The 284,818-nt window shown below is 43.9% G+C and overlaps 7 protein-coding genes and 2 long non-coding RNA genes across 42 annotated transcripts; 6 read left to right on the top strand and 3 right to left on the bottom strand.

Annotated features, from left to right (window-relative positions):
* Positions 1-6,225: 6,225 nt before the first annotated feature.
* FAM214A (family with sequence similarity 214 member A) lies at positions 6,226-47,635 on the top strand. Of its 10 annotated transcripts, XM_015872842.1 has the most exons (15): positions 15,875-15,940; positions 17,255-17,675; positions 23,498-23,648; positions 24,361-24,493; positions 30,804-30,988; positions 31,797-31,999; positions 32,435-32,560; positions 32,836-34,687; positions 35,197-35,313; positions 36,821-36,900; positions 37,746-37,854; positions 38,681-38,839; positions 40,940-41,008; positions 42,906-43,105; positions 46,408-47,635. In XM_015872842.1, exons 4-15 carry the CDS (start codon positions 24,403-24,405, stop codon positions 46,559-46,561), a joined length of 3,345 nt encoding a protein of 1,114 aa, XP_015728328.1. In that variant the 5' UTR covers positions 15,875-15,940; positions 17,255-17,675; positions 23,498-23,648; positions 24,361-24,402; the 3' UTR covers positions 46,562-47,635. The 10 variants fall into 10 exon arrangements, with proteins under 10 accessions (XP_015728329.1, XP_015728333.1, XP_015728332.1 ...); XM_015872843.2 differs by lacking the exons at positions 15,875-15,940; positions 17,255-17,675 and adding an exon at positions 6,226-6,627; XM_015872841.2 differs by lacking the exons at positions 15,875-15,940; positions 17,255-17,675 and adding an exon at positions 22,452-22,804.
* LOC116653927 lies at positions 37,299-48,640 on the bottom strand. Its single transcript, XR_004308584.1, has 3 exons — positions 48,524-48,640; positions 43,899-43,989; positions 37,299-38,868 (listed from the first exon to the last, which is right to left on the bottom strand). It is a non-coding gene; the product is annotated as an uncharacterized LOC116653927 (long non-coding RNA).
* Positions 48,641-48,652: 12 nt separating this feature from the next.
* On the top strand, positions 48,653-59,405 carry ARPP19 (cAMP regulated phosphoprotein 19). 3 transcript variants are annotated; one of them, XM_015872852.1, is made up of 3 exons: positions 48,653-48,867; positions 52,981-53,103; positions 55,890-59,405. In XM_015872852.1, exons 1-3 carry the CDS (start codon positions 48,823-48,825, stop codon positions 56,058-56,060), a joined length of 339 nt encoding a protein of 112 aa, XP_015728338.1. In that variant the 5' UTR covers positions 48,653-48,822; the 3' UTR covers positions 56,061-59,405. The 3 variants fall into 3 exon arrangements, with proteins under 3 accessions (XP_015728338.1, XP_015728340.1, XP_015728339.1); XM_015872854.1 differs by lacking the exon at positions 48,653-48,867 and adding an exon at positions 51,092-51,114; XM_015872853.1 differs by lacking the exon at positions 48,653-48,867 and adding an exon at positions 51,132-51,152.
* On the bottom strand, positions 57,847-61,533 carry LOC116653928. Its single transcript, XR_004308585.1, has 2 exons — positions 60,783-61,533; positions 57,847-60,638 (listed from the first exon to the last, which is right to left on the bottom strand). It is a non-coding gene; the product is annotated as an uncharacterized LOC116653928 (long non-coding RNA).
* A 74-nt stretch (positions 61,534-61,607) lies between these two features.
* MYO5A (myosin VA) lies at positions 61,608-150,071 on the top strand. Of its 14 annotated transcripts, none has more exons than XM_015872826.2 (43): positions 61,608-61,759; positions 74,467-74,577; positions 76,032-76,203; positions 82,275-82,419; positions 94,582-94,738; positions 98,045-98,188; positions 99,340-99,421; positions 100,744-100,851; positions 101,315-101,421; positions 103,911-104,176; positions 104,756-104,837; positions 107,632-107,772; positions 108,321-108,446; positions 110,933-111,016; positions 112,130-112,132; positions 114,613-114,774; positions 115,827-115,924; positions 116,541-116,627; positions 116,727-116,835; positions 117,980-118,191; positions 119,114-119,270; positions 122,769-123,008; positions 123,488-123,736; positions 124,858-124,951; positions 125,722-125,870; positions 126,634-126,747; positions 128,849-128,995; positions 129,673-129,726; positions 130,293-130,520; positions 131,620-131,628; positions 133,610-133,710; positions 134,186-134,266; positions 136,093-136,291; positions 138,396-138,470; positions 139,913-140,006; positions 140,926-141,072; positions 141,447-141,601; positions 141,750-141,839; positions 142,521-142,671; positions 143,490-143,772; positions 144,248-144,422; positions 145,796-145,876; positions 146,733-150,071. In XM_015872826.2, exons 1-43 carry the CDS (start codon positions 61,733-61,735, stop codon positions 146,883-146,885), a joined length of 5,649 nt encoding a protein of 1,882 aa, XP_015728312.1. In that variant the 5' UTR covers positions 61,608-61,732; the 3' UTR covers positions 146,886-150,071. The 14 variants fall into 14 exon arrangements, with proteins under 14 accessions (XP_015728312.1, XP_015728313.1, XP_015728315.1 ...); XM_015872827.2 differs by having other exon boundaries at positions 128,852-128,995; XM_015872829.2 differs by lacking the exon at positions 131,620-131,628.
* Positions 150,072-150,179: 108 nt separating this feature from the next.
* MYO5C (myosin VC) lies at positions 150,180-180,054 on the top strand. Of its 5 annotated transcripts, XM_015872838.2 has the most exons (41): positions 150,180-150,616; positions 152,337-152,447; positions 152,938-153,103; positions 153,433-153,577; positions 154,056-154,212; positions 154,731-154,874; positions 155,702-155,783; positions 156,318-156,425; positions 156,951-157,057; positions 157,593-157,858; positions 158,365-158,446; positions 158,688-158,828; positions 159,086-159,211; positions 159,413-159,496; positions 160,211-160,345; positions 160,675-160,772; positions 162,266-162,352; positions 162,442-162,553; positions 162,979-163,190; positions 163,815-163,980; positions 164,367-164,513; positions 165,131-165,295; positions 165,515-165,608; positions 166,021-166,084; positions 167,095-167,275; positions 167,862-167,955; positions 168,824-168,887; positions 168,976-169,056; positions 169,408-169,588; positions 170,389-170,482; positions 171,213-171,264; positions 171,469-171,634; positions 171,902-171,989; positions 172,658-172,756; positions 173,614-173,768; positions 174,396-174,485; positions 175,547-175,697; positions 176,119-176,401; positions 177,525-177,699; positions 178,174-178,254; positions 178,484-180,054. In XM_015872838.2, the coding sequence occupies exons 1-41, from the start codon at positions 150,590-150,592 to the stop codon at positions 178,634-178,636; spliced, it is 5,214 nt and encodes a 1,737-aa protein (XP_015728324.1). In that variant the 5' UTR covers positions 150,180-150,589; the 3' UTR covers positions 178,637-180,054. The 5 variants fall into 5 exon arrangements, 3 of the variants coding, with proteins under 3 accessions (XP_015728324.1, XP_032302839.1, XP_032302840.1); XR_004308583.1 differs by having other exon boundaries at positions 177,525-178,254; positions 178,484-178,526; XM_032446948.1 differs by lacking the exon at positions 178,484-180,054 and having other exon boundaries at positions 177,525-178,291.
* A 6,367-nt stretch (positions 180,055-186,421) lies between these two features.
* Positions 186,422-207,267, top strand: GNB5 (G protein subunit beta 5). Its single transcript, XM_015872849.2, has 11 exons — positions 186,422-186,652; positions 189,763-189,899; positions 191,553-191,594; positions 192,228-192,304; positions 193,808-193,940; positions 197,491-197,634; positions 200,619-200,710; positions 200,837-200,885; positions 203,663-203,759; positions 204,572-204,738; positions 205,389-207,267. Exons 1-11 carry the CDS (start codon positions 186,541-186,543, stop codon positions 205,398-205,400), a joined length of 1,062 nt encoding a protein of 353 aa, XP_015728335.1. The 5' UTR covers positions 186,422-186,540; the 3' UTR covers positions 205,401-207,267.
* Positions 207,268-208,834: 1,567 nt separating this feature from the next.
* BCL2L10 (BCL2 like 10) lies at positions 208,835-211,996 on the top strand. Its single transcript, XM_015872851.2, has 2 exons — positions 208,835-209,331; positions 210,824-211,996. The coding sequence occupies exons 1-2, from the start codon at positions 208,930-208,932 to the stop codon at positions 210,953-210,955; spliced, it is 534 nt and encodes a 177-aa protein (XP_015728337.1). The 5' UTR covers positions 208,835-208,929; the 3' UTR covers positions 210,956-211,996.
* A 19,612-nt stretch (positions 211,997-231,608) lies between these two features.
* On the bottom strand, positions 231,609-258,253 carry MAPK6 (mitogen-activated protein kinase 6). Of its 6 annotated transcripts, none has more exons than XM_015872812.1 (6): positions 258,117-258,253; positions 238,143-239,352; positions 237,225-237,369; positions 235,404-235,568; positions 234,488-234,689; positions 231,609-233,885 (listed from the first exon to the last, which is right to left on the bottom strand). In XM_015872812.1, the coding sequence occupies exons 2-6, from the start codon at positions 238,695-238,697 to the stop codon at positions 232,787-232,789; spliced, it is 2,166 nt and encodes a 721-aa protein (XP_015728298.1). In that variant the 5' UTR covers positions 238,698-239,352; positions 258,117-258,253; the 3' UTR covers positions 231,609-232,786. The 6 variants fall into 6 exon arrangements, with proteins under 6 accessions (XP_015728298.1, XP_015728294.1, XP_015728293.1 ...); XM_015872808.2 differs by lacking the exon at positions 258,117-258,253 and adding an exon at positions 257,413-257,584; XM_015872807.2 differs by lacking the exon at positions 258,117-258,253 and adding an exon at positions 244,008-244,135.
* Positions 258,254-284,818: the final 26,565 nt, after the last annotated feature.

A 284,818-nucleotide genomic window follows, 5' to 3' on the forward strand; every position in this document is an offset into this window, starting at 1 on the left:
GGGAAGGGAAGGGAAGGAAAGAATAGAGGGAAGGGAAGGGAAAGGCAGGGGAAGGCAAGGCAAGGCAAGGCAAGGAAGGGAAGGGAAGGAAGGGAAGGGAAGGGGGCCCCCAGTGCCTAGTCAGCCTGTAAGGTCAGGACAGCCTGCAACCAAAGCAGCCTGTACCTCTAGTTAAATCAAGCATGAGTTTATGGTAACTGAGGTTCCAGGGGCAGCAAGCCATGGCCTAGACAGGAAATTTTTAAGTCTGATTTTGCTAGGCAATGTGCATGTACAGAACTGACTGACACCAGCAGTAAATTTGCTGTCTGAATGGCAATTCCAAAAGGCCAGTGCTTACATTCAGACATAATTTGTATGCTGTGCCTTGGACACGCAGATGAAGGCAGGTGCGCCCATGAGTCCAGCTGGCTCCTGTTTGCACTACCAGCTGCTGCCATACCGGTGCAGTGGAGCCACGTTGAACTGGTGCAGTGGAGCCGTGGCCAGGTAAGGCTTCCAGCGTCGGTTGTGCAAGGGGAGGCTGCTACCCCACTGGGAGGTGCTGCGGTACAAACAGGCACTTCGAGGGGAATGCACTGATGGCATATGGGCACACACAGGAGGTGTGTGGGGCTGGGGTGGTGCATGCACTACTGGGGTGAGTCCTCACTGCAGCAAGGCTGTTCTGGGACACCACCACCATGAGTTAAGAGTGGTCCCAAGGGTGCTGCCACTTGAAAGCTTTGGATGTGTCCTCTCCCATCTTTGCCCTCAGTCCCCTTCACAAGTGATACGCCTACTTATTTAAAGGGGAAGAGAAAAGATTGCAAGTCCTGATACGATGTTTTTGGTTGCCAAGTGAAATGCTGAAAGCATTAAGGGTGTAGAGTGAGGGACGTGGTGAAACAGCTGAGGAATGGCTTTACATGAAGCACGTATTTGTTGTTGTAGCCATACTGCTGACAGCTGATGGTTTGCCATTGGCTCTGGATGTGGAAAAAGTGGTCCTCAATGACAGCAAACAAATAGGGACAAAGCCCTTCCCCTTCCTTACAATCAGATCAAGGCCATGGACTCTTAGTATGATTGCTGTGACTAAGGTCCTGTTTTTTGCAACATGATCCACGTGTACAAATCCCACATGGAGCAGAAGCCAAAACTGCAGCGTTTATTTGACATTTCAGTTGAGGAGAATAAATGTGTTCTGTTCTCATCCTTTTTTTTTTTCTTTTTTTTTTTTCCAGCAAAAACAATTAACTTTGGAACAAGGGCTTTGATTGCTATCTCTCTGACGTCACCTTTACATTGATGTGATTCTATAGGCTGTGGTGGGGTTGATTCACGCTGGTGTGAGCAGGGAACAATCAGGCTCTGTGCTTTTGGGGCAGTGAAGGTGCCTGTGTTCAGTGAAAAGAAAGAAAGTCAGTTACACATCTTAAAGGGTAAATAAGTTAACCGAGAAATTCAGATGGAGCCAAAAGCATTATAAGCAAAGATACTGCAACAGTGTTCCAACTGTACTGCTGGGTTAAAAATACACGTAGCCTAATTAAGTAAAGATTGACTTAGCTATAAATATGTACAGTGATCTTGTTCATTTTCAAGTTTTAATTGACATCCAAAGGTGAGCAATGGAATGTCTTAGTGGAACTTTGGGGATTTCAGTGTGCTGTACCTTACTGCCTTTGTTTGAGATCATGAATGTCAGTTTCCTTTCCCCTTCAAACAATGCTATGCGCCATGAGAATAAATCGACTCTAAGGACCACAATTACAGGTTAACTGGTGTGAAAGCAGCAATGAATGCTCACCCAAATATAGCCACAGTGAAATCCTAGCTCTGTCTGTGTGAAGGGGAGCTGACCTTTGTACATAGGCCAAGGATTTCACCATTCATGACATTTACCAGACACAGATGTATTTTTTTATGCGTAAAGGTAGAATCAAAGCCTTTCAATGTCCTGCTCTTTGTGCTTATTTTGTGCTGTTGTTACTATTATACCCTCAGTTTCCAGAACACGTCAGACTCTCAGAAAGGTAACTAGTTTTGATTGCTGCTGAAGTTTACCAACATTACACTTGAGACGGTGTGGGCTTAATCCTATCAGAGGAGCTTTGATGTACTCAGCACACAGCTGGGAACAGGCCCAGGCAGCCCTACCAGCCAGCAAGGTGAGCCACTGCATCATCGCCATGGGCAAAATGGCTACAGGACAGCAGCCAACAGGTGGCATTTAAGGGAATGTTTTCATCCAAAAAAGAAAGAAATGGGGAGCCAGTGAAACCTAAATCTGGGTAATTTTCTTATGTCTATACTGCAAAACCAGTCCTGATGAGCCCATGTGCAACCTGTTCTGTTCGGTGCCATTTCTATTCGGTCTTTACTAATAACGTGTGCTGTGTCTCACTGAGTGGCCAGGCATATGTCAGAAGGGCTCTGGCTAATAAGTAGGCAACAAAAACTTTTAGAACCAGGCCATGGCAGTTTTGCAATGGCTGCGGCGTTTCCCTAATAAACCCCATCTCACTGCCTCCTTGAGTAAATGACATGCAGCTTCTCCTGCAAGCCACGCGTGTGGTTATGTTAAATGCTGCCCTGCATTTACCGGTGTGCTACTTTCCTGTCCTACTCTCTTGCAAGCCTAATAGGAGCTGTGGCATTCATTTAACCTGGGCGGAACTGTTGGTTGCACTTGTTGTTCCAGAAGGTAATCGCTTTGCTGCGTAAAGGACTTATCCTTTTCATTTGCAGTGCACACAGTAAAGCACCTGCAATTTGAATACAGTCAGCGGTACGGCTGTAGTAATATTGTGCTGTGGATGTGCTCACTGCCGGTGTTCTCCCAGCTGTATTTGCATGGTGAGATGTACAACACAATGATATTTTGCAGGGTGCTGGTCCTGGCTCACTTGTGCCTGCTGGGCTTCCCCATGAGCAGCCAGCAGTGGTGGGGCATGTGAAGGTGAAGGACATGAGATGGGAGCTGCACAGCTGGGAGGAGGGGGCTGGGAGGTGCCAACCCTTCTGGCAGGGCAGGAAGCCATGAGCTGGGAGCGGTGCTGCCTGCTGCTGCAAATGAGCAGGAGAACAAAAAGGGCTGAGAAGGCATCAGAGGGTGAACCCAATGAACTACCAGATGGAGCTACACCAGTGATTAATTCTGTGCAATTACTTGTGCAGAGCTGCACTGGAAATTATTGCAAGATGGATCAAAGCATTAGCAATAGAAAAACAGCATTGCAAAAGTCCAAGCTCCTCCTTCCAGCTGTTATTCACCTTCCACTGAAATTGGTAGAAGTTATAATGAATTAGGGTGCTTGGATTCCTGCCAGCTCACTGAAGTGGGGAACTGAGGAGTAGCCTGTGGATATACCTGCTCTAAAGTAAACTGACTGCACTGAATGGTGTGAGATGACCCAGACTGGAAACAGTCCTTGTGCTTCTCCTTTCCTCAGAACTTCTGCTGCTGACAGCATCGTGCCGTTTCTCTTGGCAAGCAAACGTCTCTAGCTTCTGTTCAGGGAATGTTGGGACTTGCTGCTGCTACACAAACTCCAGTTTTCCTATGGAAATATATACATTTTCAGATTAATGTTTCCGTCGAGTTCAGTCCTGGGTAAACATGGAGTAATGTCAGAATTCATCAGCGAACCTGCACAATCCCCTTGAAAAAATATTGAAGAAAAATTGTTCCCAGCCTAGAATGAACATTGCAGCCAAAGAAAAGATCTATGTAAAAAATAATGTCTCTCTCTTACAGAAATTAATGCTCTAGTCACAGACCTACAGTTTACTTTTCAGTGTCCTGTGGCATGATTTGTCAAGTGCTGGTTAAATGAAGCCAGCTGCTGCAGTCCTTACCAACTAAAGGAACATGCTGCATGTGAACAAGGTGTAGCAGCAAAGTGTTGAGTCCAGGGAATGATTTCTGGCAAGGAGAATAAGCTTTCTGTTTGAGAGGGGTGCAATTATCTCCCTGTTGTTCCTACAGTTCCATCCTAACTTAGCTCTGGCTTCATCTCCAGAGGGACAGTACTGCTTGGAAAATAAAGGCATTTGAGGGTGTGTGGGAGAGAAAAGTAATTAGGTGCCATTTTAATCATTTCAGCAAGTTTGTTGCACTGCAGAACGTATCTGCAGATACTGTTCAGATCCTCTAACTTCATCTTTTGGCTGTAATACTCTCCCAAGCGTGGTGGTTTTTTACCACAGAGGCAACCACGTCAGAAGCAGTTGCGCTGCATCATTTAACAGGCAGTAATTACCTGCAGGAATCGCAGGAATCTCGATCTGCTGCATCAGACCTCACTTCTGTGACCATTAATGCTGAAAGGACTCTCAGAGGTGTCATGGAAAATGCACTTTGCTTCAGGCTGCAGTGACAGTGCCAATAGCGTGAGGTGCTGAAGCTCTGAAAGAAAGAGCAGCCAGATGTTTGTCCTGTAGAACCTTCTCTGGAAAACTTTCTGTAAAAAAAAAACAACAACACATGGCTTATTCCTGTAGCTATGGGAACAAGGCTTATGTGACAGCACCGTGTCACGCTGCCCCAGGTAGGGACATTTAAAATCCCAAGCTCTTGTAACTGTTCCTACAGAGAATGAGGCTGCCACGGAAACTCACACTTCTAAGCACCAGAGGCTGCCTGAGAGCCTCAGTGACTGCACAGACACTGCAGCACGTGCTCTCACCTGTGCAGACACTGGAGATAATCAGATGTGAGATACAACCTGATAACAAACCAGGTTTTGCTTGTGCTTGTGCTCCCAGAGGCAAGTGTTGGCTGGGGCTCGGCAGTTCAAGATCCCTTAGTGTTTCTAAGGTAATCCTGCTTTTGTGTGATGTGTAACACGGCCGTGCAGTTTTCTAGACACTTTATGTTTGGTTTCTCAGCTCAGAAGCCCATTTTTGTTCTGTCATTGTTCTCAAAGAACTTTCAAGTATGCGTAAGCAGATTCTCACAGCTGAATCCCCCTAATGCCATATTTTCAGTGCGTATTCACACAGCATGCATCGTTTGGTTGCTGACTAAGAGGAAAGGGATGAGTCCAGGCCATTTTTAGCCACTGTAGCCAAACACAGTCCACTTCTTTCTTTGAGCTGTTCATCCTCATTTTGTTTTTAGTATTATTCACAAACTATTGTGTGATTCAATCTTTCCAGCCAGTCTCATTTTTCTGTCTGTGGTGTCTTTTGTTGTTTTCCTGTTTGTTTTAGTTCTGTTAAATGTCTGTGTGGTCAAAAAGGGAAAGAGCCTTTCTTTGTCTGGACGCAAAGCATGGATCTCAAACAGATCCCTTCCTCGGTGGGTCCAGAAATTATCTGAGTCAACAGCAGAAGCTGACCCTGAAATCTCCTACACAGGCATACATTAGGAGCATGCATATCACAGCCGCCCTACTCTTGTCATATCCCTTAGGATTACATTCTCCTTGTGATAAGAGGTTTTCAGGCTGGCACCTGCATTTCCAGTTGGCCTGAATGCTGAATAAATGGGAAACTGTGCTTCATATTTGGCCCATTAGTTAAGAAAACACAGCGGGGAAAGTGCATGGAGGAAGTGCTTTCTTAGGAGTGGGGCCTGTTTGTGTGGTGATTTGTTACAATAAAATAAAATAATAATATTTTTTAAAAAAGGCCAAGAGAGATTAAGACTTTAAAAATGATTAAAAATTAAAACCTTTGTGACGCATAACAGCGTTAAGAGCTACGGTTGTGTTAAAGCAGTAGGAAGATGGATTTGATTTTGATTGCAAAGCCAATATTAGTACAGGCTACAAACCCATTGGCAGTGCTGTACAGCTGGAGGATGTGGGCTTTCCTTCAGGTGGCCATCAGCAGCGGCAGGATCTGACAGGTGGCTGAATCACGCCCCGGGTAGCGATGCTCACACGTACTTTATTCACAGCACTTATTGCTCAGCCCAATTCCTGCTTTTCTAATTCTGGATTGCCACATTTGCAATGATGCTGCATCCGGTTCGATTGGCTGCACGGTGCACGTGATGCTGGCTGCGGGGATGATCGCCGCGTGGGGCGGGTCGGGGTTCGCCGCGCGGCCGGGCGAGGTGCTGCCCCCCGCTGTGTCGGGCGGGCTGTGATGGTTGTGACCCGCGGGGCGGGGGGACGGCAGCGCCCGGCGGGGCGGAGGAGGAGGAGGAGGAGGGCGGCGGGCGGAGGCGGGGCGGGGGCCGCGGCCATGGGGCTCGGCCCGCGGGCGGCAGCGGGGCAGGGCGTGCGGGGATCGTGCAGGCTCCTGCCGCCGTTCGCTCGCTGAGGGTCCGGGGGCGGCCGGGATCCGCGAGGTGGCGGTGCCCGGTTCTGCGCCGTGACTCACAGCGCGCGGCCGAGGGGGGAAGCGGCTGCGTTTGCGGGCGCCCTCCCCGCGGTTATAAATAGTCCTCCCGGCGCCGTGTCAGGGGAGGACACCCGGCGGGAGGCGGGCCCGGCTCGGCCCAGCCCAGAGCGGCGCTGCGAGCTCCGGGCCCGGCTGCCGGCGGGGCCCCACGCACCCCCCGGTGCGCCCGGACCGTCCGCTGCTCTCGCACAAAGCGGCGCTGCCGCTGCTCCGCTCTCCAGGAACGGCACCGACGTGCGGGCTCGTCTCGGAGCTCCGAGGAAGCGGGGAAGATGAAGTCAGAACGAGGTAAGTGGTTTGTCGTGATGTAACGTTGTGTGTTTGTCTGTGGAAATAGGAGCGACTCGCTGCTTTGTTTCGGTGTCGCCGCTCGGCGTGTTCGTCTCCTCCCGCCCCGTTCGGGGGATGGGACGCAGCCCGACGCTCCGTTCGGCTCCGCCGGACCCGGGCTGAGGGGCTGCCTGGCCCGGCAGTGCCCCGTGGAGGGGCTGCAGAAGCCATAGAGAGCTCCTGTCTCGGGGTGGTGCAGTGCGGTCCGCTCGTCGGACACAGCCGCAGCGCTGATCGGCAGCCGGACAAGGTAAAGCGAGTGGCTGGCAGCGCCTGCACGGGCATGCAGCGGGCGAAGGGTCCCCCCCAAACGCCCTGAGAACGACCGGCACTGGGATCGGGGTGGTTGGTCTGGGTCTGGCAGCTGCCCGAGCTCCGTTTCCGAAGCAGATGCAGCATCACGAGCGCACTGAAGTGCTGTTTGTTCCGCGGTCGCTCGCTCGCTGACCTTGCCTCGCTCGCTGACATCTGGTCGGACAGAAAAATAGCCTGCCGTCTGCCTGCGTGTTTATGGCAATTCGGCTCCTTGCGGTGCTGCAACAGCTGCTGGTGCCCCTAGAGTTAGAAATAGGGCATGGCTGCTATTTTGGACTGCACCAGCGCTGCTATTGATTCCTGTTAAGTAAAGCGAGATCACTAAAAACAATGAATATTTGTGAGTGCTCGCCGCGTCATCGTGAGCGTTAATTAACATAAAGCCTCGTGTAATTTTGATGATTCTATTGTTCGCCTGGTGGGTTTTGTTTTAGAATTACTTCTGTGTTCTGAGAAACAATACAGCTCAGATATCTGTCTCTTAAATGCTAATGCTTACGTGACGCACCTGACTTAATCAGGTTTGTTAATGACACGTTTGCTAATAGAGACACTGTACGAGTGACCACTGTCAGGTGGATTTGATGTATGTATAAGCTGTAATAATTATATGCTGTGACAAGAGCACGTGTATGGTACAGAACTGATCTTCAATGCATTGCGTACATTACTGTGATTTAAATAGTGAGGGCGTTGAAAGAGGCTTTTCTCTCTGCTTTTGTTTCCTAATTGCCTTCACGTGACTGGCTGCAGCAAAGCAGGCTCTGCTCAGGATCTCGTTGGGTTTTAAATCAAACGCTGAAGTCTGCAAACTCTCTTTTGTCAAGATGGGAAAAACTTCAAAATCAGATAAAATCCCAGCTAGAAAATGCTCTGCTCCAGCAATCCAGAACCTCTGGGTGACCTTTGTTCTGTCCTTTGACTTCTTTATTTTTAAGGCGGAAAATGTTAAAGCGATGAAAACAATTTTAGTTGCTGTATGGTGCCTTTTTAAACCAATCTGGTGTAGAGGGAAGCAAAATTATAAAGGCAGCAAGTCGCTGTGGTTTGTTTTTCCTTCCCCTTGGAAGCTTCCTGCAAGCACTGGGTCCTCCAGCTCTCCCAGTAACTGCCTGCAGCTGGGCTGTGCTGCTGCCATAGGGCCATGCCCTGCACAAAGGGCTGTGGCAGTGCCACATGCAGCTCATGGAGCCACAGAATCATGCAAGTGTTCACACGTGCTGCGTTCTGCATAGCAGCTGCACTGCAGGATACAGGCAGTCAAGTGTGCAGTCACCTGCTTCCACTCGTGGTGAATTAATAGCAGAGGGCAGAAGGAGGCAGAGCGATCCTCCTGCGGTGTGTGCCTTCCTGTGAGCCTTGGAGGCCCTGCAAGGACTGCAGCCCCATGTGCCCAGGGACAAGGAAAGAAGCTGACCCGAAAAGATTTGATGGTGCTTGGGTTGTTTTTTTGTTTGTTTGCATGGTTAGTTGTATCAGAATCCACTTGGAGCCGAGATGTGTGGTTCCTGTGATTAGAATTATGCTTAAAACTATAGTTAGTGAGATTGCAATTTGCAGACCTGTTGTGAGGAGGTACTGTGTGGCCTTTGCTATTGTGCTGCCCATAAGAGCCTCATTATCACCAGTGGAGATGGGTGGTACAGGGAGGGAAGGGGGAACTTGACACTGTGGCCACATCTTTAGCAGTGGGAAAATGTTATAGAATATTTCCATTCACAGAGATGGGAGGCATGAGCAGGAATGAAAGAAAAAGGGTCATTTTTGTGAAGTAAAGGAATCTGGTCCAAAGGTAAACTTATCTTTCATAAGGAAACCATGAAAGCTACTGTGATAAACATGTGGTATTTGAGAGCAATGTATAGAAAAAGGGGCTGTGAGGAGCTGTAAGGCAGCTCAGGGAGCAGTGCTGTGGTGTTGGCTCTGAGAGCACAAGGAGTGCGGGCTGCTTCTCTGACCATGGAGGCTCAGGGCATGGCAGGACATGCTGCAGGGCAGCTGGGGCAGTGGCTGCTCTGAGTGCAGTCATGGAAACACCTCCATTCCAATACTGCTGGCTGCTCGGCCTTACCTTTTCTACAGTCATTCTTAAAGTGAAGTATTATGCATCGTAAAATACAGTGGTGACTTTGCTTTAGCTGAGGCTCCACTGCCAATGTGAAGGGTTCATTTTTTTGCCGTGTTTTTAGAGTGATGTTGGAATTTTTTGTCTTTCTGCAGTAACAACGTATCAGCTTACCGGGCTTTGATCCATGATATCATCACGGTTTGGGTTGTGCAGCACAGCTGCCGAGTCAGCTGCTTTGCGTTGCATGTTTGGATCTCTGTTTCCTTTCTTAAGAACAAAGCTGTGCTCTTACTTCTATTGAACTTCGGTCTAATGACTTCAGATCGCTTCGCCTGTTTATTGAGCTTGGAGGACAGAACCAGAATTCACAGCAGAGTGCTCGCAGACTCTTCCAGTTCAGCTTTGTTCATAAACTGTATAAACACAGCGTTTCACCATTGGAGTTAATGAAAACATTGCCTAATGTCAGGGTGATAGCACACTGCCAAACTCGGATGGCTTGTTTTGTACTCCGAGTACACTTGGTGCACAACTGGAAAAAATCTTGTGGTTTAGATGAATCTACAGCGCAGCAGTATTTGACTGTGGGAATGTCACACAACATCAACAAGTCGTTGCTGTGGATGGAGTAACTCTGAGCTGCTGCTCCCCCACCACCCCCAGCCCTGCAGGAACGATCAGTTACAGGAGGTCAGGCTTGTTTGTCTTTCAGTTCTTCAGTGGCAGGTTTTAATCACCTTATTCAAGTCTTTTCTTACTTATTATTTTCCTTTGTTTCTTCCTCTGCAACATTTTCTTTGTGTAGAAGCTGTTCTATTTTTCACTTACAAACTGAACAAAATGCTGTTGGCTCATACTTTCTGAAGCATCGCTTCCCTCCTTGAGACTGTTTTGATTGAGGGAGATGGCATTCTCCATTCAAGAAAGGAGCAGTCAGTCTGCACTGTTGCCTTTTCTCCTTCCTTTTTTGCAAGTCAAACTCAGCTTTGTGCCTCTGGCTCTGTTTATAGTGATCTGGGCAGACTGTCTTTGCCTTGTGAGGTGAATTGTTATGGGAAGAGCTCGCTCTTTGATTAAACAGTGGTCTGCTGGCTACCTCTTGTTGGAAATGTATCTGATGGAGCTCTGCATTTATCTGTAAGGAATGCTGGAAGAGAACATCAACTGAGAAGTTGATTTGAATGTGCTTCTCAGACTCGAAGGGAGGAGGAAGGCGGGGGCACGTTGTGAGGGCAGTGAGCTGACCTGCGTGGTCAGGGTGGTGGAGCTGGTGGTTAGGTCAGGAGGTCAGGTCAGGTCATCAGCCTTAAAGAAGCAGACTTATTTCTACAGGCTGTGTTAACTATGGAATAGGATTTTAGAGCTCTGTATTGCGCTGTGATAGAGACGCTTTAATTTCACAATATCTTCTCTGGTAAATGTCACCAAGCACTTAAATTTTCTCGTGATGAAGCGATGCAGCCAGTAAACAAAGCAATGAACTGGAAATGAGGTACTTCCTGCTCAGAGGAGCTGTCATCCCCAAAGCGTTCCAGCCACGCTCCTGGCTCAGCTGCCGCAGGTGAGTGCAGGTGTGGTGGCACTGAGCTGGCTCACAGCTTCCTGGCCCCTGAGGAAGCTGTGCGGGGCTGTGCTGTGCTCCGGCACGTCCAGAACAACAGCAGAGGCAGGAAGGGGTGGGTATGTGCCTGCTTGTCCCATGGAGGTGACTCTCAAATGAAACAGCTTATTCTTGAAAAGAAAACTAAACTGTTCAGGATAAAACAAATAAACCCTGCTGACAGGTGGTCAGGACGTTACACTCGGGTTCTGCTTGTGAGGCTCAAAGTCCTCTGGCTCTGATCTTCTCGGGGAACAGATTTGTCCTGGTAGTGCACAATATGCAGGCACAGCTGGCGAGGGTTAGAAAACAGGAATATCAGCCTTTTCTTCCTTTTAGTTGAGGGGATAGTCTAGATTCTTTCAATATGACTCTCCTTGTGCCCATGATGTGGAATACGTGCTCTGCTAGTTTTAGAGGAATTCTTGGCTTTCAAGTGCTTAGTTTTTTGTTTTTTTTCTTCAAAAATTAATCTAGGGATACTCATTTGTAGAATTGGAGAACCTTACATTTTGGTGTGAAATACCTGCTTATGTTAAGGTTTACTTTCCTGTTCTGCAAGATACCCCTAGGTGCCAATGGTGAAGCAAGTCCTTGCTGCAGAACTAGCTCGTGCTTTGGAAAGAGTGTGTTCAGTCAGTGTTCAGTCTTGGTAGTTCTTCACTGTGCATCTGTTTCTCAGGGAAAATACACCATGTTTATAGAAGTTGGTCTGTTTTTTTTCTGCTTGGCTGGTTTAGTCCATACTGGCCTCCTTCAGAGAGGCTCCTGTTGATAAACCAGACATTGAGAGACACTAAAGTGTGGGGTTTGTATCAGGTCCATAGTCTTGGGCTGTGCAGCTGACCCTTCTGGTTGTATTCTGTACTGGAAGTAGAGGCTCTGGCCTCCCAGGTGAGCTGCTGGGGCTGAAGCATACCAGGTGGGATGTCAGTTGTTAAGGGTGGTGTTGAAACCATTATGGGACCTGATATCTATGAGCTTCTAAACGTTTTTAAAAGAAAGCTGACATTAATAAATACAAATTCTCATGACAGTTGTGAGTTTGTTGCCAAATGAAATACTGCTTATTAAAATTAGAAATCTTCTGTGAAAATGTAACCGAAGGAACAAGGCAGCTATATGACATTTACTGAAGTAACTTACTGTACTTCACTGTTTACAAAAAGTTCCTTTGTTGTTTTGACAAATGTCTGCCAATAGCAACTGTTACATGGTGGTAAAACAGGCCTGGCCTTCCACTCAGCAACAAGTTTCTGATACTGGTTTAACAGTTACTAGGAGCTCTTTTAGTCAATTAGGTATTAAATCTGTGCTGCAGATTAATTAGAAGACTTTCTCTGTCCTGATACAATACTACAAAGTGTTTGCTTTAAACGTTAAGGGTGTCTCGTGTGCTGTCTTTCAAGGTGATGGTAAATTAAGTCTTTCCAGGTCATTTGTATTTAATACTTAGGCAGAATTAATCCATTATTAAGCTTAACATATCTTAGATATGGATGTACAACTGCATGGTTGCCTTTGAGCCACTGCATACGGAAACTTCATGTGTGAATAGGCAATAAAGCTTGGCCATAAGCCTGGGTGAGAGCAGATGCAGTTGGACTTTGGAAGACTTCATGCTCATTATGCAGTCCTTTTTCTGCTTGTCCCTTGCAGGGTGGGATGGATATAACTACAGGTGCACAGCCGGGTTTTCTTCTGAGGTGTGATAAAAAGGTCCTTTTGAAATAAAGAGAACTTACCTGAAGTAAGGCCACTCTGCTTGCACATGTGACACATCTTCTGTTTCACGTTCTGCACCCTGTGAAGTTGGGGATTTTTTCCCATTACGATTGGTGGAACCAGCAATGGGTAGTAGGCCCGTTTTAGACTGTGAACTTCTGAAGTAGCTGACTGCTTGTGTTAGTGTAACCTGTTACAGGTGCCACATGCACAGGGATTTCTTTTGCTTGCTGATAAGTCTTCAGGATTTCTAGGGCACATTTCATAGTTCCCGATGCTGCAACAAATGAAACTCCTTTCTCAGGCTGCTGTGCAAATGTCATCTTGTCAGTAGCTATAGTGCTGAAGGAAGGGCCGAGAGGTGAAGGGCTGGAGGTGGTATTAGTTTGTACCTGTGGTGTGTCAGTGCTGCTGTGAGAGGTGGTGGGGCAGTGTGCCAGTGTGGTGGCTGCTGGGGTTGGGAAGGAGAGGTGCAGGAAGAGCTGCTGTGGCCAGCATGCTCCTGTTGCAGAGCAGTGAGAGCCCTTCTTTCTCTCCAAGCAGGTATTGTGCTTCTTGGCTCCCTTCCATGGCACTGGCCCAACAACCTTACTGAAACCCTGGTTCAAGCTCCTACTTCCAAGCAGGCCAACAAGTTTGGTAGAAAGCTTTAGCTGCAGATTGGTAGGAGCACAGGTGGTTAAGGGTAACATCTAGGTAAATGTTTGTGGTGAGTAATTGCTGACATAACTTCACGTTAACATGGACCTGTTGGGTTGATTCTCTCCTAGGACTTGTGTGAAGTCACAGGTATCAGTGTGTTTTGCCTGCATGTTAATAATGAGCATTTACAAGACAGCTTCAGGTAGCCATCCTTTTTACTTGCCTGTTCTTATTGCAGCTTTTAGTTAGGCTTTTAATTCTTATCAGGTAGCTTGAATTGGGGACAAGAGGGAGGAGAACAGATGGATCAGGAAGAGAAGGACTTCAGTAAATATTCTGATGATATGGAGTAAAGGAGGGGGAGTTTCCTACTGATAGGAGCTGAATAGGGACAAAAGATCAATATGAACTGAAAATGCAAAGAGATTAGCAACAGCACATACCGCTCAAAAGTCAAGCCTTTTTTTCCCTTGTGTATTTTTTTTTGAAAGATTCTTTAAGCAAATTTCCTATGCAGACTTTCCCACTTCAAGATGCCTTTTAATGAAGCGTGGCTTTGTTTTGCCTTATTTTGAGGGGGAAATTCAGCCTATCCCTTTTGAATCATGTGTTGTTCAAATAGATGAAGGCATTCTGCTTGCTGTGAAGAGGCTGTGAGAACCAGAAAGTATCTGGAGAAGTGGAGTCCTCACCGCCAGCTGTTAGGGAGGAAATGCCTTCAGCACTCTAATGAAGGAAGGTGTGGAAGACCCTTCTTAGTAACTCACAGGAGGTGAATGAATATAACCAAGTTGCCAGCTGAGGAAGCTGAAACAGGACAAATACATTAATAACTCTAGCCAAGTTTTAAACTGGAGGTCAGGTTTGCAAGAGTGTGGGATGCTTAAGTCCATTTACACATGTAAGGCTGAGGAAAGTGAAGGGGAAAAGTTGAAGGCATTCAGAGGACAACTGCAGGAATACACACCTGCTTTATATTGAGTGATGAAGTTCATTAAAATTGGCTGTTTTCCTACTGCCTTTGATCGTTTCCAAAGGATAGTTTTACTGATTGTAAAGAGTTTCTGTGAGAAAAGATGGTGGATCAATTAGGAAAGGTTAAGTGGTGATGCTTGATAGGCACAGTATGCTCTTTCATCCTGTCCTCATTCAGGGGATGTATTATGGCTTTCAGGTCTGTGAATGTTGTAGGATGATTTTTGTAAGCTGGCTCTGCTCATCCTCAGCTAAGCTGCTCCTATGAAATTTTGAGCAGCTTTACAATGTGTTGATATTTTTCCCTTCTAAAATCAGAGTGAAGCAGTTAGTATCTGCTGTCAGCTTCTCTAGGTGGTCTGTAGGCTGGATGTAGTCTTTCTCACCTATTAAAACATCAGGTGAAAAGTTAGATTATAAATTAAGACTAGATGGTGTATGTTACTGAACTCTCACTGTGCGTTGCGAGCATCACGAGCTGAGCTTTGTTCTAAGGAATGGAGTGTCTGGGGCAGAAGGAGGGGGAATGGGGCTATCTGCTTGAGTGCTTGATGCATCCCCCCAACAGCAGCCTTATGCCAGTGCATCTCAGTGCCTCCTTTGAGCAGAGCAGCTGTGGATTTAGTGTCAGGAGGTGCAGTGGCTGAGGAGCTCATCCAGGGGCTGCGTTTGGCTGTGGAAAGGGGACCAACATCCATCCAAAAAGAAAGCAGACTGAAACACTCTGTGCTTTGGGAATTCTGTGGCTGAATGGAAACTGGGGAGGTTGAGTTGTGCAGCACAGGGGCAGTGCTGCGGTGCCTTGGGGCTGGCTGCCTCCACTTGGGCACTGCGGTGAGAAGATTGTGACATTCTGCAGATGAATAATTTAATCCAAGAGGATTGTTTTAAACAAAAGACGGGCTGGTATGAGCGTGCTTTTGTTTTAGCTTTGTCTCTGCAACAGGGCCTGTGTAAACACAAAGTGCCCTGAAGTCCCTTATGCTCAGAGCCACAGGGACTATTCATTTTTGTCTTTCTGGTTGGGATGGGGAGGGCTGGAGCTCCAGCTGAGCTCTGATCCAGCTGTTAATGGGAATCCTCTGAGGGCTGGGTGCTATGTCATGAGGGCCAGCACAATTCTGCCTATGCTAAGTGCCTCGAATTGATACATTGCTGATGTGATGTGATGCGTAGCTGAGCTTCCCAGCCATGTGACATGCAGGGGTTACCTGTTCCTGACGCTTGCATTGAGGTGAGCTTCTTGCTGAGGTCTTTTCCATTTTAGTGAGCATTGCCCTGATTGTGGCAGTGGGAGGGTTAACACACAGGCCCTTTATCTGGCTTATTGCCGATCATCTTGCACTGTAATAGAATGGCAAGGGTATTACTGGTGTGCTAAGCGCAGGCCCTTTCTGATGGTGTAATGTGCAGCTTAGGATAAAGTCCTGCATGTATCTCTGTTTATTACGGTGTGTTTGTGTTTGGCTGTGCAGTCGCTGTCCTGTTACCGCATGCATCTTGTTGGCCTATCCTGCAAGGTGTGGAAAAGCGTAAGAGAAAACAGTATTTGTCTGGCACGCTTCAAGGTGTTCTTTTGGGGAACGGGGATGGTAACTTCTCCATGGGGCTGGCTCAGGGCAGTGTGTCCACATAAAGGGCTGAGAGCTGGCACCAATGGCTCGGCCCGTCCCTGGACCCGCAGCGGAGCAGCCCCGGGTGCGACCTCCGCAGCCGTGCGCGCTCCCGGCGCCGCGTCCGCGCTTTGTGCCTTCATCCTTCCTCCCCCCACCCGCGGCCCGACAGGCGGAGGAGCCGCCCGCTGCCAGGGGGCCGGCACGGCCGGGGCCAATCCGCTCCCGTCGCTGTTGCTATGCGCGCCCCTACTCTGCCCGCCGGCCGCGCGCCCCGCTGCGCGCCCCCGCGGTGGCTGGCGGCCGGTATGGACAGAGCGCCGCGCGGCCCAGGTGTGTACGGAGCGCCGGGGCTCGGCTCTGCGGGCGGGATGCGGGGCTGGTGCGGGGCGGGCGGGCGCCGTGCCCCGGGTTGGCTCCGTGTGCGCCCGCTCCGGCTGCGGAACCGCCTGCGGAAAGTTCACCCCGGCAGCTTTGTGCGGAGCCGGCCGAGGGCTTCGGTCGGACGGAAGGGACGGCCGGGAAGCGGGCGGCTCGGCGGGTCGCCGTCGGTGCTGCGGGAGCGGCGTTTGGAGCGGCTGGTACCGGGCCTGCCCGCGGCTGCGCTCCGCTTACCAGCTGTAACTGCCGCTTCCTTGTTGGGGCACCGAGCCGCCCCCTGCCCGGAGCCCCGCGGCCCGGCTGGGTTCCTGCCCTGCTCTGCCCTGCCACCGAGGTCACGTCCTTTTCTCTCTCCTCCAGCTGGAGGAAACTTGCGGTGTTTTCTTTTCTGCTGGAAACAATGCGTGAGAGCCTTATCGGTCCTTGGTTGTCTGGGGGCGAATGCAGCTGATGCAGATATGTCAGCGGTGGGGGCAACTAAGAACGTATATTTTCAGCTTGCTGTTTACTGGCTTCTTAACTCTATGCTATGGGGAAAGGTAATGAAATAACATATTGAATCCAATGCAAAATCGAGAACGAGCCATTGCTTTTTATTGCAAATGCCTCTGGGGATGCTGGTGCCGCTGGGCTCAGTGGGTGCCTGCATTCCCACCCAGGAGCGAGGGCTGTCCAGCAGCCCCTGAGCTCAGGTGTTCCTCTCCTGGCACAGGGCAGGAGGTTCAGGTGGTGTGTGTGGGAATGTGGTTTTGGATGACCCAGACGTTGCCCTAAGAATTAGTGAGGAGTTTTGGTGAGGACGAGGGGAAATTTCACTGTTGTTGCATAATTTTGCGTTTAAAATGTGCTGATTTAATGTATGCTGGTTTGTACCTCTGTAGGAAATTATCATGTTTTAGGAGAGGGGGAGGGAAACCTGCAGCGTTCTGATAAGCCCTTCCATTTTGGTGCTTTGTGGCCTTTAATTCTTTAGGTTACCAGAAGGCCATTAAAGCTCACTCCATAGCATGACTTATTTGTGTTAGTAGCTGAGCTGTGCTGTGTAACCAGTTCTAAACCTACCAAAACCTTCTCTTTGTGCACTCAGGATTCAGTTGCAGACTCTGGTGTCCATTTTAAACAGAGCCGTCTCCTGCACAGCTGTAATGTTCCTGGTTATCCCCCTAAATAAAGCTTAAAAACAATTTTACAGGCTTGGCTGCTCTCCCAGACATTTTTCAGATGAGAAGTGTATATTGTCTCTTTGTAACTTTTTTACTTTTGCAGGTTACTGTTTAACCACTTAAGGGCAGGCCTTGTAGGTGAAGGTTAATAGCCTTGGAAAAGCTACCTGAGGAGCTTCGTGCTGCTTCATCGTCCGTTTCATCTCTGTCCTTTGCGAGCTCCTTGCCTTTCTGATGAAGAAGCAGTGCCTGCCTTTGGCCTGCTGGCCTTGCTTGTTTCCCTCCGCCCCGTGCTCTGAGTAACCTGGACTGCAAGTGCTGAAAGACACCCCTGAGGCTGAAGGCAGCCCCGCTAGCTAGGGGGAGGATTTGGGGTGGTCAGACGTGTTCTGACAGAGCTCCTCCAGATACATTACCTGCCGCCGAGATGGCAGCGAGCAGCCTGTAACATCAAAGAGAGCTGTGAGATGGAGTGAAAAGGCAGAAAGAGAAGATGAATGCAGAAAGGAACGGCAGTTCTGCAGGTCAGATTTTACATGTTGTGGAAACAGTTTCCTGTGGGTTTCTTGTTTTGTCTTTTTCTGTATTTCAGACAAAAGAATTGGATTCACAATCTAAATTCCTCACCTGAGCACACTTTCTAACAAGCCCTCTTTTTGTTTTATTTTTCCTCTTGTGTGTGGTTTTTTGGTTGCTGTTTTTGTTAAGTCCCCCTGCAGTGAGTTCTGTTCCAGCAGCAGAGCTGTTCAAGCTTTAGGCCAGTAGGTGCAACTTTGCTCTGACTCGATGGTGCTAATAAAGTTCTGAGGGTACCAGCTCCTGCTCAACCCGTGTTCTACGTATCCCATGGTTTGTGTGTTGTCCATTCAAATAAAATTCTTGAATTCTTGAGCGTTTCTATCTCTTTTCCTCATGAACATTCCTTTAAAGCCTTGTTATTAGCAGTGCATTTGCACGGTTTGGTTTGGTTTCTCACTTTCTTGTTTTACAGGTATCATCATCATAGTATCATAGTCTTGTGCGGGTTGGAAGGGACCTTAGAGATCATCAAATTCTGGGGAGGGGAAAAAAACAAAGCAGCTCAGCAGCATCAGTGAGTGCCCCGCGTGTAGACTGAACTGTGCCTAACAATTCTTCCTCAGTGTGCCTGTATTTATCTTGGGCTTAGATGTGCCATCCGTGTTTGGATAGCTTCCTGGACTAGAACCAAATCTGTGGAGCTGACGGGGTTGGATAGTCAGAGCTGCCCTGGGTGTAATTCATGGAGTGCTCCCATGTGAAGCTGAATACCTCTGATGGATATGTTTCTTGAGCATGGGAAAAGAAAAAAACCTTTTTATACACTCTGGACTGTTTGACTGCATGTTCCTCTTTGAAACCAGATGTAAGGAAAGGTCTGTTTTCTTGTTTTGATGCAGTATCACATGATTTTCTAAGTCTTTGCATTATACTGGACCTGTCCTATGCATGTGTAGTGTTATCTACCAAATCTCCCATCTCAGTAGAGTCAGAGGAGGCATCTTAACCATTGCTCTCTGCTGCAGTTCTTGCTGCGGTGAAATTGCCCATGCATGTAGCAGGCTGGTGGTGTGCATGTCATCCAAGTGAAAGACCAGATGGAAAATACTGTGTTGTTATGCAGATGTGTGATTCGGTCTTGTGATGCTCTGCAATGCTCTTTCCGTATTCCCACATAAATACCCCCCTCCTTTTTTTTCCCCCATCACTTTATAATTTCAGGGGTCTGACCTTTACTGGCTGTACCTGTAAGCAGTCAGTGCTTTGCTTTAGGTAATGGATTTGAATGTAGATACTGAGATCAGAGTAAAATATTTCATGTACCAAATGGTGAGCTTGCAAGTATGACAACCAAGGTTTTGTTTTCATAGTGCATAGAAACAGTAGATGAATATATTTCAGATCCTCTTTGGGGATACAAGGCAATATTTCCTTGCTTGTAATGCACTGCTGAGTCTACACTGTTCATAGTCTGCAGTAAATCTTAAAACGTGGTTTCATCTTGGAAGATGGAATATAGATGATCAAGTGATGGTGTGGAACTCAAGAATATAAGTGTGATGTGCTTTAATGGGAGGCATACAGCATATCCTGCGGTTCAGCCATCTACCATCTTTCCCAGTTGATGTCTTTGGAGAGGAAAGCTGCTGCTTCCAGAGGGTGCTGTCTGCATAAGACGTTGGTGAGGAAGGAGAATATTGACCAGCAGGCAAAGTCTGATAATGGTGCTCATTCTTCCTGGAGGAAAACTGAGCTCTCAGTTGAATTTTCACATTCATTAGGAGTTTACAAAAGGGCTGAAGGTGGGGCGATGGATTCTGCAAACTTAAATAGCAGGCAGCGGCGATAACAAGTGAGACTGTTGTTAAACTGTTATTAACAGATGGCTGAACTTCTGATGCAAATGATCAGGCAGAGCAAGAGAAGTTCTCTTCATCCTGACCCAGTGACTCCTTGCTGTTCTCATGGCAGCTAACACTTTTTTTCCCAGTTCCAGCAAAGTTTTTGGACCTGAAGGTGACTCGTTGGTTTTATGGCTTTAAAATAAATGTAAAATGCAGAGCTAGAGGAGAAAACATAAACCAGGAGAATGTGGATATGAATTCCTGGAGATATGGAGTATTTGCATTCCTGTAAGATATTTCTGAAAGGCATTGGTGCATTTTAAAAGGCCTGTCAGTTAAAGCATCCATTTAAACATGAAAGCTGATAATCTGAACAGATTCACCTGAATCCTTTTCTTTTAACCTAATGTGAAAATCACCTGTTGCTACTGGGAGAGTGATGCAAGGGGAAAAGCGTGGAGGAAGAGGAGGTTTTTGGTGTGGTACAGAGCAGCAAGGTAGGCCTGTAGCTTGTGGGATGGATGTGGCTTTTTGTCTGTGGCTGTAGTAGAGCTGGAAGCTCTGCTGGCCACTGCATGAGTTAGAACCTTCTCTGCTCCTTTTGTGGGTTAAAATTGTGAAGGATTAGGAGAGCATTCTGGAGAAACATTGCTACAGCTTTCCTCTGCCCATGCTCTTCTTGTGTCTGACTGCTGGGAGCAGTGTGCTGGAAGGATCCCAAGTGTTAACTTTCCTATGTGTTCTAGCAGAACTGCTGTGCAATTGCTGTATCTGCTGTGGTTGGACTTGAAATAGAAAGCTGCTGATCTCTCATTAGGTCAGGACCCCTGAAAAGGCATTAGTTGAGTCTAAACTTCACGGCACTGAGACCACTGTAGGAAAGTGCTTCTGAAGCAGGTTTTAGCCTGTTCCCCTGGGAAGGCCATGGCCAGGGTCTGGGAATACTCCTGAATGTGAGTCACTTCTCATAAAGGATAAACAAGCCGTTGTAAGCCTGCTTTATCAGTGCTCTTGAGAACAATTTCTTCAGCTGCTGTTCTTTCCGAGATACATTTCTGGCTGTGGGTCTTACTTTGTGCCAGTGGCTTCTTTATAGAGTGAAGAAAGTCCTTTATGTACAAGCATACTGAGACTGGGTATACTCAAGTATTGCCAGAGTTTTTCCTGTTGCTGGTTGCTTACCTTGATGGGTCAAATAATTCTTCAGCCACAGTGTTGCTTCTAGAGAGAAAGGAAGCAAATTCCTGGAATTCTGACCTGGTGATTAGCATTTGTGATAGAAATTAAGAGTCCCATTCAGGTACCAGAGCTGTGTTTTGCTATGCATTGTGCAAATGTGGAACAAAAAGTCCTCACCTTGTTCTTTCTGCAAGTATCCAACAAGGAAATCAATGGCTTCCAAGAGGGGTTTGTAAGGAAACAAAGGGCAATGCTGATGAGATAGATAAACTGATCTCAGCATTGCTTTGCAGTGTGTACCTCCCATCTGTGGGTTAATGTGGGAGGGAGGGAAGCTCAGGTAATTGATGGACTCGAAGCTTATGTCAGGCTAATTCAGGCACCGAAGGTTTACTGCTACAGCAAGTGGGAGATAACAGGAATGTTGGCAAGCCATGGAAAATCTTTTTTTGTTTTTTTCTTTTTAGTAATTTGCTCGTTACATAGAAAGATTTCAGCAGAAAAACACAACGAGGTGTATTGAGAATCAAAAAAGACAACAGGAAAATACTATTTCCTGTGAGGCACCAGCCAGGCGTACCTTCCTCTTCAGGCTGGCTGCTGGGGAGGTGTAATCTTCTCACTGTCTTTTGCATGCTTGTTTCCAGTGGTGTGTCCTGTGGGAAGGGTGGGCCCTGCTGGCGCTGCCTGGAGCAGGAGCTGTGCTGGCACTGAGGCTTCTCCCACAGGTTGTACCCAGTCAGAGCCTCAGCTTCCAGCTTTGTCCCCTTGCACTGCACTGAGCTCCTGCCTGAGGAACTCCAGGGCTCATACCCTGCTGTTAAATCATGCACTGGAGATGCAGACCAGGTGCAGCAAGATCCAGGGAGATCTCTTTTTGCACATCAGGGTGATGGGTGGGTGTGAAATCCACCTGTGCAAAGCACTTCATTGTTTCCCTTTTCTAAAAAGCATCCTCTCCAAACAACAAAACTGTGTGTTGTGGTTGCTTGAAAATAATGCAACATTTTCTTTATGGATTTGTATCAGAAAATCTCCGTGTGATCTCCTGGTGATAGAAAAGTGACCATTGCATGCTTGGGGTCAGTGCTGCTTATGGGACTTTTTCAGTCTGATGCTCAGCTGGAGCATCTTGCAAACATTTGTGTCTGATGGAGGGATGGGTGGGCAGAGCCTTCACATTGTTGGTGTGGAGCTGACAGTGACTCTGCAGCATTTCTTGAACTGCAGGCAACTTGGGGCAGTTTCCCCTAAAACAAAAAGTACTTTTGGCATCTTCTGTTTGAAGTTTAATTGAGCGTTTAATATATTAAGTTAGTGTACTTTCTGCTGGTTTCAGACTCGGTGCTTTCTCCCTGGTTGTGTACTGTTGATGGAATGTAATCTGTAAGTCACTGGGGAGGATCGAAGCTTGTTTTTATTTCTTCATCTCTTTGTTTCTGTGAATTGTTTTGCACAAAATACAGGAGAGCTGGTGGAGGACCTTGGGCCTCAACTGGATAAAAACATTTATTCTCCATACGCTGCTTGCTTTGCTATTTTTAGCACACTGTTTTCCTTTCCTTGTGATTCATTGCTCTGTGCCTTGGCTTGCAGGTCACCTGGCTTTGGGTGTGCAGACCAGGGCTGGATCTCTGCTGGCACAACAGTGCTGTGACCTGAGGAGCTGAGTAGTCCCGTGGTGGGGTGGCTCTGAAAGGGGTGGGGAAAGGCTGAGCCCTGTCCCTGAGATTCTCTGGAAAGTATGTTCTAAGAATAGGCATTATGGGGCGTTACAGACCCACGTGCAACAGGGAGCAGGGCTGGGCTATGGGTGATGTGAGGTCAGAGCCCACGGGGCCGGCTGGCCCATGGCTCGCCTCTGCCCTCGTGGAGGGACGGCTGTTTTGGACGGATGTGTTATGAGTGCAGTGCTGCTATTCTCGCTCTAGCAGTGTTAATTTTAGCTTTCAGATGAATGTCTGGGGTTGTCAGAAGGCTGCGGGGTCCGGGTGGTGCTTCTGGGAGCCAGCCCTCAGGCTGCTGTGTGCTGCCTGTACAGAGGGCAGAGGGTCAGCAGGCATCTGTGTTCATTAGGCATACGGGTATGTTGGTGAGATAGCAGCACTCAGGTGGGTCCTCTTCCTAAAAGGATACTTTCCAAGGAGTGTGTGTGTGTGTGTGTGTAAAGCCTGGCTGTGCTGGGAGCATCTCTTGTGCACATACAGTGCTGGTGGTACCACCAGAGCTGTAGCAGCGACCCGTTTGGGTAAGGATCAGAGCTCGTGCCCCTGAAGAGCTGACATACTAATGGTGCACATGGGAGGCCCTGCTTGTAATAGCATTTTAATAGAGCTGACTGCTTTAACCAGAAAATTGGACTAGGTCACCAGTGTTTTTTTTTTCCCCTAAAATAACTCATTTCTCTCCTCCTCCCTGTCCCACATCCTACCCTGGCTCACTGGTTTGCTTTTTGAGACATGCCTCAGTAAAGCCAAGGAGTTGTTGTATCTGTTAAAAGCAGGTACTGGTAGGTAACTTTGAGAGATGTTCAACATGCAGGAGGTCTCTCTCGGTACTCTTGGGAAACTGTTCCCTTATCTTTGCTTTATGGGCTGAGTGTTGGGTGCTGGTTTCCCACTGTTCAGAGGGATTCCCCTGGCTCTTGCAGCTGTGGCATCCCTGTTGATTCCACCCAAAATGAGTCAGCGTTGGGTGTTTGGATTTCACATTGCATTTTCCAAATTTGCTCTGGTTTGTTTTCAAGAGGCCTGGCTGTGATCTGAAGCACATCTCACATGTCATAACGGTTCTTTTCCTTGCAGTAACCTTAAGGAAGAAAAACACCAGCTTGTTTCTGTGGTGCTTTTGTCTGTGGTGCAATAGCAGGTGTTAATGAAACAAAGTGGGACCTGTGCTCGCACACCATACAGCTGGCATTCACTGTGAGGACTTTTCTGCGTGCTCCCACTCCAGGTCTGTTCAGCTCCTTAATGACTCTTCAGAATCACTCGCTCTGTCTTTGAGAACTGAGGGCTCTTTACATTCTTCCTCAGAAAAGAAATGCTATTTTATCAGTGTTAGCAGTGAAATCAGCACAAGAACACTTGAAATTACATTGTCAAAGTTTCTAAGTACCATAATTATTGAAGGTGTTGAGATAAAGCCTGAAATACCTCAAAGACATTAACATTTAGTGTTCGTGGGAAACCCTGATTTAAAACAAAAAAGGCTTTTTTTTTTTGGCATGTCTATATTGTTGTGCATGCTGTTCCCAATGACACTGGCATATATTGTAAAGATGTAAAGGGACAGAGCAATAAACTGCAGAGGGAACCCAGACAGCACGGGGTACAAACACGTGGTTTAAGTAGAGGGCTGCTCTGGCAGCTCTTATAAGCACTGAAATACCTACTGTAGAGCTTTAAGCAACACTCCGGTGTTGTTCTTTTCTTTTTTTAAGACACGTCTGAGACTGATTTATTACCACAAATTGTTGCTTTACATCTTCAGACCAATCTCTGCGTAAAATATTGCAGAACTCTGCAAATAGTTGAATCATTGTCAAGCTCGATTGTTAAACAAATTAAAGAGGGAACTTCTGTCTGCGGTGCTGAACTGTATTGTGTTTAAGGTCTCACATAAAATTTCTGGCATCCATTTTTATTTATATATTATAAAAATTCAGTCACAGCCAGAACTTAATGCAGAGCTGCTGCTGACCTGTTTAATGGAGGGATACGGTGGCGTCCAACTGGAGTCAGACCTCCCGGTACTGAATTGCAGCGACTGCCATATGGGTGTTATGCCTGCACAAAGAGGTGAGTGCAGCCAAAAATACGTGTGCTTTTTCATTGTGAATTGTTAGGCTTCCATTGAAAAGAAAGCAGCAGTTGTGGGGCAGCAGCAGTGTGGTATTCACAGCTAGCTACAGATGGAGCAAGTTGATGGAAGCCTTCGGTCTGTATGTGCTGCTGCAGCCAAGTCAGCTCTCAAATTAGCAAGTTAGAGTAGTGAAGCTCCTCACTGCCTTCCTCATCTCTGCACAGCCCCCCACTGAGAGGCCTGCTGAGGGATGAGGCCTTGTCCTTCCAGGATGGCTCCATTGGAACCAGTTAGTGAAGGAGGCTGAAAAGATGTTTGAATGTAGGTTTAGAAATCTCATACAGGAAAATCCATACTCAAATATAAGAATGATCACTTGTTTTCTGGAATAAGCCTAAAGACTAAGCTTTTGCATCTTCCATAAGCTTAAGAAGGCTCTGTTTGCTGTCCCGGGGTGATGTGCTGCTTTGTTCCCAGTTCTTCTGGTTCCCAGCCCACCTGAGGGCTGCAGGTACATGCTACTGGTGGAGCTGGATGTTTGCCTTGGACTCAGCTGTGCACCCCTCCGCCCCCTCCCCTCCTGTGGGACCTTGTGGGAACCAAGTGGGACCTTGAAACAGAACAATTTTAACAATTTTTTTTTTTTTTTTGCTATAATCAAGCAAAACTTGTTTGTTCTAATACACTAATGTAGTCTGGTGTACACATTTGTTTCATTTGTGCCAGTTTTTTGTGTGTATCACATTTAACCAAGGAAATCCAAATGTAAAGGAAAACACAAATTGATGTGTGTTTAATTAAGTGCATTACTGAGGCAAAAGTCTTTCAGTACCTGTCTGGTTATAGCATGTTAGCACAAGCAGCATCTTTTGTAACTCCATAGAGTGCTGCTCTGGGATCAGCAGAAAGCGTGTGTTGCTCCAGCCTGCTTATATTTAAAACTCTGAACGTCTTTTAAACATCAGCATTAGGGCTCTCACAACTTCACAGTAACATTCCAGCACTCGTTTACCTATGTTAGGATACAGTGGAACAGCTGTATTGTGGAATAGACAACTTTTCTTGCAGCTCAGTGAATGGGGGGTTGTAACTGAGTTTGAAACTAGCTGCCTGTTTTCAGGTATGGTCTTCCTTTAAATAAATACAGACCATTAAATCATAACGATTGCTCCGCTTCTCCATTTGTCATTTCCTTGTAGAGTGAGAAACAATTTGGCTTAACATCATTTGTTCTTAAGCGTTCCCCTTCTTTTCCCAGTTAAGTGAAAATAAAGTCAGTTTCCCTGAGCAGCGTTCTAACGTTGGAGCTGGAGTTTGGTTTGGTGGAATGCCAACGAGTCAAAAGTAGCAGGTTAACCTGATGTTGCTAGGTAAAAATAGAAGGCTACAGTTGGGAAGAGCAGTGACTCAGAGAGCAGTGTGGTGATGGCAGAATAGGATGTCAGCCAAGGCGCAGGAAGTGGGATGGGAACACCCAGAGCAGTTCAGCAGCCTGTGTTCTGTGCTCTCCAAGGGAGTGGTTTCTGAGACTGCTGCCGAGAGTTTCAGCTTGAAATGAATTGAATTGCTTTTCTTCTGTACTTGTTGAACAATTTGACCCTGAATAGATTTTAGTGAAGGCAGTTACCTGAATTGTACTTCTTGTCCAGTCTGATTCTAAGCTCGATGCTCTGGGAAGTGTAAAGAGGAAGCAGAAATGCCATGAGGTACTGCACTGCTGCACCAGGAGTCAGTGCTGGGGGGGTCTATAGAGCATTCCTGAGATCAGGTGAGTCACCAGCTCATTGTGTTTTCTTGAATTCAAGTCAACTTAGCTAATGGCTTGTTTCACTTAAGGCATAGACTGGCTCATGGTTTTGACTCTTGATAGCTTAAATTATACTCAAACCCTTCATATTGCAAGGCCTCTGAGCTCTGTGACTTCAGATGTAATTATGGGCTTGAAGCATGTAGACACAACATCCAGAAAATGATGGATTTTGGAGGTTCAAGGGCAGCATTCTTTGAAGTAGAGCACAACATGGGATTAGTTAACTGAAGCATCCGTAGGTGTTTCTAATTCCAGAAGAGAAGCTATTAGTCAAATGTTTACATTGTGTTTCATTTCCTTTACAGTAGTCTGTTGAATCCCTGCCTTACTCTTAAAACACAGGGCTACCTTTAACCCACTTCTTGGAGCAGAGATATAATAAAACCCATTTGTTGGCTATTAGGAGCCCATGCTGAAACTTTTATGTGCCTTGCAGAGCCTCTGCTAGGAGGAGATGGGAACTCCTTGTTCTGACCCTCACAGAGCAGCTACTGCTTCCTTAGTGTACCTGATGTCCATGGCCTGGAGCCTTAGACTGAAGAGTCTCCTTACAGGCTGCCTGTAATAATCACTAAAGAATAAGAAATCCACACACTTGAGCAATATTTTTAGTCTTTCCAGAAATTGATACTGGAGTGGCACCAAATGCACTGGATAACAAATGTAGTGCACAGTGGTGTCAGCAGGGCTGGCGTGGGGTTGGGGAGATGCAGGGAGAGGCGTGGGGCTGGGCAAGCAGAGAGGCCAGCATCCAGCTGTGCACCTCAGCTGCACTGATGGGGCAATTCCTGCTTGGTTCTGCAGTTTGCTTGCTTCCTAGTAAGCAAAATATGAGTCTGATTATACTGGTGGCCTTCAGAATCTGTTCCGGATGCCTAAAGATTTTTCAGGGATGCTGTGGGCCATCCTAGAGCATATTTAAAGGTAATTACTTGCTGTGTTCCATGGACTGTTAAGGGTAGCCTTCTTAATCACATTGTGGGGGGGGTCCCTGCAACTGTCAGATGAGCCAGAGCTGCACCCCTGGAATACAGTCAGGGCAGGGTTCTCAGTTGGCACAGTGGAGCACCTGGGTGCATGATACCAGTGTCTTTGCTTCATGTGTCAGCCTAGGAGAGAGATTAACTGCTCTTCTAACGCACGTTTCATGAAGGCATTTTCTGTAATTACTGCAGAAAATACAGCAATAGGAAAGGGAAGGGAGTTGGTCTGTGTGGCTGTGACCTAACTGGGGAAGGAGTCGATGGGCAGAGTGTGCTCAGCTGTGTTGGGAGAGTCTGTCCCAGCTCGGTGACATTATGGCTCTCTTGTACCGCAAGCAAGAGTTCAAGAGATGTCAGTGCATGTGCCTGTTGTAGCTTTTCCTTTGTTTTTGAGTCCTTGTCCTTTACTACAGTACTCCAGTGATTTGTGCAGTGGACAGGGGAGGGCAAGGATTTGAAGGCCCTTCCTGATATTTCTTGTTAAATGTGCTTTCCTGTTTGTCTGGAAGATGTGGGAAAGTAGTTCTTGTTTGGTGTATGGAAGAGACAAAGGAAGACAAAACGCTGTGCCTCCAGGTCTAAGTTTTCCAGCACTGTATGCTTAGTTCTATGTATAGCATAATAGCTTCATTCAAAATTGATGTATATATATTTTCTTTCCTACAGCAGTCTGTTGCTGTCTCCTGTGACTAGCTGGTCAGTACGCTTCAGTTTCAATTAGCAGTGAAAGGCAATAGTGCCTTATTACTTCAGTTCCCGTGTACTTGTGTCAACCAATTGGAGCTTTATCCGTTTTAAGGGCAAGAGAATACATGCACTGCTGCATCACTTGTTTTATATCACACACTTGCATGTTCCATTGCCAGAGATGAAGCAGAATAAAAACATATTCATAGTAAAGTTATAGGCTTGAGGTGATTCTGTGCAGTGTCGTGTCTTGAACAGAGATGAATTATAGACGAAAGCAAAGTGCTGCATAACCAGGAATTCTTTTTCACTAAACACTGAGTTTGCTGTTTCTATAAATGCCTTTCCACCCTTGTCCTCAATTACATCAACTTGCATCATCCGTGTCTGTTGTGTAGGAACAATTACCATGCTTCTCAGCATTCACAGGGCTTTTTTCCTTTACTGAAGCCATTAGAAGTTGCCAAATAATACAGAAATCACGTGGAGCTGAAAAAAAAGTCAACGTGCCACATGGCATTTGTAGGAAAACACATTTCTCAATAGCCATCACTATTTGTGCCTTAAAAGAATTAAAAAATGAAGATCAGATGCCTTGTTTGTTACATTGCTGATGTCATTTGTAACAGTTGGCCCCTGTCTTTATAAGCCGTTAAGAGAGCAGTAGCTTATGCTAGCTCAGAGCTTGGTGTTGGTCTTCCTTTGAGGATGTGCCGTTTGCAGTTTCCTAGTGTAGATTTTGAGGTATTGCGTCCTGCTCTGCTCATGTCTGTTCTGTAAGCAGCTGGTTGACCAAGGTAGGATCTGTCTGTGGAAGCACATCTGGATCTTGATGGAGTGCTTTCATTTTTTTTCTTTAAAACCAGGCTGCTTTTCCATACTTAACTGCGCAGTTTTCTCTGCTATTCTCACAAGAAGCAATGTTTCCTCCCCCCCTTTTTTTGTTAGGAACAAGGCTGTTCTGCTTTAGCTTGTTCTGGCTTTGACTGAGCACTTCTGGGTGTTGGCAGCTCCTACAGCCAAGCAGGAGAGCTGCTCCTGCAGTGATCCAGCCTGCCATGACTTAACACCACTGCGACCTTAGGACGTATGGACTAAGCACGTTGCTTATATCAGCACCAAGATACAATCTCAGTGCTTCCATCTCAGATTTTCCATATCCCATTCCTTATTCTTTAAGTGTGACTTACCTGTTGTTTGGGTGTATGTATGCCTGAAAAAATAAGTCATAGGTGCCTAATTTTGTCATTGAGTCACATCACTGTTAGTTGGTTGTCCTTTCTGTTACTTACTGTTCCTTTAATCTTTTGTGCCTCCCCCCAGTACTTTCTGCCATCCATCAGAAGAATGGCCACTGTAACTCATTACTGTAACTGTAACTCATGCCAGCTGATGCAAGGCTTGGTGTGTGTAGGGGCTCTTGGGGAAACTCATCTCACCTCAGGCTTTTGACAGAAGGCAAGTGTTGGTCTGTGCCCGGTGCAGGCAGCACCCAGCCCTGTGCTGCCACTCAGCTGGGGTTCCTGCTGCCTCTGCCTGTCCTGCTTTCTCTTCTGTTTGTCCATGGACAGAAGCACATCCCTTCAGAAAGAGTAAAGGGGTCTGTAAATATGCAGACTCATAGAATCATAGAATGGCCTGGGTTGAAAACCACTGTCATGATCATCTAGTTTCAACCCCCCGGCCACGGGCAGGCTCACCAACCACTAAACAGACTGCCCAGTGCTGCAACCAGCCTGGGACTTGTCTGTAGTGAGTGTGGTTCCCTGGCTGTGGAGCTGGCTTCTCCCGTGTGTAGATCCCTCAGGCACTGGGGCATAAAGGCAAAAAAGCAACCCAAAAACAAACAAACAAAAAAACTAAACCAGAAAAGCCTCCTGAACCATCTCTTTTCTATAGGTGAAAAATCACTCGTGCGTGGTGTTCAAAACATGCACTGAAGTTAACAGTCCCTTCTGGGGCACAGCACAGGATGCTCACACTAGAGCAGTGAACATGTCACCTGCTTTGATGCCCCAGAAGCATAAAACAAAGAGCTGCTGCCGTGCTGCAGAACTGAGGCCTCTGCATTGCACTCTGTGGACACTGCATGTGCCAGCGTGGCTCATGAGGAGCAGTGCAGCTGCTGCTTTGTTTAGGGAGACTTGTTGAGGTTTGGTTCTTTGCACAAGTTCAGACTGAGCGTGGTATGAAACAATGAATATTTGTATGTGCCTCGTGAACCTTTGTCTCTGTGTGCAAGCTGTTAATGGTAACTATAAATGGACCTCCCTTAAATAATCCCGGCTCTCAGCAGTAGGAACTTGCTATAAAAATCTTAAAGAACATTGTGTCCCACTTTCTCTAATATAATTAACTCTTACTATTTTTTCCCTATTAAATGTTTTTAATGTATTATGTGATGCAGTGTGTCTTCTTTATATCTGTTATGTGCTGTGAAGGATGTCGAGTCGTGCTGCCATCAGGCTCCTTCTATTAGGACCCAGGAGAGGTTTTTCCTGTGGAGAGCCCGTGACTCAGCTGTGGGTTGCAACACAAGCTGTAGCTCTTTGTGATGGTGCAGCCTGGTGACACAGCCATTACTCTGGAGCTTTCTTTAGAGCGTTTCTAATTTTGTATGCTTGCAGCAGCAAAGTTACAGGTAGAAGAAAGAGGAGTTTTGGTGGTGTGATGACTCTTGGCATTGTGGGGAGGGCAAGTGGTACCAACATCCACTTCCCATAGCTCATGTTTAAAGTGTACATTGGAATAAGCCACAGGAACGGCTACAGTTTAATGCTTGTAATACAGCAGGTGACATTGATCTTTGTCTTTTTGAAATGGCAGATACTTTAGATGAGTACTTTGAGTATGAAGCTGAGGAGTTCCTGGTCTCCTTGGCCTTGCTGATCACCGAGGGTCGGACGCCTGAACACTCGATAAAGGGCAGAACAGAGGGCTTTCATTGTCCTCCAGCACAGTCAAGTCAGCCACCAACAACTAAGCATGAATGCAGTGACAAGCTGGCTCAGGTATGATTGTCCCATTTCATTTGGAGCATTGCTACCATGATGAAAATCAGCTGAGAACCCCTGGTAGGTTCTGTAGGTAAGCACAATTGCTGTCTGTCAGGTCCGCATTAAAGCAAGTAGTTTGGTGTCATACTAATAATAGATCAGATCTGTCCTTAAAATGAGATCGTCAAGCCTTTTATCCTTGAACATGAAGTTCTGCATAGCTACCTGAATACAGCACCTATTTGAGTCTTTATTATGCAGATTGTGAGTGCTATACTTAGCATTCATGGTCTTTTTTTTTTTTTTTTTTGATAGAGAGAGACAAAATGTAGGCTGACTTGCAGAACTTTTTGCTTTTTCAGGTGATAATAAAAAGTTAGTGGTCTAAAAATGCAGGATCGCCATCAAACGCACCTCATCTCTTTTGGGTTGATGCTGGAGCGTCTCTCAAACAAAAGATACAGAGTGCTGTGTGAATTTGCAGTTTACTTATGCAAAAGTTAGTCTGATCCAAGAGACAACATTTCATAAGGTACTGCTGAGGACGGCCTATGGAGAGAAGTTAAAGATGCAGGGTATGGTAGTTAGGGGAATTTCTACGATCTCTTTATTTTTGACTGAAGTTGCTTTAACTACTGCCATGAATGATTTGTTTATTCACCGTCTGATAGCTCTAGGATCCTATTGCTGATTTGGTGCAGTGTAGTCTACAGAACTTGGCCCTTACCCTTCCTGAGGTCTTTGGAATGTGATTTTAAAGTGGGTTTAAACGTGGCTATTATTTTTATTGCTTACGTATGTTGACATTTATTCTCTCCCTTAGTGTCGTCAAGCCAGGAGAACCAGATCTGAGGTTATGCTACTGTGGAAAAACAATATTCCAATCATGGTTGAAGTGATGTTACTTCCAGACTGTTGCTATAGTGATGAAGGGCCTAACACGGAGGGGAATGATTTAAATGATCCTGCAATCAAACAAGATGCATTGTTGTTAGAAAGGTGGATTTTGGAACCAGTTCCTCGACAGTAAGTTGGGTATTGGGATCAGTTGATGGTTGCTTGACTTGTTAAGTTCTGTGAATGTTTACTGTAGGTGGGAGCCAATTAGTCTCAGTTATCTTCAAATTGTGGAGGAATTTTGTTGTTTTGCTTGAATCATCTATTTTACTTGCAGAATGAAAACTTGTAAATAAATTTGTCTTCCTGTATTTAATACAGAAAACTCTAACAATGCACATGTAATATATTGTATTTATGCATATATTATATTTTTGACTGTATTTTCCTACAAGATATTTGCAAAATTTGACCTTTTACCCAAGAAGTGATAATGTGGTATAGACAGAGAAGGCAAATGGGGAAGGGAGCAACAGGTCCTGTGAAAGCTTAGTTGTGTCCTAGTTTTATTAGCTCTCTGTGTGTATTCTTACCAACATCTGTGTTTCTTCTAATGCATTTTAGAAGCGGAGATCGATTCATTGAAGAGAAGACTCTTTTATTGGCTGTTCGCTCTTTTGTTTTCTTCTCCCAGCTGAGCGCGTGGCTGAGTGTTTCACACGGTGCTGTTCCCCGTAACATTCTGTACAGGTGTGTTAGAAGTGAAAAATACTCTTACTTGGCTGTTTGCAGGTTGCTGCTGCTCACCTTAAACCCATTCTTCGTACCCACACCCTCTTTGCTTTCAGAGGGTGCCACGTTGTTGGCCCAGCTCTGTACTGTTTGTATCAGGTTCCTTCACCTTGCAGAGTGTGGCAGCTGCAGTGTGACAAAGCTTCAGTGTTTTGTTTTTGCACTTTGTCTCATAGAGTATCAAAGGCTCTCTATTTAGGTATTTCTATAAATGCACTTCTGTATTGTTTCAGGGTGAGTGCTGCAGATGTGGACCTGCAATGGACATTCTCCCAGACGCCAACAGAGCACGTCTTTCCTGTTCCTAATGTTTCTCACAATGTGGCCTTGAAAGTCAGTGTTCAGTCCTTACCCAGACAATCGAATTACCCAGTTTTGACCTGTAGTATTCACACCAACCTTAGCTATTATGAAAAGCAAATGAAAGAGCGTAAGTTATATCAGCACAGTGAATCCAGCACAGCAGAGTTTTGCAGTACCTTCAGTCCACAGTGCATCCGTGGGAAACAAGCGTGGACCATGATACCTGAAGGCCTACTTAATGTAAAAAAGACACCTGAATTTACTTCATCTCTCAGAAATTTAAAGCTTTATCCATCTACTGGTCTTGGATCTGATTTTGCAGCATCACAGTCTAAAGTTCAGTGCTATAATGCTGCAGCCGACAGTAAGACACAAGCTCATGAAACAGCTGTTAGAACTTTTAAATCACTTTCGTTGGTTGATTCCCGTGTTTCGAATGGTCATTGCTCTCATCAGTCCACAGGAGAAACCAATCCTTTGATAGGCTCCTTACTTCAGGAGCGACAAGAAGTCATTGCAAGAATTGCTCAACACTTGATTCACTGTGATCCAGCTACTTCCTCAGTTGTTGCTGGACGCCCCTTCAACATGCATGAAACCAGCACAGCTACACCAAAAGCATTTCGGAGTACTTATGAAGATGAAAGCTTGCTGAGGAAAGGCAGGGAAACCTCACCTGTTCCTGCTGTCAATTCAGATAATGCAAAGGAAGAAGATGTTGGTGAAGGCAAAACTAGAGCAATACCAGAAATCCCACGGCTCGATCCCCGTGCTCCAGTGAACCACTGTGGCCGTCCATCTGCAGGAGAAGGCAACCCTCTCATTGACTCTCTGCTCCAGGAGCGGCGGGATGTTATAGCAAGGATTGCCCAGCACTTAATTCGTTGTGATCCAGCTACTTCTCATGTCAATGGTCGTCCATTCAATGTACACGAGCCTAGCCCAGTTTCTTCAAAAGTTTTCCGAAGTACGTATGAGGATGAAAATTTGCTGAAGAGAGTCAAGCAACCATCTTCTGTTTCTTTTGCTAAATCCTGTTTTTCTTTGCCAGAAGACAGCAGTAAATCAAAGTTGAAAACGCCTGATACTCCTAGCAGTCCTCGGCTTGATGGTGAATCAAAGGCTTCTCTGAAACTTCAAGCGAGAAGAAGATTGGTGTTAGCAAAACCTAGTGATGCTGTCCAAAATGCTTTTCATCAGATTTCAAATAAGACTTCTCATTCATTTACAAACATGCACACATCGTCATCGTGTGTTAAAGAAAATAAATCTGAACTGCCGGATAAATTGGAAATGATGCAGTCTGATTGTATGCAGAAAGACCAGACAGCCAATAGAATTAAACAGTGTTCAAATTTTAGCAGCACTGATGAACAGATTTGCACAAATAAACTGAAAGAAAGAACAGTTGTCAGTGAGACCAACAACAACACAGGCACTTTGAACAATTTGCAGATAGATAAATGCAGAATACTTGAAGGTACAAAAAAAGCAACTGTGATGCAGGCATCTGACTCTTTGCACAAGAATGAACTCAAATGTTCAGACAGAGACTCAAAAAAACAAAGTATTTATGAGCAGAATACCCAGCTTATTAGTATTGAGAATTATTTAAATAAAGACCACGACAACTTCAAAAATAAAAATAGACAAGATAAAATAAAAGCTGCACATGATGAGAATGAGGAGCCAGTAGGCCTTGATTTCCAAAGCACTTCTCAGAAGAAGCCTACAGATGATGGCTCTATTAGGTGTGAGCGGCTGAAGAACCCAGACGTGCAGGTAAGCAGAGATGAAAAGAGCAGTTTCTTTAGCTGCTGGCAGTTGGGTAACTTGTAACTGCACTCTGTGTTTGCTGAGGGTGATGGGAGGAAGTGGTTTTGTCTGACTTAGTGAAGCAGTCTGGGACTGTTGTCTGCTTCCAGGTCTGAAGTGAAGTTTGGTCTAGAGGTGCTTCTCTCCTCCCTCCTAAATTAAAAATTTAACGTGAGGAAGAACATTGCCTCATCCTGCTCGCTGTAAGAGCATTAGAAATGACACATTCTGTAGTCAGTTGGGGGTGTCATGTATACTCGTACTGTTGTCTCAATATGGTATGTGACCATTTACATTCAGTAGTTTGTAGCAGTTGTAGACGGAATCAAAGAGAACTTACATCTGTTTCATAATATGTCAGTGTGGTGCAGATGCACCAGCTGCACGAGCTCTTTCTACTCAAGCAAACAAATGATATCTTGATAGGCTGTTGAAATGGCCCAATAATGTCTTGAGTCAATCTGTTTCTCTGACAGAAAGCACCATCTCTAAAACACACAAATATATGGCGGAAACACAATTTTCGGTCCTTGGATGGAACTTCAACCAAGGCTTTTCATCCCCGAACTGGATTGCCTCTGCTTTCAAGTCCTGTAAGCTACTGATGGAATTATGGCTTAATTGTGACACAGTGTTTATGTGAGAAAGGGGATATTTTGTACATTCAGTTCCTGTGTATTGTAGAAAATTTGGCAAGCTATCTAGAAGTTTTTGTCCTTTTGGTATCAGGGTGAATGCTTTTATGGGTGGAATCTTCAGAGTTAACTCTAAAATTGAGTTTGAATGCATTAGAGGCACCGCTTGAGGGATTCCCAAGAGTAACAAAAGGTAAAATCAACTCTGTTATGGCAAAGTAAAGAAAGCATTTTGAAGTTGACTTATTTAGTCACCAAGGAGTTTTTGTGTGAGTTATTAAAACCTAGTGGCCTTTTATCCTAAAGTTTTTGTTTCTGTGAACAGTTTGTGCAGTGTATTCTTCAACATCCAGATACAGTTGAGTAAGTGACACAAGGTTGCTGTGATAAGGCAGAAACACATCTTTATATGAGGGCTGTTCTGAAAGTAATGCCCGATGTTTAATTATGTTGGCTAGTGTGACACGGAAATGTGGATGAAGCAAAGGTGTGGATTTGAATTCTTCCATGTGAAAAAAAAAAATAAAATGGCACCCATTAACATTTATTGATGATTGCTGAACGTTTATGGAGACCAAATAGTGAGTGTGGGCACAGGACGGGGGCTGGTAGTGCATATCAGCAGTGGCAACAGTAATTTGAAAGATAAGTCACTTTGCCCCATACCAGTCTGAAATTCATGGAGCACATTGTTGGTCTTGGCTGGACTGTCCTACCACAACCACCATGTAGGCCAGATTGGGTGCCTTCTGATTTCCATCTGTTTGGGACAGTGGAAAGATGGCCTGTGTGGGTGATGTTTTCCTAGCAATAGCACTGTTATAGCAGCAGCAAAACAGATTTTTTCAGTGTGGCACGCAGGCTCTTATTCATTGTTGGCAAAAACTCACAGCTAATGCTGGTGACTGCGCTGAAAATAAATAAATAAATAACATTTGGCAGTTGAGAATTTCCTCTATCAAGTGTTGCACAGGAGGCATTACTTTCAGAGCAATCCACGTAGTTCCCAGCTGGTTGGTTGGGGCTTTTAAAGAAGAAGACGTTCCCAATTAGAACTACTGACAGGCTGACCTTTTGTAATCAGCATATGGTGCATTTTGTCCTTTGGTGCTTAGGGATGATGTGGTATTTTCAGGGAACTCAGATGGAAATTGATACAACTTGTTTGCTTCTAACACTGTGCATTACTCCAAAGCCTCCTGAGTAAGCTGGGCAGTGATTTGGGGGTATATTTAGTTCCAGTTGCTTTGTTCACATGTTCTTCTGGAGGCTCTTGTTGGTGTTGATCAGATTTTTTTTCCTTCAGTGTTTTTAAGCAATCTTTAATAATTGTAGATTATTTTCACTAAGTTTAGAATAACTTCCTTCTTTGTTTTCATGTTTTTGTAACATCATGCAAATTCTTGGCAATCCTGTGCTTTCTGGAGGTACAGCTTCTAAATTAGCATTTTCTTCCCTTTTGGAGGTTCCTCAGAGGAAAACACAATCTGGGTGCTTTGATCTGGATTCGTCACTGCTGCAGCTGAAATGTTTGTCAGCAAGAAGGTATGTTTCATTGACCAGAAGCTTTGAGGTTATTGTTCTTTTTTTCAGAAACAGAACATATATAACAACAAAGATGGTTAACAAATACAGATGGATGGGCGCCTTCCCAAAGAATTCTTATTCTGAAATATATATACTATAAATTTAATTTCAGACAGTATTGCAATTACAGTGCAGGCAGCACTTTTCAGCCCTTGGTCTGGTTATCAGTTGATGGGTTTTATCTCAGGTCCCCAAACCAGCACAGCACTGACAGAGCCACTATTGAGACCAGCTCTGTCCCATTGATGATTGGGAGCACCTCGGAGCAGGATACACCTGAGTACTCAAACAGAAAGTTGATTAATCATTGATTCTTCTTTTTCCCTGGAGGTTTTTTTCTCCATTATATGAAAAGCTTTTTTTTTCTTTTCCAAATGAGACGTGTTGTTCTTCAAGCTGAATGGGTTAAATATTTTGCTTTTCCATCTGCTCAGGGAGCGTAACCTTTGAAAGGGACTTGTCACGACTTTTTACACGATAATGTGCATAACATAAACAGCTTTCAGTATGGTGGTGTGATGGAAACTTCAGGATAAATGGCTATGTGCAGGAGAAAATTCTGCTACTTTATTCAGAGCCAGTGAACAACGTGAATTAGTATTGTCTGTATCTCTCAGTGAAGGTATTCTTCAGTTACCTAGAAAATGTTTTGCAAGAGTATTATCTGACAGTGTTCAGCTGGTATTTCTTTAGCACAGTATTTTGAAATGCAGTAAGTAAATGATTCTTTTTAGACCTGGTTATACCCAGAAGACAAAAGGAAATGTGTTCATCCTTTATATTTATTCTCTTTTATTTAATAGCCCACAACGATGTATAAACAGAGAGAGTGATCCAGAGAGCCATGGGAAACCATTTCTAAGTTCTAGTGCTCCACCAGTAACAAGTCTTAGCCTTCTGGGAAACTTTGAGGTATTGCTCATTGTCTGGAAGTCTTGTGGTATTTTTATTATTCTTCTGTACTGCTTTTTAGAGTGCATTAGTGCGGATAATTCCAGCCTGATTACAGTGTAAAGATTCATAATTAAGTTGAATGAAATTTGTTTTAATTTCCATCTCTAAAGGCATGAATTTCACTCCCAAGAAGTCTTCTCTCTCTCACATACAAAATCAGAGATTTTAACTTCTACTTTAACCTATAGTTGAATTAGGAGGTGTTCTGCTGGCTTAAATGAGATTCAAACTGGTATTGGTCGTTTTTGTCATATATAAACCTAGGAAAAAAATATATCTTATTTCTGCTCTTAAAGCTTACTCAGTGTTTCACAAAAGCCACGTGAAATCAGTATAGTAAACAACATATTGGAAGTGTAGCCTCCAGTTTTTGGTTTCATGCAGCACATTAAATGTCAGTGACTAATTGTAGCATTTATGGGTTGCATTATACCTTGTGAAACATGGAGTTGAGTATGTTGAGAAAAGCTGCAGGTTATGGTCTGTTCTTTCAGACAGCGTATGCCAATGGTGGTCATGAATAGATCCCACTGCTCTCTGAGGGCTTTTGTGCAGGTTTGAGATGGATTAAGATAAGATTTGCATGATGCTTTCTTTTAGACTACTGCCATCTTGCTCAGTGTTTCTCTTTTTATTGTAATTCCTGCCTCGGTTGTGATTTCTGGTCTGTCACCCCATGAAACACTGAGCACCCAGGTTCTTATAGAAACTGTTTTACTGCTGTTTATTTTCTGCTCTGTTTTGAGGCAGTCTCAATTGAAGCTCTATGTGTTCTGTTTTCCAGGAGTCTGTCTTGAACTTTCGCTTGGACCCACTAGGCATCGTCGAGGGCTTCACAGCAGAAGTGGGAGCAAGTGGAATCTTCTGTCCCACTCACATGACTCTGCCAGTTGAAGTCTCATTCTACAGCGTTTCAGATGATAATGCGCCTTCTCCTTACATGGTAAGTTTGTGGTCCAAATTATCTCTTCTCTGTTTAAAACCAGCAAGATGCAACCAAGTTAGTAAGCTTGTAGTCAGGTGAACTTGCCTAACTCATGCTTTAATACAGTAATCTGATGACATACAACCCTAATGCTTGCTGAGGTGTTTTGTAATTAGCATAGTAATGTATGTAAACTACCCAGAGCTATTCAGAGTTTCTCAGCTGATCAGGTACTTCTGTGGTAGCAGACACTGTACCCTCAGGGAGGATATTTTTGCCCTCATCCTTTGGCATTTCAAAGCCCTGCAGTTTTTACATAGGGGCAGAGCTGGCTTTGGATGATAGGGGAATTAAATTCTGATAGGTGGAGATGGAAACCAAGAGCTCAGTGAGTGGAGAGATTGGGCACTGGGGCTTTGGAGGGGTCACTTCCAGCTGCTTATGATCAAGGTGTCTTCTTCCTGTCCTTTCTCTTTTCCTAACTAATGCATTTCCTCCCATTGCTGTGTCCAACATCCAGCTGCTCTAGTCATGGGATATCACAGGATTGATTGATCTCCACTATCTCTTTTTATCCAACTTTCTTAAAATAGGCAGTGAGGCAATAGCTGGACTAATAGGATACATCTTGTTGTCAGCACAAGCTGCTGTCCGGGGAACAGCCAGTAAGTAGCTTGGATGGTAGGCCAAGGTACAGTTGTGGATGGAGAGTTTAGACTCCTTGCTGAAGTTGTTCAGCCCTTTATTTTTAGGTAACTGCTGTCTGAGCCAGTGTTAAGCATGTCATTCTCATAAGCTGCTTGGTTTGTTGGTGTTTACACTAGCACTGCGGTACTAATTCAGATCTGCACTTCTACAAGGGCAGCAGGGATTTGAATGCTGAAAAATTGCTACCTTGTAAAAAAAGCAAAAGTCTGCTGGATGCTTTGAATGGTCGAATCAGACAGCTAGATTCATTTTGAATGGCTGTTAAGCAGCTTGGGTGTTACCTGGGTGACAGATCTCATTTGAGAGATATTACTGTATGTGAGTTTAAAATATGACAAATAGTTTATTTAAACACATAAGTAGGGTTTAATGCCCGATTATCTCAATATTTAGACCTCATATTTGTAGCGGGTACCATATTCTTGATATTCTGCTTCTAAATTGATTTGGAAAATGAAGTGGCTTTGCAAGTTAAGTTTGCATAATAAAGTTTAAGCTTGTATGTATCTGTCTTAACTACAGAAAAGTAGTATCAGTTTTCTTGCTTATGAAAGATTGTTTCACCTGATTTTCCAGGGGATTAAAGGATTCTGATGTCCTTCAAATGGTTGAAGTAGCATTACTTACTTTACAGGCAGGGTTTCATTGTTTAAGGCTTTCCCACCTGTTGTAAACATGCAATTATGGCTGAGTCTGACAGAATTAAGGCAACATTTGTATCGTGCCTCCATCATCAGAAACATTGTTTCTGTTTGTACAGCTTGTTTCTTTGCTCCGCTTTTCCTGTTGGTATTTTTTTTTGGTTGGATATTTTTGGTTTTGATGTGTCTGTATCAGTGCACTACACCAGTTGTGCACAGATGCATAATGGAGCTCATGCTGTACTGCAGAGCCTTAAGGGTGAGCTCCGCAGTCAATGGGTGCTGGTGGGATGCTCACAAGCTCCATAGATCCCTGTTGGTACTGGTGCAGATGATATAATTGTTAGAGTTTTGCATTAGAATGGGAGATTAAGTGCATCTGCTCTCTTTGAAAAGCAAGAATTAATTAAATGGGGATGGAAATATTATTGGTTCAATTGCAGGCCATGCAGAAATGGATGGGCAATTCTTTCATTTTTAATGTAAGGCTTTCTTTCTAGAATGGCTTTTTATTTCTCTGTAGCTCCCTGACTGCTAGTCCGAACATGTGCAACCTTGAAAGTTATTTCAAGAGGAGAACAGACTCCTTATTGCACAGCTTTTAATGATCTACCAAAGCTGTTGATTTTCAACTTCATCTTAAATATTGCCTTATATTCTTTTTTATTTATTTATTTATTTATAGCAACGTGTAAGTACAACTAAATGAGCACAGCACTATGATTTGTATTGCAGCCTACTAACTGTATTTCTTTATTTTTTTTCCCAGGGTGTAATTACTTTAGAGTCCCTTGGTAAAAGGGGTTATCGGGTACCGCCTTCAGGAACGATACAAGTGGTACGTATGCAGTACAGAACAGAATCACAGATTCATTTGAGTTGGAAGGAACCCTTTAAGGTCATCTAGTCCAACTCCCCTGCAGTGAACAAGAGCACCTACAGCTGATCAGGTGCTCAGAGCTTGGTCCAGACAGACCTTGAGAGTATCCAGGGACAAGGCACCCATCTTCTCTCTGGGCAACCTGTGCCAGTGCTTCACCACCTTTTCTGTTAAAAAACAAAAACTTCTTCCTTAAATCCAGTATAAATCTCCCCTCCTTTAGTTTGAAACCATTTCACCTTGTCCTGTAACAGCAGACCCCGCTAAAGAGTCTATCCCCTTCTTTCTTATAGCCCCCCTTTAGATATTGAAAGGCCGCTATCAGGTCACCTCGGAGCCTTCTCTTCTCCAGGCTGAACAGCCTCAGCTCTCCGAGCTTGTCCTCACAGGGGAGGTGTTCCATCCCTTGGATCATTTTTGTGGCCCTCCTTTGGATGCGCTCTAACAGGTCCATCCACATCTCTCCTGTACTGAGGACTCCACATCTGGATGCAGTACTCCAGGTGAGGTCTCACCAGCGCAGAGCAGAGGGGCAGGATCACCTCCCTTGACCTGCTGGACACGATTCTTTTGATGCAGCCCAGGTTACAGTTGGCTTTCTGGACTGCAGGGATACATTGCTGGCTCATGTCTGGCTTGTCATCTGCCAGTAGCCCCAGGTCCTTTTTGACAGGGCTCCATCCTGACAATCCCCCAGCTTGTATGAATAGCAGGGGTTGCTAAGACCCAGGTGCAAGACCTTGCACTTGGAGTTTTTAATCCTCCTGAGGTTCTCCTGGTCCCTCTGCTCAAGCCTAACCAAGTCTCTCTGAATGGCATCCCATCCCTTGAGTGCATTGGCTCCACAATACAGATTGATGTCATCCTCAAACTGGCTGAGGGTGTGCTCAATCCTGGTGTCAGTGTCATTGCTGAAGTTATTAAAGAGTACTGATCCCTGAGGGACACCACTTGTCACTGATCTCCATCTGGACATTGAGCCATTGACCACCACTCTCTGGGCACCATCTCGTAATCAGTTTCTCATCAATCAAGCAGTTGACTCATCAACTTCTTATCTCATTGATTTGGAGAGAAGATCGTTATGGGAGACCATGTCAAAGGCCTTACTGAAGTCCAGATAGACGACATCAGTGACCCTTCCCTTGTCCACTGACACTGTTAGACTGTTGTAGAAAGCAACGAGGTTGGTCAGGCAAGACCTGCCTTTGGTGAAACAATGTGGTTGTCCCATATCACCTCCCTCTCTTCCATGTACCTTAGCATAGCTTCCAGGAGGATCTGCTCTGTGATCTTCCCTGGCACAGAGGTGAGGCTGACAGGTTGGTAGTTCCTTGGGTCATCTTTTCTACCCTTCCTAAAAATCGGTGCAACATTGTAGATATGAGTGCACTAAAAAAGCACTGATATCAAGAAATTAGGTATTAGGGAACTAGGTATTTACTAGAGAGAAGCATGAAGCTAGCAGTGGAAAAGTGATTTTTCTCTAGAAACTTGTAAAACTGTGGTTATTTGAAGTATAAATCTGTCTGTAATTTATGGGACAAAGGAGATCTGAACATTTGAACCCATCCATTACTGTGAAAAGGCTTCAGATCAGTTACTGAAGATTCAGATAGTTGGTAACACTTCATTATTTCTTCAGCGAGGTAATTTTCAAGTCCAAATTCTGAAATCCTTTGAAAAGAGACACCCAGTTTAAATACTCAGTCTTACCTACATTTTGCAACACTTAACGTAGTAAAATCAGAAAGTAAATCACAGCCATTGCTTAGAAGCAACCTCTGCCTCTTGTAAGGACCCAAGCTGGGGGGCCACATTGCTAATTCCAGGTGTGATTCCTCTGTCTTTTCAGACCTTATTTAACCCTAACAAAACTGTGGTGAAGATGTTTGTGGTGATCTATGACTTAAGAGAGATGCCAGCTAATCATCAGACATTCCTACGGCAAAGAACTTTCTCTGTTCCTGTCAGACGAGAAGTCAAGCGGACTGTCAATAAAGAAAACAGCCAACAGACCGAAGAAAGGCTGCTACGCTACCTCATCCATCTGAGGTGAGCTGCTGGGAGCTCACAAGGAAAGGTTTAAAGGAGGAATCTGAGTACCTGCCAAAACGCTCTCACTGCCTTTGCCAGCAGCCTGTCTGCATGCAGGCTTATTTAAAACAAAAGGAGGCTGTTAATTTGGTATTTCAAACAGGCAATAGAGGGCAGAAAGTGAGTAAGTAGTTTGGATTCTGCTCAGGAGGAATAAAAGTAAAATATGAAGTTCTTTCCTGACATTTGTGTAGTCTTGTAAGAGTAGCTGTTTTCCCCCCGGCAGAGGTTGAGTTCTGGCTGCATCACAGGGATCTTCTCGGAGCTTATGAGGAGTAGAGCATGTGCTGTAACATGGCAGAAGCCAGACCAAGGGTCAGTGTGCAGGAGGTGGTTATGTGCACACAGACCTGACAGCAGAACAAGTTCTGACATGAAAAGCATTTGGAATTGCTGCTAAATGTGCAGCGTTCAGTGGCAGAAATCTTTAACAACTTGTTTTGTGAATGAGCAGCCACTGAGGCACCTTCCCCTTCATGAAATATTCGCTGCATTTCCTTACAGGATGTGCAGAGCACTGCCTGAAGTCAGGTGTGGTGTGGCTGCTATTCGGGTGTTCTGAAGGCTGCAATTGGAAACAAAGGAAAAGCGATGGCTGTGCTTTGTCCTTTGCAGACTTTTGCCTGCGTTGTTGCACTGAACTACATGCACACAGACCCAGTGATTCCATTGCAGCTCTTTAAAACGTAGCAGCTGATGATGTTTTAAAGCTCTGCAGGCTGAACAGTTGATCTCTTAGTTGTAGAATTACCTGTGAAAGTTTCACTACTTAGTGGCATTAGCTTCTGCTGGCAGGCTTGAAAGCACAGTTGACTCTGACAGTGATTCCAGACCAATGTTTCCTGTTAAATGGAAGTCAACAGGCAGAAAAGATGTGTGTTGGCTTACTGGAGTGTGGAAAATAATATCACAATTACCATCATCCTGAGTTTTCATCTGGAGTGAGATTTGTCCTTTCAGGCCACACTAACTTACTGTATCCAGCTTAACTCCCTGTTGGTAGGTTTGTTTTAGACAGACCCAAAGCAAACCTGCTTTCTTTGTATTCTCTTACAGCCAGTACATCTGCAGTCTTCTACTGAGACAGACGTGTAGCAATTCTGCTTTTAGTTTTGAAGTACCTGTATGATTCAGCCCAGCTTTCAGCATTCCAATGGGGGTTTTTAATGTATAATGTGAAACACATAATTGCTAATGTAACCATTTCTGGCCGGAAAAAACAAACTGCACGAGTATATTATTGTTCATGTGTTACTTCTAAATCCTCAATAGGATTAAAAAATGATTAAAAGCAGCCACGTTTCCTCAAACCCATCCTGCTGAGAACTTGTGTGTAAAACAAAAAGAACCTAAATAACAAAGATTGCTTGAAGGCAGCCTGAGTAATAAGTCAGCCTTTCAGGTTTTGTTGCAGTACTTTCTGAAAACTTTCTTCTTAAGCTTATGTGCTGAAGCTTTGCTTAGAGAAACCCAACCAACCAACCAAGTGAAGTCCCAAATGTTAAGCTGTGCTGTGGTAGCGTCTGCTTGTGAGGCCTCAATTACAGCTGTCAGCACTTGCATTATGAACACCTTCTTTGCAAGTGGTAATTCAGCAAAGCTGCTTGTGTAGGTCTGGAACTTTAAATGGATGGCCAGGATCTCTACAGCACCCTGTACGGTGTCAGATATAGTGCTTATGTGACTTTTACATACACGGTTTTGTACATTTTAGATTGTTCGGTGTGCCATTAGACTGCATTTGTGCAGCTGCAGTCCTGACACAATAGGTAACGCGTTCAGAAAGCAAAGGATTCTTATACAGCTTTTAAGGGTTGATACCATTTGAGAAGTTGTTTGAAGATGCTTTGGAAACAAAAACAAACAAACCCTCTGTTGTGTGCCAAACAAAGACTTCTGTGTTGTAATCAAGTCTGTGTGAGTGCAGGAGGGCCCAGCTGTGCCTGTGCCCATGTACCATGATGGCGACAGTCAGCTGGTTTCTGGGTTGTACTCTGGCACCCCCCGGAAAATGCAATTAAACAGAACCTGCTCACAGCTCCCTGCTTTTCAGGTTTTTAAGGCTTGGTCAACTGTTGTAGCTACCGACATGCTGTCTCTCTTAATTGTATGGAGCATAATGGCTGTTGCTTAGTGGCTGACAGGGCTCATTTCTTTCATTAGCCAGCTGTTAGTGGGGGCTGGTGGGGCTGCTCTTCAAACCAGTGCTTCAACATGGCTGAGGAGTTTCTTGTTCTGATATTTTCCTGATGTGACCAGAGGTGCTGCTGGTGGAAGCTGGTGGTATCTGCAGCTCCTGACTTACCGGTGGCTTTTTGATCTTTTTGGCCTCTCAGTGTCTTTCCTGATCAGGAAATTTGTTATTTTCCATTGTTTGTTTACAGCTTTACTTACGAATTTTATGGGCTGTGCTGTCTTGTCTTTTCCTCTCGCATTTTTATGGCTGTCCTGCTGTATCCTGTTCCTGTGGCTTACCCTGTTCTTTGTGAATTCTGATGGCATGTTGATACCCGAAGGTTTTAGTGCTTGTTTGTCGTTTCTCCAGTCATATTCATCACTTCGCTTCTTTTCCTCTGCCAGACTTCCTAGCTTATCTGTTATTTGTGTTTTTAAGCCTTCCTATATTTGTACGTTGGTGCTGTTCCCAGGACACCATCTGTCAGAAATGTCTGCTGTGGTTTTGTTTATTCCCTTACACAAAAGCACTGGAACTGCCACAGCTCCAGGGCTGGGTCCTGTGCTGGCCACTCCACTGCAACCCACGGGGGTGTGTGTGATTATCTCCTGTGAACTGCCATGTGCACGTGTGAAAACCTGAGGCTGCACATCCCAGTTACTGTGATAGGTAGTTCTCAAAATATAAAGGCAGTGGAAGCATAAAGCAGGAGAATCTCCCACACTTCATTACCATCTCCCACTCATCCTCCTCCGATCTTCGTGAAATGTCAGGCTCAGAACAGCCCAGTTACAGGGGAGCCAAACTTACAGATCAAGGGGAATCTGACAGGATTCTGACTACTTGACAATAATGAGCTTGAGGTGATTGAAAGACAGACCTTGATAATTTCCTGATGGATCTGTGTGTAATATGACAATAATTCAGGCGTACTTCACAGTAGTGCTTTGATAACCAGCTCATTTTGTGTTCAAGTGGGCTTTTTTCAGCCTTAACTTCTTAAGTTCTGCATATAATTCAATAGTATTTGAAGTTGCTCTTTTGCTGACTGTTTTCCATAATGCATATGTTCGTATCTTTTCAGGTTCCAGAGTTCTAAATCTGGAAAGATCTACCTCCACCGAGACGTCAGGCTCCTGTTCTCTCGGAAGTCCATGGAAGTCGATAGCGGCGCTGCATATGAACTCAAATCTTACACTGAATCTCCAACCAATCCTCAGTTCTCCCCGCGATGTTAGCAGACAATGGCAAACTGCAGTATTGGTTTTACTGTTGATTACTTAGTGCAAGAGCAAATTGGTAAAGCTGTATAAAATTAAATCTGTAAAGGAATGAGAATAGCGCTCGAGAGAGAAGGTTCTTGTGTGATCCCGGACCAGTTTTGTAACAGGTTTCTGGAACGAGCTCTGTGTATTCCATGTAGACTGGAAACGTGCTTCTAATCTTTTTGTACTGTTTAAAACCACTTCATTGGATGTGTTGCAATAGCAATTTCCTAAGTTAGTTTAGTGTTTACACTTTTTATTTTATTTTTCAGTTATTTAATATTTAATGTTTCATTTAATACTCAAGTGATGTTTGTCTTTAGTGTTCTAATGTAGCATAAATCCTATGTAAAATCATACTATGTATTTTTGGCATTAATATTGAATCTGAAATATATACAGATGTCTTTAATCTGTGTGATGTTTTAAGTGGTATTCATTTAAGTTATTGAAATGGGGACAATGGCTGAATTTCCATAACATTTCATACTATGCAAGCATTCAGCTTTCTTTTCTCTCTGTAACAGTGCCCTTCTTTCTTTTCCCTCTCATACAGATTTAATAACACTTGCAACCATAGTGTGGAACATTCATTTACTTCCCCTTGCATTCAGATCTTTGATTCAATTCATTTTTAGCTCCCTCCATTTCTTCCTTTCTAAAAGAGCCACTTTGGTTTCGCTGTCTGTTGGTGTCTCATATAATTCCCACCTTCCACACTTGATTTCTCAGATTGTGCTGAAGGATGTACTGTGCGAACAAACTAATTAGCATTTATATCTGAAATATATGCAAAAGCTATGGAACATGTACTTTGTTTTATTTTTAGATGAGGAGGATCTTCATGTAATCCTGAATATTTTTAATAGGTCAATTCCATGTAGGCCACTAGGTGGCTATCTGAAGTTTTACTAGAGATGCTATGTTGGGCATAGAAATGCTTTCCAATACATGTATTCCTAAAGCAAATCACAGTCAGATGAACAGTTTATGCTGAGTGTTAAACTGTGTAACTGAGAGAAATAAAGCTAGAAGCATTTGATTATATTTGAAGTATATATTTAATAATGAAAACGAAGCTTTATGATGCTTGCCGAAGATCTCACAGTTTCTCTGCTGTTTTACCCTGGATGATGTTTTTCCTTCCATCTCAATGCTTTTTCATGGCGTCAGTCATGTGAAAGGTGACCTTTGTGTTTGGGAGTGGAACGTCCTTATCTGATGAAGGCTGGAGAAGCAGTGAATGTGTGTTGTGCATTCAGTGCTGCTCTGAGATGAAGTGACGAGTCAGAGCACTGAGAAACCTGCAGGAAGGGAGAGCAGACCTTCCAGGTGATACAACTCTTGTGTTTCCAATGACTGCTGCTACAGAAGGGCAAAACCCAGATATTACTGAGCCTGTTTCCAGCTGGAGCACTATTTTTGCCCTGTTATGGTGGGTGTTCAAAGATCAGCATTTGTTTTAATGTAACCTGGGAGACGTTGTACAAGGGCATTGTTTGCAGTTATTGAACAAGGGAATTAATTGCAGTTATTGTACAAAGGAATTGCTTGCAGTTGTTGTACAAAGGAATTAATTGCAGTTATTGTACAAGGGCATTGTTTGCAGTTGTTGTACAAGGGAACACTTGCAGTTTCCAGTCATTTGAGTGTCCTGCAGAGCTGAAGATCTTTTGGCAGCCCAAGAGTCAAATACAACTGCAATTGCACTGCACGTGTAACCAGGACCTAATGTAGTATCATGGGAACGCACCCTAGTTTCTCTGTATCTGATGTTCAGCCCAAGCAGACAGCGTGTATCCTACAAGTACTTACCCTGTGTATCCTACAAGTACTTACCCCGTGTCTCCTACAAGTACTTACCCCGTGTATCCTACAGGTACTTACCCCGTGTATCCTACAAGTACTTACCCCGTGTATCCTACAAGTACTCACCCTGTGTCAAGGTTCTCGCACTCCCTCCCGCCCGGGCGCAACTCCCGACATCCCCGCAGCACTTCCGGTATCTCGGCCCGGCTCCCGGCGGACCGGAAGTGCTGCGTGACGTACCGTGGGCCGTGCCCATCGCCGGAAGTGCCCGCCGAGAGTTGCATTGCGCGCGGCGGGCGCTGAGCGGAGGAAGTGTGTTCCCGCCGGCGCGCCGTCCTGCCGGCCGCCATCTTGTGCGGAGCCGGAGTTGCGCTGCGCTGCGCGGAGGAGCGGCGCCCCGCCCGCCGTGCTGCTGCCGCGGCGCCATGTCTGCTGAGAGCCCCGAGCCCGCCTCGGCCGAGGAGCAGAAGGTGGGTGGTGGTGGTGGAGGATCTCCTGGGGGGGGTTGAGGGGAACGGGCCGGCGCGGGGCGCCTCCCTGCCTCCATCCGTGCTTCGCCGAGGCGGAAGGAGGCGGCGGCCCGCGGCACCGTGAGCGGCTCTGAGCAGCACGGGGGGAGGCGGCCCGAGCCCGGGGCCGGGCGGGCGGTCCGCGCTGCCCTCGCTCGGCGTCCGCCGTGGAGCAACGTCACCGCGCCGGGCCCCGTGCTGTGCTGTGCCGTGCCGTACCGTGCTGTGCCGTGCCGTGCCGTGCTCCCGGCGGTACACGGCGCTCCCGTCTGCGCTGGGCGGCCTCGGCCCGCAGGGAGCCCCGGTGCTGCGCCGCGAGGCTCCGTAATAACCCCTCGCTCGGCTCGGGGCGGCCGAGCAACACAGACAAAGGCTGGGCGGCCCGCGCTGCTCTGCGCGTCCAGAGAGCGGCGGCCGCGCTGTCAGCGCTCAGACCGTGGATGCTGGGTGCTGTGGGTGCTGTGTGCGGTGGGTGCTGTGTGCAGTGGATGCTCTGTGCTGGGCTCCGTTCTCGCAGTGCCGGCTCCCGGAGCCGTCCGTGCCGTCTGGGCGCCGCTGAGCGCCGGCTGCTGTCCCCGCTGCTGGCGGAGAAGATAGGAAACGCGGGTGTGCTGCCGTGAGGGCCTACGGAGGGGAAACGGCCCTTCGAGCCGGCGGGATGAAGTTTTTGTTTAGTAATTCACCGCCTGTAATCAGGGAGGGAAGGTTCGGGAGTCAGGATGGAACGGGGCCGCGTGGAGCGGAGGTTGGGCCCCGTTTCCCTGCGGCGCGGAGCTCGCGGTGCTGCCGGCACAGGCTGTGAGCGATCCCGCTCCGTGCCCGGCCTGTGCGGCGCTGCTGGAACGGCGCTGGAACGGGAGCGTGCTGACATGCGGCAGCGCGTTCGTTGTGCCGCCTTCTAGTGTGTTCTGGGGCTGTCGGCAGGACGGCGCTGATGCTGCCGACAAAGTTTGGGGCCGATGTCCTGCAATGTGCTGCTCTGAAACGCTGCTGGCTGCAGGACGGGTGGGATCCCGTGCTGAGCTTCTCGTTTAGCTGTAGTCGGAGCAGCCACTCGGGGCAAATGAAAGTCAATAAATCCTCATTTTCTCTGAGTCCCCGTCATGTGATGTCAGAGCTCCACACTAATACTGTGGCATTGTAACGTTCACCTTCAACAGTGTTTGTCTGGACAAGCAAAATGTCGGGTTGGTGCAGTTAATGCTCAGCTCCACAGTACTTGTCCGACCGACCCGTTCTGCAGTGCCCATTAAAGAAGAATCCCCTAAGGAACACAGGGGCAGTAAGTTGAGACTTCCCTTCCAAGCTGTGCTGCTGCAGGAAGCTCACATGGACGCTCAGTGAAGGCTGATGTCGACTGCAAACATTCCATGAGAGCAGCGCTTCCTGTTCTCTGTGTGAAAACTTGGGATCGTGGCAGGAGGAAGTTGGGCAACAAAGAAACCTTCAGGCAGTGGTGAACGTGTGCTTGTTCAGTGGTGCCGTTTGTGCCTTACCAGCCGGGGTTTGTCAGGAAGCTGGTAGCAGTGGTACCTCTTGTTTGGAGACTGGCTGTTCCCATAACTGCGCAGTTCCAGTGCCGTCATGTTTTTCTCATTTTCTCCTTTATATTCTTGTCTGATGTCTTTCTCTAAAGGGGATGAGCTTTATTCAGAACATGATTGCCCAGGCTTGTTTTTAGCAGTGCAGTTCAGCTGTCCAGCAGATAGCAAACCTCTTGTTTTTCATGAAGATTAAAAGCAGGAGCCATTTTTAGATGTGTTAGGTAACTACTGGCTGTGCTGGTAGCTCGTTTTAATGAAGTGAACAGACCTCATTAGCTGTGCAAAAATTCCCATAGAGAACTAAAATTACAACTTGTGTGGTTGTCACTAGGAAGAAGTGCGTGGTACATCTTGATTTTTCTCCATCAGTTGTCAGTCATTTGGTTGCTGCTTCTATAATAACTCAAGGGAAAACACTGCTAATATGCCATTGGTCTTGTGGGTTTGAGTTAACGCCTTTGTGTTGCAATGATGCATCTCCAAGAGAGCTCAATGCCACGTAGTCTGTGGAAGATAGAAAGGCAGGACAAGCAGGCGATGATCTTCCATTAAAAGCTACCCCAGGTCTCCTCAGTCTATGGATAAAGGTCTTCTGAGCTGCAATTAAACACATCCAGTGCCTTTCTGAATTCATCTGTGTTCTTGGTGTCCCCTGCATCCTTTGGTGAGGAGTTCTGGAGCTTGACTGCACCTTGTTTCTAGGTATTTTTGAACCTGTTCTCAGCTGCTTGTGTCTGACGTCCCAGTCTTTGTCTTTCATCCTTCTTCATGTTATATAGTTTTAGGGGGTCATAGCTGTTCTTGGACATGAAGAGGTGACTGCAGTCTGTATCCTTTTAGCTGCATTGATGCACAACTCAGTATTTGGTGTTTGGTTGCCTGCTGTGTGATGATTTGTCAACCCTGCAAGTCTGCATAAATATCTCCTTTGATGTTCTGTGAATGCGTATTTGTGTGAGCTCTTTATTGTCAGCCCTCTGTTCTTAAAAATATCTCCTTTGGTTGGTATTGGCAAAACATGTCCCCTCTAATGCCGTGTGTGTTGGCTCAACAGCAATACCCGGTGATTCAGCATCAGCTGGTGGAATGTTCAGCTGTAAGGACAGCATTTGAGAAGGTCCAGAGTCAGGGTTGGCATGCTGGGAAAAAACCCACCGTGAACAAGAATAGTGGCTGAAGAACGTTTGTCGTATACTCATGGAAGCTGTGCACTTCCCTAGTGTGGCTTTGTATGGTGGGAGACAGTGCACAGAGCTCTGCGTTGTGTCAGGGAAGGTACTTGTTTATTATTCTTCATCTTGCATTGTAGTGCCTGGCTGTTTTTGTCCAACTAAAAAGGATCGGTTCCAATCCTTGCTGAAGTTTCTCTCCAGCTGCTGTAATGATTTCTGTCCTTGCTTGATATATTACTATTAGTTCAGATTCCTGCCGTGTTTTGCGATGCCGTTTCTGAGAGAGTCTTGGAGTAATGGAGCAACCAGATAGGACGTTGTATTTTAATTCTGTTATAAAGGTTGCTTGCAAGGTTTCTTACTGGGAGGATGCTGGCTGTTAGAGGGCTGGGAGCTGTTGTTAGTCAGGGTTGTTGTGGGTCAGCTCCCGCTGCTCCCCCATCCTTGTATTGCTGCTCAGTGATCCTGAGGGGTACACTGACCCAAATGAAGAACAGGCTGACAAGGAGGGAAAATAATTGGTACGTGGTTATTTTTCCTATGACTTTGTTCCTGTAACTCGTGGGATACGTGCGGTTGTGCTGACTGATGCAGCGCAGAAGATGAAGGTGTGGATGGAGGGGGCTCTGGAGGGGCTTTCTGACAGCTCAGAGTGAATGTGAAGCCTTAGTCGTGGATGAATATGAACCCTCCTGGTTTCAGTGGCAGTTCTTTCCTGGCTGAAAGTCTTTCTGTGACTTCAGATGATAATTGCTGTTCAAGAATTACAGCAGTCAGCACAATCAATAGACATTTTTCCTGATCTTGCCATGGTTTGCATGCAACAAACAATCGTGGCTGGATACTGGAAGGCAGTGAAACTATTATTTTGAATGGCAAATATTTTTGAGATGACAGAGTACAAAGAAGCGTGCTGCTCACATCCAATTACTGCATGAACCAGAGCAAAGCACTGTGAAGTGGAGGTCAGTGATGAAAGGTTGATGTACCAACTACAATTTGTCCATACAATCATCTTCACGTCATCACTTTGAACATCTGTATGTTACAGTGTTCTCATTAATATGCATATTCTCTGCAGAAATGTCTTCATTTAACCATATCTCTAATGGCAGATGGTGTTGGCCTCCCGTAGAAGGCCAGCCTAGAGAAAGACAGTAGTGTTTATTATAATTGGGAGCACATGTGTTTTTGAGCAACTTTAATGCTATTTCACAATGGGTATCAATGTATTACAGTTGCAGCAGAGTCATAAAAGCCAGACTGTTGTGGGAGTGATCTGTTGAACCTGCAAAAGCACTCTGTGTAAATAATTTATTGTAATATTTCTTTTTAAAACCTTGCTAATTTTGTTTCAGGAAATGGAGGATAAGGTGATCAGCCCAGAAAAAGCTGAAGAAGCAAAATTGAAAGCAAGATACCCTCATCTGGGCCAGAAGCCAGGAGGCTCAGACTTCTTGAGGAAGAGGCTTCAAAAAGGAGTGAGTTCTTTATTGTCCTCAGGGTGCAGACAAGAAATTCCAAAGTTGTGCTGTCTGTGTTTCATTGCCTGAGTAGAAGCACTGCGAGTTTATCTGTTGAAGGCTCAAGGTTTTCACAGAACAAATGCCAAACTGCCAGGGTGGCTGCATACAACACCAATGGCTCAGCTGCCATTTTAAGAAGAGCTTAGCTTAGAAGCTGGCTCACTGTGGCACTGATGGGCTTCAAAGAAAACAATGCAGTCATCGCTGCGAGTCAGAATCTCAGTCTGGTTTAGTGCTGATCTCGTGTTATTGATATTTGATCATGTGACAGCTCGGTGTTCGCAGCCACCGGCTCACATCTATGGCTTGAGAACGATGGTGTAATTCTGAACAAATACACAGGTAAAAAGTCAAGATTAAAGAAGGGGGAGTGAATTTGGGTTTAAATTTTGCTGCACATTTGACCAGTAGTGTCTCTTATGTTCTTAGTTATTCAACTGTGGTTTTTCTCGATTAATTATTCATGAAGTGATGATGTCATCCTGTTCAGACATGTTAAAAGTCTGTTCTTGGAATAATCCTGGTCTGTCATTTCTGAAGGTGCTTTCATTGCTGTTGTGCTGTTATTTACTCTCGTCTAGGCCTTTTGAGTGCACGCAGTGATTCCAAGTATAAATCCTTCACAGACCAGCTGCTGGAGTTCAGTGCTGATGTAATTCTGTGCTATCTGGTAACATCTCCAGGGAGTGGTTACTGTTGGCAGGTTTCTGGGATGAGCTTTCTCTCACAAAGTATTGCATGTGCAGCGTGGGTAATGGCTGCGGGGGGTGGGCAGGTGGGAGATGAGGTGATGGCTTCTGTGGTCAAAGACAACCCAAACGAGGCCGAGTGGGTTTATTGTCTGTGTAGACACTCCAGAGGCAAGGTAAGTGTGTGCCGTACTGATTGCTCAGGGAGACAGAGCAGCATCCAATCCAGAAGGATTGGGCACAAAGGAATTATGATGACTGCTGGTGCTCAGTGCAAATGTGATTACAAAAAAAAAAAAGCCAACACAAGATAATCTCTGCGAGATCTTAATCTTGGTTGTAGCGCTACTTCATGCAAAGCTTGTTACAGCCTATGGTTTTAAATAGGAGTGTAGAGAGGCCAGTGGGCATTTGAATGGCCTCAGCATTAGGGATTCTGCTGGTATGATGGAAGATGGTATGAAGGTGTGGGTTCTGATTCTCAATCTGCCACCTTCAGTTCTCCATTTGTGACATGCTGTTAACATCTCTCTTCTATGTTTTATTTTTTGTTATTTTTGTTTAGCACGCTCTGTGTCTTAAATGAGGAAGCACCTTTACTTGGTGAACAGTTAACAGAACTGCTCAGTCTTCAGATGTGTTATTACCTAATTCCTGTTTAAGAGGCTTTTTGTTTGTTTCTTCAGTCTTGAAGAGCAAAATGAAAGTTTGTTTCCAAGTCAGGCTACAATACAACTAAAGCCTGGTCTGCAGATGTACCACGGTGTTCTAGCACAGTAAAAACAAACAACAGCAACAACATTGATTATATTGTCGAAAGGGCTGAGTAGTGGGAAGATAGGCTGGTAAAATATGGGGTTTGGGTGTGCATGGGAGAAAGATTCAATGACTTTGAGGTTCTAGCAGACTCTAAAAGGGAATATTTAAAGTCACCTTCAGGGGGTCTTGCTTTGAAAACAAACAAACCCTGCCTCTGTATCTTAGGTAAAGACTTTTTAAGTTGGGTGTTGAAATGATTTCTGTTCAGCAACTGCTGCTGAACATCTTGCAGCTGGTGAGTGCTAATTCCAAGTGAAGAGTATAGTTACAGTGTTGCCTGGAAGTGCAGGCTGTGATGGCTTTTGTTCAGCTGACTTTGAGGAGTGAGTCCATATGAAGCTAAATGGGGAGTGCTCTGTCTGAGGTGATTATCCATTGTAAGGAACAGTTGCCAGAGTAAATCTCTGTCCCAAATCTGTTTTTTGGCCTCAATTGGCAATCTGTGCAAGTCACGGGTTATGAGCACGTTAATAGGAGACCTCATAGTTAGATGTAAACAAAATACACCATTTCCTGAAACACTGAGCAGACTTGATGGATGCCTTGGATGAAATGCCATGTCTCATCTTAGTGCAGTGCTGATAACAAAGAATATTAAGAGTGATGCTATTAACAATTAGCTCAAGTGCTGAGACACACTGTTTTACAAATTCAAACGCTTGTGTTCTGAAGAAACCTGGAGCTCAGGATAAGAATTCACACAATGCTTTTTAGCAGGATTGCATGGTAGATCTGGCTTAACTAAATAATTGGTTTGGGAACTTCGGGGATTATAGTTTCACTGTTTTAATGTATGCAGAAATAAAGGTTTTCTTGTTAGCATGCAGTTTCGTGGTGCTTTGATCTTCTGGTGTGATAAAGCAGAGACTGTTCTCTAACCTTCCCTTGTATATTGTTTGGTTATTCTGTCTAGCAGAACTTGTTCACTGCAGTGTAATTTACAAACCCCCAGGTTTCATTTGCGGTAGAGCAAAGCCCTTTGAAAAACAGGATTAGAATAGTGTTCACATGTGTGTATGGTTAAGGCCCTGCATTAAACTTGCACCATAACTGATCTTTAGAGTTGTGTTCTTACTAGTCCTGATTTTTTTTTAATTGACATAGAGCTACCTTGCTAAAAGAGATCGTTAAAGCTTAATAGTTACAAAACTAATCCTTATATAGCCACCGAATTCAGTTTATGCATCTGATAACATTTCAGGCTTTTAATGGTGTATGTATTTTGTCTTCCAGCAAAAGTACTTTGATTCTGGTGATTACAACATGGCTAAAGCAAAGATGAAGAATAAGCAACTGCCTACTGCAGCTCCTGACAAGACAGAAGTCACTGGTGACCATATTCCTACTCCACAGGATCTCCCACAGCGGAAACCATCTCTCGTTGCTAGCAAGCTGGCTGGCTGACGAGAGCAGCTGAACTGCATGATAATTCTCATTCCTGTTATTTCTCCTTAATAGTTATTTCTCACCCTCACATCCCCTTTTTCTTTCTTACACTAAGTCGTGAGACTGACAGCTTTGCAGGTAGCGGTAGCATGTGCTGCTATTGTAAGGGAGTACTGTTTAGAGTAAAACGTGTAGTGTTTGGACTAGTTAAGAACAATGCACTGATTAAAAAAAGGACAGGTTTGGTTAGAGCAATGTATTCTACTTGAAAATGTACATATTGCCCATTTCCTAGTGTAGGACTGGTTCCAGCAAGTGACATCGCAAGTTTTACAACTTTTAATGTTTCTGCTTTTGTTATTTCACCTTAATTACAGCATATTTGTATTTAATATAACCTCCAGTTGTGTTGGGTTTTTCTTCTGTGTTTGGGTTTGTTGTCTAAAATAGAGGTTTAGACCACAAGTTGCTAGATGGTAAAGCATGTATAAAAACAAACACAGGGCTCTGATTGAATTTTGTTTCTGCTCTTGAACTTGAACGGCCTTAAACCTGTTTCAGCTTTAACAATAGAGTTTTTACTTGGGCAATATTTGCCCATTCCGGTGTAACTCTTGTGAATCTAGTGCTTATTGACAACTGCCTGTTGAAGCTGGTGTTCTTTTCAGCTCCGTAGCTTAGGACACACTTTTGTTGAAGATGTGAATGAAGTGTGCATGTGCATAGACTGTTGAATTCACTCTTGTGCCATTTTTGTAAATACAATAGTTTTGCACAACCTTTTGCAAATGTCTATTAATTTTACATTTTAAAAAGCAGATAACGTGCCAATCAAAGCACAAGTGATTCTGTACCTTTCCAAGTCTTGGCCTGAAACTGAGAGCCTGGACTCTTGCTACTGAAAGTAAAAATGACAGACCTGAAATTTGTGAAACACTTCTACTTACACCTGACTCAGCCTTATGCTTTTGCAACTGTACACTTTGTTTTGCAACAATGTCCAGCATTCAAATATAAATCTGAAAATCGTTTGTGTATTTAAAGGCAGGTGCCCTTTCTGTTCAGCAGCTCTTTAAGCTTCTAAAGGTGAAATGCTCAGTAGGGTGACGTGGAAGGTAGTTAGAGATTTTCCCTTGTGGCAAATTCCAAATCTAGGCTTGCTGAGATTTGATATGCAATTGTCTTTGGGCTATTTTAGACTTCTGGAAGTGAAAAGCTATAACTGTTTTTGTTGGTTTTTTTCCTTGACCTCCTGAAGCAGTAGCTGTAGTAAACTAATTCTTTTTCTTTCTGTTATGCGGCAGCCCCTTATTGGCTTTGGGAAATAAAAAGAACTGGAATGTATTTATATAATAGCCTACTGAGAAATTGTCAATTTTTCCTTTTGAGAAGATAGAAACAAACATTGTTTCTATGATACACGTGGTGAGTACTAGATTGCCAGAGTACACAGTTGATGTTAGATAGCCTGATGCAGATTATGATTTGTTCAGTGAAATTGGGTATATTAAAGCGTAGTGATCCGTAATGTAATTGGCTCTAATAAAGGCAATCATAGCTGGGTGTTCTTTGGGAGCGTAAGAAACCCTTTGAAAATATCGGTGTACTGAATCCTATTTTCTTAAAAGAAACATTTCTATTGAACAGTCTAATAAAAGCAAAGTACCCATGCAGGTATTGTAAGGGAAACCACTCTTGAAGATGCATGTTTTCAGAAGGATGCACTTTGTGTTGATATATTCAGAAAGGTCTTGCAGGATAAATGACATATAGTCAAAAAGAAGACTCCCTGTTTTCTGCAATGCTTTCCTAATGTTAAATACAAGAAAATGATCAAGATGAGGTGAATAATCTTAATTTGGTCCTGCTTTGATTAGAATCTGAGTGAAGCACTGCAGTATCTGTATAATGTACACTCTTCAGTTTAAAGGAGTCATTCTAGAGAATTTTTGAAATTGCTAACTTGATTCTAATCAAGTCTTTGTGGCCCTTTGCTTGTAATTAGAGAAAGCCCTTTAATTCCATATCTTTTACTGGCACTGTAAAGAACTTGTGATTTTTCACGGAACAGGTTGAAGGGATGGGCTGACTGGGTTTAAGCAAGAAGTTAGGCTGGAAAAATAAGAAGCAAACTGGATATATTGAAACAGAGTGCTTTCTGTAGATGTTTGTCCTAATGTGAAAATCCCTCTTTATTGTTTTATGTGCGAATGAAAATCAAAACTGAACCATAGGACTGGGCCTGAAACACACGTGAACAACTGAAGGAGACTTGCTTTGTACTGCCTGGTTCCATTACTCTGTAGCTCACTCCAGGTGAGCTTTCTTGATGCTTGGGAAGGTTGAAAAAAACAGCCATGTCAATTGAAACATTCCTCTCACGTAGCTACAGATCAGCTTGTCCTGCTGGTTGGATAACTCAAGCTCTTCCGCTGCTCACTCAGTGACTTGCAGTTCTTAAGGTTACTACAAATTCAGCTAGAAAAAGATTATTTGAAGTACTGTAAAACTAACGAGTTCGGTGACTGGTTACGAGCCTTTCTATCTGACCGAGCTCAAGCAGCAGGCACAGCTGTTTTGACTCTAAACACCATTTAAAACTCTGGAAATCCAATAATCATGTAACAGTAAAGCAAATGTGACTACAGATCGATGCTTACTTTCAGCTTACTTCAGCAAGATAACACAGCTATCCAAACGTATGTACATAATGTATTATATGAGTTTTACCATTTGATAATGACCTTTTACAAAGAAGACCTGCCCACACTGTAGACTGGCAGTCCCTTTCATATTTTGCCTTTAAAGTTAGACAGTGTTTCGTTATTAGACTAGTTCTCATCTAGGCTTATCATAGCAGGTAGCACCAACATTTTATTCAAGATGGTTGAAAGTGAATTAATTCCGACCTCGCAGATACATCCCCAAATTTGTAGCACCAAAGGCTTCCCTCTCATTGTTCTTGACGTAGTAGGACAGTGTTTGTATAAAAGCCACAGGAGTACATTTTGTTGGACATAATTACACCCAGTCGAGATGTTAAGGTGATAAAAATGTCAACTGTTCTTTACAAACTTACACATTGTATAGTATACAGAATAAATTGATCTACTTAGTTTTTATTGCAATGTGGAGATTTGTCTCGTCTTTACTGTGGTTTCCTAAATGATCCTGCATACATCCCTGTTCTCTATGGAAAGTTTCTAAACCCTAAATCTTGCTACTCTGTACCATGAAAAATATGACTGGGTTTTGGTTTCCTAGTATGTTAGACTACAGAATTACTTTAATGTAATCACATTTATATATATTTCAGTGCTTATTTTTCTAATAAGGCAATTAAAGCTTATTGTTTGAAAACTCCGTAACAGGTGATTGTTTTGGTCCCTTATACTGATGGAAGGGGATTTCTGGGAGCTAAGGTTTGCATCGCTGTAGGCTGTTAACCTGAACCGGCAGTTTCCAAGAAATCAAGATGCTGGGCAAAATCTGACTGCTTTTATTATGACGTGCTGTGAATTAGGTACTGGGCCTTGTGCAATTTCAAGATCCACATGGTATATCTACGCAGTTAGCATGGTAAGCAAGCCATATTAATACTGTCTGTACCCTGCATCTCTGACTAACAGAGGTGCCCAATGGGAGTAGCAACATCCAGATGCTCTGCCAAGGCAATGCAAAGGAATACCGTCATTAGTATCCTAATATTAATGGGGAGAGACATCAGTTGTCAGGCAAAAACAAACCAGATAAATACAGCATTATGGCCAAATCTAATTAAATTAGTTGCACAAAACTGCCCTCGGAGGAGCTTAGCGTTCAGTCACTGTGCTCCCAGGAAGTGACCACATTCATCAGGCAGCTGAACCTGCAGTAATGTGTTTGTTTGATGGCTGGGGGCATCCTGGGGGTTGGAAAGAGCAGACTGGGGGATCGTGTATAGTGTGTGAGCAGGATGGATGTATTTCAACTAAAAGTGGAGTTGGACTGACTGTGTTGTTGGATCATTCCTCTAGTAGTGAGACACCCCTCACAGATTCAGCTCTAGGTGTGTCTGAACACAGCAGGCACTGAAGCTTATTACCAACTGGTGTGAAAAATAATGACAAAGCTTCTACCCGTTTCAGACATACTTGCTTTAAAATTTGGGCTCGTACTTTTTGTTTCTGATGTTGTCAAAACAACAGATTTCAGTTGGGTTTGGTTTATTTTATTGGAGAATAATGTTGCTTCCAATAAAGGAGGTACACTTGGGTAGTGTATCAACATCCCTAGACAGTGTTACAGAATAGCTGTCCTTGAGTTCCTGGTACAACAAGAGTTGTTTCCTCAATAGATTTGAGGAAGAAACACCTGTGGGATTTTTCCTTAAGAAACAGGATTAGCATTTTTAGATGTGCAGCACTTTTTAGGAATTGAGCTCTGGCTGAAATTAAAGCCAGATGAGAGCTGTGGGCTCTTCTGAACATCAGCTCAGTTCTCAGGTGATGGTTTGAAGCCTCTGAGAGAATTTCTGCGAGCTGTTGAAGACACCTACGTGATGTTCCAGAGGAATCTCCCTTATAGGACAAGGCAAGTGAAACTGGGGCCAGATTTCTGCATGGGAATTTCAAAGAATCATACAATCCATACAATACAAGTGGCCAATGGAGAACCTGCTCCTTATGTAAGGCACGATGTGACAACAGCCAAGAAGGAAGGCCTAACAGGTACGAGATGAGGACATCATTAAAACCTTACCATTAGATGCACGATGCAGGAGATGCTTCTTGGTGTAACAATGAAGCTATCGATGTATCTACACTACAACCAGGTTTCTTGTCAACTTTCAGTGCCTCCCAATGTATCAACCTTGGTTTAATTGTGAAGGTCGTACAGCTGCACCTAATACAAAGAACACAGGTGGGGCTCAGTGTTTTCATCTTATTTATCTTTTGTGCTCTCACTGTGACCTCCCTTCCAAGTAACACTGAAGTACAGCAGCGGTTGGGGGGGGTTGTTGGGTCAGAGCTCTGTCCTCATTCCCGCGGTCTCTCCTTGCTGTGTGTTTGAGGTCCCATCTCCCCTATGGCCCGTTGTCTCTATCTGTAGCGGGTCTGTCTGTGCTCTGACGGACAGGGCAGGTTGCTGGGCAGTCAGAATCCGGTGGAACGCAGAGCTGACACGGCCGGGCTGTGCAGGGCAATGCCGGTCACAGGTCACAGCGCTGGGATGGAGCACAGCTCCGGGTCCTGCTGTGTCTGGGTGAGCTCCCAAAGGCGAAGGCCGTCCCACGGAGCGGAGCTGTGAGGTGGGCTGTGGGAAACCCGCTAAGGGCTGATGAGCGGAGGTGCTGCTGCCATTCCCTTCCGACGGGAGAGCTGAATACGTTTCTTTCTCTCAGCCCCGTCAGTTCGGAGCTGCACACCCCGCTCTGGGCCCGGTATCCTGCGCACACAGCGGGCGGTAGCACGGCGCTGGGACGGGCCGCTCCCCTCATTGCGGGCGGGGCAGCTCCGCGCGGTGCCGGGCGCGGCTCCCGGCTCAGTCCGCCGCCCGCCGGTGGGAGGCAGCGCCGCCCGCCCGCCGCGCTCCCACAATGCACAGAGCGGGGCCCCGCCGCCCGCCAGGTAGCAGCAACATGGCGCTCCGCAGCGCCGCCTGAGCATCCTCCCGCCGCCACCCGCCGCAGCGCGGCCGCGCCCCGCGCCATGGCCGCCTCCGAGCTGTACACCAAGGTAGGGAGGCGGCGGGACGCGGGACGGGGGCGGCGGGGAGCGGCGAGGGGCTGCGCCGGGCCTCGCTTCAAGATGGACCCGGCGGCGCGGCCGAACCCGGGCTGAGCGCTGCTGAGGGCGGGGGTGTTATTCCGTGGGGCCGGGGGGGCCGCCCGTCGGGGTGCGGCGCTGCGGGGTCGGGGCTGGAGCCGGCGGGGACACGCGGGGCTTCGGGGCGTGCTCGGCCGTGCGAGCGGTGCAGCCTCGACCGCGGGATGACAGTGCGCCTTCACACGGCGCCTTCACACGGCGCCTTCACGCGGCGTCCCGCGGCCGCTCGCTCTGTGTCTGCGGCGGCCCCGTGTCCCAGTGGATCCTCCCCACGCGTCGGCACCGCGGCCCCAGAGCGGGCTGAGCTGGGCTGTTGTCCGTCCGTCCGGCACTTTGTTTGCGTTGCTCAGCCGCACCTGGTGCTGAAGGGCTGCGAAAAGCGGCCGGCGGAGCAGGAGGAGCGCGGGGTCACCGGCTGGGCGCCATCAGAACCCTCTGGTGGGAAGCTGCTCGAGTCCACGTGCGGCCTCTGAAGGCCGTCGAGGTCCGGAGCCGCCTGTGCTGCACTGCCAGACCATCCCCGGTTAGGGAGGTGCAACGCCCTGCGTCACGCTCAGTGTCTATGGGCGTCTCCATTCCGTGCCTTGTGGACGTTGATCTCTACTGACTTTCTGCAAGAAGGGGAGAAAATTCAGGTCAGAAGAGCAGTGGAGCTGCAGGGTGGTTCCTGAGCACTCAGTGGTGCTCAGCTCTATAAGGAGTTACTTTGGGAAGCTGCTCTTGATTTCCCTCTCTGTGGAGGTTCTTATGGCAGCGAGTTAAAATCTCTCATGAGGAGTTAATCAGAATTATTTGTCTTTAATATCAAACACTGACCTTGGATCTGCTGCCCTGGACAGCTGAGTGGCTCCGGGGCTGCACTGTGCAGGGCACAGGCTGTGGGGCGGCTGCAGGAGCTGGTCCCTCCTTTCTGCTTTCCCCAGGCAGTGCCATGGTGCTGCTCTGTCAGGTTTGGTATCTCTGTGAGCATTGGCAGCACAGCTTGTCCCTGGTTGAGTGGCACAGATGGTGGGTGTAGGGTCAAAGTGCACAGAGGTGAGAAGAACAACAGAAGTAGAACTGGTCCATCCTTTGGTAGCAGCCGTGCTTTATGACCGAGGACAGCGGGATTGCTCCTGTGCTTCCCTCTCGCACTAAGCTCTGCCTGTCCTCTTTAGAGCCATATGCAGGCACAGAAAAAGTGACTTTCACATCTTTTCTATGCTGACAGGCGCAGCTGGGATTGTCATTCAGGACAGCTCCTTAAAGCAGCACAACTTCCAGTGCAGCACCACACCCAGCAGCACGTGGCGTTGGTGGCTGGTGTGCATCGGGTGGGTGCTGGAGGAGGAGAGCATTTGCAGCACATCAGTGCTGCCCATGTGCCATGTGTGTGTCTTGGAGCAGCGTGCTGCCAACCCCTGACCTTGCCCACTATCCACCATGCAGTGTGTCTGTGCTGGGTGTCGCTGGTAGAGGCTGGGAAAATACATCAGTATTGGGGACTGCTGTGCAAAGGGGCTGTTGGCATCTCCTGAAGTGTCTGTCCAGACTCAGTGACAGCCAGCCTTGCTGCTCCACTTTACTGGTAGTTAATCTGGATGTGTGAATCCAGGTTGGAGGGTTGGCAGAACTAATTTGCCATCTCAAGGTATTTCTGTGTCAGTTTTGTATGGCCGGGTTCAGCATATTTATTTATATACCGACTATTTCATTCATTCACTTTGATCCCTGCTGCAACCCTCCCCTTCCAGTATCTTTCAGGTGAGCTCACCCAGTGTTGAAATGTCCCTTTTGAGCCTTCCAGGAAGCAGCAGCCAGTCTCCCTGCAGACCGTAGGCGTGGATGAGCTGAGTTCAGCAGCTGGCCTTCGCTTCTGGTGGAGAAATGGTTCTGTCTGAGGGTCTGTAGCTTTGAGCTGACATAGGGAAGTGTCAGAGGGAACTGCATGGAACAAAAAGCCACTCGTGCGGTTCACAGCATGGCGAGAATGTCTTTCTTGCTTAGTGTGCTGTCTGCAAGCAGAATTAAAGAGAACATTTCTGCTATTGAAGTTGCTCATTGAGCAGGTTGAATTTGTTGAAGTCACAGAAGCATCCCATATCACAAGGTCTGGTTTTGGTGGTCTGTTCTTAATAGGATTAAAGAGATAAAAGCAAGAAGTATCAGTAAAGCCAACTATGTGCAGTGTAGCTGCTGAGGGCAGAGTGGCACGGGGCTGGTGGCTGCAGGGTGCACAGAAACCGGAACCCAGCGTGTGTGTACATGGGACTCTCTGCAACTCAGATTTTGTGACCTGAGTTTATGTTCCTGGAGCCGTGACACCTGTGTGTGTCTGGGTGCATGTGTCCAGACACTCCTTGTTGTGCTGTTTGATTTGTATGCTGAGTGTGGAGGTTCTCTCTGGCCCAGTTGTATGCTCACTCGAGTGCAGCAGTATTTACAGCCATGGCAGTCAGGCTTGACTCTGCAGCATTTGTACGAAGGGACTGGGGCCAAGGAGCGGCAGGAGGACAGGCTGCTGGTCAGTCATGGTGCTGATGAACTCAAGCAGTGATATCTTCTGCTCTTCTCCTCTGCAGCAGGGAAGAACTGTGTATTTTCCCTGAGAAATGGGTGGTTCTTGCTGCACACAGTACAGTCTGTGTCACAGCCAACCCGCGTTTCTTGGGAATTTCCTTCGCGTCTGCAACTTTCACTGCTTCCTCTTCTGTCAGTCTTTTGCTTAAGCTGTTCCCGTAGACTGTAGTGTTGCTCACGGTACACCACAGATGTATATCTTTATCTTGGAGGGCGATGCTCCTAAGAATTGAGTGGTTTAAATCTGTACCCAAACTTTCAAGTAAGTGGGAACGTGTCCAAAGGCACCCAAACTGAGCCGAACTGAAAGGCTCTTTGTGTAGAACTTCTTCCTCCCACTGGCTTCACATCTGAGCTCCAGGATGGAGTCTGATGGGGTTTCTAAGGGCTCGTTTACCAACGCTAGCAGGAAGGCTTCCAAGGACGTTATGGGCAGAGCCCAGTGCCAGGGCCGAGCTTTGTGTTTGCCTTTGCTTGGGACTACATCATTTCCTCCGTGTTCTCAGAATGCCTTGGCTTCACTTAGCCCTGGCTTTGCTTAACTCTGATCCTCCACAAAGCTTTATCTTTAGTGGTGTGAGTAATCCTATTGCTTAATTGTGCGCTTTGAAATAAGCCTGAACATCTGCAGGACTTTGACCTTCTATTTCCTCTTATTGCTGAGAAATAATTTTGTCATCATTTGCCTGCCCAGAATGCAGGAAAACAAAGGGAAGCATATCATAGGGATGCTTGCCTGTCAAGTTCTCGGTGTTAAGCTCTGTGTACACAGTACTGCACTAAGTTATGACCTGCCTACTTAAAGCGCAGTTTTAACATTTAATAGCAAGAGCGGTATTTTCATGAGGAGCTTCCACATTCCAGGTTCCTCACCATCTTGGGGAGCTAATAGGGCTGCCCATCTCCTCAGCATTGCCCTCTTGCTGCAGGCAGTGGCCCAACACACAGTGCTGGGTGAGCTGGGCCATCTGAGCTCCCCAGTGCTGCACAGCTGTTTTCTTTATTGACTTGGATTTGATTTCTCTGTCCCATTAGTGGAGACAATAGCAAGTGCTGTCAGAGACATTCTTTGAGTAACTGTGGCATGGAGCTACTCCAGGCTGGGGTAAAGCTTCTTAAAGTGTTAGGTGGAAAAGGAGATAAAAAGGAGATGAGCAGATATCAATGAGAGGTCACCGCAGCGATGGTCGGTCTGAGGGAACAATATGAGGACTGAGCTGGAGGACAAGCAGTCAAGATCATTCAGGTATGGTTGCCCATAAAGCTCTCAGGTTAATTCACTTCAAATAAAATCTGCCACCAGTAATTAACAGGATAATTGGCTTGTTGAGTTCACTTAGCTCAGAGGAGACAACAGAGATGGCTGAGAGCAGACTCTTCCAGGCTGCTTATGCTTCGGCGTGATGAGAGCCTTGTTTTTAAGATTAAATACAAAGGCTAAAGCAGCGCTGCTTTAGAGCTCTCATTGTTTTATTATAGTAAGTAGTTAACACAGAAGGAACATATGACTTGTGACTTGCCATGTAAAGTTTCGTAAGACTGCTGTGTGGTCAGATGCAAACTGCACACTTCTAGCCTAGTTCCAAATATAGAAGAAGAGATACTTATTTGAGGCATTTGCATCCCCTTATGGACTTTTGTAAATGGCTTTGAAAAATCATGAAGTCTTGCTGCAGGTGTTGCCTTTGAATTCCTCTGTTTGATTATCACAAGCTGAGAGAAGTTTGCAGTTGCTCACTGATTGATGGGAGGACACTCTTTGTAGAGCTGGAGAGAGGAACTAAAATATTGTGGGTCAGCGTAACAATGAGGGAATTCATTGCCCCAGCATGGCGTGTCACACGTTACCCCGCAGACTGCATGGGTTATTCATACATATCTTTAAAGCAGATGACCTCAGCTGTTTTGCTGAGGGAACCAGTGAGATTCTCAAGTTGCCTTATGAGCTACTGTGCAGCAGGACAAGAGAGACAGGAATATTTTCCATGGAGGTTAAGCCTATTTTGCCCAGAAAAGAAACACCAACTGCCTTGGAAAGTGCTGAAAATCTGTGTCACGAGAGATACAAGATGGAAATAGATGGTCTAGAATATATGTACGTTAAAGTAAGTAGAATATGGTTGTTTTGTTGGATTTAACATAGGTGAAGACTGTCAATCTAGTCATATAAGAACTTATTAATAAGAGTTTAAAGTAAATAGAGTTTTGGTTTATGGTGTGGAGATATATAGGGAAGACTAATTTCAAACATCTCAGACAATGATTTCTTTGTTTAGGATGTTGTCTACTTTAGAAGAATACGTGGAGAACTTGCAGAAGTTGTTCAGAACTGATGTCAGAGTGCATCTCTTTGTGCTAGCAGTCACATAGTGGAAATACAAGGGCAGCGTAAATGATGTACGAACAGTCAGCTATCAGTGTTGCAGAGAAAAGTAGTGGAATATGCCTTTTTCTGAGGCTAAGTATGGTGCAGAAATCTGAGTTGTGGTATAGGAGGGCTTTGATTCCTCTCTCCAGCACAGCCTTGTCTTATGGAGTTCCCCGGGCTGGCCGAGGCAGGCAGTGGTGCTGGTGGTGCCAGGGTGTGCGGCTGCCCAGGAGCTTCCTTTGGGCTCTCCTGTGCAGGCAGAAATGCCCCAGTTCCCCTCTGAGCACATCCCAGCCCCGCTGTGCCTTCTGGCCCCAGTTCTGCTTTCAGCTTCCCCAGCCCTGGTGGAGGACAGCTGGCAGATGTCACCCTGCCCGCTCCGTGCTGAAGCTTGTCAGGTTGCTCACACCATTTCTAGTTCCTCACGTGAGGACTTACTGTTAATTACCTATGGAAAGATGGTGAGACTAAATGTGGCTCTGTTAATGGGCTCACTGACCTCAGGTTGTGTTATGGTGTTGCATTGAGGCGTTGGTGGTGTAGACTGGGCTGTAATGGCTGAATTCTGCTCTGGGTGAGCTGAGTAAAACTGGTTTTCCCTGAGTAAATGGGGCCAAGGCAGCGAAAGCTCTGCTTTATTATAATTGCATCTCAAGCTGCTGCTTCTGTACAGTTTAACAAAAAATGTGAGCTATCTGAACGCAGTGGTTTGCAGTCATTCATTTTAGGTTTTAGAACGGCCGGCAGGTATTTTACTTTTCATGTGACTTTTCTCAAGTGAAACCAGAAGGGCTGTTTGGATTTGATCTCAACTTTATGAAAAAACGCTCGGAAAAGAACAGCTTTGCCTACTGTCAGTGTTTGTACCAAACGGTTTTCCTCCCATTTCTTGCTGTGTGGCTCACAGGTCAGTCGGCAGCTGTCTGCACTCTGGGTGCCGTACAGACCCAAATGTTCACCTGTCTGTGCCGCTGTGTGCCAGGTGATCAGCAATGGCCATGCTGCTCTTCTCTCAATAACTCCTTGTCTCAAACTCTGGTGCTGCAGCACAGCACAGCTCAGCGCATCTGCCTGATTAATGCAAGCATTATTTGTCCTTCCTGTCTAGGCGAGTACTAGATACACCAAATAATCTCATCCCAGCAATGCAGATGGCTCTCTGCTGAAGCACTGATACAGACAAAAGACAACGCTTCCTCTCTTAGCATCAGTGAACCTAAAACAGGCATCCAGCTGCAGCCAGCACTGGCAGCTCCAGCTTCCTGAGGCACAGCTTGGGTTGTGTGTTGTGCTGCACGAATTGGTGTGGTTCTCCTGCCTGTTGTAGATGAGCCTTCCAGGAGCTTTGGGGGAAATCACTGATAAATGCTGCTGTAAGACAGTAAATCCATGTATGAACTTGAGGAAATGAAACCGGTGTTATATCAAAATCAACATGTTAAAATCTGTAAGGGACATGATGGCCTTCCGTGGCCTGGAGACAGGTGTGACATCATGCATCCTTTTCCTAATATTCCTTCTTCGATGCAACTTGTTTCATTAGCCTAATATTCAAAAGGTGGCTGTAGTTTTTCATTTGCCCTTCATTTTTTTGTGGCCGCTATTCTGTAACTCTCATAATATGTTTTTCAGGTTGAATGTTCTAGGAGGTAGTTTAGTGCAGACTTGTAATTAACTTCTTTTTGAAATCCCCAGCATGTAATTCCTTGTTGGCCTTCATTTTGATGGCACGGTTGGGATACAATGCTCTGTGTACCTCTCTATGTGGCTATGGACCAAAACTCGAGTTTTAGCAGTGTCAGAGCTGCACTGTTTGCTGTTGCTTGGTTGGAGATGTGTCCCACTTCTGATCCATGTTTTTGATGAGGTTATTGTGCTTATTCCAAAAGTTTTATGTATGTTTGTTTGTGCCTCAAACAATGACCAAAATGTTCATCCTTCATTGGCAGCAGTGTGGCCGTACTGGGCTTCCAGTGTCTGCACACACTGCAAAACAGGTTTTATCTTTGTGTAACTGATAACCTTAATTAAATACTATCAGGAACATCATGTGGTCAGACTCAAAATGTACCGAGCAGGACTGTGTGTGACTTCCCTGAGCTGTGTAGTGGTGTTCAGCTGTCTGTGCTATTGGCATCACAACTGAATAATGCACAGACCAAGACTGCAGCAGCAGCAGCAGCTGGCTTAAGATGGCAGCTGCGGGAAGATGGGCAGCCAGGTGTAAGCTGGGGAATAAACCAAAGGCCGGTAAATGCTGCTACTGCATGCAGCACTTTAGAGGGCTGTTTGAATGGGCAACAGTTTGATAGCTAATATGCTGTGTGATATAGTAATGACTAATTATAAACCAAGTCTGTCCCTATAACGTGAAAGAGAAGGTCAAGTACAATTAGTGTGAAATGTAGAAAGCAAAGCTTTTAAAGATAAAGAGATTCGCTATTTTTCAGTAGATTTGGCGGTGCAAAATAAAGATGGTTCTTTATAGGATACTCACAGTTAAAGCCCATTTTGGTTGTACCTTGGACCAAATACATGCTTGACAAAGTAGGAGTTGTTACCAGTGACCAAGTCCTAAATGCAAAGCATACATTCAATAAATATTAAAAGAAAGACCTTTGGAAGCAGTTTCCCTGTAGGGAAGGGCACAGTGTCTTATGTGCTTAACCCTGCGTGCTGCAGGCATGGATCTGCCCCTCTGGTTCAGACCTTCCCTCGCCCCCACCCTCCTCTTCCCTGGCACAGCTCCATGCTGTTCCCTCAGGCCCTGTCACTGCCCCGGAGGAGCTGCAGCCACTTTAGGCCTCCCCTCAGCTCCTGTGCTCTGGGCTGAGCAAACCCAGGGACTCAGCCGCTGCTTGCACCGTGCCCTCAGACCCATCTCCATCTTTGTAGCCCTCCTTTGGTGGCTGGAGCTGTGGCCGAATGGCAGTGACTCCCTACTATGGTACGGCTGCTGGCTTGGGGCAGTTGTTTAGCAGAGAAGGAGATGCAGGCGTAACACATTCACCTGTGCATACAGTTACATAGTCATGCGTCAGCTTTTATTGCCACCTGGAGCAACCTTCAGAAGAGCCCTCTGTGTTGGTTAGCTCTGCAGTGACACAGCCAAGCTGCTGCCCTTGGTTTATACACCCCAACTGTGATGTTTGTTCTTAAATTCATCTCTGCAGTGACTGTGGTGGTTAAACACATGGAGTCCTCTGGCATTTATCAGCTTGTGGCTGTGCTGCTCTGTTGGTTGGAGTTCACTCTTTGTTTGCACTTGTTCTTGAGGAGTTGAACCGCTGTTCTGCTGCAGTATCATGTTTTAAATACAGGTCTATCTCTGCGTTTGACCTTTTCCATCACAGGGGTAACTCAGAGGCCTGGTTTGATGGCTGAAACATTTGGTGGCGTTACTTGATGTTGTTTGTGACTTATTCTCTACTTGTTTATCTCAAGATGAGTTTGTAAGTCACTCCCTGGGTGTGTATTAATAGTCACAGTGAAGATGCCTGCGGGCCCCAGACCTCCCATCTGCTGTTCTGGTCCCAGGGGTGCTGTGTTGTCCCAGGGCTCTATGGGATGTTGTTTTTCCATCCCTTTCCTAGTTCTGCTTATGTAACCATTAAAGATGATGTCAACCTATGGAGTTCAGTGAAAGCTATATGTAAGAGCATCTTGGGATGTCAGTGTAATTTGTTCTATAGGAGGAAGTCTGAGGTTATTTAAGCTCAAAGTCACATCTTAGAGTTCAGCATTTTGAGATTGGCCTTAAAATGCATTGCACCACTGTTAGAAGAAGGAGCTTCTGGTTCGAATGATTCCTCCAGACACTGGAGTTTACCAGTTTAGCAGTCCTTGCTTATATGGAAGGGCTGGCTATGCAGAGCATTACAAACAAGCTGTATGACAAGGCACCAGTGAGACCTGACCTTCTGTTTCATTCAATTTACTGGGCTTGTAAGGATATAGAAGTAAAGTCCAATAAAAATGAAGACCTCTTTTCCTTATTTACTATCATAACTGTGTGAGAGCAATGAGGTCAGAGAGGGAAGTGATGATTTTGTAGCCATAAGGCAACAAAGAGGTGTCAGAATGCTGGACTGCTTGTTCTTCCTGCAAGCCTGCAATGAGAGCTGCAGAAGTTTCAGGCAGAAGTATTTAGCTGAATTCTCTTCCTTTGACCCTTAAAAAATATGCAAAATGTTTTAGATGCAAAAGAAAATTGATTGCATATTAGTCAAGATATTTGCAGAGTTCAGCAGTTCTAAGAAACTCAGACATTAATAACAACTAAAAAGTTTGGGGTACCATGGGGAGGGAAATTTTTCTTCCTGAGTTTGAGATTTATGTGGTAGGTTTGTATTCTTCCTATTAGAAAAACAGCTTATGTGAGATTATTTGTCAAGTAAAGCATTAATACAAATGGTCACAGATGTTCTCCCCACTATGTATCATATTAATGTCTTTTTAAACTAATACATAATAAATATTAGGTCTTAAGCTGTACAAGAGGTATAGAAATGGCTGTTGCTGAGCAGCAAGACAGAAAATAACCCTCCATGCCAGAAGAATGCTAAGAACATGTTAAGAAAATCAATAATTTTTGTTGTGATTTTCCTGGAAAGTTCATGATGCCTCTCCTTCAGGTCGCCAAGTCTTGTCTTTCATACTGTAACCAGCAGCAGTGCTTAGTTACTAGAGATGCAGTGCTTCCTCAGGACTGAGTCTGTATGGGAGTACTGCAAAAAATCATTCTGGTTTCAGCACTGGGAGAACTGGGACCTGCTGCTGCCTCCGTTGTTACCAATCAGGATCTCTGCATGGGATCTAGGCTGGTCAAGTTAAGACTTGTGTTTAAGCCTGTTACTCACCTGGACATGTATCTGCTTGTGTTATTAGTACACAAGAGAAAGTTTTTCTAAGCACTTTTAAGTTCAGAATTGCCACCCGTGGTGTTGGCGTTGTGAGATCATTGTAAGGGAGAATACGGGCTGAAAGCTAATTATTCCAGTAGTGTCGATTGATGTTTTCAGAGCAATCCTACTCAAGGAAATTGCGCAGATCAGGAAATCCTATTCTAATACGTAAGCATTTTGCACAGGTAAGCTCAGCTGTTTCATGCAGCCTTTCACAGCTTTTGGACTGTTTTGTAGCTGTGCCTTGCTAATAGGTGCTTTTCCTTTTCCAGCCATAATGATGCAGACTGTTCTCTCCAGGTGTCCATGAGTCCAGGAGTTAGCAACAGGCTCATGCTGCATGAATTTGGTCCAGTTTGGGCTGTTGCTATCCCATCAGCTTCCTCAGCTTGTGCTGCCAGTATCTCTTTGATCCAGACATTAAAAACTGCTTTATTCATACCCATAAGGTCATTTGTAAAGCAGAGAGGTAATTGTAAAGCAGAGAGGTCTGTTGTAAGTTTTTCATGATAAGCACCTGGAAGGCTGTGGGTTTTAAGACTCTGTAAAAGAGAAACCTGGTCATCTTTGCTAAAGTGAAAGCCATAGGAGCTCAAGTAGAAGGTTAGGTCTTAGGCGCTAAGGACAGCTTTGTTGGGTTGAAATTTCCTGTTTGGTTTTGTAGGGTATAGATCACCTTGTGAAGTCTTTCAGTGCATCTCAGAAGAGCTGCTGTGCTGGACTAATAGCTGCATCTCCTGCAGTAATTGTGGTTATGCAATGGAAGTGGGAAAACCAACTGCTGAAGCCAAAGCTGGGCTGCTTGCATTTCTAATTCTGTTCTGTCAGCAATGTCAGTTTGTGCTTCAAGAGGTTAATATCTCAGAAGAAAAGCTTTCTGAGTCATATGGTCTCATTTGATAGATAATTGTTATAGTCTGCTGATGTCTTCATGTGATCTAAGATGAAATCATGAGGTATTACCGAACGCTGCAATTTTCTATTATACTTTCTTATTTTATGAAATTCTGGTAATACAGTGAAATTTCTGACCCGCCAGTGAGAAATGAATACGTTGCCCTGTCCTTTCATCAGGGTCATCCTATCCATAGCCCTGCGCACTGCCTCACAGCACTTGTCCTTCCAGCATAGAGCACAGTGCTTTTGTCCATCCACGTGGCTGTGCAGGTGATGATGTTTGACGTCACTGCTGAGGCTGGAAGAGTCTAGGCAAGAAATGTAATTTTGACATAACCCTCTTTACATGTATTCCGTTATTTCTCTTTCCTTCTGAATTCATGGCTATCTCATCAATGTGCCTTCTATTCACTCTGATCAATTTAGAGTCAGCTACAGCTGGATTTTCCTAAAACATCATTCACTGCTTTTCCTCGAGTCAGTCTCTTGTCTCCCTATCAACATTTTCATCCTGGTTCACTGAGCACAATTTCAGTGAAGTGAATCTGATTCTTGCTGTCACTTTTACTGCAATTTCAGTGTTATTTTTGGGTAGAATTTCCTACCTGTTTTTAGCAGGTTAATTTGTAATTCATTGTCTCTAGAAGTTTATCATGTTGGTCTTATTTTAATGTAGGCATAAGCTTGCTTTTGTATAGTAGTCAATAAGGATGAATATTAGGCATACCAGAGCAAGGTGCTGCCCAGATGACCTCGGTCCTGTTTCCACCAGTGACAGTTCTTTGCTTTCTGCTCAGGCTCAGAGCGCACGGAAGACTTTATGACAGTGGAATTTTACCATCAACTGATTATGCAAAAAGATAGAATGAAAATCTGATTTGGCAAACCATTCTGCTAAGTTAGTGAGGTGAGGATGCTGGGAAATGATTCACTGCTTCTGATTAGGACTATCTCTCTCTTTACTCCTACTTGCTCTTTTTACCAGGTGTTTCTTTGGCAGGGGTTTAAGGCGAGGCAGTGATGGTACAGATTAGTGCTCTTAGGATGACTTTAGTATCTGTGAGGCTATGTCATGCGGAAGATTCAGCTGTCTCTAGTAACCCAGTTTCTATGGTGATCTGTTTTCTGCTTTCTCCTTCCTTTCTGCAGACAGTAGAAAATGTACAGTTTCAGTTGAATAAATTAGAGGTGCCTATTTCATTCTGGCATAGATCACATAATTAGAAACTGCTGCGCAACATTTGCTGCCCTAAGTTAACTTTGTGTCTTACAAGACTACTGCCTTTCTAACACTGCTGGCCCTTCTGTCCTGACCGTATTTATAGCTTACCCCTTCTGTATTTCATTTGTGGTTTCCCATCAGAAACATTGTAGACAAGAAACTACAGCTTTAGCTGAGGGAAGAAAAGTAATAAAAATCGGACCAAGTGCAGTCCATACGCATTTCGTCTTCAGCTGTGATTGATAGGGTGATGTCTTTGTGTTAAACTGACAGATTTCCTCAGGCTCTGGGGAGTAGTCATTGCTATTTGTGTGGTTTCTATGGGCTCGGTAGAGGCTACATGGTAGGCTTAGGATGTACCTAAAGGTGAGGGGGAAGTCTGTCCCAACTCAGAAACACTGTGACAAATACCAGCACTGAAGTGACAGCACTGACTGCGCCACTAAAAGGAGTGATTTGAAAGAAGAAATGCATTGGGTTCAGCCACTGACACCCAGCATTTTCGTGTACTTCAAATGCGATGTCAAAGCCTGGTAACTGAAAGGGCATCTATAAACAGGTGTATTAAAAAAGGAAAAAACTTTTTTTTTTTGTGTCATATATGTTGATGGTTTAATGATAATCCTTCAAGAAGTCCCCAATCTTTTGCTGTTGTTTCATGTTGCAGTATGCCAGGGTTTGGATCCCTGACCCAGAGGAGGTCTGGAAGTCAGCAGAACTTCTGAAAGATTACAAACCTGGAGATAAAGTTCTTCAGCTTCGACTTGAAGACGGCAAGGTAGGTCTGCATGTTAAATCCTGACTGATTGTTCTTGAGAGACTGATGTATCTAACACACAAAGGTATGTTGTAAAACTATAGCCCTATTTTTATATGTGCTATTGTTCTTGACCTCAGAGTTTGAGTATTACTTTTTGTGTGATTAATTATGTTTATTTACAGAATTCCGTTTTGCCTGATTTTTTAAACTAAGATAACAAAAATGCTGGTTATGTCCAGCTGCCTGTATTATTCAGTTATATATAGGTCTCTTTTTCTGCTTATACTGTTAAAGTTATAACCCTGGTTGATATTCCAGGGGGCCACAAGAATAGCATTGCGGAAAGAAATGGCAACTTTCAAGTTGAGCATAGCCATGAGAAAGTATCAATAGGATGGGGCAAGGATTAAAAGCATTGCCAGAATGGTGTGGTATGCTGTGTAGAGAAAGGATGGCATCTCTCAGAAAAGATCACATCCTTGCAGTGAGCACCTGTTTATATTTTGTTATGCCATTTAAATGCTTATTTAATGTCACTGTATAATGGAAGTGGTCCTTCAGGATTTCTCATGGAGAATAAAGATCTCCTGCAGTAGTTCAAGGATTTATTTTTAAAGTATTTTCTTTGTACCAGTGGGCAGCTTGCATGCTGTTTTCAGATGGAGGTCTACATAGCAATTAAGTAAAACGAGCAGATTATATGTGTAGAATAGGTCCTAAGTTAAAACACTTTAATTGAATGAATTTCATTCTTTGACTCACTCACATCCCTGATATGGCAAACTGAGCACAGCCTGTTCAATCAGACAAGGTCAGTTTTGCTCCTCCCTCCCCATTCCAGACTGTGCAGTGATGCTGCACACTTGCGCATTGAATGTAGTAAAATGCAGATGTTTGCCAGTTAAGACACATTGTGCTGGGACAAGAGAATTTCAGGTAAATAATTGTTTCCCCCAGAGACAGATGCAATTAAAACATCTACATTGGAGCTTAATTTGCATAAATCTGTGTGAATTATAAGTAGCATTTTTTTTTCAGTTTTTGTGCTCACAGCATTCTTGTGCTTGCCAACTTTCTTGTGTGATGTTATTGTATATAAAGCTGGCTGCAGACTGATGGGAAATTATTTCCTCTGTCCTGCTCAAGAGGAAAATAATATGAAAAACTAATTAGATTTGTGATAAAACACATTTCAGTTTATTTAATAAAAAGATTTGGCAGCAAAAGCAAGGCATTTGTTTAAGTAATAGTTTAAAAGAATGAAATACATTTATTATTGCCCATTGCATGCAGAAAACCCCTTTGGGAATTTTTTAATGATACTTTTGGAGAACCCAAATCACCAGACAATGTAAATGTTGTCTTGGTTTTTATACCTTGTGAATCTTTTGCTGGGAAGAATGGTGGGGAGGGGTTGAATGAGGGGATCTGAACAGCAGTTTTTTCAACACTTGCTTCTATTTGATTTTCAGGACCTAGAATATTGCCTTGATCCGAAGACGAAGGAACTTCCCCCTTTGCGGAACCCTGATATCCTCGTTGGTGAAAATGACCTCACTGCACTCAGTTATCTCCACGAACCTGCTGTTCTACACAACCTCAAAGTTCGATTTATAGACTCTAAACTCATTTATACCTATTGTGGCAAGTACTGTTTTTCTATCCTGTAATCTTCACAGAGACTGCAGTAGACAGGAAAAGTTTATTACTGATTTTTATACTTTTAACTTAATGGTAGGGTAGGTCGGGCTGTTCTTGTGAAAGTCCCTGTGTCTGTGGTCAGTAAGTGCATCAAGTAGGCTTGAAATTATTAAGGCTTAAAGAAAATTGACATGACTTTATGTTCCTCTAGCTTCCCAGTGGGCTCTGTTTATAAAATTTGTATTCAACAATTTTAGCCATGGGATTCCTTACTGATTGTTGTTCCCTTAGGCACACGTAGGTAGGCATTGGCTTGGAGGAGAGCTTCACACGCTGCGGATGTAGGAGGTTAGCCTTGCTGTTTGATGGATTTATTGCTTCCTGCCTTTGATTGCCTGCATCTGTATTGAGCTGCCATATCTTTGTGCTGAAGATACCCCTTTATTTTCCTTTTTGTTTTTTTCCAGTCAGTGGAACTAGGAGAGTGCATTTGTAATGGTGTGTGAGCCTATGCTTGTCCATTCACAATCATCAACACTGTGAATTTAAAAAATACTTTTTAGCTCACAGTAGATGTTACCTAAAGCTGTAATTGCACATAACATTTTCATACAGCCAAACTGTGGGGAAGTTACTTTAACACACTTCATTGTAGGTACAAAATTGTAGCTGTCTGTTTTAAGGACACACTGAGAGGTGGTTTAGGCTTAATGCTTTTGGGCTCGTGTGCATGTGTTTCCTTTAAACTTTAGTTTTAATACAAAATACATTTTTAACTTTTTAATGTAAGCTTTCATTATAAGCAGTCTTAACTTTTCAAGTATTTCCTTAGTTTGCCTATGTTTTGGACATTGTGCTGGTGCATAAGGAACAGTTCAAGTCATTAGCTCTTGTTTGTTGGCTGGGTGGGTTTTTTTTGTTTTGTTGTTTTTTTTAACATTTAGGTCTGAGTAAAAGAAAACATGATGTGATTATGTGATTCCTGGAAATCAAGTACTACAAATTTCTTTCTTGTGATTGTCTGATTAAAACAAAGACACATTCTTCCAGTACATGCAGTCAGATAACTATTTGTGTGTTTACCAGAGCTCAGTTTATGCCAGCAGAAAACATGCCCCATGATTTCTTTTCAATACACAATTTAACTTTGTTTCTAATCAGATGTTTGTAGGACAGTTCCAGTTGTTACTGCACGCCAGAGGTTATTGAGCCCCCTCCATGTTGCCATATATTAGACTTGCTATTTGTGATTTCATTGTGCTTTGCACTATTTGCATACTGTAGAGTAGGCTTTCACGAGGCTGGTGGTGTCATGTTGCAGGATGGCTCTTGACATTGAGCAGCAAATCGTGGCTGCTGGTATCTGAAGTAGAAATTGCTATTTTGCATTGCAATGCCTTGTCCTGTCCTGGTTTGCAGGTGGAGCTTTTCATGTGTCAGCCTTCCCTGATCTGGGCATTCTTACAGCTCCATCATGGTGAGGGATGTGAGGAATGAAAGCAAGCAGCATGTTAGGCACTTCTTGATGGCCAGAGCACAAGCATTAGTATATTGTACCCCATTTTGTTCATACCAGCAATGAGAGCGTATCTGTTTCCAGTCCTGCTCTGAGCAGCGTCCAGACCATGGGGGCCTGAGTCTGACTTTGCCTCCCTCTGCTTGCAGGCAGCCTTTTTTCCCATAGATGTGGGAGATGATGCATAGCTACATCTCATGCTGTCACACAGTTAGAGTGTGACCTCAGGCACCGGATGGTTTAGGCTAGAAAGGACCTCTGGAAGTCTTCCAGGAAGCTCCCTTCTTACAAACAGATCTGACGAGACTGGGTTGCTTAGAGCTTTGACCAAGGAAACCACAACCATTCTGGGCAGAAATTCTCAGCTCCACTGTCTTGGACATAGTCCATATTTCTGTCCCTAGTGCCCCCATGGCAAAGCTCCTGATGGGAGAGTGTTCAGTGAAAGGGCTTTTGTGTAACCGGAGTCTTACGACCCGACCCTGGAAATAGTTTCCAGTTTATGAGTGTAGTGTCTGCAAGTACATCCATTCCTGTCCTGTGAGACAGTCTGCCGGGTTTGTGTTTTGTTTGCTTGTAAACATGGGTTATGTTTAGTGTTCTGTAAGAGGCTTTCTAAAGGAGTGTGTCTTCTGGTTTTGTTTTGCTGTTTGAGAAGACAGATTGTTTTATGTTTGTCCTAATGCTGCGTTAGTTGCAGGTTTGGCTGATGTTACACAGTTTCTCCAAGGACTAGAAGGCTTTTAGCAGCTTGTGGAATTCATTGATTCAGGATTGCTGAGCTTGATCAGCCCTTTTGCTTCTCAGTACTAAGTGATGCTTCTGTGAAATGCACTGTGTGTGAATTAGAAATACGTTGACTGTGCACTGTGGCAGTTTCAGCTGGTCACAGTGCAGGTGAGTGAGTTCTTACACCAGATGGGGGACTGAAGAGTACAATGTGCTGTGCAATTGTTGTCATGAAGAGTTCATGACGAAGCCAAAAGGTTATAAGGAAGAAAATATATTGACAACCTGCTATGACTGTGATCAAAACTCAGTAAATATTCCTCATTAGTTCTGATGTATAAATACTGCCTGTTACGAAGGACAGCAAACTTTAACAAGTTAATGAAGTGTTTGCATTAGTATCTAGTTTATCCACAGATGGATGAATACATTCAAAATGAAGGAATCAGCCCCATTTACTTTGGATGCATTTAATAAGAATGGCAGAAAGTAACAAAAAGTAATATAATACAATTTCATGTAACTGCAGGAATGAAAGCATGCACAATGTGGGAATGGCCATGATATTTCTTATAAAAACAGTAATGCCATTCAGTGGAGGTAAAAATAAGTTATATATGAATAATTCAGAATTATTATCCTGGGAGGTAGATTGCTTTAAAGGTTCCCATAGAAAGCACATAATTCCTGTCTTGCTTGCTTTGGTTATTTCCAGATGGCAGTAACTTGTTGATTTTGCAAGCCACTACTGCAATTAAGTGCTTTAATGTGTTGGAGACTTGTCATGGGGCTGCAGTTTTGAATTCAAGGGTTTGTTTTTGCCAGTGCAGCCATAAGCAGGAGGGAATTTTCTGAAGTTTTGCATGGCTTTTTTAATGTCTCTTTGAATACACATGTAAGCTTGGGAGGATTTAGGAGCCCATCCATCACAGTCTCAGTGCCAAAGGCTATTGGCACCTGGCCTGTTGGCATGGGGCGGGCTGGGTTGTCTAACACATCTCTTTCTCCGTGATGAGTCATGGAGTGATAGGCTCATAGAAGCATTCGAGTTGGAAGGGAGCATTAAAGGTCACCTGGCCAACCTGCCCTACAATGAACAGTCCCACAAGGACTCCTCAGTTGCCACTGTGCCATGCACGCTTTGGTAATAGCAGCACTGCACAGAAGTGCTGACAAACATCGGCAGTGTGTTGTGAGTATTGGAACAAGTGCTGGTGAATTAGCAGACCTGGCTAATTAGCTGAGCGAGGCTCAAGCATCCGCTCCCGTGGGAGCACTGCTGCAGAGCCTCATCCGGCCCTCAGCACCTGAGCTAAACCTGCAGTTCCTGCTGCTGCAGAGCCAGCCTAGTGGCTTGGACAGAGCGCAGGTAAAATGCAGTTGCTCCTCATTGCTGTGCCTGGCAGCAGCTCATTATTGGTGAAATCGGGATAGCGTGTTATTGGTGAAATCGACCCATAGCATGGGTTATGTTCAATTCTGAAGCAGGCCTGTGAATCCCGAGGCCATGCGGCTCCACACATGCCACCGAGGTATGCTGAGAAGAAAGGATTGTATTCCGGTGTGCAGGCAGATCCCTATGGACCATCAGGGTCCAGAGGTGCTTCCCAGTTGTTTATACTGCAGAATTTCCCAGCATTCCTGCTGGCAGCATCACCAGGGTCGGAACACCAGTGTTTGCCCTTACAGACATCGTTTGTAGCCTCTCTGATCTCTCAGACTGAGCTCACATGAATTTGATTTGCAGCCTGTCCTCCTCCTGATCCTCCACACACGCTGCCATCTTTGCGCTGTGGTTATGTTAAGGATGTTAGATCTGTCTGGGGCAGTCCAGGCTGCAGATGCTGTTTTGGAGGCTGCTGGGCTGGCTGCCTGCTGCTCTCCTGCCCCACCCTGATTCCACGAAGCCCAGGGATGTGGCTGGTTGTGCCAGGAGCAGCACTGAGCACCTTGGGCTGCTCTCAGGCCCTGCTCCAACCCACAGCTCTGACTGCTGCTGCTGACTTACACCCCCAGCTGCTGATTCCTAGTGTAGCTGATGGGCAGTGCTGTGTGTGTCAGCACCAAGCTCCTGTATTCCTGCACCCCTTTTATTTTTTGGCTCGTCATCACGGCATTTCACTTGGCACACATTTTTACAGCGACTTTTAACTTGAGTTACTGAGTCATCTGGGTGAAGTCACTTGGTGGAAAAACACTGGTAGGGGTTGGATAGGCATGCCCAGACCTGTAACTGGCATTATATTTGAGGAAATAAATCAAGGTTTCTCCGGTCTCTTTTTGAAAAGTGTTCTGTCATTTTGCTGTGGTTGGTGCTTGATTTATAAATACATGACAGGATTTAAAAATGGGACGATACTCCCAGTAGCAGAGGCAGATTACAGATGCTTTCACTTCCCTTCTCCCAGCTCTGTGTGGAAAGTTCCTGAGATAGAAATCACAGCACTGATCTGCATGGAGCAGAGTGCTGGGAGCCCTGAGGAGGTGTGCGCCTGTGCGAATTTCTGGGTAAATTTAGAAATGCACCGAATGCTGTGGAAATACTTCCAGCACAGATACTGAGAGGCCGTTGTCCAAGGAGTGCCTATAGCATGCTTGCTGCAGACTTGATGCAGCCACGAGCAGCTTGAAATACGAATGTAAGAAGAGGTTGTATTTTTAAAGTGAGCTGCAGTTAAAATTAGGTTTTTTTTGGTTTTTTTCCTGCTTATATCACTTGTTAAGGTGAGGAAGAATTACATTGTCAAGAGAGCAGATTTTATCTGGAATGGCCAGGTCTCACATGTTAGTGATCGGTGATTTCACCTCTACATGGAGCAAATAAGAGGGGTTCCCTGCCTGTAGTAAATACTGCAGAAGAGAGGAGTATCAGTAGTCCTTGTTTAGATCCTCCCTGTGGGCACAGAAATCCTCTTTTCTTGTGGAAAAGAAAATTGGACCAAGGCCACTTCAGTCCTCACTTTGTGGGCAGGAAAGATGTATGGATTAAAACTGAGCTTTTCTGTAAAAGAGGGGATTGGAGGTGGTCTGTCTGGGGAGAGCAAAAGGGTAGTGTAAATTTTGAAATGCTGTAGTGATGCTTGGCATAAAATAAACCTGGAAAACCAGAAGATGGAAGGAGTAAGTAGTTCCACATCTACGCATAAAATGTGAGGGTCTTGTGGTGTCTTCTGGAGGTGTAATTAATTTCCTGACTTGACTTTGTGCCTCTGTCTGTCAGCCCCACGTGATGTATTCTTTTGAGCCCTGTCTGGAGTGTCCTACAGGCAGGAGGTTGTTCCTGCCCCCCGGTAAAGCCATCCAGGTCATGCTATGACTCTACTTTGTTGTTCTTAACAAAACTGTAATTGTGTCCTGGGTTCAGCATTGCTTCTGAAGGGTTAACACACTGTACATAACAAAATGTTCATGAGGCCATTGAGCAGCTATAATTCACAAATCCAGGTGCTTTTAGAGTTTAAAAAAAAGGGGGAATGTAGTGCAGATTGATCAGTGTACCTCACTGTATGCCATATTAGGAGCAGATGCACTCTGGATCTGGTGATGTGGCTTCATGCATACTGGATTTAGAACAGGCTGGTGGAGAAATTAAGTAAGAAGCTGTCCCTGATGTATGCCCTGAAATAGGAAGTAAACTCAATCCAATTTTTGTGCATAAAGCCGAGGTCACATTAAATATCTACAGAAAACAGCAATATAAAGCATGTGGGTTATTCTTCTCTAGTTAATTTTTTTGGAAAGGTTAGGACAACAGTTGGTGTTAAGCCCATTTTTGATTTATTTTATTTTGAGACCACTATTACTGACTCCTTTTGTTTTGTTTGTGTAGGTATCGTCTTAGTGGCCATAAATCCTTATGAACAACTGCCTATCTATGGCGAAGATATCATCAATGCGTACAGTGGCCAAAATATGGGGGATATGGATCCACATATCTTTGCAGTGGCAGAAGAGGCATACAAGCAGATGGCCAGGTTTGTAGACCACGTGAGTTTTGAATTCAGGGATTTCATAAAAGGAATTTAGACTTCTGACTAACAGACTTCTCGTTAATTTATGACTCATGAAGTAGTTTCAGGATCTGTTTTTTATCCAGTGTTTCAGTGCGTTTCACAGGAGGGTAAGTTGTCCAAGTTAGTGAACATTTAAGTGTTACAAATGCCCAGGAGATCCTGGCTGCTGACAGATAACAGGAATAACTGTGGATCTCTTTAGAATTTAGGTCTAAAATTAGCCTGGCGCTTTATAAGATTATGCAGTTTTAATTTGATTAGCAAACTGCGGAGATACTTTTTAATCATTGGTGGATTTTTAAAGAGAAAAAGATTCTTAACTGTTTTATATTTGTATATGGAGCTGACAACAGAAGGAAAAATTACTGGGCTCCCGAATGCTGTGTGCTGTTACAGACTGCTAGTTGTATCAGCACAGTCCCAACAATGTAATCTGCTTTTGACTGCCATTGACTAGAGTTAAGAGGGAGGAAAGGACTGAGTGCACAGAGGGTGCCCTAAAACAGTGTCTCTAAGGACATTATAGGAGCTGTGTAGGAAGTTGTCATTTCCTCAGCTATTGCATGAAAACAAACTTGTCACCCAAGGAAAGTTGTTGGAAACTGTTCTTCCCCTTCACCCCAGTAACCTGTCAGTTTGAGAAGCTTTCTGAACTATTTAGTTTCTGGAACGAGCCCTTTAGGGGATACCACATGGTCTTAGGTTAGCAAAATGGTCACTGGTATCCTCACTGTTTAGCTACAATCTATCCATACAGTTTTCCTCGTTGATAATACAGCCTGTGATCAAACTAACCTGGTAAAATAGCAACAGATCTTTGAATTAACTGTAGTGGACCTCCAGCTCTACTGCAGAAGGGGGAGCAAAGCAGAGAAGAGCTGAAAATGATAAAATATTCAGCTTTGCAGTCAGCTACCTTTTCATTAAAGAATTCATATAAGGGCTAGAATGAATAAAATCCTCCATACGTTACGAAGTTGGTTGTGTGAGTACAGTGATCCACTTTATAATCATGTAATAGATAATTTTAAAAGAAAGAGATACATACAGTGCAACATTTCCTGATGTGGGGTAATTGCAAAATAGGCAGTGTTTCAGAAATACCGCACACTTGCATTGTTGTATAGCAGAGATACTCCCCTTATTTTCCTACTACTAAGGAAAAAAAGACGCATAATCTTGTATGGAAATACAAAGGCAAAACTGCATGTCACGGCAGTCATGGTTGTACATTGTGGCTTTTTTAACTTAGGTCTGCACTGTTCTACTAATGCTGGTCAAGTCTGTCTATGAAACAAGAATACAGTAGGCAGACTTTACATCTGAGGCACAGTACACACTTGCATTTATACTGCAGTGGGGGGATGTAATCCAAATATCCATCATTTTTGTATCTTGTTGATCACTGGGAGGCTGGAAGGCGATCTTTCCTCACGGGCTGTTATTCAGCACTGGAGGAGATGCATCACTTACCTGTTCAGAAATTTCAAGATCCTGCATTGTGCTCACTTGTTAGCTGAAGCCTGTGTAGTGAAGATTTCTATCTACCACCAACTGCACTATCTGCTATTTCCTTCTCTGACAGCAGATGAAGAATCAGAGGGCTGAGATTTGGCAATAGTTTTTCCTGTGGTTATTTCTTTTTGTGTTAATTGCCTGCTCTGCTCCCTCCAGCAATTCTGTGCTGCTGAATAATAACAAATAAGATGTGGAAGATCCTCTTGAAACGAATGAGAAGTTATATAAGCATGGAAATGATCTTAAATAATCTTTTAGCATTAACAAATTAATTCCTTCGCATGCTGACAGCATGCTATAGACACTTTGTTATTATGTATAAATAAGTGCCATTACTTTCATAGGTGCATAATGAAACCTGATCATGCAAAGAGAAGTCATACAATTCTTCTACATTAGAATAACTGTTTCACTTTTTATTTAGTTTCCTAATGTTTATTTCCCTTTATCTCTATTTCTCAAGACTTAAGTGACAGTTCTATTATTGTTTCTTTCCTATCTATTTTTGTTTGTAAGGATTTCTTCTGTTTGGACTTGCTGAGTGTTTACTAGTTGAATAACATTTTCTAATGCTGTTTTCAGTTCCTTTGTTGGTCCCTACCCTTTAAAATCAATGATAATTTCTGCATCCAGATGAGTGACCTTTTACTCCTGAATTATGAATTAAAAGAAAAAAGAATTTGAAGGTCTACAGTTCCTCTGTTGGTCATTTTAAAGCAAAAATCAGATTGTGTACGACCTTCAGTAACAATTTAGTAATTACATTAAATATTCATACGGTAGCTATGTGTATGGCAATTATCTGCATTCATGCATATATTGCTGAGATTTATTTTACCATTGCTTCTAATCAGTCTTAATCTGCTGTTTAAATGATCCTATCCATAAAGCTTCAAGACATGAATGTTTACTCCTTAATTCTTGTTATTTGTAATGTAATGATTTAGGGTTTGTTCTTGGCGGCTTCGTTACTTTCTTTCTGGTGTCTAAGAAACTGTTTAGGACTACTCTTATTTTGGATTTTTATTTCTTTTCCTTTTTCCAGCAGAGCCAAGTTTCTGAGCAGTTAGTCTGAAGTGTAGCAGGGTGGCCCCAGCTATTTGGGGCTGTTCTTAGGGCACACTGTGAGTAGTGATCACTCATCTTAAGGTTTGACCAAGTATGTCTTTTTATTGATAACTTTATGTGAGACTGTGGAGTTGGTTTTGTCTGCATGTCTTGTATTTCAGTTTCTATTCATTATTCATTCATTGTAGACTGTAGGTAGCCAGTGTGTGGATGTATGTTATGTGATTTCCATGGATAGCTTGCTTTGTTTGAACAAACTAAGAGTGGTTTTGGACAACTTTAAAGGAAAGTTAGCAAGTTAAAAGGAAGTAAAGTATTATTGAAGAGCTTATTCTTTTTTTTTTTTCCTCTGAAGTATAAACCATAATATTTGCATGTATGTTCTTGTGTGCTGAACTCTTTGAGCTGCAATGCATACCACTTTTATAAGTCAGCATTTCCAATTTTGTAACAGAAGATATTCATTCTTGGCTCACAGTTGGTAACTATGAAAACTGAGACATAGCAATAGTTGATGTTTCCTAATCAATTTTGATTTTTTTGAAAGCATTACAACTTCAGTAGGAATCAACTATCAGCACATGTAGCTTTCCTCTCATTTTCTTTCCTGTGTTTGGTAGAAGCCTCTAGTTTTAAACCTGTGGCTCGTGAGAAGAAGAAATGTTTATGGTTATACTCTTGAAACTACTAAGAATTGCATTACTATGTGAGATTTACGATTATTCAGTTCCTTACGCTATAAGGGAAAGATATTCTAAACCACTCTTACATGGGATCCCTTCTCCTGTGTAGTAAGGGCATATTACATAATTAAAATAATGTATATTTTCATCAGTGCTTAGTTGATGTATTTTGTTTTGTTATTACTGTGGTTGATGACAGATACAGTGAAGCTGTCTGCTCAGAGTGCAAGTTGAGAATAATGCTTACAAACAGACATTATGTACTGGTGAGATTTGTGTGGAACTCAATGAGTGCCAGAATGGAAAGTGATGCTGTCAGTCTGTAGCATTTTGCTTTTTCTATTTGGACAAAGCATAATCATTTATTCAATGTTACTGTGGATCTTCTTCATTAAATTACCTTTAATAAGCAGGCTGCCTTTCTGTTTTGTAGATTTGTGGCATGTATCTGATGGCTCTCAGCTAAATGAAGATTTTTTTTTTATCACTTTTTGTTAAGAAGGAAGCTTGGTGAGTTGTTTGAGTAGGTGTTTTGAAAGCACCTTGACTGACAGCCTCCCGTTGTCGCAGGCATCTCAAGATGATGTCCTGTTATAAAAATGCACGTTTCTTCAGCTGCTGCTTTGCTTCCTAATATCTCATTAATGGATTCTCTGTTCACCCCTTCCAGAAGCAGTAAGGGAGATGATGAACATCACATCACGGATCTGCATGTGGTTACAGAGTGAGAGTGTTCCCTGATAGGCACTGTGCAGGCATACAGCAGCCTGCCTGCTTTGACGCATGGCTGTGACACATGACTTTCCCACATGAAATACTTACCTAGTTCTTTTGGGGCTCTGCTGGTAAAATTAGAATAAAAAAGGAAATTGTCCTTTTCTGGTGCAAACTGTTGATTTTGGGATGAAGAATTAACCCTTACACTTCAGATCTGTCATTTTGTAGTACAAGGCAACAGATGCAGTACTCAAGCTGATGTAATGTGATGGACCTACCTGTTTGAACAGTGATTATTTTTAGTCAACAGAAGGGTTAATCATGTCCGTAGCTGGAAGCTAGGGTTCATGTGAGGTGTCCTGCTGGTAGCTAGGCAATGAGCTTTAGTAAACTATTACAGGAGTGACCTCTGACTAATCCCTAGATAAATCACTTCCATAGTGCTGGCTCATCTTTGTGCTCCTCTAGTGTGCAATCTGTCATGATTTTACAGCATGTGCTGACCTCAGTTTTCTTCATTTGTATGTGTCGAGAGACGCTACCATCAATTAATTATCTTTTCACCTTTTGGTGTTTGTACAGTCAAGAGCTGTGTTTCCTGTCTGTCTCTGATGCCAGTATATAATTTTCTGCTTGTACAGTAGAAAAGGCTCAGTTGTGCCATGCCTCTGTCACTAAAAGCAGGTTCCCAACACTGATCTTCCAGCTCCCATTCCTATGCTCAGATCCTTTTGTCGTGTAGCATGTTGAATAGGATGTCAAGAAGAAAGATGGTTATGCTTATTAAACAGTTGAACTAGGGATATGTTGAGAAATGTGGCTAAAGAGCATGGTTTTGCTGGACCAGTGCTCTCATGCCCATTAAAATTAAGTCTTTTACTAAGAATGAATTTATTGATTAGTCACTGCAAGTTGTTGTGACTCAAGGTGCAGCTGAAGACATCCCTGAATTCTTCAACATGGCTCCTGCAAGGACTGGGATGTTTCTATTCAGAGCACGTTGGATCCAGGTAGTCAAGATAAACAGATAACTGATAAATCTCTAATAACTATCCCTAGCACTGATAGTGCACTTTGCCTGTTCTAGGTGTTACACGGAAGTTGGCTTGTTAGCCCACACAACAGACTTCACCAGTGGGAATGTGGGAACAGTGTGGCTCCTCAGGAAGCAAGAGCCATGTCCAAATACAGAAGACCGCTGAGAGGAGGAAACCATTTCACAATGAGGGAAAAAGGGATTCCTGAGTTCTGCTGGCATTTGTCAGTGCTGGCTGGGTGCAGGGGAATCTTGACCCCAAGGAAGGAGGAGGCCTTGCAGGGAGCTGGGCTCAGCAGGCTGAGCACAGGGAGAGTGGGTTTTCTCTGGGCTCTTAGAAGCACTGGGAAGTGGGAATGCAAAACCAGGGTGCTTTTTCCATAAAGCAGGCCAGAGAGCCTAATCCAGAAGTCAGGGGGATAATAGAACTTATGTAGGGCTGCAAAAGTTGTTGTGATGAAAATAGCTTGTTCAGAAGGTCAGTGAAGGGCAAAATGCCCAGTCAGGATCCAGCTTGGCACCCCCAAAGCTGCGGCTGTTCTCTGTTCATCGGAGAACATTGGAAAACTGCCGGATGAGTTCTTGGTTGTTTATTGCACAGTTAAATTACTTCTGGTGGAAAAGCAAATCCAGGGCTTGTAGAGGAGCCTGCTTCTCCAATGGCTCCTGGCAATGCACCCTGGGCTGTTTGGAGCCTTCATGGTGAGCAGGAGCTGCTCAGCATATACAGCTTTTGCTGCCATGCAACACCCTTGTTCACAGGTGAAGCTAAGTGTATTGCACAGACCTGTGGTAAATCTTCCAAAGCACGTGGGTTTTACAGCTGCAATAACTTGTTATGAGCTTTGTTTGCATTTCTCTATTGAATGGCCATTGTGACCAAGGTTACCACGTTTCTGTCTACAACTTCCTGGAGAGAAATGTTTGGGTGTATACTTTGTCCTTCACCTGCACACACTCTTTTGTTAGGCCCAACAGCACAGTGGGAGCAATATCATTCTCTCTCTTCAAAGCCACGCTTTATGCTGAAGAAAACGGGGCATCCTAGGAAACATGGATAATGTTTTGGTTTCAGATTTGCCATTGCTGATGTTTGAGGAAACATTATAATTTGGATTATTGAAGTGGCATGGTCTTCAGATGAGACAGCTTGTGTTATGAGACGATGTGTCTTACACCACAGATCTATTGTTCTGTTTCTCTGGTCATACCCCAACGCTTTATTCTTTTCCAGCAGTTTATTTCATCTCCTATGCATTATGTTTTGAGTGTTGGAAAATGCCCGGTCATTTAAGAACTGTGCTTCCATCAGCCCACTGGGGCTGGGAAGTTCTTTGAAGTTAGTTGGGAACATCAATGAAGCAGTTACCTTATTTAGCACTTCCAAGATGGTTCTGTCCTTGGTGCATTATATTAAGTTGTTTTACTTCATCTTATCAATGAGAAAGTAATTTGGTAAAATTTTCTGGGCTCTTTTTTGTTTTTATATAGCTGCCTTGTGGGAGGAAATCGATCTTTAATAAATATATTTGTTTAGTCATGCTCTCATACAATTGCTGGAGACAATAATGTCAGCTGTATATAACTACATGTATTCTAGTGCTGTTTGAAAATCTGCTTAACAAGGTAAAAAGTCTCAAACTAATTTTATGTTGGTGCCTATTTAATCATGTGGCTCTTGGAGTAGCTGTAGCTAATAGAAGTACTGTGAGATTTCAGTCGTGCCAGCCTTTCTGAGTGAATCCTATCCTACCTTTCATCAGTGTCATTACTATTGAAGTTATTCTCCTGAATTGTTTTTCCTGGTGCTGTAATTCAGCTGTAGGATGATGTATCACTCAGAAAGCAAATTTGAGTTCCTTTCTCGTCTTTGATGGACACAACTCACGTTGATGTTAGTGGTAATTACACGTGCATGCTTAGAACAGAATCTACTCCAAATGTTCCAAGTCACAGGTCCCTTTCCAGGGACTTCACATCAGGTTAATTGCTAACTTTCTTTGATCAGAGTTCACTGTTTTGAAAAATCTAAAGCGATTTCAAGCTTACTAATCTACTCCATTACTGCAGAATTGCAGCAGAAGAGCAACACTGAGATCAAGTGAACCAGATTGTCACTGTTGGATTAAATAAAACCTATTCATTATGTTTCTGGTGTTGTGCTGAAGCAGTAGGAGATCTGGGTGTTTACAGATTGCAGGATCAGGCCTTGAGCAGCAATTTGTGCAGTGTTCATTTAAATAAAAAATGAAGCTGTCATATGACATGGGGATGGTGCCCTTGGCCATTACCTCAGCTTGTTTCTCTTAAGGAAAAAACAAGAAACTGATATCTATTCCACACAGACACATGCTCAGATAAAAAAAAAAATAAAAGCAGTAGATTTAATTATGCTGTTAACTCCATCCGCCTTCAGGCCATCTCCTCTCAAACCATGCTGAAAAAAAGCTTCTGTAAAAACAGCACCTTGGCAGTGTCCTCGATTCTAGCAGACGTAGATGGTTTGGAGTGAAAGGCACAGCAAGTCCTAATTCTCCTCTCATCAAATCATTCTGTTATTTGGTCTATTTAAACTAAGGAGGTCTCAGTCTGATCTCTCTTGCCAGTTTCATCTATGTTAGATGGCACTGAGACAGCTCAGCTTTGAAGCAGTGCACCACAGACAAGTGTTTGAAGTCCTTATCAGAATCTCTTAAAATCAGCTGTTGATGATGTACATTTGCCAGTTGGAGATGTTGATGGCTTGGTAAGGATGGATTGATATGAATATTGAGGCTGATGTCACTGATTCTGTATTGCTGTTGTTGCTTTTCCCAGGCCGATGTTTATATGCTGTGTGTCCTTATATGCATCTATTTGACATTATTTGCCTGAGAGTCCCGAGTCTGAAAGACAAGATCAAGTGATACATATTATGCATCAGTCATAGGAAGGAATAAAACATAAAAACAATACTGTGCTTTGATGATTAAACTGAATAGCTCAGAGCTTCTTTAATCCCGTCAGAAATATGTATTGATGATTTTTTAGCTGTTTTGGTGTTCCTGTTTCCAAGAGGGACTTTCTTTTGTATTAGATAGAAGAAAAAGGTAAACAAAGAGACTGGTAGAGGTTTTGCAGTCTATATATCTTGGTTACTCTGATGTTTGAATAATGTGCTATGAAGAAATGGCTATAATGCAGTAAGTTTGTTTTTGTGGGAAACATCTTTTGAATGTACAGGGATCTTAAGGAATTAAAATTGTTTGAAAATTGGCAACTTTGCCTTTAATAACTTTAATGTAGGGTTTTTTTGTTTGTTTGTTTTTTGTTTGTTTTTGTTTGTTTGTTTGTTTTTGCCTCTGTTTTCCCATTTGTCATCTGAAATTGTTAGAAATTGCCTTGGGTAATGATGGTTAGCAATGATTAGTAGTTTAGCAGCACTTTGTACACAGTAGGGGAGCCCAGTGACAGTGTTACTCTTGTTTCCACTGAGGCTGACAGCTGTAACTTGGCGCAGAATTTTTCTTTCTGAGCCCTTTTATAAGCTTCTCCCTTAGATTTCTATGATATACACAATTTCAGGTTAATGATAGTCAGTGCTATTAGATGTATTAACTTAAGGTGTATGCACATCTTCAACAAAGATTTTTTCATGTCTTGAATGCAAGATTATTCTTTTCAAACCACTGTTTGGTTTCTTTTGCACTGTTATTTCACTAGTATTCTGCAGAACCCTCCTTTGCAAGTAAGGTATTTCAGGTCACTTTGCAGCACTCTTTATTCCAGTGCAGAATCCCTTTGAGCTGAAGCTATCTTCAGTTTTGAATTTTGCAGTGTTTTTTCAAAGCACAAACAAACCAACATTCTGGAATGTAGGTTGTGATCTCAAGCTTGCAGGAGTTAGGTAAGTCTGTATCTATTCTGTTTGGGCACTTGGACAGCAAGATTCCACATAAACATACTGCCTGTCAGCAGGGCTTTGTAGGAGAGCAAAACCGTCTTTAAAATCCGCCAGCCAATGCACTGATCTTTTTCTGTCTTTTCCCAGAGTTATGATGATGAAAAATTTGTGGTGAGTGACGTTTATTGCTCATTCTGTGACCATTACTTGTCACAGAGTGGAGCTGTGTATAGAGCAGTGTCTGAATATTGCCTTTCAAACTTAGACATCACTTTTCTGATAGATAACACTCCTTTCACTATTAGTTTTTTATTCTGCTGTGTGTCACTCTTCTGTTTGACAGGAAATAGCTATTATTATTATGTGATTCTTTAAGTATAGTCCTGAGTGAAGGACTTGGAAGATTTCTGAATCAAGTGTCCTGTTACTGGAAGCAATCTCAGCACTCTCCTTTTGTTTGTGAAATGTCCAGGCCTGTCATCTTAAACCCTGAGTTTTTTGTGTTTTTTTTTTTCCTTGTCATTCTCTTATGCTCTGCTGAGAAACAGCAAAAGAGGATTGTGATCCTGACCGATGCCTGAACATAATGCTTCGTGTTTCCACAAATGGTAAATTAGTCACTATCAATCTGTTCCAGTCTGCTGTGATTAAACACCTGCCAATAGTTGAGTATAGCATCATATCACTGTAGCAGAGTTGTGCATTGTAGGATGTGATCATCATCTACCTTTGGGTGAAAGAGGACTCCTACAGCTTCTCATCTCCCAGCTTACTTTTCCTCATTTCTCTTTGTAAAAGCATAATGGAAAAAGTTCCATCCATTCAGAAGTAATCTTCATTTTAGAATTATCTAATTATGTGCTTCATGCCTAGAAGAAGCATCAGGGAGATGAAGAAGTATTGCGCAGATAATAGGTTGTGTCAGACAGCAAGTGTTGTCACACATAACTATATTGCCATTGCCCTGCTTGTGTGTCTTATTGGCTGCCCATGGTAGGGCACTTCTGCCATGTGCCAGGCATTTCTTGGGTCTGTGGCAGTACATCTCACCCCTCTGCCTGCATTGTGGATGCTGCGTGGCACTGTCCTTGCACCTTCTCCAGATGTCAGGAGCGATGGTGGGCATTTTGCCAAAAAGCAGAAAGAATGATGTGCTGGAGGATGGGAGCTCCAGTGTGTTAAATGTGAACAATGGACTAATGCACTTGTGAGGACAAGAGCGGTCTGAGCATGCATGGAGCGGGGAGAGAGAGGCCTTTGTTTCTCAATACTTCCATAGCTTCTGCAAACACAGTATTCATTGCAGACTAGATGGCTGGCTCTGTGTGCCAGGGAGCTGCTGCTTCATCTTCTCTAGGCCAATTTATAAAAATGGTGTGTGTACGTACTTCCATAAGAGCATAATAATGGTTCCTCTGTTATGAGAACATGCATGAGTGCCACAGAGAAGAACAAGCCTTCATGTCCTGAGATGTGGGGAGGGGAAACTCCAGGCTAATATGCAACAGTGTTCTTAAAGAGAAATTACTTCAACCTCTTTTTTCTTTCTATTCTTTGCAAACATGGGAGGCCCTCCTGTAATCCTCTGAAGTGACACTTCCTTTCCTGCTGTTCCTGAGCACCCACACAGCAGACCAAAACTGGGTGTGATTTGCACGCTCACACATATGTGCTGGATGATCTGACCTCTGAGTTAGTTTTAATTAATTCTGTTTGATATCTTCTAATTTTCCCACCTTCTTTAAAAAGTGCAATGCCTGTTGTGCAAAGAAAGAAGCAGTGCACATTGTTTTGTTCTGTTATTTCAGTATTTGGATGGATTGAAGTAACAAGGGCCTCAGGGCAAAGTTGAGGCAGATTTTAATACTCGCTAGGTTGGGCAGCAGATGTCTCCATTGGAATTAACTGTTGGATGAAGAGAGATGGAGCAGTGACTGACAATTTGGTACTGGTAGTTTTGGAAAGGCTGCAAGATGAGGCATAGGTGTGGATTTGTGCTTGAAAATGAAGCCCCTTTTTCTGTATATGAGTGGTAATGCATCAGTTTGTCTTGATAAACAGAAAGATGGAACAGTTACCATGACTTGCTTGGATGAAATGTTATTGTGATGTTACCAGTTTCCTGCTAGTTCCCTTAGCGTGAGGGTCCTATTTCAGAATTGCTCCAGAAGATTTTTGTGTAAAATCACCAGATGATTTTGGAAAGTGTTTCTAGAATAATGGCAATAATCTGTGTGTATCCAATGCTGCCACTTTCACAATGTATGCCCTCAGATCCTGCAGCTGGAGCAGTGGATGGAACTAATGTGGGATTCCTCAACTATTGGAACAGATCCGTAAGGGATGTGACAATTAGAAGAAGACGTATTTATTTTGATGTTCCTCCCTTGTCAGCAGAGCGTGTTTTTTGTTGACAGTTTTGTTAGAAGTCTGCAGAACTGAGGTTTCATTACTTTGTTTTGTGAAAGCATTCTGTACTTCGGGAACTAGGCTAAAAATATCTGCAAGCATCAGAGGATCCATTTCATAGCTTCATGAGTCTTCATATATTTAACGATATTTAATATATGAGGCAGAGCTGATCCACAAGTTAAAAGCTTCTTATGTCATTGCTGGTCTCCTGCGTTAGTCAGACCCTGAAATTGTACCGATGTGCAGAGCCATGGGTGTGTGCTTCTACCTTAGCTGGGCTCAGGCAGTGAGGAAGAGACAGGGCTTCTCTTGTTCCTTTCCCTAATAGCAATCTGATGATAGCTGTCCCACCACCACAGGCCTCACTTGGGTGCATGCAGCAGTCTTGGTGGCCTTTCTGAAGGAGCTGTCTCAGCAGACAGGTGTTCTGACTTCCCCATCTCTGGCAGTGCTGCATGCTTGACCTGGGCTATCTGCATCCTGGAATCAAGCTCAATAGTTATGCTTTCCCACAACTTCTCCCACCAAAAATGACAGCTTGATGTATGGTAATGTGTGAACTGTGCTATAGTCATTCGCACCTATCATATGTGTGAAAGGGAAGTTTAAAACATAAGTTTAGGTTGCTTTGATCTCCTGAACACTTTCATAATAAAATTAAAGCAGCACTTAACCATTTCCTTTTACCAAAATGTGAAAAACCTGCTTTAACCAATGACTTCCTTTGGTTAAATGAATCACACCTTGGCTTACCCGCAGGTGCCAGATAGAGAATAGCTGGTAATCAGCATGTTTTTGTGTTTCAGAGATGAGCGAAATCAGTCCATCATTGTAAGTGGAGAATCTGGGGCAGGAAAGACGGTTTCTGCCAAGTATGCCATGAGGTACTTCGCCACGGTCAGTGGATCTGCCAGTGAAGCCAATGTTGAGGAGAAAGTCTTGGCTTCAAACCCCATAATGGAGGTAAGAGAGCTACTGTGCTAACTCCTACCCTTCTGCTGCAGTAATTATTCTGTGACTAACATAAGCATTCAATAAAGAGATTGATTGTTACTTTTATGGGGATCAAAAAAAGCTGGACTGAATGTTTTAAAATTTCATTTTTAAGCCATTTACCAGGAAGTGCTGTAGTCATTATTTTGTGTATATTTATGAAAGGTTGAGAGAAGACATGAGGTAATGTTACATTACTGTTAATGTATTTCTCATAACAAAGTAAATTTTAGATTAATATTGCTATAAATCTCTTCAACTTTGTAACCACCGGTAGTTTCCAGGCTGCCAGCCCAATGCAAGTGCAGGAGGCTGTTTTTGTGTGTAACATTCCAAAATGGGTGAAAATTTCTGGTCTTACCTGTAGAACACGTTAGAGAAATGTTGATTATATGCTGAGGGAAAGAGAGTCATTGAATAAAACAAATAGTCAATTTTAGCAGAATTTCATCAGGGAATACAGATGAGAAAGCAAAGTTACATGAGATGCACACAGTTTTGGAGGGGAAAAATAGCAAAAGACATAACTTGGAAATAATGAACTCAGACTATGATGTTTCATTTGTACAGTAATCTTCATGTTACTGTAGTCAAGTTCCAGAGCCATTGGCTTAGGAATGCACTTGGCTATCAACAGGCTGTGGGATAACATATACAATTCCCTACTGTTCAGAGTCCCTGTTCTACAAGGAAGCTCAGAAGATGCTATAATTCTGATGTCATGGCCAAGCTGGAAACTTCTTAGGCTCATCTGACCATTTTCTAAACATTTTTTGCATCTTTGCCAACATGTGTAGTAGATACAGGTTGTAGCTGTAGGTTAAGGAACTCTACATCAGAAGTAGTTCACCAGAGAGAAGTCTTGGTGGAATTTCTGAAGCTTTGTTCATGAACATGCGCAAGCTAAGGGTGCATGTTAACCTACCTAAGAAAATGCTTTGTGTGATGGATGTCTTGGTGGATGTTTAGCATCTCATTGAAGTAGTATGAACGGACAGACGTGAGCAAATGGAGTGCACACAGTGAGACGTGAAATGCAAGGTGCTGCCATTGTGTTTTTTCCTCAGGTATTTTAAAAAATGAACTCTTTTATTTCATCTTTCCTCCTGGCATGAGGAATTCATGATATTCAGACTATAGCTGCCCCATCGCAATTGTGTGTGTTCAGTCACAAGGTAATTGTGCCTGGTTTGTGGTGCTGTGTGCTGTTTTGAAACTGTTTGTGGGGTATATTGAGCTGTGTCACGATCAGCACTGGGCTCTGATGTCAAGTAACCAACGTGCTCAGTGATGGGAAGAAACCAGGACTGCTGAGCCTTGCCTTGAGCTGCTCCTACCCAGCAGAGGTAGCTTGGGCCCTTGGAAGCAATGGCAATTTTGCATGAATGAACTAACCCCAAAGTACTTCTTTCACTGCTGCAGCCGTCACAGTAAGCATTGTGTCATCCTTGGCTTTGTTGAGGTGTGGTGGTGCTGTTATTTTATTTTCTAGGATAATGATTTCATGAATCTGCATAGATCTGATGTTTGAATTACTTTAAAAGTTGTTATAATTGGGTGAAAGTTATCCTTCAACTTCTAACACTTGAACTTTAAATAGGCTTTAGAGTTTGTGTTACGAAATATGAAGTTGTACACAGAGTCAAGGATAGCAAAATTAATGTTCTGAACTCTTCAACTGATAAATCAGCAGAAACACAAATTAAACTATGTAGGTTGGGAAAAATTCAGCTTAGAAACGCTGAACTTCAAATTTGTGAAGTTGAGCAGAAGGTAATTTTATTTTTTAATTTCTATGTCAAAGCTACCATTAATGTCAGAATTTCACATCATCTTGGCCTACTAAACACTCTGCAATATCAGGTGACCATTATACACTCGCATTACTAGAAACTATGTGAGTAATTAGTTTTCTAGTTAATAGCTATAAACATTCTGACAATGACAAATGCAGAAATAGTCAAGTCTAGAAACAAATCTTTATCTAAGTACCCTCTGTTCATTATTTGGTACCCTGTCTGGCTATGCAAATTGTACAGCTTACTGTGTACTCTGGTCAGCAGTCTTTGTAATACCAAAGGCTTTCTTGACTGTTTGTATGTATACAGCTTAGGACTTTGGAACAGGCCCTATCAAAGTAATAACTGGTTTCTAAAAATATTGTAATGTTACAGTGCTACCTACAGCAAAAAAATATATCACAGAGGCAATAAGCTTAAAGTACAGGAATGAAGTTTGAGTGCATTCATTTTGAATGAGTTTAGTATTTCTTAGGAACTGCAGAGATGCAGTTTGTTCTTTATAGCAACGATTCATCTGATAACCACTTTGACATCTGCTTGGACAGGCACACTGCTGCTGCCCTAATGGGGTTTCTCAGAGTCTAATCCCAGCTTCCAGTGCTATACGCTGCTAGTGCTCACAGATTCACTGCTGTTCTGCTTATACATTTGGATTATGTTTAGAAGAGAAGCTGCTTTCCTTTGGAATTCAGCATGTTGTGGTTTGCATGCCCCAAAGTTGTGGTATTTCCAGTCTGGTACTAGCAGTGGTGTGAATCCTAACAGCAATGAGGTGCTGCAAGTCGGAGGTTCTCTGAAACTGCTTTGCTGCCATGGCAGCGTTGAAGACTCTGAATCTATAACCAAGCTGCTATGGCAGGAATTTAATTTCAGAGAAATGATGTGGGTCTGTACATGTTAACTTCTAGATTCTGTTTAAGCACACAGTAAATATTTTATAGCAGTACATTTGCAGAAGTAGTTTTGCAGTGTGGTTGGTTATAAAATAATAGAAGTGTTAGCCTGACAGGGTACAGTGGCTGTTTGCTGGGTGATGGCTTTGTGATACATAGATGTACAGAGGTTGCAGGTACTCTGCATCTGTCTCTTATACACATAGATGTGTATATGTACAGTGTGAAGCAATGGGAATGGTTTTATTTAACCCTTAGAAGAAACCAACGTATATGTAAGCATTCTGTTAGAATCTTTAGTTCCTTTTAAAAGATTTCAGGGAGCAATTAATGATACTTAGCTGGAAAGTTAGACTCTGGAAGTGAAATCATTTCAAGATCTGATCCAGATCTCATGTCAATGAAATGACAATATTTGGATGTAACTTGCTGACCAGGCAGAGATTGTTCTTTGTTAATTTTGTGATTGTTTGAAAACTGGACAGACAAATGTTTTATGCATTTGTGAGCCATGTAGATGATATGCTAGATATGAGCATTTCTGAAAGCTGTTTTGCATTTACGAAATTCCCTCTTTGCAGTCTATCGGGAATGCCAAAACAACGAGGAATGACAACAGCAGTCGCTTTGGGAAATACATTGAAATTGGTTTTGACAAGAGGTATCGAATCATTGGTGCTAACATGAGAACTTATCTCTTGGAGAAATCAAGAGTGGTATTTCAGGTAATACTGATGCAAAGTTATTGTTTATATATATGATTGTATATATTTATATAATTATGCTAAAAAAGCCATTGCTTGCTGATATCAGGTGTCTCTTGTAAGAGATGGTGGTAATGTATTTTCACTGTATGCATTAGCACATGCAGAGAGGGAAGAGAGAAGGAAAACCAAGTAGCTCTTCAAAATATGAATTATCCATAGTAGTAACATGCATATTTAAAAAGATGTGCATTTTAGGAATACTTTGAGTGCACTACTATGCACTAGTAGGTATTGGTTTGTGCTAACCATAGTGTTATAAAATTGGACTTAAAAACCTAACAGAAACGCCCATTCTCAAGAAGAGCTCTCTGTTGTGGTTTGTAAAGCTGCCATCTTATCTCATTTTAAATCTCATGTTAAAACTCACTGCTATCACACTGATTAGAAATCAGACCTTGAAGAATATGTTATTTCATCTCTCTTGAAGTCTCATTGTATCCTCTCTATATTTGCTTACCAGCCTAGCTAGAGCTTAGTAAAAATTGACTTATTCTTCACTGACTGCCTAAAGGTATAAAGCAAATAATCACAATTTGTATTGTGTAAGGGTGTTACGTGAAGTGCTGCCATTTCAAAAATAAGATAAATTTGTTGCACGTAATTTAGCAAGAGTCTTTTTCTGGTTTTTGATTTGAATTGACGAAGTTTAGTGCCCTTAAGTTCAGAATTATGGTGTTAGTCATGAGTCATAACCTTCTGAGCTGTGTTTGTCTTCCATTTTAAAATTCCAGCTTTGCGTTGGCAAGAAAGATACTCTCTTCACCAGCTTACTATAAATGCTGAAGCAAATGGTATTAGTTATTTTTGGAAAATGAAAAGCCTTTAAGTATGATCATTTCGCTCACCCATAGAATCCTAATCTATATTTAACAGTAATCTACAATTCTGAAAAGTGAAATCATGCATTCTTTTAAACATGAAAATGTCTGCATGCTTCTTGCTTTTGAAAATGGATTAAATTAATAACGAAGGAAATGACAGATGATGAGTTATCTTCCTTTTTCCTTCTGACTTCCATGCTCCTTATGTAGTGCTGGAGAATGTATTAAACCTAAGGTTTTTTGTCTGTTTGTTTTTAGTGAAAAATAATCAATCTCCTTCTTTTAAAGGCAGAAGAGGAGAGAAATTACCACATCTTTTACCAACTTTGTGCCTCTGCAGCATTACCTGAATTTAAAACTCTACGATTAGGTATGAAATTCACATTCCTTGTACTGTGCAAATGGATGTGTAAAGCAGCATCTCTGAGATTTTCTGAGCACTGCATATATTGAAAATAATTAAAATGACACATCTCAGGCTTTGTTGGTTGGTTTTGTTGGTTTTTTTTTTTTTTGGTTAGGTAAAATAAAAGTAACAGATTTGTTTCTTCAGCATACTCTGATATGCTGTGGTTGTAGTCTTGCAGACTTACTATGTCCAGATTCCAGAGTATTTTTCCACTTGCAAGGGTGAAATTCTCTTCTCTTGGTCCTGTAAAACCTTTCTATTATGTCTCCAGCAGCTGGAGAATTTTTTCATTTTGGTATAAGCACCTGAAAAGCTTACAGAGTATTTTGTATCTGCACACTGTGACTTGCACTGCTACCAGCAGTTATTCTGCCATTTCTGTTCATCCAGTGCTCACAAATCTGATAAGTGACATTTTTGAAATAAAAAAGCTTTTCGGAGTTAGCTGTGTAGTGGGAAGACTGCACAGTATGTCAGTGGTGATTTCTGAAATATCCTTCTGCTTTTTAAGTGTTGCTCTGATCTTCTACACCATCCTAGCATATTTAGGATTCACACCTACTGACTCAGGGAAAGGGGAATTGATGTAATTATAGCTAAAGAAGCCATGGAGCAGACTTCTTTTTCTGTTTTCTTGAACTGTTAGTAGATCAGAAGTAGAAGACTTACTGCAGCTGAAAGCGTGGCCACAAAAACAAATGTATTGTAACATCCAAGTAGTGCTCTCGCAATAAAGCCTATTGCTCTTCCCAAATGATACGAAGCTATCTGTTCTCCAGTTCTCAGCCAGAATGGATCACAGATACTCATAGGCTTAACTAGACTGTAAAGGAGAAACGAGAAGACAACAGGGACAAAGGAGACTTCTTTAAAATGTCCTCATGCAATAGTAGCATAATAATAACTGCCAAATAATCTTATAGTGCTGCTCCTGTCAATTCTGCACCTACCTTTAAGCTGGTTGGCTCAGGTTTGAAGAATAATTGTTTGCAAAATGATTATTTCACAGGTGTGGAAATGTGAACCCACATTAGGTAAAAGAGTGTACTTGAGGGCCTGTCATAGGAAACATAGTTTAAGAATACTTACTTGCACTGTTAAATCTCGGAAAAAAAAATTGTTCTTCAGGTGAAGTGGATGCTAAGAGCCAGGAGTCAAAAAATATACTGAGATATTTCAAATCACAGATTCTGTCAAGAGCAACTTAACCTTTACACAGCTTTATGGATGTGCAATGAGTTTCTGCACTGGTGTGTGTAAAAGAGTTGGTTTTTGTCTTACAGGGAATGCAAATTCCTTTCATTATACGAGGCAAGGTGGAAGCCCTGTGATTGATGGTGTTGATGACGCTAAGGAAATGGTAAACACCAGGCATGCCTGCACTTTGCTAGGTAATTAGTAAAATATAATTGTATCTCAAATGTGATATGCCAGCAAATGTTTTCCACATTGCCTGCGTGTATTTTATTGGTATTTGATTGTGCTTAAAAATATTCAGGGATTGAGATAGTTTTATTGCCTTTACGGGATATTTAAGTTGCGGTGTAATCACATACCTAGTGTAGAAGAACATATGTGAATGCTGGGTTCCCATTATGCAGTGCTGGAGGTCTCTGAGAAAGCATTTTGAAACAGCAACTAAAATAGTTCATTTTTCAGTATCTTCTTTGCATCTGGTAATAAAGTGGTTTTGATAGAATCAGAGCCAAGGAGCATGTTCAAATACCAATTGCTCTGAAAACATCCCACACGTACTAGTGGCAGTTTTTCTTCTCTTAATAACATTTTTCAGACATGACTCATGATTCTTTACTTCTATCTCCAGTCTAAACATTTTATTCATCATTTTTTCAGGGATTAGTGATTCCTACCAGATGGGAATTTTTTACATCCTTGCTGGCATCCTTCACTTGGGCAACGTGGAGTTTGCACCTCGGGATTCTGACAGCTGCGCCGTTCCTGTAAGTAGTGGGTGAGCTCAGGAGTGTGCCTTCTTTTCTGCCAGTCCCATCTTTTGCTTGTTTGCAAGAATCTTTCCTGGAAAAGAAGTAATAACATGAAAATGTGAACTGCATTGTTTCTAATTTGTTTATATTCTTTTGGGGGATGGATCCAATTCTTAGTTTACAACCTTTAGACAGTATTCTTTGTATTATAACCATGGTTGCCTTGATTTCTTCTAGACAGACTGGCTTGATAGATAGGCCTTCTAGATCTTTATATTCCTACATGAGTACATTCCCTGCCAAGAGTAAATGGTTTGCAGGATGGGCTGCTTTGTGTTAAATGCCAAACTAGCCAAATAAGTGCAAAGCAAATGTATTGCAAAGTTCTCTGGGATATCTAGGTGGGAGCCAAGGATATACAGATGTGATTAATATGATGCATTTAAGATTATTGTGGTTTTTTCAGTCTTTTATTAACTTTGTGGAGGTCCATAGTGAGAAATATGAAGTCTGATATGAACAAAACTTCTTTATTCAGTAAGGACCAAAGCTTCTTACTGAAGTTATTATTCTGGAGATGGGAAGCAAAAAAGATCTGCTTGTTCTATTCTTGTCACTCTTCTTTTCCGTGGATTCACAAGTGAGCAGTTTCTCTTTCTGCCTTTCCTTGAATGCCTACTGCTGTACTACACAGCCTTCATCATTCTCTGTTCAAACAGTAGCAGCAGTTGCAGGCTTTATTCTCCCTTTGCTGGCAGTCGGTTTCTCAAGCATCTGCAGTAGCAGTTTCTGGAGCTGAAACAACAGGTCCTCCATAGGACCACAGCTAATTAGTGTGCCTACTCTGACACCATCTGAGGAATCTAATAGATAGTTGCTGTGAAACCACAACAATAGTCTAGCTCTTTGATGTGTCTTAAAAAGGTTTTGACTACAAAGGAAGCATCATTTAATGATCACAGGTGGGAAGCAGATGAGGCCCAGGACATGATGAGGTAGCCTGGGTTGTAATGGATATCTCTGATGCTGTAATCCCATTGAAAGAATAGTACAAAGCTGAAAGATCCTGTGCAATCCTATCCTGATGTGGTGAGTGTGTAGCAGGCAGAGACAAATGTCTGCTCCCTGGCTTTGGCTACTTGAGCTGTGTTGTTCTCTGACAATAGCCATGTTGTGTAGAGCTCTGCTGCCATGCACGTGGGTCTGTCTGGATGCAATGATGCAAGGTTGTGCTTTGGGAAGCTCAGTGGATGTCTACTCACCATGCTGTGTGAATTAATCACTTTGTTTAAAGTCAGTTTGAGTAACCCTAATTTGGAACTCTTTTGTGCAGTTCTGTTATTTTTGTTGTTATTACTTTATTATTGTTTTCTGAGCCATTTAAAGTGGTATGGCTATGCTGAAAGAAGATGTGTTCAGTTAACTGGATTTTAGAAGTGTAACAGCACTGCCTTGGGGACTGTATGCCCTAAGGACTGCAGTAAGCCCCAAAGAAGGCAGAAGGACATAAAAAAAAAAAAAAGAAGATAAAGCTGATGTACTTGAAGTTATTGGGCATGTAGTAATGGTTCCCTATAATCTGTCCTTGTCAAGATGCTGCTTGTCAGCATGCTCTTGAGCCATACAGTGCAAAGTGAATATGAGGAAGTAGTGCTAGGGGAATTCCTTTAGAGGAAAGACCTGTCTGTCCTTGATTTCTAACTTCTGGTTTGCTTGTTAGTAACGAAGTACAGTGACTTAACTCACTGAGTAGTAAACCCACTGCTCTGATTTTTTTTTATGCAGAAATGTTAAATACCCATTTCAGTGTGTAAGCCTTGCTAGTTGGTTTGATACTAAAAACCAAAGGTCAGGTTTTTTTGTTTTTTTTTTAGTCTCTTTTTACATTTTTAAGTTCAATTTGAGAGTTAGGTAACATCCTATCTGTTCTCTGATCTCTTAACATTCGTCTCCAGACTTCAGCAGGGAAATACTGTTTTAAATTCTGAGACCAGAATGCTGTATCACTTTGACACTTCTTCCTATTCATTCTTAGCTTGGGCTGTGATCCCCCACTATCTGTCACTCCCTGCCACAGGTGTATATGATTAGAGGAGAGCACTATGCAGAAGCTGTAGTCTGTTCTGTCCTCAGGACATAGCTGATGTCCTGTCCTCTGCATTTTACTCAAAACTAAGGCAGTTAGAGGTATTCAAAATGCAAAGTCCATCCCTGGGAAGCTAGATGACTCATTTTTGTGGGGGTTCCAGGTTGCCTGTGTGGGACTTCTTTACAAACACAGGTACAGTGAAATGCCTTTGGGGAAACTATTTCAGTAATTTACTTCAGTGATGTGAATGTGATATGTGGGTAGGGAACTTGTGCTCTGGAGAAAGATAAGCTAAGGAAGCTGCACTTGCTGCTTGTGGTTAGATCACTGCAGGCAGACAGTTCTTCTGATTATGCGATTGCATGTATGCTACCAGTAATAATATTTCAAGACCTAATGATTTTGTTTTTATTAGCCCAAGCACGACCCCCTCACCATCTTCTGTGACCTCATGGGTGTGGAGTATGAAGAGATGGCTCACTGGCTTTGCCATAGGAAGCTCGTAACTGCCACTGAAACCTACATCAAGCCAATTTCTAGACTCCATGCCATCAATGCCAGAGATGCACTTGCCAAACATATCTATGCTAATCTCTTTAACTGGATTGTAGATCATGTGAACAAAGCCCTTCATTCTACTGTAAAGCAACATTCTTTTATTGGAGTGTTGGACATTTATGGGTGAGTCTTTTTGTTAGAGGTACATCACTTCTTACATGAATATCTACCACATTATTTTGGTCTTTGTCATGCTACACTGTGTGAATTAAACAAACAAACAAACAAAAAACAACCAAAAAGACAAAACACAAAAAACCCTGAACTATACTTTTACCTGCTGCATTTTTCAGGTGAAGGAAGTAGATGTTTAGTCTTGATAGGCAGTCCAAGATCTTTGTCTTGACGTTTACTGTGAGATTTCAGATTTTTTTTATATTAGTTGTTCCATTATGTATTTTATTTGAGAAGGTCATATGCCAGTTGTCACCTCATGGTCAGAGTTGACAAAGGTAACTAACATGATCTCTGGGACCACTGATCCCTTCCTTGCGTTCCTCATCCCTGCCAAAAAAGAGAGCACCCCTGAACTGCCCTTGCTCTGTGACTTGCTCTTTCCCTGTCTGCTTTGTTACATGGTTGTGGTTTTTATGCCTGGAATAATGCAATGAATTCAATTGAGAGGAGGGAGTTTAAAGTTATGGAATCATTTAATCTGTTTTTTTCATTGAACAAATACTGTTGAATGTCTATATGTTTTAGATTTGAGACATTTGAAATCAACAGCTTTGAACAGTTCTGTATCAACTATGCCAATGAGAAACTGCAGCAGCAGTTCAATATGGTAAGTAGGAAATTACTGGCATTTCCTCTTCCCTTTCCCCTCACCAAAGTCCATTCTGCTAATTGGGTCCCCAGTGGTTAGGATGAATTCCTTCAGTCTATTAACCAGCTGTCCTGGCTGTGGGCTTTGGGGGTTGGGAAAAGATTGACTATCTCCTGAAAATAGATTTTATGACTAACTGCTGCTCTGGGACTATTTGAAATTCCGATCACAGTAACAATTGTGAGACAGAAGCAGTGCCTGGCAATTAAGACCCTGAGAATGCCTGTCAATGAGAACACTGTATGGATGAAGTTTGAGTTAGTTGTGTCTTCATAACCTGCAACAAGAGTCTCTGCACTGACAGAAGAGAGCAGAACTTCACTGCTGGAAGTCTGCCTTGCTCACTTTCAATGCTATTGCAAATGACTTTATTTTTTGAGGGTTTACAGCCATGTCCTTAAGATGATCACTGACTTGTGGCAAGAAGCGCCTCTTCTCCCTCCTTCAGAGAGATCATGATTCTCTCTTGTCAGCCCCAGTGACATTTTTAATTATATATCTTACCTGCATAATGATGAGGCAAGTTATTTATGCCAGGCCTGTTGCTAGGCTGTGCTGCTGTGCTGGAATAGCTTTGAGCTATATTTACAAGAGCACTTCAGTGATGGTGCGTATGTGCAGAACTGGATCACCCTCAGCAATTGTTTATCCCAGCAGCAGGGACACAGACTGGGAGTAAGCAGCATGTTAGAACTGAGACTGGCTTCCCAGCTCCAAAATGGCGTTTCTGTATTTATAGTGCTACAGATGGTTTCAGCTCCATAAGCTACATGTCATAACAAGGTATTTCAGAGTTTTCTCAGCTCTGCAGAAAAATTTCATTCTGTGAAAATAATAAAGGTTCGTTTATTATTGGGATGGGATCACTGCTCCCATGTTCTCTTTCCTATGTGTTTCACAAAGGATGCGGTAAAGAGGTGTTTGTATTGATTCCTTTCTAAGCTGCCAAGCTCTGGCCCTGTGGACACAGACCTATAGGACTGCAGCCTCTGCTACATGCAGTGCAGCAGGCAGATGTACTGGTTGCTAAAAACCCCGTGGGATGGTGCTGGCAGTCAGCAACCCTTCATGCACTGCCTGAGAAGCTGAAGCAGCACGTGGGCAGGCCCTGCATCCCATCTTCTCCTTCATCCAACAGCTTGTCTCTTGCTGGAGGCAGGAGGATGCAGAACGATGGAAGCAGCAGCTTCTGTGCTGCTTTTTGAGAAAGCAGGGCTTCAGGAATTGGGATAATTAAAGCTGTTGTTGCTTTGACAAATGTCACAACTTAGATAAACATGAAACTGTGATGTCTTATCTACAGCATGGCTTTATTTTATGATGGTATCCCTAGTATCCATTAACAGCTTCGTACTTTTGTGTTGGCCAGGTTTTTGATAAATCTTCTATCTGCTTCCTTAATCTTTTGGGAGTGTAGAGAAGGTGGATGTGCTGTGGGTTTGTGCAGTGCGTAGGTTGTAAGGGCCCCTAGGACAACACATTGGCCAACCCTTGCTGAGTGCAACTCACCCACAGAACTGCTAATTTTTTTACAGTAAAGAAAAAGGTTTACATGTAGATGGCTTAGATATGATACACCAATAAAACATTATCATTTACTTTCCTGTCAGGAATTAACTTGCATGTAATGCAGCTGTTAAGTGGATGAGTGTGGAAGGGCTCCCACGGGCACTGTTAAGGAGCGCTGTTTTGGAAAGGATCATGTTAAGCTAATGAAATAAAAAGGATAAACTGCTTTGTCAGGGCAGCTTGTGCTGTCTTACTGATGTGTGCTGGGAAAGTGTGGAGTGTTTACGGCCTTCTGAGCTGAATTAGGGGGGCAATTAAGGCTATATCCAGAACCATAGGTGTTGCTGGCTGCCCCCTATATAGTGCCTATAGTGCTGCTCTTCGGTGTTGGGATATGTTTTGAATTTATTTTTTTGCCTGTTACATCAGATAATATGCATTAAAATGTAAATAGGTGATAAGGTATAGTTTAAAATACATGGAACCAGCAGTGTTTTTAATTCTTAAAACACATGCTTGTGCTGTTAAGACCACAGTTTCCTTGTTTAATATTTTATCGTGTATTTTTTCCTGAAGTTTATTTCCTATGCACGTTGTTTTAAGCTGTGCAGGGTTTTGTTTTGTTTTGTTTTCAATAGTATATTTTTAAAACGATACAATGCCATTTTTATTGATCTTGGTACATCGCATTTGTTGTGCAGATACTCTTAGTCATTCTCGCAGGTTTTTGCTGAAGTGTATATTTAGTGTAATACGTCACCTCTGAAAGAACTTATCAGTCATTTGAGAGAAAAATGGAACTCTGCTGTTTTACAAGAAAACACTGAAGGTTTATTGTGTAATTTTGCTTGAAATAGAGCAGTGTTCGTAAATTTGAAATCATAAGTGCGTGTCACATCCCAATTTGAAAGTTGCTCTTCCTGTACTTGAAGCTTTTTCAGGATTTTGTGTTATTTTTAGAAAAAGGAGCTTATAGTCACTGGGGAACAATGTGGGAAAAAGATAAGAAAAGCAGACCTTATATGCATAGAGTATGGATGAATGCGTTAATTCAGTCTGTTGTTTTGAGGCCAGGAAAAAGGGTGAATTTGTCTTTCATAAACCTTGTTAAAAGGTTTATTCCATTTAACTTGTGCACCACTTGACAGCCTGGATTAATGTGCCAAGGTGAATTCAAGTGGGAGTTTGATGTATTTATTCTGCATTTTGTTTCACGGAAAACTGTTTTCTTTTTGCCCCATAGCATGTGTTTAAGCTGGAACAAGAAGAATACATGAAAGAACAAATACCATGGACCTTGATTGATTTCTATGACAATCAGCCTTGCATCAACCTCATAGAAGCCAAAATGGGAGTTCTGGATCTGTTAGATGAGGAATGCAAGGTGTGTTTTTGAGGGCTTTCATAGGGAAAGAGGTCATCATCTATCCTGCTACCTGGGGCCTCACAGGGAAAAATAATCTGCATGTAGCCATTATTTTGGTGCTCTGATGCTGAAATACTTTAAAGAATGTAGAAACAGAATTGGCAGAGAAGGAGAAAAAATGATTTTTAGTCATGCTTTTTTTTTTTTCCTTTTTTAACATTAATGGTTCTATGATAATTCAGTGGGAACTCAGCCTGGCTTTTTGTCCCTATTGGTGGTAGATAAATTCTGACCCACTGCTCAGTCAGATACCATTCCTCTGGGATCCTCACTGACATGTACGTGTGACATCGAAAGTGCTGTGAGCATCTTACATGTCACATAGCAGCAATAAGGGCTGTGCCGAGTCCACAGTGAAAAGCAAGGACATGGCTACTTGCTAAGGGCAGTGCTGGAAATCCGAGGAGCCAGAGTTTGAAAGCAAATTGAAAAATATCCCCTTGGTTTCCTTTGCTACTGAAAAAGTTCTCAGTACATTTTAAATGGCTTTGTGTTCTCTTACGTAGATGCCAAAAGGCTCGGATGACACTTGGGCCCAAAAACTGTACAATACTCATTTGAATAAATGCACCCTCTTTGAAAAACCACGTTTATCCAATAAGGCTTTTATCATCAAACACTTTGCTGACAAGGTAAGGAGTTTTCTGCTGGTTACCTTTTTCCAAAGCTGTAGGGAACAAGGGGGTGGGGAGGGAGACTGAGACAAGTGCTGTCTCAGGGAGTGGGGCTGTGGTGGTCCCTGCCTGGGGGAAACTGGTGTCTAGGAACTGCTCAGATGTGTATGGGACAGCTGCTGGGTTGTCCTGCTGCCTGGTGAAACCTGTCTGCAGCTTGGATGCAAAACTGATGCTGTGCATTGACAGATGTTTCTGTATCTCATGCCAGTGCGTGAAGTTATCAGCTCTGAGTGCTTGTTACAGCACCGTTCAATCTGCTGGAGGTTTCAGCTGATGCTTTCGCCCTCAGTTCAGTCAGGGTAAGCCGCTTCAGCTGGCATGGTTTCAGCAGCAGTTTTTGGCTAATGCCATTCATTTTGATGAGGTGGGGTAAGGAGTGCCCAGGAAACATTCCTACTGGCCACAAGGCAGAAAGAACAAGCTGAGAGGCTGACCGGTGGACAGCAGCCTAATTTTCTGCTTGGCTTCTTGTAAAATGTGTGCCCGCCTGTACACCAGCTCCAAAGAAAGTTGAGCTGGCAGCTGTACAGAGCCAGGAAGACAAACAAGAGCTCCTGACTCCTATCACATGCTGTAATCACTAATCATCCTTTGTTCAAAATGTGCATTTGCAAGTCACAACATAAATTCCAATTACATGAGGCAAAATAGAAAATCATGTATCTCTCCACAGCTTTAGCTAAAGAGCAACAACAAACCAGTGGTAGTTTTGCTGCAAACAGGCAACCAGCTGACAACACACCCTGCTGTTATTGCTGGAGCAGAATGTGCTCTTCCCACCTTTTGCCTCTTCTGGTCAGTGAGCAGCTATTTCTGGCAGACTCAGTGGAGTACATGTGCTGTCCAGCTCGGACAGCTGAGTTGAAAGAAAAAAGCTCAACTCTGGTTTAAGATACTTGTCCTGTTAAATAAAGAAGCTGGTTCAGAATTTTGTCAGCTGTGTCAAAAAGCTGGCCACAAGCTTGGGCAAGCTCTGGAATTCTTATCATAGGTCTGGATGTGCTGACTCGAGGGACTGGAGTTGTTTATTTGCTTCCTCTTGATTTCTCAAAAGTTCTTCAAATTGCACACAGAGGAAAGATCCTATTCTTGTTGGTTCAAGTGTTACCTTAATGAAAGCCCTGAGAGCTCTGTATAGATTTGTGAGTTCTGTTTCATTTGCTACATGAGAGAGCAAGAAGGATTTAATTGCTATTATGCTGCTCAGTAGTCTATAGTTCGATGTTTGAAAATCAGATGTTCCTATACCTGCTCTGAGAATCACAGTCTGAGGAAAGCTAAAAGGAGCTCCATGCAGGTACTGGCTGAGCTCTAAGCCCCAGCACTCTGTCTGTGCCAAGCAGTGTGTGCTTTCCTATGTGCTTATGTGAGGGCATACAGACATCTTGAAAATGTAAGGCTGTAGCTGGCATGTGAGGGAGCTGCGTGCCTTGTCGTCATCTTTTCTGGGGGAAAGCAGAGATCCTGCTGCCCTCTCGTGGCATCATATCTGCCGTACCTGAAATAACATGCAGAGTGGGCTTCAAGTTGCGGGCAGACCTTGGAAAATCCCCTTGTCTTCCCCATAAGAATATATTAGATGTTGTTTTTCAGCCTGAGGGATAGCGTCATTGTGTAAGAATTACTAAGTGGCAGTACTGGAAGATGTCTGCTGGTGGACGTCAGTCTGTCTGCTCTGAAAGAACAAAATTGGTTTAAGGGCTTGCTCTTGTTTTGTAGCCTGCACTTCTGCTGCTATGAGGTCAGAGGAGGCCTGAAAGCAGAGTTGCCATCCTTATGCTAATTGTCTATGAATTCTAAGGTGTGAACTTGTTGACAGGAGCTTTTAGCTTTTGTTCAGCCTGGAATGAAGACTGTGGAATATTGGGCTTTTTAGGTGCAGCTCCAGCCGTTCTTTGATCAAGTATCCGTGGCCCCTTGATAGAGGATCGCTGTGTGTTGTCAAAACAGGCAGACTTAACTGATTCTCAAGCAAATAGTCTTTCTGAGTACAAATGAAGCGTTTTCCTAACAGCTTGCAGGCAGATTTACTTATTGCCTGTCAGCTAATGAGATTAGTTGTTTTGTTCTCAGTTGCACCCAGGCTTCTCACCATGTTGCAGCCCTGATGACTTCAATATAGGAGATGCTTAATACAAACATTGATTCTTCACCTTTGCAGTAACAATTCAGTTATGCTGTCTTACTACAGGCTCCTCTCTGCAGAGATATATCAGGTCTACTGCAATAACAGCACTCATCACTACATGTTTCGATGTTTTACACTTACTGCAAAGCACTGGCTTTGAGCAAAATCTGTATCTTAAGAAAGATGCAGCCAGATATTTTCAGCACCCAGAAGAGTTATATTTTAATGTGAATGTTATAGCTGGTGGATTCTGTGCTACTTATTACTTACTTTTAATACTTCTTTTTAATTATTTTTTAATGATCCTTTTCAGGTGGAATATCAATGTGAAGGCTTTCTGGAGAAGAATAAGGACACTGTTTATGAAGAACAAATTAAGGTCCTAAAATCAAGTAAGGTTAGTATGAGGATTATTTTTATTTTTTCTGTTGTTATAATGCCTTGAGTTAAGCATCATGTGAATTTTTTCATAAAACCAGGAAATTTTTCTGCCTTGACTGAAGATGAACATAGTTCAGATCACATTTGCTTGTTTATCCATATGAACTGAGAAAGTCCTGTAGCCTAGCTTTTTTTCCAGCTGAGGAAATACAGCAGAGGCTGTATTTAACCTCAGATTCCAGTAGATCAAAATGTAACCTTTTTGTTCCCCTCTAATATACTGTAGTACTGTAAGAAGGCTTAGCAGTTAAGGCTTTTTAAATCTGAAATCAGAAACTGCTTGTTTATGGCCTGACAATTGAGCAGAATAGTGCTGCAGGAGAGACAAGTTCTATTCCAGAAGCAAAATGAAAGGAGGGGAATCTACAAACACTGAGGAAATGAACCAGAACTTACTGAGTCTCACCTTCTCAGTGTCTGTGATAGATAACATCTGAATAGAAATACACTGCGTGAAGAAATATTATAGAACAGGCCTTCAGTGGCATCATTGGCTTTTTTAATGTAAAAAATGCTGGTTGTGCTCTTCTGAAAGTTAAGAGCAATTAACTTAACATTGTGGTCTGATGACCCTTGGGAATTTGCTATCTCTAATGACCCAGGAAGCTTGGTATCAAGGACTGACTGCTTAAAATTATACTGTTCTATCAAGAATTCCAACATTTTCTGCTTCTGTTTATATTCTGAGCTGATTTATGAAGTTAAATGATTAAAATGTGTAGTATAATGAAAAAACTACTGCAAACTTTCCGCTGAGAATTGAGAATGAGAAATGAAATGTCTCAAGGTAGTTGCTTTGCTGCGGGGAGCACTGCAGCAGCTCGGGGGCTGCCTTTCACTATGCTGAGTCAATCCAGTTCTCAGTGCTAAAAAACAAAACCGCTTTCTCCCAGTGTTAAATTTTGCCAAGGCAAGTATTTCCCAAAGAAGAAAAGTTTGAATTTGAGAATGTCTCATTTTTATTTTGCAGCAGGCCCTATTTATTAGTAACTTTAATAGGATTATATCGCTGATTTTAATTCTTTCTTTGTTGTTGCTCTTCTCTGGGTTTGCTGTACACATCCAACAGAAGGTAATTCTAAATTGAATGCATCATCTGTCATCCTGCCCATGCATGCTTGTCACTGCTCGGGGTTTGAACATACAGCTCAAATGCTTCTTTGCTCTCTGAAGTGCATGACTAACTCTTCTCTTGGCAGGCAGTGTAATGCTGAGTTTTATTTTTTGGACTTCTCTTTAAATCCACCCACAGCACTTAACTTGAATTAGTTCAGTTTCCATGCATGTATCATGAAAGTACGTGCATGTCCTCAGCTTCTGTGCATGCTACTGGCATGTTGTTAAAGTCTTCTGCTGTGGTTCTGTATTGCAAGAAATTGTCAGTAAGATTGTATCAGCAGAATGTCAAATAGTTAGAAAAAAATTACAGGGAAAAGATGCTTGCTTGTTCTCTGCCCTGTGAGTTATCTGCCCTTTGATCAGTGTTTTCCCTGTCTTTGAACATTCCTAATGTTCTGCAAAACAAAGAAAACTGATAAGATAGGAAAAAAAACAACACAAACCAAAACATATGTGCCCCTACAGTGTGGATCTTGTCAGCAGTGCTCTCCTGTTGACCTCTGCTGCTGGATGTTGCACCTTTCTTCTGTATGTAGTAAATAAAAGAGAATTTGAGACTTTGAAATGTACTTACCATTTTTACAGCCAGGCTTTCTCAGGAGTGGGAACAGGGAGGAAATGTGTAGCTTAGAGCTCATTCATCCACCACTCAGACACTGGGGACCCCTTCCTCACATTTGCTGCTGTTGCATTAAAGCATCAGTACTTTCAGACAAAGCATATTGCATTCAAATAAGTTTCTATGTGGAATTAAAGGACTCAGCTATGTAATTTAGATGGCTACAAACATAGCTTTATAATGTCTGACTACAGGTAACTGAATGAGCTTTCCAGCCATCCTAAACTCTTTGTCCAGTCAGTGGAAGGAGACAGCCTAAATCACCCTCAGGAAGTGTCATTCATCCACAGCTAAATCTAAGGTGGTAATCTAAGGGAATCTAAGGTAACAAACAGTGCTCCTGACCTGTGAGACTTAGGTGAGATAAAGCTGAATTGCAATACTCCTCTTTAGATTTAGTGATTTAGGATACCTTCATAGCATTCACAGTCATTATATTAAGCTAGAGTTCTGTGCTAGATGCTAGTGAGGACTGTTTGATGCCTTCTGCTAGCCCATCTGGCACAACCACAGAGCACAAATACCATTTTGTTGCACAGCATGTTTTGTTGAGTATTGTGCATGATCACCAAAAGGCAAAAGCAACTTTTAAATTTTTTGGCTTGTGCTCAGCCAAAAAAAAATGAACTACATTCACTTTGTAGTTGAATGTTCCTATCTCTTGTGAGAAAATGCACAGATGCTGGATGAAAGATTGTTCACTAACAAGTAGAGAATTTTGGATTTTCTTATTTTTGTAATGCTTCTCAAGCTATACCATATTTGGTGTTATTTTTAGGTACAAGTTGCCCTAAAGCAGCTATTATCTGCTTTTTTTTTTATTTTTTCATTATTTGACCTCATTGCAGCCTTTCAGTACCTGAAGGGAACTTACTCCCAGGAGGGGAGTAAACTCTTCGAAAGGGCTGATAATAGCAGGACTAGGGGAAATGGTTTTAAGTTGAAGGAGGGAAGATTTAGGTTGGATGTTAGGGGAAAGTTCTTTACTAGAAGAGTGGTTAGGTCCTGGAACAGGCTGCCCAGTGAGGTTGTGGATGCCCCGTCCTTGGAGGTGTTCAAGGCCAGGTTGGACGGGGCCCTGGGCAACCTGATCTAGTAAAGGTGTATGTTTGGTGGCCCTGCCAGGCAGGGGGTTGGAACTATATGATCCTTGAGGTCCCTTCCAACCCGGGTAATTCTGTGATTCTGTGATCTGTGGGTGCATTTTGTAGTTGTTAGGGAACCAGAAGATCTGAATGACAGCTGGAAAGATTTTTTAGGTTTTTCTTCCCCTCCCGCTGATCTGATAGCAGCTCTTCAGTCACATGAATTTGGCTGACAGCTTTTTAGCTGATGATTCCTCATTTGTTATTTCAATTTAGAGTGATAAAAGAAGAATAATATTTGTTACTTGCTGGGTTATTCAGTGTCCTAGATGTTGCTCAACCACACAGAGGAATTTTACACACCAGTGGAATATGATAGGACCTTGCTGCTTCCCTCTTTCATCAAAGCAGATGTAGATAATTGCAATTGGTACTTACTAAACTGCTGTCAGTATCTAACAGTTTCATATGGAAGCTATTGCTCGCTCTGTGAAAAGAAAACTCAAATCAGAATTTTATCTTCAGAAGGAGACTCACTGATCAAAGCCACACATTTTTGGTACTAAACCATGACCTGTACTGCTAGCTTGAATGCTATTTTACATTTATCCCTGTTTTCCTATGTGGCACTTAAGGAAACAGAGCCTGGTTTGTAACCATCTTAAGCACAAACATGTGCCATCACTTGCTGCATTCTTACCCTCTGTAATTTTTCTGCCATTATACCAGTTTAAGCTGCTACCAGAATTATTCCAGGATGAGGAGAAGGTCATCAGTCCCACATCAGCCACCTCTTCAGGCCGTGTGCTGTTGTCTCGAACTCCTGTAAAACCAGCCAAGGCCAAGCCAGGTCAAACTAGCAAGGAGCATAAGAAAACTGTGGGGCATCAGGTGAGTTTAAGGATGCAGCTGTACTAAATAACCTTGCTCTTTATTTTACCCTGTCTGGGTAGGTCTTTGGGTATGCTGGTGATTCCTGGGGTCCCCAGTTGTGCGTTACATATAGTTTAGGCAAATATACCATAATTAGTAATATACTTTGGGCCAGAATTTCAGGGAGCTCAATTCTTATTATGGTGCCTGGTCAGTAACGTTTCCTCAAGATAGTTTTAACATGTTTGATGCTGAGAAGCTTTGAAAATCTTGTATTGTGTCTTTTTGGTCATTTTTCACATTCTCTGGCTCAATTTCAAAGTATGAGTTCAATCCTCAGAAGTCTGTCAGGGGGCTAAATGTAAAATATCTGTCTGTATGTGCCAGAATTGTATTAAAAGTATGTACATCAGTATGGCTGAATTCATTGCTAATTTCCAATCAACAGATTTAACAGACGTTTACTTAGGATGGTTTTGTCCTTAGCTAGTGCTTTATGCATGATGGATTGCCCCTTGGAATATTCATTGAAGCCAGGGAGAACTTTTTTTGATAGTTTGGTACTTGTTTTGATGTATTTGCCAGCCTGTACTGCTGTGTTATTGAGCAGTTCCATTTTCCTTTGCCTGGGACTTCTAGAATATCTCCCAAAGTTCTAATCAGTAGGTGTGACACTGGAATCACTGGGACCAAAGAAAATGATGAATGTTCTTTTCTGTTGATTTTAAATTTGATTTAAAATGGATATAAAATTAAATGGCTATTAAGTGATGCCATGAAGTTCACTCATGAAGAGATGGGTTGGACAAGTCTTAGGGTAGAAGAGATAGGCATAAGCTGAAAATAACTCAGTTTCTCACATGTTTTTGTAATTTATCACATGCCTGTAGGGAGTTTTACTTTCATAAAACTTAGCATTTAGAGCTCTGGCTGTAATGTCACAAGTTGGTGTTTTGTTTTCTACCAGAAGCACTATCACAAATAAGTATTGCTCAGTCTGCTCTCTGAGATTCTTTCAAACATGGCAGTTGAGATTATTCCTTGATGCTTTTCCCTTCTTTTTCAATAAGTTTCGAAACTCTCTTCATCTGCTGATGGAAACCCTGAACGCTACAACTCCACACTATGTGCGCTGTATTAAGCCTAATGACTTCAAGTTTCCATTCACGTAAGTTGTTTCATGTATGGTTCATATAGGCCTGTGAATGAGAGGGAATTCCCCAAGGACCTTACTGTCAAGGTTCTGCTAAGCATTAGCTCAATCAAGAGTGAGGTGATGTGCCTCATTTCTGTTGTTATGTGCTTATTGTGCATGCTGGTGTGCACTTGCAGCAAGGTATGTTTTGGATTGAGTAGAAGGAGCTTTTCTTCTTGGGTGATGATATGCGAGAAATACCTGCAATTTCATTTTAGCTTACATTTGCTGGAATTTGCTTTTGCTGATTCCATTGTTTTTTTATTTCCAGTTATTCCTAATCTTTTTTTCATATATGAATTTGCTCAGAGTGTTTCTCAAATACTTTATTAGCAGCTGGGCACACAAAGACCTCCATGACCACGTGTGTCAGGAAGGCTGGTGAGAAGTGGGACAAGGCTTCTGTAGATAAGCATCTTGAAGCAGCTCAGGCAATTCTGAATTCCATGGCCAGGCTGTTCTCTGTTACTGCTGAGTTGTGGAAGCACTACCTGTACTTGCTATCCAGTTGTCACATCCCACAGATACAAAGGTAGCAGATAACACCGGGCTGACCCCACACCTACGGGTTCTTCTTATTCCTACACAGATTTGATGAAAAGCGAGCAGTGCAGCAGCTGAGAGCTTGCGGTGTCCTGGAGACCATCCGAATCAGTGCAGCTGGTTTCCCCTCCAGGTGTGTTTGCTGCTTTTGAGATTGCTTTCAGCTACAGTTATTCTTCATAAGAGAATTGTTTGTTGTTTGGACTGACGCCATATCTATTTTATGGAACAGGTGGACGTACCAGGAGTTCTTCAGTCGTTACCGTGTTCTGATGAAGCAGAAAGATGTCCTTAGTGACCGAAAGCAGACATGTAAAAATGTCCTGGAGAAGCTGATTCTGGTACTAGATGTAGTCCTTAGAGCATTTGGAATCTGAAGGAATAAAGATAGGTCTCCTTGCTTAGTGCTGTCAGCCTTTGTCATACCTCAGCTGCCCCTTGCTTTACCTCCTACCTCCTTTTGCAGCCCTGCATTTCCAAACTATGCCATTAGCACCAGAATTGCACCTGAACTGTTGTGGTTTCTTGGTTGTTGTTTTTTTAAGAGCCAATGAGCAGTGATGGAAATCAGGCTACAAAGAGACAGTTCTAAGTATTGCCCAGGTAGAGGGTGATTAATTGAGATTTACTGAGAAGAGAAAGAAATAAAGTTTTCTGAAGATACAAAAGCAAGAAATTTACCTTGTTGAAATGCAATGCCAGTGTTAAGATGTTCATGGAAATAAGAAAAATAAGTACTCTGCAGACAAGTTGGTGCTTGGCTTTCCAATTTCTGTGTCATTGACTGGACTTAACTAAAATCTTTTGCCATTCATTTCAACTTGACCATCAATAAATCAACAGAATAATTTTTTGCTGTCATACCTTTGTATGGTTTCTGTTGTCTCAGGATTTCCCTCTAAGGAGCACTGCAGCCATACAGAGACAATATTATTCTTTTCCTGCTTTGGTTTTAAAGCTTCAGATCTGTTTCAGGAGCATAGTTGTGTTTTGTTTTGGCTCAGTCCTGGTGGCAGTAAATGATGAGTACACGTTTGAAGCCTGAGCTGTTTCCTTTGTACTGTGTAATATCATTGAAAGTGGGCAGTTGGGAGGGGGTCATCCACTGCTTAATCAAGAAATTACAAATATGCATTGCCTGTATCACTTTCATCCTCTGGGCCCCTTCTTCATTTCTTACAGCTTTCCATGTCATTCACAAATTTATGGCAATCTTCTTTAAGCAAATACCTTGTTTTATTTCTTTAGGCCCTGCTTGTGACCTTATTATATTAATTTGTTAATAGAATCATATAGAGAAAATACTCTCCTTCACTAGCTAATTCAAGTCTATATTTACTTTAAATATTACAGAGGTAAATTTGTGTCTTTACTAACAGTACTTTTCATTTAGCCATCATGCCTTTTTTTCTTTTTCTTTTTTTTTTTTTTTAATCTGCTAACATTTAATGCTATAACTGATCATCTTTTTACCTCTGAAAATAGGACAAGGATAAGTACCAGTTTGGTAAGACAAAAATATTTTTCCGGGCTGGTCAAGTAGCCTATCTTGAAAAAATAAGGGCAGATAAGTTGAGAGCTGCCTGTATCCGCATCCAAAAGACGATCCGAGGCTGGCTGATGAGAAAGAAGTACATGCGTATGAGGAAGGCTGCCATCACCATTCAGAGATATGTCAGAGGGCACCAAGCACGATGGTAAGCAATACTCTGGGGAAAATCCACGCTAGCCTCAATTCAGATACCTTTAAGTAGGACATTTAAATGTGATATATTTGCTCTCTCCTTTCTATGCTGGCTGAGAGGAAATGATTTTACAGGGAAATAAGGGAAATTGAATATAATGAGTGTGTCTCTCCTGCCTGTTTTTGACCTTCATAAGAGGACAGTAGCACCGTGGCCAGATGATGCTTAGAACAGTATGTTGTTAGTGGGAGAAGAATAAAACTAATACTAGGAGGTATTTCTGCGTGTGAAGTAAAGCAGGACTTCTGGTTAAATTGTCATTGCCCAATTTCCATATCCACTCCTGTCTGGGTCTGTGCAGCTAGAGAAGTGATTTGTCACCCAGAGTGCAGCTGTAAAGGGAGTTAAGTCAGCCAGAGTCATTTGTTTGGATTTACTCCTGAGGGATGGCCCTGCATGAGCCAAAGAGTAGGAGTGAGGGTGGCATCATTAAAGACAAAATGGTTTTGAAGTTCATAAGTATCTACCTTTGAGGAGAGGCTTATGTCATGATGCTTTGCAGTTGTCTTCCTGAGAGGACCAGGAATGAGCAAACATTTTATACAGGGTGAGTTTAGGAGAGGAAGTCTGGAAGCAGAAATAGGTTTAAAGCTGGAGAAAAGGTGATGAGAAATGAAGTTGGTTTGCCAGCTCTATAGCACAGTTTTCTAGTGAAAACAACTCCTGAAAACCTTGCAAGGTTTCTATTTGTCGTTCAGTTGTACTGCCATTCGGTAAAGTAGCAAGTCAGTATGTGGTATTGCTGACAACACTAGGAAGAAACTGAAGGAAAGAGTGTAGTTCTAAAGAAAGTGAGTAATGTTACAGGGTGTAAAAACTAGTATTCAAATACCGAAAAGCAATTACAGGTACTATTGTAATCTTTCTTCCATAGCTATGCCAAGTTCCTACGGAGAACACGGGCTGCCATCATTATTCAGAAGTTCCAGCGTATGTATGTGGTCCGCAAAAGATACCAATGCATGCGAGATGCTACTATTGCTCTTCAGGCTCTCTTAAGAGGTTACCTGGTCAGGAACAAGTATCAGATGGTAAGAAATAATGTTTTACTCCTTTACTCTAATTTCATTTCCACATACCTTCAGAATGAAGCTGCTCTCTGCTGTCCCCTTGGGAATCTGCGTGCTGTTATATGTAATGCACGAACAAATGAATGGAGAGGCAGCACCTCTCTTAGAAAGTTCTGATACTGATCAATGAACTACTCATTTCAGAGGTATTCACATTGTCATCTGATTTGAATGCCTAGACTTTCCATGCAGTCAGTGAAGCATCTAACAAGGATTTACAGACTTAAGGAGATGCTTTTGTTTGTTATACAGAATGTGGAGGCACTTCAAATAAATACTGAAAATAGATTTGTGTGGATATGCCTTCATGAGTCCAAATCAGCATTGCTCATATCAGTATGCATATATGATATGGTAGTATTCCTATTCCATTCCTAATTTCAGTGAATCTGTAGAATCATGTAAGTGTTAAGAGAATATGGGAAGGACATGAATGTTGGCCTGGAGATACCTGAAAAAAAAAAAAAAGAGATTAAATCTTTGGCAGATTCTTGGGGTTTTTTGCATTGATGTTGGCTTCATTTTGGAGATAAATTGCTGTAATCCTGCCCTAGCGTTACTGATCACATTTTCTTGACTATCTTTGATAAAAAATAAACATTGTTTTAAGGAAATTATAGACCTCCTTTCCAGTGGTTATAGCACTGGAAACAGGATTATGATTCAGATGATTAGGTTACAAAATGCCAGCTTGGGTGGCACTTCTCTGTGAGAAGAGTTTCAAGTAGTATCCTTACCAGGAAGTTTGAAAACAAACAATCCCTGTTTGGAATTTCTGAGCTCTCTTTGCTTTGATTGACTCAGCAGTTTTATGAGGGTCTTTGGTTTTTTTTCTTTAATTAGAATTCTTGGCATCTTCAGTATTAGAAGCCATATTTTATGTGTTTATATATATAGATTTATACAGGTTTATACAATAGATTATATGTGTTCATAACCATAGTCTGACAGATATGACTTCTGACAGTTATGACAGTCAGATGCAGGTCACAGCACAATGTGGATAGAGGCTTTCCTTAGGAAAATGGTTCATCTGCAGGAGATGGTTCTGTAGACCTGAAGTTAGTCATGTGAGTGGTATATACCACATCTGTCCTGTAGCGTGATTGTTAAACAGATCCATTTTATTCCCTGGTAATAGAAATGGGTCGGTGAGCAGGGTGATGGTGGGTACACAGTTGGACTGGATGATCTTGGTGGTCTTTTCCAACTTTAATGAATCTATGAATCTGTTGTGTGTTTTTGGAGGGACCAACATACGAGGTGGTTGTACTTGCCTGTCAGGGAATTTCCCCTTTGAGAAGTAAATTGTTCACCACAGTAAAACACAAAGTTCTCAAGATGGACGGAAGGTGCATTAACTGCATCTGAGACATGGCATGGAGGTATCACCCACATAGAGGTGTTATTTTATAAAAGCTGAGATACAGGGATGTCCAGACTCAGAAGCACAAGCTCTGCTTGCTGTGCATGCAGAGGCAAACACATCTGCTCTGAAGTTCATGATGATTGCAGGTGAGTGAAACTGAAAGGTCGTCCTGTGACTGCACCCTCGGCTGAGCTGTGACTGTACATAATATATGGTGCCCGTGTTGGTAGTTAGGATTGTGAAAGGTATCTGTTGTTGTTTTTATAACAGAGGACATGGGTTGGCAGTCACATGACTTACAGAAGGAATTTGAAATTGTTGAATCATCTATTTCACACGTCCTGGAGAAAGCTTCTGCCTGAGCCTTGTTTGCTTGAGAAAGCCTTGTTTGCTTCTGCAACGTGCTTGTTTGCTTAAGAAGGAATTTAATTCCTCCAGAACTTTGATATTAGGTTATCAGGCAATATTTTCCAGGAGAAAATACCTGATACATTAAGTGACTTTTCTGATACTCTCACTGGATTGCATGGGTGTGAGAATTCACTGGCAGATGAGGACCATCCCTGCACAATGGAGGTACTCTATGGGACTTACTGCTTCCACGCTCCAGGTGATAACGCTGTTGCAAGCTAGTTGTATCTTAGTTGTTAGGGCACCTGTGGGTAACATGGAAGACTATTTCAGGGTGCAGGTATGGATGAGGGAGGAGTGCTGACTTTGTTGCTTGCAATCAGAAGGACTTTGGCTTTTGACCTTGCTGTAGTTTCTCGGGATCTGTTTCCTTACCAAGTTGTACATTTTAATTGAGCACTGGTGCTTCAAGTCCTCGTTTTTTTTCTTTAAAAATGAATGCTAAGGCAGAAAGCTTCTATTTCTTAGAATATTGCCACTTTGCCAGTGAACCTTTCAAAGTCATTGATCTGAAAAGGTAATGTTTTCAACACATTTCAGTACATTTGATAAGAAGTATAAAATGCAATAAAATTTGATTACAGTACTGGTTTGCTTTATCAGCTTTATGGTAAATCTGTGTAAGAATGTGAAATTGTGTTTGATCTTTAAGCTACCAAATCCAGTAAGTAACACAAGATCTTAAATAGTTTTGCTTTTTAGAGTAAAGTTTGTAATTTGCAGAAGCTTTATTAAGCGAACTCTGAAGTTCTCAGAGTTCTGGGAGCCTTGTGGGTTTACATGTGCTCTCCCAGCTTAGCTGTGGTCTATGGGAATTCAGGTGCTCCAGACCTGGGGGATCACTGTTTGAATCCATGGGTGCAGGATCCAGAAACACATGGTGGAATCTTCCTAGTGGAAATCTCTGTCTGATTGCTTGATTATTTTTCATTAAAGTGACTTTTTAAAAATAGTTACATCTAATTATTTTTACATTGCAAATCTATAACTGAAACTTCTGCCATCAAATGAATTGGAATTATCACAGTCTAAAATTTCTGATTAAAATAAATAGAGAGAAAAACATTTCTCCGGCTGACAAGTATAAGGAGTGGCAAGCAAAAAGAAAGAAAAGGAAAGAACACGTACTAGAGCTTGTAATTCAGTCATCTTAGGGTATGGCTGTTCTTACTAACAGCTGCTATAATGTGCTCTGGGTCATAATGTGTAATAGCTGCACTATGTGTCAAGTGCAGTGATTTTGTGCTGCATATTGATGAATTCTGTGCTGCATATATCAATGCTTTTAAGAAGTTTAAAAGTAAAAGAAACAATAAAAAAACCCATTCTAGTCATCTGGATTGTATTTGTAATCTTGCCAAAAGGTACCATGTATTTTTATAATTAGCTTCATCTGACATCAGCAGAAAGGAATGCTTGGTTCTTTAACATGTCTCTTGTTCTTTCTTTCCATGTCCTTAATTCTGTTTCCTTTTCTTTTTCTTTTCTCTTGTCTTCCTTATTCATGTCTTCTTTTCTATTTTCATTCCAGATTCATTTCTTTTACACTTCCCCAGTAGTTTCTCTTTTCAGACTAAGGCGTCTCTATTTACATCATCTTTATACCTTTCATTATGGAGTCAGTTTAACTTAGCAGGTGTAACTCTAATAACACTTGTGGTGTTTTTTCTTAACTGTAGATGCTTCGAGAGCACAAGTCTATTATTATTCAGAAGCATGTAAGAGGCTGGCTGGCTCGAGTGCACTACCATAGGACCTTGAAGGCAATTATTTACTTGCAATGCTGTTACCGGCGCATGATGGCCAAGAGAGAACTGAAGAAACTGAAGATAGAAGCTCGGTCTGTGGAACGCTACAAGAAGCTTCACATTGGCTTGGAGAACAAGATCATGCAGCTGCAGCGGAAAATTGATGAACAGGTAAAGCTCTGGGAAAACACTTGGCAGTCTTGTATTTTCTTCTGTAGCACTGTGGGCATTCATTGCAAATCTCTTCTCTGCTGAAGAATGCTGATAGAAGAGAAAGGCAGACAGCATTTGAACTGAAATTATAAAACATCTGTTTGTATCTCTCAGAAGCACTGAGAGAAAGCATCTGCTCCTTGAATTTCAGTCTTTCATTGGAAGCACCCCAGTTGCTCAGTTGAAGGGGAACTTGAGATGATTGAGTTTGGTGTTAGTGGGTTCTTTGTTTGATTTTAGTTCAGTACATTATTATGTAAACTTAAAGACTGGACTGTTCTGTCACCCCTTTAAGCAATTCTCCTGCAGAAACAGAATGAAAAGGAGAGAATTGCTCTCTTGTTCCCCTGTCTTGGTATATTCTGTAAGCAATCAGAAAGCTTCCTTAAACCAGAACTTCTCCAACTGCCTCGATGTCTCCTTTGTGTTTTGCAAAGAATAAAGAGTACAAATCTCTGCTGGAGAAGATGAATAACCTGGAGAACACATACAGTACAGAGACAGAGAAGCTTCGAAGTGATGTGGAGAGGCTTCGGATGAGTGAGGAGGAGGCTAAGAATGCAACCAACCGTGTTCTCAGCCTTCAGGAGGAGATTGCCAAGCTCCGGAAGGAGCTGCAGCAGACTCAGACTGAGAAGAAGACAATTGAAGAATGGGCAGACAAATACAAACATGAAACTGAGCAGGTAAGGATGTAGTCCCAGGTACATGAGCAGATGTACAGATGCCTGGTGTCCACTCACGTTTTGGCCAGACTTAACTGCTTTGGTTGTATGTCTGATACTTGAACAGTATTTTTAATTAGTGTTACAGCTGTACAACAGTAAATAGGCCTGATATCTAAATAATTGCACCTGTGCTTGAAGAATATGGTAAATTTATATACTGTGTATAAATACATATACTCAGTCTAGTCAGATTTTTATATTTAAAGAATTTGCCAATCTGAGTACCTAAGCTTACTCAATTAGTGCAAGATAGCACATCGTACCAAGAAATCATTTTACCTACCTAGAGAGTACACTTGTATAGATGTCTGAAATCAGTTCCATACACCATATTCAAAGAGTACCTCCTTACATCTTGTCTAATGTAAATAATTAGGCTGCTGAGCTCACGTATATATGGGCACTCTAGTTCAACAGGTTTTTACTAACCCCATATCTTTGCTTTAAGTACAAATGTCGCAAACAAGTTGTTCAGTATCACAGTTACTTGTTGATATGGTGCAAGTTTGGAGTATTGGAATGGCCATTCTGTCATTACGTGGTGCTGCCATGATGCATTTCAAGACTAGTTGAATGAAAAGAAAAAAATATTATTTGATTAAACAGTGTGAATCTGATATCTCTGTAAGCAGAGACAAACGAGTAACTGGCAGACCTGAGCATAGTTGACGGGGCACAGCTTTTGGGTGGATGTTAAATTACTGTGTTAGCAAATGCAAGGGAATATACAAGAGAACAACCAAATTTGTTCCTGTTTTAGGGAAGATTTTTTTTTTTTTTTTAAAGAAATAAATTCCATTTTTGGGACTGCACTGGAAAGTGTTATGGCATAATGGAGTGGTCGAAGGCAGTTTCAGCATCTGATCAGATGTAGAATGAATGGCTGAATTTGAAGTGGGGTGTATATAAGAAAGTAATTTGAGAAATAAAATGTCACAACTTGGCTCACAGATTTTATTCTCTGAGGGACCATTAAAAGCCTAAATATTTGAGCTCTTACAACAAGGATGTAATTGCTGTTGGAGCTGTTGATGGAAGATTAAGTGCATTCTCAGCCAGATATTTTATTATCTCTCCAGCTGGTATCGGAACTGAAAGAGCAAAACACGTTACTGAAAACAGAGAAGGATGAGCTGAACCGCCGCATCCATGACCAAGCAAAGGAGATAACAGGTTGGTGTTGTTCACTTTGCTCAGATTTTGCACTTCACGTTAGCTTGTAATGCAACACTACTGACTAAATTGATCTAATCTGCTGTACTTTGTATTCCTTATTAGATTAATAGTTTAATGTTGTAAGAGCTCTCATATGTCAGAAATATTTACTGTTTGAATTTCTGATGGTGAGTTTGAGATCTTTTTGGTGAGGATTCTCACTGCAAAGTGTTACTTTATAAAAGAAGGCTCTGATGTTTGAAAGCAAATGTTGTAGTCCCTTTGTAGGCAGAGACTTGTGCCTGATGCTTTTCTTGTTAGAAGATGTAAGTTTGAGCCAAAATTTCTGAGCCCTACCAGCTGCTGTGGCAACTGCTACTACCACTGTGCAGACAGCAGCCAGAAACCCGTAGCTCTAGATGTCAGGATTATGATGGAGGCAGCTGTGATGAGGAGTGTTTGATTTGTAGAACATCTCACATCTTGCTTTTGAAATAATGCAACATTGGCCTGGTGCCTCTTCCTTGTCCCTCCTGGCATTGCTAATGAAAGCCAGAAGCAGAAAAACTGACTGAATCAACTATTCTGTGCTTACCGCAGTAAGTCTTTGGTCTTTCATATATCTAGCTTTACTGGTGCCTGCAGAAGCACAAATACCACAAACCAGTTTCACATAGCAGAATGCATTCAATATGTGTTCCTGGTGCAGCCCTATACCTACAGGATGGATGAGCTGTATGATAGGTTGGACTGGAGTTCTCAGTTTGGGTTCCTGTTCTCTGTGACAGAGACGATGGAGAAGAAGCTAGTGGAGGAAACGAAGCAGTTGGAGCTAGACCTGAATGATGAAAGGTTACGGTATCAGAACCTGCTGAATGAGTTCAGCCGCTTGGAGGAGCGGTATGATGATCTCAAGGATGAAATGAACTTAATGGTGGTAAGTGGCTAACTGTGCAAAATCAAAAGCTGTTCACAAGTGTGTTTAAGCAGAATCTATGGGTGTAATTTAGTAACTGATTGCTCTCAACTGTCCAATTTTTACCTACAGATGAAAACAGAGTTTGCTGTTTTAGTTCCTGATTAAATTAGATTTGCTCAGGCAAAATAAATGCACTTAAAATAGTTGATTTTTTTTTTCTTTATTTTCATTTTGTGGTAAAAGATTAAATTTCTGCTTGTTCTTTCCTAGGGGTAATGCATATGCTCTCAGCCCTTACTTTTCCCTGAAGTTATTCACACGCTTTTACCACATTCAGCTAGTATTAAATGTTTGGCAGCTCTAGGAATATTATATATGGCAGGAGGAAAAAATGTTCCTCACTCCAATGTCTGGAAATCTAAAGAACTACTGCTTGTGTTTCTCAATGCTGTCTGAACCTTTTCTGTAAAATGAGCTTTTTCATTTTACATGTACAAGTTTACATTTTACATTTACAAGTAGCAATGCTGCATTGCTACTTGATTTGGCTTCCTGCAGCAATGCTTGTTAGCATAGCATCTTACCTGTCTACATAGATTTGTTTGTGAACTACTTCTCATAGACTTAGGTGGCACAAGAGACCAGAATTAAAAACATTTACTTGTAAGTTGTGATAGCTGTGGAGGAATACCAAATATATTACAAGCTCACTTATAGGTATGAAGAGACAGTCACAGGAAAAAACACACAGTGCTAATGATTTGCTTGATTTGAACTCCAGAGCATCCCCAAGCCTGGACATAAAAGAACGGATTCAACTCACAGTAGCAATGAATCTGAATATACTTTTAGCTCTGAGATCACAGAAGCAGAAGACTTACCACTGAGGATGGAGGTAATGTTAAAAAAAACCCAACGCAACAGAATTTTTCATTGATGAATGGTTGAATTCATTCCTATCCCTTTTTTGTGTGTGTATGTTCTTGTGAACACTGTATATTGAGAAATCTAATGTTAAGCGTGTCTTGTTTTCGTTTCCTTTTTGAGAATAGCTCATTCTGTAGTTAGCTGTAATCCTATTTAAAAAGGCTTTGTGAAAGAATACTTTGAATTCTTCTGCATCACAGAACATGCAGACTAAACACCTGGTGCACCAGTTGTTTTGCATCTGTAAAAACGTTTGCCTGCCAGTGTTTATAAGCACAAGCAGCTTTTCACCACAAAGTAGGAACACGAAAAACCAATGAGAGTTCCTGAGAAGTCTGTATGCCATATATTTCGAGGATTAAAAGAGACAAGGTGGCAGGCTGCACTCTTGGGATGTTCAAGTAATGCATTCCCTGTTTGGGGTGACAGCCTCACATTGATTCGTTTTTCCTCCATTTCATACAGACGAATAAAACTTAGTATTTAATCATATGATCCTCTCTAATGAATGATAGCCATGAATAATTGTGTTGCATCTCCAAGCCATTCACTGTATATTCCAAGACAACTGCATGTTTTGTCCCCTCTCAGTCTCACAGGAGCGGGACTACTAACACAGCAGCAAGCTGTCAGGTTTTTGCTCTAACTGTGCTTGGAAGCTGGCAGATGCAAAGTTATTCTGTGCATACCAGAGATTTTTATAACTGTGAGCCATCACAGAGCTCCCTCTCTCTAGGTTAGAGATCTCTGTGATTTGTTTTATGGGCTGTTTTTAAAAGCATCCACAGAAAATAATTTTCCACAAGGGTGCAAACAACACAGCGCATTCATGCTGACGTATCTTTCACAATTTGCCTTCTCATTTACACTTTTCACCTTGCAAAATTATTTCAGGAAGATGCTTCCATCTTTATAGTCAGTCAAGAAAGGGACAGTGCAACTGCGTGTGATTGGATCTTACATACAAGCCAAACAGCATCTTTTCTTTCGGCTAACAGACTTATGTAGTTGTTATTCTAGAGCCAGTTTTGGCGTTTTTTTTTTTTTAAATCATAAATGGAAAAAGAAAAAGTAACAGTAGCGTGAATAAGTGCAGCACTGGGAAGATTAAATCTATATTCTCTTTAAAATATGCTGTTAATTTTAAGGGGGCAGTGATACAAAGCCATACCACAAAAACAGACACCAAGTCATTATGAAACAATAAAGCCAGCAACCTGAAAGTCCATTTTCTTTTTCCTGAGCTGCCAGTGTAGTTTATGAGCCTTCCTCTCAACAGTGAGAGGAGATGAAGTAGAAATGGCTGTGCTTGCTTATCTGCTAAGTCATTATTATTAATTTCTAGTTCTTTTTCTAGGCTTCAAAATTTTATGGTGCACTTCATAGTAAATGCTTTAATCTTCTTGCTATATGAAGTACAAAATGGCTGATGAACAGTTTTTTATGGACCTTCAGATGGCAAATGCTGGTCCTTGCCCAGAAGATGGTGAGAAAGCTCGTGGATTAGTCCCAGAACAGGCTGTTTAATTAGCGTAATAAAAGGGAAAAAGCATAAAATATATATTGTAGCGCCTTTTTTATATCATCCCACTAAATTACCTTGGTTAATCATGGATCTAAATCTATACTCGTCAGAGAGAGTTCTCTGTATCGGATGAACTCATGGGAGAAATAATTTAAAATGGGGGGAAAAAACAGGAAAAGCATTGGTTTACAGTTGCTTTCCAAATGATTCTAACCACGGATGTTTTTTTTCTCCTTCCCCCTCCAAACAAGTAAGATTGAAAGGTATGCTTAATTATAGACCGCTCTCTGCTAGATCATCCCTGGTGCTTCCTTTTGCTAGGCTGTAGGTTTAGATATGTTTTATGCGAGTAGATCCTTTTTTAAAATAGCGTTCTGACAGCTGATGAAATGTTTTAGATGCCAGTAGCAAACTCTCAGAATCAAGTAACGTTTCTGTGTGTTATTTCTTTTCCCCAGTCTGTTTTCCCTTTTTTACTCACAGTAGCTCTTCCTTTTGCTGTGGAAGTGGAATACGTCTTGACTTCCTTCTGTTCTTCCTAAAGCAGGAACCAAGCGAGAAAAAGGCACCACTGGACATGTCTCTGTTCCTCAAGCTGCAGAAACGGGTTACAGAGCTGGAGCAAGAAAAGCAATCCCTGCAGGATGAACTGGACAGAAAGGAAGAACAAGCTCTTCGTGCCAAAGCTAAGGTGGACTCCTTCTAGCTGATCAAATGCTGACTCCAGAATATCCCTGGTGAAATACCAGCTGTGCAAATGCTGACAGGCTTTTACTAAGTCCTTATCTTCCCCTACTGCTAGCTTTATTTACCACACGCTTTATACCTGGTACTTAGTACTAGGTAACCAAATGCGTTGGGACTTTGGTGGTTTGTTTATTGATGAATAAAAATATCACAACCAACTTAAATGTTGGGGAGAATAAGTAATTGGTAATTTCATGTGGAATAGGCAGTGCTTAATCAGTGCCAGAGTGTTGAGATAAGACAAGCTTGCTTAGCAGAATTTTAATTATAATTCTCAGATATGTCCTCCTTAGGTATTCATAAATATATTGAACTAGTTTTGGCATTTGTTTTCAACAGTGAATATCTTAGATGTTCTGGCATTCATTGTGCTCTGTTTTGTTATCTGTGACAGGTGCACAATTTTATTTACATTAATCAATTCTATTTCTTAAACACACAATTAAATGAGACCATACCAATATTCAACTTGAAGTGCTCAGCAGTACCAGAATGAGTGTTTTCCAGTTCTATAGGAAAAAGTTTTCAGCTCCATTTCCTTTTCCTTCCCCAACTGTAATGAGGAATAGAAAGAATTGCTTGTTCCTTTGTTTTTTCACATTAATCTGTGTTCTTTCACAGGAGGAGGAAAGGCCTCCAATAAGAGGTGCAGAGCTGGAGTATGAATCACTCAAGGTAAATCTAAGAAGGAGTTCTTTGTTATTTTCTAGTGAGAATATTACCACCAATTATATGTGCTGGTGTAGTACGTTGCATCAGCTCTGCTGTTTCAGAATATTAGCTAGAAAAACTAGAATTAAATTTCCCCAAGAAGTGTTTTGCTGTAAGACTGCCTTTTTTTTTGAGGTGTTGAGTGTATGACTGGGGCTTAGTGCAGCTTGCAGGTTAATTTGAGCAAAGATAGAGTGATAAATATAGCTCTGTATTCTAGACGTGTTCTTTGAATTGATACGTGCCTTAGGCCACTAACAATTAAAGTATTTCTTAATAACCCTGAATGATGCAGGATCTTCTGAGCCTTTTGGTTGCTGTTTCTTGGGACTGTTGTTTCTTTTTTCCCTTCAAATCTACACGTACTACAATACACATGTGTGGGTTCAGTCTAATGGTAGCCCTGTCTGTGAAATCCTGTTGGGCATACAGCTGGGGGCAGGGGAGGGATTGCTGGATTTGGTGCAGTTGCTCAGTGTTTCTGCCATACTGCTGGCTGATGGAATTGTCTCCACTTTTTTTTTTTGCAGCGTCAGGAGCTTGAGTCTGAGAATAAAAAACTAAAGAATGAATTGAATGAGCTGCAGAAAGCCCTCACAGAAACACGATCTCCAGAGGTAACTGCTCCTGGTGCTCCAGCATACAGAGTCCTTCTGGATCAGCTGACTTCAGTAAGCGAAGAACTGGAAGTACGCAAGGAAGAAGTGCTTATCCTGAGGTCTCAGTTGGTTAGCCAGAAAGAGGCCATTCAACCCAAGGTAAATACCAGCCAAGAGGTTCACTGGGGTAGTAAAGTTACATTATGTAACTGGCATGCCTTATTTAATTTATCAGCCTGCTTGAAAAGGCAGAAAAAACTATCTCCATTTTAAAGCCTTTCTAAGTGTTAGCTGTTCATCCATTACTAGTGCACAAATTGCAGCAATCCAAATTGGGAGACTGTTAATAAACCAACCTTGGGCTTATCTACCAGCATCTCATGAAGATATACAGATCATACCAGGCTGTCAAATACAGACTGTCTGGCCAGAAGCTCCCCAGACTCTTTTAATGATGTGGAAATGTTTCTCATTTGGAGCAGTATTGTATTTCTACTGAGTTATGTAGTTTGACTGGGAAATTTACCATGTTGTCAGGAATTCTTTTTAATTAGTAGTTCAGCAGGAGTGCAAGGACCAATTTCTGCTAAATCGAGGTGGGCTCATAAATGACAGCACACAAAAAAACAGTAAAATTTTATAAAGATAACCTGTGAAGATATATGAAATCCACATTATTTCCTGATAGGTGATGTGTTTTATGAAGAATAGATCAGGGAGTGTATTTGCTAAGAAATAACAATAAAATAAAGCTATAATTCTGATGAGATACTTAGCAAAGTAATGGCTTTGAAAATAAGTTACTTAACCTGAAAAGGTGTCACATAAACTAGTAACTAATCTGTTCCATTGAACTGAACTCTCTGGTGTTTATAACTGCAGAAGGGAATTAACAGATACATCTTCTCTTTCCTTCATTTACTGCAGAAATGGGTTTGTATTTGTCCAAAATCAGTTGAAAGTCTGTGATGCACGAAGGTGTATGTACTTTGTTTCAAATGATTAATTATAAAGCAAACAAAACTCATTTTCCTATGATATTTTTAGCATTATAAATGAATTTTTGAATAGAAATCCTTGGGTAACTTATTCTCAGTGATGCTGGGACCAAATTGTTGTTTTTGCATTAGTGATGAGGGGAGGTGACTGGTGGGACAGCTAACAGCCAATTTACTTATTGGATTGGACAGCTGCAGCTCAGACAGAATTTTCTAATGTTTTGTTTCTCTTCTTTCTTGCCTACCAATTTGATTGCCAGGAGGACAAGGTACATGTTATTTTCTACAGTTGTTAAACAGAACTATTTAATGCTATCAAACAAACAAACAAACACTGACTAATACTTGAGCTATTGTTTCCCTGCCTCTCATATGTAGCCTACATAAATCGTAGAATCATAGAGTGGCCCAGGTTGTAAAGGACCGCAATGCTCATCTAGTTTCAACCCCCTGCTATGTGCAGGGTCGCCAACCACCAGACCAGGCTGTCCAGGGCGACATCCAGTCTGGCCTTAAATGCCTCCAGGGATGGGGCATCCACAGCCTCCTTGGGCAACCTGTTCCAGTGCATCACCACCCTCTGATTGAAAAACTTCCTCCTAATATCTGACCTAAACCTCCCGTCTCAGTTTAAAACCATTCCCCCTTGTCCTATCACTATTTACCATCATAAACAGCCATTCCCACTCCTGTTCATGCACTCCTTTCAAGGATTTGAAAGGCCATAATGAGGTTGCTCCAGAGCCTTCTCTTCTCCAAGCTAAACAAGCCCAGTTCCCTCAATCTTTCCTCACAGGAGAGCTGCTCCAGCCCTCTCATCATCTTAGTGGCCCTCTTCTGGACCTGCTTCAAGAGTTCTGTGTCTTTCTTGTGCTGAGGATACCAGACCTGGATGCAGTTCTGTAGATGGGGCCTCACAAGAGCTGAGTAGAGGGGGACAATCACCTCCGTCTCCCTGCTGGCCACCTTTTTCATGGTTGGCTCAATCAGTGTATCTTGCTGAATGTGTTTGAAGAGCAGGACTGTGATTTACAAATCAGGTCTCTACAGCAAAATCTATACATTTCACAAAAGAATTCCTTGATAGGAAGAGTTACTTCATAGTGTTTTTTACCTTTGACATACAATGAACACAGTCAGGTCTCGAGTGGTGATCTGCAGATACTACACAGGAATTGCTGAATGTTTGATCAGAAAGTTTATTTGAGCATAGAGTATTTAGGAAAATGGGGAACCAAACTGACTTTTAATGACGGCTGCTAAGTGTTACAACTTTAGCAGTTAGAGTATTCTTGAGGATATGAGTAACTAGCATTTTTTCCTTCAGTGCAGAAGCAATAAATGCATGTTGCTAAGGCAGTAGTGGCAAATGAGTACAGTATTTTTACTGTGCAACAAAAGAATTGTATAGAACTGACAAAGACCTCACTGTAATCTTGGGAATCATTTTTTGAGCAGCTTATATGTTTTATTGGTTTTCATATTAGATAACACAAATTGTATCATGTGTAAGAGTTCTCCAAAACTTACGTCTAAAAGTTGTTCCTTTGAAAAATTTTACACAGGAAAATAGCACTTAATTGTTTCGAAAGTCAAAAGGAAAAGTCAGAATTACAGCTCTTAAATTCATTAGATCACTGTGGTAATTATCCATGTCAGTGACTAAGGTTAGACTGGCCTAGCTGACTGCAAACACTGGTTATTTATTTCAGGATTTACTGAAGAAAAGGCAAAAGTGCCATAGTAACATTCAAAACTGAAACAAAAATGGTATTTTGATGATATCTATCTTAAACAATTTCCAGTCCTTGCCTGCTTTGTCAGAGCATTGAAAATACATGAAGTGAAGACTTTATTTATGAGATTCAGAAATAAAATCTACAATAGAATTAGGCTATATTTGTAAACTTGTTGCAAAATTATGCTGCCTGAAATTCAGTATGCAGTAATATTAAACCAAATGCAAATCCATGACTTCATTTCCTTTTAGACGATTAAAATAAAAATGGAACAAGGTTAACAGATGTACCCACTCAGTAAATAGATATTTCAGCATGTTGTATGCAGTCATTTAAAAAGATATACCGAGTAGCTGTAGTAGTTACAGACCAAACTGTTGCCCCTGAAGTACCCAAACTCCCTTTCACAAGTTGCTTGAGTAGGGTCCCATGTGAGTAATGTGACAAAAAGATGTATTCAAAGAAAATTACATTGTTAAATTTACCCTGGAAATTCTCATTCTTTTTCCAGAATACCATGACAGATTCTACAATCCTCTTGGAGGATGTGCAGAAGATGAAAGACAAAGGGGAAATAGCACAGGCATACATTGGACTGAAGGAAACAAACAGGTACATGTTCTCTATATTTAATTTACAGCCATTTGTAGTGGGGGTTATAATTTGATTTGATTAGTGAAACTGCTATGTACAACATTTGAAAGGATTAAGAAACCATGAGGACATGTCAAATCATGATTCTTGGACTTGCACCTTCTTAGCATTTAATTGACTACATTGCTCAGTCTGGGTTCTGTTCCACATGCTGTTTGTTAAACATTCATCCAGTAGTACTCATGGTTGTCTGTCCTAAGATGTATATTGTAACAGCATGAAATGCTGTAACCATTTTGGCTAATATAACAAGCTAAATTTCATCACTGGGAAGAAATACATATAAACAGGAGAGGTATTTCTCCCAGTTGTTTTAGACGATTGTTTCTTTCTCCTTTATTGTAACTATAATTTACTATGTAATGTCCTTAACATGTCATCTCATCACCATCATGTATCTCTCTTGTATTTTTCTAAACACTTTTCTTGGAAGGCAATCTCCCCAGGACTATCATATGCTGAATGAGGACGGAGAGCTTTGGCTGGTTTATGAAGGGTTAAAACAGGCCAACAGGTTACCAGACTTCTCAGAATGGTTTTCTCTTTATTTGCATCTTCTCTTCTAGCTAACTGTGCCCCTTGCTTTGGCTACAGTATTTCTTTTTGCTTACAAAAAAATCTTTTTTGGATTTTCCTCAAAGATAGTTGCCAATGTTTTTGGCTTTCCACATTATGTTATTTGAGAAGCTAAGATGACAACAAAGAGTAGGTAATTCTGACAAATACTTGCACAAAAGTAGACTCTAAAATGCCAGAAGATCTGCAAGGGGAGGGTTTTTTTAACTATGTGTTATTTGTCTGCCTTTATATTGGTTATCAAAATGAATGTACTGTTGGAATAATTTCAGCATTCTCTTAACTTCTGAATAGTTATGTCTTGCTCTCTTTATTCTGACTTGGGTTCAGTAAATGTAACATTATTTTCACACACATCTCTATGCAAGATTCAGAGTGTAACAGACAAGAAGGAGGCCGCAAACAGAGAAGCAGTTGTTAGTTCATTGTGGTGCTGGCCAGACCTTGGTACAGTCACCGTGGCTGCTGCAAAGCCTCATGCTGGTTGGGTCATTGGGCAGCTCACCTGGTTAGGAAACACAGTTCTGGTCTGTGTGTGTGACTGGGCCCCTGTAACATATCCTAGACTTCCAAAACAATTGTTAGACATGTCTTGGCACAACAGATTCGCAGTGCTGATTTTCTTAAATATACACGTTTGGTAGCAGTAACTACAGAAGGAGCTATTTTGTAGTGAGCGCTACTAACTGAAGTCTTTCCTTTCCTTGTGCTTACAAATTCTAAACCTAACACAGTCTGTGAAGGTGTAACTTAGAACAAGTGTTCTGCAGAGCAGAATGCTTGAGTGAGAGTGAGCGCTCCATGCTTCTTCCTTTTTGTCCTAGCACTGTAGAGACAACAAGTTTTGTATTAATGGCAGAGCAATGCAGGTAAATGACTGTTTGCCCTCGTGTGCTTGATCTGTCTGGTTACTAATAAACGTGGCTGCCTAATGCATATTTAAACCCTGAAAGATTGTCTAATTGAACACTAGCAGTCTCCAGTAGTGTCATTTCCTGTGTGTGTATATTTATGAAATAATGAGTCAGAGCTCTTGAACAGTGCCTTGCAAACATGAGTTAATCCACGCAGCACTGCTTTGAAGGAGGCTCTTGCATCTTATCCCCATTTCACATAAGACGAATTTGAGACATGATTTGCCCAAGGGAAAAGAGAGAGTCAGTGGAAAGGGTGAAACAGAGCTCCTGGATCCCAGTCCTGGGTTTGGTTCTTTAGTTAGCCATTCCTGCACAAGTAGCAAGCCCTATGATTCTGTCACAGGCCTCTTCAAAGTATTTATTTTAATGTAAGAATATGAAGATGATTTATTAATTGCAGTCAAATGGTTTCTGACTGAACAGAGTTAACTCTAAAAGGATTTTCCTTTGTTAACATTGCAGGAACATAACTTAGGTGTTTAGGCTGTTCATTTTACACATTTGATATGATTTGGATAAAGCCTCTCTTGCCCCTTTACAAACAGGAGCAGTCTGTGAAGGCATAGCAATACATTCCTTGCCACATTCTCAGCAGTACCACACACAGTATGTGCTCCATCACAAAGGAAATGCAAAGCGTTGTCACAATTAGGTTCTCTCCACTTTTTGATCACACAAACTTAATTTAATTAGAAGGCATACTGAAGGGTTTAAAGAGTACTCTGCCTTTTTCATTTTCCTTTGCAAGCCGTGGCTAATTGTTCCTGAGCAGCAGCTAAACTCCCTCTGAGAATTTGGGATGTGTCTTCCTATGTGTGATCTTACAATTGCTGCTCAACTTCTTCAGGCTGCTGGAGTCTCAGCTGCAGTCGCAGAAGAAGAGCCATGAGAATGAGTTGGAGTCACTGAGAGGTGAGATCCAAAGTCTGAAGGAAGAAAACAATCGCCAGCAGCAGCTCTTGGCACAGAATCTGCAGCTGCCCCCAGAGGCCCGCATTGAAGCCAGTCTGCAGCATGAGATCACCCGGCTGACAAACGAGAACTTGGTAAGGGCAGTGATGTTGTTGGAGCAGTCATGGAGTCTTACAAGCTTGTCTGTGCCTTTAAGTTCTCACTGGTTTTCAGGTGGCAGCCTCCTGTAAAAGAAGGCTGCTTGAGCACAAGGAAGTCTATTTTTTTAGGCAAGCTAATGCAAGAAAGAAACGAATGACTACTGGTTAAGTTGTGTTATTTTAAGGAATGTGTTGGTTTGTGGCACAGAAAAAGCTTGTGGATCTCAGTCTAAGGGTGCTGGTTTCAACTGAGTTTAATCATTCCTAAATAGAATCATGGATATGCATGGAACTGTAAAAAAATATTATTGGCATGCAGTGGTGTTAACTCTGAAATGTTATTTTGTTGAAAAATGCTGATGTAGGTCTTTAATTCTTCAGTGTAGCTTTTCTTCCCCTTTCCCTCTGTGCCTGAAGCCACCTGGGTGATCCACTGTGTTATGAGCTCCAGGTATTCAGTGTTTTGTTACAGAAAAAGAAACTTGCTTACAGGTTACTTGGCTGTTTGGTGTTCCTTGTTCACTGTACCACATTTCTGTAGGAAGGAGAAGTCAGGTGAAGCAACTTTTCCTCTGAAGGCTTATATTTGTTGTATATGGGCTAGTTCATTTCTGGGGGAATCTTCAGCCCATGCTGAAAAGCCATTTTCCAATCCCTGTTTATTAGCTTGGGAGTTCCTCTGTATTATTTCTTCTTTGTAGTAGAATGCAGCAGGCTACGTAGTTTGCTCTGAAAGTAATGCCTCCTATTTATTTCCATGGAAACTACAACAAATTGCAAATAGCACAATAACACTATTTGATAGAGCAGATTTGCAGCTACAAAACACTATTTTTCAGTAGTCAACACCATTAGCTCTGGATTTTTTGCCAGCAGTATTGAACAAGAGCCTGTGTGCTGTGCTTGTAAAAGTCTGCAGCCGTGGAGGAGACCTGCTGTGTCACAGCTGCAGTGTATCACCCTGCACCTCACTGTGCTCACATCTGCTGTTTGCCCTGCATAAAAGTTCAGCAAGCATTGATGAGTGAAGGAATTAGTTCTGACCCTTTGCTTCATGTGTACTTCCATGTCAGACACCATTCTGTCAGACTGCCCCTCTGCTGCCATCTGTCCCGTGGCAACAACGTGTAATGGAATACTGGTGGGAAGGTTCAGCCTGTACTGCCATACCACCATCCTCTGACATCATAGGCCAACATCATAAAATAAGAGGCATTACTTTTGGAGTATCCATTGTATTTTAGGGAGATAATTCAGAGCTCTGAGTGCCATTGCTTTCTCTAAACAAGCCAAGGTGCTATTTAGAGAGTCTTTTTTGCTTACATATGTTACAGAAGTTTTCATTGTAAAGCTGTTGTGTTAGTACCGAGGTTTAGAGCAATAGCCAGTTTAGCTTAATAGCTCTTGGAAAATTAATTGAAAGTGTGTTATAAATATATCTCAGTAGTAACTGACTCCTACTGGAAAAGGTAAATGGTAAACGTTTCCATCTCAGACAGCTCCCTCTTGCTGCACAGTCATGTGTTCTGAGCTTTAGCCTTTTTTCCACCAAAAGAGACACTCATTGCGTTCTGAATTCCAAAGACAACAGAGTCACACAATTACATCCCAGAGGAGATTTCTTTCTATACAAATGCAGTGAATGTAATTTTACTTATTAAATACAGACTCGATATTTCACTACAAACATTTGAGTATTTGCAGATCTGCTCCAAACTGGGAATAGGCTTCTTTTCCAACCATAACCCCAGAGTACAAATAATTCACAGGTTTCCCAGACGTGATGTTAGACTGACAGTACTTACTGCAATCCCATCTTTATTAGCATAGGGAAGTGTTCTCTCCAGAGCCATGCAAAGATTATATCCCAGACTTTCACAATATTATTATTGCCCATTTTTTAAAGATCTGACTTCTGTGCCTCATCTACATTAGCTTCTGTCTGGGAAGAGCTGCAGTCACCACACCTAAGAACTAAACTACTTCAAATTAGAGATCCTTGATCTTTCATTAATCTGATTGCATTTATATAGTGCTAAATGAAGTATTAGTGCCTGAAAAGGGAGGGGGAAAAACAATCCTCTACCTATTTTTACAGTTTTATGAGGAGTTGTATGCAGATGATCCCAAGAAGTATCAATCGTACCGGATTTCCCTTTACAAACGGATGATTGTATGTAGATCACATGAATCCCGCTTCTTTGTTGTCTCGTTGGCTATTTCTGGAGCACTAATTGAAAAGCAGGCTGCCTCCCTTTCTGCCTTCCAAAGGAAATCCCCTGCAGAGAGCTTCATGATGCCAATTATATCCTTCACCGCTTTTTTTGTTAGTCTTAGTGTCCTCTGTGTCATCTGTGTCCCTTTTTGACGCACGGTTTTGCTACTAATATGTCTTGCTCTGTGAGCAAAGCAGTTTCTTTTTGAATTCTACTTAATTCTGCCTCTGCACCCTGAAAAGGAGATACGTGATGTGAAAGATGCTCAATTTTCAGGTCCGCTCTTTACTTTAAAACTTCAACACGTTTAAATTCAGCTCAGCAAAATAGAGACCTGATCATACAGATACTTCTAAGGTCAATAATGCCTGCAAACATAAGTAGACAAATCTTAGCCTCATTGTTTTTGAAGATCTCCTTACAGTGCTGACAACTGGTACAAATAAATATGTCTGAATCAATGCACTTACAGAGATCTGTAAATAATATTCTTCCTGAACTTGGAGGAATATGATTTATGAGATTCCAGAGCTCACTGAGATGTGACATCTGTTTAATTTCTATAGTGGAGCCACAGTGCTTTTAGGAAAGGAGCTCGTGGTCACCTGTGTTCTTATGAGTGCATTGAAGGATCTACTTAGAATAGCACATGTTTTAAAAGCTTATTTTGAATGCCTGTTGTGGAATGGCTTTCAGATTTTTTGAAGTATTAGAAGATTTCTGGGGACTGTTCCTTTGAAAGAAAGATACTGCTTTATTGCAATAATAGGTTTTTTTAGGTGTCAGGTCTTGTTTGAGCACAGAATACAAAGATGATTCTTTTAAGACCCCAGTTTCAGTGTAAGGGAATGTAAGAAATGTGATGATGCTAAATGATAGAGAGCATTGTAAGATATGTCATATGTGGAATGGTTTATGATTTTGGCGAATTTGAAGGCAAGTTAAGTTCTTTTTGCAGATATTCATTTTATAAGAATATGAAAGAGATAAGTTTGAATAATGAGTCAGTCCTGAAGGCATGAGTAAATGATGCAGAAGTACAGGACGGCTGTTAAATAATAAAGAAAATCATGTCAGTGAGGCATTTGGAAGAGCAAGGAGGAAGCATTAGGGAGATGTGTTTGCAGCAAAATGCCTTTTGCCTTGAGAACTGACCTAGTTTTGAGTGTTTGCAGAGTATACCTGCGTAAGAGCTTTGCCTTTGTTGTGCTGCACAACTTAATAACATTTGCAATATTTGTCTTGTGTTCTAGGCAGTGTACCAGCTTTTAAACCTCAGCCAGCGGATGGCAACACTGTTCAGCTTTCCTCACCACCTTGCAGATTCTAACAGCGCTGATGTTCTGTCACATCATGGCATTTTCTTATGTCTTAATCTGCTTCTCATTTTGATTTGCAGGATTTAATGGAACAACTTGAAAAGCAAGACAAAACTGTTCGCAAGTTAAAGAAGCAATTGAAAGTTTTTGCTAAGAAGATTGGTGAACTTGAAGGTACTTTTATATTATGAGAAAAAGATTTTGTTTTGCGTTTTGTGATCCCACTGTCATTATATTTAGCTGTCTTAGTGGCAAGGAGGGTGTGAGGGCTCCAGCAGAATTAGCCTCTGCTGATTGATTCCAGGAACAGGAGATCCACTCAGGGCTCCCTTTGTTCCTTTATGAAGCTGCAGAAGATTTGTCATCATTTGAAAGCAGTGAGTAAGAGGAGGCTGATGTTTCTCTAAAGATGGAAACCATTTAAGAATAATGCTACCTGGCCTATTTATGCACTCAAAGACAGTATCTGTTTTGTCAAGATGAAAGCGACATTAAATAAGAACCAGATAGAAAAAGTATGTCCAGGTTTTCTTTGATTGTGAATCTTTATCACTGGAGCCAAGAACGCTGAGGTTGTCTTTTTCTGATTGAGGTTTCATCTTCAGGAGCTGTCGAGACTTGGGTGTGAGAGCCCTCAGATATGGACTAAGCTAGTTCTGTTTTTATGAGCTTCAAAGTGTATTGCCTTAGGATCTCATGACCGAAGAGACTGAGAGATTTCTATGTCTCTGCATAAGTAAAATCATTGTAATTGTTAAAAGTGATTAATAATGTTAAAAAGTTGAAGTATTAATTTGTTTTTAAATAATTAAATGATCTTTCTAAAGCTTTTTATGGTTGTCTGTTTTCTCTGGAAACAAACTTAGTAACTTACAAATTCTTCAAAGGAAGAATGCTGCCCCAGGATGTATTTATCGAGAATCAGCCCTCTTGTTTAATGGAAATTTTGTTGCTAAGTGTTACACCAAACCAACAACAAAAAAAATCCACATTTCTTAGTTTTATATGCTGGAGTTCTTTGTTAGAAATGTAGAAGTTTCTTCCAGTTGGCTGTCTGGAAGATATTATAATGTTTTTTATTTCCCTTCTGAAGTGGGTCAGATGGAGAACATATCACCTGGACAAATCATTGATGAGCCTATTCGTCCGGTTAACATTCCACGGAAGGAGAAGGACTTCCAGGGGATGTTGGAATACAAGAAGGAGGATGAACAAAAACTAGTCAAGAATCTTATATTAGGTAAGTGTCTTTCTCATTTGCACCCTTCTTTGCACTCACACAGTCTGACAAATAAAGCAAATGATGAGAACATAGAAGTTGCATAGCATGTTTTGGTTTTGACAGCATTCAGTTTATCTAAAATTCCTAAATGTCTGTTGCAATGAAATATCTTTCCTGATTAGTACAGGGCAAGTTAATATGTCCATGTGTTTTTAGCAAGCAGTTATATTTTATTCTGTTCAGAAATTTTACCAAGAAAGTGGCTTGTGTTCTAAGCTCTGCTGTTAATTCTTCACTGGCCACATATAGACACACAGGTAGAATTAACTGGGAAGTTGCATAACACCTTCCAGAGAGTTTACACTTAAAATAATGTGTTTGTTTTTCCCAAGATCTGAAACCACGTGGGGTAGCAGTCAACCTGATTCCAGGTCTACCAGCATATATTTTGTTCATGTGTGTACGCCATGCGGATTACCTTAATGATGACCAGAAAGTGCGTTCATTGTTGACTTCCACTATCAACGGCATCAAAAAAGTGCTGAAGGTCAGTCTGCTTGGTTTAGGAGAATGTTAAATTGAAATTTATCTCTGATTGTATGTTAGGTGAAGTGGATATGAAGTGTTTATCCAGCATTTCATTGTTTTATTCCTCTTACTAGTCTTTGTTGAAATGTGTTTGTTTTTATCTTCAGAAAAGAGGTGATGACTTTGAAACGGTGTCTTTCTGGCTGTCCAACACCTGCCGGTTTTTGCACTGTTTGAAGCAATACAGCGGAGAAGAGGTAAGCAGTGCTCACACTCCAGTTTCTTTGCTCTATAATACCATTGTCAGCACTACACTTTAATTCCTGTAATAGCTCCAAGTCTATTCAAAGTCTCTTAAAACAGCTACTCTTTCTGGAATGATGGTGATGACATCAATGGAAAGAACTAGGAGATAAAGTCTGATCCCATTTCACTTTATTGCAGATTGAGGCCCCAAAGGTTAGATAGTGTTGACTCCTGAAAGTGCCAGCTCAGATTTATTTGAAGAATTTTTGGTAACGATTAGCTGAAATTAAACAGGCCATGTTAAATGCTTTAACTATGGTATTACAGACCGTTTTAAGTTTGGAGGCTACAGTATGTCTTATTCCTTCTTTAGACTTACCTGTGATTTTGGCAATAAATGACTAGATGATAATGTCCAGGTTGGAGTGGGAGGGCAGAAATCTGGAAAGCTGGCACTTTGTTCCTATGTCACATACTCAAAGTTACAAGTCAAGGAAGCAGGCATTGCGTAAGTCAGAACTGAAGATCAAAACCTAGTATTAGATGCAATCAGAACTTCCAGACTAAAGTTCAGAGGTTGCAGCAATTACTTTGAGGTATTTGTCAGTTGTGTTAAAAAATCTAAATACAGGTTTTATTTGATGTTCTTGTATTCCACTGAAGCAATTGTTTCTGTGATTTTATTAATGCAGGGGTTTATGAAGCATAATACACCTCGTCAGAATGAGCACTGCCTCACCAATTTTGACTTAGCTGAATACAGACAAGTTCTGAGTGACTTGGCTATTCAGATCTACCAGCAACTGGTCCGCGTGTTGGAGAACATTCTGCAACCAATGATTGGTAAGGCAGAGTTGAATTCCTTAACCTGTAGTACTAAAAGGAATATTGTGATTCAATAACATGCTGTATCTTTTATTTATCGCTGAATGATCCAATTTTATTAATAGTTCTTAGGGTATTCTGCTTCTAGATGACAAGGACTGTAAAGTAAAGGTTGGATTAGAAGTGGCTGGTTCTTCTGGCAGTGACAGAATAAGTCAATTTATGTTGTAAATGTTTGTCGTAAGTCATGCGTTTACAAGAGAAACCACTGCTAGAACAGTCTAATGTTTGTTGGGAAAACACATCTCTTGGAAAAATTGGACTTTAATTACATGAGAAATCATAATTTTAAGTGAATATGGAGGAGAAAGTGGCTGGCCATCATTATAGGCAGCAGTCAGCAACTAAATAGCCAACAGTGGTGAAGCTCATGTTCAGAGAGGGTTTTTCATTTCATTTTTTTTGGTCAGATGGTGTTCTCTTAAATTTTCATTATGATTTTTGATCACACCATTTAGAAGAGTGAAACAGCTCTTGGTATGCTGATTCTGCTGCTCATACATCAGGTGGGTGAAAAGAGTATTATGCTGAGCTACAGTTACACCTTCCTTTCTGACACTTATGCTGGAATATCCTGTAAAATGCTGTCAGCTCAGATTTTGTAAAACATAGTAGGACCCTGAGAGAATTGCTGGAAGTCATGGTAGAGTGTGGTTAGCAGAAAGCCCAACGGGATTTTTCTGGGTAAATAGCCAGCAGGATCTTGCTGGTTTGCACAGTGAGCTTGCACATAGACTGCTTTCAGTCATTAAAATAATGGTGTCAATTTTATGCAGTTTCTGGAATGCTGGAGCATGAGACTATCCAAGGTGTCTCAGGGGTGAAACCAACAGGGCTGCGGAAGAGAACATCCAGCATTGCTGATGAAGGAACCTACACTTTGGACTCCATTATTCGACAGCTGAACTCTTTCCATTCCGTGATGTGTCAGCATGGAATGGATCCAGAGCTGATCAAACAGGTTGTCAAGCAGATGTTCTACATCATTGGGGCTGTAACACTTAATAATCTTCTCCTGCGCAAGGACATGTGTTCGTGGAGCAAAGGAATGCAGATAAGGTGGGAGAGCTTTTGTCATACTTTTCTTGAACGTGCTGTTGAAAATGTTAGTGAGCCCTTGGCTGTAATTTGCTACTTCCTGTGGTAAAGACACCTTAGGCTGTTCCTGCATTTGGCTGCAGTTGGCCAACGCATTCTACTGGCATGTGCCAGGAAACGTAGCCAAGGCATTCCCTCCCTTGGGTAATATTGTAAAGCATCACTGAGCATTTGTATGAACAAAATCTCATTTGCCTTTAGGAACAGAAACAAATGGGGAAAGGCAGTGGAAGTCTTGAGCCATAGTTTCTGACTGTTTTGTAACTCAAAATGTCCTGCCTTAATAGGAGGGAAATAGAATGAAGATAAAATTACAGAAAATGACGAGAATGAAGTGGAAGCATATAAGGAGAAAGAAACTCTGAAAGAGAAATGGACGTGCTTTTGATTTAGCAGTAATTAAGCACTAATGTTTTTGTATTCTTAACTCATTCAGGTACAACGTGAGTCAACTTGAGGAGTGGCTACGTGATAAAAATTTGATGAACAGTGGGGCCAAAGAAACACTGGAGCCCCTCATACAGGCTGCACAGTTGTTGCAAGTGAAGAAGAAAACAGATGAAGATGCAGAAGCCATTTGTTCAATGTGCAGTGCACTGACTACTGCCCAAGTAATCAAACTCTCATTCTCTTTTTGCTGTCTCTTTTGAGCAGTTCTCTGCTCTGCTGTGTTTGTTAGGCCTGCACCGCTGTCACAGACAGGTCACACATTGCTAACGTTGCTTTGAGTTTGTATAACTAAACAGATTAAATTGGAAGGGTGATAAAAAAAGGACCAGGTCTGATGCTCAAGATAAGTTTCGACCAATTGAGAGGAAACTCAGTACACTGTGCAGTGTGTAGCACTACACTTAGTCTCACGATACAAAAATCTTCAGAGAAAAGCCTCCACTGGCATCTCGGTTCCCCAGGTAACTCCGCCTGGGATTAGGAAATTATCTTTCTGCCATCTGAGTTGGCATCCATTTAAGATAATGAACAATTCGGGCAGAGCTGTTGTCTCAGGGTTTGCAGAGAAGAGTATTAAGTTCCTGTACCCATTAGCCTCAGAAAGGCCAAGCCAACTGTATCTCAGTTGGCAGCACAGCTGAAGGCTTCTCCATGGGAAAGCTTAGCTTTTGTAAAGACAAGCTGCACTTATTTTAACTATGCAACATATGCTTAGAATTCTTGTAGTAATAACAGGATCCAAGCACCTTTGGTTATTAGTGAACATTGTTATCAGGAAAAGAAACAAGTTTCTGTTTCTTTCATAGTGATGTCAGCAGTAGCAGTGACGTTGGTACAGCTGTTCTGATTTAGTAATGCACCAGTTTAGTTCTGAACTGAAAGGTGTGATTCCATGTGCTTCGAGTGTTTTCATTCTGTTGAAAAGATTGTTTTAAACAGAAAAAAAATGTAAAAGACCAAAGAAATGATTGATTTATGTAAGTTTTAGATGTTTAATTCATTGCTATTCAAAGGCTCTGTGTCACAGTTCAGTCTTCTAGTGGCTACAGCCCTGCTTTTAGAGGAATAGCTCGCTCCCTTGAAATACACTGAGGTAGTAAGATTCTCTTGAATGGAAGCTACAGAAGGTCATAGGGAGTCAAAGCTAGGAAGAGAAGTGCAGTGTGTTTTCAGAGCATGTAGGAATGCAGTGAACTGTTTATCATAAAATTATGGAATCACTCTCACTGGAAAAGACCTTAAAGATCATCGAGTCCAACCACGGCCCAACCGTACCACCCTACATCGTCTGACTTAGCCACAGTTTGCTATTTTCCCTGTGCATGGAAGAATTGGAGTTTCTACCTCCAAAGAGCATGTATTCTAAAGGGGCAGGTTTACAAATAACTTTGAATAGGTAATGCCACTTTGTATGAATCAATAAAACGAACAAAAATGAATACTTTATATTTTAAAAATAGCTCATGTAAAAATGCATTAGTAACTGTAGGCTTATTGGTAGAATGAAACTAAGGATGGTTGTTCTTCTTCACAGATTGTGAAAGTGCTGAATTTGTATACTCCAGTTAATGAATTTGAAGAGAGAGTCTTGGTATCGTTTATACGTACAATACAGGTATGGCTTTATCTTTTCATTAAACATCTTCTGGCTGTTTCTAAGAAACCCTCTGATGATCCTCACAGCTTGTGTCCTGGAGCCTTTTAGGCTTTTTAGTCTTTTTTGTTGTTTTCTATGCTGAAAAGGTGATGTCAGCCTTAAAATCTTAAGTGGTCACACTGTACTTCCTCCAAACTTGGAAGGGAATGTTAGTTTCTCCTTCAGTACATGTGAGATTTCCAGAAGGAGAGAGGGTTTTGTGGTTGCATATCTGTGTATATGCAAACACATCTAAATACTCAATTTTCAAATGATAAGATTTGGAAACGCAGATTTACTTCTGTCAGACCTGTGTCTGCAGGAGAATTTCCAACTGCTTTGAAAAGCGAGGCCTATGTACGTTCCAGAGCTCTTCACTTCGTCCTTCTAATTTCATTTATATTTATGGAAATGAAGAATCCCCAGAACTCCAAAATGAAAAAGCAAGTAGGGCAAAGGAAAAGAAACAATGATCTTTCTGGTTTGTTACAAATCCAGATGCACTGCTTGCGCAGTAAGGGAGAATGGGAAGATAGAACTGAAGCAAAGCTATAATTCTGCTCCCTGCAAAGATGTGGTTATCTGATAGTGCCTTAGTTTTCCCTTTTGCAAGGAATCAAAATATCTTCAGATTGTATTTTAAGGGAAAGATACGCAAAACTAACACCAAAATTAACCATACTTTAATCATTTAATTGTTACAAGTGTTACCGATTACCACAGTATATGTGTATCCACACCTCTGAACACCCAGATGAAGTAACACCTTGCCGCAAGATGATTGTTGTCATTGAAGGGACTGAATGCTAACATAATCCCTTTCCTATCTTTACAGCTGCGTCTGCGAGACAGGAAGGACTCTCCTCAACTACTCATGGATGCTAAACACATCTTTCCTGTTACTTTTCCATTTAATCCATCTTCCCTGGCATTAGAAACCATCCAGATCCCAGCCAGTTTGGGGCTGGGCTTCATATCACGTGTCTGATCCTAAGGATGTTCTGTCAGTGTTAGGTGGAGAATTGTTTGCCTGATATCATTGCCCATTAAAACATAGTGAGCCACTGAAAACACATTTTTGAACAAACAGTCTCCATATGCTCAGATTTGTTGTGAAAGTAGCTGGGAAACTACACAACAGCAGCACAGGTTGAAGGCTGATAGAATGATGTGTGTTTGTGTTCAGTCACTGCACTTAGGAGGACATCACTGAATGATTCCAGAGATGGAAATTGGGTTTGGACAAAAATCGTGTCTTCAGCTGATTAGAGACATTTTTAGATCTTTAGTAACATATTTAAATAGTGTAAATTAAACTCCACATATAACCTTCTCATGGGCAGGGACCAATGGGGACAGTCCCAGTGGCTCCCAGTGGAAGACGTAAAAGTAAGGCATTTTGTAGTAGAGTCCGCAGTCACCTGGGAGCCTGTTACTTTTAATTTGTAAAAACTGGAATGGAGAAGCAAAAAATTGCAATATATAAAATGATTTCTTAAACCACTTCCTTGTTTATGTCAGTTTGACATAAACTCTAGTGATAAGTCTTATAGCTTACTGTATGCTATAACATAGGTGTTCATTTGTTAGTAACGTGGTTTACCAAGCATATTAAATTGCCGCTGCATATTGTGTTCTTTTAAATGTGTGACAGTATCATGATAGGCACTAAAAATAAGATGCTTCATTTTGGGTTGTCAACCTTATTTACAGTCCAATGCAGTCTGTTATTCTAACTGGACTTTTGCAGATGTTATCAAATATCGACTGTAAAGGAAAATGGTAACTAAGCACAAGTAGCACACTGGAAATTACATGTTTAGGGGTTATTTTTGTTTTGTTTTGCTTTTTATTTTTTATTATTTTTTAAGTAGTTATCTGAGAATACAGAATCTTGGAGCAGATGATCAGAAATGAGTCACAATCTTTGTATTTATGTAGATTTTGTAGCACGTCCCGTGTTCTTCTTTGTTTGTAGACCCCAGGGATGACAGCGTGTATATTCTGCATAATGTGTTTTGTTGCCACATCTGAGAAACAAAAAAGAAACCTTAAGATTGTGTATATATGTTTTCCTTCATATTCATATTTGAGAGGAAAAGGTGACAGAAAACTTCTGTGGTAGTGCAGGAATCATTCACTGAAAGGTTGGCCAACAAAAACGCAAAGTAAGTTTTGACTGTGATGCTGTCCTTGACTGCCATTGGTGCTGACTTAATGGTTGGAGATCCGGAGTGTGTAATGAGAAATGGAGTTAGTGGGGCTATGGCACATCCAGCTGGGAGGGTTTTCTGTCTCACACTCCTCAGATGTGTTTCAGAATTCAACCTCCGTAAGGTTCCAATCCTGCCCTTTACAACACGTCCTTTGTGGCGTGTGGCTCAAATATACACATGGGGGGAAAAAAAGACACTCACTCTGTTGCATTGTGCAATATTTTTTATGTACTATAAAAACTAGCAACTTAGCATTACAACTATTGAGAAATAATCTAGAGGTACACTATTAGTCTGTTTGGTACTCGGTGTTTGCCTGCAAACTCACAGAAAAAAAGATTGCTTCCAAGCAGACAGAAACGTTTTGGCTGTGTTTGACTGCGGGGGCAGACATACTGTTGATACGGTTGCTGAAATGGGGCAGTGTCATCTTAGGATGCTCACATTGTCTTATTTTCAGATGTATAAAACCTACGCTGTGTTTGATGGACCATGCGAGAGCTGAATATTGCATTGCACAGGTATTTGGGGTGATCCTTGCTGTTGGTTTCGGGTGTCTTTCCGTGCATGGTACACCAAACACTTGTTTTATTTAATATTACTTGATTTCTGAACTACAGCTGCTGCTGAGTGGCTCCAAATAAGGTCTAATGTACTAAATGTTGGGGTATCGTGGCTCTCAGGCTTTAGGGTACTGTACTTGAGGGAATGGGATGGGAAGGCCTTCACAGCCAAGGGTATGGAGGGCAACATATCAGAACGTGCTGACCTGCACGGTTTTCTCCTTATTGGAAAGTATAGAAATTAACGTTATGGTATGCTCATACTGTCTATCAGGAAATGTATCCACTACGGAAGCATTGGTGTATTCAAATGTACGCCTACCTGTATTTTGTTGATTTCTAAAGTTTGTTTACCTGTAAAAAGCCTTATTGTATCTGTTTCCCTAAGCAAGTAGCGGTTAGTAATTTATAGATGTTATCCTTGAACTCAGTGGTTTGACTGCTATTACTTTTATATCACGTTAAAAGTAGATGCTGCTCGACATGGAAGGAAACGACTGCGGGGTTGGAATAGGGGTGTAATTGGTGAATCACCCCATGTTGTACCTGGCAGTATTTTACATGCACTTTCCAGAAGTAACATTTTAGTGTCGGTGTATAATAGAACTTTCACCTTAGGCCTAATATCTCTTTAACCATTGAATAGGGATGCAGAGTTATTTGAATAACTGGGTTGTTTGTTTGTTTGTTTTTTCCTTTGAATCATGGTTATGTTCTTTTCATGTGGACATATCTTTTATATTTTAATTTATTATCTATTGCTATCATAGATTCTATTGGATGCTGGAAAAAACACAACATGATTCTCAGAGAGCCCTTAGAATGACATACAGTTATTGTAGAGATTTTGCACAATTACCTCATTCTGTTGCTGTACCTTTCTTCCAGTGATTGTTTCCTTTGGATGCTTAGCAGAGTCTTCAAGCTGTAAAACACTGATTCCCAGGTTTCAATCTGGGATGGAACATGGAAGTGCTTAAGTCCATTAAATGTGAATGATCTGTTCTACTTATCAGGAGGAGAACAAAACGGGCTCAATCTCAGCGTTGAAGAGTGGGCTGATGGGCAGTAATGTCTGTTCCTAACTCGGAAACACCAGCATTTGCAATGGGAAGGTCTGTGATTTAAACTGAACGCCTTTCAAGCACTAGGAGTAAACGGGTTGGGGTTTTTTTATGATGCCCAGACTTCACCTGGTAAATCAAAGCCTTGAAATAGATTTTCACTCAATACCACAACAGTACATAGATGAAACCAAAACCTTGTCAGAATGACCTGAGCTCTGATCTGTCGTAGTGTCCGATGTTGTACTTAGTAAATGTATGCATCATAAAAGCTGTAGCCTAATAGCTATCACTGGAAAACGTCCAAATAAAAAGACAGCTGTAAGATTTACCCCGGTTCTGAGAGGTTTTGTTTGTTTGTTTGTTCATTCAGGTCTGTTTGTTTCGCAGTGTGTGGCTGTCAGGCTGTTGGTGAGCTGTGCCCAGGGCAGGCTGCTTCGTGGTGTTTCATAGTGAGCAGGTTCCTATTTCCCTCTGTTTTCCCTATTGGGCCGGGCTGCCCGCACTCCCCCAGGCTCCTTGGGAATTGCTCGTTCTCAGCAGCACTCGCAGCACAGCGCCTGCGTGTCACCGCCGAGCCGACTCATTCACCTTGTAATTATACACCTGCGCTTCCCGTACCTCCCAGCACATGTTTAAAGATGCCTTAACACACAGCGACCGCTGCGGGAGCTGTTGGCGAGCCCGTGCTCGGCCAGGTGAGCGGCGTGGCAGCCGCAGGGCTGCGCTCCTCCCCGGGGCAGGGCGGGGATCCGGCCGAGCTGAGGGCGCTGTCCGGAGCGGGCGGAGCTGCGGGCAGCCGTCTGTCCATCTGTCCATCTGTCCGTCCGTCCGTGCGGGGCTGTGCCCATGGCGCTGGCCGAGCTGTACACACAGGTGAGCGGGGCTCTGAGAGCGGGGGCGGCCGATTGGAGCTCCCCGGGACTGTTCGTGCAGCCGCGCAGCTGCTCGGTGATAAAGTTGGCCGCAGCGGAGGCAGAGCGGCTCCGTGTCTCCTCGCCGTGCCGGGGGATTCCGCTTCCCATTCTGGCTGGGAAAAGTGCGCGTTTCCTGAGCGTGACATGCAGGTTTGGGGGTTAAAACGAGCGCCCTTCCTCCCTAGTGCAGCTGGTGCGGGGCTTCCCACTTTTCACGTCGTTGTGAGGTGGAGCTGTTTGCTTAACTCCGAATAACAAACACAGTGCGAATATAGCAGAGCCATCGACCTCCTCTCTCCTATCGCCCGGCCCGGTGCCGGCCCAGCCCTGCTCTGCCTTTCGCTGTGCCGTGCCGGGGAAGCGGAGCGATGCGATGCGGGGCGGTGCGGGTCCGCCCGTTTACCTGCGGGGCAGCGCCGCGCTGCACGTTTGCCAATGGAGGCTCCTTCCCCGCGGGGCGGTTCCCGATGGATCAGCGCTGCTCTGATCTGCTTGTCGTCCTCCGTTTCCTGGCTGTGACCCACCTCGGTCCGTTCTCTGGTCCGGGAACGTCCCTTGTTCTGCTGAGGGTCTGCGGTTCTTGTGTTCTTGATGCGTGAAATGACAGCAAAGGCTTCTGCGTAACAGCTGTGGGTAGGTACGTGTGTGCCTTTAAAAGCGAGGACTGTGCAGGAATGACACAGAAGTCAGCTTGTCTTTAAGCACCTCCCGATGAAGACCAGCCTTGTTCAGCGACCCCATAGCGGCCTTCCAGTACTTAAAGGGAAATGAACTTTTTACACGGGTAGGTAGTGATAGGACGAGGGGGCTGGGTTTAAACTAAAAGTGGGGAGATTAGGATTATGTTACAGGGAGTTTTCAATGTGAGAGATGGTGAGATGGTGGCACAGGCTGCCCAGAGAGGCTGCGGGTGCCCCATCCCTGGAGGTGTTCCAGGCTGGGTTGGATGGGACCCTGGGCAGCTGAGCTGGTGCCCCATTTAGTGACTGGCAGCACTGCCTGTGGTGGGGCGGGATGTTTCTGCCAGAAATAACAGTTTCAACACTGAAATGGAAAGGTTTAAAAGTCCCCGAGGTTAAAAGCAGTGTATAAATGCACGGGTGCTGCTATAAGGAGGTTCTGTTAGAAGAAAGGTGGCTGTGTGGCCTCCTGTTGTGTGCATCCATCCTATGGCACAGTGCTTTCTATGTTCAGTATCCTGTATTTGAATCCAGGGGAGTGGTTGTCTCAGTTCTACTCGATGAGATGCTTTCTCTGGTCATTGCTCATTGGAATTCCTAAGAACCAGGGCTCTGCCCAAAGGGGAAGAGAAGAAGGGAAGAGAAAAAACCAAAGGGTGTTTTATTCTTTCCTCGGAGAGGACTTGAGGGGCCTGGCTGCAGCCTGGCCACTGTTCAGCTTCCTGCTCCATGTGTTGCTCAGTGTAGATGCCAAACAGGAGTAGAATGAGCACATCTGAGATGGAGTTTGTTCTCACACTCTTACTTTTTGCTCTCACACAGAATAACTAAAGCACAAAGGTATGGCCCAGTGAAACGGTCAGAGTAAAGAGTAATCCCACTGAGCCCTGGCATCCATGGCACCATTTAGGCTGCAATCCTTGTTTGAAAACTGGCCTTTTGTAGCCTGGTGTTATGGTAATAGCTGAATTGGCTGCTGTCTTGTTTTTTCTCTTTCAGTACAACAGGGTTTGGATTCCTGATAGCGAAGAAGTCTGGCAGTCTGCAGAAATCACCAAAGACTACAAAGCAGGGGATCATTTTCTCCATGTGCAATTAGAAGATGGAACAGTAAGGAGAGCGGCCTTAATTGCTGTGGGGTTCTCTGTGTAGAAGCATAGGGCACACCAGGCCTAGGTGGGTTGTCTGTACTTCCCTTTATGCTCACTGTGCAGTGACCAGAATCATTCAGAATCATTTACTCATTCAGAAAGCTGCACAGTAAATGGCTATTGCTTAAAAATATCTGCAGTTCTACTTCCCGTGTCATGTTAGTGTATAAGACTGATATGGAAGTAGAAAAATGACTTCTAAAACAAGTGAAAACTCATTTTTGAAGTAAATCAGAAGAGCAAAGTAAGAATAGCTCATCTCACAGAGATGAAAGCACCATATTACCTTAGTGGTTCCCCGGTGCCTTATGTTCAGTGAGGTGTACGGAGCTGGTGAAAGAAAATATCAAACAGTGCTCCACCAGCCCTGTGCCTTCATGCAGAGATGGAAGATCCATTTGTGTTTAAGCAGGGAATGCAGTGCTATTTCCAGTCCTTTCTGCTCACAGGAACTCGATTACCCTGTCGATCCACCTGCTTTGCCGCCCCTGCGAAACCCCGACATCCTTGTTGGTGAAAATGACCTCACAGCTCTCAGTTACCTCCACGAACCTGCTGTTCTGCACAACCTTAAAGTTCGCTTCGTGGAGTCTCGGCTGATCTACACCTACAGTGGTAAGCAAAGCTGAATGCAAGGTTTGAAAAAGCAAAAGTAACCTTGGCACACCTGGCTTAGTGGATGGCAGCCCTGCCCATGGCAGGAGGTTGGAACTCTCTGATCTTTAGGGTTCCCTCCAACCCAAATCATTCTATGATTACTGTGCAGTACGATGCAAGTCATCTTTTCCTCAAGTCTTTTAATTCATTCGGTGGGGATTTGTATCCGTGTACCATCGTTTGTTGATCAGAATATTATACCTGGTTTAGACAGTATTGTAACAGTTGTTACCAGTTTTCACTGCGCTAACCTATGTTTTCTTTTTGTTTTGTGCACTTGGTTGCAGGAATAATTCTGGTTGCAATAAACCCCTATAAGCAGTTGCCAATATATGGAGATGCTATTATCCATGCGTATAGTGGGCAAAACATGGGGGACATGGATCCTCATATATTTGCTGTGGCAGAAGAAGCGTACAAGCAAATGGCAAGGTTCAGTGTGCTGATTTACTTCCATAAATAACACTTAGTCAAGCAGCAGTCTGCTTGTTGTAATTTAGATTGACTGTGTATGTGCCATTGGCTGTTATGAGTACCTCTGAATGTGTAACTTAACTAGAGAAGGAATAATTCCTCAACCATCTGAGGAATTTGGGGTAGGAACTAAACAATCTTTAAGGTCCCTTCCAACCTGGGCAATCCTTTGGCTTCTATGACTTGGAACCATTTTTATTTCTGACAAGGGCCAAAACTGTCTGAGCTGTGTGAGTGGCCATGACATTGGCCTAGAGGGAGGTTACAGCCAAAGAGGTGTGAAATAAAAGAGAAGATGAAAGGTGGAACTCGTACAAGTTGACTGCAATTGTGTTTTCATACCTCTGTTTCATATGTATAACTCTTTCTTATATTTGCACATATATACAAGCATTTCTGACACTTCTGATTTCAACCCTCTGATTACTGGTTTTAGAAACAGCAAGAATCAGTCTATTATAGTCAGTGGAGAATCAGGAGCTGGAAAGACTGTGTCTGCAAGATACACTATGAGATACTTTGCCACCGTGAGTAAGTCAAGCAGCAATGCACACGTGGAGGATAAAGTTCTGGCATCCAATCCAATAACTGAGGTAAACTTCAGAGAGCAGCTGTCAAATCTGTGCTTATTGAGGAGAGGATTCTCTGTTTGAAACCGCGAGGGGCACTTTAGTAGCTGACTTAGATATCTGCATTAGAAATTGAACCTTTGAATGCTCCTGGTGGGAAGAGATGGTCGGGTCAGGAGCACTGAGGCTCTGCCCAGTTTGCCAGCAGCCCTCTGCAGGCGCTGGGATGCAAAAGCTTGATCCGTCCACGTCCTGTTAAATAGATGATAGCAGAAAAATATCGAGTGACTTGTTTGCTTTTATTAGAAAATGGCTCAGGTGGGAGAATGTTTCTAATTGTTTCTGTTTATGTTCCATTATATTCTTTGACTTGAGGCTTATTTTCAAACTTGGGCCTTAAAATCCCAGTCTTACAGCTGAATGCTGAGATTGGTTCTTGAGGATCGCAGATTTTAGGAACTTGTGGTTGAGTCATGTTTTGAGAAGCTTATTTTTATGAAGTATACGAGCAAAACAAGCTCTGCAAGGAAATTGCTTTGTAGGCTGTTGGCAATGCAAAAACCACACGGAATGATAACAGCAGCCGCTTTGGAAAATACACTGAAATCAGTTTTGATCCGAGCTACCGAATCATTGGAGCCAACATGAGAACGTACCTGCTTGAGAAGTCCAGAGTCGTCTTCCAGGTGGGTAAAATGAGAACGCTTGGTGTGAATGTAGCTACTAATGTACGACCTTTTGGCCCTGTTGGTTTCATACAGAAAATGTGGAGAGATACAATAGATACGTGAAATTCTACACAGTATGTCTAATAAACACATGATTTCTTTTTTTGTAGGAGCTAATCTCGTTTAGAGCAAGAAAATGATTTATTCGGTATCCTTCCTTATGCTGAGTGGAGGATGTATTTCAGGAGCAGTTCCCTGTGATAGTGCCTGAAGTATCTGCAAAGTCTCTGAATTTCACTTGCTATAATGGCATGTGCCAGCTGTGTCTGGAAGGAGTCAGTGTCCAGGGGGTACAGGGAAGCACTGGTCAGAACTGGCTGAAAATATATAAGGCCAAAGCGTATCATGTGTAATCCATTGCAGTGTCAAAGCATAACCGTTATAATCTACTCAAGAAAGCATTAATTGGATATGGCTGCCTTTGTGATGTTTTAGCAGTAATTCAGTAGTACTGTAGCTTTTAAATACTATGGAAAATCCTTCCTTGGATCTTCTCCCTGAAAGGTGGTTCATTGAGTTCCGTGAATGACCGCAGGCAGTGCTGCAGCTGCTCATCCTGGTGCTTTCAGATCTTATTAGCAGATGGGTTTTCAGGTGGAAGGCGTCGTGTTAACAGCTCAGCAAATGGTAATGGAAAAATAGCATCTTTGAATAGTATCACTCTGTGGCAGTTTCTTTGCTAAACTGTGTTGCAGTTGTATTCCACCTTCACATATCACTGTCGTTTTACAGCAGTTCAGTATCAAATGTTTTTCTTCTGTAATGTTTCTTTTTTTCATCTGCAGTCAGAGAATGAGAGGAATTACCATATATTTTATCAGCTGTGTGCGTCCGCCATGCAACCTGAATTCAAGCATCTAAAGTTGGGTAGGTCTCAGGAAAATGAGCTCCTCCTTTGCAGTGTAGTGTATCAAATACATTAATACAGCTAGTGCATTAAGTGCTTTGTGTCATATATATCACAGGCTTACAACTGGACGCAGCCAGTAAGTCTGCTTGTATTAAACGTGGTAGCAAATCACTTGGAACTTGAATGCTGCATTATCACATGCCTTTGAAATATTATTCTAGTACTGTCTGTGGTGGTAGGTGCTATAATGACAACCTGGGGGCTTCGTTCAGAAGCTTTAATGCCACCTGGGAGAGTTAGATCTTAGCTCTATGCACTCATGTCTTCGTTCCTGTTTGCTTGTTGGATCAGCTACTGAGATTGCTAGGAATTAGGAATGCTGGTTTGTGTCAGTTAAACTGAGTTGTGCACAGATTTCCCTCCAAAGAAGGGAACCTCCAGCTCACTGTGTCGGATAGCACCTGCAGTTGTCTACTGTTGCAAGCCTTTAACTATTGGCTTTCCCCGGTCTTGAATTTTCCAGCATTATGAGTTTTGCTTCTTACCTTCAGGAAGCGCAGAAGAATTTCACTATACAAGAATGGGTGGCAGTACGACTATTGAAGGAGTTGATGACAGAGCAAATATGATTGAGACTCAGAAGACATTTGCCTTACTGGGTAATTTCTTGAGGATACTTACTACATATGTATATGTATATATATTCTGAAGAGAGGTGGATTATTTCATAAATGTTAATATTTTTGTAGTTATTACTAATTTTTTTCCTTAATAGCCTGTCTTTTACACTTGCTTTAAAAGCACTGGGCAAGAGCAAATGACTGCTAGCCGTTTGGCATCCATTGTTAATGATCAAAAACACTTAAGAGCTGAGGTCTGCCTGGCCCTTGCGCTTACATACTGCAGATGAAATAGAATTAGGAGTTTCCTTAGGCTTAATGTGGCTTGAGTGAAGACCATATGAGACTCTGGCTGGCACTGGTAGGTGGAAAGGAATTTATGTCTGATCTTTTATTGTATCAGACAGGCAGAAAGTAGTCTTTTCACAGTAGTCTGCAGGGAAGCTATACAACCACTGACTACACAGCAAAGCAAGTAATCAAGCATTGTGCTATTTTAGTTCATTCTACTGTATTTGAGTGCTTAAAATAATTGAGAATTGATTATATTTTTTTTAATTTTAGGTCTGAAGGAGGATTTTCAGATGGATGTTTTTAAAACACTGGCAGCAATTCTACATTTAGGCAACTTGGAAATAACAGCTGTTGGAGATGAAAGGTCATCCATCAATGTAAGGAAGTAACTCACAGAGATACTACATTTTCTTTTCTACTCTGTGCCAAAAGACCTTTAGCAATGTTTTTCTCAATTCTGGGTCTCAAAGAAGCATTAAATCTGGTATACTAAACTTGAGGGATTTATCTATCTTTGTATGTGTACAAAGTGAGTATTCATGTCAAACCTACTTCTACCTGGCAGTTGTTAGTAAAGCCTTTGGGGACTACTTGCAGGATAAAGGAAACAACATTATCAGAGCTGCTTGGTATGTGTTCCAGCAGACTGTGCTGACAAAAAGAATGACATCTAAACATAGGCTAACTTATTCTTGCATTGTCTATGTCCAGTGTGCCCCATCCTGCCTAAGCCTTTCTTCCCTATGTTGGTAGCTCAATCCACTGCTACTTGGTTTAACTCTTCTCAGTGTTTTGTCAGGCTAAGTGAGCAGAAAATAAAACCTGTGTGTTGATGTCAGTAGTGCCAGGATTTCCCTGTTTAGACAACATTTAAGGCATTAAATGTAATAATATTTGTTATCTTCTGTAAAGCTGGAAGACAATCATCTCAATATATTCTGTGAGCTTCTGGAATTAAACAGTGACAAAATGGCACAGTGGTTGTGCCACCGAAAGATTATCACTACTTCAGAGACTGTAATAAAGCCAATGACAAAACCTCAGGCTCTTAATGCAAGGGATGCTTTGGCAAAGAAGATCTACTCTCATTTGTTTGACTATATTGTGGAAAGAATTAACCAAGCTTTGCAGTTCTCTGGCAAGCAACATACTTTTATTGGTGTTCTGGATATTTATGGGTAAGAATGTTTCTAGAAACAATTTTATTAAACCAGTTAAGTTTCTATAAAGTCACTGTCCTTCTATAACTTAAACATAATTCATTTTCTATGGGGTGTGGGCACTTCCTAATTTGTGCTGCTGATGAATCCAAAGTGTTTCATTAACTAAAAGGTTGCAGTCATGTGAGTTCTTTTGCACCCACAGTCGTAGGTGTGTTCAGCAAATATAAATATCAGCATCTCACATGAGTGAGGTTTGAATTTAAGTTTTGATTGAATTCTTTTAGATGTAACTCTGGATTTATTTTTTTTTAGCTCTGTCAACCTCAGTAATGTTATCTTCTAAGGAAGCCTTGAAATCCCTTAACAGCCTTTATTAGGACTACGGCCATTTCATTTCCATAGTACTATCAGAGTAGCTATAAGCTCTTACCAGATTATTACAATCTGTATTTAAATGTTAAGGCCTTTTGTTTTCAATACATTTGCATCACCTTTTTATTTTTATTTTTTTGACTTTTCAGCTTTGAAACATTTGATGTGAACAGTTTTGAACAATTCTGCATCAATTATGCCAATGAAAAACTACAGCAGCAGTTTAACCTGGTACATTCATTTATTTTTATAGTCCTATTTTTGTTTTCTTTTGTTATTATCATTTTATTCTTCTTTGTCTTCTTTTGCTTCAGTTTTGAGGTTATCAATTGCAGTTACTATTGAAATTTGTATTTGAATAATGGCTATTTCTGGATAACAACTATCCAGTAACAAGGGGGAAAAAAAAAGGTATTTTATGTATTGTTTCCTGAATTCTAACCTTACGTTTTCATACTTTTCATATATCTAGCATGTCTTTAAACTTGAACAAGAGGAATATATGAAGGAAGATATCCCGTGGACGTTAATAGACTTTTATGACAACCAGCCCGTCATTGACCTTATTGAAGCTAAAATGGGAATTTTAGAGCTTTTGGATGAAGAGTGCTTGGTAATGTGAAACTAATTGCATTTATGAGCTCATATAAAAAGGAACGTGAATGTTTGTCCTCTGTTCAGTGATTTGAGTTGTATGCTAGGAATCTACGAGTAGGTTCTTACCTAGAAGCTGACTCAACAGCTCAGTTTCTTCACCATGTGGTCAGTGGGGCACTAGAACAGCTTAAGCTGAAATGCATTGGGATCCCATTGCTTGGAAAACTCTTTGGACTGAACCTTGTAAAGGTATCTCCCTTCTCATTTTTACAGTTGCCCCACGGAACAGATGAAAACTGGCTTCAAAAGCTATATAATAATTTTGTCAACAAAAATGCACTCTTTGAAAAGCCGAGGATGTCAAACACGTCTTTCATCATTCAACACTTTGCTGATAAGGTAAACTGTAAAGAGACCGGCTTTATTGCACCCTCCTTCTAGCAGTATCTTGTGCAGAAAAGGAATAAACTGGCAGGGAAAGTATTAACCACACCTCTTTGAAACTGCTGGGTAATCTTCCTTCATTGCTTATTGCTATTTACTGGTAATGCCAACATATTCATTTGCTGTTGGTGTTAATGGTTTCATGCCTTTGCACAGGTAGAGTATAAATGTGAAGGATTTCTGGAAAAAAACAGGGATACGGTGTACGAAGTCTTGATGGAAATCTTGAAAGAGAGCAAGGTTTGTATTCAATCAGTCATGATTAATTTGCTGTATATCTGAAGTCAGTGGAATTAATTCATACCTGATTTTAAAAGATCTGTTCTAAGGAAAGGATATATGTTCTTCATAGGGTGGAATCAGTAAGTTTACATCTTTGTTTTTAATGCATGTTCCTCAGATGTGTATATTAAACATCAAAATCACAATCATTTGCTGGTTACGTTAGTGTGAGTTTTTAATATCTTCCCTTTGATAGCATTTTGGAGTCCTTGAAACTGAACAGTTCAATTAATTGCAGGGTTTTGTTTCCATGGTCTCTATATGGATTGGATAGGTGGCTTAGCTTTAACAGCTTCCTTCAATTATTTGTCAGAAGGGATTAAGGAAATTCCAGGGCAGGGAGAGCTTCATCTATCTTATGTGGGCTTGTCTCTTCCCACCTGCTTGCAGGCCCTGCTCCTCTGGTGTCGTAGATTTACTACTTCTTAGTAAATTAACTTAATCTGACTAAAACCCATATTCCTAATTTAAATTAAATAGTGTGCATACAACAGCTTCTGTGTGTTTAATTCTGAGTTTCTGCCCATGTCTGCTTATACTGAAATGGCCTTTGCAGGCACACTTTGCAGCTATTAAGTTCTGTCTGTGAAGTACATAAGCGCTCCATAGCAGGTTTAGCACTGTAGCAGGTGTTTCTTTGTGGCTTAATGTGATTCTTTAATGCACTTTTAGTTTCGTCTGTGTGCAGACTTTTTTCAAGACAGTCCGGTGTCCATTTCGCCTTTCAGTTCAACCATAAGCATCAAATCTGCAAGACCTGTCCTCAAGTCACCTAACAAGCAGCTCCGGATGACAGTTGGCAGTAAGGTACTGTGTACAGTGCTGCTCTGTGACGCTCCTACTTTCAGGGTAGTCTGAGACTATGGTACTGTATTCTGCTATTCATTGGGAAGCATCTGATTTTCAGTACAAAAGTCAGTGACAATGCAGCGATTCTCTGAGTATAAGTTTAATTTCAAAGTAGGAGACAATTGGGTGCCATAGGACATGAAGTTTCTCATGTTTGAGATTGGAAACCCTTAGAAAATCTCTCAGTGCCCATCTGAAACCTAACGAAGAATTGAAGACCTTAAGATTAGACTTCTCACTTAGCTGTAAACATCTCAGCAGCGAAACTGTTGTCTGATATTTTCTAGTTCCGGAGTTCTTTGTCTCTACTCATGGAGACGCTTAACGCAACCACCCCTCACTACGTGCGGTGCATAAAGCCAAATGATGAAAAGCAGCCTTTTGAGTAAGTGTGGTACTTGTTCAGCTTTTGTACTGTCTTTAAAATAGAAAGAGTGCTTCTGTGTTTCACATTAGCTACCTGTTGTTGAACCGAATCATAGAATCATCAAGGTAGGAAAAGACCCACAGGATCACCCAGTCCAACCTATCAGCAGTAGTTCTCACTAAACCATGTTCCTCAACACAATGTCCAAACAGCTTCACATTGAGAATGTATTTTGCCTTTCAAGAGAGCCAAAGTAAAAAGGATGTATTCTTACAAAAACAGAATAATTCAGTAATAATTACTGATATCTTACAAAGAATTTAATATGCTGTGTATTTTCATAATGTTTGAGGTGAAAATACAGTATTCTGAGTGCTTAGGTTTGCTCTTGGCTGGTGTGGCATGGATTAGTACCCAATCATATTTGGGGAGCAGCAGCTACTGCAGTTTTTTAGTTTCCTTTTTGCCCATGAAAGTATTTATAAATCAGAAAAGGTATGAGCAGCACTGAACACAGCTTTGGCTTTTTCATGCACATTTATTTTACTTCAGTGTTATAATACAGCCTTGCATGCTCGATAGTTGTGTTTGCATAACTCCTGTGTTCATTCAACCTGATAACCACCTACCATAAGTGGGAGCTGACCTTGCTGCAGCTGTTGGTTTCAGTGGGCAAACACATAGCAGCTCTCTGGTTTCAGGTATACAGCTTTTAGTTGGAATGTAACATGCTGACAAGTGAAATAAATGCCTGTGTATACTCCACATTTCTGAGCAGGAAGGAAGAGGCAAAGTTGATGTGTTTCTGAATTCATTTGTAGTAGGATTGGCTCATTTGCATGGAATTGGATAAAATCTCTCTGTGAAAAATATCTTACATGTGTCACAGTTTTGTTGCCCCTGATTGTTTTGTGTAATAGCGATAAAATGGAAAACAGTTTGGATAATATAGAAATATGTCTGAATTAGGGTAGAAATGCATGGGAAGCACAATATCACCATGAGTCACATAAATCTCTTTGATAGTAATGGATTGACTCTAGCACAGTGCTTTGTGCACTGTGGCCCAGGGTTGGAAGGGCTCTTCCCACACCTTTTGTTGGCAATCTTGAACCGAGATATCCTTTCACCAGTCTCATCTCATTTATAATTGTGCTGAAGAGTACCCAGGGAGGGTTACTTCCCAGCAGGCTGCTGAGGAAATTTATTTCTGTGTATGTTCTGCTCATTGGCGTGATCCTTTGCCTCCTGGTGATATCAACAGACATGTTTAATAGAGAAAGGAAAAGGACTTGTTGTAAGATGGAAATAAGGACATTCTTCCTCTTTTTTGAGGAGGAAAACCTAAATACTCCATCTTACACCCCAAGAAAACCAGACAGATAAGATACCATACAAAATATAGGGAGCCCTTTGTCCTATGAGCAGAAATAGAAATCCAGTTAGTAGAATTATTATAGTGTGCCACACTTAGCGCAAATATAAAGCATAACTCTGCTTTTTTTTTTTAGGTTTGACTCAAAAAGGGTGGCACAGCAACTGCGAGCATGTGGTGTTTTGGAAACCATTCGAATCAGTGCACAGAGCTATCCGTCCAGGTAGGGGTTGATAGCAGATCTCCTTATTAAGAAGAAAAAATGTATTTCATCTTCAAAGGAATTGCATTTTCTAACTTTTAATTTTTCAGATGGACTTACATTGAGTTTTTCAGCCGCTACAGCATCCTTATGACACAGCAGGAGCTCTCATTCAGTGATAAGAAACAGATCTGCAAGATTGTTTTGCAGCGGCTAATCCAGGTTGGTGTGTGTGCACTGATCCCATATGTGTCACATAACATCTGTTATTAATAAAAGGGCCATTTTCTCAAGGGTAGTGTCCTACTCCTTAAGTAGGAAAGATAACATATTTCCCTTATTGCTATCTTTCCTGATTTAGTTTGTCAAACATAGGCTTGTAAGTCAGTGACCTTCTGTTGTGATGCTGAGTCACGATGTGTTCATAAATAGCTGGTTTAACCTCTCTGTGCTCAGTGTGCTCACGTGTCAGAGAGACCAAGTTTAAAAGTTATTTCTTCTGTGAATTTTTGCTCTCACAGTTCACTGATTCAAGACTAAATGTGCACTATAGTATTGTGTTGAGCTCAAGGAACTGCGTTCAGTTGGATGACTTTGCTTTCAAGGGCTTGGTGATAAATCCAGATCTGTTGTGTTGTTTCTTTCAGGATCCCAACCAGTATCAGTCTGGGAGAACGAAAATTTTCTTCAGGGCAGGACAAGTTGCTTACTTAGAGAAACTGCGATCGGACAAACTGAGACACGCGTGCATCGTGATCCAAACGAGCGTTCGGGGCTGGCTGCAGCGCAGGAGATTCCTGTGCATGAAGCAAGCAGCCATTACCATCCAGCAGTACTTCCGTGGGCAGCGGGCCGTGAGGTACTTTTGGCTGATAAGTTTGCTTGCTGTTCAGGCACTCCTGAAGGGGTCTGGAAGGTCAAACGCAGTGAAAGTGCCCGACATGGATTTGGAAGTGTAGTTTTTGTGTAGAAATAATCCAAATTATGGGGTTTTTTTGTTTGTTTTTGTTTTTTCCCCTCTTGATTGTAATTATGAACTTGAAAATGTTCATGTTGTTTGGCTGGTTTGAAGGAAGCACTGTGGCAGACTACAGGAGTCTCTCAGATTCCTGAGAGGCCTTTTTCTATCCAGCCAAGAAACTGTAGTAGTCGTTTGCAGAGCAGACAGAGGAAAAAGGTGGCTGTATCTGGGCTTTGGAAGTGTTCAGAAAGACAGCGTGAGAATAATGGCTAGTGAGGAAAGAAAGAAAAGGCTGTGCGTTGCTCACCCTCCTTGGCACAGCTTTGCTTTTGTTATTCTAGACCAGTTCCACTAGTTTTCATAAGTAAGATTAATGCCTCTGTACTTCACTAAAAGGAAATAGTCCTACGCAGTGTTCATTGTCAGCCAAACTATTTTCGTGTGTGTGATTTGTCTGACTGAGGGAATGAGCATAAAACATCTCGTTTGACCTAACTAAGCATTTCTGTCTTTTGAATTAAGGCAAGCCATAACTGCACAAGCTCTGAAGCAAACATGGGCAGCTATAATTATTCAGAAATACTGCCGAGGTTACCTTGTCCGTAAGCTTTGCCAGCTCATCCATGTGGCTGCTGTAACAATCCAAGCTTACACCAGAGGATTTCTAGCGAGAAAGAAATACCGAAAGGTACAGTACAAATGGGATTTCAGTAACTGGAAACAGCGGTTACTCTGTAAGAGAGATGGAGACAAAGGCAGCAATCCCTGTTACTTTTGCCTTGCATGTGTTATTCTTCTATCTTCTACTTATTTCTGTGCGTATATTGTAACAGTATTGACACGCAGTAGCTCAGATCTAAATCTCCTGGCTGTCAGACCATCTGATTTATACTCGATGCAGATTGTTTAGTGTGATTATTTAGTGCGGTTATTCAGACCATACGCATACCTGAACATCTTACTATTTTGGTACTTCTGAGAGCAAAACAATGTGCGTAGATTCACAGGATGCTTTAACTGATGTTGGTTGAGCCACTGATCTTTACTGATGGATGTTAATGCTTTCTTCCAAAGATGCTTGAAGAACACAAGGCTGTGATCCTTCAGAAATACGCCCGGGCATGGCTTGCCAGGCGCAGATTTCAGAACATTCGGCGGTTTGTCCTGAACATCCAGCTTTCATACAGAGTTCAGCGACTGCAGAAGAAGATAGAAGAACAGGTGAGCGTCATCAGTCACTTTGTGATTTAACTATCCAATGTAGGAAAAATCTGCTGGGATTTCCTCATGTTTTTGAGGCGTATGCTGCTGAGATTTTGTGTTAGCTGTGCTGATGAGTAGAGTTAACCTATAAGGTTTCACAACAAATGTCCAATCTCCGCATGAGATTACTTGTATTAGAATGAAGTGTGTTACATACTGCTTTGGTTCAACATAACATTGGGGAATTCTGTCTGAAGTTTCTTTCATAACTTACTTGTGAGGTCTATACCAGTTACCTTTAGGATGGTAGCTTTAATCTGCCTGATGGAAACAATCCCTGATAGAAATAATCACGATGAACCTGGAATGGTGAGTGGAAACAGATCAGGTGCTTCCTTTGTAGCTGAGCAGAAGCGAAGCACTGATTATATTGCTCACATGCTTGAAATTGGTTCTCATGGCCCCTGAGGAATTCTACACAGAAAGCACAGTTTGATTGAACTGTAATGCTGTACTTTTGGGTTTATTTTTTTCCCCCAGTAATTTTTGAGCGGCATATGTACAGACACAATGCTATTGAACAGTCTCAGTGCTGCATTCCCTGGTTTTATTTTAACCTGTCTTCCTCACTGTAGAGCAAGGAAAATCACGGCTTGCTGGAGCGATTGACTAACCTGGCTTCAACTCGTGTGAATGACTTGGATACGATTCAGAAACTTGAATTGGAGCTTGAAAGGTTAGCTGCTCAGAAGAGAACTTATGAGGAGAAAGGGAAAAAGTACAAAGAGGACAGTGAACAGGTAAATTTTCCTACCTTCATGGTGCTTGTGTTTTAGTTAAGTTTTTGATTTGCTGGATTTATCAAATGCATGATTGTAAGAGTTACTGTGTAAATAACTTCACAGGGGGTGATGTAGAAGGAGGGAGTCTGTTTGCTCTTGTAGTAAATGTAAGACCTTGTGACCTATTTCTTCTTCCTTTCTTAAGTTCTGTGTTCTGCTTGCTTTTTGTGTATACAGAAAATACTGAAACTGGAGATCCAGAATAAAGAGTTACGAGAGCAGAAGGAGACTTTAGAAGTAAAGCTGCAAGAGAAAACAGAGGAAATGAAAGGTACAATAATTAAAAGGGGTTTCAGAGAAATGAGGGAAGGTTGTACAGTCAGGTTTTTGGCAACTTAAAATGAGTTTTGGCCTAATAAAAACAGTGTTAGTGTTTAATTTACAGTAAATTGGAAGTTGTAAGGACTTCCTTTAATTAGTTGTTTTTTAGGAAGCCAGCTTCATGGGATACGAGCAGTGTGTGAAGTCAGGTGTACTTTAGAGCAATCGCATTTTGGTGCTTCAGAAGCATTGTGTTCTGTAGCATTACTTACTAAGTTTATTGGGGTAGTTCCTGACATTTTAGACAGTTTCACCTTAAGGATTGCCATTAAAATGGAAGCTTCTCACTGTGGTAATGCTTTCTTAAGAAATGCACGTCACTGCATGAGGTTCTCTGAAATATCACCAATGTTTTTTGACAGAGAAAATGGATGACCTCACGAAACAACTTTTTGATGACGTACGAAAAGAAGAAAGTCAGAGAATGTATGGAAGCAAAATTTCATTTGTTTCAGGCAACATTTTGGTGTTTTTTGTCCTTTTTCTCTGCTTTTCTTTTTCCTGCTGTCATTATGATTGCATCATTTATGAGTCTGTCAGCATTCATGAGCAGTGATGCTCATTCTGACATACTTTATGTACCACTGTAGATGAATGCATGCATTGTGGGTCAGTCACATGCAGAAAAACATATTGAAGGCTTGGGATTCTTCTTGCTTTATTTGTGTCTTTGAGAATTGATACATTCTCAGTATTCAGTCAGGGTTAGAAAAGCAGTTGATGACCATATTGGATTCAGCTTGAAGGAAAGGCAGTGTTTTGGATTAAAGGGATAGAGGAGAAAGCGTTTCTTCCCTCTGGAATATTATTTGTAGTGTGAAAGTCACGTTGTTTAGCTCTGTATGTTTGATGCTTTGCAGTATGCCACTCTCAGATCAGATGTATGTTTGACTCTTTACAAGACAGAGAACCTTAGGTACCAACTAAATCCCATCCTCAGAAATCTGAAGAGCGTAATAAATCACTGTCACTGAGGATTGGAAGCTGTGTGGTACTTCAGCTTGGTCTGATTTCAGTTTGACTTCAAACTTTTTTGTTAGTTTCTCTGCGTTTCTTACTTGCTCTATTACGTTGGAAGCCAGTCCATTCCAGCAGGGGTCAGTAGAAAATACAGGGCTTTCTGCTGTGTCTTCCTTTCAGTGCTTAACATGGGCATACATGTAGCAGGGAGCTGCTCAAGTAGGCAGACTCTCAAGGAGTTAAAGAATTAGCCTTTAAGTGGAGCTTTCATCTGTCTTGAATTCAGCCCCAAATTCTGAATAGAGAATAGGGAAATCCAGGGATGTTTGTATCCCATTTTGTAGATCGGTTCTGATGCCTAGTGTTTTCAAGCAGCCATGGTTCATATAAGTTTCCTTTGCTGAGATGCATCCTTCAAGTTAAAAGAAAAACAAAGCCCGCTCTTTTTCTTCCAAATGCCTCATTGTCTCATTTAGGATACTTGAGAAAAATTTCCAGAGTCAGAAACAAGACTATGAAAAGGAAATTGCATCGCTCAAGGGAGAAATAAAGGTTCTCAGAGAAGAAAAAACGCAGCTACAGCAACAAATACAGCAAGAGATCACCATTCAGGATGACCTGAAAATAGAAGTAGGACAACTTACAAAACAAGCGCAGGTAAAGCTTGACTCGCTTCATTTTGGAGTCTTTCCTGCATAAAGTAGGTGATGGAGATTTCTATTTATAGATTCTTTTCTTTTTTTTTCCTCCTTAGTTGTGAAGAGATTGTAGCTAACAAGTCATATTTGATCCAGCACTATATTCCAACCTTTTCATGTAGTACTCAATATAAGTTCTTGTTCACATATGAATTTCAAGGATACAACTGATAGTGCCTGAATGTTTATACATTCAAATGTGTGGCCCTTTCTTTTTCCTTCTTTTTCCCCAAAGGCATTAATTTCTTAAGTTTGTTTTTCATAACTATAGTTTATAATCTGACTGTGAAAATACTGTTTTTGTGTAGTCGCATTTTTTTCCTATGAGTCACATCCATGACACAAACACATGATTTTTCACTGCATCAAAGTACTGTTCAGCTCTAATGCCTAAAAAATCAGACACTTTAAAGACTTTAAAAGTCCTCTGGCTCATGATTTTGTTGATATTAATAATTTCCTTTATGATATAACTGGTACTTAGCCCTTCTGTTGCACTTTCTGTTGCACTTTCTGTTGCATTCTGTAATTTCTGCCTGATTCAGAAAATACCTGAGCTGCAAAAGGAAATTGAGCTGCTGCAGACACAAAAATTGGATGTTGAAAAACAGGCCCAGTCACAGAAGAGGGAGATGAGGGGTAAGTAAGTTAAATGCTGGATAATTCTGAGAGTCTGCCAGGCACAGTGTGAATGGGATGCTTTAAATTGTTGGGTTTTTTAGAAATACTGTCTAGCTTTGACAAAAATGCAGGTGTCTTTCCATCCTGTTGTGAATTCATTCTATTCAGAGCTTTGTTTGCAAGGTGCAAAACAAAAACCAAGCGAGGTTTTTGTGAATCAATTGCTGAATGCCGGGATCTGTGGTGTCCTTTTTAAGAATCACTGATTTCAAATACTGTTTTGTGTTTAAAAATCAATGCTAGCGGTCTGGGCTTCACGTGGAACTTAGTATCTAATAATGTCTCAGAGACATAGGAAGAATACGTGATCTGGCCTTCATTCAGCCTGTCTTTAGCCTCAGATCTCATCAATAACTTGCTGAGTTGGGATCCCTTTGATAAAGGGCACCTAATCTGAGCTCTGCTGTTGTGCACTTCATGCAATACTGAGAATGTATCTTACATGGCAAACCGGGATCATTTAGTGCAGTAAGCCAGCACTAAGTGATAAATCATCTGTATAACTGTTGTCTGGGTTTGAAACAGAAAGAAATATCTTGGCAGTGAAAGTGTGATATGTTTAAAAAAAAACAAAACAAAAAAACAACAACAAAAGTGAATATACAAATAAACCAGCTATATTGGTGGTGTACCTAAATAGTGCTCCTTCTGTGTTCAAAAGTACAGCCGTGTGCCCTCATTGTGCTCTGCTGGTAAATAAGCACTGAGTAACAGGGAAGAATCTTACAGATTCAGGAAGAGGTTGGTTAGATTTTTATAATGAAATGTAATTTGAATTGTGAGGAGAAAGTTATTGAGATCATAACGTGTATTTTTTGTTCCTCAGAAAAGATGTCAGAAGTTACAAAACAGCTTCTTGAAAGCTATGATTTTGAAGACGTAAGAAGCAGGTAATTTACCGAGTTCTCCTTAAAAACAGCAACAAAAACTAAGGAATTTTGTTCACCTGCCTGCTATTGACACTGCCTTGTGTTCTAGGCTGTCTACAGAGGATTTGGAACACTTAAATGAAGATGGAGAATTGTGGTTTGCTTACGAAGGCTTGAAAAAAGCTACAAGGTTAGTCAGTGTCTATGTTTTTTGTATCTCCAGGCTGTGATTTAGAAGATAAACAGAACAATCAATGAGTAACTTGATAGTGTGATACTGAACCTCTTCCTAACAAACATTACCTTCTATGATTGTCTCAGTAGCTTAACTAAATCAATGAGATAAGTATGTATGTGTCAGTCTGGGAAACGTTTCCTTAAAGACAGTATGCATGACTTCCATCTCCTTTGATGCCTCTGTGATGTAATGGAATATCTGCGTGTCGAACACAGAACTATTTTCATCTGCATTAAACTTGGCCTATTGCACTGACATCATATTACAGCTGCAATTTTTCATCTTTCCTGTTGTTTTTAAAAGAGTATTGGAAAGTCACTTCCAGTCTCAGAAGGAAAACTATGAAAAGGAGATCGAAGGTTTGAACTTGAAAGTTGAACATCTTAGCCAAGATATTAATCATCTACAAAAACTATTTCGAGAGGAAAATGACATAAATGACAGCATTCGACTTGAAGTTAGCAGGCTAACATCAGAAAACATGGTAAGATGTAGTCAAGCAAAGCATGTTTCAGTTACTTTGCAGTACAATCCAAAACTGTTGGTGTTACAAAGCCCTCAGAAACTTGGTATCGTGTCTTCACTTTACAAGGCTCAAACAGATGTGGCCATCTGAGGTTGCACATCCACACCAACTTTTTCCTGTATAACGTCTTTTCAGCTATAAGAACTAAAGTAAGAGAAGAAGAAACAGATTTAGGTCTGCTCTTCTCCCTTTGTGGTCAAAGGATAGAAATCAGCATCTTTTGGTCTGAAGTCTCTCTTTTCTCTCAGGTTGAAGCGTTCTGTGATTCGATTGCCAGTGAAAGCAGCTGCCTGGGGGATGTCGGCGGAGATAGATTTGTGTTGTGTAGCGCTGCTCTCCACTAGAGGGCAGCTGACCATATAAAGTTGCTAATAAATTGCAGACAAGACTTAAAAGTCAAAATGATTATTAGTGCTGCGTAAAACCTGACTCAAGGAATCGCTGTTATTCCAGAAGATCATACATAGCACAGTATTTTCCTGTGAACTGAAGTATAGCTGTAGAAATATTTTCAGAACAAAATTACTGAAATTGGAAACATAAGGAAAAGTAGCTTGTGATGTTATCTTTAAAGGATGATTTTATAACCTACTGATTTCCACCACTCCCACCCACCAAGTTAATTGAGCTAGGAATGTTAAATGTGTGATTTTCTTTCCTGCAGTTGAAGGTCTTCTGATCTCATAGATACTATTGGAGGTGTTTCAAACTGAATGTGCTGAGATATACCAATGTTCTTTTTATTTTTCCTCTGGAAGGTGATCCCAGATCTTAAACAGCAAGTTTCTGAGCTTGAAAATCAAAAGTTAGACCTCGAGAACCGTCTTCAAGAGCAGACTGCAAAGCTGAAAGGTAAAGTACCATTGCAAAGTGTCACTGTGTCCCCGGTCTTACAGTTAAGAATTGTGATTGAGTTATGAATTCCATAGACATAAATGTATAAAAACTGAAGCAGCTGTACTTCTTTGCCTATTTAATTGCTTTCTTGCCAGTAAGAAGTGGAGAATAGCTCTGGTAGTGAAGAAAAATATGTGTAAATGTCTGCAATGTTTTGTTGTTTTGGACTTTTTGTAGTCATTCAGTTCTATGGTTTGGATGTCTACAAGTGTGTTCAGTAGGGCTGTGCTAAGAAGATGTGTAATGGATTATGCAGTTTGTTTGCAGTCACAAAAAGAAACGATGTACTGGAATTTAAGTTGTAGTCCATGAATTTCAAGGGGTGAAAAATTCAGAGGCAGAAGGAAAACTTCCTGCTAATTTGCTTGTTTCAGAGTTCGTCTCTGTTCAGGAAAGCAGAAGTTGCTGAGGACTCTCCAACTGCAGTGTCCTCCCAGGCAACTTATTTTTTTCAGTTTGCTGAAAAGTAAAAGTAGTTTTACTGCCAACTGCAAGGAGTGGATAGTGTCAGAATTCCCTAGCACATAAAATCTTCTGCGTGGAGTAATCAGAGAATTTTCTGATCAGTTATATAGCACCATTCCATTTTGTTAGATAAAATTATGAGTTGAAGAAAAAGTTTTACTAAATACAAATACAGAGCAGTAAGACAGTGTGGTCTTGTTTCTCTTTTCTTTTGTTAAAGAGATGTCTAATCAGCTGCATCGTGAGCCAGAAGGGGACAGAACACTACGACGGTAAATAGGTTCTTTCTTCTCTCCTCTCCTCCTTAACATAAGAAGTGCACAAGCTGTGAGTAACAAACTCACAGTTGAAGTTCCACATCCAACATATGATTCATCCTGTAGCACTGAATACAGCTAACAGATAACAGGTAAGCGTGCTATGACTGTGCTTTAACAGAAGAAGAGTAAAAGACAACGCTTCCTGTTTATTTCTAGAACAAATGAGGTCCAGAATGGAACAGACATAAAAGAAGAAGAGAGATTGAATGTCATAAACCAAGAAATGGAGGGGCTTAGCAATGGTTTGAAGCATGGTGAAATCCAGGCTGAAGTAAAAAGCAAGATGAAGCAAGAAACAACTCGGCTTACTGTGGAAAACATGGTGAGGAAATGAAATCCTCCTTAAGAAACTGCACCTGAAATATAGGATTAAAAGAAAGAAATTATGGTATAAGTATGGATATGATATTTATGATATGGGTGGGATGTTTTCTCAGTGTGTTGGGTGAGGGAAAAGTACAAGGGTTTCATGTTCCTTCTACCTAGTGTAAAACATGTTGTAATGCCCTTTTTGTGGCACTCGCATGTAGCTCTAGAAGGGATTTCTTTATTTCCATTGCTCTGAACTCACCACTTTTGATTATTATAGGACCTTGAAGAAGAACTAGACATGAAAGATAGAATAATAAAGAAATTGGAGGATCAGATCAAAACTCTTACCAAGACTATTGAAAAAGGTAAGGCAAGATGCTGTTGTATCATCTTTTCTCATACCTCTGAATGTGAAAGTAGTTTTACAAATGCAAAACCAAGTAGGCTTTGTTGAATGGGTTAGAGATACAAAACCTCAGGAAAAAATGCCAGGAGACCATCAACAGAAATTTTATAACAACCTATCTTTTTCCAGCTAAATAATGGGCATACGTGGCGCCTAGACTGTATGATAAAGTTTAATTCAGAAGTATCAGGTTCTGTCAGCAAAAGTTAGTGCACACCCTCACACAGGCTGTCTCTCAGCCAACAGGATGTTAGCTTTGCAGATGACTATGTTGTCCCATTGGCGTTCAGGTGGCAGATGGTTACTGATAGGAAGTAGATTGTACAAAGTTCTTATGCAGCAAGTAGTTCATTACTAAGAATACGCTTCAGAAGGATGCAGAAGTGACTAAGGTAGAGGTGTGTCACTGCTGTTTGTTTGCCTTATTAAGGTAATTCCATTGAATTCATTGAGACTTCATGTAAATAATGGGAATGTTCTTTAACTCAGTTTTTGGAACTTAAGAACATTCATGTGAATGGACACTGTACTCTTATAGAGGAACTGCTTTTCTCCAATAGTTTGTTCTAACACATGAATGGTGACTTAGTAATTTACCTGCAGTTAATATGGCTTTGTATTTGACAGGCAGTGATGTTCATGTGTCAACTTTGGACAAAGAGTACATTGGAATGATGGAGTACAAAAGAGAGGATGAAGAAAGGATTGTTCAAAATCTGATCCTTGGTATTTTAGTAACATTTGGAACTTCATTGGTCATCGGTGATATTTGGCACAAAACACAGCACTACAACAAAAACTACAAGATACCATATTTCATTTTTGATCAAAGATGGCTTTATCTCACTCTCTTCCCACCAATATAACTTGGAGATGCTCTTTTCCTGCTGCCAATCATTTCAAATCCAAAGTGATTTATCTCTGACTCTACATAATTCTGACTCTAATGTTTTCCTTACTCTTTGTTGACTTGTAAAGCTGTAAGTCTTAGGAGCACTCTTGGAACTTCAGTTTACTTTCTTCCAGTCACCTACAAAGACTGTAAGTCATTGGATATCTGTCCATGTGCAGTGTCTTAATCTTATCTGTCCTTTTCATATCATTTCATTCACTGATTAGAACTGTACTTTCATGTTCCTCTTGTGAGGGAATTTTGCCCTTCCTCTAAGTCACTTCACAATGCCAGCCTTACTGCCAGACCAGCCTTTTGCATTAGCTTGCTGTTAGTGGGAACTCGACAGTTTCTCCATGCACGTCAGTACTTTTACAACTACTACTTGGAAATAACTTTACTACAGTTAGATAAATACAGGCCAGTGTTGGGGGTTATCCTATCTCTCATAGCCCATGTTACAGCCCAGAATTTGTTGTAATGCTCTCCTTATTTTCTGGATTAATTAATGCTTCCATATGAGCCAAGCATTACTTATACAAGTTTTCAGCAGGGAGTAATTTGTCACTATAACAATTATCAAGTGTCCCATTGCTGAAGAAATGAACTTAAAGGTGCTTGTCTTTTTCAGAATGATGCATTAAAGCTCTGTATTTTTATATAATGAACCTGATGACTCTCCTTTATGCAGATTTAAAGCCACGTGGAGTTGTAGTCAATACAATTCCTGGCCTTCCAGCTCACATCCTATTCATGTGTGTGAGGTATGCAGACTATCTGAATGATGCTGACATGCTGAAATCTTTCATAAATGTAACCATTGATGGTATAAAACAAGTTGTTAAGGTAGGAATTACATTTGGCTGTACTTTAATTATTATTTTTCATGTAAAGTTTATAAGATGCATGCATAGTACCTGGGAAATGCTGATACTTGCGTCTGCTAGTATTTCTATAACAAATAATTAGTGACAATCTTTTTGGTGTTATTAGAAGTATCCCTACGAAGCCTATGGGTAAGGTTCTCCTGTGCTGAACATGCTAACATCTTTATCCAAATTAAGATATGTGAATGCTTTGTTGTGTATTTGTGATACGTAGTTCAGTTTCATTTCTGTATGAACATTGTTCACTCTTTGGCAGGAAGGCCTCCAATACACCACAGTGCTGCAGGTAGAAATGTGTAACACAGGTTCAGACTGATGTATTTAGCCCATCCCTTGCATAGACTTAAACAATGTTTAATGGGTAAAAGAGGGGGTCTTTGCTATATATTCACTAGCCTGAAAAAATACCAGAGTGATTTATATAGCTGGCACGTTACAGGTGCTATGTGTTCCTTCTTCTGTAGGTAGGCATTGTTATTACTAATTCTGTGGTCTTTAGCTAGATCTACTGGTCTTTAGCTTCAGTTTTGAAATGCATTTAACTTCATGAGACAATGCCATAAGAAGATTGCTTTATCCTTTTCAGGAAAATTCAGAAGATTTTGAGATGTTGTCTTTTTGGCTTTCCAATACGTACTATTTCCTTAACTGTTTGAAGCAATACAGTGGGGAAGAGGTAGGAGTGATCTCATCAAATAATTTCATTACTTTACCTTTGTCAGATTTCAATAAGTAAAATGGACAGAGGTAGTCAATAGATAATTGTTTGCCAGCTCACCACTGTTCCTTTAGGATGTGTATTGCTTTGCAGTGGTGACATGTCATACACGTACAAGAAGGCAGTATAGAACTAACTGATAAAGTGAAATCAGAAGATGAAAGCGCTGAGGTCAGTTGAAGACACAAAGTGATAACTGTTAAGTAGTTTGGATTCTTGTATGTGAGTTTAATGTGAGCTGGATGTGCTTGTTTAAGTGAGTTTCATCCTGAAATCCAGCATTCTTTTAAACTGCAAACTCTTACTCTATGATATCTTAGTGATGTGTTTTATTAACTGATATAGGCTGAATCAAATTCGGTGTGTAAGAATACACTCTTCAAATTCTATTTGCTTTAATCCCGAAGTTATAGCAGCTGTGCACAGTCAAGACAGCAGTACTCCCCCTCGTGGTTCTATTGATAACATGTAATGCACAGTGAAAACATGATTTAAATGCAATAACAGTCTTTTGTAATTTAATACTAACAAGAGGGAAAACTCTGAATCCAGCATGTTGAGTATTAATTTCTATTTGAAATGAATGTTTTAGACTGGATCCTAACTTATGTAAAGTCTTTATTTTTGAAAGCAGAATTCTCCTGATGAGAAGTCCAAAACTGAGAGCCCTTTGCAGCAACATAATAGATAGTGAACGTATACATATTTTTAATTAAATAGTTTACATTTTCTGCTTAAGTAATCTAGGAATTGCTCCCAAATCCACTGAAATATGTGCAAGCCTTTCTTTTGGCTTTAGTAATCTTTTGGAACAGGGTAAGCTTAAACATTAACTGGAAAATGAGTAGAGGAAGCCCAGGACTAGAAACACCCATTGAAATTATTGGATGCTTTGACTCACTCTGAGACTGGCCAGAGACCGAGTGTGCTACTCTAATATATACATTAGTATATAATACCAGTTTACAAGTATAATGCTCATGTGATTTCTAATATTTGTGTTTACAATGTAACTGTAGGAATTTATGAAACACAACACCCCTCGTCAGAATAATAACTGTCTGAAGCATTTTGATCTCTCGGAGTACAGACAGGTTCTAAGTGATTTGGCCATTCAGATCTATCACCAATTCATTCTTGTGATGGAGAACAACATTCAGCACATGATTGGTAAGACAGCAGAAGTCCAATCGAAAACAAATGTAGCTGATGAAGAACTTGTGTAAAGCCTATACATGGTGGCAAAAGATGGAACAGGCTCATTCCTCCTGTTGATTTACACGGGTGCCTGTATGCATGTTTCTGTGTGTTTAAATGTGTGTGTTATATTCCTGAATGGCTTTTTCCTCTCTGCGCTTTCCTCATGTGGGGTAATACTTTGAAACAGACCAAAGTTCTACAAAAATAGAAATTATTAAAAAAAATAAATAAATGTGTGCTTCAGAAGCCCTGGTAGGTATTTAATTTATATAGTATTGTTTACATTTTAAAATATCCTGAAATTATGTTTTGTTAAGAATTAAGTTAATAATGGGAAGGAGCTATAGGAGTGACTCCTATAGTCTTACAGTTACTTTCTGTTGTTGTTCAGTACCAGGTATGCTGGAATATGAAAGTCTCCAGGGAATTTCTGGCTTGAAACCTACAGGGTTCCGTAAACGTTCCTCTAGTATAGACGACACAGATACCTACACAATGACATCTATCCTGCAGCAACTCAGCTATTTTTATAGCACGATGTGCCAGAATGGCCTGGACTCTGAGCTTCTCAAGCAGGCGGTGAAGCAACTTTTCTTTCTCATTGGAGCGGTCACCCTCAATAGTCTGTTCCTCCGCAAGGACATGTGCTCTTGTAGGAAAGGAATGCAGATAAGGTGAGGCCAGGAAGCTTTCAGCAAGTAGTTGCTTGAGGATGAATTTTTAACGTTTTTCTGTAACTTAGTCCTGTATCTCTTTGTCACTGGATCTTCTGTGTCTGTTCTGTTGGAAGTAACCAACAGTCTTTCACTCTTTTGGGAAAAAATAGATCTTTGCCTTATCAGCTGAGCTTTCTGTGCTTAGCACACTGCAGACTGTACCTTCCATGGAAGCACTCACTAATGGAGAAAACATCAGCAGAGAGCTCAAAGTCAGTCCTGTTTTTAGCATTCATCCTATGCTTGTTGGCTCATGATGATGTCTAGTATTCTCAGTAGAGTAGGCAGGTTTAGAATCCCCCATGTGGCAGACAGATGAAAGCAGACTTACATTGTTTATGCTCTATCATGAGAAAAGAAAGCACTGAGACAGAGCCGTGTGAGGGTTCAGGTCAGACATCATCCATCTTATAATCACCCAGAGCATACGTTCCAAACAGTTCATGCAAAATACACACAGTTTTTCTCCATTAGACTAAGATCAGTCCAATTTTGAGCCATTTCAAAATGTAACTAGAAAAAAGCTTCTTAACCTTTATATCAGCCCGATTAGTAGTGTGTAAAGATTATTCTAATCTCCTGCATTAACTTAGTTGTAAATTAATATTTTTAACATATACAATGCTACAATGTAGTTACCAGGGCTAACAGAGACTGATATTTTTCTGATCTTCTGTAACAGCTAAACTAGTAACTTGCTTTCTGTTGGGCAACCTTTAAGAAATAAAGTGAATAAATAAAAAAGGATGAAAGAGATTTATATTAATATATATAATTAATAGTAATAATATCAATAATATATTAATAAAATTATATATATAGTTATTGTTATGTATATTATATAATTATATAGATTATAATATAATATATTATATATTATATAATACAAGTTATTAAGCTTAAAAACTAGCAGGCTTTTGTTTGATACTTATGATGTACAGGTGTGGTTGTTTTTATTATTTAAACTCTATGAATATGAACACTGCATTAGAGGAACATTACTTCTTTAGAAGACTTCAGTGTAGTTTGTTTGACAAGAGGGAACCTGACATTTCTGTTGTCTGTTCGTGGCATAACCTAGATGTAATATCAGCTATTTGGAAGAATGGCTTAAGGACAAGAATCTTCAAAGCAGCAATGCCAAAGAAACTTTAGAGCCTCTGTCTCAAGCAGCCTGGCTCCTTCAGGTCAAAAAGATCACTGATGATGATGCCAAAGAAATATGCGAACACTGCACATCACTTTCCACTGTGCAGGTAATGAACCATTTGTTTTATTCTGGCTCCAACCTGCCCAATGTAATTTGCTGCAAAGAGCTATTGGCCTTTCCTTTGATAAAAACAGCATTCGTCAGCTTTCTGCATCACCACTTCTTATATTTGATTTTTAACTCCTTATTTCCAACTGCTTTAACTACTTCTGTGGTGAATACCTGTCTGCCTTGTCCTATCTCACTTCTTTATTCCACAATGATTATTTCTTTTCACTGTCAGAGGCATTTTTGTTGTTTCCTTTTATCAGTTCCACATCTTCCTGATCCCGCTGACAGCTTTGGAAATCAGTCATAGCAGTGATCATATATGCAAAAAATAATTAGGTTCTGGGCTGAAATTTTCACTTGATTGCAAAATTTCTTACTGAAAGTTCAATTAAATACCAAGAAAGGTGGCATTTTAATGCTTTCTTCACTTTTTGTAACGTATTTAAGTTGTGTATTGTAATTTGAGCAGATAGTTAAGATCCTCAACTCATACACTCCGATAGATGATTTTGAGAAAAGAGTGACTCCGTCATTTGTTCGCAAAGTCCAGGTAAGAGCAACACCTCTTCTCTTTGATATTAAGGTCACAGGGCACTTCATCCACAGTGTGTTTGTAGCTGCGTATTTATACTTGGCCTTTGTGTCAGGTGATGACTACACTGCTCAGCAGTCTCCTTAAAATTACATGGAGGCAAGATTTGCAATGAGAAAAAAAAAAAACAATGGTTTTGATTTAATTGGATTATGTTATTTTCTTACCATTTCTGCTATTATTTCAGGCTATGCTAAACAATCGTGAGGATGGACCGCAACTGATGCTTGATACCAAATACCACTTTCAAGTGATGTTTCCTTTCACACCCTCTCCACATGCTTTAGAAATGATACAAGTCCCCAGCAGCTTCAAACTTGGCTTCCTCACAAGGGTTTAGAAAAACCAGTGCTTTGGTATTTACTCTGAGACTTAATAAGGACAAACAGACTTCCATGCTTCCTTTCTCCAGTTGGAGGATGGTATGTTAGCTTGCCATGAATTAAGCCATTAAAAACTTGTTCTGGAGTCAAGACTTAAAAAATAAGAATCATTTCAGCTTGTGATTTCCTTCTCTGTTTTTTTACTGTTGTTTGTTCTTCTTTACAGTCCTATAATAATGACATCAGCAGGACATAATTCCACACAGTTTCTTAGCCCAAACCTGATGAGGAAAGAATTTATCTGACAACTTTGCACTGGTTCTCTGTCAGTAACATTAAAGCACTAGTCACAGGGAAAGGTTATGCTGCGGTTAATATAATTACTGTACCGTTTTCCTTGACTTGCTTTCTGTACCAACAGATTTTCCAAGATTATTCCATTGTCTTGCTGTACTGGATTTGTCTAAGACAATTGCTGTAATAAACTCATGCTATCTTTGTAGGAATGCTGGCTTGGCTCACTCAGGCTGGCTGTGTGCATTATAGTTTAGGCACAGCAGACAGCTCTTCAGCCTGGGGAGCAATTTGGACACTTCTTTTCTAGGCAGATTTTAGCTGTGTTCTCTGCAACGATGTCTGGATTTTTGTTTTGATTATCAGAGCAGAAAAGTCCGATATAAAATTCCTGTTGTGATCCAAACTACAAGCTTATTTCTTAGAATAATTAGGAGTCCTGTTCTAGGTCTATCTCTAATGCAGTGTCTTTAGGAACATACACTGAGTATGCACTCATATACAGATCTTTCTCCCATTCTTTTTTGCTCGTTTCCCTCCCCTATTTCAGATGCTGAGTAGGAGCTGCTATGGTCTGAAATTACTGATAAACCAGTCTTAATTCCTTGCATTTTTAACTTGCAGGATCCTTAGAAACAGAAGTGGTCTCCTTTTTGTTTTGTTCAACTTTATTTCTGTAGGCAGAACACAAAGAATAACAATTTCTTTAATACTAGATCCTGTCAGAACAACTGGAGAACCAGCTTTCACCTTGCTGCAGTGATGGCTGTCATTAGAAATGCTTCAGAGCATGCTGCTAGTTTTCTGGCTAGGCTATTATGGAAATACGGTACCAAAGCTTAGAAATATTGAAGGGATTCTAATGAACTTAGTTAATTTGAATGTTACAGGAAGAGAAATTTGATTTTTGTATTACATAGCATTTAAAATTTGTAAATACAGAGAAGAATATTTTTGTTATATTTGTTCTTGATATTTGCAATGAACAGTGTCATATTCATAGTGATTACTATGGAGGTGCATGAAGAATATATGGTGGAACATTCTTTGTTTTGTTCAGCAGCTGTAAAAGTTGTACAAAACTTAGATGTGTGGGCAGGCTGGTATTCCTATCTGTTAAATAAAGCAGCTTTTAAATCAATTTGTAGTGTTCTGAGTGATGCAAATATTTTCAGTGAAGAATTATTAACAATTTACTTGGAATTATGGGAACATGAGCGGATACTGCCATGTATTGTACCACCAGTGTTTATTCACTGCTCCAGTTTCCTTGCTGCAACATTGTGTTTCTTCCTATCAGAATGGTTTGCCGATGCTGGTGAATTTCTGTACCGATCTCAATGAAAGCAGGTTTAGTTGCTGTGGTTTGCATATAGTCTTTTTTACACTTACTGGAGCTGTGTGTCACCTGGCATGGTAGGAGTTAAAGCACAGTGCACTCCTGCATCAACATCACAGGGTGTCTGAAGGTATGTAGGTAAGTATGACAAAAATTGTTGAGGGAGGAAAGTTGTTCTGACAATTTGATAAGTGAGTTTGAGAGGAAACTTACTGTGTTTTTGATGTTCATGTCTGCAGCCAATATGTAGCTACAAAGTTCTGCTTTTGGTTTTCCTTCTTGGAAGGAGCAGTATTAGTGAAGGGCAGATACATGGAAGAAGCGTTTCTGAGGATATCTTCCCTAGAATGATATTGAAGAAGAAAGTTCTTGCATTCAAATGGAAGCATACAGGATGATGGTCCTTCTGCAGTGGGAAAGTGCTGAAAGCACTTATGGAATGTGTTTAGGCATGTGACTGCTGTGCTTCCTGGCAACCGAACTGAGCAGTGCAGGTGATCCCTTTCCATCCTGTGTTTCCATAATATTTGGGTAAAGAAAAATTAGGCTGTGTTAGCAGATATGACCTTCAGCACTTCTACCAAAGTTTTGCAGCAGTTCTCACAACTTTCCCCCAAGTTTTTTTTACAAGTCTAGGAAAGCAGCAGTTATTAATCTTGTTGATTTTCAAGTTATTGTGTTAAAATGGGTGAACAGTAGACATATATCCAAGGAAGAACAAGCATGGACGCCACTCAGGGTTTTTGACTTAGAATTGTCTTTAAGAATATGATGTAAATTCAACATAGATTAGAATATCAATTTGGAAAACTAGAAAGCACAGCAGCCAACCATCTCCTCAGTATGTTTAAACATCTGAAAGATATCAACAAATGGCTGCAGCGTGGAATGGGCAGACATTATCTATTTTGCTTAATAGTTTATATTCTGACAGAAGGCAATTGAAATAAAGCCTCTCAACTATAACGGTCAGTATATAACTGACCTAAGGTGACACAACTGGAGAGGCTGAGCCTTAAATACCCTGTAAGTAGCCTTAATAGGGAGGTTGTCCATCTGCGTGGCAGTTGCACACAGCTTCTTTGCTCATCTTGAGAATCTCCAGGTTCTTGCAGTTGGAAAAGGTAGGTGATTTGGGGTATTCATCAACCAGATTCATTGTAGCATATCTGTTAATGTTTTTTTACTTCTAATTTAACTTTTAAAAAGCCTGTAATCCAGATTTAAGGATGTAGCACAGTTGAGCCCTGCTGTTGTAGACACTTCAACTCTATTAGGAAAAACTACTACGGGGAAGGTCCCTGAAAGGGTAGCAACTTGGGGACTTGGGCTCACTGTTTGCAGAAGAATGGATTAAAAGCTTCAGGGCATATTTGTTGTTTTTTATCCAATGGGATAATAACTCCTGGTTGCATATAGCTGGTTGGAAGCTCTGTGTGGATTTGAGATTAATGTGATGTAGTTTGTGTCAGGGCAGATTTCTTCATGCATACTTTGGGATGAAGTTACACAACTCCTGGAGATAACAGACAAACTTCTGATGACTTGACAGGATTTCTGAGTTCGTCATCTCCTGTTTCCAGCACTGAAATACGTCAGGATAAGTAGCTGAACAGAGACAACTGCACAGAATAAATTGTTATTATGTTTTTACGTACATCCAGCCAAACACATTCTGAAATCTGCGTAGTTCATTCCATTTACTTTGCTTCCCTTTTTAATAGCTTCCTTTCTTAACCATAAACTCATTATCTGTGCTTTTGGCTAAATACTGATAAATTATCTACATAATTTTAAAAGTTTTCATTTAAAACCTGGGAAATACTACATTTTTTCCCATGGAAAGTGTAAGGAGGAGATTGACACGATGATATTGTTTGTTTTTCTGACTCAAGGAGTTTCTAATTCTCCTTTGATGATCGTGCTCTGATCACAGTGATGCCTGGCTTGAGAACAAAAACGGGGTTCATAATGACCCAGCCTACATTGTGCCAGATCATCACTTTCTGCTCAAGCAGAACATTGTGTGAAATGTATGGCTGCCAACTGAATCCGAACTCATATATCATACGTAATATTGACTATTTAATAATACAGTGGGGGAAAAAAAACAAAAACACAAATATTGATCAGATTTCTCATAAATCCAGCTGCTGGGTGTTTCTAGTCACTGTCTAATGGCATTAGTTACATGAAAGCTAAGGATCTGCATGTCATGCATGTCATTAGTCAGTGCGCAGTCAGTGCTCATTACAGCAGAATACATATTTTGCTTTTTCTTTCTAAAATTCTTATCTGTAGATCATGTGACTGCCTTGCACGCAGTGACTGTTCATTAAGCTCAAAAGATTAGTCAGAGAGATTATCCAGCCTCCAGCTATCTATATGCTGTCTAAGCTGCATCAGCTACCGGAGCAGCAGCAGGAAGCTTTGTACTGCACTGGAGCAAACTCTTTCTTTCTTCTCTCTTACAGCTCTCTCGCACCGCAGCGATGTGTGACCAGACCTTTTTAGCGATTGTATTTGGTCCGTGTGACAAGTGCTCCAAAGAGAAGCCCCTTCGGGCTGTTTACATCAAATCAGAACAGCTCAGCTACTGCTCACTATGTGTGGAAATGGTATGTTATTGATTATATCATCTGGAATGTGAAAAGACTGCAAAAAGTAGAGGTTGGATGTATTAATAGTCCATTGTGTTGGATTTTTCTGGACAGAAGCAAGCATTGCTAGGCCTGAAGGTTGGCCACTTCTAATTCAAGTCGACACCTCTGCAAACACTTGATGTTATTCCATAAGCCTGAAACAGATGTGACCCTGGGTTCAAGGATATGTTTTTTGATTCTTGATTGGAAAGTGGCCATGAGATTCTTTTCCCTAGGGCACTGCATTCCTTAGCTATGCACGTGTTATGTGCCTGTCCAAACAGGGCTCTGAGGTATATGTGTGTGAGTCTGCTTAGCCTATGATCTTGACTGTCTCCCTTAAACAACACATTAAAAAGACAAAACTTTTGCAACAAGCTGACTCAGCAAAGACTGGCAGATTGGGGTCAGTCGAACTGTTGCAGCTCTCCTCAGACACAGAACTGGAGTGCTCTGTGCATGGCCCACTCCAGGCTGAAACCTTGTTGTCTGGCATGCTACCTGCAGTACTCGGGTGTGGAGTCTGAGGGAGTTGTAGGTAGCTGCAATGAGGATACAGCGAGGAAAGGCTGCATAGCAGGGGTGGCTCTTCTGTGTGTGTACCACCACAGAAGGTCCTGCCAGAAAACCTGTATGAAGAAGGAATGATGATGGAGACTTCTTAATCTTCAGCAGTTAGTGGTGAGGTGATAACCCACTCTCCTGGTAGGAAACACCGTCCCAATGTGGTCACAGTTGTTTTTGTTTTAGTTTTTTGTAGTTAGATACAAAGCTCAGGTACTTACATGGCGACTGAAGAGCTTATTTCCAAAACTGCTTTTGCAAACTTAGGGATTTCATTGTCCTGATTATACTCCAACTTGGAGTAACTATTTCATCCTCCTGAACAATAGTGTAGCAGCATTTATAGATACCTTTCCCCTCTCCTTCCCCAGAACTGGTTGTGACCATAACTGAACAGCTTTCAATACAGAGTGTTATATTTGAGCATCAGGTGAAGTGATCTCTGTAGGAATGCTAGAAGTATTAACTAGCTGTGACTGGAAAATACAGTAAAAGGGGCAGATGAGAGCACTGATGTGGTGACTGCAGATGTGTGCAGTACAGTCATTTGTCACGTTGTCAAGAAAGAAATTCAGATGTAGTGACTGCAAGACAAAAGATGGTTTCTTCTCTGTTTATTCTCTTCTAATGCCTTTGAAGCTGCTGCTTTGCTCAGGTCTTTCTTGGCCAGCAGCCTATAAATAGTGATTTATCTGGTACATTTTTGCATGACTTGGTTAGTGCACACTGTCATAGCAGGAAACTGGCTGGTTGCTATGTACAGTTACTGTAACTTTCTCCTTATCATTTGCAATGTGGAAGTTAGACTGTTACCACCAGAAACAGCTGCTAAGTGGAAACAGACTGAGACTTCAGGAGGAATTGCCTCCATCCCTAACAGCCTGTTAGGCACTGTATTAGCACTGCAGTACGATCCCAGCCTTTCTTGTAGATCTGGATTTAGCTTTCTTCTACATATTTATTTTATATATATAAAAAACCCCCACAAAAACCAAAAAACAAACACAGCTCTTTGCACCAATAGTGAAATACATACAGCTTGGAAGCAGCATCCTTTTTTCAGACTGGTTTTTCAGAGCTGTGGGTGTCCTTTGGTGTATGTCACAGTGCACAGTGTGTCCTTGCCAGGCAGGTGTTTGTGCATGGGTGTGCATAATGTGTTGTGCAACTGGACAGACCTTTTGTAGCTTCTCATTTGCACTGCTGGTGGTCAGTACAAAGTGACAGCAAAAAAGAAATTAAATACCAGCCATTACTGCATCATTAATGGAAAATGACATTACAAAGCCCAGTTGCTGCTTTTCCACGCTGTCCACATGCCATACCTTCCATACAGGATGTTTTCACAGCATTTTGGCCTGTGCTGATGTGTTCTGAAACTCGCCTGAAATCAGAACACAAACTAGGAGGACCTATATTTTATCTACTGCTGCAGACTGAGCTGCTATGTCAGATTAAATGTGGTCAGCTCTAATATTGTGGTAAGAAGTTGTATACAACTAAAAAAAAAAAGGTATATCACCTTCAGTACGGTTAGATTTTATGAAAAGGGTGGAATGAAAATATTTGATTGCTTCTTAAATGGTAACATTTTTTCTTTGGAAGTTGATACGGTAGAATGTTATCCATTAAAATGACCCAAACCTGCTTTATTTGAAACTCCCAAATGGCCTTACTCTAATTTGTTTGGATTATTTTGCGTGGTTAGCTAATGATAGTGTTACCTAACTTAGGTGCACAAAATATATTCCATGTGTCACACACTTCTACAGCTCTGCTCTGGAGACACTTCCCTGTTGGAGCACAGGACCAGATCTAGGCCTGAAATCCACCTCCATGGTGACAGTGGGAAGCTCAGCAGCTCTGCCTGTGTGTCCCAGTTGGGCAGTGGCACCGCTGCTAAGCCAGTGTGGGAAAGGACTCATTTTCTCCAGTACAGTGTCCAGGATGTGCCCTGAGTCCAAACAACAGCTGCAAACCCTTACTTTATTATCTCCCTTTCCAATCTTGGAACTTCTCCAGGTTGAACAATAGCTGTTGGATTGTCTGTGTTCTGGTGAAAGGGAGACAATGGGAGTCAGAATGAGCAAAGTTACTCCATGTAGATTAAGGACAATTGCTGAAAAAAGAGGACGTTTTCAAGGAATTCCCAGGGAACAGAGAGTTGCAAGGCAGTTTGGCACAGTCCTTTCTCTGGAAATGTTATAGTTACTTTGAGTCCAGAGTACATGCTTCCCATAGACCTGTGAGCAGAGGCTGCTGGGGTGTGGAGCTGTGCCCCATGCTCACAATAAGACCAGGCTGGGGGCTTCTTTGTCCCTTTCTGGACTTTTGGAAACTGGTCCCTTTTGAGGGCTGGGAAAGCCACTCTCCAGGCCCTTCTCAGCTTTATTACCCTTCTCTGGACACACTCCAGAGCCTCGATGTCTTTCTTGCAGAGAGGGGCCAAAACCAGACATATCACTGGAGTTGTGGCCTCACCAGTGCCAGTGTACAGGGACAGTCACTATCTCTGGCACAAGCCAGGATGCCATTGGTCTTTTTGGCCACCTGGGCACACTGCTGGTCCATGTTCCAGCACAGTCTGCTAATCCTTCTCCACTGTGCAGCTTTCATCCAGTTTGCCCCAAACCTGCAGCAGAGCATGGGGTTGCTATGACCAACATGCAGGACCTGCTCTTGCTGCAGTGCACGCAGTTCGCCTCAGCCCGGCGGTCCGGGTCCCTCTGTAGGGGCTTCTCCACATTAATGCCGCTGGATACAGTCAAAGGCTTTGCTGAAGTCTAGGAAGATGACATCCTTCCCTCAACAGAGCGTGCAAAGTTGCGGTACAGATTCATTCTGGCACACAGCATCACCCCGCTGCCATGTATTGCTGAGCTGTGGCAGCGGGCAGGGCTGGGTGCACCTGCAGCAGGGGACCGCCGTGCTGCGGGGCGGCAGCGTGCGGGGGTGGGGGGGTGGGGGGGCCCGGCCGCGGAGCGTTGCTGAGGCAGCAGGAGCCTCCGAGCATCCCTGAGAGCCGGGCAACAAACTCCTCCTCCCTCCCTCTCATCTGTCTTTCGCCGCTTCCTTTGCAAAGATGGCAACCGAGGGTCTGCACGAGAACGAGACGTTGGCTTCGCTGAAGAACGAGGCGGAGAGCCTAAAGGGGAAGCTGGAGGAGGAGCGGGCCAAGCTGCACGACGTGGAGCGTGAGCGGGGCCGGGCTGCGGGGCGGAGGGGAGAGCGGCCTGGCCGGGTCGGGCAGCAACGGGCGGAAGGGAGCGGGCAGGGCCGGGAGGGGAAGAGGAGCGGCCGGACCGTGCTCGGGGATGCGGCCGGGGGGCGCCGTGACGGACGGCTCCGTGCCCGCAGGGGGCGGCGGGGGAGGCCCCGGGGTTCCGCAGCGCCGGGCCCGGAGCTCCGCTCCCGGCGTTACAACGCGCATCTCAGGGACGGGAACAAAGATTGAAGGCGGCCCCTTCAATTTTTGTTTCCTAAAGAGCTGCTGAATAGCAGCTGTGGGAGGGTTAAAAGGGACTCATGTTTTATTTTTTTTTGGTCTGCAGTAAATAGGGGATTTTCTGGTCTGAATTTGACGGTCATAATTTACGCCCTATCAATAGGAGTCATTAAGCAAAGGGAGATGGCCTCATTACAGAAACATTACCATAAATCGTCACATCCATACAGCACCACTGCCGTATCAGTAGCAGTGGGGCCTCTCTTTGACAGACCCCTTTGGCATACGCTTAAATCCACCTTTGCTCAGGAAAGCAGTTTCACCCACGGTTGGAGTGATGCTGTAAAGGACATGACGTTGCAGTTGTAGGATATTTACCTCTTTTCTCACACGTAAAATCTGTAACTTACGTTGGCCGTGTCATGGTTTCCATGTCCTTATGCTCATGTAGGGCAGTGCTTCCTCCCAGTCAATTCTATATCAGAGTGTTTATTTTGTGTTCCAGTTATCCCCAAGAGCGATTTCTGCAGAGGTTATAAATAACAAAATAAGGCATCTCTCTCTCTCTCTTTTTAATCTAAAAATGTATCTTTTGCATTTTTTCCCTCTGTTCATGACCCTCCCTCTGTGGCTCCCAAAACAAACATCTGGCTGAACTGGTACTGCCCTTATTTGTTCAGTGGGTTTGGAACAGCAGCTCTCAGAAACATGGACAGAAAGGGGAAATACCAAACGTGCATTTGAGCCACAGTGTTACAGATTCAGGGATTCGGTTCTCTCACTTAAAATGTGGGGTATAAATAAAACAGCTTGTCCTGTTCACGTGAGCCATAACTTTTTAAGGCCAGAGATACCATTAGGACTTCCAGCACAGAAAAGATCAAAGACCCGGTGGTATCTGCATCAAATCCCCACTTCCTGTTGGGCCAAACCATATGCTCTATAAAAATAGCATGTTTTATCTGGACCTTTGTAAAACCACTCAGGCTAATTACTGGCTGCAGCTGATCTGTTTGTCTGAGTGCATAATTTTCAACTATCCTGAAACAATGTCAGGGAACGCTTCAAAATGATTATCTGACTCTGAAACCTGTGCTAGGCGGGTACAGCTTTATTATGGCTGTGGCTGGAGATAAGCGTCCTCACTGAACGTAAAAGCCAAACCAGACAATTCCACAGAGTCTCAGTTGTGTTGACATAATGGAAAGACTTTGCTATTGTCTGTGAAATGTTTGTTTTTTCAGATATGTTCTGGACTCAAGCGTCTTTCCAGCTGCCATAATAACCTCCTGTCCCGTGCATTCGTGTCTTCTGATTGGATTACTGAGCAGGTGTCAGTGGGCAAATATAGGGGGAAAATGTACCTTTTCTTGAGTAAGCCTATAGGATACTAATCAGAAACTTGTTTCTGACCTCTCATTGGAAATAGTGGGGTCAGATGGTTGAGGATGGTGGGCAGCACTTGGCCCCAGGCTGGGAGAGGCTGAGCAAGCAGAGATTTCAGGCAGAGCATTGCTCTGGCACAGCCCATAGGGCTGATGGTTTTGAAAGACTTGAAAATCTAAACTGCTTGAAATCAGCCCCTGCCTTAGGCAGAAATTTCTCCCCTGACCCTGTGCCAGGGATTGATCTCAAAGTGAAGGACACCTGCAGGTGCTCTAGAAAAGTGACAGAGTAAAGCAGCAACGTTGCTCTAGAGCACTCACCCATCCCACACAGCGTGGACCTCAGCCTCTAGCAAGGCTCTGAAAAGCTTAACATTTCATCTGCCAGCTCATTGAAGTGTGTGAGCTTCTGCATTTATTTCTAAAGATTCGAGTCAGGTATTGTGCCCTTAGCTAGCAGCAGCTGTGTTGTCTTATATTTCATTATGGACAAACATGACATGAGGTAGCACTGGATCCCATTATCATAGAATGGCCTACATTGGAAAGGACATTAATGCCCATCCAGTTACAACTCTCCTGCTGTGCTGCCACCCACCAAATCAGGCTGCCCAGTGTCTACCCAGCCTGGCCTCATGCACCTCCAGAGATGGGGCACCCACAGCTCTAAGCAGGACTAACATCTAACCTAAATCTCCCCTCTTTTAGTTTTAAGTCATTCCCCCTTTTCCTGTCACTATCTTCCCCTGTAATAATCTCTCTCCTGCTGGCAGGCTCCCTTCAAGCAGAGGAAAGCTGCAATGAGGTCTCCCTGTAGCCTTCTCCAAGCCCAACACCCTCAGAGTTTCTTCACAGGAGAGGTGTTCTGGCCCTCTGATCTCCTTCATTTCCCTGCTCAGTTGGAGCTGTGTCTTGGCCCTTGGGCATCAAGTGGGGATGGCATGACAAGAAGTCTCTGGTAGCTGTATCACACTGAGTCTCACATGCAGAACAAATGTTTTACAGTGAAAACTTCTGAGATTTGATGCTTATCCCCTTCTTTGTATGATTTGTTCCTCCAAGACACAGCAGTGATCTTCGGTTCTGTTGAGCACCTCAGGGTGTGGGTGAGGCTGGGGATGCTCTTTCAAGCCACAGCCAGCCTGAGGGTTTTCCTCAGACAGTGAGAGGGAGGAAAGGGGGTGAGTAATTGATTTTCCAGTTATGCTTGGGAATGATAGCGTGCAAGTGCTTCAGCTGCTACAGTCCTGGAATTCAATCTGTGACTGAGTGCATCCATATCTTTTTTTGGTAGATATATTCATACACCTCCCACCTTGGTTTTATCACCTGCCAGTTCTAAGGCAGACCTTTTGGCTTGCATATAGGCTCGTGTTTCTTGGATTAATTCCTCCAAGTGACATTACTCACACATGCAGAGTCTTTCTGTGGCACAATTTCAATGCAAGGTTCCCTAACCATCAGCTGTTTGCAGTTCATCAGGTGGCAGAGCGTGTGGAGGCATTAGGCCAGTTTGTGATGAAGACCAGGAGGACCCTGAAGGGCCATGGAAACAAAGTTCTCTGTATGGACTGGTGCAAAGACAAAAGAAGAATTGTGAGCTCTTCCCAGGTATGCCACTGGGCGGGTGTTCTTCAAAGACAACGTTGGGAATTATACTGATCTTTTAGCTGTACTATGTGCTGCCCTTTTCAAATGATACCTTTGCACAATGTACATGTTTTCAGTATGCCTTTAAAGCTGTATATTGCAGCGTATTTGTTCAGAGAGCACAAATCTGAGCATAACTACATACTAATACCCGAAATGTCACTTCTGCAGTCATTTTTTTCCCTACTGCTAAAAAAAATAGAAAGAATTCATCTGAGGCAAATTCATAATTTTATTGCCTTGGTCTTTACAGACTTAATGTTCAGTAATGATTTCACTTGATGTGTTAACAAAAACCAATCAGGAAAAGGGAAGGAAAGCGATATTAATTCTTCCAGAGATTCCTGTGTGCAAACGTTTCTTCCACAATCTTGTATGCCCTTAAAAGCCTCAAACAATCTGCCAAAGCTACTGCATTTACTTGGGCATTTTGAGAAACTGTCCTACCACCTGCTCAAGACCAGTTTCATGAGCTGTAGGAGGTAATAAGATAATTACTTTCTAGATCCCCTGGTTCATCATGCGCCCAGTATGGCAGTGAGTGAGCTCGCTGCATCACACAGCTGTTCATTGACCTATATGAAATCTGTCAGGGGTCTCACCAGAGGGATAAAAATAGGCAATCTGCATTGCAAGCCACCTTCAGTTACTGTGAGTTTTTTACCATTCATGGTGATTTTAGCAAAGAGAATCAAAGTTTAAATAATTAATGTGACGGGTTTGGTTGTTTTGTTTTTTTTTAGTAGTTAAAATGCCACTGTGTAAATCAGAAAGCTAAACAGTAAAGTTGTAATGCGTTTTGTCTCCATTTCTAAGAACTGACACGAGTCCAGATATAGCAACAATTCCTACTTACCAATAAACATTTCAGTTTCACGAAGCTGGAAGGACAACCAATATGATGCACTTAAGGCAAAGTTACTGGCTTGATTGTTGCTGGCATACATAAAGTGTATGTTATTCTCAGTGGAGTGTTGTTACAATTGCTATTTAGCTGATTGTAACAGTGGATAATTGAAGTAAGTGTAGCAAGAAGTAAAGAGGAAAATAGAAAAAGACAGGAAAGGAAGATGAATAAACACTGCAGTATCCATAAATGATTCTGTGCATGTTCCCTGTTGGGAAAATGACTTGAAATACAGGTCACCTCTTGTATTTGTAAGGCCTTGGACTGAGCCACCAACAGGTTTTACATGGGAGAAGTGTCTGGTTTTGCAGATGGTGATTGCAGGCTGGGGGAAACACGTTGTGGCTGAAAGGAGGCAGGTGAGCACTCGCTAGCAATGACTTCTTGAGGTGGTTCTGTTCTGACTTTGTTGAGCAGACAAAACAAGTTCTCATAAACATGCTTGAGAAAACCCTTTTAAAAAGAGATCAGTCTTTAATCTGATATCAGTAATCTCAGAAGGAAATACAGTTTTCTTTTTGTAAAAGAAATAACCAGCACCAGTGAGAATCATCTCCTTGGTGCTTCACTGCAACTGTTGTAATGTTGTTAAGATGGAGACAAAAATGAAGTATCAGACTGGGGGATATCAATGAGCAGCAGAATTTCCTCCAAATTTGGAATGTGAGCTGACAGTTGTACCTCTCTGTTTGTGTGTTTTCATTTAGGATGGGAAGGTGATTGTGTGGGATTCGTTCACTACCAATAAGGTAGGTGAAAGTCAGCAAAGGTCCAATTTCTGTGCAGAGGGCAAACAGCGGTGGGATACAGTGGAGGTCTGAAGGGCAAACAGGTGGCACAGGTGACAGCAGTGTGATAGAATAGCCTGCAAGCCTCCACCAGCACCTCAGAGCAAGGAGCCCACACAAATCATCTCCCTTCACTTGCCTCTGAGCAAAGTCCCCACAAGGGCATTGTTATTTGTTATGGTCTGCAGCATGTACCAATCCAATCCTGTCACTGATGGGATGCCCCTGGGCTGGAGGAAAAGCCAGGCTAGTTAAATGGAAAACTTCCCTGGGTAACAGCTATGCAAGGTGCCATGTGTGATCACCAGGGATTCTTAGCCATGGTGTTTACTGTGATATGACAATACTGGTTCTCTAAGCTCTGTCAGGACTCTCCTTTCTTCAGACAGCTGTGAAAATACAGCTTGTTTCTAACTCACCCACATATGTACCACACTGACATTTTCAACACCAAGTGGCAATAAAACATGCTCTGTGTTTGGGGCTTATGAATAAGGTGACAATAGTCAGGTACGGAGTAGCTGTCCTACTACTGTTTTGCTGGGTTAGGGAAGTAGTGATTTCTAAGTTTTAAAGTGAGATACTGTGTTTCAGGAACACGCTGTGACAATGCCATGTACCTGGGTGATGGCATGTGCATATGCCCCGTCTGGATGTGCCATTGCTTGTGGGTAAGTTTCCAGTTTCCCCAGCTGCTTGTGCAGAGAGACTTGATTTGCAGGGATCTCCTGATGCCTTCACAAGATGCCGACAGTTAGAAGCTTGCGTGCCTTGATTGTGGATGGGAGGATTATATTCAGTGCCTCTGTTTCTAGTCCCATAATGGCTCATCCATTTTGTCTCCACTGACTTCAGTGCAATAACATCTGTTGTATAAGCATGGTAAATAATCCTCTTTCAGCATTTATATCATGTGTTAGGAATTCTGCATGCATGCAAGTTCTCTGTTCCAATTTGATTGTGTGCATTGGATATATCTTCTAAGGCAGAGTGGTTTTAACCCTATTCTTCCTTTGCTTTCTTTCTTCTAAGAGGTAGAGAGAAAGGTTGTCCGATAAGGATTATCAGCACATGAATAGATCTTGTGGAGATGAAGTGGGGGGAAGGGACCCTGTCCTTGATAATTATCTTCAACTTTTCTGAGGGCTCAGGTTTGGAAAAATCAAGTTTTTGCAGGAGAGAAAACAAAGAGAGAAGAAGTTGGCAAAAGATCTTTTAAAAAGGGACTGGGTGGATCAGACAGACAAAGTAAGCTTGGGGCGAGAAAGAAACAAAGGGAGACTTTACTGTGCTGCTCACAAATGTGGAAAAAATACTCCATAAGTGTCTGTGGAGATGGAGTTCAGAAATTGTATGACTTTTACTACAACTTGGAGAATAACAGGGAAGTTCTTGTAAGGGAGGCAATGGGGACATAACTGCATCACCCTACCTAGCTCTGTATTTCTGCTGTGGCATTGGTTAAGAGCTGTGTAATACAAGGCATAAAGCAATACAAAGCACAAAGTAATACAAGGCACAGAGCGAGCACCTGATGGAGTCCTGGGGATCCAAGACCGAGGCATGGCTGAGCTACCACAGCTTTAAAAAGGCATCAAGGTGGGCACAGGTGGCCTGGGAGACACAGCTTGTCTGGTGTGACTGTCCAAGAGGGACACACCAGCTGCAGGCATCGGTGTTTCTGATGGGTTTTTCCTCAGATTCTTCCAAAAGACCTTTTCTTCACGTCCACTATTTGCTATGCTGTCTCTTCCATAGGAGTTATATAAAATTTATTAATGTACATAAATAATGATGTTTTAAATGCTAATACTCACAATGACACATGGCAGAAAAATGGCACTCTGACTGAATAGGAAAAATTAACCCTGAAGTGACCGTGTCACCTTCTAGCTCGTACTTTTGTAAGGTTTAATTCAGTGCCATTTATAAACTGGATGAGGGTAAAAAATAGTGAGCCTCAGCTGTTGATGTGCTGTAACGTAGCCAGGCTGGTGAGGCAGCTGGGCTTCCCCGCACGTGAGATCCAGGCCAGCACAATACAGGGAAGTCGGCGCTTGTGAGGATTTGGTAGCACAGCACTGACAGGTGGTTTCCTTCTTATCACCACTTGCCTTTTGTTGTTGCAGTTTTAACCAGTTCTCTCTGTTATTTGCTATTATTACTCTCTCCAGTGGCCTGGACAACAAGTGTTCTGTGTACCCTCTGACATTTGACAAAAATGAAAATATGGCTGCAAAGAAGAAATCGGTTGCAATGCACACAAACTACTTGTCTGCCTGCAGCTTCACTAACTCTGACATGCAGGTAAATGCATCCCCTGCCTAACATGAGCCACACTTGTATGTGATGCAGTAACCTTCTCTGCACAAGGGGCATTCAGCAACCAGAGCCATGTCCTGCACTATGAAGGGCTGCTGGGACACTCGGGAGCAATGAATGTGCTGCAAAAGCTTCTGTGGCAGCCTGTAACTGCCTGTGGCCAGGCTGTTGTGCCTGTGCCCTGCAAAAGCCTGTGTCTTCTGCAGAGAATGTTTGCTGGTACTCGGTGTGTTTTCTGCTCGCTGGCTCTCTGCTGCCTTGTGCTTTTAGGAGTTTGAACTAATGTAAATAGTTGAGGGGAAAAAATACAACAACACCAGTTCAAGTAGAACTAGGCTGGGTGTTTGCTTTGCCAGCTGGTGGTGGAGTGTGCATTGTTGCCTGCTTTGTGGATGTCCAGCCTACTTTGCTTTAATTCTTAGTATTTTTTATTCATATCAAGTGACATATTTGAGCTCAAGGATGACTCCACAGAGAGCCATCCTTACCATGATGTGTTCTCTTGAGGGAAAGCAGTGATGTTGTCCCTGTCTCCCAGATAGGGGCTGAGACAAAGAGCAGTGTTTGCTCATGGTCACAGTGAGACTCTATGGCAAAGCTAGGGACAAAATGCAGATCATCTAGGACCAGTCTAGTCTTCTCCTGTAGTGAATATCACACTCCTTTCTCCAGAAACAGAAAAGACTATGAAAGGAGCCAGGGTCACCTCCCTGCCCACCCTGGTTCTCAAATTCGTATTGAAATTCTATTCAGTGCACTCAGGAAATAAAAAAAATAATGATAAAAGAAAGAAAAGAAACCATTTAAATCATGCTCTGTGTCAGCAGAGCTGCTGGAAAGGGAATACCTTGTTCCCTCCTTGCAGATATTTAGAGCTCTTGTGAAGGAAATGCCAGTTCTGATTGCTTCTATTTCAAGACACAAGATGCCCCAAAGTATGTTGTTATTTGTCAGTCTGCCATTCTGGAATGACTCTGAGGTGCTAATTCAGGCTGATTGTCATGGAAACAGGTGGTGGAGGGACCGTCTCAGGCTTACTCAGCCCTGACCTCACTGTGCAGGAGCCCTGTGTAATTGGAGGAGAGTCTAAATGACGTGGAATGTCTGTTTTCTTGTCCATACCTATGTGTGTAATGATTTAAATCCTATGGAAAGAAAAAAAAAAAAAAAGTGATGTAGAAGGAAAAAAATAGGTTTTTTTTCCCCCCTCCTTATTAAATATGGTGAACTGCACTGATATACCGCACCACAGTGGATTATTTTATATTCAATGATTCTGAGATTTTTCTGAAGAATTTTTCTTGTGATTGATAGGCATGTGCTTTTAAGTGTTTGTTTATAGCACTATTTAAACAAATATAAGCAAATGGTTTGGCTAAGCTTCTGTTAGGACACTGTTATATAGGGCATCCCAGAGAACCCCACATTGCTTCTCTTTTCTCCCTTTAGGTAATGGCCTAAGAATTAAAATCATGCAGAAATTCTGAGGGTACACTGTGCAACAGGTACACTGTGCAGCTCTGCTCTCCTGGCAGTGTCACCAGAGGACTTGCCATGTCACCTGTCCTGGAGCAGCTCTGGGGCAGAGCACAGCTCCCCAGGTGCAGAGCTCCATGGCAGCCAGCACCAGAGCTGCAAGTGCTGCTGTTCTGCCCTCTCAAACTTATGCTCAGTTTTCAGAATGAATATCAGGAAAGGAGCTTAGAAATTGGTGTGTCCTTGGCATCTAGTGAGAGGTGGCTCATCACTGATGAAAGCCAATCTCAGGCTGTACAGATGCTGAAAGAGGAAGTGCCATCTTTTGTTCTTCATCATGTTGCCATCCCAGACCAAGAGGAGCACTGAGCTGTCAGCTGGGTAACCTGCACAGATCAGCCTGGGCCCCACAGATCAGTCCTGCCAGAGAGAGCTTCCCCAACACAGAGCGCCTGGGAGCCTCACTTCCTAAATTAGGTATCTGCAGCTCTGCAGCGTGATAGTGTCACCCACGTGACAATGCTGTGTGTATTAATAGCAAGAGTTAGCTGGGATCTCGGGTGTTGTTCATGGGGCAGGCAGCCATAGTGCCAGTGTGACAGAGCTAAGGAAAAGGATGTGACTGTGGGGAAGATAGAGTGGCCCTTCTTGCTGCTCCTGCCCCAGTACCTGAACTCACAGTGAGCCCCAGCATGGGGCATGTGCAGCACTGCTTCTTGGTGCCAGAAGGGACCCATAGTGATCATTGAGTTCAACTCCAGCATTAGCTGGAGCCATGGACTGCCAACAAACCTCTATCTTGTGTCTTTAGCTATTCCTGTTTCCATCAGGTCTTTCTTTCTTACAAGAGCAAATGCTCAGAGCTGGAAGTTTTCTTTCCTCACTCAGTACCTTCACATTCCATCTGAGCACAAACCATGCTCAAAATAGAGAATTTTATTAACCTAGGCTCAAAAACAGGACAGAAAGACAATTCAGGGCTCTGTTCTAATGTTAACATCCCAGAATATCACTGTGACTCTGCAGGAGGGTTTGGAATAGGCTGTTCTGCAGCTTTGCAGACTTTCGTTTTGGGGAGGAGTTTTTGGAGCACCTGTCAAACATGATCAGTGTTTAACTTTTATGCAACTCTGTGAATGGTTTCGTGAGCATATGATCATTTTCTTGTTAAGGAGTATTTTGTTTTTAACCTCTAATTACCTACTGGGATCCTCGAGTTTCCCCAGTGAACATGAGAATAATCTTTGCAGAAGTCAGAGAACTACAGAAATTGCAGAGTTGTTGTATGGTCACCCTAGTCTGTTCCATGTCTATGCACAAAGACCTATGAAATCTGTGATTGCATAACAGCTCTGGGTGCCAAGGGGAAATTCTAAACAATTGAACATCATCAGGCTTTAGCTGCAATCACAAGCACTGATCACATGCCTGTAGCAGATGAGGGAAGCTGTGAGCTCTGTTTGATCAAGATCTGTTCAAGCCTCTTCACACATAAATGGTTTTGGACAAGTGAAAGGTGATGGACTTGTCAAACAACTGTCTAGACAGGCTTGCTTCCCTTTCAGAATATCCATGTCTTAAGCCCAATTCATTGGTTTGAATCTGGAGATTTCAAGCTAAAAAAAAACCTGAATGAGTTAAGCAGGTAAAATACAACAGGCATACTTTACTCCAACAGTCTTTAAGCAGTTTCAACTCCAGCAGCCTAAAGTAGAGCTGAATACGGAGGCAGACAAAAATACCAGTCTGGTTCTACCACCCCTTAGATCTCTGATGGCATCTGTTCTTCAAACCCCACTGCACAAAACTGACCATTACTGAAACACTGTTGTTACAGCTGTGTCAGTTCTCCTTTTCTCTCCACTCTCACTTCTTTCCTTAAAAGTTAAAAACACAATCTCAGCTCAGAATAGGATTGTTTTTATGGCTTTGATTTATTGTATAATATTTCTTGAAGTTAAAGTTGTCCTTGGCATACAAATAGGTTGCCAGTAGTTTCTTTGTAAGCTTGATTATCTGTTGAATTTTGTGTCGTGACTTTCCTTGCCATGTTCCATAGATCCTGACAGCAAGCGGAGATGGGACCTGTGCTCTGTGGGATGTTGAGAGTGGGCAGCTTCTGCAAAGCTTCCATGGGCATGGAGCTGATGTCCTGTGCCTGGATTTGGCTCCTTCAGAAACTGGAAATACATTTGTCTCTGGGGTAAGCAGGAGCTTCCTATCATCATATCAACTTAAGGAAGGTGGGAGGGGAAAGGCAGCAAAACAGAAGGCTTGTGATCTTATTGAAGAAGCGTTGGAGTATGTAGTGGGAGCATCACTGCAATCCTCTCATTGCAAGCAGATGTCTCAATCTGGAGTAAATTAAACTTCTGACTGTGGGGTCAAACCCAACCTCTCATTGTGACCGTGGTTATGCTTACTTAGCAGATTCCATCCCACACCAAAGCAACTCAGCCCGAGATCAAAACAACACCTCTCCCAGGAAGGAACGGGCTCAGAGCTGGAGCTTCAGGCCCATTCTGCAGACAGAGGTGTGAGCTCGCCACAGCAGACACCCTTCTGCTTTTGGATCTGTTGTGCCCAGCTCTCTGGAGGCAGGCAGGGTGTGCCAGTGGCTGCTTGGGGCATCAGCACAGGGCTGTAAATAACGCACATGCCGCTGTGTTGCTCAACCACTCCCCAGCAGCCAAGGAGTATCATGGGTGCTGGCTGGACCCTCACACGAGTTGGTGCAAAGAGATGAGGTGTGGCCACATCTTCAGCTGTTGCTGAACCTCCTGTGCTTTCCAGTGGTACCAGAGGCATTCAAAGACCCTTTGTCAGCCATGTGCTGTCCACTGCTTCCCATGCGCTGAGGAACATGCAAACCTTGCTGGGGCCAAAGGATGGTTCTAGGGAAATATCAGGGCACCTTCCCAATGGTGTCTTGCTGCTGAAGGAGCTCTGCCCCAGGCAGCTGAGCTACGGCTACACAGTAAGGTACAACAAGGAAAAGAGGTGAATGCAGTGGGTTTTAGCTCCTTTTTGAGAGAGAGCTGGTCCTTCCCACCTCAGAAGCCAAGTGTGCAGGTAGGAGCTATTAGGAGCTGGGAGGTGAGCCCTTGCTACCAGTGACTGCTGATGCTACCTGGTTATTTTGTCTAACCAGTGATGGCACGATGTGTCCTGTGCTTGCTAGGGGAAATGGCCCTTCTACTGTCTGTCAGTCAGAGGATTCCACTTGTAATGCACAGAGTCACAGTCCTGTCCCTTCACAATAAACCTGGACCTCTTCAGTTGCAGCTCTTTTTATCAAATTTGGCGGGCCCACCAGGAGCAAAGCCTAGCACATTGGCCCGGTTTGTCTGCTGTTAGCACAGCTGCTCTGAAGCGTGACTGAAAGCTAATTCCATCTGAGTGCATTTACTCCTCCCGGGCTTTCCTGCCACTGAGCTCACTTCCCAGAAAGGACAGATTCATTCTCCCTGGGAACAGCTCAGCTTATTATAGGGTGAAGAATCGCAAGCAGCTATGGTACTGCTAAGAGAATATGTCATACTTTGTCAGTATAGCAGCCTAGGCATGTCTGTGCTCACAGGGACTCACTTAACTCATCAAATGCAAAACACCACTTTAGTGAAGCTCTGTCTTACATTGAGTTGATGCTGGCATAACTGAAGTGGTGTGACCTGGATGTTCAGTGACATATAGTGTCCCTGTATACCAGGGCTCTGCAATACAGCAATCTTGAGCTGGAATAAGCAATGTAAATGCAACAGCATGTAGAATGGGAGCTGTTATGTATAATATGCAGGTGTCTGCTGGTTTCTCCTTCAAACCTTAGTAATCAAAACAGCAGCTTATCACTTTGGTCTTGGCCCCAGATTCCCTGAGAGGTCAGTAAGAATGGTGCGCATGGGAGCAATGCAAAGGGCTGGGCAAGGGCTGTGGCAGAGCCTCCAAGGGAAACGTGCTGAATCCAAAATGTTTTCAACACAGTGTGCTTTCGCCTACACAGAAACTGCAACTTGGTATGAAGGAACATTTAAGTAATGAATAACTTAAATAATGACATCAGTAGTAAAAAGCTGAGATTTCATTTTACAGGAGAGTTTCAAAAAATAAAGAGACACTTGAATTGTGAAGGGAGTTAATTTAACCAGCAATTACATTTGCTTAAAAATAAATAATGCGGGGCACAGTCTGCTGAGCAGCACGCACCAGCACAGCAAGAGCAGCAGCTGCCTGGGCTGCTCTGTGCTTCCCATAGAGCATGTAGGCAACAGGGATCCTTGTGGAGAGGCTGAGCCACCCCCAGAGCTGAACCTACCTTCTGCTTTCCCCCAGCAGGGTTGTGTTTATTAAAACCTCCCATCACTCTTAAAAGAAAAGTAAATGCTCTTTTTCCTGCTGCTTCTTTTGTGACAGCAGTGAAACACTGCTGCTGAGAGCAGGACCACCAACGTGCCTCTGCAGGCATGAGAGGGTCCATCACCGAGGACATCACAGGTGCCCAACACCTTTTAGGAAGCACTCAGTGTTAAACCGTCCTTTCAAAGTACAGCTTGGGTGGCTTAGAGCTTGATGATGAGCTGAAATGCTGTCATGCTTCTTTTCTCATCCAGCCTTGCCATTGAGCATGTAGGTGCTACAAGCTGTGGCTGGAGTTAACTCTGGTTTGGCAAGAGACATTTATTTCATTTCCAGTTTCAGTGTATGAAAAGCATTTATCATAAAACTTTTAGTGCTGGGTATTAATATTTATGTTGAGCATGTGAAGCAGTAAAGGAACGAGTCAGTCATGCAGCTCTGCACCATGGGGAAACTGCAGATGCAGTTGAGCATCTGCTCAATGAGCAATGTGAGCAGAGCAGGGCACTGAGTGCTGGTCAGTGTGAACACACCCTGCCCTGCTGCACAAGGGCCCCTTTCCCTCTGACCTCTCTGTGCCCCCCAGCAGCACTGCCCCCATGCTGCTCTGCAGCACCTACTGAGGTTCCAGCCCACATGGCACACTGCCCTCCTCACTCAGGTTCTGCAGTACCAGCATGGCAGGTTCTTGGGCTGCTTTGCTGGTTTATTCCCCTTGGAACTGTGATGTTTGGAGCCCTGTGAATGCAGCTGAGTTTGAACACATATATTGGATACATGAGGGGTGAACGTCACTTTTTGTACAACTGTAGTGAGTTTCTTTTGTCTTGTTAGGGGTGTGACAAGAAAGCCATGGTGTGGGACATGCGGTCTGGTCAGTGCATCCAGTCATTCGAAACCCACGATTCAGACATCAACAGCGTCAGGTCGGTGTGTTGGTGGGAGAGGACGCAGTTGTGATGCTGAGCCATGCACTGCTTCTATTTTTGAAGACTGATCTCATCCAAATAATGTAATGTGTTCTCTGTCTTTTTTTTTCCACTCATGCACAGATATTACCCAAGTGGAGATGCTTTTGCCTCTGGTTCAGATGATGCCACGGTATGTTGATTCAATGGCATAATTCTGAGTTCTGTTGCCTCCCAGGTCAGATTGTTCTAAAAACCAAGTTCATATTCATGAAAATCTGCCAGTGGCCGCACTGGGCCTGCAGCACCAAAGTTAGGGTGCCATAATTAGGCTATAATATGAAAATGTTAAATACTATATAGAAAAAGATCTAGTAATGCTTTGTAGGTCACCATTGCAAAGTTTTCTACATGAGGTACTGCCGAAATCTTAATTTCAAATGTTCTATGTTTTGAAGTTTCATGACCAGAATTAGCTGTCTTACTAGAAGAGATTTAGCTTCATATAGTTAGCCATAATCAATGTAGAAAGAACCAGATAGAAACATAGAATCTTAGAATTGCTCAGGTTGGAAAAGACAAAGATTATCAAGTCCAACAACAGCCTAACCATACTACCCTAACTCTAAGAACCCTCCGCTAGATTGTGTCCCTGAGCAACACATCCAAACACGTTTTAAACACATCCAGGGACGGTGACTCAACCACCTCCCTGGGAAACCTATTCCAATGCTTAACAACCCCTTCTGTAAATAAGGTTTTCCTGATATCCATCCTAAACTTACCATGGTGCAACTTGAGGCCATTTCCCCTCGTCCCATCCCTTATCACCAGTGAGGAGATCAACCCCACTCATCAGAAGCAGCAGCACAATGCAAGGGCACACAAACACGCATGTCTCAGCAAGCACTGGGGCTGTGGGCTTGGCGTGGGGCTGTGCAGATGCAGCCAGTTGGCCTCAGCAGCTCTGTGCATCCTGAGGGCAGGCTGGCCCCCATGTCCATCTCCTCCTTGCCAACATGACTCACTGCAATGAGTCACTGCATCCAGGGCATTCTAGTCATACAATAGCCCTTCCTGGATTTATCTATGAGTAAGCTGCTAGGAGGACACAGTATGTATTGACCGGTAATGTTAGTCAGCGTGTTGCATGTTGCTTGCAAAATGTCACTTACCTCCTGGTGCCCATGGGCTCTGGTGTGGTGTGTGTGGCTGGAGCCTTGAGACAGCTGGTGGGTCTGCAGGGCTCTGCTTGCAGCCCTGCAGGAGCCAACCTGGCAATAAATGCAACTGGAGAGCAGACCTGTGGGAGGCACCTGACACCCTTCTGCCTTGTTAAACATCTCACCGAGGTGCATGAGGGTGAAGAACCTTTGTGAGGTACTCTGACTGAGAAGCATGTTTTGAGTCTGCTCCAAAACTGGCTCAACTCAACAGAACCATTCCTGTTTTCTTCCCTGGATGTGTGCGCTGCTTTTTAGGTTTTAAAAGCTTCTATTGGAAATTAATACCTCTAGCTGTACGGTGAGCCAAGTGCATCTCTGCACATTTGGTTGTGGCACTGTGAACATTTGAGATGCTGAGAGACTGAGAAGAAGGAAACATCCATTATTAAATTCCAATTAGAGTGCTTTTAGTGCCGAGTACCACAAGCTGGGCTCCTGTGCTTACTAATTATTTTGACTTGATGGGAGAATGGGAAATGCCATCTTCATACTTCTGATAGAAGTTTTGGCAGTTTCCAACCATGTCATTGTATAAGGCAAGAGGTTGGTGTTTTCCTGTTACAGACCGATGTGCTGATGGGTAACTCTGACCTGACTGTATACTTAGGGATTTTGAGGTATATGTAATTCTGACTGCGTGGAGGGAAACCATAAAAGTGTGCTCACACAGCAGTGCTCTCACCTGAGGTGACCCTTACTCCCTATCAGGACAGTCTGATAGAATTACTCATTGACAGAAACGTGGACATTTCATACCTTGTGGCTTCGCACAGCCCTGCCAATGGCACAGCCCCTCCTCTATGCACAGACTGCTCATCAGCTGTTCTTCACAAGTCTTAATATTAAGAAATCCAGCTGGCCATGGTTTGCTTAAGCTTAACATATTAAGGAAGGTTTTCAGTTCAAGTGTTTGGAAAGTGCTTTGTGATTTCAGGCCTAACAGATTGCTATTCTGAATGGCAATGAAATCTGGTCTGTCTATGCAGCCTTTCCATGTTAAGCAAGCCAAAGTGTGCTGGGAGATGATAAGGGGTTTAGAGTGAGTGGGGATTTTCCATAGGAAATAAAAATCAAAGATCTGTATGAAAAGTGTGTTATTTCACCTAAATTATTTTCACGTAGGTTATTCAAGCAGACAAACCTCATTTCATGTTCAGCCAGAGGCTGCTTGCTGTCCTGTATCACAGCACAGAGCAGCATTGAGGCTCCCTCTGTGCCAAGGGACTGGCTTTAGCACCATACCATGTGGGCAGTGTGAACAGAGCTCTGGAGGTTTAATTCTGTGTCTCTGAAGCTCCTGGTATGGCTGAAGTGTTCATCTTAGAGAGTGCACCAACAGCCAGTAAGTAGGCAGCAGGGTACACAGGAAACCACAGTGGGGAAGCAAGAGAGCAGGCTGGGAGTGGGAGAAATTCCAGGAGGTATCTATGGTCCAAATACCAATACCAAACTGCTCTCTTTATTTATATCAGGACAGGAAGGAGATGTACAGGAGAAGTTTGGACAAGCAAGCTCTGTACTCAGTTTATACAAAGCTGCCTGGTTTTGTTCACATCCTTGTTAGCTTCCAGAGGAGTCCCAGTTGTAGTGGACAGAAAGAACAGAAGGAAGGAATCCAAGGAGCTGTTTTCTGTGATACCTGCTAGGCTGCAGGCCTTCCCCATCACATTCTTTCAATGAAAAGTAGTGGCCATTGACTCCAGTCTTTACTGTGACACATACGTTGTTTCTGTTTTGATCTTAGTGCCGTTTATACGACCTTCGCGCAGACAGAGAAGTAGCAATTTATTCCAAGGAGAGCATCATTTTTGGAGCATCCAGTGTGGATTTCTCTCTCAGTGGTGAGAACTGAACTTGGGAGGTGGTGGTATTAGTTTGGTATGGTGGCAGGCTGTCAAATGTTGTCAGTTTAACTTGACAAAGCATTGGAAAACCAATATTAAATCCCAAAACCTTCCTCTGTAAATTAAAATTGCTCTTTATGTCGCTCATCTGACCTTGCAGCAATGAAAAGTATTCTCCTGGTCATGCCGAAAGCAGAAAATATTTTGCTATTGACTACAGCCGGGCTAGAATTTCACAATGATTATTAAAAATGCTTCAAAGGAAACATGAAATATAACTTGACTATAACGCACACTTACATAAATAGTTTATTAAAGGATAATAAATGATTAATAGAAGCTCAAAGTATGTTAAAAGAGCACGATGGCAGAGCCATTTTTCACTGCAGATCCAGAGATGTGAGCTTGAGTCTTCTCTGCCTTCTCCCAGCCCTGCTCCAGGGGGCTCCTGTAGGGCTGAGCATGGGGTGAGCTGCCCTGCTCCCAGCACACTGACAGATGGAGATGGCTCTGTGCCGGTCATGGGCACCACTGCTGGTCCCACTGGGGACAAAGAATCACTAATTTTTCTCCTGATTGTTCAGCTGTTTGTATTCAACTCCTGCAAAGTCAGAGCAAAGAAATATTGGCGTTTGTTGGCCTTCAACTAATTAATATTCTAATCATTTTAGTATTTAGCGGGGATAACAGCATGGTAGTTTGTGTGGGTCAGCATGGGAAAGCTGGGCTGCTGCCTGCTTCCCCTTGCTGCAGTAATGATGTGTTGCCCACTTAAGAATTCATTTTTTGAAATGTAATTCTCTTTGTAGGCCGCCTGCTGTTTGCAGGGTATAACGATTACACCATAAATGTCTGGGATGTGCTGAAAGGATCCCGTGTATCTATTCTGTTTGGACATGAGAACCGTGTCAGCACCCTGCGGGTCTCTCCTGATGGGACGGCGTTCTGCTCGGGGTCCTGGGACCACACTCTGCGAGTAAGCACTGGGGGCACCTTGCTGCTTGGTTTGTGTTAATAGAAAGGGGCACGGACAGCAATTAGGACAGGAACATTGACTCTCCAGGTTCTTTTCACTATCTAAGGTGGGGTTATAAGAAGGGGACAGACTCTTTAGCAGTATCTGTTGTGATAGGACAAGGGAAAATGGTTTCAAACTAAAAGACAGAAGATGTAGATTGGATACAAGGAAGACGTTTTTACAGTAAGGGCAGTGAGGCACTGGCACAGGTTTCCCAGAGATGTGGCGGTGCCCCACTCCTGGAGTGACACCCAAGGTCAGTCTGGAGGAGCTCTGAGCACCTGATGGAGCTGTAGGTGTCCCTGTTCAGTGCAGGGGAGTTGGACTGGATGGCCTTTAAAGGTCCCTTCCAACTCAAGTGGTTCTGTGACAACTAACAAAGCTATAAAATCCTGCAGCGTAAAGTGTGAGCTGAAAATTCAGATGGAAACATTGCCTCACAGGGCCTGCAGAGCTGTTGAAGCCAAGGAAATTTTGAAGTTGCTTCTTAAATGGTATCACGGCTGCTGGTATCCTGTGCCACTAACCTGACTGCCTTGGCAATCTTTAATTCAGTATCTGATAGAACAGTGAGGGTCATAAATGACTGTTCAACTCTCTTTCTGCAGATCTGGGCTTAACATGAGATCCTGTGTGCAGAGTCCAATGAAGACCGATGACCTGGACTGCAAAAACAGCATAAAGAAGGCTCCCTGCAAATGAGATATTCGCTACTCTACAAAGGAGTGACACCGAACCCACAGATCAGCACAACTAGGTAGAACATAACCTGCTCAAACACATAGCAAACATGAACTCGTGGTAAAAGTTAATGGTTCTGATTCTGTTTTGAAAGTACCATATTTTATTATAGAACTAGTTTAGTTAATTATAAATGGACTTTTCTCTGAAGTCGTCTGTACCACAGAAATGAGTATTTCAGTGCACATTATGTGTTTATTTGCATGATTTGAGTTCCTTTTGAGAGCAAAAAAAAATCGAGATTCCTGATTTTATCAGGTTTTAGCATCAGGTTTTGGGAACATTCCATAGCGCTGCATTGAATTTTGGTGTTGAAAAGTGGGAAGAAAAGCAACTCTGATGCTTTGTGATGTCATTGTGGCTGACTGAAGCACGGTAAGCAGAAGCCCTGTTGGGAAGGTTGTTGTCATAAAAATGTATTTTTTTGTACAGAAGAGAATCCTTTAAATCCCTGCTTTTTCCTACTGTCTTTTTAGATTGAAATGAGTATTTCGTCTCTGTTACCTGAATATAAAGAATCTAAATATATACAAAATGATAAATGCAAAGATGAGGAATATAAACATGATTTACGTAATCATGAGGTAGTATTTAACCAGTAGTTTCTTAGAAATCTTTAATTGTATCACTTGGTGAGTGAATTTTCTTTACTTAAAGGATACTACATGCTAAGCACTGGGGGAAGCTTCACGCTAAGCTCTAGCACCATTACACTGATGGTCAGGTCTTTTCCAAGTCAGTCACAGTTGTTCTATGATCACAGTTCTTATTTGCATTTTGAGCAGCCCACACCATCATGGCAGGGTGTTGTAGCCTTAAATGTGCATTAAGGCAGCATGCTCCCATTTTGAAATCCTTGTGTAACATCAGAGCAGCACAAGTTCATGCCAATACGGGCTAAATCTTAGAAGCCAAACTGTACAGCCCCTACTTGAACAGCTCTCCTACTGGAGTGAGGCAATGCAGTCGTAGTTGGGTGTGAGAAGGGATGGCAGTGAGCTGCTGGGGCCCGCTGTGAGCCAAGTCCTGCCTGTGCAAACCACTGGATCAAGGAGTAGCTGGGCTTCATGTAAGCACCATAGGTGGCCACATTGCTCGCAGTATCCAGCTCTATGGGGTACAGGGATGTGGCACTAACTGGTGGGACTACTCCCACGTGCAGCTGATGCTGTGCAATTAAGATTTATTCAGATGCAGCTGAGATATAGTTGAGCATAGAACTATTTTAAAAACATATCTGCATTCATGCATTGAAAGTGCTTGAGAGCACAGAGCGTCACCTTTGCTTGTATGAATGGATGCAGAGTCCAACATGAGCAGGGGTGAGTCCTCACTCTGTTTAAAAAAGGAATTTAATATATATAGAGAGAGATTGTAATAGAAACAAGGCTTCCTCATTCATGAAAACATTGCGTTCCAAAGAATCCATGACCAGGTAAGATAGGACACTGATACGTGTATCTGCCTTCAGTCTCTCATGAAGTTTCAGTTGTTTCTGCTTGGAAAAGGCAACCCTGATGCTTTGGAATACTTGTGGCAAACAATCCCTGTATCAAACGCACTACAGAAATCATAATGTCATATAGAGCTGACTGTGCAATATTGAGTCAATACACTGTACACATCTGATCAAAAAATATTAATGTTTAGATAGTATTTATTGGTAAGGTATCTGTTTCAAACTTACTGCATTGTGTTGATACTTATGAATGGCCTAAGTACAATAAATTGTATTTTGCATATTGAGAGCATGTTCTTGGTCATTTTTCTGTGTTAAGTACATGCAATTGTAACCATTGCTTCTGGATTTTGGCATTTACTTGTTGCAATACAGCTTCTTAGGTCATTTGTCCTGCAAAAATCCAGAGCAATATCCAGATGTACTGGAAAATGGCTCCTGCGATACCTTCCAGTGATACCCACGGAGCCAGAACTGCAAGAGTTGCCTTTGGAGACACTCGAGCCTCCCTCTGAGCACCTCCTGCCTCCAGAAGGCCAGGATTCAGGTTGTGTTTTCCTGCTTAGAAGGCTCATAGCTGACATGTGATGTTTTCTTTCCAGAAATGACACAAGAATGCGCTGGAAAATGCAGAGTATGTGTTTTGCAAGAGCCTGGACTGTCCTCACATTGCAATGTGACACAGCGAGCACAGGGCACGGACACGCTGCTGAGGGCCGGGCTGTCACTGCTGGGGTAAATCCTGCGTGCAGACCGTGCTGAGATGCAGCAGTGAAGCTCTCTGCTTTGGCAGCGGAGCAGAGCGGTGCTGGGATCAGCTGTCCTCTGCATTTCCATGTAGGTTTTGTTGACCCCGTGCAGGCTGCTGGTGGAAGCGTTTAGACCTAGGGGGAAAAAAAAAAAGCAGCACCTTACTTTAGGCACATTGTTTCATTTCCCTTCCTCGGAAGAGCTGGGGAAGCGCTGAACCAGCCTATCCCTGTGACACCAGTGCCCACACACTGCGCTCGTGGCAGCGATGCCGGCACCGGGTCTGGCACTGCTGTCCCTGCATGGAGAAGGCCCGGGGGTCTCGCACTTGCGGGCTGCTGCCTCCAAGTGTGAGTGCGAGGGAGCGGCAGTCACTGTCAGAACAAACGCCGTATAAACAGGAAGGGTGGAAGAGGAAATTGCCGGAGCGATGGCAGCCTCTGCTTCTGCTCTCCTGCCCTGAGGAATGCAATAGGAAATTCCTGCTCCGGGATTAACAATCGTAGGGAAAACCCGAGTTTAACGAGCAAAAAGCCCGGCTGCAAATCTGTGCTGCCTTCCAGTCGCATAAACACGGACCAGATTTCCCCGGTTAAAAGCAAAACGAAAAGCACCAAATATGGGGATGTAAAACCAAGAGTTTGCCTTAGCGGTGGCTCTGAGCTCGGGCCGTTCTCGATAGCGATCTGAGAAACTGCTGCGGGATTCGGTCCAGCTCTATTTTTAAGCTGGCTAACGGGGCTCAGCGTGGATGGCTGCGTGTGAGCGCACAGCCCGTCCGTGGCGTTGCATCGGTGCGGGGCAGCGCAGCCGGAGACTCGGGACCTTGGGGGGAGCTTTACGGAGCGGCAGCGCCTCGGGCCGCTTTTGTTCCCTGCTTTTCCGTCAGCCGCAGCTGAGCGTCCCACGCGCCGTCCATGTGCCGGACGCGAATTGCGGCCGTTCCCAGCCCGGAGGCGTTGGGGGGCGCCCGGCAGGACGGGGACAGCAACGTGGGAAAGAGCGAAGCGGCCCCACGGCCCGCACCGCGTGCACCGCACCGGCACAAAGACACCGCGAGGGGCGGGACGGGGCGGGGCGGCGGGAGAGGGCAGGGCCGGGCCGGGCCACGCGGGCGGCGGCGGCGGGGGCGGAGGTGCCGAGCCGCCTCTTAGTCGGCGGCAGCTGCTCCGGGCCCGCAGCCGCCCCGGGCCGCCGCCATGCCGGGCTCTCTGAAGGAGGAGACGGCGCTGCTGCTGGAGGATTACTTCCAGCACCGGGCCGGCGGGGCCGCGCTGCCTCCCAGCGCCACGGCGGCCGAGCTGCGGCGGGCGGCGGCCGAGCTGGAGCGACGGGAGCGGCCCTTCTTCCGATCCTGCGCTCCGCTGGCGCGGGCCGAGCCGCGGGAGGCGGCGGCGCTGCTGCGGAAGGTGGCGGCGCAGCTGGAGGCCGACGGCGGCCTGAACTGGGGCCGGCTGCTGGCGCTCGTGGTGTTCGCCGGCACGTTGGCGGCAGCGCTGACCGAGAGCGGCTGCGAGGAAGGGCCGAGCCGCCTGGCCGCCGCGCTGACCGCGTACCTGGCCGAGGAGCAGGGAGAGTGGATGGAGGAGCACGGCGGATGGGTGAGCGGGGACGGGAGCAGCTCGGGCGGGGCGCCGGGCGCCGAGCGGTGTCTGTGGGCCGGGGAGCGGCGCGGGCGGGGGCCGGTGGTGCGCGGCGTGGTGGGTCTGGGCGGGGGCTGAGGGCTGAGCTGTCAGCGCCGGGAGCTGTGACGGGCTGCGGGAGGGAGCGTCCGTAAGGGCAGCGCACAGCTCGGTACCGGCACGTGAGAGTCCTGAGCGCTGTCAGTGCCCTGTGCCGGCCGGTGCTGCTCTGCTCTGCTCTGCTCTGCTCTGCTCTGCAGGGGGCGCGGTTCGCCCTGTCCCCAGGAGGGCGGCACTGAGAATGTGGGTCCCTGAATGCGCCTGGGAGCGGTTGCATTGGCCGTCAGTAGCGCTGCTCCGGGGCTCTCTTGTTCCAGAACTGGTCGGGTTGGGGTATCGTGGCAGTGTGGGCTACAGCCTTAATGCACATGGCAGCGTATGAAGCGATGGCCATGGAGAGCTGCAGCTGCTGTCGCTCCTCTGCCATGAGATCCGTGCTCAAAGAGCAGTGCTGAAGGCATCTGTGCAGCTCTGCCTGTGTTTCCAAAGATAATGTCACATATCCTAGAGAACTTCAGGTTCTCCGTCTTCCAAACTAGCAGAATATTTGATGCCAGTGCAGAGAAGTACAAAAGTCTGAAGGGAGAGAAGGTAGATGAGCCATTGGCTGTGCTGACTTTTCCAGAGGAAAGGAGAACTTCTAAAAGGAAGTTGGTTTTCCAGTGGTCACTCCTCCATCTGGATGCTAAGGACAATATGGTGGTTGGCTACAATGTAAACTGTCATTTAGCAAAATCGCATTGCCTGTTGGCAGAAATTAAAGTGTAAAGAACAAAGTTCCGGAAGAAATCAAGAGTATAACTTGTTTACATAGACATCTGCTGAGCGGAGTTCAAACACGACCATCTGGACTTGTATGACTGCCACTTCTGATTATCGCGAATAAAGATCTGCTAGAGCAGCTGCCAGCTCTGCTCTGTCATAGGTCAGTGCTGAGCAGCATCCACTTGGCCCTTCCAAGAGAATATGTAATCAGAGTCGTGCATCGACCGGGATGGGACCGGCTTCAGGCTCCTGGCTTTCAAGTGGAAATTTCCATATCCTGTGTTTCACATACTTTCTGAATCGTGAATGGGGGGAACAATGCTGGCAGCTGTGATCAAAACCTTGCTTAAAAGGCTGAAAATAATGCAGTGACATGCTGAACGTCTCGATAGGACGTTTGCAATTGTCTGTTGAGTGAGGCACACAAACACACGGAGCGACCGCTTCCAGTCGTCTCCTGTGTGAGCTCACACAAAGCGTTTTGTGTGCTGAAGACAATGGGGCTGAGGCTTTCGTGATGGGATTTCTGTGGTTGACAGGTGCTGTGCTGGGATTGCGAACGCAACTGTACTCAAAGTCGTGTTTAAAAGCGAAATGACTGATTGCTAAGCCAACCAACTCAATGTCCTTTCTCTTGCTTTTCTAGGATGGCTTCTGTCGCTTCTTCGGCAGACATGGCTCCCAACCAGCTGACCAGAACAGTACCTTAAGCAATGCTATCATGGCAGCAGCAGGGTTTGGAATAGCAGGATTAGCTTTTCTCTTGGTGGTGCGGTAGGCTGATGGATGGATGGATGGATCTTGCAATGGGGAAAGTACTCTGAGAACTGTTTTACCAGATTGCATTCTATTTTCTATAGAACAGATCCTCTAAGAAGAAGTTTATATTTTTAAAGTGGCTCAGAAAACTTGCTCACCAAACCCTTGGCTATAAACCGCTTCACTCGCTACCTGGTAACGGCACAAATGTGTACCAAACCACCACCATTTGTGCGTGTTCACACTGTGTCGTCTCCAAACGCCCCCTGGACTTTCTTTTGAACGTTTGACCCTAAACGTTACCATGGTTCTTGTACTGTAACTTCTGAGTGCTCAATGTCACGCTAGGAAAAAGCTATGGTGGACTCGTAACTAAACCCTGTGTTCAAGGCATTTACATGGAGGCAGTCCCAGACCTCGCCTGCCATTCATACTGTAACGTGGCCTCACACCGACTGATAGAACACGGTCTGTGGCTTCACATGTGGTGCCCAGCACTTGTTATTGAGAGGCAACTCAACTCGTTAGTTGATGTAGAGCAGTTAGTACCTGTGATGTGAGGCGTTATGGCTTGATGTAATGTAAGGCTGATTTCATGACACTACAAGAGTGTAAGTGTTGATACAGGACAGTAATGGCTGCAGTTCCAGTTCTTACTGAAAGGAATTTAAATATTAAACCTTAATTGGTATAGTGAAATCCAGTGGAGGCTGGAATTTCTCTGGATTTCCCTTACAAAACAAGAATTTCCATATATCATAATATATTTTTGAAGTATTTATCACTGTATAATACTTGTAGCCATGACATCTTTATTTTTGTTTAAAACTTCATTTTTAATGCTGGTTCTTCTCACTCTCATGTGTGTCAGGCGTTGTCTTGTTTGAGAAATGTTTTGCTCTATTTCCAACATGCTGTGTATTTCTTTCCATGGTTGTACAAATTGCCTTCTGTTCCTGGTAGCTTTTAATAACGTTCTTGGGTTACTTACAGCGTGTACAATATTACTATGGTGACTTCAAATGGTGAATAAATGTTAAGTATTTTTATTTTCAAAAAACCTTTTTAAAATTCACTTGGCTGGATCAGTTTGCATCCAGCTTCTCGATGTGCTGACCTGACCCAGGGGAGCTGTGTGGCACAGAGCAGGGTGAAGGCCAAACGCATCGCAGAGGGGTGCTGAGCTCAGAGCTGTAGGGGCAGGGCTGCCCTCAGAGATGATCCAGCCAGAAGGGCTGGCTTCACTGCTGCAACTGGAAGTAACCCTATGGCTTCTCAAGCTGAAACTTTCCCAAGTTGGCTAACATAGCTGGGTACTGAGAGGCTCGCCTGGGAGCTGCTCCTACTTGTACAGGGTAACAGAGTTCTTGTTTCTTCTCAGCTGAGTTGCTGCTGCCTTTCTCTTTCACATTAGCTTTTTTTTTTTCCTCTCTACTGAAACGAGTTTCTGCTTGGTGTGATAATGAGTGAGCAATAGCAGTTCAGCCCTTCTCAAATCAGTAATACCTGAGCAACTGCAAGCTTTTTTTAAAGCCATTTCACTCTCCTGTGGCACAGCCAGTTCTCAGAGCTGCCTCTTTCTTTGCCTTTGGTGGTCTGGTACATGCTGCAGGGTACAGCTACTCCTGGGCCAGTTCCATGGCCATTCAAAGGGCTGCTCTGTGGGCCCTTCAGTTGTCCGTGCTGCTCAGCGTGACAGACCTGGGCACAGCAGCCTGGCAGCAGGGTCAGCATGGCTGTGGCCTGCGGCATCACCGTGCTCCTTTCCCTGGTTGATGGGCTGAGCAGGACCGCGAGCTGCAGCCGCCTGCACTGCGGTCCAGTTACATAGAGCCCCATTGTGCTGAGCGAACACAAACGCAGGGAGAACAACAAAAAGGAACATTGAGAGACGGTAAGTCCCATGGAGGCGGGAAGAAACTCGCAGTACTCCCCCTCACGCTGCTTGCTCTGAACAAATGTCTGCTTGTTCTCTGACTTCCAGTTCTCTAAACCCTGGTTTGGCTCCTCAGCAAAAGGATTAAGACCCTGCGGCGTGCTCTGTGCCTCCTGAAGGTCCCACGCAGGCAGCCCAGCTTGCTCCAGCGCAGCTTGGTGCCCCTGGGTGCTTTCCTCCATCTCTGGCAGCAAGGAGCTGCTCGAAACTCGCTGCAGTGGGTGTAAGCTGACTAATGCTGGGAAGCAGAGGTAGTTTCCAAAACAGAGTGCTTAGGGGGATGTGCATGGAAGAGCAAAGCAGCAGGGCAAGAAGCACTCTGAGCAGAGGTCACGTAGTGCGTGTCCTGCTGTGGGTCTCATTGTCTTTCCAGTATCAAGCAGAGCAAAGAGGAAAATACCTGTATCTTGATTTCCAGTGTAACCTGATCTGGCAGACCACACAAAGCAGTGCCAGAGAGGATATAATGCTGTCATTCCACAGTGTGCTCAGGAGGAGAAGAAAACAGTCTGGAAGTGTCCTTGAATAAAGTCTTGTCAGCCTGTGATGTGAAAGGTACAGCTTGGAAAGTGTTTGCCGCTCTTCTGTGGCACAGGAGAAGCTAAGGGTAGGTCTCCTGGGAGCTAGAAGAAACCTGGGTGGTTTAGAAAGATTGGGAAGGTGTTAGGAGGGGTAACACATGGCTGAACCTGTCCCAGTACCCCAATGAAGTAGGGCCTGTGCCTGGTGGTTCCTGACTCCTGTGTGGGCATGGTGCACACTTAATGGGGCAGAGGGACCTACCAAGGGCAGCCATAACAACCAGGGCTGCTGCAGGATGGAGCACCATGGCCTACGTTGTGGGAACGCCATTGACCTCAGGGCCATTCAGGCTAATTCATCCTTCTCATTGTTTTTTCAGTTTCAGTGTGACTGTTTGTCTCAATGAAGTACTGTTTCAATTGAGAACTGCTGCTTGTCCCCTTTCCTGCCTCAGAAAAGGGAAGCAGGACTCAGCTGTTCCTTTCTTCAAATACAGAAGGAAACTAGGTGGTGGCTGAGCAAGGCACTGTGTCTAATCCTGATTACAGCTCTCAGATCTCCAGTGTTTGTGTACTTTCCAGGTGGGTGCCAGAGGTGACAGACCTGGTGCTGTGTGGCAATTAGCACAGTAATTGCCATGGGTTCCATTGAGGCCTCAGAGCTGCACTCCTGGGAGGTCAGGAGTTCCCTCTGACCCTTGGTGTCCCATATTGGTGCTCACCCTGACTTCCTTGCCCTCCATCTTTGCACCCATCCCTTTGGTTTGCTGGTATTTTTGACCTGGAGTTGTGTGCTTATGCCTTGATTGCCAATACTAGGTCTGAGCACTTTGTGTCCTGCTATGCTGGGAGCTTTCTGCAGGACTGGAGGCTGGAGGGCAGCATTCCCAGCCCACACTGGCATTCACAACGGCCTTCCTGGAGCCATTGGCGTTATCTGCTGGCACCACACCTGCTCAGCCCCATTTCCTTGTGAAGGGGCATTCATTGTAAGCATTGGCAGAGGCTGCAGTGCTGCTGAGGGAGCCCAGCTGCATTCTCATTAACAGAAAGAGAAATCTATTGATTGGGCTTCCCGAGGCATTTAAACCAGCGCTTCCCTTTTCTACTGGGGGAAAGAAATGAGACGCTGCTGTGAGATCAAAACACATGAATCCCCAGATGGTGTTGTATGTCAGTTTTTAAGCAACTTTGCAGTGGTATGCAAAGAATCTGGTCTGTTTTGTCCTGCTGAAGGTGCTGGGGCTGTGTCCATCTCTGCTTGCAGGAGCCAATGGGAATATAACGTGGTCCTGCAGGATGGTGATCCCAGCCTGGGGGGCAGCCCTGCTGGATGTGTCATGTGGCAGCTGAGCCCCTGGAAGGAAGTGAGGTCAAGCGTGTGGCATTTATTCATGTAATCTCTCAAGTCCTCATGCTCATTCAGTGTGGATACTGAAAGCAGACCTCTGGGTTTCACTTCTGTTTCTCTGGCTGCATTCTTTACGAGCCTCCAGCCCACTCTTCCTGGCCACAGGGAGGTGTGTGGTGGGGAAGTAAGCATGGCTGGGATGTTGTGACCTGCCTTCAGGTTTAGACAGTCATGGTGCACCTCCTTCATAAATGCTGCTGCTACTGGGACAACTTAATCAGTTCTGCCCTCTAATAAGTATTAGGAAGCCCTGAAGTCAGAACAGAGTTGAACAAGCTTCCTGATTTACTTGATTTCAAGTGCGAGAAGTCAGGAGCTTGGCTCTGTGCTGAGCTCACAAGATGGTTTCGCTGCAATGTTTCTCCACCTGGGCTCGGCCTGTTTGCTTTATTCAAACGAGATGAGGAGGGCAGGATCTGACTTCCCTTCTCACACAGGGCTCCTGTTCAAATAGGTCACTTGTTTCTCTGCAGCCTGTGGTAAGTTCCTAGCATGGTGTTGTGTAACTGATACTAGAAAATGGACAGTCCTGTGGTTTCAGAACGTTCACCTATTTAATGTCTGATGTCTAATGCGCATCTGTTAGTTGAGAATTACACCTACAGGAATGGCAGTTGTAGCTCAGTGAGGGATCATGCTGGCTATTGGGGAGACTGAAATCCAGGAGTCCTCTAGGAAGAGACACCACAACACAGGGAATGAGAACAGCACATCTTCAGAGAGCCACTGCGTGCACTGCAGGAAGTTTTTGCTGTCCTCCAGATTTAATCCTTTCAATGATTCTGACCTATGACAATAATTCACTTGAGGGAGTTCCTGTGTTTAACTGAATGTGCTCTTTTGTTTGTTTCTGAACAGACCGGCATATAGCGAGTAACAGCAGGAACTCCACACCCTGTTTACAGCTTTCTTGATACTGTCTCTTTTTTAAAATGTGGCTTGCAGAAAGCAGCATTGGCTGGGGAGTGCTGGCCTGGTTTGCTTGAGGTTCGTGGTAGTGCAGTGCTGTATTGCAGCTCCAGGAGCAGCGGGCATGGTGACTGGAGAGCTGCGGTGCTGCAGTGTGGTGCCAAAGACATGAGCTTGTGCTTTTGCTCTGCAGTGCGTAGTACTGGAAGTGCAGAAGTGCTGGGCTTCTCCTGAGTGCTGGCCATAAAGTCCTCAGTGCTCTCAGCTACCAAGCTGGTTGGTTTCTTACTAGTGGCTATTAGTATCTTTGAAAGAATCCCAGACTACTTTAATTAATTTTTAAGTGTTAATTATGAAGCTTTTTGAACCTATTTGATGCTCCTGAAATACAGGCGGAACTGGCTCTGTGATGCAGGGAGCTGCTCACTCCTGTTTCCCCAGTAGCTGCCAGCAAGGCTCTTGGGCATAGTGGCTGGGCTGTTACCTGGCTGCTGGGTTCCTCATGTCCCTGCTGGCTTGGAGCTGCATGCAGGCAGTGTCCTGCCAGGGCTGTGTGTTCCACCTGCCGTGTCCCCAGTCCTCCATCCCAAACTGCCATCTCAGCTGACAGAGCTGCTTTGGAAGGTTTGCTGCTGCTGTTTTTTGGGTAGCTTGTCCCCACTTCATCCTCAGATGCTGTGCTCGGAGCTGTGACAGTGCTGGGGACAAGCAGTGTGCCCTGTGTGCTCCTGGGAGCGTGGATGTGAAAGGGTGTTGCAGCAGAGCTGTGCTGGATGTGTGGTGGTTGCATGACTTTCTGATGACTGCATGGCATGAGCAAGAAGGAAATCCACTGCTCTCATGTAAGATAACATGATAAAGTGGAGAGGTGATGGGAACAGGGGCAGCCCAGAGCCATGCGCAGGACAGCAGGGCCATGCATGGTCACTGCCCCTGTGGTGGAACATGGCCCTGCTGTGTCAGTGAGTGGTTTCCGTCCCAAAACTCCACAGAACCCACTGAGCTGTCTGGCATTTGAACAGTCTGTAACACATGTGCAGGGTCTGATATATATTTTTTCCCTCCCCCGTGCATGCCCTAGAGAACACATGCACGCAGCAGCCCCTCTGGCCCCCTCAGCACGGGCACCTCTCTGTGTGTAGCTGCAGCTGGTGTAGGCAGGGGCTGACTGCTCACGCTGTGGTTGTGTGCATGCAGCTTTCTGCCATGGCACCATTACCCTCCCCCAGCCTCATGAGAAGTCAGTTTCTCATAAAGCAAACCTAGCCTGAGTCTGTAGGAAGAAAAAGCAATATTCTGGGGTCTGTGTGTTGCTCTCAGTGAGACTCAGGGTAAAACAACACCTGCCTCACTGACAGCCATCCAGTGCTTATGGCTTCCCTGGGCTGCTGTAGCAATGTACAAGGCTGCACTGCCTTCTCCCTGGGGTTCCCTGCCATCCCCCAGGCCCCAGCCGGGCTCCCTGGGCCCTGCACTGTGTGCATGCAGGCTGCTGGCCTTCTGTGCAGCACGCACCGCCCTTCCCCTGCTGTGCTTCTGCTTGGGAATGTGACCTTGCTCCCTAGATTATTTACAGTCAAAATATTGCTGCAAGCTTATGGAAGGCTTGCTGGATTCCACAGAAAGGTGAATTCATTCAGGGAGGACATGGGGCTCTCCGTGCCTGTAGTGGAGGTCCTGCTGCTCTCCTAGAACCCACCACCTGCCTGGGAAGGCTGCTGGCATGACACAGCTGCGGTGCATGTGCAGCCGGCCTGGCCCCTGCCCCAGGCAGTTAATGGGACAGCACAGTGTCTGTGTTCTGTGTGGGGACCGGCCCCACAAGGCTGGGTTCCCTTAGCCACAGGCCTGTGTACCTGTGTTAGGGGGTAGATGCATCTTCTTGCCTGGGGTGCGCCAAAGGGTTAAGGAGTCCTGCAGCAGATGGGTGGTTGGTGAGCAGATTGATTGCCTTCTGCAAGGTACATAGAGTCTCACCCTCCTTCAGAAACACAGCACGTGCTCATCACAGGTAAATACCATGCTTAAAATCCCCTCTCGTTGCAGCTGACCCTCCGTGTGTTTATCCAAGTGGCTGGAATTAGTCCAGTCTCTGCTAAGTGACCTTTCCCAAATTTTTCTTTTCAAGTTGACATTTAAGAAGGGGGAAGAAGTCACAGAAACACAGTGTTTTAACAGTGATAAAGCTGTACCAGTCAACAAAGCCAGGAAGGCCTCACCGGAGCCCGTAGCTGGTGGCACAGGGATGGTGCTCTGGGTGGCCAAAGGCACCGTGCTGCCCTGGGTGGAGAGGAACCTTCCATGTCCTTTGGAAAGAATCTGGGTTTTGGCAGGCAGTGGAGTGCTCTGCTTGTTTTGAAAAGGCCTTGGACAATTTGGGTCAATGTTTTACTTTGTGTTCAGGGGAAGTCAAGTTTTTCCTTGTTTTTCACATTCCTCAGTTTCTGCCTCAGCACTTCTGGTACTCACTTCCCTCACAGGAGACCTATCTGAGATGGCAGCAGTGTGCTCTGAAGGGGACTCATTCTTCATCCCACAAGCACAAGCTCTCTCCTTCAGACTTGGAGTCCCTTTACCTGCTGTATGTCCCCCTGTCTTCTAAGGCAGGAGCTCCTTGCTGCACGTGGGCTCGCAGCAGCCTGGCGTCAGCTGGCTGCAGCAGGACAGCCTGTGTCCTGGGACTTCCGCTCCCTGCTGTAACGTCAGCGCGGCTATTTTAGTCACAGGAATGTCAGTGGATAATTTCACTTTTGTTTTGTACTTTTGATAACCTTTCCCATCACAATGAGACAAGACGTCCTGGCTCAGAGCGCTTCCAGGCATGGGAGGGAAAGCCATTCAGGCTGCTCTGCAGGGGAAAAGAAAAGCCTCTTTAAAAATAGCTGTACAATTGTCTGTGATGCTGGGACAAAGGGAGGAAAAAAAAACCTCTGCATGCTGCCATGCACACTGAACAGGGGGAGATGGCTGCATTGGGCACGAGCCTGGTGGTGTGGGAACGTGGGCAGTGCTGCTGCTCCCACTGGTACCGGCCTGCATCCCACACCCAGGGGATGGCTGGGGCTGCATCCTGCACCCATAGGTGCCCATGCCTGGGGGGGGTGTCTGGGGCTGGGCACCACCCTCACCCCATGTGGCCATGTGCCAGTTTTCTGTCCTGCCAGGCATGGGCAGTGTGGGGCTGCCCCAGCTGCAGTAGGGTGAGTGCCCCACATCATTCCTTCTTCCTCCCTGCTGCAGGCAGGAATGCACAGGCTTTTTCTCCCTCCTCATCATCCTGCCCTGAGCCGAGTTCCTTCTCTGCTCTGTTTCATAGCTGGGTGCTTGGTCAGGCACAGGCCTTAGATAAGTCCGGTCAAACCCAAACTGCTGGAGTTCAGCTCCAGTTTTTGTTTCCTGTGGAGAGGGAGCTGGCTGAAGCAAGTTGTGTTTTCTTTCAAGCATTCAGCCCACCACTTCCCATGAACTGCTGACCCATCATGTGATGCCGGCTGCAGCCTGGATGCAATGTTACAGCTTATCAGGCTGTGCGGCTCGGGTACAGCCTCACTCACAGTTGCTGTATTTCCCATCCTGAGCACTGGGTTACTTGGTGAAGGGAGAGGAGAGGAGCTGCTGGAGGGGCAGCTGCCTTTCCCTGCACCTTCTGATGGTTTCAGAGCTCTGAGGAAACTCAGTCTCTCCATAAGCCTGACGTCCCCTCTTGAGGTCTGTGCTGCATGGTTGCAATGATCTTCTGCACGGCTCCTCTGTGGCACAGGTCCTGCTCAGCACACCTTCCTTCTCTGCAACACCTCAGCTCCACAACGTTCAGTCCCTTTGCTCAAAGCTGGTGAGAAGCTTTTTGCTCAACCCAAGCACATGACTTACAGGGAGACTCCAAAACCTGCCCAGCGCTCAAGCCTGTTTACAAAACAATGGCTGAGGACTGCTATTTATTGTTACATACATATTGCATTCAGGGTTGCTAAACAGGCAAAGCTAAAATGAAAGTCATCTGAGCAGTTTGCTTTAATTAGAGTAAGATCCTGATGAATCATGAAGTTTCTTTACCTCAAAGATGCACAAGGAATTGACTTTGGCAGCAAACAGCAAGGTACAGCAGTCTGCGACGCGCTCGCTGCTTTTAACATCTGCTGGAAAGACTTGTTTTTCCATCCCAAGTCACATGCTGGCTTTTGATCTGATCATGAGATGCAAAGGATCATCTTCCAATATTTATTTTCCTTGTCATCTGGAATTCTGAAGGACAGAGGAACGGACTGAAAAGCAGTGTGAAGCAAAAGTACTGAGCCTCCTTTTTTGGTGACTTGGTGTCAGTCTCATCTCAGCAGGGCACTGGGCAATTGCTGGCTGCTCAGGCAGGGCAGGAGTTTCCCAATGATGGTTGGCAGCAGCAGTGCACGTGGGGCTGGCAATGCCCAGTGTGCAGGGGGAGCAGGGCTGGCCCATAGGCTTGACAGTGGGTGCAGGTATGGGGTCATAATGTTGGGAGGGGAGTGGGGTAGGATGGGGGACTGACTGGAAATGGAGCAGCTGCTCTATGCAGCAAATAAGAAGCTGTGAAAAGATGGAGGAGTCCTATGCAGTCATGTTAGGTTGTTCAGGGCCTCACAAACAGTCTGGCTGTATGTGTAGCTGCTTTTGCTTCTAAATTGAGTAGAATACATTGCTGCCGCATTCACAAGATGTGAAAGGGCCCCATCCTGGAACCACCTCAGGGTACCAAAGGATGGCAGGGCTCATCCTGCCCCACAGCACCCGCAGATGGGCCCATGCCAGCCTTTGCTATGAAATATGTTTGATTACAGATGTCAGAGTCACATTTTTATAACAATCTCTTGGTGCAATTAGCTACACAGGTGGCGTTTATAGGTTTATAGTAAGCCCAGCTGAACAATTGAATTGCTCTCAACCTGTTCTCACTGTGAGCTTCTGCTGCTGGTGCGACTCAGGGCTGGGACAGCCATGCTGCAGGCGTGGGTTGTTTCGCAGAACTGACATCCGCGGAGGAAGCGGGGTGAGGCCCCACTCCGTCAGCGCCCGCCGCAGCCCAGCCACAGCTATTTCAGCTCCACAGCTATTTCAGTGCCACAGCTATTTCAGGGCAGCGAGGCTTTCCAGTAAAATGGTGTCGAGAGTGACATGTGGGCAGCGGGGCGGTGTCAGCACAGTGGTGTCCTTACGTGCGTTTCCCCAGCACACCAGAGCAGGACGGTAATGATGAGGTGCTGGTAGTGACGGCATCCGGCCGTGCTGCTGCATGGAAGGGCCCAAGGATTGCAGGGCTCATGGATTGCAGGGCTCATGGATTGCAGGGCCCAAGGATTGCAGGGCTCAAGGATTGCAGGGCTAACGGATTGCAGGGCTCAAGGATTGCAGGGCTCCATGGATTGCAGGGCTCAAGGCATTGCAGGGCTCAAGGATTGCAGGGCTCAAGGATTGCAGGGCTTGAGGATTGCAGGGCTTGAGGATTGCAGGGCTCAAGGATTGCAGGGCTCAAGGATTGCAGGGCTCATGGATTGCAGGGCTCGAGGATTGCAGGGCTCGAGGATTGCAGGGCTCGAGGATTGCAGGGCTCATGGATTGCAGGGCTCACGGATTGCAGGGCTCACAGATTGTAGGGCTCATGGATTGCAGGGCTCATGGATTGCAGGGCTCACACTGCTCTTGCTGAAGGTGTTTCCTCAGCAGGTCTCACTGGGCTCTTTTGCAGCAGAGTGGGGTGGTGGGATTAAGTGCTGCGGAGTGGAAATGTGTGTATGTGCCTCAGGAGGAGCACATGGCTCTGAGTGCAGATCCTAGGAGAGAAGGCAACTGGTGTTTGTAAGGAAACAAGCACATGCTGAAGCACATCCTCTCGGAGTGGCCGTCTCCTGCTTTCCTGAATTCCTTGGGGACAATGAGTGCTTTGTAACCTCGCTAGGCCCTCAGCAGCCGGCGCAGCTCCTGTGTGAGCTCAGCAGCTGTAAATCAGCGCGGTGCTATCGCTGGGGCAAGTTCGGTGCCGAGTGCTTTGATCTGCAATGCTTTTATTTGTTACCCTCTGTGGAGATAGGCACAAGGTCAGACAGAAGGCTGGTGGCTGGTGGCTGAAGGCACTCGTTGCTGTGGCCCAGGGAGGCCGGTGGTTTGTCACACTGGTGCTCGGGCTGCCAGCTGCAGGGCTGGGCATAAGGGCTGCGTCCTGTTGCACAGGGGCTTTCTGCTGCACAGGGGATGCAGCCGTGGCTCTCACGGATGTCCTGGCACTGCACAAATAGAGATATGTGTGCAGTACACTCGTGTTCTGGCATCTAATTTCTGTTTGTCATTTACTTTCTCTGTCTGTTTTGGAAATGGATCAAAACCAAGCCAACCTGAAAGTTACTGTACAAATCCTCTTAAGCCTTTCCTGGTGTGATCTCAGGAGGTGCCGTCCTTCTGCTGTCAGGGGCAAGTCAGCCCCATCTGAAGGACCTGGCAGATCCTATGAGGCACATGAGAAAGCTTCCCCTGTTGGCCTGAGCCTTGTGACTGTGACCAAAGGCCACTGAGCCCCACACTGTGCCCTGCATCCCACTGCTGCTCTGCTGGCCACTCAGTCATTTGGTTTTGGTGGTGTCCTCTCCTGTGGGTGCTGTAGAGCTGTCCTGGTGCCCAGCCAGTGGCACCCAGAGCTCAGGACACAGGTGGGCTCAGCAAGGCCTGGTGGGCACATCCCTTGCTTCCATGCCATGCTTCCAAATGAGCTGCTCAGCCAGGTCAGCCTGGTTTTCCTGTTTACTGTCTGCATGGAAAATAGGAGCAGAGTACAAAACCTCATCCCTGGGCTATAAAAAGACACTGCTGTGTGGGCACAGGAATTTTACCTTCCCCTCCTTTTCTTGCAGCTGGGCAGCGCCGCAGCGGCGCCAGGTGCCCGGCCAGCAGGCGGTGATGGCCATGGGGTCAGGAGAGAGGCCTGAAATAGCAGCTCCCTGCAGGAGGGACTTGTTGCAGGAGTCAGGGCCGTCCAGCACTTGTCCCGAGCAGGGTGAGGAAGGGACCCCTGGGGGCCTCAGTCAGAGGGTGACTGGGGCAGGTGGGACCCTCCAGGGACACCGAGCTGACCTGCCTGCGTGTCAGTTTTACAGCATCAGGATGAGTTACTGGGATCCTAAACCAGAGAGATTGCCAGACCTTGTTTGCCTTGGATTGTTTGTCCAAAAATATACCAGGAGGTGAACTCTTTCTTCCCTTCATAACTGGCCATAATCTTATCTGAAGCCTTCAAAGTGTTCTCAAGGAGATAACAACAACAACAAGTCCTAAAGCATTTATTTCTGAACCTTGAGAGCAGCCATGGCTGGGTGGGCATTCACCTGGCACCACCCAGGACTCCAAAAGCTGTTGTCGTAGCTTGGAGTCAGAAGCAGGAGGCTGTAGGCAATGGTGTGGGGCAGCCTCAGTGCTGCAGGCACAGCCTATGTGCCACCAGCACCATGACCAGTGCCACCCTGCTGAGTCTGTGTGCGCTTTTGGGTCCAGAGCAGCAGGTTTTGGGTCTGGAGCAGCAGGTTTTGGGTCTGGAGCAGCAGGTTTCTGCTTCCACAAAGACTTTGGAAGTGTGCCCCAGGCTCATTCCTCAGCCTGCTGATGTCCCATGGACTGCAAGCAGTGGGAGCAGTAGTTGGGGACCCGATGGGGTGAGCAGTGGCTTCGTGGTGCCCAGCCCTAAATCATGTTTGGGTTCATGCCACACTTATGAGCAGTAGCTCAGCAGAGTTGGGGAGCTCTGCCCGGCCGTGCTGACACACACGTTTTGCATGGGTTGTGTGCACAGGCTGCTGCAGTTTGCCTGGGGTTTACCACACATTTTCATCACGTTTGCAAAATGCTCTTATCACCAATTGCACAAACCGGCCCCATCCTCATCCGCACACAGCGATGACTCCAACGTGTCCGGTCAGCTGAGCGCTGTGTGGCACACAGTCACGGCTCACAGATGCTGGAGTCTGCGACTTTCAGATTTATTTGTTTTTTCCAGAGCCCTTGGCCCGCAGAATCGTTCTGTCAGCGCTGCAGCCGGCAGCGGGCTGAGGCCGGGACGGTGCTGCCTGCCGAGGGCTGACACGGCCTTTCCCTATGCAAATGCGCTACAGTGAAGCCCGCAGTGCAGCGAGCATCGGTGGCTCCGTGCCACCGCTCTGCTTTGAGGAGAGGGCACGGATGGGGCTGTGGCAGAGCCCACCTCGTGTCACGGATGGCGTTTGGGATGGGGTGAATTAACGCCCCGCTGCGGGGGGTCGGGTCACAGCACAGCCGGGGAAAGGCCGCTCTCGGGGTGCGGGTGTTTCCCCCGTGGGCAGTCAGCAGATGGAGCCGACACGAGGCACTGAGTCACGGCAGCCCCCGCGTCACACGGCGCTATCAGCTGCAGCGGGGTCAAGTGACCGCACATCGGGACATGAAAGCGCTGCGGAAATGCCGGCAGCCGGAGCTGCTGAGCCGCACTTCCCCGTCCGCTCGCTCGGAGCCCGTTCCCGTCCACTCGCCCGCCTGGAGCAGCAGCGCACCCGCCCGGCCGCACCGCACCGCACCGCATCGCACCCGCCGGGTCGCGCTGCCGCCGCCGGGGGGCACTGCGCCGCCGCCCGTATCTCCCGCAGCCGGGAGGCGCAGGTCAGGCAGGTGGTGATGCTTCACGCTGTTATTCCAACAGATAAATGCGTGTCACCGCTCTTACAAAAGCAGCCGGTGGGGCGGCTCCCGTTTTCAGCTGCCGGCTGTCCGCAGACTCCTGTCTGCCTCGGAAATGCTGCTGCCCACCTTCCCGAGCCCGGCTCCAGCTGCACACCCGCCAGCAGCGCTCAGCCATCTCCACCTGCCCCCAGGCTTCGTGCTGGCACAAACTCACCTCACTGCTGCCAGCCTCATGACTTTTCCACTTGCAGCTCCAGGCACTCGATCCAGCCTGCCCTCACCAGCTGCGTGCTGCCCATCTGGTTGCAAAGAGGGCACAGCAAAGGCAAACGTGTGCGTGTGCAGCCAGACAAGTGGCCTCCGTGGGAGCGTGGTGCCCCCAGGTGCTGCCAGTGTCAGGGTCAGGCTTCTCCCTGGGGCTGGGCTGCCCGCTGGGGCTCCTCGTCCCCCAGCACACTCAGGAGCGGGATGCTGCTGCCATCAGCTCTGGAGCATGGAGGGGTGGTCACTTTGGAAGGTCACACATCCTCTCTATGGCCAGTCTGCTGGTCTGTGGCTGACAAAAGCTGGATGGATCAAATCTCTTCCAACAGATCTGCATTAAAAATGAAGTGCTGGTGCTTGACAGTCCCGCCAGAACTGATGCAGGCTGCTGAGAGCCCTGGTTGCCTCATAAACAGCATCTTCCTACGTTGTCAGAGCAGCTTCTCCTCTATGGGAATAAATAAGCGGTTACTTGAATGAAAATGTTAATGGCAGAGATATAAATCACATTGCTCTGCTGTAAAAATATGCTGCGGCTTAGAAATGCATCCTTATTTCTTGAATGTATGAAAATATAGGTGTGTGTATGAAGAAGATGGATGCTTATAGCTATGCCTTTCTCTCTATATTTATACATAATTACACGCATGTGTTGTATTCAGACCAGCAGCCAAAACCACCTGGTGGTTGGTCCCCCTGCCCAAGACGTGCTTGGTGTGAGGCATGGAGCTGCTGTGTGAGGTCTGGCTGGTTCCCTCCAGCTCAGGATGTAACATAGCAACCGCTGCTTGGTGCCAGGGAGGCCATATCGCAGAGCTGATTGTTGCTGCCCTCACTAATGGCCACTGCTGTGGCTTCTGGCTTGTTGCTGAGCCAAGCTAAGGGAACAGAGGTTTATCAGCACAGCCCTTGGAGCAGCTGGCTGCGCAGGGAGGTGTGCAGTGGCGATGGGCATGAAGCAGTGCTAGCTCTTGGTGTGCAGCTGAACTGCTCTTTCCTAAAGGATGGATGTGGCTGCACTGGAGGAACTGTCTGCACCATTTTTCTCCCTACTCAGCAGCAACCACAGCTTCCAGAGCAGACGGTTGGCCTTGGTGCAATGACTGACTAAGGGAGCCCCTCCACGAGCTGGTGTCTGCATCCTCCTGTTGGCTCCTGCTCTCGGAGGAGCCGTGGCTGTGCCTGTGTGGGGGCTCCCATTGGGCACCAACACACACCGGCACCACTGCTGCCAGCCCTGAGCTGGTGTGAGCCTTGGCTGCAGCACCGGCAAAGGGTTATATAAAGCCGAAGTGGTTTATATAAGCCTATTTTATCTGCAAATCATTTATATTTAGAGCACCTATTTCTGCTGGAAACCCTAAAAGCGTGTTACATAAGAGCCTGATAAATCCTTTGGCTTAGCATTTCAAGCAGGGGGAGGGAGCATTCAGTGCATGGGGCGTTCAGATTCGTTTTGTAACCAGAGCCGGAATGTGCCACCTGCAGCTGGGCTGGGGATCCTCTCTGCTCCCTCCTCAGCACCTTGACTACAGCACAATGTGTCCCTGTCCCTGTGCCTCTTGGTGTTACATCCACCAGCCTGCAGCAGGTGGCCATCCCTGAGCTCACTCCTTTGGGTGAGCCATGGCTGAATGGCACAGGGTCAGTGGCTGTCCCACCTCCAGAGGGCACCGTGCATTTTGCCCAGGTCCCTCATGGTCCCACTCGCAGAAGGCAGGAGGGCACTGAGCCCTGCACCCTGTGAGCAGCAGCAGCAGGGTCTCCCCTGTGGCATTGCCTCCCATGGGATGTGTGACCCCAGCCCCTCGCTTCCCATCACAGATCATCTGTCTTAAGCAAATTCTTGTCATACTTCACTCGAGCCAGACGCTGTAAATTGGATTAACGTGGTGCCGAGAGGGAAATATTTCAAACTAGGACTAATGGGAAAGTAGCCTGTGGGCTGCCCAAGGGTCAGTGGGTTCCTGTGGCTGCTGGTGAGCTCACAGGATCCTCCCATGGAGCAAAACCTCCCACTGGGGAGCAGAGGAGTAGTCGGGGCAGTGGCCATTCCGTGACAATGGATGCACAAGGCTGGGCTGATGCCCAACCCATTTACACACTGTTGGTGCCACTGCCATCATTCAGGAGCATCCTCACAGCCGGGGACACATCAGCCTGCAGCGAATGCACGCTGGCACTTGCAGCTGCTGGCTGTTTGAAGGCAGACAGTTTGCTGAGAGATACGTGGCTTAATTTCCATGTTGCCTGCGCTGGGAGAGAACCATACATTGCAGCCTGAGAGCAGCACAAGAGAAATACCATTCCCTGGAGGCCCCCGTGCCTCATCCCGCTGCTTGGAAGCGTCTCTGGGCCTGCATCAATAGATATGGAGCCAGGTTGATGGGTCGTAAGCAATACTTTATGGCCTTCATCAGATGGAAAAGAGGGACAGCAGTGCTGAGGGCAGGCTAAGGAGCACACCATGTACATGGTCACAGTCTGTCGCATTTTGGGGCCTGACAAACATGAAGAACCATGGAAAATCAGCGCAGTATCACATGTAGGCATCCACGTGATAATTATATACATAGAAGTAACCATCTTTCAGTAAGAGTCAACACCATATTTGCTAAGAAACTGTAGTATTAGCAGAATTGTGAGAGGCAGACATAATAGAAAATAGAAACCAAACCCATCTGCTTTATTAATCATGGCTTTAAAAATGTCTCTGCTAGCTATGCAGCTGTTTCAAGAGCTGTACTGTTTAAATCTATATCCAAACAAACACAGAAGCCACAATAAATCTGTCGTTCAGTTATTCAGTTCTGTGGCTTTAAATGATTAAAAACGATAAAATTCAAGAATAACATTAGATGGAAATTTTGTCTTTGTGCAGCTTGTGACACTGGGGGTTTAGCTGCTCATCCTCGCTGTGTGGGAACTTGTTGAGTCACAGCCTGACCCACTGATGGAGCACCTGGGAAAGGGGCTGGTCAGCCCTGGGAGCACAGGTGAAAGCAATCCAGCTGTGTTACCTGAAGGGGTGGAACCTGGCCGCACCTCTCTTAGACCCCATTTAAGGGCTGACTGGCAGTGGGGAAGGATCTCTGGTTGGATTTATTCCTTTTGTGGGTCTTCCTCAGGAGCACAGATCTTCAGAGATGGGTGAGTACCTTTCTGTTTTCCTTGTAACACCATTCCATTTGTGCTAGTCCCTTTGCTACTGCACTCCTGTATTGCCCTTCCACTGCATTGAACTTCCTGACTGCAACACTCTCCAAATGGCATCCTCAAGGAAAGGGATGGGAAAATGTCAATTTATCACCAGTGTGGACCCAGACAACCATGTTGATTTCTATTATCCCCAGCCCGGAGGTGTGGGTGGAAGCAGAGTGGTGGTCACCATGCAGGAAATGGATCCTGGCAGTATATGTAGTGTGGATGCCTCTTGGGAAGGCTGCAGTGGGGATTTATCCTTACCTTATACCTGCCGTGGTGAAATCAGGGAGGCTATGAGTCCTCCATGCTGCCCAGAACCTGGGGCACAGCCTGAGGAGCACAGAGGAATTAATGCATTCAGAGGAATTCAGAGGAAGCCTGAATCTCACCAGGTCTCATCTCTGAGTGGGCAGTGGGCTCGGTGGGCAGGAGATCACCTCCATGTCCTGCACTGCACCCAGCTGTGAGTGCTGGCAGAATGCACCAAGCCGGGGTCAGAAGTTGTGAATGCAAAGAAAAAGGTTTAAGTCACGTGGAAGTTTATCAGAGCAGGATGAAACAGTTTTCAGCTGACTAGGAAATAAATCCCAGAACTAGGGGGAAAAAATCCCCACACCAACCACCAATTCAGGGATGCTGATGTGTTTATAGTGAGACATCAACAGAGCACCTTAACAGTAAGGGTAGATTAACCCCAATGCAAAAAAATGGAGAAGGGAAAAGCCCTTCCCCTTGTATCCTCCACAAGGCCATGCTCTCATCAGCAGCCCCTGCCTCCAGCTGACACCAACCAAAGCCACCCATGTACCTGCTGGAATGAAGGACATGATCGATGGGGAGGTAGCACAGGCACATCACAGTACAGAAGGACCTTGTCTGGTGCCTCCATTGGTCAAGAAGTGTGACCCACATGTAGAAGGGATCGAATTCAGAAGTGCTTCCTCAGAGGCCCTCAAGCCCACAGCTGCCAGGGCCCTTCATTTCCCCAAGGGGAACAATGGGAGGTCAGTGGTTGTACAATTGATTGCGTTTCTCAGCTCTGAATCCAGGCGAGTCACAAGGTCCCTGTCCTGCACCCAGCATCCGGCCTCACTTCTCACCATACATAACATTCTGCCTGGGTGACATAAAGGTTAAAAGTAAATTTGGCTGCAGTAGAACAGCGCGCAGATTAGGAGAGGAATGTTATTATCGGCCTTCGCTATAGAAGGGCTGCTTTGCAGTCAGGATGCGATAGGCAAATGCCAGCAAAAAGACAATCCCTGTGTGCAGCAGCTGACAGAAGTGCTTGCAGTGCGGCGCTGTGCTGGGGCTATGAGGGCAGGCAGCAATGCAGCACACCATGCTACCTGTAATGCCAAGCCTCAATTGCTGATCTTCTCACCAGTCAGCACTTGAAGGAGTTCTCAAATAGAGCCCAGTGTGAGCAGGTAACCACTGCAAATACAGACATGGGAATGGAAGCACAGGAATGCCTGGCATCAGCAGTGATCCCAGCTGCTCAGCACTGAGCACACTGTAGCTCAGTTACCTCACAAACCAGCTCTGGTCTGATGCAAGTAACAGCAGAACAGCAAACAATAGTTTGCAAGCTTATGTAAGCACAGAAGTCACTGAAGGAACAGGGAGAGATTTGGTTTGGGGCGGCTGCTCAGGACTGTGCCTTTTGAAGAACGAGGACACACAATTGTTCAGTACATAAGCACTTGATGAGCACTTCAAATCTCACCAACAGAAAAGCCACTTCTTATAAACAAAGGGGAAGAGGATTTCTGCGAGCAGATTTAGTTCAGGGACTTATTTCCTCTGCACCAATAATCAGAAGGAACCTGAACAACAGCGTTGGCTCCAGCTTCCCCAGGAGCCCGGCTGTGATTCTCTGCACCCTGTGGCAGGAATGAGCAAAGCAGGGGGTGAGGAGCTGCCGGCCCCACTGAGCTGAGTGCAGCGTGGGCCCTCTTACAGCCACGTATGGGATTATATATAGCAGATCTTATTGAGTTAAAATTAAATATAATTGTCACAATGGGCTGACCGTGACTGAGAACTCCTGATCAGAACAAACTGTTCGGCACTGTGCTGGTTTCCATCTATTAGAGCCCATGTGATGAGAGTACATTCAACATGCTCTGTCCTGGTTGTTACATAAGGATAAACATCTCTTCTAGCTGAAGTCACTGTTAGATACGTTTTAAATGACGCCTTTAATTAAAGACCGCATACAGGAGGAAAGGTACTTGTAAAAGATGGTCAGCATCCTCCTTCCTTGCTGTTCCCTTAAACAAAGGTGTTCCGTTCTCCTTGGCAAACACAGTGGCACTGAACAGTCATCCCTTTACCTGGCTTACAATTCTGTAATTTGTTTTAGAAGCCCATTCAGTTGCTATGTCACAGCTCAAGGGCTGCCCTCTCTACCATCACAAGCTGAGGCTGTATTTTTGTAAGTGTGCTTTTGCACAAGATGTGCCTTTAGCCTGAATATTAAGCTTCCCCCTGTTCCTGTGGAGATGTCGGTGCATTCCAGTCCAGACCCTCCCTAATGGGAAAGGGCCAACATCCTTCCTCCTGCCCCAGCCCCATCTGCACAAAGGCAAGGGGCTATGCCAAAGCTCAGCAACACACACTGCAGCCTTGTTCTAACAAAGCTGCGGCTGCCAGAGGAGCAGAAATGGAAACATTATGGAAAAAGTTCCAGGAGTTTGCCAGAAGATGAAGATTCATTGTCCAGCAAATTAGCTACCTGATGGGAAGAACTAGAAAGGAAGTAAATACTGCTGCTCTTAAAACATGCTGCAACAGAGATTGGTCTGTGCATTTCCAAACAGCCTGTAGCGGTTACCTGGTCCTGCTCTTGAAATCTCTTTATGATGGAACACCGGTGGGCTTCTCTGCTGCTTACCTTCACTTCAGGTTCCCGGTGACATGAAGGCAGTTGCATGCAGGTGCACTTCGATAACAAGTCTAAAAAGTTAATAAGACATCACTGCTCACACTCTGAAACTGAATCACACTTCCAACAGGTACAGTTAGCACCATAACCAGTTACAGTTAGCACCATAACCAGTTACAGTTAGCACCATAACCAGTTACACACTCAGGCTCACAGATGTACATACTCACAGATGTAGCCCTGCACAAGACTCCTTTACACACAGGCTGTACAGTGGCAGAAGCACACAGAACCATAGAATGGCCTGGGTTGTAAAGGACCACAGTGCTCATCCAGTTCCAACCCCCTGCTGTGTGCAGGGTCTCCAACCACCAGACCAGGCTGCCCAGAGCCACATCCAGCCTGGCCTTGAATCCTGCAGGGATGGGGCATCCACAGCCTCCCTGGGCAACCTGTTCCAGTGCATCACCACCCTCTAGGTAACAAACTTTTCCTAATATCCAACCTAAACCACCTCTGTCTCAGTTTAAAACCATTCCCCCTTGTCCTATCCCATCTCTGGAGCCTGCCCAGCCTGGAGGACACAAGGCAGGCTCCCACCCACCCTGAGCTCCATGCAGCACATTGCCCAGCAGCACGACATCCCTCATAGCACAGACAGTGGTTTTTACAGCCCCAGCTGTTTGCTTCTCTTTGTATAAAGCACCAGGAAACAACAGTCATTTTTTTTTTTTTTGCTGGCCATGTTTTTATTTGTCTTTCGTTTTAAACAGGGGAGCCAATGATACATCCAGTATTTAATTAAAAAAAAATAATAATAATAAATCAGAAGGGAAAACAAATTTTCAGAAGACCGAGATGCTACATGCTATATTTAACCTAATTTTAATTCATGCTTGCTTTGGGGGGGGGGGAGGGAAGGGGGCAGGAATCATTCAGTAAAAACATACAGTAAAAACAAAATGTCTCACCATATAGAACTTTAACCTACAGTAATGTTGTACCTTAATTATTTCCATGCACACAACTAACGTTACAAAAGGTTTTAGAAATGAACACAATTAAGACTTCTAGGAGCGTTTTATAATAAAGCGATTCCTAATTTCTTTTGTAGAGATCAAGCACCTCCAATTACAAATTCCTATACACAGTGAGTGCTTTACTTGAAATGAAAACTAGAAAAAAAATGTATTGGATAGCCTCAGAATAAGCCCATGTCGATATATATCCAGCTATGTAGGCAATAAAACCATAGTGCTAAACAAAAACTCGTATCTGAAACGTAACTCCCAAATTAAGTTGCCTTTCTATAATTACAGAAATAGACTTATCTGCTAAAATAAATAAAAGTGCTGCATATTAACACTTCACTATAAAGAATGCATACCAGAACATTTATAAATACCGAATGATTTTCAGTAAGAAGAGCGACTACGATAATGCTGGCTAAATAGAAGTGCAGCATGAGAAGCACTATGGGTGGTGAACGTTTTGCCACATACTGCTGTTACCTTGAGGTAGATAACACATGCGTACCAAATTCTGCATTCGTTTCAGTTGCTGCTGGTATCATGTGTCTAAGAAATGTGTACAGTATGAAACCCTCTCAAAGATGCACGTCTGGAAAAAATAAAACAACAACCTATTGGGAAAAAAAAAATAGATATTCTCATGCAATTTCTGTACAGTCTCACTGTGTACATTTCAAGGCAAGGTTCTTTTTTTTTTTTTCCTGCAAAACATGGACACTGTTTTACTGAGAGAATGGTTTTGTTTCTTTACTTGGTTTAGTGCACTTTTTGTTACCTCCTGCATTTTGCATTATTTTGCTCTATTCTTTAATTCTGTGTGCAAACGACATGCCAGTTTAAAAACAAAGCTAACTGATGTATAGAAAGGAATTCTGGATCGTAAAAACAATGGTAAACAGAAAGCTAATGAAATCCATACCAAAATTACACCGTCTGATTCAAGTAAAAAAATTACTTACACTAGTAATAAAAAAAGACAAACACAGCTCATGAATATAAAAGAAATGTCTGCTGAGTGTTTTAATTTAGGTGTTTCAGAATGCTGCTGTACGTTTTGTGGGGAATCTGGGGAGATGATTTCATAGCGGAAGGCGTTAGCGTGGCCTGGATGGATTTCAGTGGCGAACCAACGGGGCTATGAAACTGAGGAATACCTATAGCCTCAAGCTGCTTGTTGAACAGGAGTTCTCCACTGTTACTGAGAAAGCTCTCCCCTCTCTCCTTCTCCCCAAGCTTCCCCTCTTCTACTGGCTCAGGTTCTAGCATTTCAGCATCTTCTTTCTTACTAAAAAATTTGTCCAAATAACTGGTGTAAGTATTTTCTTTTTCAACTTGTTCATCTTTCCTCACCTCACAACAGAACTGGTCTATGAGGAAGCACTCCTCCCCATTACTTACAAACTGACTGTCCCAAGAAGTTTGGTACAGAGCTCCTAACTGTGCCAAGTTAGCCATTCCCTTCTCCTGCTTCTCTCTGCTTACCGACTTCGATATTAAACCTTTCGACTCCATCTGAGACACCGAGCTATTCAAGTCATTTAATTTATCAACGTCAGTAGGCTCGTGTTGTAAACTAAGCTGAATGGTTTCTGCTATAAACGAATCAAAGTCAAATCCTTGATTCTTCTCCCTTTCTTTTTCAACGAGTTGCTGTGATGCTTCCTCAAGTGCTATCTGGGCTTTCACCAATCCATTCTTTTCACATTTAGACTTGCCTTTCTTATCAGACTTTTCTTTGCTCTGTTCCTTCCAGTTTGAAAGATCTATAATAAGCTTGGGCTCATAGTAATGGTTAACTTCACTGTCTCGCCAAACTAAATTATCTAGGTATGAAGATGACCTCATTTTGTAATTACAAGTGTGACTACATTCCAGATCACAGTATTTGTTTTCGTGGTGATCTGAATACTGCCAGCAAGGCTCAGTAGAGAAGTGGGTGTCAAAAGCAGGATCCTCCAGATACTTTTCACGATCTCCATCCAAATATTTGCGAGGATCTACTTGCACTTCTTCCTCATCAGTAACATCAGAAAGAGCCCTTGGATCACGCTGAACTTCATCAGCTTCATAGTTATTATGAATAGGCCAGTCATGGTCTGAAAACTGACTTTCATGGTATCTGCAAAACAATTTCCTAAGCGTTAGCAGCTAAAAACAGTCTTCTAGCTCCCAAGACAGAGACAGTTACATTTAGCAGTTCCCTCACATAATAACAATTCAATAAAGGTAACAGAAGTTTCTCATTAATCAAATCAGGTACCTCTTCCAGGTTGTTTGTTGTATTGTTTTTTAAATTTAATCTGGCATAAAGCAATCCTCATATGCACATCTGAAAGATTCAAATCCAGAATTATGTACAACAGCTCACTCCATCTACAGAGCTCTTCTATAAAGCGTAACGCACTTCAAATACCGCTACTGTAATTCTCCTTATTGCTGTATGTACCGAGCATTGGATGAGAGCAATCTACACAAGTGAAAACATGGAGGGGGGAAGGGAAAAGAAACTAAACAGTAATGGAGAGATTAAACTTTAGATTTTAGATTCTCAAACATATCTCAGGAACATATAAGCATACCCACGTCAGCCTTATGAGTCATAAGCCCAGTGATTCTTTCTTGAGAAATGAGTAGAAAAGGAAACAATGCCCAAGAAGCAACATGACTTCAAATAGGAAACAATTCAGTAATGCTACACGCCACAGTAAGTAACAAATTTACCTTTCCCAATTATATATATGGCTGTGACTTTCATCCATCAGCAGAATATCATCAACCTCGTCTTCAATGTGAAAAGGATGACTTGAAATAGGCTCATCCGTTGGAAAGGAATAAATGCTCATGTAAGGATGGGACAAAGCTTCTTCTGCTGTCAATCGATCCATGGGACTAAATGTCAGAATTTGCTCTAGAAAGTCCAGTGCTGCAGAGTAAAAGATATTTAAAAGGAGAAAAATGACATCTCAGACATCTCGAATTGAAGATCACAGAGTAATGCTCAGCTCTGGAGGTGTGTGTCTGCTTAGAAAGCATAGCTCCCCAACTGAGAGGTATCTATTACTACCACTTTACTGCCCAAACACCCCCCCAACTACCATTTGGCAGCCATAGCAAACAGAAGAGTAGAGGTCAATCCTAGGATCTACACTAATTTAGCCTAGCACAGGAAAAAAAGAAATACTACAAGACAGAATGCTTCAAATGGAATCAGTACCCACCAACTGTTATGAAACACTGCTCAAAACAAAGGCTCAAAACAGATTGTTTTGGGGACTTAAGAAAAAAAGCAAAACACAAACCAACATTTGTGAGAGTTGTTTTAAGTCAACTCAATCCCAACATTCCTTTATATTTAGAACCCCAGCGTCTCAAAATAGAGCAGTTCTGTCAGTCTCCCAGCATTAGCAGGTCCAGCACAGATGCACGATTCTACTCCCAACGTGGCCAAGTAGCTATTGTGTATCAAATTGTGGTGTTGTTCTTTTACTTTATTACAGTAGAGGACAATCCATCACAGAATACAGACTCTTCCACCTGAAACTTCCCTGTAACACTTACAGATGTGCACTGCTATGGTGATCACTGCTATTCTATGATTTTTTTTAATTATAAGAAATATTTCTTTGGAATTACTTACCTTCAGGACTGATGCCTGGAAGCAACTGAGTTAAAGGTTTGTGTGGCTCAGTCATATCATTTCTAATGTAAACTGGAATTACATTGAGAAGCTCCTGACGGTCCTCCTCATGTACAACAGGAATTGATTCTAGAATCAACTGCATCTGTTCAAGTTCATGCGCACCTGAAGACCAAGAGAAGACACGCTGTCATTTCTTCTTCAAGCACTTCCACCCCTGTATACAGGGCTATTTGCACGCCACTGCTTCCCTCCTTTCCCAAAGAGCTCAAGGCAATCAGAGATACTGACACGTCTCATTAAATACAGATACAGGCTGCACCATCTCAATCTCTACATGCTGTTGATTCGCTCCAGTGGTCTGAATGTCCAGCCTGCAGTGGACACCCTGCCATGCATTTACCAGGTTGAGTAAAGAAAAGCCAAGTCACTGAAGAGAAAGTGACTGAGCCCTGCATTCCCCAGCTGAGTCAGCACAGCCTCATATCAACATACTACAAACTCCCAATACAACCTTGCAGACTGCCCATAGTTTGCTGCAAATAGAATTCTGCTCTACTATTACTTCATGTCCAATCCACGCTAAAATTAATCAGCTTTATTCATCCCTCTCTAGGTGGGATTAACATTCTAAAAGATTTATTAAGAGAAAAAGATAAAAGTCAGTGTTATTTGAAACAGCTACTGGACTCCTCAGCCATGACATTGCATCTCCCTCCCCACCCCAGGTGTTCATCCTTCTTCCTGTTCCTTTAGCTTTCCAGAAAGCAAGATGCCAAGGGGACAATTCAGGAGCAGGCAAGAAGTTACAGATTGACCAAAACAAGCCCTTCAAACAACTCTGTAAAATAACTTGACTTTGGTTATTAAGACCAAGTTAAAAAAAAAAAAAAAGCCTAAATTACGGTTACTTTGGCAAATATTAATGCAATTCAAGGGGAAAAAGCAAAGCAAACAGCTCAAGTGCTACTGGTGGCATTGCACGGCAACCACAGTCCATCTACATCAATGCCAAAATCCAGACTTTCTCCCATGTTCTGCTGTTTTTCAGTAGGAGTACTTGGGGCAAAGCAATCTAATACATCACTTATGAGTTGGAAGCATTACTCCAATAATTATTAGCTCAGAGTTAGCAAATCAGTGCAATTCTAAGAAAATCCTCCTTGCCCATTATTCACTGACTTATACAGAATTCTGATTTCAGGGTGACAGTATTCCTTTAATAGTATTTAATGAGAAAAATCCTTCGTTCTCTTTATCTTGGTGTATAAAGGTGAGAGTTACTGCAGAGGTTTTAGTCCACATGTATCTAGGAGGAATGTGACTTTTGAACCACAAGCTCAAATCTTTGAGAGCTTTATCTATACAGCCCCAGTAAGGTGAGCCAGCAGGAGGCAAGTGCATCAGAACAGCTGCTGGTGAAGGCCCAGAATCCACACAAAAATCAGCATTTCAGGGGACTGCTCTAGATTAGCACATCTGCTCCATAGACTGAATCCCCATCAGCAGGGGGAGCACACCAAGTCAACTCACAGAATGTATATTTAGAACATTTCTTACACAGCCAATAAATAGAGCTTGACCAAACTACAGGAAGATCTACCACGTGTGTGCTCACTATGTTAAACTCTGCTATTGATTGAAATACACAACTAAGACACACAAACGCATCGATTTACAGCACAACTGTGTAATAATACAGCATTATCCTGACAGCTGGAGAGAACTGATACTAACCAGGAGAACAAACCCTTCCTTAGGAGTATCACCAGGCAATACTGCTCCTTTTAGGAACACAAACAATATTTTTCCTCTGCTTACCTGCAAAGAGGGTTTTCCCAGTCAGCATTTCAGCAAAGATGCAACCTGCAGCCCACATGTCAATGGCTTTAGTGTAGTTGTTAGGAGAAAGTAAAAGCCGGGGTGATCTGTACCATTTAGTTACCAATCCTTCAGAAAGATGGCCCTAACAAACACAGAAAAACAGACAAAGAAAATGATTACTTCCTTTAAAAAGAGGTGTGTTTTTAATTACTTTTTTTTTCCTTATGTTTCAATGCAATACTTGAAAGATTTTGGTCTTGTGACCTCAGGAATAGTTCTAAGTCATGTACTACCTTTTAAAATGAACAGCACTGTCTTTATGAACCAACAGTAACAACAGACAAGCGTGATTCCACTTATTAATCAGACCCTACAATAAAACTTTGTAATTCCCAGGTGCCAAATAAATGCAGACAAAATAATTAACTCTCTGAGGAGACATCGGCTGACCAGGAATGCAGCATCTCTGAATAAATCCCAGGAAATTGGCCACACTCATACACTACGCATGTACCATTCATAATCTTACCTAAGGCTTACTCAATTATGCCTCTACATGATGCTCTTGAAAAATCCCAAGTTCGGTATTCACGGTTAAAAATAACCTGCTTTTCCTGAATATATCTAATTATGCTTTATTTTATGCTGCAGTAATTGTTAATTGCCCCCATTTGAGATAAAAGATGTCACCTAGAGACCTGTTTCATTTGATTTGCAAGTACTTCATGTCTACTGTGCGTACGACCCCTAATCTGATATCCTACTGCTAAAGAAGCTTTCTACAGACTGGATTTTACTCTAAGTACCTCAACAAGAACCAGCAATTTTATTTAATTCTGCAAGAAGGGAGAAGGAACTATTTTAAGGAAGCACGGCTGTCAGCATATCACTTAAATATTTCCACTCTTCACACACCTTGTGGGAATAATGAGGATCCATGATTCGTGCAAGACCAAAGTCCCCAATCTTCAGCACCAAGTCTTCGGTATTAATGAAAAGGTTAGCTGGTTTGAGATCTCTATGCAGAACATTTGCAGAGTGGATATACTTGAGCCCACGTAGCAGCTGGTACATGAAAAGTCTGGCATGATCTTCCAGTAAAGGGCCTTGCTCTAGCAGATTAGCCAGATCCGTCTCCATGTATTCCTGGACAATGTAAACACAGTTCAGCTCTGTCAGGGAGCCCACATCATCTGTTAACTGGCTTCCACTAGGACCAAGGATTTCAAATACTTTGACAATGTTATCGTGGTCAAGTCTTCGAATAATTTTGATCTCACGTAGAGCATGTTTCACACTCTGGGGATCCGTAAGGACAATTTTCTTGACAGCCACTCTCTTGTCACAGTCATTGTCGACAGCAGAAAAAACTAAGCCATTTCCACCACAGCCCAGTGGTTTTAAGTCCATATACCGAGAGCCCAGATCAAAACCATGAATGTTCATGAGACTTTCAAATTTCTCTGCCATTTTAAAATTCTTTACGTTTTCTTTTTCCTCAAACTACTAAGCTTCTGTAAACACACGGAGACACTTCCACTGGAATCTGAAGGAAAGGTCTTACGGAAAGGGAGAAGAAACACTTGGCTTCGACTGCAAGATGGTTTCTTGACACTCTCATTTCATTATGAGCCAGCCAGGCCTGTTGTGTCCCCTTGAATTTAGAGCCCGTCAGCTCTAGAACTCAAACCGAGCATAAGATAGAAAGATTGCAGCATTCATAGTTCAAGAAAGGTGCAGCATTTCTGCAGACATTAAAGAAAATACTCACAAGAAACTCAAACGGAATGAAATGACATACTATGCACTCAGCTCTACTGTGCTAAACTGGTTAACATTTAACAAAAATGTGAATAAATATGCACATAATAGGCTTCTATTAACATCCTCCTCCTCACAGTGCAGATACATTCAGTGTTGGACTGGTCCTGAGCAGCGTCATTCTACGGTGCTGGTAAGCACTATTTTTTCTTCTTCCTCCTTTTTCCTCTCCTTTGTTTACAGTCTGGTTAAACAGGAAACTGGCAGCTCTTGATTTACAAAAGATGCCTTCTGTTAATGATCAGGTGGCTCCAGCTCACCACAATCACAATCAAAGCTACCATCCATCTTACTCCGTGGCAACCTGAAAAGAAGACAGAGAGAGATCAGTATTCCAGCATGTACAGAAGTCCTCTACCTCTCCCAGCTCCTAATAGTGTTCATTCACAAAACGTTGGGTCACCACTAAAGCTGAGCTAGTAGAAGTGACGTTTCCTTTTCATACTTCTTGCGGACAGGAATTGGCAATAATCACCAGACCATCACTTCTAAACACGTGTAGCCAAAGTTTTATATACGTAACCTAGTGAAAACGTAAGGCACATCAATGGAAAATATTCCTGAGTTCAAGAAAGGAAAGAACCTGGAATTCTCCATGACAGCTGTTAGACACAAGTCAGCAACAATAAATATCCCGTAGCTCAGCCACCAAGTTTTGAAGTCATTCTTTCCACTCTGTTTAAAGCCAAAACTGGGCAGTTCAGCGCTCACAGAAAGGATAAAGGGAGCACACTTCCAAGACTGACTGAATTCACCACCTTAAACCCTTGTGACTTTGCATGAATCTTACTCAGAGCCCTGCTCTACCTCTCCATGTTGATTGCTGCTGGAATCACAAGGACATCTCCTAGATATTACATAAATTACAATTTACCAACTACCTCCACATTTAGTCATGCTAGATTACAGAAAGGAATAAATCACAAGGACAGCATTTCACATAACAACCAATATGGTCTCCGTTTCCCCTAATGTATGGGCACTTTCAGACATCATTAATTTTTCTAATGGCCTAATAAATGCAATTACTAGTTACGAAAACAAAAGTAGCAATTTTCTCGGTAGGTTTCCCCTGTCTGCAGCAGCAGAACGCTGTTATGAAGAACACATTATATTTCTGCAGAATACCCCCACTGTTCCTTCCAGAAGCTCAGACACCACAAAACAAGAGTCAGAAACACACCCTGCACAGCAAGGCAAGCTTGGGCCAGCTCCACTCAGATGCTCTTCCCCAAGGACCAGAGTGACAGCAAGACACAGGATGTCCTCGCTTCAATCTAAACATAGTTAATCACTGAACACATCTGAGCTCTACAGCCAGCCGTCTCTGCAAACAGAAAGGTTCTCCAAGCTATCCTAGTATTAAGAATTAGCAGTATAAAGGGAGAGCGTTCCTGCACTTAATATTTCAGTGAAACAACCAGGAATAAGCAGAACAAGTTTCCATACTCCTAGCAGCACAGCAGCTGACAAATTAATATCAACAACAGCCTCCTAATTCGTTAATCAGAATCGCATGCAGAAATAATACAAAAGGCAGACTGGCAAACAGGAACAAGAGTGCTGCAAAGCCCTCAGGACCACCACTCACTCCTGCAGCGCAAGGCTGCCCTATAAAGAGATAAACAGATATCCTACATGTGCAGGACACCGAGCCTCCCCCTGTGCACACCCAGGACAGCCTGCATCAAGGAGAAAGGTAAGGAAACAAGTCACCCTCTGCTGGTTTTGTTGTTTGAATTGACACTGCTGAGTGCAGCGCTCCTATACCCAAAGTGTTAAGAGGCCCAGCCTCTCGGTTTTTATTTTTTTAAATAAAAGCCTAAAAATATTTTCTCCTTTGCATGCACCAGTTTCAGGCTCACTCACATTGAGCTGCTGCCTGCTAATAAACTAGTTCACTTTAGTCATTCCCCACATCACATCTCACACTTAGCCCAGGTCCAAGCACTGCCCCAACACCCTCAGCTGCACTGTGTTTTATACCCACGGGGCCAGCTCATACAGTTTTACTCTCCCCTTCTAAATAAGCCTATTGTTTCACATCACTGATGTCTTCAACATTCAGCAACACACGGCTGGGTTGCAGCAGTTGTGCAACTCATCTGGAACCTCCACTTCAGCTGGTTCCACTGAAGAACACAGGAAACGATTCAAACAAGAAGTGACCCAACAGCAGCAGGGAGCAGCACTGCAGGGCTCTTCACTAACCCAGCCGCTACCCCAAACACCGTGAAAGCAGCAGCACCAGACGAGGATGACATTGCTGCTTTCCTCCAGGAGAGCAGTGATGTCCCAGTTGCTCACCCAGCTGGGGGTCCTAATGCTTTCACTCTGAACCCCCCCCCCCCCAATGATACACTTTCAATCACCAGCTTCCACTGTACCCTTCCACTACATAACCACTAATTAAGACCTTTTCAGAAGGATCATCGTCGCTCTAAGAATCACAGCAACTTAGCCAAGGAAACAAACATCTGCTGATGACACCAGCAACCTGCTGCAGCCTTCAGTCTGACCCCATCCTGCTCCCAGCTCCCTGTGTCGCTCTGAGCAAGCAGCCTGCTCCCAAAGCCCAGCCAGCACTCAGACCAGGGGAAAATGCTGGGAATCAGACCCCCAAACAGAGACAGTGCCTCACGGGGCAAGGATGAGGACAAGCAGAGACTGTCTGCGAAGAAACAGCCCCAGCAGAAACAGCCTGCTTTAAAGCAACCCAAATTAGGATTCAGTAGTTTAAGAGTGATCTTTTATAGTATCTTAACAAATAGCAGGTGTGCAGCAGGTTCATGCAGACCCATGTCTGAACCAAACAACACATTTCTGCACTACAGCCGCTACTTCAGCCCACCCCCCCTCTCACAAGCAGCACTACAGCCATGCTGTACTTTGCCCTTCCTGCTGCCTCACACAGCCCCAGGGCTCTGCTTGGGGTTGGAAACACTGCTCGTGGTTCCCCATCTAGTTAATGGCAAACAGACACCTCACCAGCCTCACCAGCAGTTCTGCGACCAGATGTGGGTAGGAGCAAGTTAACCCTAAACTTCCTTTCACTCCAACCAAAATAATAACTAAAGGATAATCAAGATTAAATCATGACTTTTTAAAAGCCAAAATAAGGTCAAAATAACAATATTTCTTCAGAGCTAATTCTAACTTCAGAGAAATTAGGGTTTGTTTTTCCAGGCTCTCATACTTAAAGATCAACAGGGACACACTCGGTGCATTTTCAGTTTCGCTGTCAGCCGTAACCACCAGCCCCCAAGCACCTGCCTTGAAAACAAGCAGTAAATAAAGAACCCGATCACCCCTTCCTCGGTCACGTAACAAACCTAAATCCGAACGGTCCGTCACACATGGCAGCGCATTACAGACAGGGGTTAATCACCCTGATTTGTGCCAAACAGGCCGTTCATTCACTTTGGGGCACCGATGGCTCTGCTTACATCAGCCGTCACCTTTCCAAGAGCACCTTTTAGAAATGATTATTATTATTACTGCTTTTTTTCCTGCCCCTTCCCCCACAGCTCTGAGTGGACGAGCAGACTGGGACTGTGCCCTCACCCCACACACTATGCAATACAAGACCAACTCCGTGCTCAAGCTGAGCACAGGGCTCTCCTGCTGCATTCAGCAAACAGGATGTGCACTACGACACTAGTCCGAGCCGTTGACTTTTTCTGAAATCCAAACAGGACGGAAAGGGGAAAGATACGAGTCAAATTAATCACGCAAACCGCATCACCATCAAATCATTACTCACAACAGAAAGCCCAGGAATGACTAACGGCGCGTTATACAACCTGCTAAGTGCTATCTTCTGACTAAAGAAATACAGGGCAGCAGCGTTGTTTCGGAGCAGCCACGTTGCAGTCAGTAGGCAGTGAGTCATCGCCAGCTCAGAACCGCTGCTCGCTGCCTCCCACCGCTCCCGGAGCGACTGCTGCTGGGTCACAAGTGTCTTAGAGGAGATGGAGGAGCCCGGCGAGCAGCGCTGGGCTGGCAGTGCAGCCCTCCCTGTGGGTTACTGGGCAGGAGCTGCCGCTTCTCCTTACCGCTGCTGAAGAAACGTACTGTCTGCCCGGCTACAGGGCTGGGCGAGATGCAGAGCTCCCTGTCCCCGTGCTGGCCGTGTAAAACACTTACTGGCCCCTGTTACCAAGCCAGAAGTTGCCTCAACTTTAAGCCCCCGCTTTCTGGCACGCACAGCCGGTTTATAAACACTCGGCGCTATCGCAATGTTTAGATATGCGCGCACAGATACACGCCCGCTGACAATGGGGCTCACAACAAGGCGCACCGGGCACATGACGGCAGACAATGACCCCATTACCTCAGCGTCCCGCCGGCCACAAACGGCACCGAGTTCCGCTCAGAACGAGCGCTCGGCACAAGCACGTTCCGTCCCGTTCCGTTCCGCTCCGTTCTGCCCCGGGGCGCAGTGCCGCCCTCAGCTCCCGGTGCAGGCGCCCCGCAGTCCCGACGCGGAGCCCCGCGCGGTGCAGCCAAACTTCCGCCGACTTCCCGAGTCCGGCCCCGCTCGAGGCCCCGCTCGGCCCGTCCGGCCGCATCCATCCCCGGGCTCAAACGCACAACGCGCACCCGCCAACGAACGCAGGGACACTCGGCGCGAGGCCCGGCCCGGCCCTACCTTCAAACGCCCTTCAGGCCGCGCCGCGCTGCCCCCGGCCCGGCGGAGGGAGCCCCGCGCCCCGCCAGGGAGGCGCCGTTCCCGGGGCGCAGCGCAGCGCGGCCCGTCCCTCCGTCCCTCCGCCGCCCCCGCTCCGCCGCAGTGCGCAGGGCCGGGCCGGCACAGAGGAGCGGAGCGGGCCGGGCAGGGGGCGCCGCGGCGGGAGGGAACAAAGCGCCTTTGTGCGGAGGGCCGGGCCGGGCCGCGCGGGCGGCTGCCGAGCCCCGCAACCTGCCCCGCCTTCCCCCGAACCCCCCGACCGCACTCACGGGCCTCCCCGGGCTCATCGGGCGCTGTCGCTGCTCACACGGCCGGGCCCCGCGGCCCCGACACCGGCTCCCGCCCGGCGCCCGCCCGCCTCGCCGCAGTCGCCGCCGCCGCAGCCGCCGCCATGTAACCCGGCGCGCAGGGCAGGCGGGGGCGGGGACGGCGGCGGCTCCGCCTCGGCCGGGCGGGGCCAGGACTGCGGGGTCCGGAGCGGGGACGGCCCGGCCCACAGAACCGCTCGTCACCGCGGTTGGGGTGGTGGGTCGGGGTCCTTTAGAGACCGGCGGTGTTTTGCTGCCGTCAGAGGCACACAAAGGTAGTCGGCGTCCTGTTGATACCGTCTGAGCTGCTGTTAGCAACTGCCCCTTCCTCCTGCGCTGCGGTCTGTGCTCCATCACAACGCCGCTGTCTCACCGCCACTGGTGCGTTTGACCCGGCGAGGCCCAGGGGTCGGTTCAGACACCACGGACTTAAAGCACGGATCCGGGCGGCGCACACGGCTCTGCACGGGTATAACAGCCTGCAGTGCTGGCTCCGTGCAGCCGGCGGCAGGCCCGGCTTCCCCATCAGCCCACGCAGGAAGGGGGACAGAGCGGCCCTCCTGCTTGAAGAGAATGGTCCCACTCACGTTCTCTGTGTCACTGGGGCCCTGAATGCTTTTCCCACAAGTACCTGCACGCTGCTTCCCACAGCTCTCACTCCAGCAGTCATTCGCTCTCTAGTCCTCACCTGCAATTATATCTCTCTTAACTGGATGTAGGCACAGACAGTAAAACTCCACTTTTTCCTCTAAACCACGAGTACAACAGAAGAAAGCGAAATAATTCAAACCTTAAATGTTTTCCCCATGAGACTTCTCTGCGAACATCTCGGTGCAAGGTGAGATGTTCTCAGGCTTACAGAGATGCAGGAAAATCACAGTGCTGCGTGCAGCAGAAGGAAAGCTGAGGTTCCACGGAGGGAGTTTCAGCACAGCTCTGGGGCGTTCCCCAGGTCCCACACAGCCCTGTCAGCGCGCGATGACTCAAAAGAAGATAGAACAATTAATGCTCATTTTTACTGTTTCAACCGATTATCTCTGGCTTGAGATAGCGCAGAAGTTGCTCACAGTGCACAGGGCTCTGTGCCTCCCTCCTCTGCTACCCACACAGCAGCGTCCTATTGACCCTGGCAGTTGTAAATATCGCACCAGCTCGTAACAATAAGTCTTGGCAGTGATGGGTGCAGGAAGAATCAGCACTGCTCTAAAGAGTAAGTGAGAAAGGGAAGAATGGAAAGGCCAGTTCCACGACACAAAGGACTGCAGGGGGGGGAACTGGCACAGCCCCACTGGTACTGCCTGCTCCCCAGCCAGCTGCTCCCCTCTTACTGGGAGCAGTGAAGAGTTGACTGGGGCATTTGCTAACTTGGTGCTGGACAAATAGCTTACACACAGATGTCAGTAGCCAAAGAGATGCTGTTCATTACGATATTTGGTAATTTATAGGCAGCCGGCTATGCTGCCAGCGGTGGACAAAAGTCAGAGACAGAGTGGCATCTAACTGCCAGGCAGAGCAGCACTGGAGGACTGCAGCACTGGCTGCTACAGAGGCCTGTATTTAAATACAGTCTATAAAAAACTGCAAGAGCGCATACTTGGAAGAGGTGATGTTAGGACAGCGCTCATAGCCAAGCCACAAAGGAAAATTTATTTGCATTAAAAGGAGAGATTTGGGACACGCACAAAAAGAAGCAGGAGCAGCAGTGGCTTAAGTGTCTGAAAGCCAAAGCTATTTACTTAATTAAAGAATCCTTCCACCCATACAAAGTATTCTCATTATGGGAGACAAAAAAGAAACAATCTGATCCTAGGACATCACAGCAGGAAAAAGATACACTACAGCCTCACAACAGCAGCTGGAGACCCTATCACTGTACTACACTGTTTGCCAACACCCACACTGTCACATCAGGTGGAAAAGTGATACATCCGTGGAGTTAATGCACAGCAGCCCCGGACATTTGTGAAGTTGTGCAGCAAACACAGTGAGCTACAGGCTCACTCCCAAATCTCATGTAGCCCAGATGTATCACTAGTTTTCTGGGTTCCTAATCAATGAATCAAGATCTCTGCCCCCCCAGCCTTCCTTGAGTTATTCTCTGCCATTCTAAGAGCACAGTCTGTGCGTAAACGTAGTGAATGAGATCCTCCTATCTCAGGGAAGTGTTGCTCTGCAATTTTTAGCTATCTAATCAGCCTAATTGCTAATCCATACCTGGATTTTTGATAGCTTATTAATTAGCTATAAATTCCTGCATTGAATTGCTTCCCCGCTCCCCTAAGAACACAATTACATTGCTTGTAGATGATACGTTATACGATACCGTTCCATTTGAAAACAGTTGCAGATATTAACTGCAGAGTAAGAAAAGAAATTGGTCTTAGAAGGCCATAAAGCCCAGCAATTAAAAAATAATTAGAACTGAAACAATGAGTCTTTTATTAGATCCATGTTCAAAAAGATCAAACAGTAAATTCCAGGGTACTATTTCAGTCCAAGCGTGAATCACTACTTGTGGCATAAAAGGGAATCAAGCATTTTTTTTTAGCAGCCACACCCATTAAGATTGGCAATGGAAGAAAGACTATGAGAAGCACAAAAAGGTTGCCCAAGGTGACTTGGCAGCTCCAAGCTTTTGTCTCAGTTTTTCTGTGGGAAATCACTGCTTCCTGGGCCTCTCCTCATCTCAGCTACCTCACACCAAGCAGACTCTGCTCCCAGTGAAGATGAAGGTGTTTTGGTGACACTGGAAGACCAGTGAGGTTGCAAACCCCTTCCTTGCTCTGCCATCATACACTTATAGTGCTGGAATTCAGCACAGAAGTCCAGGCACAACTGAGCTTCACTGAAAAGTTAGACTGCACCTTTCCACATTGTATATAGGTTTTTCTTTTCCTTTCTTTATTATTTTACACAAACACATTTTTCTGATGCAGACTCTCTGAGTTCATTGACACCATTCTTTTCACGCCAACATGATCGGCAGGTAATCACATACAAATCACCATTTTACATGTTCTTTTTAACCAAAATGTGGTGTCAGAGTCCTTTCTGAGTTACACTCTGCTAGGCAATAACCAAAGCTACCGCTGCACAGACAGCACACCGTCACCTCACGCATTCATTGGGTAGAACTGAGTTTGCTGGAGCAAAGTTTGTACCCATTTACAGTATGACAAGGGAAAAAAGATACAAGAACATTAGAGGAGCGAGAAGAAAGGAAAAAGGCAAACCCTGAGGTCTTCATCGCTGTGTGAAACAACAGGAAAATGGAAAAGAACAGACTATTGACAAAGAGACCAATTCAAAGCAAAGGCAGCAATGAACAAAGGGCAAACGAAGGTGGAAAAAGGAAGTCACTCACAGAGAATGTTTCACTCTGAGGTTAGAAATAAATGGTGCTGTGACATACTTTGGAAATTCTGTGATTCTGCAGGAAAAAAAAAGTCATTAAAAACTTACAACTGAACTGAATTCTTCCCCCTTGGTAGACGATCAGCAATCTAGGGCAATACAGTACGCCTTAACTGGACAGAGTCCCCTCTTAATAGCTTGCATTTATTTTAAGACAGGCAGTTCCATTGCCTACATTTTCTGTGTCTTTACACTTAGCACATGGACAGAGGAGCTGCCTAAAGCAGCAGCTGGTGAAGCCATGGCAATACTGGGAGAAGAGGAAACCATAGAACATGACCCAACTTATAGCTGGGTCAACACTGAAAGCAGCCTCACTGTGTGAGATTCACTTGGCAAAGCAGGAGCTCTTCCAGATTTTGGGACCTTTTTTTTTAATTCCTTGCTATCTAATCTTGCATAGAAGTTAGACGTTACTATTTCATGCACTGAATAGTAATCACATAGAAAAAATTACCAGGGTGGGCAATGAAGGCAGGAGACCAAAGCATGTATTAGATTTGAGCACATCGTACTGATGCAGCGTGTTCATGCCTGGCTGCTCCGAGTGACCTGAGTTTCTTCTAACTCCCCAGCACAGGACACGAGACACACTGGCACTTCAGCACAAGTTAAAAGGGCCCGATGATGGATTTACCCAGAACAATCATATTTCACTGCAGAGCTACTGCATTTCATTTTAGAACTATACACATTTTCATGCAGAACTACTCCAGTTAGTTGCTATAGAACAGTAACCCTTCCTACTTGCAGCTTTTTGCAGCATTTTAATTGCTATTGCATTACAGAGATGAAGTGTCTGTTGTATGACTGTAAATACAGCTGGTATTGCAGTGCTTGTCACTGACAGAGAAAAAATTATCCAACTAACATTTGCTAACATGTTCGCTAGCACCAGAATCCTCTTGAAATACATTTACAGGGGGCAAAGCTCAATACAAACACACGTGCAGCAGCTGATAGACTTCTTTCAGCCTGAGGCTGTGCAACTTTTACATATCAAATAGCAACAAATGTTATCTACAGGCTCGTAAGGGGAGGAGCAGTGAGCAAGCTGAGGCATTTCAAACACTTTCAGAGATTACTTTGCAATAAACTGCACATGGGCTGGCTCACAGCCAGGAGGAAATCTTTGTGAGCAATCAGGAGGAGATGTGGTGCTGCCACGAGACATTTGGGGCTGGAAAAATATTGCTATCTGGTTGTGCTGAAGGAGTCTTAGGCCACTGCTGCCACTCAGACACAGCCCCTGCAGAGCCCTGCGTGGCTGGAATATGGGCTTGGATCCAGCCTAGGTCACCTGTGTCACTGTGGTGCTTTCCAAAGCAGTGCAACAGGGTGAAACCAGTTGGACTTCGAGTTGCATGGAGTACCTTTGGAACTAATTCACAGCCCATCAGGCAGGGACCATCCTCCATTCACTTTGCCCTGCATACCACAGTGACTGTACCCAGAGCTCGGGGATGCAACAGAGGATGGTGAAAGGCCAGCAGGTGAGAAGCACCGTGGGGCCAGGGCAGGTGGGCAGCGGGTGGGAGTGCTGCTGCTCTGGGTGTGTGTCAGCCATGGCCAACACTTACTCAGGATTCCTGAAATAGCAGAGCAGGGCTGCTTGGAAGCACACTGCTTCTCCCAGCACCTCCTACAGCCGCCATCAGCTTCCTACCCCCACCAGCCTCCTGATGCTGGAGAGAGAGCCCAAGTGTCATTAACTGTGCTAATTACATTCTCTCATCTTTTTCTTTTCTTTTTTTTTCCCTTCAGCAGATATCAGAAAAGTAGAACATTTTTACAGAACTTCTACCATCCAGTTGTACAGCATGTACTCAGCACTGCAAAAGGTAGCCTAAGTTGTTTCTGATGTACCTTCAGACATCAAAACAGGAGGATTTTACTTTAATAACAGAGAGCTCTGGAACCAACTCCTCTCCCTTTTCATCCATAACTTTTTTCTCAGTATACATTCCACCATCAATTTCCAAAGGTTTTCAGTGTAACTATATGAGATTATTTATTTCCCCACGTTCTCCAACCCCATTAAATCTCAACTTTCATTATGATTTTCAAAGATACTTCAAGCTTTTTTCAACAGTTTTGAGACTCTTGGGAGGGAATGCATTTCCAAACCATTTGTTTTCTCATGAAAACTGAGTTTTGCCTGGATGCCGCAGTCAGCAGACATTCTATAAATAGGTTCGGACAGGAAATGATGTAAGGTATCAGTCCACTCCACAGAGGGCAACTGCCTGTAGTGCCCGGGAAAGAGAGACTTGCACTTTTGACTACTGCACAGGTCAAAAACAACCCACAACAACAAAACAACCCCAAAACAACTGCAGAGAAGCATCACTTATGCAGTGGGTTTCAGGTTTGTGAAGCACAAGATCTCTACCCACCATATTACAACTCCAGCAAAAAAAAGTATTTGCTTGCAACTACACTACAGTGAAAACCAGGACAATTAAATTTTCCTTTGAAGAGGAAAAATTGAGCAGAATTGTCTAAACTCGCTTTGTCTTTTACTAATAAGGCGGAGCTTTCTGCTCCTGACATGCTCTAAATGCCAGCAGGCATTGGAGATTCTCCAGATTGTGGCTGGTGCCAAACACCAGGATCATCTTCTTACCCTGGCATTTACCATCAGCTTCAGCAAAGTCTCCTCCAATTCAAACTGCTTTAAATGGGCTCCAAGAATAGCTGCTTAGAAGTTCATCTTTATTCATTTGATCCCAATAACTATCTGTTCCTATTCGCAATATTAGTACATATTGGAGAAGCAATTCACTGTCTCATTTTGTTTCTGTCAGCCTCCACGAAGGTAAAACTCAACCACATACCCCGACATAGTTGCAACACGGGTAAAGTCCACAGTAGAATTCTCAATGGGCTGAACTTCAGCACATTAACTGCAGCCTTCCTGCAGTGCTCCCAACCAAGGTGCAACTCTTCCCAACACCAGCAAGCCCTGCTCATCCCATTCCTCACTGTGCTTTCAAACCACCGCTGACTGAGTGTTCTCTGTACAGCAGGCTACAAGTGTTAGTGAGACACAGTGACCTACCCAACAGATGTGCCTGCTGAGACTCTCAGTGCTGAGAGCAGCACGGCAGCAGCATGCAGAAGAGCTGTCTTTCTTTGGTGGGTCATCAAGCACTCAGGTGCATCCCCACAGCCCCCCGCAGTGCCATCTCATGCAGGGTCAGCCCCAGGCACAGTAGCATGAGGCCTCTGCTGGTGTTTTTCTTTGACATAGAGCTGACATTTGTTCCTTCTGGCGGCCCTGCTTTCAGAAATGGAGAGTTTCTGTTCATTGTTTGTTACTTATCTGTTCCCACGACAGACAAAGCAGCCTCGAAGTGCTTCCTACCTATGACAGGAATACATAATACACAGCACATTTTTTAAGCTTCTGTACCAAGTAACTGACTTTACCAGAGCTCTGAATTTATTAAACTCTAAAGAAGAATTTGATTTTTTTTTTTGCACTGAAAGCAATGAATTTTTGTTATCTTTTGTTATCTTGGAGATATACAGTTATAACCTCTATCAGACAGTACTGAAACTGAACCGTCCCAAACCTTCTCTGTTAAAGGCTGTGCAAACAGAAACAGAATCCATCTGCCTGTGTATAAATTCCAGGAATAAAAGCAAGTCTACTCGTTAGTGCTGTTCATGCATCGTGTGTGAGCATGAGAGAAGAGTCTGAGAGGATACAGGAGAAGGTGGGCAAAGCTGTCAGTCTCTGCAGAACTCAATGAGAATGCCAGGGCATGAGATCCCACTGTCCTTAATGATCACCAGCATAAAAAAAAACTAGAACTCTAGACCTGGACCTCATTCTTTCCTGTACTTGGAAAGAAAACCTATATATGCTGTTTGCTTCTTGACCTCCAAGAAAAGGTACCTACATGCCTATTTATTGAACAGCCTGCTCCACAAAGACGTGCTCTTCTTGTAAAGAGCTAATGCAGACTGCTTCACAGAAATAGCTCCACAGGACAGCACAGTGCTGAGAAATCACTGAGAAGCAGCCCAGTCACATCACGTACAGTCGTGTTTGGTACAAAGCTGTTAGAACTAAAACTTATGAGATGCCACATGTACCTAAAGCTGTATTTTCTGATGGGGGGGAAGACATTCTGCCCTCATTCTTTCTTTTTAATGAAACATTGGAGAAACATCTAAGCCTCATCTAAAATCAATTACTGATAGTGCTACTTAATAAACAGAAATGTTGCTAACCCTTATCTCAAATTCCTTCTTACTGTTTAATCTGGGCACTCCCAAAACAAGGCATCTGAGATAATCGAAGAAGGAGAGTTTCAACCTTTGGATCAGCTCTAATTGCAATACTTCATTCTCACGATTGCTGCAATTCAGCAGACCTTGATGTCATAATAGAAATTACATGACTGCTCTTGCTGTCATCCAGGGCAATGTAACTGAGCACACATGGACACAATGTCTACTGTTCCTGGCAGCTGACAGTGCCAGGAGCCAGGTGAAAGCCCAGTCTATGTTCCTTTGCAACCATTATCAAAGAAGACAGGTGCACAAGCCCATACATTTCTGTTCAGCTGCAGGAGAATATCTGTGACAAGGCCAGGCTACTCAATGTGAGATTGCACTTGGTGACCCAAAGCAATGAAGTATTAGGCTTCAGCCATGGAACAGTGGGAAGACTCTTCCTGGTAGTCTGTCTTGAAAGAGCAGCCCAGAGGGACAAACTGCAGCCTACAAAACTCTCATCTTTTCCTCATTATTAAATTCTCCAAAACAGCCTCTCTAAGCTACAAACTGTCTCAGAAAAGACATAACCTTTCTGCCAAGGATGGATGCAAGTCTCACCCCTTGCCAGAGTCCAACCATCCTGACAGGCCTGGACAAAGAGTCTCCTTTGTGCTGCTCCAACATCCTTCTTCAAGGGCAACTCCAAGGAAGACCTGGCCCACAGGTTGTCCTGGTACACACACCTGTCTTCAAAATGCAGTGCAATATTCACTAAAACGAAATTGCTGTTTTCTGCCCCAGCCCAGCAAAGGTTTCAGAATGTCAGCTATTTATTTTTTGCTGTCAGACTATCCAGGCTGGTATTTCCACAGCTGCATGGACTGTCTAAATACTTGAGAAAAATGAGATTATAATGGTCTGTGATAATACTCCTGTTTAAATAATTTAGGCAATTCATTTACTTGTAGAAAAAAAAAAAAAAAATGATTCAAGGACTATATGTACAATTTGAGTTCAAAGTACTACTCTGAACCCAGTGTTTATCTTCCTTAATCCAATGATACTTGTTGGTAAACAAGACAGATGTAATCACTGCTAGGAGCAATAGTAAATCAGTGGCAAGACTCATACAGGCCACTGTCAAGTTGGAGAACTTCAGCCAAGAACATGCAGTAACTGCTGAAATCAAATGAAAAAGCAGAGCAGTAATTGAAACTTTTGAACCTTTTTACACAGAGGAGCAAGAAAATTTATCTTCCTGATTGCTCTAATGTTTCAGATAGCAGGAGAACATGGGAATATGGCCTTAATGTCAACTAGTAAACTTCTGTGACCTTTCAAGGGAGCTATATCTGCCATGACGATCATGGTAATCAGAACAAGCTCTATCTGCTCTCACATAGGTTGGCTGCCTGAACAGATACCTCTTTTTGTCTCCACAAGTGCTCAGTGCTTTGCTTCATTCATCGTACAAGACAGATAGTGCTCACCTGATTAGCAGTAATTGGATACCAGGAAAAATAAAATCCATGTACTGCCCTATGTCTTATTTATCGTGTCCTGCCCTGGTCTGAGGACAGAATCACAGGGGAACTTTTTGCTTTACAGGGCTTAAGGGTTCTGCAAATATCCATTAATTTCATTTCTACAATCTGCAAAGCTCCCAGGATATCATCATTTCTCCTTTTGTGATCTGAGTCACAAAGATCAAGGTCACAGTAACTGTTAATAGCAGCCAATTTGAAATTCCTAGAACTTTCAAAGCAATTGGTACTTTATTCTGCCATTCAGGTTTTCAAAGCGGTTGGTACTTCTTTCACCAACTGCACATCCACAAAGTTCTGAATTTTGAGCATTTGTGGATAATTCTGGGCTTTGCCCAGGTTCTTCTCCCAGCACCAGAACATCCCCATGTAGCTGTGTTTGCACACCCTTCACACCAGCCTCTCTGCCCCCTTTCAGCTGCTCTGCTGACTTCTCCAACTCTCATTTCCCATTCAATCCCCAGTTGCTATTTGCTTTTCTCCTTTCAAATTCAAGTAAGGTTTTTTACATTTTTTATAAAGTTTTCTCCCCAACCCCAAAACTTTATAAAGTTTTCTCCCCTATTCCTTAAGAATTCCCAACTCATTCAGTCCTCATTTCTGCATTTGAGCCAACCAGCTGCTTCCAGCTTCTTACCTGCAGGAGCCTTTGAAAGCAGCACATGGGAGGAACGGTCCGCTTACATCATATTAAGGTGCCCCAACCCAACCAAACCTGCAGCAGCCCACAGATACAGTCACAGGAGAATTCCTGTGCAGAAGTTTTCTCAGCTGGAACACACCCAGTTGTGACAGACTGCTCAGGGAATTTGTCTGCTACCACATCTATCCAGCCTGCAGAACCTGAGGTCTCCAGTTCATGTACATTAAGAGATTTTCCACAAGGATAAAACACAGCTTTGATTCCTGATTTCAAGAATTCCCTCCTGTTCTGGAACAGGCAAAGGGACTTCTAAAGACTCTCTTTGTTCACCTGCTTTAAAAGTAGGGCAAAAATCAATGCTTTCCTCCAACCCAGTTCTTGTAAAATGACAAAGCAGTTGAGCTAAATTTTTTAGCAAAGTTGGGACTTGGAAGTGTACCTGGCACAAAACCTTTCTATCCAAAGACTTCTTAGCAGTCAGTCAAGTTGCATCTATCCAAAAAGAGGCAAGTACTCCTCCAGACCGTGGCAATGCAGGAGATCCGCAGCCTCACCAGAGCCATGCTGTGCTTTGCCATATCACTGCCCTAAAGCTGCTCTCCATCACTTCTCCTTGTGGGCAAAGGAACAGATATACAGCTGCTTCTCTGCACCCAGGCCCCTTATCAGGCTGCACTGCATTTCTAGGTGGCCTTTTCCTGACATGCCCTGGGAGCCTGAAAGCCACTAGGCATACTGAGAAAGGAGACCAAAGGAGCACTGGCAGTGCGGAGCTGTGGGGCACAGGGAGGCTGTGCGCTGCTGCTGGGGGCGTGGAAGGCTCTATTTGATATACCCAATGATTCCCTGTTCTGCAACAAATATTGAACGATTCTATGGACTAATCTCCATCATCAGCTTCTCCATAACCTCAGCTTTTGGCTGGTTGGAGGGACTATGCTCAGGGAATAGGAAGAGACAGCAACAAGGCAGCGTTAGCTTGGCTTTCAGGTGGTGTCAGAGGCTGTAACTTGTTATTATCTCCACATGACAAGCACTCCGAGACACCCCCACACCAATCCTATTATGAAAAGCTAGATTTCACAAAGCTGTTTTCCAACATGTCATACTCAGGTTTTGTGGCTTCCCCAGACAGTTTCACAAAGATGGGTCACAGCTGAGGAGCACAAGCCGGGACCTGGTCTGGCTGACAGGCCCTTCCCACAGCCCCGCTCTCTGGCTTTCATGGAGGCTGATCCACCTGCCTGTCACTCAGCAGCAGGTCTGCTCCTGGGGTCTTTACTGAGTGAGGGACAGGAGATCCCAAAATGAGACCTGTCCCTCCTGCTGCCCCTGCCCATGTAAGCCACCCTCTGCCACCCCGCAGGGACAGCATCACCTGAAGAAGGCACACAAGCTGCTTGTGAGCCTTCAGCAAAATGCTCACAGTTACGGCAAGCAGAAGCCTAGGAAATACAACTCCAAATTCTCACCCTTCTGTTCCTTAAAACCAATGTTTATTGTGCTGCAGGTGATGGCAGCCCCCAGCCTACCCTCACTCACTCATATTTTCCCACGTGCCGAGATGAAGCTTAGACATTCCTCTCCCTCTGCAGAGTGAGCACAGTGTTTATATTTACAGGAATGGAGCTGTGCTTACATAAAGCTTCACGCAATGCCAAGTCCAACGTCTGACAGGAAAATCTGTTAAAAATATATTTTTGGACTTTTCCAGAGATCTAATCTATCTTCTGTGCATTCCTGACCTTCAGAAAGTATTTCCATCTCGCACATTAAGTATAGCAATCCTCTTAACAAGGGAACATTTTGTTAGAGCTTTAAATTGGGTTACGTAAATTATTTGTAGTTCTGACAGCAGGTTTCTCTTCTGTCCACAAGGACGGACGGCTGTTAGGAGATTGCTACAAGGTTCATTTGCAATCACAGCCAATAATCATCTGAAGGTACTGTTCGGAATGGGATCTTACCTAGGGATACACGCTGAGTTTAATAAGGTATAAAAGCCTCTATAAAAGCAGCATATTTGGTAAATAATTTGCAGCACAGTAACCTTCACACAAATTAAACATCAACAAAAACTGATGTGAACCATAAGTTAAAGAAAAAAACATAACAACCTCTGACTCCCATTAAACTTTAGGAGGCACAGAACACAGATGGGAAAAAATATCTGTTTATCTATATAGACAGAGAGAGCACACAGCTCCCTGCCAGCGAGCACTGCCTGGCACCAAGCACATCCCAACCCCTGAGCTTACCCTTGCAGGCTACAGTGGGAATCAAGAGTGGTCACGATCGGGAGCTGTGCATCTAGTGAAGTAGTTGCTCAGAAAGAAAAGAGCACAGAGTAGAAAAGTTATTCAAGAAGTAGCAGCACTACTTTTAGCACTGCATTAGAAGGCTCTGGGACTGAAGAGAGAGATTTTTCAGTGCTCTGTTCCCATTCTTCCTTCTCAGCAGCACCTTGTCACCCTCCTGCAGTCACTGTCCCGGCTGACTGGGGCATTGAGTTTCTACCAGTTACTTCAGGAGTGAGAAAAGAAGGGTAAGATTTACAAATGGGGTCACACTCCATTTGCTGTTTTTTTGTTTTTTTTTTTAAGGTTCCCCATTCAGTTTTGGAGCAGCTTTAAAAATAAAAACAACAAACAAATTACACAATATTTTATTCAAACAGAAAGCGTTTTGTTTGGCTTTAGAACATGGGTCACTTATGGGAAAAATTTAAAGTGAGGATTTTCAGATCAAAATACGGACATTTCATTTTAAAGTCTCCGTAAGAGTATCTCAGATTTTTCTCCCTAAGTAACAAGGAACAGCGAGTTAAAATTCAAGTAGTTTGGGCAAGTTTTCATTCAATTTTAAGCATTAGCAATTGGGAAAATCCAGGAAAGCTGCTTTCTACACAACCCAGCTGGCACTAAGCCCTCCCAGCAGCAATCCAAGCACCAACAAAACCAGCCACCCCTTCTGCAGCGTGAAGGCACTACAAGAAGCGACACTCGAGATGAGAAAGAGCACATGGGCTTGTTAAACCACTCATACACACACACACAAACACAAGAAACATTCTAAAGGTGTTTAGCAGAGGGAGACCTTTACTCACAGGACTGAACGTTTTCCAATCTCCCTGTGAATACTCCACTTTGGTGCTTCCGATCCTACTGAGATAACCTGTAGTGCTGAATTTCTTTCATATCCCCTCCCCTTCTTTGATGCTAAATACTTACTTTCAGCAGCCTTTACAGATTGCCTCCCTATTAATTAGCAGCCTGTCTTATAACACTTTATCTACAGAGAATGCAACGTGTTAGTACTTCTTGGTACAATGTTAGTTATTCCTTTGAATTATCTGGAGGCATTAGCTGACTAAAGTACAATGCTTTCATTTGTATAACAGACCGTCTATTGCTATTTTGGTTATTCTCAAGAGAGAGGTTTTTAAATGTTAGGTAGAAAATTCCACCTTAATCCTTTATACTTTGCTCTCTAAACATACAGATCTCATATGAGTATACACAGACATTTAACTTACCATTATTGAAGCTATCTTTTGACTTCCTCAGTATCATTAATATTTAAGCAGAAAGAACAGAGCGAAACCAATTATAACGACACCACACCAGAACTAACAAAATGATGTTTAAAAAGTCATACAGAACAAGTGAGAAGGTCGACCAGAAAATGCAAGTCAGGAATAGCTGCGACCTGATGAGGAGGAGGAGGTTATGTTTCTGTGATACGAGCAGTGCACAGCTGTTACTCTAGTAATAATTCATCATATTAATATTTAAATGAGAGGAGGAGGAGGGCATGAGATTGTGTGTGACTCAACAGACCCTCCCTGTCCTTAAGCAGAAAAATAGGCCACCAATAGGGACAGAGCATTAGGAGCTACGGAGTGGGAAGGTTTGTTTTTATTTCCTCTTGAATAAAAGTGGGCAAACTGGTCCCTGAATCGGTCTGCAAACTACGCTACTTTTACTGCTGAAAGCTGAATTCTGTGTCTGCTTTCAGAAGAAGCCATTGCCTGAGGACCAAACTGATCGGGGAATTAGTGCTCTAGGTCGGCACGTTGTTTCTAGGATTTCAGTATATTTCCAGAGAGCTTCGCTTCCTGCAAAGAGCTGCCCGTAGGAGCCTTGCCTGACTCAGGGAACTGCAGAACCGCTGCTGTGCTTTGCCGTTTTTCTACAGACACGGCGATAAAACCCCTCTTTTTAATCAGCACTCACTTACCTCAGGCTTCTGCTACCACCTCAGCCCAGCAGGGTCTCTCGCACAAGCAGGTTCAGGAAACCGCTGGCACCTGGGGCCGAGCAGGAGAGCCTGCCTGCAGGAAAGAGTGCCGAGAGCTGCAGCGAGCTGCGGGAGGCACAGCAACACCCGGCAACAGCACGGGGCTGCGGGAAACAGCTGATGCAGGCACAACACAGACAGATGTGGGTGGCATCCCTGGCAGGAGTGGCAACCTGGCCACGTTTGGCCGCGTATAGGGTTGCACAACTTCAGTATAAACGCCACCTCTCACATGCTGCCCTTTGAGGTGTTGGGTTTCTTTTCAAATTCGGTGTAACTCCTCCTTGTCAGCAGAAAATGGGTTACTATGACACCCCTGGCTGAGCACTGCATTGTTGGCGAGACAAATGTATAAAGGTAATAAGCAACCAGTTAACCAGGAATACAGACACAAGCTCCAGGAATGACGAGGGTGCTGTATAACAAATAGCTTAGAACAAATCCACAGAGAGAGATTCAGCTCGATGCTCACTGGGAAAACAGAAGATAGGCAAAATAAAATCATTAAGAGATGCAAAGCTAATGCAGTAACACCAGTGCTCTGAGATAAGTTCTTCATCTGAAATTTTCTATTTTCTCCTATTCGAGCAGACATTTCTCCCTTCTGTTTCTTCAGCATAATCCTGCAAGATCAACTTTGCAAACCACCTCAGTTAGAGCTGATAGTAATTTTAATTGATCAATACAGATTTTATTTGCTTCATCCTGCACAACAGGGTTTGTGTTATTAACACACAGCACAAAACACAGTTCTGCAGAGCTTCTCCATATCCATTGTTAGTGTCCCCATTGAGTGACCATATAAAACTGGCCTTCATAAATTGCCACAAAGATCTGTGCCTGAAGGGAGATCAACCCGCTGGTCATGCTGGAAGAACAGAGAGTACCTAAACTTCTAACAGGAGTAGACCACAGAGGTCTCCAAGAGGACAACCTCCTCTCTGTGTTAGTAATTAAGGCTGGAGAAGTTGGGCTCCTCCTGCCCAACCTAGACTTAATTACTGATAGAGTCCTCTTTCCAGCTCCACCAACGCTGCTTCCTCATGGATAGGAGCTCCAAGCAGTGTAGAGCTCTGATACACAAGGCTAGAATTAGCCACCTACCCCATTACTGCTCACAGCTGTGACCCACATGTTCTCAAGCACACTGAAAGGTGGAAGCCATCCTCCAGTTCCTTGAGCTTCTGTGTCACCCTCTGGTGACAGCTCCAGCCCTAACAAGCACCATCTGGCATCCATGAGGTTGAAGACCAGTTGCACTCCCAGTGATGGACCCTCACTAATATCTCAGCAATTGGAGGGCTCAGACTTCAGTCAGCTTGGATGTTGTGTCACTGGTCACAAAAGAGTTGGGGGAAAATGCTAGAAGAAGCAAAAGAAGCAACAAGCCTCTCTTTCTCAGTAATGAGGTTAGGTCTGGACCTCTGGGGTTAAACAAGAATGTAAAGTATTTTCTGCCTTCTGTTAGTAGCACCAAACACGTTATAAGAGAAGCCAAATTTGCTTCTCCTTGTTCAGCCTCCTTACTACTACCACATACTATTTCGGAACCAAAATCTTCCTTGTGCAAGCTGTTGCCCAGATTTCAAAGCATTCACATAGAATTGTTGAAACAATCTACAGAGCAGCCTCCAGTTTTTTCCACTGATACTCAGCGAGATGAAAAGGTTAGCAAGGCAGGGAGGGCTCACTGCTATTCCCTCCTACCTTTTAGTCTGCATCTTTAAAAACCAAGCACACAAAACATAGTAACACTCATTAACAATGAGAGAATGCTAATGTGTGATTTTAAGTCACAAGAAAAACTGCAGACAAAGGTTAAACAGACTGTGCAACTGCTGAATTGCTAACTGAAGGTGAAAGTGTGATAGAAGATAAACACCTTCAAGTACAGATTGGGTCAGCTGACAGATTTAATAGGTTCCATAAAATACTGCATTGCAACATTATACTGTCTGTAAGGGCAATCAGAAGCTTCCAGCTGGCCTAGGTGGCAACTAGATTTGTGTACAAAGTCTGAGGAGGCCCAGAATTCTGTGCTTAGATTTGCTCTCCTTGCAGCCACCAAAGAAGTTGCTAGTTTAATATAAATTCACAAAAGGCCTCCAGCCTCTGTTGACAAGTTCCTTTGAGGGCAAAGCTTTTCCAGGCTTTGTCCAAGGTATATTCAAATCTCACTCCACTCAGCCTATTCTCTTAGTTAAATAGAAAGGAAACAAACAAACAAAACAATTATCCAATTCTTTTGTTTCTAAAGCCCAGTATTGATAAGGGAAATCCTGCCCAAGGAGGACGCCACTAGTTTCACAAATGCTGCTGGGTGTACTTTTGCACTGAAACTCCTCTCCTGGGGATTTGGGGTAGTCTCCTCAGAATGAAATTCAAACACTGGTCAGTGGTGATGAGCTCTATTGCTAAATTTCATTTCAGAAGAAGTAGTCTAAGTCCTGACTCAAGAGACATCATACCACTCATTTATTCCTCTCACAGCCAGACATCAAGTCTCTGCCACAGCTGCTGAACAAATGATGGAAATAAAAGTTTACTGCAAGGCTGGCCACCACACTTGTCCTAAGAACAGAGAGATCAGCGCAAAGAGCCCTGCTGGCACCAGACCACCTAGCCCTCACCACATGCAAATTCTTCATTTGCAGCACTAGGATTTAAAGTTAGAACCATGGGATGAAGACTGTAGGGCCCAGCCACTGACAGAGCTGAACACACTATGCTCATGCCCAAACGTTTCTCAGATTAAATGGGCTCCATTGGTTGGTCTTTGGATGAAACCAGGCAGTTGTGCTTCCCAAAGGCCACACAAGTGGGCATACACAACGCTGGCTCTGCGACAGCCACGGAGTTCACAATGGGCAACTATTTGTTAGGGAATTAACAAATGATCTCAGCAGTGCTGTGCGTAGCTTAGATTTTGAGTAACAGCAGCAAGGCTTACATAGTTGTTTACCAGTCAAAAAAGAGGGGTAGGCTTTTTATAGTCTAAACTTCATGAAGTGATAAAAATCTATGAATCATCTAACATGCTGTTTATCTACAGACAAATAGGATTAAAAATAGAGCAGGTAGTTTCGTCTTTCTTTTTCTTTCTTGCTTTTTTTTTGTTGTTGTTGTTGCTGTTGGCACGGAAGCAAAAAGAAAGATGACACACGAGGCAAAAGAAGGCTGCTGAGGATGCTGAGCACAAAGCTACGGCTGGGGACTGCCACAAGAGCTTCCCCAGTAACTGTATCCTCCTGATGAAAGGCCAGACCTTAGGCATTCTCAGGTGGCTCTTTTCTGTAATGAGGATCTCGGTATTTGGCCTTTTCACATTCACCATTTCTTTGCAATTAGTCCACAAAAGCACAAGGCTTGGCATTTTTACCACTGGAATCTGTGCAAAGAACGCTGACTTTAAGTGTTTGTCTCTGCCTTGGAGTTTTTGAATCTTTTCTTTCCTAAAGGCAACTGGTGAACAGGAGTGTGCATCCCTGGGTGAGTTTTCAGTTTATGATCCAAACAGTTGTTCTTTGCCTGGAAGAAACCCCAACAGAATCCCAAGGAATTTTCCTCAGGAAGCTCTGGAAATCTTCCTTGTCAATACACAATTTCAAGCAAGTGAAACATTAACAGAGCTACTCCACTCAGCTGACCGTACTGTGAAACAATAACTTCCTTCCTTGCCTGGGGTAGCACAGACTCTGTTTTGTTGCTTCCTGACCCATGAGCGACCTTGGTACAGACCAGCTCATTTACAGCACAACTCCTTGAGGTTCGATATTGAGTTACACTGCACCTACACTTAAAGAAGCAGATAGGAAAAGGCAACTTTCATTTCTTCCTCTTCTCTACCAGCCCTATTTACAGAGAGAGGGGACAGACAATAACACTGCTTATCCTCCCAGGTCTTCTGCCATCATTTTCACTCTGGAAGCATAAATCACATATGTCCTCTGTTGCCATAGGCAGGGAAAGCATCAGAAATAGGGGAATCTAGTTTAAAGTCTGATTTGTTAATTTATTTACCTATTGTGGGAATTGGTGAGTGACAATGGCCAGCACACACTTGAATGCTATTCTGCATTTGATTGTGCTAGTGGCTGTAGCTGGCACAAATACATGCCTGCTGCTGCTGGCTGGGACCTGTGACACTGGAGAATGACCCGGCCTGTCATTCCACAGAGCTGTAGGACCCTGTGGTAAGTTTCTGAGGGAGTTCAGAGGATGAGATGCTCTGTGAGACCCTTCCTCACTCCAAAAGCCCAGACAGTGGGTTTGCTAAGAAGGTCATACGGTTTGCCACAGCAGCAGGAGTGGCCTCTCTGGTATCCTAATCAACACCTACGCCTCTGGCTCTTCCCTATTCACTCCTTCCAGCCTCACCCCTCTATGAACAGTTTCTCTACACCCACAGTTCTCCACACCTACGATTCTCTCTCCCTCCATCTGTCACGACACGCAGCCTGGCTGTGCTGACAAGCCCACGCCACACAACTCACCCTTGTTAGCAGGACCAGTAAAGGCAGTCTTGTTCAGGACCCTGCTCTTGGGGAACAAACCAAGGTGAGCACAGGATCCCCCTTCCTGCTTCTTCTCTAAAGTAGGACTACACACACTGGAACTGTCCTGCACAGTTGCCCATGTCTTTGTGACCTTGCCAAGCCTCTATTCACAGTCCAGAACTGCTTTGTAATCAGAATGCACGCAAGAGGAGTTGTTAAGAAAGACAGGTATAATATTTTGTGGAAAGGGCTGGGTAAGGAAAAAATAAACCAGTCTAATGTTCCAACAAAGAGCAGGAAAAAAAAAATGGCAAAAGGTGCTGGTTTCCATGAAGAAACCAACAAATGAAGTAATGAGAAGAAGACCCTTTTACCTTCAGTGCAAGTAGACCGCAGGGCCTTCTGAAGAAAGGCTGCCACATCCCACATAGCTGGCCCAGACCTGACAGTGCCTCATTAGGAGAAAAAAAAAAAATAGCCAAACCAACCAAACAAACAGAAAACCACTCTTACTCAGCCATCAGCCCTCTAACTGCAACCTGCACACATTAGTCACAGCACAGCCCAAACAGACTAGGAGAGATTAGGTCAGTTTACGGGAATGAGTTCTCACAGCAGAGCCCCACACTGTCACCAGGACTGGCCAAGCCAGCACAGCCCAGTCCCTTTCTCCTCTTTGTGGCCTGGCTACTCCAGGATACTTGTGCTTCTGGGGCAACTCCTGAGGGACTTGGGGAACAAAGCACACACTGTCCTGCCCAAGCTCTGCTAGGCATGGAGTAACAAAGTGTCCTAAGCCATGTTTCTGGACTCTAGACTCAGGCTGTGGGCTGTCCGTTTGTGTGGTCAGAAAGAAGTGCCATGTTCAATCTGCAAGACTCAGCAGAAAAAGTCCAAAAACCACATGGCCCTCAGCAGTCTCGGTATACAAATGGCACCTCTACCTGTAAGAGCAGCTGCAGGCAGGACAGGCACCTCATCCTGGAGCACCCACCGCTGTGGTTGATAATGCTGCAGCTTGGCTCCTGGCCTTGGTGCTGCCACCTGCAAGAACTGCCCTGCCTGCAGGCACAGGCCCCCAGCAGCCCGCAGCCTTCTGCCAGCTCAGCACGCAGGAGCTGTGAGAGAAGCTCTCTGTGGGATGTTCTCTTGGCTGGCATCTCCCTCCAGACCTCACAGCTGGCTCTTGTTTTGTCTTCAGTACCAGCAGCTTTCAACAGAGATGCTAAAGCAGGCTTAGATATTGCTTGAGAAACTCACCTCCCTGCTTTACCTGCTCTACCTGCTCAACCTCCTTTCCTTGGCCCAGCAAAAGTCATCTCAGCAGCTTGGACAGTAAAAGACAGAAGCCTTAAGGTCACAGCTGAGAGGCAGCTGACACCTGGCAGAACAGATGCAACCACCCTGGTAGAGACCTACAGGTTTTGTGAAGATAATTGCCTGCTGCACATGCCCAACTGTCAGAGACAATTCCATAAGGAACAATTCACCCTGCTGCTCATTGTCTTGATTTTTAGCTATCAGTCCAACACAAGGGGACTGGATCAGAGTCTAGAAGCATAATGGCCACAACAGATATGCCACCCCTAACATGGAAATACTCCTGTGACATCCTTACCTGGGCTGGCTCAGTCTTGACTCTGCATGAACAGTGCCAAAGATTGGTGAAGGAGCAAGGCCTCTCTCAAGAGCTCAAGCTCTTCAACAACTGTTAGAGGAAGGGGGAATAGAGGAAAGAAGGAAGGGAAAAAAGTTCAACAGAGGTTGTATTGTATCTGAGGATCAGGCAGCTTAAAGTGCCATCAAATCCTTTGTATAAATGCCCTTGCAGTAAAATGAAACAGCAGCTGTTCTCAGGGAAACTGTGGCTATCCTTGGTAGATATTACAAACAGCCAAAATGGGATGGTATTCCTTTCGTTTTGAACCAGATGCTATCATTACTGAAATGTACCTGTATATTCACAGAATACTTCAGATCAGCATATCATGTTCAAACAGAAACTGTTTAATACATTTATACACCCGGTCTGGACTGGGCTTTGTTCAGTAATGATTTCTCATGGAGAGATAAGGGACAGAACTGAATGAAGCCATTAACTATCAATCAAAACACACATTGGTTTATTCATGACTCTCCTTACCCCAGGGAAAGAATAAACAGTTTAGATATCCCTCAGTTAAATTTATCCGGGACCACCTAGTCACAGATTTGCTTTGATATCCTACTCTTAAAACCCTTTGTCTCTCCCTACCGAGTTCAATCTGAGCAGAGTTAGTACGGCATTAAGCTTCATTTTAATCCCTGCTTTTGCCAAGAGGTTTGTCAACACAGTGAGTCCTACCCCACTTACCCAGACAAAATCCCACTGATTGCAAAGATGAATGGGGCTCATTTCCTCATTTTCTCTCTCAGGAGAAGAAACACACTCAGTAGTGCTCTGAGTTACATATGGCTCATATATGTTCCCAGAGCCTTCCAGCTATGCCTGTTCCGGACCAGGCTTCCTGCATCCCAGACAACTTCCCACTGAAACAGGCACACACTTCCTTCCCACAGCACAGGTGGGGGGCAGCAAGTACCTACAGTCCTGCCTTATTAGCTCATATCTTATGAGCAGGTCACAAGGAAGCAAAGAGGTAGTATTTAAGCTGCCAAACAGCTATTCTTTCATCGAGGCAGCAGTGAAATCAGCACTGTACAGAGCTACAGAGGAAACTGCCATAATAAGCTTAGATCAGAGTCCAAACTAGATGGACTCATGCCAGCTTATGGCTTCCAGCTCCAGCAAGGAGAGCATGCTGGATGAGTACAAATGGAGCAGTGTCTCTGTCCTCAGCCTGGGAAGTTACAGAGTTCTTTTCTTCTAGATGTATTCACAGGGAGGCTTTAGGATGGATACTGATAGTGACAAATAATGCCACAAATGTGGCTCCCCTGGTATTTTGTAGTATTAGTATTTGGTACTTCATTCGACCTGTTATGGAACAGAGCTATGAGTGAGAACTGAGTACTGAGACTGGTGCTGTTTCCTCTTGGGGAAGGGAGTCCACCACATATGTTTGATTCCTTCCTTTCCTTATGCATGAGCCTCAACCTGGACACTTCCAAAACACTCTGAACTTGTCATGGAGTAAAGGCTCTGCCACAGCCTTGTCTTTCATAGGGCACGGCATAATCCTCCAGGAATACAGCATGTAAGGCATCCAACCAGCAGCACAGAGGGGAGGAGGAAAAAAAACTACATCTGTGAACTGTTGACAAATAAGTATTTAAATAAAGATGGAGCTTAGTAATATAAAGCCCTGTCAAAATCTGGGCTTGATAAGAGACCAGGTACCACTCGCACAGCAGGACCTGTAACTACCTGAGAACTAGTGCCAGTGCTTGGATGAAGAAATGGTGAGGAACAGAAGGAAGGATGACTTTCAGAAGTTTATGTGAGTGTTTCTGCCACTGCAGGTTCCTTGGCAGCACACAAACCTCACTTGGAGTGCAGGCTTTCACCCAAAACTCAAAGCAAAACTGCTGAAACCACAGACTTTCACAGAATCTCCACCCAAACTAACTACCTTAGTCCAGGTTTTGCTCAAAATTCAAATCTCTATGGGCAAGGCATCAAGGTTCAGACCAGGAGGAAAACAGCCGCTGGCTCCCAGTGCCTCTCCCAGCCCAGAGCCTGTCAGCACTATGGGAAGAGCTGAAACAAGGAGAAAATGGACAAGCCACAAGTCTCGTCCTGCTTCTCAGAGTAGCAGAAACTATCTAGCACAGGACAGAAAGCCCAGACATCCATTGCTGTAACAACCCAACCGATTTCTGAGCTGTCAAGATTTCTGGTAGCAATAGAATTATAGAATCATAGAGCGGTTTGTTTTGGAAAGGACCTCAGAGGTACCTCGTTCCAACCCCTCCACCAGGGGTAGGGACACCTCCCACCAGCTCAGCTGCCCAGGGCCCCATGCAGCCTGGCCTGGAGCACCTCCAGGGATGGGGCACATATCTATCAGTATCAGCTCTCTGGGTGGCCCGTGCCTGGGCCTCACCACACTCATGGTGAAGAATTTCATCCTCACAATTAACATACATATAGCCTCTTTCTGTTTAAATCCATTACTCCTTGTCCTATCACTACATTGCCTCAAAAAGATCCCTCTCCAGCTTTCTGAAGGGTTCTCAATCCATTCTCCACACAGCTTATATCTGTGCTTGGGATAGACATAAATCCCCGTACACAATGATGACATTATTTGCCTTAATTACCGTATCTGCTTGCTACCCAACAGGAGTAAGAACCAGCAATGTTTCCATTGCACAGCTCTCTGATGCACCCCCCTTGGTGGGGGCTCTGGGTTGAGCTCTGGGTTGGTCTGCCTGCTCTCAGCCACCACTTTGTGCCTTCCTTCCTGGAAATGCTGTAATCCAAGCTGGGCACCTATTGTGCTTACTCTTTTTAGCAGCCTGTTCTCCTTGTTTGCTGCAAGCTCAGCAATGTCAGAAATGTAGGACACAGCGGCACTTGGACTCAGTGTGGGGAGTCAAAATAGCTCTCCCTGCCCCTCTCAGTGCTGCCTGCAGGCTGGACATGTTGACTGCAAAAGCACAGTAGCCTAAACTTGGCCAGCAGGGTTTATGTCAAAACCTTGCTTGACGAACACTGCTGCAAACCCCTTCTGTGTTCTGGGCCTGATGCTCAGCTCCTGGGATGAAAGGTTGCTTGGCACTACCCAGGAGCAGCTCAGCACTGCCAGGGAGGCCAGCAGCTACTCATCTGTGTCGGTCCCCTACAAACCACAGACAGAAGAAAATCACAGAGGGAAGAAAGGCCTTAAATAACCACCAGAGAACCAGCTGCTATGCTTCAGTTCTCTCTTTTCTTTCTAAACCAGTCAGATCTACAGCACAGATAAGCACACGCTCCGACAGTTTGCTGTTGGAATCAGAATTGAAAAAGCACTTAGATTCTCTACTGAAAAACTGCTTTTATACCTCAGTTATGCTATTCACTTAAACAGTACGTGTAAGTGAAAGATATCTTTTTTTCCACATTTTCATTTGTGTAGGAGAGAATGTGTGTGCTGTCCCCATCCAAATGCATCGTTCATCAGCAAGGCAGAGGCTGCTGGCCCAGGGCGCAGAGCGGGCTGTCACACTGTCAGACGTGACACTGGCAGTGGATGGGACTTCAGTTCCCAACAACTGCAGGCAGTTTGGCAGCTACCTGCTTTCAAAACACTTTCACTTCCCTGGCCTGAAGATAGAGTTTAGGATACAGAAAGCCTTGATGCAGCTGCCTTGTCTCTTTTTCTGGCACAGTAGAAATGACAAACTTTCAAGTAAGGGTATTTTTCCTGGAAAGCATCTTCTATTTCAGGAAGTAAAATACCTAAGATGGGATAAAAATGTGTTGACTTCATTATACATCTACAATGATATTTTAGCAATTCAGAAATGGCATAAAAGAAATCTTGCCTTTAACCAGCATTTCCTTATTGTCACAAGCTTCTAATGTAGGCCTGGCCTTAGGGACATGAGGGACAAAGTACCCAAAGGGAGCTTACAGGAAAGGTGGGGAGGGACTTCTTATAAGGGTGTGTAGCGGCAGGATGAGGGGAAATGGTTTTAAACTGTAAGAGGGTAGATTTAGACTGGATATCAGGAAGAAATTCTTTACTGTGAGGCTGGTAAGGCAGTGGAACATGTTGCCTAGAGCAGCTGTGGATGCCTGCTCCCTTGAAGGCGCTCAGTTCCAGGCTGGATGGGGCTGTGAGCAAACTGGGCAGTGTCCTTGCCTATAGCAGGGGGTTGGATCTACATGATCTGGGTCCTCTCCAACCCAAACCATTCCATGATTCTATGAAATAAAGTTGGAAGTCACTTCACGCTGTAACTATCTGTAACCATTATCCTTAGCAGATGCAGAAGCTCCCCAATATGCAAGGCAAACACTTGCTTTGGTTGCTCATTTTTAAAGGGCACTGCACACATTGGATTCTCTTTTTGTTTTAAGATAGAAGACATTTGCTTTTAGAATAAGCACACCAGGCCCAGGTGAGTCCTGGGGAGCTCAAGCAGCCCAGAGCCTCCCCGTGCTCTGGTGCAGGCAGCAGCCATGCTGCCTTCTGGGATTCAGCAGCATCACACCCTGCAGAACAACAGCTCTTCGGCTTTGCGTCCATCACTGACAAACTTATTAAGAATCACCAGGGAATGGAGGAAAAGCAAGGGTAAAAGGAGAGAAAACATGTTTTCTGCCTTTTGAACAACAGGGGATTGATTCTGCAATCTGCTGCCCTGCGAGACAGGGAGTACTGAGTCCCAGGAAGGGCTGGAACAGTCTGCTCTCCCCTGGAGCTGCAGCTGGCCAGAACGTCACCATGACCCTTCTCCATGGGGAAACCTGGGGACTGTTTGTGCAAGAGGAGCTGTTCCAGGGCTGAGCAAGGAGTTTCATCAACGTTGGCTGCACCAACTGCAGCAAAGATAGTACATTTATTTTTTTTCCCCTCTTTAATTGATTTAAGAAATCATCCCTTCCCAAACTGTTAAGCTCTGTTAAACAAACACCCATTTGGAACCTACTCTTAGTTTTAGAAAGGGGGGAAGCTGTTTCCCGTCACATTTCCTCTCCATAACCTTAATGCACCGTGATAAGCAATTCAGTTATGGTGCTGCTGTTGCTAAATCTGGCACCGAGATGCTCCTTTTCTATGAGGGAGAAATCCAGGCATAAATTTTCTGGTAGCATTATCGCTCTTCAGCTTCCACATAACAACAAGGAGCCTTTTCCTAGCCAGGAAGGCTAAGGAGCCCCCTCAGAGAAAGGCGTGGGTGTTGGCTCACGTCCACAGGAATAGAAACAGAAGAGGCAGTGGTGAGGCCAAGGGGGTAAGCGAGGCTGCAGGCTGCAGAAAGCTGAGTAACCCTATGAGGGGCTGACAGCCCATGCATGGGGTGGGCACACAGACAGGCGCTGACGTCCCGCAGCATCGCGCTGCTGCTACTGCATTCCTCTCTTTTGCAATCTGTCAGGGAGCAGCTGTGCCAAAGTGGAAAAAATCCCAGAAAGTTGTTGAAACATTCTTAGTATTAAAGGCCTTATGTTTCCAGTGCAAACGGATAAAACTCCCAATGAGATTTCTGGTGTCGTTTAAGGTCAGCTTGTGCAGCATTACAAAATATCAGGCATTCTGCTATGCGGTACGCATGGATTTTGGTAACATTTTAACACAAGAATAATTAAAAAAAATAATAAGGGACTTGCTTGTGATTTACTCCACTGCCTGTCTGTAAGGATACGCAATACCAGTCTACCCTCCTTCCTGCCACTTTTTGGCACTGATCTGACCTTCCTTTTCTTGGGCACTTCACTTCCGACACTGCTCCGGTTGGAGCTAATGACTGAAGCTGCTTATAAAGCTCCCTGTGCCTCCATTTGAAATCCCTCCCAACAGACTGCAGGGACTTTGTCAGAGACCACGAGGCACTCTGCTACCTTTGGCTGTGGGGGTAAATTCTCGACTCCTGTCATTCAAGCTGGTAATCCTGAAACAAAGCGTTTAAGGAAAGGTATCACAGCAACCACTGTCATATTCCTGCATCAACGGCCATATACCCCCTCCAAGGTGAGGAGAGAGAATGCAGACTGCAGAATCAATCACAGTGTCTCTTTCTGAACTGTATGCCCTGTTTTTTTCCATAATCATTAGTATCTAAGATCCCTCTGGGGAAATGAATCCAAACAGAACTCAGCACTGTTTTTAGAATGAGAAGATTTTTCGCCCTTCTTTCTTTGTCACTGCAGCAATGTACCCTGGGTCGACAGATTTTAATATCTCTGTGGTAAGGAGATATTGTGCATTAAATGGAATTCCATGCAAGTGAGGACTCATGACTGAGAAGCTGTTGTTTCTTGCCCAGACGTTTAATTAAAGCCTATAAAATTTCCATTGTTCAAACCTGAATTGTCTCACAGAAGTTGCATGGACAAGGTGAATCCCAGACCCCCATCAGCTGCACTGATATATGGTTCCCAAACATGGGGATGGAAAAGTAACACAAGACTGCCATAGTAGCAGATTCTGTCCCTCAGTCTCTGATGGAGGTTTTAAACCCATTAATGGAAGTAAAGACATGGAGAAGTGAAGTCACTTGCCTTGAGGCATGCAGCAATTTAGCTGCAGAGCTGGAAATAAAACTGAGGGATATGAACATGCTGGACCACGCTATCATCAGCAGATGCTATTGCTTCCAAGTTCTAATTAAAGAGCTGTCATTACACAAAAAGCATTTGTAGTGTGCAGTAAAAGCTGATAAAGCTCAATAGTCTGGAGGACTGAAGGGAAGGCATATGTTTTTTAAATCTCCCAAAGATGATAACATGCACTTATTTGTTTATCTATTTACTTCCCTGCTCTTCAGCCCATCTCAGCCCCAGTAGCTGTTGACAGCCAGGAGGTCTTTTTCTGCTCTACTAAACCCAGGACACTGCCATTCCAAATTAAGAAGCACTAAAATTATGTATATTCTACTGAACAATTTCCTACCTGTGACTGCTTGAGTGAAATAAACTGCATTCTGACACTCTTTGGAACTAGACAGAACAACCAGTGGGAGAAATAACATGTTAGGGGGAAACAGAAGCATTCAAGGTGATGCAGTCATAATTAACACAGCTGGCAATGTTTAAATGCAAGAGAACAGATCATAAGGCAAATATAAATTATCCAATTCGATGTCTTGGTCATACAAGCGTGCACACAGACATGCATGAATTCAGATTTTTCTCTGCAAAGGCAGCTCCTGCTGCAGCTGGCCACCATGCTGAGCACTGCTTCAGCAAATGCTTGGCCTGCCTTTGTGCTGCTGCCTTGTGCTTAGAGCAGAGCTATGCACTGAGCCTTCGCTTCCCCTGCTTGCTGCCCATGGAGGTCCGCAGCTGTTTCCTGTACCCCAGCAGTCGGCTGTGCCGTGGGGAGCACCCAGCCTGCCCATCACAGTGGAACACAGCGTGCCTTCCACCTGTAGTGCCAGGGGATCAGAGCCTGCCAGCCCCTGCTGAACAGCCTGTACTGTGGATGGACCATTTGCATATAATTCACTCTTTCCTGTTCTCTGTTTCATAGCCAAAGTCTTGTCTGTATCAGAAGCCTGCCTCTGAACATCAAGACAGCACCTGGGCACATTCCCAATTGAAGGCACAAAAAGCCCAGGTTTCACGAGCTGAGCTCATTCAGACTTCTGCCAGCACAACTCCAGCTTCCCCAGCAGTAGCTAAGGAGGGATGAACAGACAAAACCTATGACAACAGAGACTGGGGACCCAGAATCTTTGCCAGGAGCCTTCCTGGGCCACATTCTCAAACCGCACCTCATCTCTTTTGCACAGCAGGGCTGATGCTGTTCAGAAGTGATGGGGAGATTGGAACTTTAAGCCAGAGCTATGCATCCCTGCTGCCATGTGCCACGGTGACCAGAATGCAGCCTGGGCAGTGGGGATGAGTAGGGCATGGGCCTCCTGCAGCTCCCAGTTCAGGGTGAAGCACTTTGTGGGGTTGTTCAGGGGAACTTCTCATGGGCATTGCCCTCCATCTGCACAGGGCCTGGGGTGCAGAGAGGGATGGGGGCAAGAGAGAGAGGGATGAGAATTCCTGACCTTGCATTAACGCTATCAAAACAGAAGGCACACGGGAAAATGTATGGAAGCATGTGACTGAGCAGAGCCCTGCAAGCACCATATGACAGCAGAAAGGAAGAGAGGGGAAGGGTGCTGGGAAACAAAATGAAAGTCTCAGGCTGTGCTGGTTGGTTGACTAAAACAGGGCAGCAGTGACAGAACCTTTGCTGAAGCCCGAGTTCAATCTGGAAGCCATCCTGCAAGGGGAACTTAGGGGAAGTGCCTGCACAGGATTCACACAGCAAAGCAGCCCCCATACAAAGAAGCAGGTGGGGGTCATCCCTATTCCAGAGGAGGGGAGCAGTGAGGGACACAGCCTGCCCTGCTGGTACGTGTGCACCGCCAGTCCAGCATCCCTTCTGGAGCTCAGTAACCCCTGGCAGAGCAGCTCTCCACTGTGCCTCTGCACCGGCCTTCTGCTTGCATCTGCACTGCTAGAAAGTGCCCAGCTCCAGTCTAGAGCCTACAACACCTTGGCTGCAGAGAAGCCAGCTTCTGCCTCTGCTCCTATTTTCTCCCTGTTTGATTGAGGCTGACGCAAGCTGTGCCAGGAGCAGATCTGAGCAATGACTCAAGCTCACGTCAGCCCCGCAAGGCGCAGCATGGGCATGTAGCACCGGGCAGCATTCAGGTCCCAGCGAGCAATCCCACAGCGCTGCCAGCACACACAGCTGAGCTCTGGACACCTCCCCCTCACCTGGGGTTTTATTGCTGGCACTTCAGGAGCACAAGGAAAGACATTCTAGAAGGATTTTTCCAATGGCAAATGCTTGTACCAGGCTAGAGATTCAGCCAGTGTTTCAATGGGGCTCTACCAATGTTTACCATGGAAAGAAAAAGAAAAAAATGACTTGAAACAACATGACCAGACTTATCTCTAAGGTTCTCTGTGGTCAAAGTGTTGTCCTTCTTAAAAACAAGTGGCTGGGCCCATCACAGACTCTAGGAAATAAAAGGATTCTTAAAGGCAAAAAACCACCAAACCCCAAGAACAAACGAACAAACCCAACCCTGCCCCCAAACAGGTACAGCTGAGGTCTTCAGCAGAAAAGAGAGATGAGATAAAGGGTTGTGTAATTGCTCTTTAGACAGTGAGAGCAACTCAGGGCAGGTCTCGGTGGAAGGAAAGCCAACCCGCTGCAGTGACACCGGTGAGGTGCAGGTCTTTGCCCTCCAGAACAGTTGGCTCTGACAGCTCTGCTCTGCTCACAGAAGGAGAAGAGGCCAATGGGCAGTGCAGGATATCTTCAGGGAGGCAGAGCTGAACTCCTCACTGTGCCTGGCAGTGCTCATGCCATGATTGCATCACGATGAGCAACTGTTTAAAGTGATAAAAGCTTTTATTCTGAATTAGACGAGGCATAGCAGCAATTCTATCTATACTTGGTCAGAAATCTCCCTTGAGCTGCTGGTTCCAGGGCTCTCCCTACTGAGAACTGAACATACGCATTGCTTGATAACTGCTGTAGCTTTTGGAGACTGTCATGGTTGATCTCGGCCACGTCACAGCCTGCTGCAGCCATCAGGAAGGGGACACAAATCTTTGTATTTTGAGGATATGCAATATCATTGTATTACTATCATATGCATGAGCAGTGCTCTGTCCACACACCTGCAAATAAATCAGGGCTGCCTGTAGGAAAGTTCATGCTTGGCAAAGAGAATGAGGAGTTTGGTTCTTGCAGCACTGTTTGCTTCATCAGATGAGGGCATCAAGTGAAAGTTACCGAGAGATTGCAGCAGCCAGCAGCACACTCACCCTTTGAGCAATCAAAAGCAGAATGTCTACATGGTCTGCACTCCAAAAAAGGCTCTCAGAGAAGAAAGGACCTTTTCATCTGCCCACTCAGAAATGAAGAGCTCAACCACAAAATCCTGACTGAAGTGCAGTGAGCAGGACTTTGTCCACTGATTCCAGCAGGTCTGGCTTTTCACCCTGAGAGTCTGCTCCGGTGTTGAGTAAAGAGAGAAACTGCCAGCAGTAACATTCTGGCCTCGGAAATCTGGAGGGGTTTGTTGGCTGACTGTGGGAGCAGTGAATGCACAGCTCACCCACAGTGCAGGTGTAACCTGCATGCCTCCTGCTTTCAGAAGAGCTGAGGGCTCCATGTAACCATGTGCAATAAGGAGTCATTAATCATGCCTGGCGATGGTTAAGGGTGGAGATAAAATTCCCTATTATCATGGATTATCGGTTTGTCAAAGGGGATGCCAGCAGAGCTGTGCTGTGATGAGGTTTGCATTTCAATAAGCAAGCTGCACAGAGCTCTCAGCTCCTCCACAGAAGCAGAGTTGTGCTGAAGCATCCTTTCAAGGTGTCCTGCGGTCATCGGGGGAGTTTGGCTCCAGCCAGGTCATGGCAAGGCTCTCAGGGCCAGAAATCATTAACATCCTTAACCTGAGAAGGCACGGCAGTGCTGTTTTAGCAGACATCTCCATACTGTGCTGCTCCTTAGCCCTGCACAGTGCCTGGGAGTGGAATACTCTGAAACAGGTGATTCTTTGAGAGGCAGCAGTACCAGGACAAAACTTAGCATGGATCAGAACTCAATACTGATGCTCAGCATGAAAACGGGATTATCACCCTTCATGTGGTTTGCTGTAGGTCTTTCTACTCATACCCACCCCATCCCAGAAGTGGTCACAGTTCTACAGAACAACAGTGAGTTCCTCTTTGGCTCCTGACTTTCTGCTTACATCCTTACATGTTTTCAAGTTTCTCTCAGCAAGCACAAGGGCCTGGAACACTGCTCTTCTTGCTTTAAAGAAACATGCTGAAATTGGCTGACATTGCTCATTGAGCAGCTGTCTCTTTGCAAAGCCACCAAGCACCTTGGGTCCCACAGTACAGTCCCAAGAGCTGCTCAAACTGCCTGTGCACGTGGCTGCAGAGTCTCTGAGGGATTAAAGGCAAAGGCATCTCCCTGCTCTGTGCCTTATTTCTACCATCCATGACACCTGCAGAAGACACAACCTTGGCTGCAAAAATTCTCATGGCCCCAAGGAGCTCAGCACAGGAGCCTTGCAGATAGCAAAATAAATTCTTCCCCATGTACATCAGTGCCCCTCTGCCACACTTTAATACATGCTGGATATGCCAGCAGCCACACCAGTACAGTCCCAAAGCAAACCACGGGCTGCTGGCCAGGACTCAGGCACAAGGCAGCATGGCTGCACATGCAGGGAGCATCTGCTGTGTGCGCACACACCACCACCAGCTCCACACATGCACACACACTTCATGTGCACACACTCCCCATCTACAGTCTTATACTGTAAACACAAGCTGCTGCTCGAGTGCAATGCTTGGCTGAGCTTCCACCTCTATTTCACTCAAGTGTTTCAGAAACAGGCAGACTGCTGGGATAAAAGCAACCAGCCATTATTTCTTCTGCTGCGGGCCTCCTCCTGCAGCTTTAATACCTGACATTTGCAGCGCCGCTTCCCACGGGGCCTCTGAGTGCTACAAAGACAGTCACGCACAGGGAGAAGCATTTGTGCCCGTTCCTCACGTGAAGGAAAGCAGCACTTTGCACAACCCTCGCAGAGTGCATGTCCTGCAGCAGAAAACCAGGAGTGGCAGCTCCCGGCTGCCCCTGCACATGTCAGTCCCTCCTGCTGCCCCTTCTGCCCATTGCTTCACAAGCCACCCATCACTGACTTGCAGAGCAAGTCCCTCTTTGTGACCTTAACTGCAAACCCAGTCTCTTCTCTCCCCCTGTCATTCCTCACAGTTGAAGCTGGATAACTCATTTCCTTCAGCTGAACTGGGTGGGAGAATTACTTGTCTGATTCTGACAGGCTCTGCTGCTGTCAGCCTGTACCAGCTGTCCCTGTTGTGCCACAGGGCTCCATGCAGCAGGTGAACATCCAGTTCCACTTCATGGCAGTGCAGGCAATAGGAAACACACAAGCAGGCGCATGGGCTGTTCCATGGTCGCACCACCATTTTTCCCACCTGGGAGAGGATAAGCCCTTCATAAGCTGCCTGCTGCTGAAAGCCCCTGGAGAGCTCAGCCCAGTGCAGCTGCCACACCAGACAAAGGGCAGCAATGATTGCGGCTGCAAGTGATACTCTGAGGCAGCAGAGACTGCATACATTTGATAGGCTTAAACCATAATAGACAAAGCACACAGTGTGGGTTGACTGCTGCCACCCTGTTCCCTATAGCGGTTGGAGCACTTATGGCTGGCAGCAGCAATGTTCAGTAGCAAAGCTGCCACCTCCCTTCACCTGCACCCAGCACCTGGAGGCCAGGCTCATGGCTTGGCCTGCCCTGCTCCCCCTGCCTGGCAGCAGGGCCTGCTCCCAGTTAGCACCAACCATCAGCACGAGTTCCACACCGCTGGTCTTCAGCCAGCCTTCACAGATGGCCACAGGATGGAGTTTTCAATACAAGAAACAGTTGAAACAACAAAAGCCCTGCTGAGGCTGATTCAGCTCATGAGCCTGCATCCCATTATGGCACTCATTTTTTCCAATTGTTCAGCGCAGGAACCGCATGGCACGGCTGTGCACACAGCTGAACTTGTGACACCTCCCCTAGCTGGGGGCAGGCAGTGCTGCTGGGGGTACTGCCTCCTCCTCCGAGGGACTGCACCAAGGGGAGCCTTGGAGATGGGCATCGGGGCACAAACGTGTGTGTGACTCCTGACCTGATGAAGGTCTGAGCAAGGAGATGGGAAGTAAAGGGCTAAAAGCATTCAGGAGGTAGACATCAGCTGCAGGTCTTCTCTTGCATTATGCTCCAGAGCCAGAGGAGAAAAATGAAAGCCATCATCTCTCCATCCTTTGCACTGTGGCCTGGGCTTACTCACACTCCCTTGCAGACAGCTTGACATAAACATTGCCCTTTGAGACACCTTAACACAGAGCACCAAAAACATCCTCAAATCCTAGGAAAGCCTAGAGCTGGTAGAACAGCTGTTTCTCTCTGGAAATTCACTGCTGGGAGACTTCAAACAGGCCTTCCCAAAATAATGCACCTATTTAAGGTGGGTGGACGTCCCCAGGGACTGACAAAAGTCTCATAGTAAATTAGGATTGAAATTGCCATCCAAACAGATAGGCGATATGAGCTGAATTCAGCTGCATCTTTAAGTGATTGGCTGCCTTTGGAAATACGTCTGTCAGCCATTTAGATCAAGCCACAGCTGCTTTTAATTTAGCTTCAGGAAATAGCCAGCAATTACTACTGACATATATACTGCTCTCTGAAGTAAGACACACTGAACTGCGAGTTTTAGTAACAATAGGATAAATATTAACTGGCTGAACATTTTGCAATTGTCAAGCAGAGTCGAGCGATATGAGAGTTTGCTTAACAAAACAGTTCAGAGGAGTTGGCCATAGCCCTGGATGCCCTTTCAAGTGAAAGCCATAACCTGAAACTGCTAACCACATTGCAATGGAATCACATGAAGATGATGGTGCTAGAATTACCAAACCATTTGAGGATTTGACCTCTGGAGCAGACAGATGGAGGTCTTTGAATTGACAACGAAGGCTTTTATCCACTATGCAAACACCTACTTGTTGGAAATGTTAGAGTCAGATAACTCTGCCAAATCTGATAGAGATTAAAGAGCTGATTCAGACATAGATACATGCAGGATCCTCTGTGTTCTGGTATGGTGTGAAATGATGGCCATGAAGCACTGGATGTCCCTGGGGTATTTCACCAACCTTTCAAAAAACACACTTTCCTGCTTGCTCTCATGGTGCTTGGACTCAGTCCCCAGAGGTTTCTGTTGCCATTTTTTTCCTGTTTTCTATTACATTTAATACATCAAAAGAAGACAGTTAACAGTATATAGCAGGGAGCACCCACGTAATGCCAAATCACAATGCTTTGAGTATGAACGAGCGAGCATCACGTTACAGGACACCATCTAATGTAAATAATCTAAATCAGAAGCAGTGCTAATCTTACACTGAATCCATGTAAACACTCCTACTCACGTCTCCCGAGTTAAGGAACGAGGCACTTTCCCTTCAGTCTGAGGTCTGACCAAAAAAGACTGATACACCAAAGAGACGCCGTCAGAAACTGTAATTAAAGATGAAGCCATCACAAAACCAGCCCTGCGTAAGAACCAGACCGTGCTCCAGCCTTTAAGCGGTCACTGCATTATAATGATTGAGGAAAAGGAGTACAATATTTATCAGCACCACTAGGAGACGGTTACGTTTGTTCCACACCCCCACCACAAAGCACAGGGCTCACAGGGAGCTCAGTGAGGCTACGGAGCATCACAGTAAAATGAATCTTGGCAAACCCTCCACACTCACAATATTTTTACTTCAACCTGAAACCAAGTTTTACCAATTTCCTGGTGCAGGACAGGACACTTTCAGCCCACGCAAAAACGCACATATTTATTAGCTATAAACTACACAACATTTGGACACTGGGATAAAAACTGAAACACCTCAAGTATTTTTCTTCCTTTGAGTGAAGTGTATTTTGGAGATGATCCATCCGCTTTCCGGTAAACAGTATACTTCACAAAATGAGCTGTTTCCTCCCCATGAGGCCATGCCGTTTAAAGGAGATGTTCGTTTGCTTCCTGTAACTGACACTCATGGAAGAATTTTCCATTGTGAGGGTGTGAGGAGCCAGCAAGGCGCTCTGCAGAGCTGTGCAGAACCCAAGCAGAGGAGCAGGGCAGGGCTGCTGGGGTCCTGCACAGCTCGTCCTACAGCAGCAGGCTCTGAGAGCTGAGCAGCAGAACCAAACCATCTCCGGTGCTGATACATCAGGCAAATTCATTCCTGCTGCTCCCTGCTTCCAGAAGTTCTCATAAGCTCTGCTTAGTCTGTCAGCCATGTGCACCCCTAATCTTCTCCAGGGTTAGCTTGACATCAAGGAAAAATGTCAAATCCTTTGCAGTGCCAGGAATGCTGCTGCTGCTGTGTGAGGACTGTTGGCACCACAGCAAAGCATATGACCTTAACAGCACTCAGCCACAGCAGGTCCAGCTGAGTCAGACCGACAGTCCAATCTAGTGTAACCCTTTTCTGACACTTGCTGGTATGCCACGGATGCCAAGGAAAGAGCAAGAGAGGAGGATGAGCACACCAGTACTCCTCCTGAAATCATGAGAAATTCAGTGAAGGGTTTCATCATTCTCTTGGAGAGATGATGCACAAAGACTGGACTACAGAAGAAGGTCCGTAGAGAAAGTACATGATTCACGAAGCTAGTCAGACCCTCCATTTTCACCCTGCCTGTCCCCAGTAGCTGCTATTAGGTCAGACAGCAAATGCCCAGCAGACATTGAACAGTACGGTGTCATAGCCCTCAGTGTGTTTGTGGGAGTGTTTGGACAAACCTTGTGAAATGGGTCAAGACTCTGAGCCAACCTGAGGTACAATGAAGAGCGACAGGTCAATACTATTATAATAAAGTTTAGCAGCACCCAGAGATCTGACAGTACTCCTAAATTACAGACAGAATTCAACAATTAAGGCTTTGCAGCGTAAACCAAGAGACACCACACCTTGTCTGTAGAACACTTTCTTCTGTCCAGGATAATGCTCTTAGTCTGCCTTTGCAGCTTTTCTTCCTCCATGAGCAGATTTCATCCAAGCTGTAGCCTCACTGGGGTTGTGATGTGGTCAAACATAATGAAGAACAGCTACAGCAACCTCCAGTGTAATCTTACTGGCGTTTAAGTGAAGATCTCCATACCAGCTCAGTGGCTGGTGGCAAAGCTAAAAACTAACACAGCTTTTAAAGTCACTAATGTGAAAAGGAGCTGGTAGATAGTTCTGCAACATTTTGGGGAGATTAATGCCGATTATAAAAGGCAGAGTTATCTTAAGAAACATAATGCAAATAAAGATAAACAGTTATAATAAAAGTCAAGAAAGCAGCAGTTCTAAAAACTACTTTAATTCTGTTGTAGTTACTGCTGAACATCAAAGCTCTTTTCCAGCTTTGTTGTCTCAAACAGAGACGTAAATAATATGTTGTGCTATACCATTTGTTCCTCAGGACAAACATGGAATATTATATTTTCATTTGAGATCTGATTTTGAACTCTTATGAGGTGTTATTCACAGGGAGAAAGCAGGAATAGTAAGAAAAGGCTTACACTGGTAATGATAAAGCTGCCCAGCTTGCCCATGCCGCATTGCCCTCAGGAAGGAGGACTGAACCAGAATATTTGGACAAAACTGCAGTGTTTACACAGGGCTTCTTGATATTGTCTTTGAACCCACAGAATCCAGCTGGATTTCTGCTGCCTGCAACATCTGCCACAAGTAGTTTTAGAGACTAACATCCACAAAACCAACCTGCAGTTCTCTGCATCTCGCACTGCCCTCTCTGAGTTAAGGGCCCCGTCAGCTGGCGTAGCTTCAAAGAACTTCTAGAGAAAAACTTTATACCCACAGAAGCTAATTACCACAGTCTGCATCCAAGATGAACTCTCATGTATTATTATGTTGTCAAGGAAAAAAAACACTGTGGCATCCTTAAAGATCTGAAGAAATTCTCAAACAAATCACTGTTCTATATACCAAGTTACACACTGCAGCATTAAAACACTATGACATTTCAAAGTAAAAAAAGTTTTAAAAAGAAAACCACTACCGATCTAACATAGAAATTCATTGTAACACATCAAAAGCAGCTTTAAATTTGATGCTGCTCCACTGTCCTCCCACACACCCACTAAGCACACGAAGCCCCTTTGCTGCCAGCCGCCATCCCAGACCTCACCCATCAACATTTAATGCCCATCTTGAAATAGCCTTCCCTTGCCTCAGATAGAACAGCTACACTGCAAGCCACACAAAAGTCACACTCTTTCCTATTTTAGCTTACATACCTCCAGAAGCAGCAGCAGGGAGAGCTGAGGGCCTCGTCCAACTATAGCACTTGCTAGTGATTGCCACATCTCTTGTGCTCCGGCTCCATTACTCTTCACCAAGCACACTGCAAGAGACACAGCTCCATAAAACACACAAGCTCTGCAGCAGAGGTATTAATGGGTATTAATGTGCTGATTTCCTATGTCATGCATCCAGATGGGGGAAGAAATAGGAAATCATTGTTCAGACTATTTGTAGACTTTGTGTGCATGATACTGTACATTGCAACTTGTGCTGCCCTGTGGCTGAGGCTTTGCTGAGGAGAACATGATGCCCATTGTAGGTACTGAGTGCAGTATTTGCCCCAAGAGAATTCTCTGTATGAGAGTTACTCTTTGCAGCACATGGGAACCAGCAGAGAGGGCAGACAAAATGTTTAGTATATTCCAACATCAACCCTGACCATCCACTATCAAGGACCAAAGCAGAGCTGGCAGTTTGATACACGGCTCTAACCAAGGTAGATCAGCTCTCCAAAGGGCTACTTAAAAAAATATAAGGCAAACAGAATTATATATATACATATAGTTGCTATCAGGTCTATCTATCAAACATAACAGGACAGGATTTACGTTTCCTCACCAAAGCACTGATATCCATCTTTAGAAAATAACTTCTTAATCAGCTACTCGGCCATCTTTCAGTGCAGAGAAAAGGCACAGGGCGTGCAAGCATCAAGTGCATTTCTGTAGGAAGCAGGACTTCTGCCTGCTTTGTATTTGTGTTCTCCTTTGTTTGTTTCAGGTTACACAGATCAGAGTTGTCAGTGGATTATTTTCAACACTGTCTAAAGATCATCCCTGGAGGGGATGGAAAAAGGATCCTCTGCAGCTGTCAACAGCCATAACATAACCAATCTGGAGCTACTACAACTTCCAGAATAAGCAGAGCACAGCGCACAGAGAGAAAGAATTGCAACTTTTTTCTCCCTAAAATGTATTTATCAGAAACATACAAAGTCATGTCTCCCTTCACATAAAAGGAACTTGGCAGCAGCCAGATTCTGTGCTCCAATAAGCTTTCTGAAAGTTACCCATTAACCCAAGAAATTCCTTTTCTTTGGGGAACGCGACTGAAATTAAAGAATACTGCAGTTGTAAAGTGAAATTGTTATTTCTGTTTAATGGTAAAGAGATTGCTGTTCTAGAGGGAAAACACCTCCAGAAACACATGGAAACATTAAGGTTGGAAAGACCACTAAGATCACCCAGTTCAGCTATCAACCCATCCCCACAAGGCCACTCAGTGCCTCATTTACCCAGTCCTTGAACACCTCCAGTGACAGTGACTCCACCACTTCCTGGGCAGCCTGTACCAATGCAGCACCACTCCAGCTGAGCAGAAATTGATCCTAACACCCAACCTGAACCTACCCTGGCATCACTTAAAGCCATTCCCTCTTGTCCTAGAGGACAAGTTCTAGGCTAATCAGAAACAAAATCCACTCAACTTAGAGAATGTCAATGAGACAAGTTAATCAGCAATAGCTTCAGTGGGGCCATCCTTCCAGAATAACCCTTTGAACTCCTATGCCAGCCATAGTTACTTTTCTGCTTCTTTTTCTCTGCCTCTTCTCCTTTAAGCATACAGAATGTTCACATAGCACCCAGCAAATCCTTTCCACAGACCTGTCCTGATTTCTGTATGGTGATACATGTTACATAAGGGGATCAACTACTGCCCCATACAAAAGCTGAACTATTCCCTACAACCTTCTCAAAGGACAATGGCAATATTTCTCTTGAGGCAGCATGGTATCAGTGCTCCAGTTTTAACAGAAGGAAATAGAGATTTCACAAATTCAATTTACATGAAATGACACAACAAGCTGACGTCAAACAGGATTACCACCCTCCTATCTTTGTTCCTTGGTAAATACTTTAAACTAGTCACTTGTGCTAACAACCTGAATTCATTTTTGAAATCATGGGAAATTTTGAAGTGCTTGGGCATAATTCATGATGAAATTAATCTCCTACACACCAAACCCTGAGTAGTAACACACGCAGAGAATACAGAGTGAGGAAGGTAACATTAACCTCCTGGTATGTGAAGGTACCAGCAGCACCAAACCCCAGCTCAGCTCATCACATCAGACACTTCCAGCTGAGCAGACAGCAAGCAGCCTGACCAAAAACCTTAAAAACCAAGTGGAAAGAAAAAAAATCTACGGCCCCAGCCTGAAAGGAAACAAGACCAAGATGACAAATATGCTGTGAGTCACATTGAGTCACGTGCCAGGGACTCCCCAGCATTTCTTTTATTAGAGATTTGCATACAGACACACAAAAGGGACGCTCCCTCTTTCGCTCTAACAAGCACCCACTGCTGATGGATGCCTTATGAGCTGTGAGATGCAAATGGCCCTCAAAAGGCTGTGGGCCCATCTGCAAGTCATTTTCCCTGCAAGGGAAGTGACTTACAGCAGCAGTTGTTCTGCTGCGGAGAACAAATCATGTTGCAATCATGTCTCGATCCTGTGTTGTAATCCTTCAAAACAAAACACACAAAACCCGACAACCTGGGAATTCCAGTGAAAATGCTTTAATTTCACCTGCACATGCTGGAGCAGGCTGGGACAGACAGGGCAGTGCTGTGCTGGGGGAAGAAGTGTGCCTGGAGGTTCTCTAAAGGCTCCAGCCACACTCATATTGCAAATACATTGCCAGAGCCTAAGGAAAGTGCTGGACAATGGGACATTAATTTACATCCTGACATGCTGTAGTCGTCAAGCAAGAGCCTGGGAGGGCAGTGAAAGCAACCAGAGGGAAAAGTTGCTCAAGGAAGACTTGATGGTTTTATGACTTGCAAGTCCAAAGGGAACCTCACTGCTGAGCAGTTGTTGGCATGGGGAAGCAGAGGAGAAATCAACAAAGCCTGGGAATTACTACTTGCCAAGGCAAGGTAGAAAGCCAGAAAAAAGCTGTCTGCAGCAGAGCTCAGCCAGCCCAGTTTGAACTAAGACAAAAGTTTCCCAAGACATCCATTTCAACTACTTTGTCTCCTGGGCTTCTGACCTTACACAAAGCTTATCCAACTGCACCGTGCTAGTTCTTTATAAAGCAATTAATACCGCTCAGTTTGTCTGAAGGCAGAGAAGAAGACCAGGTGCACCGAGCTTGGCCTTGTTAATTCAAACAGCAGCAAAGGCTCAGGCAAGACCATGTCAGGTTAGCATTTTTCTGTTTAATGGAAAGTTGTGCTGACTTTAGCAGCCACGTGCATTTATCTCACTCGTAGCCGTATCAGGTTGCTACATGCCACGGAAGAAAGAGGCAGAAGGCAACGTGATGCTCGGTGTCACGTTGTGTTGCCGTTCAGTGAAAGTCGACTTTGTTACAGGCAGAAGCAATTAGCTGGGAACAATGGGTTTGTACAGTAACTGAGGCTGGGTGGGAGTGCTGGGCTGGATCCAGCGGCAGCTGTGAAGGCTGACTGACTAGAATAATGCTTGGCTAGTTACGACAGGAACAGTAAATTGCCTTATCTGGTACTTTTACCTCTGAACGTTACCTCCAAATAATATGTCAACTCATTTTAGTTTTCTTAAAAAGAGTTAAAATTCCTAAATGCCAGAACACCCAGCAGAA

This window comes from Coturnix japonica, chromosome 10 (genome assembly GCF_001577835.2).
Source record: "Coturnix japonica isolate 7356 chromosome 10, Coturnix japonica 2.1, whole genome shotgun sequence".
NCBI lineage: Eukaryota > Metazoa > Chordata > Aves > Galliformes > Phasianidae > Coturnix > Coturnix japonica.

Coding starts and splice junctions, on each gene's coding strand:
- BCL2L10 (XM_015872851.2), top strand. CDS start 208,930: ATGCCGGGCTCTCTGAAGGAGGAGACGGCGCTGCTGCTGGAGGATTAC. Junction 209,332..210,823: donor TGGAGGAGCACGGCGGATGG/GTGAGCGGGGAC, acceptor TTGCTTTTCTAG/GATGGCTTCTGTCGCTTCTT.
- ARPP19 (XM_015872852.1), top strand. CDS start 48,823: ATGTCTGCTGAGAGCCCCGAGCCCGCCTCGGCCGAGGAGCAGAAG. Junction 48,868..52,980: donor CCTCGGCCGAGGAGCAGAAG/GTGGGTGGTGGT, acceptor ATTTTGTTTCAG/GAAATGGAGGATAAGGTGAT. Junction 53,104..55,889: donor GGAAGAGGCTTCAAAAAGGA/GTGAGTTCTTTA, acceptor TTTGTCTTCCAG/CAAAAGTACTTTGATTCTGG.
- FAM214A (XM_015872840.2), top strand. CDS start 15,847: ATGCGCGCCCCTACTCTGCCCGCCGGCCGCGCGCCCCGCTGCGCGCCC. Junction 30,989..31,796: donor GCAGTGACAAGCTGGCTCAG/GTATGATTGTCC, acceptor TCTCTCCCTTAG/TGTCGTCAAGCCAGGAGAAC. Junction 32,000..32,434: donor TTGGAACCAGTTCCTCGACA/GTAAGTTGGGTA, acceptor AATGCATTTTAG/AAGCGGAGATCGATTCATTG.
- MYO5A (XM_015872826.2), top strand. CDS start 61,733: ATGGCCGCCTCCGAGCTGTACACCAAG. Junction 114,775..115,826: donor AGAAAACTGTGGGGCATCAG/GTGAGTTTAAGG, acceptor TTTTTCAATAAG/TTTCGAAACTCTCTTCATCT. Junction 129,727..130,292: donor TGGAGTATGAATCACTCAAG/GTAAATCTAAGA, acceptor TTTTTTTTGCAG/CGTCAGGAGCTTGAGTCTGA.
- MYO5C (XM_032446948.1), top strand. CDS start 150,590: ATGGCGCTGGCCGAGCTGTACACACAG. Junction 150,617..152,336: donor TGGCCGAGCTGTACACACAG/GTGAGCGGGGCT, acceptor TTTCTCTTTCAG/TACAACAGGGTTTGGATTCC. Junction 165,609..166,020: donor GAAAACAGAGGAAATGAAAG/GTACAATAATTA, acceptor GTTTTTTGACAG/AGAAAATGGATGACCTCACG.
- GNB5 (XM_015872849.2), top strand. CDS start 186,541: ATGGCAACCGAGGGTCTGCACGAGAACGAGACGTTGGCTTCGCTGAAG. Junction 186,653..189,762: donor CAAGCTGCACGACGTGGAGC/GTGAGCGGGGCC, acceptor AGCTGTTTGCAG/TTCATCAGGTGGCAGAGCGT. Junction 189,900..191,552: donor GAATTGTGAGCTCTTCCCAG/GTATGCCACTGG, acceptor GTTTTCATTTAG/GATGGGAAGGTGATTGTGTG.
- MAPK6 (XM_015872812.1), bottom strand. CDS start 238,697: ATGGCAGAGAAATTTGAAAGTCTCATGAACATTCATGGTTTTGATCTG. Junction 237,370..238,142: donor ATCCTCATTATTCCCACAAG/GTGTGTGAAGAG, acceptor TGTGTTTGTTAG/GGCCATCTTTCTGAAGGATT. Junction 233,886..234,487: donor CATATATATAATTGGGAAAG/GTAAATTTGTTA, acceptor ATTGTTTTGCAG/ATACCATGAAAGTCAGTTTT.